At 40.9% G+C, this 244,966-nt stretch overlaps 3 protein-coding genes and 1 long non-coding RNA gene across 5 annotated transcripts; 2 read left to right on the forward strand and 2 right to left on the reverse strand.

Annotated features, from left to right (window-relative positions):
• Positions 1-1,377: 1,377 nt before the first annotated feature.
• LOC115499481 (methylthioadenosine phosphorylase) lies at positions 1,378-50,239 on the forward strand. The gene is made up of 8 exons (XM_030293414.2): positions 1,378-1,824; positions 11,027-11,113; positions 12,334-12,392; positions 15,318-15,485; positions 35,679-35,781; positions 40,412-40,651; positions 46,061-46,183; positions 48,749-50,239. The coding sequence occupies exons 1-8, from the start codon at positions 1,792-1,794 to the stop codon at positions 48,785-48,787; spliced, it is 852 nt and encodes a 283-aa protein (XP_030149274.1). The 5' UTR covers positions 1,378-1,791; the 3' UTR covers positions 48,788-50,239.
• Positions 50,240-75,680: 25,441 nt separating this feature from the next.
• LOC115499967 (cyclin-dependent kinase inhibitor 2A-like) lies at positions 75,681-107,465 on the reverse strand. Of its 2 annotated transcripts, XM_030294255.1 has the most exons (3): positions 81,897-82,279; positions 78,062-78,368; positions 75,681-75,895 (listed from the first exon to the last, which is right to left on the reverse strand). In XM_030294255.1, exons 1-3 carry the CDS (start codon positions 82,020-82,022, stop codon positions 75,882-75,884), a joined length of 447 nt encoding a protein of 148 aa, XP_030150115.1. In that variant the 5' UTR covers positions 82,023-82,279; the 3' UTR covers positions 75,681-75,881. The 2 variants fall into 2 exon arrangements, with proteins under 2 accessions (XP_030150115.1, XP_030150114.1); XM_030294254.1 differs by lacking the exons at positions 75,681-75,895; positions 81,897-82,279 and adding an exon at positions 107,208-107,465 and having other exon boundaries at positions 78,070-78,368.
• Positions 107,466-116,886: 9,421 nt separating this feature from the next.
• CDKN2B (cyclin dependent kinase inhibitor 2B) lies at positions 116,887-121,109 on the reverse strand. The gene is made up of 2 exons (XM_030294445.1): positions 120,933-121,109; positions 116,887-118,698 (listed from the first exon to the last, which is right to left on the reverse strand). The coding sequence occupies exons 1-2, from the start codon at positions 121,086-121,088 to the stop codon at positions 118,438-118,440; spliced, it is 417 nt and encodes a 138-aa protein (XP_030150305.1). The 5' UTR covers positions 121,089-121,109; the 3' UTR covers positions 116,887-118,437.
• On the forward strand, positions 117,745-240,947 carry LOC116738437. The gene is made up of 14 exons (XR_004344382.1): positions 117,745-117,833; positions 120,771-121,208; positions 132,414-132,445; positions 141,040-141,082; positions 145,033-145,181; positions 161,619-161,745; positions 163,773-163,943; positions 177,067-177,159; positions 212,657-212,793; positions 215,323-215,449; positions 224,358-224,488; positions 225,101-225,293; positions 238,194-240,049; positions 240,474-240,947. It is a non-coding gene; the product is annotated as an uncharacterized LOC116738437 (long non-coding RNA).
• The last annotated feature ends 4,019 nt before the right edge of the window (positions 240,948-244,966 follow it).

Raw genomic sequence — 244,966 nt, forward strand, 5'->3', positions numbered from 1 at the left:
GAAATCATTGTTGCACTGTATGCTAATTTGGATGTACATTTTAAAAAATATAAATAAAATTAAAAATTTTTGAAAAAGAGCACGTTTGAGCCCTGACCTGCAAGTTACAGTACAAAAGTCCAGAAGTCCAGTTTAACCCCTTCCAAGTTTCCAACTCCTTCTCTGAGAGTCTTCTAATGCTTACAGGATCCATTCTATTCACAGGGTCTAACTTTGGGCAGAGAGGCAGCACAGAACAGAAACTGGACTTGCTGGTCACATCAAAGCACAGAAGTTGGTCAAGATCCCCCAATTACAAAGCAATCATACCCAGGGTATCTTACTTCCCACAATGGTTTCCTTCTGATCACTGGGCTTCCTGCTCCCCAGTAGAGAAATCAGCAGACTCCCAGAAAACTACATCTTTGAGGGACTCCCAGCCTTCTGCCTTTTCAAAGGAACACCCCCGTCTTCTACATGTATTCTTTAGCCATTTCATTTTATAACTTAAAATAAACAAACAACCTTTACATTGTAAGAAAGGGTAGACCTAGAGCAAAAAGTAACAAAGAGTGGAAGTCTTTACTATTTCAGTAAACAGCTTACATGGGCAGCACCCCCACAGTGGTATTTTAAATGAAAGTGTACTTGTGTCTTGTTTCAGTGCTTTGCTGCTGTAGGGAAAGAGGAAAGTGTATTCTTTCACAGCCATCCTCCCAACCCCTAGGTATATGTGCCGTATTTTTGTATCTCAGAACATTACTGCCACCCAGCATTCAGTTTAGGAGAGTTTAATCCATCAAGGGAGGTTCAACTAGATTATCCCAGCAGGGAAGGGATGGGGACTGTGAGAGGAAAGGATTATCCCAGTGGAGGGCTGGTGCTCTGCCTTGGGGATGGTTGGGGAGGGGGGCATGCAGCAGGAGGATGCGGGAGTGATCAGTCGGTGTCGAACAATGAAGACCATGAGTCTGGATTCTGAATCTCGGTGTATTGGACATTGGCTGGGGTGGGAGAGGTTAAAGATGGCCTTGGCCTGGATCAAGCCAAACTGGGGGTTGGCAGTGTCTCATCCCCTCAAAAGGCTCCCCTCAAATTTAAGATGAGTATAGTATGCACATCAGAAAGGTCATCCTGTAGCCGGTTACTCTGTTTATTTCCTTTCTGTTACCTCGGAGTCTTGCGTCAACCTCATCCCTACTCGGTCCTTTAGGAATTCAGGGACAGGAGCACACCCCCGATTGGGTCGCGAGAGTAGGAAGAGCAAGGCTCGGCAGCCGGGTGTTAGCAGTTGGGCAGAATGTCTGTGAACAGCCAGTTTCCTCCAGAGGAGTCTCCCTCCCGCGAGAACTTCTGGAACACGGACCAGCCTGATTTTACAGAGGAGGCCGACGTTGCAGCTACCAGTGGGCAGAGCAGGGAGTGGCGCTCTTCCTCGTAGGGATCTTGCGAAAGGTAACAGATCTGATTAAAGGGCAAAGGCACAGAATCTGGGGCAGTGCAACGGCTCAACTAACGGTCTCCATTATTATTATCATAACTGTGAACCCCTTACTTAGAACTGGGGTGAGAAAGAAACCGCGGAGAACCGGAAAGGTCTGCCAAAGGGACCGGACGCGAGAACCTCCAATTGAGGAGGGGGGTGGCGGGGGCGATTCCCACACCAGCAGCCAATCCAGCTGTCTCGGGGAGGAAGAGGAGGAGCCAGGGCCTCCCCCGGGACTCCGCATTGCTCCGCGCGGTGCCACCACTACAACTCGGTCGGCTCCGGACTCAGCGCGTCCGCCACCGCAGCCGCTTCCCCGCGCAGATATGGCCTCAGGTGCCACCCCCGCGGCGGTGAAGGTGAGATGAGCCGTCTCGGCGGCTGCAGTCCGCCCTGCTCCCGCTGGGTGGGTGGGGGACCGCGCCTTCGGGCCACGCGCCGGGCCTGTGCGCCCCAGCCACGGCCGGCAGGGTCTGGGGCCCGGCCCCGGGGGCGCTGGCCCAGCGGCGTGGGCTGGGGGAGAGAGAATGCTTGCAGTCTCGCTCCTCTCCCCCCACACCTTGGGCTCAGAGGCACCTGCGCCGCGCCAGGAGTGGGCAAGTGGAGAAGGGCGGTGGGCGGAGGCTGCGCTTGCTCCCCACACTCCCCCCCAAAAAACGCTTCCCCAGCTCCACTCCTTTCCGGCGGGCAGCTGCTGGCCTAGCAGTGTGGGCGCCTGCAACTGCTGAGACCCGCCCCCGGTGCCGGCAGTACTCACGCTTCCGCTCCAACTCGGCTCACTGCCCGCGGCCCACGTGGGAGAACTGGGTGCTTGAACTTGTGCGAGCTTCCGGTTTTTTTCTTATGCTTTCAAACGTAGGGCTTTTCTGTCCTGAAGTTTTCCCTGCAGCGCAATGCTTGGGGAATTCTGAGACTTTTTGACCTCACCGAAATGGAGTACCGGGCCCCTCCCTGTTTGGAGGCCTCTGGCTTTAAGCTGCTTTGTTTGCAACCTTGAAACAGTTAGAGATCGGTTTCCTTGTACCCTCGGACCTCACAGGTCTCCATACAAGGGATCTTTGTTCGGTGGAAGCTTTGGCCAGAGGAGGGCCCGAGTTCTGAAGGGTGCCTCGAGCTTCCCTGGGGCTTTTTAAACACATCCTGGTTGTAGTCTCGGGAGAGAATGTAGAATTACAGAGCAATGGAAATATTGATGATGAAACTTAAGATCTCTTCTAGGTTGTTTATGATTGGCTAAGAACTCAGTAAATTTGTTTGACTTTAGAAATTCTTGGCGGATGGGATAGGAAGGTCTGGGATAGATCCCTCTTCGGTTATCTCCTGATTCCCGCCTTTGTGTTCAGTTCTTTTGGGAGAAGGCAAATCTCTGCGGTGTGTATTCAGCCAGAGTGATGAGTTTATTAGCCCTTGCAGCTCTTAATGAGACACTTAGAATGAGAAGGGGTAGGGTAGAGAGTGTTGCATTCATACTCAGACATGAAACTCAGCTTTGACATTTTGAAAAGAATCTTGCGTTTAACAAATATTTGTAGAAGGCCTCTCCCTTGTCAGTAGCAGAGGACAAGCAGAAAATGTTTACCACGCTTATGAGCAAAGTAGGTGAGTTCCTTAGGTGCCCGTCTTTTAAGTGGGGATTTTCCTGCAGGGTTTGCTGGGATGGTGACAATTAATCTGTCTAGCACATGGTTGAAACTTATTAGATGTTAGTGCTTATTAGTGGGGGAGCTGAAATAAATTTTACAAGTCTTTTCTCCAACAATTATTTTGCTAGGTCTTATTAGATGACAGCTTTCAGTGGCTAAGCAGCGGAAGTGATAAAGTGACATTAGGAGCAGAGAGGGATGGTTATGGAAACAGCCTCCCTTCAGTCTTGTTTGACATTCTCCAGTCACACAATCCCTGTGAAATTAGTGCAGTACACTTAAGTGCAGAACGGGCATTGACTAGAGCCCTGATGTAAATACTGAATGACGTATATCTTTTGTCTTGGCGAGCTGCTGAATATAAAATTAAGAGGAACAAATAGTGCTAGGCCTGCTGGCTGATTGCTCTTTGAGCTTAGAAAGGTGACTGCTGTGCTTTGAGAAACCATGATGGCAACGCCAAATCCCTCAGACTGCTGAGGCTACGTCCTGTGCAGGAGACACAAGGTGCCAGCGTGCAGAGCAAAATGGGCTCCTAAAAACCATACCCTGTCCCCAGATTGTGAAGTGTAGAGCTGGAACATTTCTTAAGACCACATAGCTACACAGACCCTTTTTGTGGACATAAAGCTGAGGCCTGGAAAGGTCGACTAAGGTGTCCAGGACTATACAGCTGGACCTAGATAGTGATAGAATTGGGCCCAGAGCCCGGTGTGCCCCCAACTAGATGTGAGGCAGTTCCGAAATACGACATGTCCTGTTTTATTGTGTGAGTAGAGAGATCATGCAGCCTGCACCCCCCTGCCCGTGCCCACTGGCTACTCTCCCATGTTATTAAGGATAGCTGTTGTCTGGGAGGACCTCAGGGAGACATCATCCTCCAACATCAGTCACGAGCAGGTGGTACGTATGACCATGCAGAGGGCTAAACTGGTTTTTGGCACTCAGACAGAACATTCTAAAGGGCTCTTTCAGCTGGCTATGGTTCCCCCAGGCAGCTGCTCTGGGGGATTAAAAATAAGCCTTATTAATCACGGTTGTTATCACAAGGAGGAAATACGGTTCCATCATAAGTGTGCAGTGAGCTGTCAACAAAATGGTATGGAGAGAGACAGGCAAGTCACGGAGTCTAGACCGTGATGAATGGGCCTTTTGAGCTCTCCTTGTGGCTGCCTGAGTGTGGCTGGCAAAGGCCTTCAGACTGAGAGTCCTTGAGCGACTCTCCGAAACCAGGCCCCAACTGGAAGCTAGAGGCCAGGGAGCCTTCATTTTTTGCCTGGGGTCACAGTGGCTTTTTGGACAGGATGCTTGTAGGGCCGCCCTGAGCATTGCCAGGCATATAGTGCGTCCTGGGTGCCTCCCCACAAAATGCCAGTGGCGCTCCTGCCCCCTTGTTGTGGCAGCCAGAAGTGTCCCCATGGGTTTCCCGACACTCCCAGGAGAGCCAGTACACGCTGGGTTGAGGGACCTGGGCCAGATCCCTGAGGCAGAGACTACCTGGTGAGGAGATGCCAGAGCAGCCCAGTTTGCATTCCGACCAGCAGAGAAAGACCAAGCAATCGGGGGCTTTTTGTTGTTGCTTCGAGGGATGTTCATTTTTGTTTTGTTTTTGCTGGAAGTGGGAAGATACACAGAAACGGTGACAGGGGCGCCTGGGTGGCTCAGTCGGTTAAGCATCCGACTTCGGCCCAGGTCATGATCTCACGATCGGTGAGTTCGAGCCCCGCATCGGGCTCTGTGCTGACAGCTCAGAGCCTGGAGCCTGCTTCGGATTCTGTGTCTCCCTCTCTCTCTGCCCTCCCTAGCTCGCTCTCTCTCTCTCTCTGTCAAAAATAAATAAACTTTGAAAAAAAAAAAGAAACGGTGACAGATATTAATGCATTATTTCACTTGATTCTCATCATTCTATAGATTAAGGATCTCCTTTTCAGTACCGATGAACAAACAGGTGATATAAATTTTTGTGTCCAATGGACTCTAATCCCTAATTGTGATTGTGATCATGGTATTCTATTTTTTAATTTTTTTTAATGTTTATTTTTGAGAGAGAGAAAGCGTGAGCAGGGGAGGGGCAGAGAGAGAGAGAGAGAGAGGGAGACACAGAATCTAAAGCAGGCTCCAGGCTCTGAGCTGTCAGCACAGAGCCCAACGCGGGGCTCGAACCCTTGAACTGCGAGATCATGACCTGAGCCTAAGTCAGGACGCTTAACCGACTGAACCACCAGGTGCCCCATGATCATGGTATTCTAGTCTGTGCCTCAGAAACATCTAAAGCAATCGTTTTCAAAGTGGATGATGCATCTGCACCCACCTTGGGGATTTGTTAGAAATGCATGTTATCAGGCCTACCCCAGGCCTGCTGAATCAGAACCTCTGGGGGTTGGGGGGTCCAGCAATCTTGGTTTTAAAGAGCCTCAGTGTATTCAGAAGCCCACTAGAGTGTGATAGCTGCTGACCCAGGGAGCTTTGAAAAGGCCAGGTTTCTGCACTCTTAACAAGCTCTTCAGACGCTTCTTGGTGTTCTAGTTTCCCATGGCTGCTGTAACCGTTACACAGACTGGATGGCTTAAAACAATGCAGATGTATTTTCTCGCAGTTCTGGAGGTTAGAAGTGCAAGAATGAGTCCTAACTGGGCTAAAATGGGAGTGTCAGTAGAGTGGCTCCTCTTGGAAGATCCAAGGGAGAGTCCGGTCCCTTGCTTTTCCAGCATCTAGAGATCACCAGTGTTCCTTGGCTCATGGCCCCGGATCACGTCACCTTCTTTCCCATTTGACCATCTTATAAGGATATTTAGGGCCTACCCAGATAATCCAGGATAATCTCCCTGTCTCGAGATTTGTAACTTAATCCAGTAAGGTAACATTCACAGGTTCTGGGGCTTAGGACACAGACAGGATCTCTTTCAGGAGCATTATTTATTTAGCCTCAGCTAGTCCAGATTTTGGCAATTCGTGGTCTGGGCCATAGGGTGGGGGTGCTCATTTCTGGCTGCACATTAGAACTACCTGAGGAGCTTTAAGAACACAAACCTTGCCTTGCCCGGTTAATCAGAGTCTCTGGAATCTTGGACCTGAGCTTCAGTATTGAAAGTTCCCCGCAGGATTCTCGTATCCGGGAGCTGACCCAGGGGGAACACCGGGAACATTCCTGCTGCTGTGCCACAAGGGAAGGAAAGCTCTACAGAATACAATTAGCACTGAGGAAAATCCTTCTCAAAAAAGAAAAAAAAATTGGCCATTTCAGGAGGTGAATTCTATCTTCAAGGGGGGTGTCTACCCATTAGAATAAACATCCTGACTTTGCAAGGGGTGGTTGGTTAAGTAAAGCTACGGATGTTCTGAGCCCCAAGGTTATCTCTGATCAGAATATCACATGACCAGATTAGTTTCCCAGTGCCGCCATAGCAAAGTACCGCAAACTGTTACTTAGGCAACAGACATTTATTCATTGTCTGGAGGCTGGGAGGCCAAGATCCAGGTGTCAGCACGGTTGGTTGCTTCTGAGGCCTCTCCTTGGCTTGCAGTCAGCCAGCTTCCTGTGCCTCACACGGTCTTCCCTCTGTGTGTTTGTGTTCCTAATCTTGTTTTATAGGGATACCAGTCCTAGTGGATTAGGGCCCTTCCTGTGACTTCATTTAACTTTAATTACCTCAACAAAGATCCTATTTCCAAAAAGAGTTGCATTCTGAGATATTAGATATTAGTGCTTCAAAATACGGATTTGGGGGGAACCAGTTCAGCCCATAACCATCACCTACAAGGGTGGCTTACGGAGAAGGGCATCTTGTCCGAGATGGAGCCACCGGCTATCTGGACCGTATTGCAGGTTTTCAGCAGGCCACCCAGACTGAGAAATTTGGCCACTCTGTCCCCATACAGCTGGGCTTCTGGGATTTTGCAAGGCCCTGGGAGGCTCAAAGCCAGGTTGGCTCAATTAGAGGAGAACTTTTGTCTCCTGTGCTTGCCAAATAGGTCAACGGCAGCCGGGGCTGCAGGACTGAAATGCTCAGATCAGGGATTGCTGCCAGCTTGAGCTCTGGCCTTCTTGCCTCCTCGTGAGCTTGAAGCGCTCAGAGGAAGCCCACCTCTCTGGCATGAGCTAGTCTCAACTGCTTGGGGTTACGGTGTTTTGAGAATGCCATCGTGGAGTGCTAGGTTCCTTCAGGTAGTGTATCTGGGTCTCAAAGTGATGGTGAGTGGTTCTTGAAACCAAGTGGGATATGTGAAATCTCCTAGGTCTAGGTACCAGGGGAAAAGGACACAGGATAGGGGGTTAGTGTGAGCCCTTTTAGCATTGCTGGAAATAACCATTCTGGCCAGGTAAGCCAACATTTAGATAAAATGCTTTTGCACTCTCAGGAAGTCAAACTCTCTTCTCTTTTGAAGGAAGTTGACTCGGTGGTCTGTCAGTGGGAAAGTATGGAATGAACCAGTAGCTGTTATAATTTGGCGGTGACCATGATTGACCAGGTTGGGGCGGGGGGGGTCTCTATTTTAGAACTTTATCTGGTGTAAAGTGACCTAGGAATTCCATCCTTGTCTCCAAACATATTTATTTCTAGCAGTCTAGGGTTTCCTGGATGGAGGGCTGATGCTTCTGACCGAGAAGGCCTGGTAAGGTCCTGTCGTTGCTTCCTGAGTGTGGATGAAGTCACTGATGGAGAGTCCCCTCCCTTCTTAGGTGTTTGCGTAGATGGCCAGAGTCATTATTTCTGTTCGCTCTGTGACCCCGGTCCAGAATTTGACCTCTCTGGACATCAGTTTCCTTAATACACGGAGACAGAAAAACTTTCCCAGTATGGTATGATGCTGTAAAGGACTCCAGGGGATATTGGAAGGTAGTAGTACATCGTTGTAGTTGAGCGTGAAAGACCTAGGTTCCTATTCCAGCTTTGCTCCTTACTTCTTGGACAAGTTTCTTAATCTGATGCTTTTTTTTTTTTTTTGTCTTTGGTAAAGTGACTGTGACACTGTGGGGCCTGTCTTGCAGGGTGGTTGTGAAGATCAGTTGAGGTAAGGCATCTGAAACACTCAGCCTAATGCCTGTGACTTGTAAGTACTCAGACACAATTACTTCATCACTAAGGCATTACCAAGGCAGGTACTAGATGGACTGTTGAATTGAGAGGCTCCACGTGACACCCTATTAGGCCATGGGTGCTTGAGAGAGTTCCCTCCTAGTTGTACTTTGCTGTGGAGCCAGCAGGTGGCAACATTGCCCCATTCTGGCACTGCTGGCCTCCCTCCTCAGCAGAAAAATGGTTAGAGGTCTATTTCCCCAATATGGCAGTACGCAGTTTGCTACATGTGTTCTGTATCCCTTTTGAGATGTGGTTTTCCATGAACAATTGGAGCCGGTCAGATGACTGGATGTGTTCACCTATAGATAATTCCAGTGCCCGAGACCCTGTTCCAACCTTCTGGGGAGTGGTAGCAGCTCTTGCTTTCATGCCCAGTGAAACTACGTGTTCCTCTCTGAGGGCTGAGTTACCAGCTACCGAATGCAGTCATGCAGCCAGGGTGCTGCGGACTGAAGCTTGGGGCTGCTGACAGCGGGCCCAGGGGCTCCAAACTTCAGCAGGATCCCTGGTTGGCATTTCTTCATCGCTGCTGCGAGGCTGGGCTAGCTTCCCCCAAACCGAGGTGGTTTCACAACAAAGTCTGTGTTGTCTTGTATGTACAAGTCTGAGAATCCAGTATTGAATCCGGATGTGAGATGCCCTGGCCCAGCGAAAGGAAGGGTTAGGATTATATAAAACCGAATTAAAAAAATTTTTTTTTCTATCAAAATTGGCATGGTTTAAATGGACTGACTTAAATGAACATTTCTGTTGATTTCAAAACCGCAATGTGGGTTTTGTCTTACGTGGTAGCAAGGTACGAGAGAAATGTGGGGTCGGCATCGAATGTGTAACCTGCTGTGGTTTTAACATACCACAAGGTGGCACCAACTTCAAAAACTGGTTTAGCCACTTGAGGACGTTGGGGGGATATTTTCAAAGGTCTGGATCCTGTAACTAGCAGTTCTTCAGTAAAATCTCACTAAATTACCTGTGTTGTTTTATTCTGTTTGGTTTTCCTTCCAGAAAACCGCGGGCCAGAGAGGTGGCCATTTTCCCACATATTAAATAGAAGTCAACTTGTGTCACTTGATCTGAAAATCACTCAGATGTTCAGTTAATTCTTAGCTCTGGAATTTTTTCTCAAGGAGCTGCTTTCTTTCATTTAGTAGAAATTTTACTCCAGTGACAATAGATTTAAAGCTTTTTGTTGAAAAAAAGGAAAACGTGCAGGTCACTTTCCATTCAGTTTCTAGTAAAGTGTTCTCTCTCTAACCTGTCATCAGTAATTTAAATCCTGTTTCTCTTTGAGGAACTGTCAGCCCAGGGAACCTGAATGATTTCAGTCATTGAAGTTTTAGTTAACTGTTCGGTTAATATTTAGTTGTCTTTGTAATTATTCTTGTTTCTGTTTCTTAGTCATCAAATTAAATTAACTCTGGAATTGCAGTATCAGGTTCCTGTAACTCCGATTAGCACCTGGAGACAAGGACTAATAAGTTCATCTCTGGAAAATGCAATACAACACTTGAACTTAAAAAATTTAGAACTTGTTGGGGTGCCTGGGTGGCCCAGTCAGTTAAGCGTCTGACTTCGGCTCAGGTCATGATCTCACAGTTTACAAGTTCGAGCCCCTCATCGGAATCTGTGCTGACAGCTCAGAGCCTGGAGCCTCCTTTGGATTCTGTATCTCCCTCTTTCTGTCCCTCCCCCTCTCACTCTTTCTCTCTCAAAAATAAATAAACATTAAAAAAATTTTAGGGGCGCCTGGGTGGCTCAGTCAGTTAAGCATCCAACTTCGGCTCAGGTCATGATCTCGCCAGTATTGAGTTTGAGCCCCGCATTGGGCTCTATGCTAACAGTTCGGGGCCTGGAGCCTCCTTCGGATTCTGTGTCTTCCCCACTCTGTGCCCCTCCCATGCTCATGCTCTGTCTCTCTCTCTCTCTCTCAATAATAAATAAACGTTAAAACAAAAAACTTTAAAAAAATTTTTTTTAATTTAGAACTTGCATTACTTATTTATATTTACATATATATGAAGGATAGTTTGATTTTATAAATATACATGAAGCTAACTTCTTATGCTTTTTCAGACTCTTCTATCATGATGTCTTACAGCTCTGTGATTTCAGTGGCCTAGGAAAGAAAATCTTTCTTGTTTCTTTATCAAATGGCATAATGAGGAGAAATCATTACTGGATGGGGATACAGAATATTTTCTGTCCTGGCCGTCTTTTGAGCATTCCTTACTCCATAACCCATTTAGTAGAGAAAACAAGATTGGTTAGAACCACATGCCTCATTTTTAGGTTTGCTTTTCTAACTTAACCTAGTTAAAGTATCTTTCTATGCTACCTTGTTATTTCCATAGTCAGAAACAAATGTCATATAGTCCAAAATATGTCCCATGCATTGGTCATTTCTGGAATATAGAAGGCTGTCAAATGTGTATTGAATGAGTGATTGTTTTCTGTGATGTTCAGTTTTTTTTTTTTAATTTTTTTTTTAACGTTTATTTATATTTGAGACAGAAAGAGACAGAGCATGAACGGGGGAGGATCATAGAGAGCGGGAGACACAGAATCTGAAACACTCTCCAGGCTCTGAGCTGTCAGCACAGAGCCCGACGCGGGGCTCGAACTCACAGACCGCGAGATCATGACCTGGGCCGAAGTCGGACGCTCAACCGACTGAGCCACCCAGGCCCCCCTGTGATGTTCAGTTTTTTAAAAATAACTAGGACTTAGCAGGAATGGTGAAGAGCATATATGTATGAATAAATGAACTTGCATGAAATAATGGTTTTGTTTACAATGAAAAATGACCAAATATGTCGTTTTCTTATTGTCTCCTTTAGATTGGAATAATTGGTGGAACAGGCCTGGATGATCCTGAGATCTTGGAAGGACGAACAGAAAAATACGTGGATACTCCATTTGGCAAGGTTCATATCCAGTTAGCAGAGACATACCGGCCTCTTCCTTTCTTCTTGCTGGCTTGGTTTTTAAGTTAAAAAGAACTTTTTTTAAATTGCTTTTGTCGTGGCAGCACAGGGCTCTCTGCCCCCGGCTGAGAGGGGCCAGTATTCCTGTCATTGGGCTCTGCCAGCTGAGACCGTGTCCCTAAGAGTGCCTTGGACTTCACAGGGTTGAGAACATGGCTTTTGAACGTGCACACACAGCTTCTCAATTTTTATCTCTAGAAGCCAGATACTCATTTCAGAGACCGCAACTGCACTTCTTCAGACCTCTGCATTCAAATCAGCTTCTAATTGGGGCCTGTGTGTCTTCCATACTAATTTTGGAGACAGACTGATGACACACGGTAGCAAATAATGCAAAGTGGCCTCTTCTCAGTAAGCCCTGGCCCAAAGGGGGGATTTCCTGAGGATGCAGAACACAATAGCATAACTAAACTGGAAATAAAACACTCCTTTTCTGTTGCATGGAGGCTATTTGTCCTTCCAGCTCTTGTGTCATCCAGCTAGGATGAGGTGTCTACCTTCTAATTCCATAGTGCTGCTTCCAAACTCAATGGTTCTCCTGGTCCTGTAAGATCCCTGCATCTGGCAGTCTCAACCCAGTCCTCCTTTTCATCCAAGGCTATAGATTGACCTTGTGTTCACTAAGTCCTGCTTTTGCCTTGGCTCACTTCACGGTCTCCTGTTTTCTTAACACCCCCCCCCCCCGCCCCCTTCAAGTTGTCGGGACCTTCCTCTCCATTATCTCAGGTCGTCCCATGACCATCTTAGACCTGGTTAACATGGCAAACTGTTCCAGTGCGGAGTCCTTAAATTCTGTGACAGTGAACTCCTTTCTGCACCTGTTCTTGTACCCGCCCAATACCCTCGACACATCTCTCTTTGATCAGTGTAAGTGACATCAGAATCCCCGGGGCGCTTGGCTACAAATAGCTCTTGCTAAGTGCGGTCTACCCCATGCACCCAAGGCAGCTCTCCAGGTCCTGTGACTTTCTGTGCTTGTAGAAGGCTCAGTATTAGTGACTAAGTTAATCAAATATAGATTCTTGTACTTCTTTAAAAGCATATCTTCCAAGTTCTCATGAATCCTTTTGTGGTTGAACAATGGAAGTGGCAGTTTTTAAATTGTTTATATATGAGTGTATCCACGTCACTGGGTTATAACCATCTTTCATTATGTTCAGCCTTCTGATGCCTTAATTTTGGGGAAGATAAAGAATGTTGACTGCGTCCTCCTTGCAAGGTAAGATATTCTAAGCTTTTTGAATGTTGGTACCAAAGGAAGATTTAAATTTGACCTGAATTCTGGAGAGAGTAATGACACAGGATTGAGTTTTTATGTGCTGGTGGAGCCAGAGCCTCTCAGTCATCTTTATTTACTACTTATGGTTTTGGGGTAAATTATCTGGACTCTGGAGAACAGAGATCTCACCCCACCCCCTTAGACTAGGCAAGTGGTTAGAGTAATTAATGAGCAGTACAGCAAGTCCGACAAAAATTGAAGCTTCTGGTTTCAGTTCTGACTTCAAGAGGAGAGAGGCTTTCTCATGTCCGTTGTTTCTCTTCTTTTTTAAAAAATTTATTTTAGAGAGTAAGAGTGTATTTGTAAGCAGGGGAGAGGGGCGGAGGGAGGGAGGGAGGGAGGGGGAGAGAGAGAGAGAGAGAGAGAGAGAGAGAGAATATCTCAAGCAGGCTCCATGCTCAGCTTTGAGCCTGACGCAGGACTTGATCCCACAACCCTGGGATCATGACCTGAGCTGAAATCAAAAGAGTTAGTCGCTCAACTGACTGAGTCACCCAGCCACCCCCATTGTTTTTCTTCTAATAAGGCAGACTGCTTCATTCACGACCCCTGGTGTAGTAACAGTTCTAGGTTTGCAGGGAGTGGGTTCCCTTTGGTATCCACACTCTTTTCTTGACCAGGCTAGGACTATTCCACTATTACAGAGGGGGCAAATCATTTTTATCACATGCTTGGAAATTAGACTACATAGATTAGTTTTCTGTTGCTGTAGAACAAATTAGCACAAATTTAGCAACTTAAAACAATACACACTTTCTGAGCCCCAGGAGTGTGGGTGCAGCTTAGCTGACTCCTGTGTTCAGGGTCACACAAGGTCACACAAGGTACACTCAGCACTTGTTCTCAACATTTGGAGCTCCGGGTCCTCATTCAGGCTTAAGTGCTTGTTGGCAGAATTCAGTTCCGGGGGCGTAGGTCATAGGATAGCAGCCTGCTTCCTCAAGGCCAGAAGGAGGCCAGAAGGAGGGGGTGCTCTAGTACATGCTGGCCAGGTGAAACCTAGTCAGGAGAGTGACCCCAACACCTCTGGTGTAGCCCATTGGCTGGAAGCAAATCTCACATCCACCTGCAGTGGAGGGAGGAGGGAATTAGGTGGAGCGTGAAAACGGGGATCACCCTAGAGTCTGTTTGCCACACCCCTTTTTAAAAAAAAATATTTTTAATGTTTATTTATTTTTGAGAGAGAGACCTTGAGAGCCAGGGAGGGGCAGAGAGAGAGACAGACAGACAGACAGACAGACACAGAATCCAAAACAGGCTCCAGGCTGTGAGCTCTCAGCACACAGCCAGCTCAATGCGGGGCTCAAACTCACAAACCATGAGATCATGACGTGAGCTGAAGTCGGATGCCCAACTGATTGAGCCACCCAGGTGCCCCTGTCTGCCACACCACATTTTTAAAACAGAAGTGACTTTGCTGAATTCAGTAAAACTAAATTTAGGTTTAGATGGTTACATGGGTTGATTTCAGGCAAAATTCTTTGTTGGTCTGTGGTCATTGCGGGAGGATTGATTAATTTTTTCCAGGCTCTAAGAGAAAACAGCTAGTGGTGTGGCCCCATGGTGAGGCTTTTATACTACTGCCAATTGAACTGAATTGTGTTGGACTGTGAACTATTTGTCCCTCTAATGTAGTGTTTCTTTTTTTTTTTTTTTAAGATTTTATTTCATTTTACTTTTTAAAAAAATTTTTTATTTGAGAGTGAGAGGGCACGAGTGAGCTAGGGGCAGAGAGAGAGAGAGAGAGAAGCAAGGCTCACCCAAAGCGGGGCTCAAGTTCACCTGATGTGGGGCTCGAACTCAAGAACCGTGAGTCATGACCTGAGCCGAAGTCAGATGCTTAAGGACTGAGCCACCCAGGCACCCCTAAAGATTTTACTTTTGAGTAATCCCTACACCCAACATGGGCTCGAACTCACAACCCTGAGATCAAGAGTTGTATGCTTACCAACTAAGCCACCCTCGTGCATGTCTAGTGCAGTGTTTCCTAACTGCTTTTTTTTTTAAATGTTTATTCATTTTTGAGAGAGAGAGAGAGAGAGAGACAGAGAGCAAGCAGGGGAGGGGCAGAGAAGGGAGACACAGAATCCGAAGCAGGCTCCAGGCTCAGAGCTGTCAGCACAGAGCCCCTATGTGGGGCTTGAACTCATGGACCATGAGATCATGACCTGACCCGAAATCAGACACTTAACTGACTGAGCCACCCACCCCTCTTGCCTACTTTTGGTTTTTTATTTTCTTTTGAAAATCTTTTTAGTGTTTTGAAGACCAGTCTTAGGAAAATGCATATACTTTCTGGGCATTCATGAACCTCTACCTTCTGAGAAGTCATCTGTCAACTCAGGATAAAAACCCTGATAAGCTATTCCCTGATAAGTCTGACATTATGTACAGAGCATTTTGATGTTTTACATAATTCTGTTGGTAAAGATTAAAGTTTTTTTTTTAATATAAATATGGGATGATACAAGGGATATTTAATAACAATCTATGATGCAGGTAATATCCATTTTACAGATGAAAAAAACTGGGCTGAGAGAGCTGAGTGGCTGTGATGAGATCACCCCAGTAGTAAATGGCAATGCTAGGATTTGGACCCAGGCAGTTTTACTCCAAAGCTCAAACTTAATCGTCATTCTAGCAAGAGATTTGTATGTGCTCGGTTACTTCCTTGAAAGCTTACCTCTGTATTACCACATGTAAAGGACACTGGACTTGACACTTTGCCTTTCTGTGGTGGAACATTCCATGTAGTATTGGTAGTTTTTCAAGCAGCCCAGAATAATTTTAACTCTATGAAATACTGCTTCTATTCTGACAGTATTCGAGTGCCCTGCTCACTCGTCTGCTGTATTCTTCCCACAGGCATGGGAGACAGCATAGCATCATGCCTTCCAAAGTCAACTACCAGGCGAACATCTGGGCTCTGAAGGAGGAGGGCTGTACACATGTCATAGTGACCACAGCTTGCGGTTCTTTGAGGGAGGAGATTCAACCTGGTGATATCGTCATTATCGATCAGTTCATCGACAGGTGAGCAGATCATTGAAGATGCTTTAGGCTCATGTAAGATCATTCCCAGCTCAAATGGACATTTGGTGGGTACCTGGGAGAGATGCGGAGGGCAGGCCCACAGACTTGCTCTAAGCTTTTCATTGTGGGAGTTTTAAACATCTGCAAAACAGAATAAGAATCTCTCCGGTTACCAGTTCCCAGCTTTGCCATATATCAGTTCACTACAGCCTGTAACTTGAAAAGATAAGGACTCTGTTAGAAACAAGCAAATCACTTAATATTTCCTTAGTATTAGCAGTCTAGACAGTGCTCCCCTCTTCTCTACCATCTTAGAGACTTTTGTTAAGTTGGTTTGTTCAAATACGGGTCCAGAGGGGGGGTCCACTCATACATGCATGAGCTAATAATGTTTCATCCACCTCCTTTTTTCCTTTTTCTTGTTATTCTGTAGTGTCCCCCGTCTGGATTTTACTGTCTGCATCCTTAAGTGTCACTTAGGGTGTTCCCCTGTGTCCTGTGTTTGTTGTAAACCAGTGGGTAGCTCTGGAGGCCTGATAAGAACCAGGTTCAAATTCTTGGCAAGAACCCTCCCTTCCGCGTTGTACCAGCAGGCACGTGATATCTGCTTGTCTTTACACGGTGTTAAGATTGATCAGTTGGTTCAGGAACTACGGACTTCTTTGTATTTAATTGCACAAGTAATTTATAACTGTCCTTTACCAAAAAAATTCAGTAGTAATAGACTGCCAAGCTCCTGGGCTTTTTCTGGACTTAGAAATAGTTAAAGAGGTCACAAGGGAGAATGGGTGGTCTCCTAGGGATTCCTGCCTGCTGCACCCTGCCCCCCTACAATTCGTGGTGAAAAGAACCACCTCCCAAGGTGTTTTGGATGGAGACAGGTGGCTGTGCTCTGCACCTTGAGTCAATGATGGGGAGAAGTAGCAGAGTGGAAGCCATTTGGTGGCTCCTACTGGAGTCCCCAGACCATGACCTGTGTCTATCACTCCCTTCCCATCTGCTCTGTCTGAGTTTACTACACCCAGACACCTCTCATACCTCTTCTATGCAAGGAAAGTTTATTCAGTCTGGTTCTCTGTGTCTTCTGCCTGCCAGGGATCTGTTCTAGTTAGAGTCCATCAGAAGTATTCTTGATTATTCCCTGATGGAGTGAAACTGTTAGGTTGAACTACATGAAATTGACCATTCTCTAGGTCAGAAATGGTTGAATATCAGCAGTTTCATGTGGCTCCACCTAACAAATAATGGGGGTAGACGAAAATCATTACATGACCTTCATGTATCATTTTTCCTATCATTTTTTCAGCACCTGACACCATATGTTTATTATTCATCTTTCCCTCTAGAATATAGGCCATGTGAGGGTAAAGACCCTATCTGCCACTTTTATCCCTAATACTCAAAACAGTGCATGGCCTGTAGTTGCTCCGTGAGTATTTATTTTTAAAGTTTCTTTTCTTTATTTTGAGAGAGAGCGCAAGAGCGTGAGTGCATGAATAGGGGAGGGGCAGAGAGGGGGAGAGAATCTCAAGCAGGCTCCACTGTCAGCGCAGAGCTGGACACGGGGCTCGATATCACAAACTGTGAGATCATGACCTGAGTTGCAATCTAGAGTCGGACACTTAACCGACTGAACCAGCCAATCAGTATTGTTTAGCAATTGCATGAACGTGATTGTTCGAAGGAAGAGAGAGGTTGGAATTCTTGATCAAAATCTCTATGGTTGTCAAGAGTCCCTGTGCTTGGAGGTAATGACTTGAGAAAATGGCTGTAATATGCTTGTGTTTAATAAAGCAGAGTACATGGGATGCCTGACTAGCTCAGTCAGTAGAGAGCATGGGACTCTTGACTTCAGGGTGGTGAGTTCAAGTCCCACATTGGGTGTGGGGCCTACTTAAAAAAAAAAGTATAGCAGAGTATAAAACTCCATATTCAGACTGATCCAAATTTATTAAGTATCATAGATGGTGCTGGAAAGAAATGTCTGACTTGGGCATTAAGCCTTGGATTAATTTGTTACTTAGATGGTGTAACTGTGGTGTTTGCCAGATATTTTCCTCACATATAGCAAATGTAGATGTTTCCCATACTGGCTCTTTCAAGAAAGCAGTTGGGGTGATGGAGAAGAGAAAGAGAACAAGCGTTGCCCTTGTATGTGGTTTCATTCCGTCGTAGCACTCCTTAGCTGTGTAACCTTAACACCTTCTGATACCTGTTTTCTTTTATGTGAAGTGTGGATAACCTGACTCCTTGCTCTTACCTTGGAAATTCAGAGTCTAGCAAGTGCCTTTTATCCAGCACGTACTCCCTTCCCAGTACTTGGGTGCCATTATTGTGCTTGTGGCATGTTGGTTGGGTGGGTCTGTAGTTAACATTATTTGGTAACAATAGAAGAGACTTTCTCTTAAGGGACTATCATTTAGAAGAAATCTGAAGTTTTATGTTGATGACATATTGCAATGATGACATTTTGGATTTATTGGGCTAGATAAGATACTAGCAGCTAATTTTACTTATTTCTTTTACTTTTTTTTTAATGTGTTAGAAAACGTAAAATGACTAAGTGGCTTGTATTATACTGCTATTGGACAGTGTTTCTGAATAATGCTGCCACTAGCTGGGCCAGTTAACCAAGCTGAGTCACTGTGAGTAGGTTTATGTCATAGGAGAGGAGAATCGGTACTTTTTGCCTTATGAGTAATGGCCTTCGTGTATTTAAGGTAAACCTTGGTGTGTTCAGGCAGGCACCTGATGCGTTCTCTGGGTGATGACCTCCGACGCAGAATGGTGAGTGAGCGGCTGTGCTGTTTGTAGCTTGAGGTTCCCGTAGCCGCCCACCCAGCCTCAGCTTGGGTGACAAAATTGCAACATTCTGCAAAGCCACCCAGTGGGTGATAGCCATGGGGACAGGAGCCCTGGATTATGAGGTTTTCTCTTGGCTCTGTTTATCCTCAGCCAAATCAGCAGCCCGTTGCCCTCTCTTAAATCCAGGTTGAGCCCCACATTGCTTAGGCTCTTTCTCTCTGCACTACATATGGATTCTTCTACAGGGACTGATCTAGAAACATATTTTTGCTTACTGCTGTCACTTTGTCGGCACATTATCTTAGAAAAAATATCCTTGTCCTAAAGTGGTCATCAGAGGATTAAGTGGGAGTGTTTGTTTTTTTTTTTAATTTTTTTTTCAACGTTTTTTATTTATTTTTGGGACAGAGAGAGACAGAGCATGAACGGGGGAGGGGCAGAGAGAGAGGGAGACACAGAACCGGAAACAGGCTCCAGGCTCCGAGCCATCAGCCCAGAGCCCGACGCGGGGCTCGAACTCCCGGACCGCGAGATCGTGACCTGGCTGAAGCCGGACGCTTAACCGACTGCGCCACCCAGGCGCCCCAAGTGGGAGTGTTTTAATATCCCCAACAGAAACTTGTGATAAAGAATCAGGAAGGAGTAGTGTGGCTATTCTTACTTAATAGATGGCAGAACTAAAACATGTCATTTTCTCTGCCGTCCATAGAAAAAGTGCCCAGCATAGAGAAAACCACCACCAGCGTGGCTTATCAGCCAAGCCTACCTTAGAGGCCATTAAGGTTAAGAGTGACAGCAGGCTCTGATTTTATGGTGGTTTTTAAAATGTTAGATTTCTACCCTAAAAATGGAATACACCCTTAAAGGAGTATGATGGACTAGAAGCTCTTTTAAGAAAATAAGCTCATTGTCCTCTTTTTTTTTTTTTTTTAAGTTTATTTATTTATTTTGAGAGAGATGCATGAGTTAGGGAAGGGCAGAGAGAGAAGAAGAGAGAGAGAATCCCAAGCAGGCTCCACACTGTCACCGCAGAGCCCCGTGTGGGGGTCGAACTCACAAGCTGTGAGATCGTGACCTGAGCTGAAACCAAGAGTTGGATGCTTAACCGACCGAGCCACCCAGGTGCCCCAAGCTCATTGTCTTCTGAAAGTAATTTTTTTCTCTCCAGCTGTGTTCCAGCCTGTGAAAAGTTGAAAGCCTGGGCCTGAGAGAAGGGGAATCCTGGGTGTGGCTGACATGGAGAGAGCAGGACAGCAGACAGGTGGGGAGGGGAGTGGCTCCAAGTATTTTTGGAGTGTGTGCAGTCATGCATCTCTTTCTCAGACATGCAAAGAAATGCCTTAGCAAATATTTAAAGTGAAAATAATATCTTGTGCTTATGATTAGGGCAGCTGTGGAAAGCAAAATGGATGATCTAGAATTTAAATACCAGAAGAATGTGTTGGTTTTGTCATTTTCCTATTCTTCCTACACGGTGACAGGTTTCTTCACTCTTCCCTTGCCCTGGGTCCTGGGCTTCAGGCACAACGCTTTTCACAAACCAGTTACAAATGGCGTTCTACAAGTACTGAGAACTTGTAGGAGGTTTGTCCACAGTAAGTTTTTTCAGTGCCTCATGCCTTCTGATGGAACTGGGTTTGATTGATCCATTTCTTCTACCTTGATGGAGGTTCTTGTTGTCAGAGCCACAGGTCATTTGACAGTTCGGGATAAAACATGGTTAAGAATGGGACTTGTTTCACTCCTTGACGGTCATTCCATGGTCATTCCTTTGAACTAGGGAAGGAATTTGATCTTTCTGTCTGTCTTAAGAGACTGTTGAGAGGCTGTTTATACTTTAAAAGGATCTCACAAGGGAGATGCTCCGAGATTCATAATTTGGGGGTTCTTCTGTGATGCAAACCCTTGTGTGTATAGCGTATACCTGTCACCCCGAACTACTGACTCTCCATGTCGTGCCTGGTACACATGGGTAGAGGATTCCAGCAGTTCCATACATGACTCTTCTTCTCTTCACCATCAATCCTGATAGTTACTGAAAGGAATTGAATTCTCTATATGTGGGTACGCTATTTGGAAAGATACCCACGTTCTATTAAGTTTTTGTTTGGTTTTTTTTTTGTTTGTTTGTTTTTTAAGATGCAGATTAGTAGGACCCATTAAACTGCTATAGCTATCAGAACTATCTCGAGCTGGGGCTAGCAAACATCTGTGAAGGACAAAGATGAGATTCTTACTTTCTAATAGTGGCTTTTATCAGGAACGTTATGCAGATAAGGACTTTTTTTTTTAAACAATAAGAAAAATACAATAAAAATTTTGAGATGAAAAAGAGGGTGTGATTCCTACTGCCAGATGTTTTCTGCAAAATGCTGTTAACATGTTAGCCTGTTACGTTTGAGGCCCCCAGTTAGGTTCTGGTGGAGAATGCAGTGGGAAAAGCCCCAGCTTAGAAGTGAGAACGTCCAGAATTGTTCCCTGGCTTTGCCCCCAAACTCTTGTGTCACTGAGTGTCCTCATCTGCAAAATGAGGGTGCTGGATTGGTTCTTGAGTTGATAGCCTCCCTCTTCCTAGCGTTCTTTTTTCACTACGTCAGGGAAAGGTTTGAGTAATGTGGCTGCGATGCTTGCTTGCTTACTCATCAGGAAAGTCCCGCTGTAAACACAGTGGTAAGGGATTATGTCAGTTTATTTCCCCCTCCCAAAGCCCTGGGCTTCCCCCCTTGAGGTCATTGTTTGAACGGGCCCCTGCCAAGGACTGACCCGGAGGTTGAGGTGTGCTCTGCTGTCCATTATATCACCAGTCTTTGAACTTCTGGGGCATGGCGTGGATTTTTATCGGTACTAATGGGGCTTCTGGTAAAGGATTGCACAGGAAGCCCTCCCTTAGCCCTTTTTCCATGCCCGTGAGCAGCTGTTTCAAACCCTGACTGCTTCCTGCCCCTCTCCTTCACTCTTAGTTGAGAGTATTACTTCTTTATGAAAAAACAGAAGCTATTAGGCATAACTTACCATGTTCCTTCCCCCTCCCTCTCACCAGTTACTTGCGTGCCCAGCCTTTACCATCTTCCTGCCCACCTGTCCAGGAAGCAGGGGCAGCTATACCCATGTTCCCGAGAGTTTCCTCATTCTGCTCCACAACCTAGTTCTCTTATTACTGCCTCGCTTCATAGCCCTTCTCTTATTAAAAATGCTGATAAGCTCCCAATTTGGGGGTTATTACCAAGTGCCACAAATCCCTTAATCCTGTTCACCACATACAAGTGTAATTTTCTCAGTTTATGGTTGAAGAGACTTAAAACTCAAAGATACTAGTCATTACTCTCTAGTAAGTGGGACCCATGGAGTTTGAAGTCCAGTTAGCATCCAGAGCCTGTGACCTCACCCACCCTTCCCACACAGACTTCCCAGCTGCACCTTCCCCCTTCAGATCCCACTGGCCACTAGATACAGGACAGGGTCCCAGAGATACCTCACACTTTGTAATTCAAGATTAAATTACCCCCCTTGGATGTCTTCTAACCCCACACTCTCACCCCACCTCAGCTCTTCCTTCCCTGCTTGGAAAATTCCTAAGTTGATCATACCCATGGTGCTGCCTCAACCTGGCAGTCAGTGCCATGGCTCTGGGTCACCCCTGCATGGAGAGTCCATCCTCAGGTCATACCTGTGCGTGCTTTGAACCACCCTCTGTTCTCTGTCAACCACTTCCCTCATATCCCTCCTTCTCTCCAGTGTGTCTCCTGCAAAGCTGGTTTCCAGACTACTCCCAGAAAATAGAACAGAGACAAAGACATGATCAGAAAAGTGCTGGAAACAAAGCATCCACTACTCTCTGGGAGCACTCGCTTAGGGTTGTCACACAGTGGTGATTAGTACCAGCTCAGACCCACAGGGCTGAGTTAACAATACAGCCTGGGGAGAAGGAATGTCCTAATAAGCTCTTTGTTTGGGAGGGGCCAAGATGGCGGAGCAGCATGGAAGGGTTTTTTGCCTCTCTCATCCCTGAAATGCAGCTAGATCAACACCAAACTATTTTGCACACCTAAAAACTGATCTGAGGATTAACACAACAGGCTGCACAACTTGAAGCACAGAACTTGGCAGTTACATGGCACGCAGAAGTGAACTAGGGGAGAGAGAAGCCGTAGAGGGTAGAGAGCTGATTTTGCTTGCGGAGAGATGATGGGGACTGGGGTGGGGGAGAGAATACAGGAAAAGCACTCCCCCCGAAAGCAGCTGGAGAGAAAGAGAAAGAGTGGAAACACCTCTAAGGGGCTTAACAAGAAAGGGAGAAAGGAGAAAATACAAAGAAGAGGGTTTAAATACCGTTAAGACACTATAAACAGGGGAGTGCAGAGTCTGAAACTCCACAGCTTGATACCTGTTGGAGCTCTAGTGGGAAAGGTGAATTCCTAGGAGCAGACAGCAGGGTCTGAGGGGTCCTCAGGCCACATGGGGAGAAGTGGTTCCCCTGCTGAGAGGACATTTGGTAGAGGTTGTGCGGCCTCCCTGCAGGCAAAGGTCCCAGTGGACCCCGGAGAACAGCCACATTTGCTGGTGTTGGAACAAGGATGTTAAAGGTGAAGCCTGGCACCAGATGTGTGTTGTGATTTACCATAATCCCTGGAATGCTGCTGCTACACGATCTGAACTTTTTCTGGGGCAGGCTGGCACGTGGCCATTGCTCAGTGAGACCCTCCCCCAGAGGATTGGAGTGGGTCAAAGCCACAGGGCCCTCAGAAGTGAGGGGTTTGGAAACACAGCTCCGAGATAAAGCTCAGGAGGGAGGTGCCGCCTGGCAGGCTGATGGCTTGGTCAAGGACAGTGTAGAAGAGGGGAGTGGACGGGAGCCGGAGACAAAGGAGGGGCGTTTGATTGCCTGTTGGGGAGAGCACAGAGTTCTGATACCAGAGACTGGGTAGCTGGGTGACACCATTTTCACCCTTCCTGTGCATGCACCACAAATGATCCACCCTGGTAAACTCAGCACCATCTAGTGGAGAACAGAGCCATTGTACCAAACCCCATCCAACTGTGCCAACTGTGCTCTAGAGGAACACCACACATCTCTGCCTGCTTAGTTTAGACCATAAAGTGCTTCATAGTTTGACTTCCAAGAGAAACTGGACATAATTCCAATCATATTTCATTCTGTTGGTCCATCTTTTGAATTTTTTTTCTTCTCTTATTCTCGAATACATAAAGAGAAAAACTTATTTTTATTTTCCATATTAATAAAAATTTTTCTTTAATTTTTTCTACTATACTTTTACTTTTTTGTAAATTTTTTAGTTCTATTTTACTTCGTCATTCCATTTTATTCTTTTTTATTGTATTTATGTTTTTAAATTTTCAAACATTTTCCTTTGTTCCTTTTTTTCTTTTCCTCCCTTTTTTCTCTATTCTGTCCAGCTTCTTTCAACAACTAGACCAAAACACACCTAGGATCTTCAGTTCTTTATTTGATTTTGTGGTGTTTTTAATTTTTCAATTTTTATTTTATTAATTCTTTTTCTTCCTCCAAAATGACAAAATTCACCCCAAAAGAAAGACCAGGAAGAAATGACAGTCAGGGACTTAATCAGCACAGATACAAGCAAGATGTCTGAACCAGAATTTAGAATCATAATAATAAGAATACTAGCTAGGGTTGAAAAAAGCATAGAATCCCTTTCTGCAGAGACAAAAGAAGTAAAATCTAGTCAGGACAAAATTAGAAATGCTATAACTGAGATGCAATCTCGAATTGATGTCACAAGGGCAAGGATGAATGAAGCAGAACAGCGTATCAACGACATAGAAGACAAATTTATGTAGAATAATGAAGCAGAACAAAAGAGGGAAACTAAGGCAAACTAAGGCATTATAAGGCATGATATAAGAATTAGAGAACTCAGTGACTCATTAAAAAGGAGTAACATCCGAATCATAGGGGTACTAGAAGATGAAGAGAGAGAAAAAGGGGTAGAAGGCTTATGTGAGCAAATCATAGCAGAAAACTTTACTAACCTGGGGAAAGACACAGACCTCCAAATCCAGGAAGCACAGAGAACCCCCTTTAGATTCAACAAAACCCAATCATCAACAAGGCATATCATAGTCAAATTCACAAAATAGACAAGGAAAGAATCATGAAAGCAGCAAGGGAAAAAGAGTCCTTAACCTACAAGGGAAGACAGATCAGATTTGCAATAGACCTATGTACAGAACTTGGCAGGCCATAAAGGAGTGGCAGGATATATTTATTGTGCTGAATCAGAAAAATATGTAGCCAAGAATTCTTTATCCATCAAGGCTGTCATTCAAAATAGAAGGAGAGATAAAAAAAAATGCCCAAACAAAAACTAAAGGAGTTTGTGACCACTAAACCGGCCCTGTAAGAAATTTTAAGGGGGAACTCTCTGAGGGGAGAAAAGATGAAACAAAACAAAACAAAAAAGCAACAAAGACTAGAAATGACCTGAGATCACCACCAGAAACTCCCAACTCTACAGGCAACATAATGGCAATAAATTCATATCTTTCAGTACTCACTCTAAATATCAATGGACTAAATGCTCAATCAAAAGACATAGGGTAACAGAATGGATAAGAAAAGAAAATCCATCTATATGTTGTTTACAAGCAACCCATTTTAGACCTAAAGACACCTGCAGATTGAAAGTAAGGGGATGGAGAATCATCTATCATGCTAATGGTTGCCAAAAGAAAGCCATAGTAGCCATACTTATATCAGACAATCTAGATTTTAAAATGAAGACTAACGAGATAAAGAAGGGCATTTTATCATGATTAAGGAGTCTATCCACCAAGAAGAGCTAACCATTGTAAACATTTATGCTCCAAATGTTGGAGCCCCCAAATTTATAAATCAGTTAATCACAAACATACAGAAACTCATTGATAATAATACCATAATAGTAGGGGACTTCAGTACCCTACTTACAGCAATGGACAGATCACCTAAACAGAAAATCAGCAAGGAAGCAACAGCTTTGAATGACACACTGGACCAGATGGACTTAGCAGATATTATTCAGAACATTTCATCCTGAAGCAGCAGAATATACATTCTTCTCGAGTATTCTCCAGAATATATCACATATTGGAACACAAATCAGCCCTCAACAAGTACAAAAAGATTGAGATCATACCATGCATATTTTAGACCTCAACACTGTGAAACTTGAAATCAACTACAAGAAAAAATCTGGAAGACAACAAATACTTGGAGACTAAAGAACATCCTACTAAAGAATGAATGGGCTAACCAAGAAGTTAAAAAGGAAATTAAAAAGCACATGGAAGCCAATGAAAATGATAACACCACAACTCAAAACCTGTGGGATGCAGCAAAGGCAGTCATAAGAGGGAAGTATATCCAGGAAGCAATCCAGGCCTTCCTAAAGAAGGAAGAAGGGTGTCAGATACACAAGTTAACCTTAAACCTTGAAGAGCTGGAAAAAGAACAGCTAATAAAACCCCAAACCAGCAGAAGATGGGAAATAATAAAGATTAGAACAGAAATCAATGCTAACAAAACCGAAAGAAACCGTAGAACAGGTCAGTGAAACCAGGAGCTGGTTCTTTGAGAGAATTAAAAAAATTGATAACCCCCTAGCCACTTTGATCAAAAAGAAAAAAGGACCCAAATAAATGAAATCAAGAATGAAAGAGGAGATATCACAACCAACACTGCAGAAATACAAACAATAAGAGAATATTACGAGCAATTATACGTCAAGAAATTGGGCAATGTGGAAGAAATGGACAAATTCCTAGAAACATAAGCTACCAAAACTGAAACAAGAAGAAACAGAAAATTTGAACAGACCCATAACCAGTAAAGAAATCAAATTAGTAATCAAAAGTTTTCCAAAAACAAGAGTCCACGTCTTTCCAGAAGAATTCTCCCAAACATTTAAAGAAGAGTTAACACCTAGTTTTTTGAAGTTGTTCCACAAAATAGAAATGGAAGGAAAACTTCCAAACTCATTCTATGAAGCCATCATTACCTTGATTCCAAAACCAAACAAAGACTCCACTAAAAAGTAGAACTACAGACTAATTTCCCTGATGAACATGGATGCAAAAATCCTCAACAAGATACTAGCCAACCGGATCCAACAATACATTAAAAAAAATTATTCATCATGAGCAAGTGGGATTTATACCTGAGATGCAGGGCTGTTTCAATATCTGCAAAACAATCAATGTGATATATCCTATCAATAAAAGGACAAGAACAATATAATCCTTTCAATAGATGCAGAGAAAGCATTTGACAAAGTGTAGCATCCTTTCTTGATAAAAAACCTCAGGAAGGTAGGGATAAAGGGATCATACTTCAAGATCTTAAAAGCCGTATATGAAAGACCCACCACTAATATCATTCTCAATGGGGAAAAACTGAGCACTTTCCCCCTAAGGTCAGGGAAGGACAGATATGTCCACTCTCACCACTGTTATTCAGCATAGTATTTGGAAGTCCTAGCCTCAACAATCAGACAACACAAAAGAATAAAAGGCATCTGATACAGCAAGGAGGAAGTCAAACTTTCACTCTTTGCAGACAACATGATACTCTATATGGAAAACCCAAAAGATTCCGCCAAAAACTTCTAGAACTGATCCATGAATTCAGCAGTCGCAGGATATAAAATCAATGCACAGAAATTGGTTTCATTTCTATACATCAGTAACGAAGCAACAAAAAGAAATCAAGGAATCAATCCCATTTACAATTGCACCAAAACCCATAAAATACCTAGAAATAAACCTAACCAAGGAGGTAAAAAATCTATACACTGAAAACTATAGCAAGCTTATGAAAGAAATTGAAGACACAAAAAAATGGAAAAATATTCCATGCTTATGGATTGGAAGAACAAATAGTGTTCAAATATCAATACTATCCAAAGCAATCTACATATTTAACACAATTGCTATCAAAATAACACTAGCATTCCTCACAGAGCTAGAACAATCTTAAAATTTGTATGGAACCAGAAAAGTCCCTGAATAGCCAAAGCAATCCTGAAAACCAAAGCTGGAGGCATCACAATCCTGCACTTCAAGATGTATTACAAAGCTGTAATCATCAAGACAGTATGGTACTGGCACAAAAACAGACACTCAGATCAATAGAACAGAATAGAAAACGCAGAAGTGGACCCACAGATGTGTATGGCCACCTAATCTTTGACAAAGCAAGAAAGAATATTCAGTGGAATGTAGACAGTCTCTTCAGCAAGTGGTGCTGGGAAAACTGGACAGTGACATGTAGAAAAATGAACGTGGACCACTTCCTTACACCATACACAAAAATTAACTCAAAATGGATGAAGGACCTAAACGTAAGACAGGAAGCCATCAAAATCCTTGAAGAAAGCAGGCAAAAACCTCTGACCTTGGCTGCAGCAACTTCTTACTTAACACGTCTCTGGAGGCAAGGGGAACAAAAGCAAAAATGAACTATTGGGACCTCATCAAGATAAAAAGCTTCTGCACAGGGAAGGAAACAATCAGCAAAACTAAAAGGCAACCAAGGGAATGGGAGAAGATATTTACAAATGACATATCAGATAAAGGGTTAGTATCCAAAATCTCCAAAGAATTGATCCCAACTCAACACCCAAGAAATAATCCAGTGAGGAAATGGGCAAAAGACATGAATAGACACTTTTGCAAAGAAGATATCCAGATGGCTAAGAGACACATGAAAAAATGCTCAACATCACTCATCATCAAGGAAATACAAATTAAAACTGCAATGAGGTACCACCTCACACCAGTCAGAATGGCTAATATTAACAACTCAGGCAACAACACGTGTTGGCGAGGACCTGGAGAAAGAGGAACCCTTTTGTACTGCTGGTGGGAATGCAAACTGGTACAGCCTCTCTGGAAAAGAGTAAGGATGTTCCTCAAAAAATTAAAGATAGGGGCGCCTGGGTGGCTCAGTCGGTTAAGTGTCTGACTTCGGCTCAGGTCATGATCTCGCTGTCTGTGAGTTCTAGCCCCGCGTCGGGCTCTGTGCTGACAGCTCAGAGCCCAGAACCTCCTTCAGATTCTGTGTCTCCCCCTCTCTCTGCCCCTCCCATGCCCATGCTCTCTCTCTGTCTCTCAAATGTTAAAAAAAATTAAAAAAAAAAAATTAAAGATAGAACTACTCTATGACCCAGCATTACACTACTAGGTATTTATCCAAAGGATACAGTTGTGCTATTTTGAAGGGGCCACATGTGCCCCCAATGTTTATAGCAGCACTTTTGACAATAGCCAAAGTATAAAAAGAGCCCAAATGTCCTTTGACAGATGAATAGATAAAGAAGAAGTGGTATATATGTACAATGGAGTATTCCTCAGCAGTCAAAAAGAATGAAATCTTGCCATTTGCAGTTACATGGATTGAACTAGAGGGTATTATGCTAAGTGAAGTCATAGACAAATACCATATGATTCCGCTCATATGTGGAATTTAAGATACAGAACAGATGAACATAAGGGAAGGGAAGCAAAAATAATGTAAAAATAGGGAGGGGGACAAAGAGACTGTTATATACAGAGAACAAACTGAAGGTTGCCAGAGGGGTTGTGGGTCAGGGAATGGGCTAAATGGGCAAGGGGCATTAAGGATGACACTTGTTGGGATGAGCACTGGGTGTTATACATAGGGGATGAATCACTGGAATCTACTCCTGAAATCATTATTGCACTAAATGCTAACTAACTTGGATGTAAATTTAAAGAAATAAATAAAATTAAAAAAAAAAAAAAAGCTCTTGTAGAAGAACTCAGCTCTTCCTGTAATTTGATGTAATTTTTTCCTAGTTCCTTTTGTCATCGATGCCAATGATCTTTGACATATATCTGGTCACCTTTGTGGTAGTTTCTTCCATTGCCTTTGTGCGTAGTATCCCTGCCCATTTCCCTCTCCCCAGTGAGTTATTAATGTTTATAAATGATTATAAACATGAAGTTATTTCTGTGTAATTCTGAAGTGAAATAAAATATTAAGCTCCCCCCCACATGTCAGGTGCTGTTAGGTCCTGGATAATTAACTCACATAGTTATTGCTGGTAGAGATTGTTAGAACTCTTCTTAAAAGGCAGTCTGGGGGCGCCTGGGTGGCTCGGTCGGTTAAGCGTCCAACTTCCGCTCAGGTCATGATCTCGCGGTCCATGAGTTCGAGCCCCGCGTTGGGCTCTGTGCTGACAGCTCAGAGCCTGGAGCCTGTTTCAGATTCTGTGTCTCCCTCTCTCTGACCCTCCTCTGTTCATGCTCTGTCTCTCTCTGTCTCAAAAATAAATAAACGTTAAAAAAAAAAAATTAAAAAAAAAAAAGGCAGTTTGACTTCTTATTAAGGTTTAAAGTATGCATGTCTTTCCAACCAGCCTTTCCCTTTTGTAGTTTGCAGTCCTAAGAATAAAAGCAGCAAATTTTTCTAAACACATACCAGGATATATGTATATTGTTTCCCGGGTGAGCAGCCTAAAGCAGTGGTTGACAGCCATCCTGTGGAATGTCGTGAAGTTGCAAACAGGATCTTGTAAAGCTACATACATTGACCTGGAGTGATGTCCATGATACTTTACAGCAAAACAAAGCTGCTTTTGTAGTCGTAACATGTTCCTAGTACTGCTAATTATCACAGCACTGGAAAGCATCTCCTACAGATGAGAAAACTGAGACCCAAAGAGATTGTTACTCATCACCTGTGTCGGAGTCGAGATTTTGTTCTTGGCTACTGCTCTGCATCCTCTGTTTAGCAAGACCTCATGAAAAGTCCAGAATAAGAAGGGAAACTGTTAGCTATTTATTGAGCAGTATTGCCTCCTCATTGGGATATAAACATCATTGGGTTTTCTCCTTTTCTGTAGCACCATAAGCACTCATTAGATCAGAGCAATAGTGGGATCTTCATGACCTTTGTCCAAATTTAGAAGGTTTCGGTTTCTTCTGATTAATAGAGCAGACTCCGACATGGCCTAATTTGTTGCCATTCACATCAGAATTTCCTCTACTTCTACCCACTGCAGTTTTAAATACTATCTTGCTTTCCCGTGTGCCCTACCTTTCTTTTCCAGATAAGAACTCTTGACCCAAGTCTTCTAGGATTTGATCCTTCACTTATAAACGTGCTCATGACAATGCTGTTCACAAATATGTGTGTGTACACCTACACACATATATACTCCTAGAAATTGAGAAGGCTCATTCTTAATCCTGTTGATCTTAAAATTATGCATGTTTCCTAAGATATAAATAACCCTTCTGATTTAATCAGTTGGTGACTTGGCCCTTTTTTTTTTTTTTTTTTTTTTTGTTGCCATCTTTACCTGTTTGTATACTTTTCAGATTTTTAATTTAAATTGTCTCTGGTGTTGTAATATGTGCTAAAACTAAAATGCTATCCAACAGTCTTGTGTTTTAAAGCATTTAAAGAGTAATGCATATTTGTAATGGAATAAAATGAAAATGGTAGAGGAGAGCATATGGTAGAAAGTGACACCCTCCTATGTTTCCAGTGGGTGTATGCCTTGCTACAGCCCTTTGAAAAGCAGTTTGGTAAGATCTATTAAACTTGAAAAGTGTGTGGCCTTTGACCGAAACAGTTCCTTTTCTTGGTTTTTTGAGAACTGTGTACAAGGTAGCTCATGCAGAGATACTGGTTGTACCCTTTTTAATTACCCATTTTTTGTATAATAAATATACTGGCCTATCTGTGGCTTTCTATTTAGCACTTTAAACAAATAGATTTTTATGTCCTGATCTAGAAAAATCGTCGAGATGTACCATTAACTAAAAAAAAGAGATATTGTTAACTAAATCAAACATTTTGTGAGTCCATATTATATACATTTATATATTCTTTAACACAAAGAAAATACATTTGTATGACTGTAGGAATTCTAGAAAAAGAAGTTTTTCTTTTTATTCTATTCTAGTTCACAACATGCGGTTTTCCCTTTTCACCATCTCTCTTAGCTTTCCATACCTGTAGTCAGATATCATCACGTTCTTCCTAACAGCTATACACTCTTCCATTGTTGGGTATGTGATTTATTTAAGTTGCCTTCTAAGTGAGAAATTTGTTTTCAGTTTCCTGTTTGTATTAACTGGTTCAGTTAACATTGGTGTGTCCAGTTATCTTTGTATTTGTGTGAACATCCCTATAGGATAAATTGCTAGCACAGCTTCTGGGCGTCAAGGTGGCTGTGACAGACCTACATAGAACACCTCCACTTTCCCTCAGAGCCCAGGCTGTAATGAAAGGAGGGACTGGGAGGTTTTTTTGTTTCATTTTGGTTTCTCAGAAACTGAGTTTGTCTCTGCCCATGCACATTATTGTTTGGATATCTTTTAAGTGATGTGGGTGAAATCATTTCCCCAAAGCCATGCTCCTTATGAGTAGTCGTTGGTCCTGCTTTGCCAGTATATTAATTGACTCATGTTCCTGCATGCTGAGGCCTGTTGGGGACATGTGCCTCCTCAGAGATGTGCAGTTAGGTTTGCTTCTGCTGTAGGACAAGTTGTTTGCAACTCAGCATTTCTTCAAAGGAAAATTATTAACAAATGACTGTCTTATGGCTGATTTAAGAGTCTTGATTCAGAAACAACCTACCAGTCCGTCTTTTTCTAGGCTTTTCCCTATTCTGTGTGTGAAAGTGCCCAGTGTTCTCTCCTTGGCAGTCTTGAAGTCATTTTTCTTGCCAGTACACAACACAATTTTGCCTCCTTCACTCTACCATGGGCAGTTTTTTGTTTGTATCTACACGTAACGTCTCTTAGCATGTATCTGGGTTTGATAGCCTCACACGGTTTTTTGTGCACCTTTGCCTTGAGGTCCACACACACGTCAGGCTCTGAGGTTGGCACGTGGCAAGTACAGAAGTAGATTTTCCCTGAACAGTAGTTGCTAGTGCTGAGTACTTGCTTCATGTGTCTCATTCAGTCTTCACATCAACCTTGGAAGGCAGGTGGTATTACTTACTTCTCATTCTGAATATGAGAAAACAGATAAAAACTGAGGTACATAGACATCAGATTGACTTTCCTAGAGGCATAGAGTTATTGAGTAAGCGGTAAAGCCAGCCAGATCAGTCACTTCAAGAGTCTTTCTGCCAGGTGGGGTCCTAAGCCAGTGGGGAAGTGAAATGATAGTCCTCTTGCCTAGCTGGGAAGGTTTGCTAACTGTAGCAAGAGTTGGGACAGCCTTCAGTGTCATTTCTTTATTACTTGCAGAAACCAGAACTCAGTTGACTGTATCTTAAACCATGTGAGCATATGTATTAGTGTCCTGTTGATGCTGTAACAAATTACAGTTGACTCTTAAACAACATGGGGGCTAGGAGTGCTGACTCCTGTTGAGTTGAAAGCCCATGTATAATTTTTAACCTCCCCAAAACTTAACTACTAATAGTCTACTGTTGACCAGAAGCCTTTGATGACAGTCATTTAACGTGAATTTTATCTGGTATATGTATTATGTACTATAGTCTTACCATAAAGTAAGCTACAGAAAAGAAGGTGTCATTAAGAAAATTCTAAGGAAGGGGCGCCTCGGTGGCTTAGTCTGTTGAGGATCTGACTCTTGATTGTGGCTCAGGTCATGATCTCACAGTTTACAAGCGTAAGCCCCATGTGCTTATATTATAGCGTGGAGCCTGCTTAGGATTCTCTGCCGCGCGCATGCGCGCGCGCTCTCTCTCTCGCTCTGTCTGTCTGTCAAAACTAAATAAATAAAAACATTTAAAAAAAGAAAATCATAAAGAAAATACATGTATATACTTTACTGTACTTATCAAAGAAAATGTAATCCACTCTTGTCCCCTATGATTGTAAACCCCCATTGCCCTTGGTCAGCATTTCCTTCAACATTAATCATGCCTTATTTTATGCTGGACAGGAGTATTGCTATTTATAGCAATTGAAGTTTAGGTCATTAAATGTTTCATTGAATGTACTGACACTTAAGTTATGTGAAACACCACGGATAGGTGGGCAGGCTGTGTGAAGCAAGGTATTTCTCATTTGCTCCTTTCTTTGCTGGATCTCGACAGCCTAGCCCTGAAACCATTGGAAATATTAGTATTAAAGTCTTCATTTCCTCCTCAGGGCTGTCCCCTTCACTTGCCCCTGCAGGCTTGAGTGCTCTGAGGCTCCAGCCTCAACCACAGCTTCTCCTTGGTGCTGGCTCTCTGTTCCATCTCCAGCCCAGACCTCACTCCTGAGCTGCTGGCATTTGTTTGGACATCTTGATTGACTTAATCCTCATAATACCTGTATAAATGGGTGGATAAACTACATTTTATGATTGGAAATGGAAAATCAAAAAGATACGGCAGTTTGCTCTAAGCCATATAGCTAGGGGTTAAAGAGCTTTATTTAAAGTGAAAAATGTAAGGGGCGCCTGGGTGGCTCAGTCGGTTGAGCGTCCGACTTCGGCTCAGGTCATGATCTCATGGTCCGTGAGTTCCAGCCCCGCGTCGGGCTCTGTGCTGATGGCTCAGAGCCTGGAGCCTGTTTCAGATTCTGTGTCTCCCTCTCTCTCTGCCCCTCCCCCGTTCATGCTCTGTCTCTCTCTGTCTCAAAAATAAATAAACGTTAAAAAAAAAATTAAAAAAAATAAAGTGAAAAATGTAAAATCTTCCACTTGACAGAGGAAATGAAAACTATAGTTAATAATATCACATGTATATGACATAAAGCATAACTAATACATGTTTTGTCTTAAGATAGAAGTTCAGAACAGAGAGGAGTGATTAGGCAAAGAAAGGGTAGAAATAGAGGAGAGAGGGACAGAGATACGGTGTGGGTTCTATTGCGTGGACATTGGGGTATAGCTGCTAGAGGTTTTTGTGGCCCTGTTTTTGTACTCGATCATGGTTGTAAATGGGGATATTGCTAATACTTGACTCATGGAAGGCAGATACCAAGCCAGAGCTGGAGTACGTGGCACCATTTTATTGGTTAGTTTTACAAAAAGAGAAAAGCCTCTGTTTATATGGGCTGGAACAGTCATTTGACCTGTTCTTCAACCCCATCTGGAATTGCTTTGGGGTTAACTTAGCCTTCCCCTGAGACACATGACAAAAGGTTGGGAGGAGTACAGGCTAGGTTTTCATCCCTGCAAAGCACGGAGGCCTCCTTACTGAGCCAGGTGGCTTTGGTGCCAGCTAGTGTCCCTGTTTGGTATGTGACAGGATGAAAGTAACAGATTAATTTTGGTAGGCGGACCCACCAGCTGTATAAACTGAACCAGTATATTCTCCATGCCGTTTCCTTCTCTCCCGTCCCCGGAAGTAGACATTAAGTGATCTACCTTCCCCTGTTTTCCCTTGGTCTGGCCCTCTCCAGCCCTCCCCTCTGTAGGAAAGATGAAGAGTCTCTTTCCTGTATTACTCATGAGTTCAAGTTGAGAACAATATAAAGGACATAGAAAGTGCTTTATTCTGAAAACTTCGGGTGAAAATTGCAGGGTGATTTGGCTCTGGCTCTGGGTTAACTTTAACCTCTTCTTTGTGGATTCAAAAATGTTTTACCAAAAAGTTGAACTAAGAGAGTTCAGAACTAATTACGATGGGTAGAGCAACAAGCTAAATGGGGTGGCAAAGAGATTCCCAAAAGTGGAGCAGGACAAATGGCTGCTTTCTCAGTGGGCCAAAGGCATGAAAAAACAAGATTGGGGGTAGAGGACAGAAATTACTTTCATTAGAGACAGGTCAATCAAATGCAAGTTTAGGACCTCATCTGGAACTTGAAACTAAAGAAGCATTTGTTTAAAAAAAAAAAAAAAAGGGACATTTTTGAGGGCATCAAGGAAGTTTGCATGTGGTCTGTGTATTAGTTGGTGCTGAGGAATTAATTTTAATCAGATGTGATAATGACATTGCAGTGAAAAGTACACATATTTTGGTCCATCTAATGAGGGGCAAAATGACAAAGTCTGAGATTTGCAATCATGGAAAAGCTAACAGATGAGGCAAGCTTGACAACATTTGAATTGTTGAATCCAGGTGACGGATATATATGGGGTTCACTGTACAGTCCTCTACATCTACAATGATAGGGAATTTTATAGTGACTTCTTAAGTGGTTTACCCAGCCTCCCGAGCCCAAAGTTGAGCTGTGCCTACAGTCCACTTTGGTTGTCCTGTCATAGTCACCAGACCTGGTGGGAAGCGTTTTGCCACCAACCCAGAGCCAAAAAAGCCAAATACCATTCCAGAGTGGCTTTTCCGATAGTTGTCTTCACCATATCCAGAGCTGTTGATTCTGGAGCAGGCACCAAGATGCTGACCTAGATAAAGTTGATTCACCAGCCTCCAGAGGATGGAGTGATGGCTTTTAAAAAAATTTTTTTTTCACTTTATTTTATAGGACCACCATAAGGCTTCAGACCTTCTATGATGGAAGTCATTCCTGTGCCAGAGGAGTATGCCATATTCCCATGGCTGAGCCCTTCTGCCCCAAAACGAGAGAGGTTTGTAGTCTTTCTAGAAGGTGCGCTAAAATAAGTTGTAAGGGCTTGGGGTGGCATCTAGAGTTAGACTAATTGGCTAAGCACATGGTCCCTCTTCCACCTCTCAAGCTTGCTTCTTGGGCAAGGTTTCACGAAGAGTTTCTCTGTGTCAGTAATGCCTCTCAGTCATTTATAAGCTGAATCACTCAAAGTTGCAAGCTACTTTTTATAGGACTTGATTTTGCTGTCAGAAAACCTTTTTTTAAGTTTATTTATTTTGAGAGAGAGGGTACATGTGCGCACAAGCAGGGAAGGAGCAGAAAGAGGGAGAGAGAGAATCCCAAGCAGGCCCTGAGCTGTCCGCATGGAGCCCGACTCAGGGCATGATCCCATGAACCATGAGATCATGACCTGAGCTGAAACCATGAGTCGGATACTTAACTGACTGAACCACCCTGGTGGCCCAGAATACCTTTTAAATAATTTAGTGTAGGACAGCGTATTAGTCAAGGATGTATAGTCTAGAACAAGATTACCTTGGTTCTTGGATCAAACCTCTGCTCTTCTGCTTAGTTGTGTTTTGTTGGACAAGTTACTTAATGCCTCTGAGCCTCAGTTTCCCCATTTGGAAAATGAAGATAATGATAACATGTACCTGATAGAAATGTGTGAGGGATAGATAGGTTATTACTCATAAAGTGCTTTGAACTATACCTGTTATGAGACATCCAATGAGTGGTAACTGCTTTTATGAATTAAGTTATTAGTGATAATCTGTAAATTTTCAGATTGGCATCATTGACTTTTACACTTGATCTTAGCCAAAAGGCCGAGAAGCAATGGCATCATTCACTTTTAAGATGAGTTTGGCTATTACTGTCCAGCCTCCTTTCCAGTATTATAGTAAGATCTCAGAACTACGGGGATAGCCCTACAAATGCCAGTGGAAGTACATGACCATGCCACTCATTCAGATAATTTCAACACCTACATATGGAAAGTAGAACTTTTATGTTCAACCCTGCATAATTGTGTAAAAATAGGTTCCTTGTGGTTAATAGCAAGGGCATCTTAACCTCACTGTGATCTCAAAATTCTAGAATCTTAAACCAGGAGTTGTGGGGGACCGGGGGGCAGGGAAGCCATTTCAGATATACCACTGCTTGTTGGTTCCCTCTGATTTCTGTGAAAGTAATTTTTTATTTGTTTTAAAAAAATGGAAGGTTAAGTTTGTATTTTTGTATTTGGATGTATATGTTTCTGGGTAGTTAGCAGCAGAATATATCAAAATGTTGGTGCTAGTCTTCCCTCTGAAACACAGATCTGTCCACATAATGAATTTGTTTTCCAGGGTTAATTAGATGTATATAAAATTGTCATCCATTTCCAAATGGGGGCAGCTTGGGAAGAAATAGACTAGGGAGAGATATGCTTGAGATCTTGTCCCACAGAGAAAACACTGATTTACAGTACTAGGAGTAGAGGTAGGGTAAGGGAAATACTAATGATGTCTTCAGAACTCATGCAAATGTGGTGGCTTGGTGATAGTTTCCAGTAACAGAGTTTGGCCTCCCTTGAGACCACATTAACTCAGCAGTTATTGGTCTAGCCAAGTCAAGGGACCCCCCCAACATTTAGAGTGCTAGGAAAGGCAGTTTAAGAAAATGGGAAAGGGGTGCCTAGGTGGTTCAGGCAGGTGAGCGTCCAATTCTTCATTTCAACTCAGGTCATGATCCCAGGGTTGTGGGATGGAGCCCCCACGTTAGGCTCCACACTGAATGTTGAGCCTGCTTGGGATATTCTCTCTCTCCCTCTCTCCCACTCTCTCCCTCTCCCCATTCCCACCCCCCTCCTCTTGTGCGTGTTCTCTAACTAAAAAAAAAAAAAAGAAAAGAAAAGAAAAAAGAAAAATAAGCCTTTGGAATATAACTTTATTCCTACATACTCTGAGAGATTTGTAAATATTGTCCAGAAATGTAAAGAGTAGATGGTGCTGCCCCTTGGTAATTATTACTTTAACTTTGAACATTCACATGACTTTTCATGTACTGATGAGGAAGGATTGTCAAGGTGAATTGTCAAGTGGCAAACAAGGTGTGAACAATGGTTGTACTGCTCTACCACTTGTGTTATATATAAAGAGGTAAATATGAAAATATTTACATGCAAATAGAGTCTTTTTGGAAAACTGACCCAAAAAACTAGTGATTTCCCTTGGGGAGGTGAATTGGCTCACTAGGACGTGGGTGGAAAAAATACTCGTCACAGAATAATATCCTTTTGTAGTGTTTATCTTTTGTCCCATGTCACTTCTACCCCCAAAATATTTTCACTTCATGTCGTTTTAGGAGGTAATCTGAAGACACAGTCTTTGGAAGTTCTAACACATAAAATATATTTAGCTTGGTGATCTAATATTGCTGATAATATTTGAAGGATGGTGGTAGGTTCAGGAATTCCATCATGATTGCTCAAAACATGTAAATGAAAGCATCTTGACCTCAGACCCAGAGATCTCTCAGTCAGCCTGTGGTTTGTATCTCTGGTACATAGTGTTGGAGTTCTCTGTTCTTGTGGGGGGTGCAAAGTGACGAGACCCCGGGGTCTCACTGTAGCTGGCCCACACCCAAAGCAGCCTTCTCTTCTTCCTCCTCACCATCATGCACCCACCTCCCAGAGTGACGTGAGAACTTAACACGCCATAATCCAATGTACCAAGTGGTTGTGCTATTCCTTTACTCATCTCTAGAGGTGCTCAAGTTTGGCCAGACATACAGCTTAGGTATTCAGGATTTTAAAAGACATTTAATGAAGACAGGACTGGGCTGGCTATATCTTTTAAAAACAATTTTTTAAATGTTCATTCATTTTTGAGAGAGACACAGAGCACCAGCGGGGGAGGGACAGAGAGAGAGAGAAAAACAGAATCTGAAGCAGCCTCCAGTCTCTGAGCTGTCAGCACAGAGCCTGATGCAGGGCTTGAATTCACGAACTGGGAGATCATGACCTGAGCCGAAGTTGGATGCTCAACCAACAGAGCCACCCAGGCACCCCTAGGCTGGGTATATTCTTAATTTGGGGGTGGCGGGGGTAGGTAGGGGAAAGAGGAGTGATTTAGGCCTTTGAATTTATAACCTGTACTCTAGGGAAAAGTTTTTATTAAGCATACTCTTATTTTCAACATAATCTGGGATAAATAAACATGATATAACATCAACTGTTCACTGTCCTATGACTTGTCACGCTTCTAAATTTGGAGTTGCCAAAATTATTTAAGAAATAGGTTAATTTGCTTATGTGGTTCCGACACATGCAGGCTAGACATACTTTGGCCTAAATTGGAGACTTTATTGACATTGAGTCTCTCCATTTTATATTTAAAGCACCCCAGGAACCTTTGTCAATTATTTGGCAAACGTGTGTAGAAGGTGCCAAAATTAGCAATTGTTAGAAGACCGGTTTGGCTTTTTACACAGTGTTTACAATATGTCCAACACAGTTCTGTGATGTATATTCCTTAGCTCCTTTAACCTGCACAACACTTCTATAATATAATCTTAATTACCATTTTACAGATGAGAAAACAACATACAAAGATTAAGTGAATTTCTGGCAGTGCTTAAGTAGGTTAACAGTTAAGTTTAAAAGACTTAATTTTTTTTTTTTTAGGACTTCATTTTTGTTTTTAATTAAAAAGGAATGTTGAAGCACAGGCTAGAAATTAATAACCTGAAGGTTAGATGTGCATTATTAATTAGATACTGGAAAAACTGATCAGGCTTTTAAATAATGTTTTTAGGGGCGCCTGGGTGGCTCAGTCGGTTAAGCGTCTGACTTTGGCTCAGGTCATGATCTCGCGGTCCGTGGGTTTGAGCCCCGCGTGGGGCTCTGTGCTGACAGCTCAGAGCCTGGAGCCTGTTTCAGATTCTGTGTCTCCCTCTCTCTGACCCTCCCCCATTCATGCTCTGTCTCTCTCTGTCTCAAAAATAAATAAATGTTAAAAAAAAAAATAATGTTTTTAAAATCCATGCATAGCCTTACCATTGAAAGAGATGCCATGATAAATTTATCCCTAGAGAGAAAAAACCTGCACAGCCTCATTCTGTTTCGGTATGTTTGTGGGAGAGGCAACAGGCAAAAGAGATTATGAAGAAATCATCTTCTAGCCAAGAAAAGCTTTTACAATGGTCTTTAGATTGTGTATGAAAGACCTTTCAGGAGCTTGGAAACTGTTCCTAGCATGTCTTTGAGATGTGACTAGAATCAGAACCTCAGCTCAGCCTCTGGGGTGAAGAGCTCAGACTCAAATCCATATTCACAACCCAGCTTGGTCTCTTCAAGCTGTTAAGAAATAAATGAAATTAAAGTATAAAAAGAAATGCCTAGTGTATAGAAAAAGCTCACTGTTTGCTTTTATTGCTGTAAGCTATATGTGCAAGGCGCTGGGGGAACAGGATTATGTAAGGAAGGTGAGGATCCAGGAAACACATTTCCGTGATCTCCCAGGCTCTGTCTGAGGGCCTCCAGGTACTAGCCATTTATAGAAAAATACTTAAGTAATTAACTTGTTCAACATTGGGGGGAAAAAAACAATATTAAACTGTTACTTACATTTGTATGTTTTGAGTTTGTGACTCTGTGTGTTTTCTAGGTCCTCATAGAGACTGCTAAAAAGTTAGGGCTCCGGTGCCACTCAAAAGGGACAATGGTCACAATTGAGGGACCTCGCTTTAGCTCCCGGGCAGAAAGCTTCATGTTCCGCACCTGGGGGGCGGATGTTATCAACATGACCACGGTTCCCGAGGTGGTTCTTGCTAAGGAGGCTGGAATTTGCTATGCAAGTATCGCCATGGCGACAGATTATGATTGCTGGAAGGAGCATGAGGAAGCGGTAGGTGGAATTTGCTTCTGAATATATACCGCCTGGGTTTCCGGGTGCCACGAGAGCCATTGAGAGAGTGCCTTAACCATTTGTTTCTACTGTATTAGTTCCAGAAACCACCTTTCTACCAGGTCTTAAAGTCAGCTTTTGATATATGGTCAAATATTTTCTTTATAGTTCTCATTGGAAGATACAAAATAGGTCTCCAGAGAGAAGAACAAGACACTTCTTTCCAAGGATCAACAGTAAACAGTACATTGTAGACATGTAGGTGCAGTGGGAATTCATTTTGAGACTTGCGCCTTATTTTTTTTTTTTTTTAATATTTATTTTTGAGAGAGAGAGAGAGAATACAAGCAGGGGAGGGACAGAAAGAGAGGGAGACACAGAATCCGAAGCAGGCTCCAGGCTCTGAACAGTCAGCACAGAGCCCGACCCAGAGCTCAAACCCACGAACCATGAGATCATGACCTGAGCAGAAGTCAGACGCTTACCCAACTGAGACACCCAGGTACCCCGAGACTTGGGCCTTATTTTAAAGGTGAAAGTGTGTTTTGGTTGTAATTTCCTTATCCTGCGCTACGGGTTGTTTGTTTTCAAAGGGAAAGACCTATTACCTCTTCCTGGTATGAGGACTCTGTGTTCATATCTGTTTAACCTGCCATGACTGGATGGATGATGCTTGGTGTAGGAATATGACAGCAGACAGTCAAGCCTGTAAGGGTCTAACATTCTGAGTTTTTGGGGGGCTTAGGGAGGAAGTACAGAGGTTAAGCAGACCAATGTAAGAAAGCTCAGGCTTATAAAGAAATAGTATGGTGAGAAGTACATATCCAGTTGACTCAACCAAGCATTTGAAGTCTGGGAAGCCTTTCTGGTGTATGTGCGGTGGGAAAGGCAGGCATGCATGGGTGGAGTGGAGAGGAGGGAGGGAGGCAGGCAGCGCCATGTAGACTATATAAGGATTTCAGCAGGGAGGTTAGTAAGGAGTTCTGGGCAAGAAAGACGGCAAGGTCCAACTGGTATCTGAAGACACTCGACCACTTCAGTCAGGCTTCCAAAATAAATATTCTCATTGTGGAAAACTTCAAACAGCTACAAAAGTAGAGAGTCTAGTATAATGAACTCCCGGTTACCCATCACCCACCTTTCCTATGGCCAGTCTTGGGTCATATAAATATACCCCTACCCACTTCTCTCTCCCCTGCCCTCATTATTTTGAGTAAATATTTTTCCAAAAGGAGTCTCTTATATTTTTTTAAATAAAATAACAAAATAACCACAATACCATTATTGTACCCCAAAATACTGATATGAATTCCTAGTGTAATCAAATATCTAGACTGTTGACATTTTCCTTCCAGTCTTCTACAACCATTCACATCAGGGTCCCTTATAACCCATACATTGCATTTGAATGATATGCCTTTTTTTGTTTTGTTTTGTTTTGCTTTGTTTTGTTTTGTTTTGTTTTGTTTTGAGAGAGAGCATGCAAGCTTGTGCAGGAAGGGCAAAGGGAGAGGGAGAGAGAATCTTAAGTAGACTCCACACTCAGCACAGAGCCCAACACGGGGTTCGATCTCACAACCGTGAGATCATGTGCTGAGCTGAAATCAAGAGTCCGACACTTAACCAACTGAGCCACCCAGGCGCCCCTGGAATGATACACCTCTTATATCTCTTTCAATCTAATATTCCCCTGTCTTTTCACTCCTTGGATTTTACTTGAAGAAAATGGATCATTTGTCTTGTCCTCTATCTCATTTTAAAATAGAGAAAGGGAGTGCTCGCTTCAGCAGCACATAGACTAAAATAGAGAAAGGGACAAAAGTACAGTCAAGGAGTTTTGAAGTAAAGAACGAGTACAGGGCTGGCTGTTCTGAGCACACGTAGGGGAGCTGACATCTTCTCCAAGGTGACCCTTCCCACTACGTCAGAACTGCTTGTTTCACCGTCCATTTTCATACAAAACCGAGTAAGATATTCTTGCTGTCTGTCCATCTGTGTATATGGAGTTTGGGTTATACTTGAACACAGGTTCCTTGTTTTGCATCAGTAGCTTGGTGTGTAAGAGACTTCCAGATCCTGACACAGCATAATCTCTGACTTGGCAGCTCTGGTCACCTAAGGGACAGCTCAGACTTGCGGTGTTGAGAAGCTGCCTCCAATTAGCAGGAGGCTCCAGCTCCTGCCACTCCCCAAGAGCAGATTGCTTCCTGCCTGTGGCTTTCTGCTCAGTCTGGTAACATCGGTCTCCTCTGCAGAGCAAATGGTGCTTTCCTTTAATACATGAGGTTTGGAAAGCAGTCAGTTGGAGTCGCTTGAGTTGAAAGCAGAGAAACTAAGCTGGGTGTAAGTGGTAAGGCATGAAGGCAGATAATGCTGAATGCCACAAGAAAAGCATAGATGAAGTTCGCATCATCAACCAGCCATGTGTGTCACTGTGCTTTAGACCAGATGTGCAGCCTGGTGTGGTGTGAAGATCTGGGAGTTGCCTAAACCCGCTGTCAAATTCCTGTTGCTCCATTTACTTGTAAGACGGGGCAGGTTATTTGATCCATTTACTCTTCTGTGGGATGGAGCCAAAAGTGGGGGGGGGAGGTGTATATAGTTTTGACCTTGCAGGATTTCTGGGAGAATTAAACCAAATGATACATGTTGAGCAAGTACCATAGTGCTGGCTCCTGTGCAGGGGTGGTCATCGGATGGCAGCTATGACGGAGGGGGGTGCAGAAGTGTGAAGAAAACTTGACATTTGAGCTAGACATTAAACAGAGGATTTAGAGGGGCGCCTGGGTGGCTCAGTCGGTTAAGCCTCTGACTTCGGCTCAGGTCGTGATCTCATGGTCATAAGATCGAACCCCACATTGGGCTTTGCAGAGCCTGTTTGGGATCCTCTCTTTCTCCCCCTCTCTGCCCCTCCCTTGCTCTAGCTCTTACTTGCTCTTTCTCAAAAATAAATAATAAACTTTAAACAGACGGTTAGCTTTTATTATGAGGAGGTTAGTAGAGTGGGCATTTTGGGTAGAACCCAACATTAGGAACAAAGAAAAGAGAGGTCAGAGTCTATATAGAAATATCAGTCAAAAGGAAAAGTGTAAGGAAAAAAAAAGCAAATATAAGGTAAATCCCTTGGGTGCTTCATGAGCCTGCCCTGGAAGACTCTGCTTAAAGTATGCCTCTCCATGTACCTGGCAGCACCCAGCCCGTCACTGCTTCGTATCCCTGCAGTGAACGGTGCTCATCATTTTTTTCCAAAACACACCTCAGTGTTTGTGGGAGGGATTTGGACTTTATATAAACTCCAGGAAATAAGTAGACAAGTATTAATAGTCCTTGTGTCCCTGAACCTCAGATCCGTTCTGAAGTATAGTGAGGTGTGACAAATATTCCACCTCTAATTATCCATTTTACATTCACAATTTTCAACTTCCTTATGAAGCAATTTCAGTCATATACAAAAGTAGATAATAGTATGAGCTTTTGTAAATCAACACCCAGCTTCATCTATGAACATACCAACTTAATGGCCAACCATATTTCATCTATACTCTGATCCATAATTTTATCCATAGACACCTAACATACATTATCATCACTTTCCAACAATAATTCCTTAACCTATTGAGGCAGAGTTCACGTTTCTAGTGATCTCTAACACCACAGTTTTTTACTTCCAAGTGTTCTGAAAAGAAACCAGGTCATTTGACCTATAGAGTTTCCCACCAGAGTTTCCCACCATCTGGATCACTGAAATCATCTCCTTGGGGTAGTTTGAAGGATTTCTCTGTCCGCTGTATTATTTTCTGTAAATTGACAGCTGGTTCTAAAGATTTTTCGATCCAGTTCAGGTGTCAGACGTAGTGTTTAGTTTTCCCATCAGGAAGCTCATTAAAGTGGACTATTTGTTTGGTTTGGGATTTTTTTGTTGTTGTTTCTGTGATATTAGCAGCTCATCCATTAATTCATTGGGAGCTATAAAAATGATGAGACTCTGATTCGTCTTGAAGACGTCTCTAAAGGGAAACGTGCTGGAGCATCTGGGTGGCTCAGTCTGTTAAATGTCAGACTTAGGCTCAGGTCATGATCTCGCAGTTCGTGGGTTCGAGCCCCTACATCAGGCCCTCTGCTGACAGCCTGGAGTCTACTTCAGATTCTGTGTCTCCCTTGCTCTCTACCCCTCCCCCATTCATGCGCTCGCTCTCTCTCAAAAAATGAACAAACATTAAAAAAGATTTTTTTTTTATTTTTTTTTATTTTTTTTTTTAAATTTTTTTTAACGTTTATTTATTTTTGAGACAGAGAGAGACAGAGCATGAACGGGGGAGGGTCAGAGAGAGGGAGACACAGAATCTGAAACAGGCTCCAGGATCTGAGCTGTCAGCACAGAGCCCGATGCGGGGCTCGAACTCACGGACCGCGAGATCATGACCTGAGCCGAAGTCGGCCGCCCAACCGACTGAGCCACCCAGGCGCCCCTAAAAAAGATTTTTTTTTTTAAATGTACATCCAAGTTAGTTAGCATATAGTATAACAGTGATTTCAGGAGTAGATTCCTTAAAGCCCCTTACCCATTTAGCCCATCCCCCCTCCCATAACCCCTCCAGTAACCCTCTGTTTGTTCTCCATATTCAAGAGTCTCTTATGTTTTATCCCCCTCCCTGTTTTTATATTATTTTTGCTTCCCTTGTGTTCATCTGTTCTGTGTCTTAAAGTCCTTGTATGAGTGAAGTCCTATGATATTTGTCTTTCTCTGACTAATTTAACATAATACCCTCTAGTTCCATCCACATAGTTGCAAATGGCAAGATTTCATTCTTTTTGATTGCCGAGTAATAAATACTCCATTGTATATATATTCCACATCTTCTTTATCCATTCATCCATCGATGGACATTTGGGCTCTTTCCATACTTTGGCTATTGTTGATAGTGCTGCTATAAACATTGGGGGGCATGTGCCCCTTCGAAACAGCCTGTATCCCTTGGATAAATACCTGATAGTGCAATTGCTGGATCATAGGGTAGTTCTATTAAAAAAAAAATTTTTTTTTAAGAGAAATATGTTCATCTTCTGATTGGTAGCCAGTGTAGCAATGGTTTTAAGACTGGGATCCATTTTACTGTGGATGTGAGGAGAATTAGCCACATCTTTCTAGACCATGCTAACACATACTTCTGAGATGGTTTCTCAGGCATTATACTGAGAACCAGTGGTGCTTTTCAGAGATGTCATTAGGTTTCTCCAAGACCTTCCCCCTGGAAGCAAGACTGCCTTGAAAAATGCAGAGCTGGTGCTCAGGGGATTGGAATTGGAGTAAACTGACTTCACAGATGAAGTAGAAACTCGGGAAAATGGTCTGCGAAAAGCAGTGGAATTATAAATTGCTAGTAACACCCTGTGCTGTTGTTTCTCTAGGTTTCAGTGGACCGGGTCTTAAAGACCCTGAAAGAAAATGCCAATAAAGCCAAAAGTTTACTCCTCACTACCATACCTCAGATAGGGTCCATGGAATGGTCAGAAACCCTCCAGAACCTGAAGGTAAGTATCCTTAGCCATCTTCAAGCAGACCCTTCCATAGACCTTCAGCTGCCTTTTTCTCTTATTTTCACTTCACCTTGATTTAGCCCGTCGTGTATTTTATACTAGTCTAGAAGTTCTCTGCAAGTTTTCATGCTCTTTACTATCATACTAAAATTGAGTAGTTTTATGTTTTGGCTAATAATGCAAGACTGTTGAAAGTCGAGGTGGTGAGAGTTTTATTATCTAGTCCGCCAGATTCTGAACATTGTCATGCTTTGCAAGGTATCACTAAGTCACACTTTAAAGAAGACTGATTGTGCTTATTGTGCACATGGCTTACATTGTTGACAAAGCTATTTGCTGTTTGGCAGATCCATGCAAAATTTAAAGCCAAAACACTAAGATAGCAATACCAAAACGGTGCCAAAGAATGTCTACCTAGGGCTGATGTTGTGTCAAATTAAGACAGTGATTAATGATAAACATGGGATGGGTTGTAGATTGGTAGCTTTTCAACTCTAGTAGTAATTCCCAGAATATAATTTAAACAGACTGCTAAACTCAGAGACTTGTGATTTTTATTTGGACATTTTGTGACTCTGATGATTAACCCCATTGGATAAGGAATTGCCTCAAATGGATTGGATATTATATTCCCCTACTATCCAGAGAAGCTAACTAGCATGTTCTAAGGCCTAGAACACACCTGTACTCTTGGATCTTATGACAGGTAGTTGAGAGAGGATTTGAAAAGTTGGTAAAAGCCCTCCCTACCTGAACTGCTACTACCAAGGAGCCCTGGAATGAGAGCCACGATTTCAGTGTGATGAAGACACCGTGTGGTGGTCAGTGATGGACAACTGCTGGGCTTGGAGGAACCATGATTTGGAGTGGATGCTGACTGCATGGTATAAATGCTAAATGCTCCAGCACAGCTGACTTCAAGCTGTCCACACAAAGCCACTGATAGATACACAGAGCTGGTTCTGGCAAACTGATATAGCAGGCTGCAGCACACCCTATAACAAAGTGTCTGTCAGCCTTAAGGACTGGCAAAGTCAAGAATATTGGAATTTGTATTCTGTTTTCCCACTAGACTTCAAGTCCATAAGGGACAGGAAATACATGTGTTGGTTTCAACCTGTATACCTAGGAGATACATGTTCTTAAGTGAGTAAACGATAGCCCTTTTCCCCCATCATAATTGAATACAGGCAACCCTTACTATAATTAAGAAGGAAAGGGAAACAATAATTTCTAAGAATAGGGAGTGTTATAACCAGAAACCGTTATATTTTCCTGAGTGCGGTGCAGTAGGAGCAGCATAACGTTAGCTTGTCTAAACAAGCACACTATTGATTGTGGGAAATATGACTCATACTTTTGCAGCTGCCGAGGCTAATGTCACCTGCAAAATATGATGGGTTGTTTTTTTTTTTTAGGTTTTCCAACTGACCGTATTTTGACCATGGTCTTTTGAATTTGAAGATAATTTCCCAAGCAATAAATTATTTCAGCCTCATTTTTAAGTAAAAAATGCTTGAATGGTAGAAATTCATGTGTTCCTTTCCTTCTGAGAAACTTCCGAAAGTATGTAAAAATAGTGTATTTCTGTATATATGCATTTTTAAAGAGGGTTAATAGGTGTAGCTTTCATCAGATTCTCAGGAAAGAAATTGATCATCAGATTCTGAAGAAAATGAAGAATTGCTGCTCTAGACAAAACTAAGAATCATGACCTCCATTCTGTCACATTAAGGGACACCCTACTAATAACCACCGCTTATTCTTTTGGGGTTTTCTGGGGTAGCATGTTCAGACCTCTGTACACTGAAATGTGTATCATCCATTCACTCATGCATTTCAGAAACACTTAGTACCCGTTATGTGTCCAGCTGTGGTTTATAAAGATATATAAGACTTGCTGTGATAAAGAAGATCCTATTATGTTTGGAGATACCAGTGTGTTAAAATTTCAAGGATTTTTTCCAGTGGGGTAAGGTGAATGACAGAGATTGCGTTAAATTAATCGAGGCTGGAGGTTGGTGCATAAAATGTGTCCTAGTGGATGTGAAAGGGAATAGAGATCTGAGAGAATCTGAACAACCTTCTTGAAATAAACACACTTTACAGGAAAGGAGAGAGAGACAGAGGAACAAAGAGTTATGAGCTATGTCCCAAGTCCCACCTCTGGTTGGTTGTTTTTAAGCTTTGGTGAACATGAGAATTTTCTGAGGAGTGTACACCATGAGTTCTCACTCTCTGAAATCAAAATCTGGTTTGGGGCACCTGGGTGGCTCAGTCGGTTAAGCATCCGACTTTGGCTCAGGTCACCGTCTTGAGGTCTGTCAGTTCAAGCCCTGTGTTGGGCCCTGTGCTGATAGCTCAGAGCTGGAGCCTGTTTCAGACCCTGTCTCCTTCTCTTGGCCTCCCCTTCTCGTGCTCGCTCTCTCTCAAAAATAAACATTAAAATTAAAATCTGGTTTGTAATAAGTATTCCAGGTGATTATCCTGATCCTAAGAATCACCACCTACAGCAAGTGCTTGGTTAACTGTAATCTATGCCTGCTTTCTTCCTTTTAGAATACAGCCCAGTTTTCTGTTTTATTACCAAGACATTAAAAGAGCATGGCTGCCTAGAAGACCAGAAGACTTTCTAATTCCAGTCATTTGGGAAATTTCTGCCTAGTTAATGGAAAAAACATGGAAAGACATGCAGCTCTCATGCCCCTGCCTGCTAAGGAAGAACATGACAAGACATGCACATATCAGAAATGCCTTCTAGAAGGCTTGGACTGCTTCAGAAAACAGAAGGAAAGCAAATCACCAGTTAAACACGTGGAAAAATTCTTAAAAAGACAAGACCCCATTTGCCCTTCCCCCAGTAAGTTTGTAATAATACAGGGTAGGAGATAACATCCAGCTTCCTATGTTACCAAGGAAATATGAAGAATGAACTGGAATTCTTAGACTATTTATTGGTGTAACTGTAAATTCATACAGTCTTTCTGGAGGGCAGTTTGGTAAAATTCCTACAGTTTTAAAAAGTTTTAAAAATACTTACACCCTTTGTGCTGGCTACTCTAGTCCTAGGACTTTATCTTTATAAAATTATCAGAGATACAAAGAATTATGTATAAAGAAGGATGTCTAATATAGTTTTAGTTATAATAACAAATATACAAAACAATCTGAATATCCAACAGTTGGAGGTAAATTATGACCTAGCTCTAATTAGATTGTGAAGCAGCCAAGTAAAGATCGTGTTTTCACATATTTAATGTCCTAAAGAAATGACTGCTCTGTAATATGAAATGACAAAAGGATATGCATAAGCATTTTACATTGCTAATTTTGTCTTTAAATTCTGCATTGATGTATAAAAAGACTAGAAATGAATATATTATAATCTTTTGTTACCATATTTGGGGGAGGGAAACAATTTTAATTTTCTTTATATTTTTCTGTGTCTTCACATTTTTCTACAGTGAATATAATCAAATGGTAAAGCTGTCTTAAAAATAAAAAGACCCAATTCTTGAAAAAATACAGGTGTAATGATACAAAATTTAAGATGGTAATTCTAAGAAGAGTTCTGTTTGAGTTCGATCTTCATGAGTGACTGTACAGTCAGAACGATATTTGGGCTTGCCACAACTTGAGAAAAACTGGGTGTTGAATACTCAGATAGTCTTAAACCATGTAAGAGACTATATACACACATTATAGTGTGTCAGGTATTTTTAAAATTAATATTTGATCTTTGTTTCTACTTTTTGAGTTGATGAATTATCTTACATGAGTTAGTGGTTTAGATTTTTTTATAAAATAGAAGCTTGCTTCTTACACTGCTTTTTGTTAATTTTATAGGAACGTGTTTTGTTCTGTCACAGGGAGATCTTTTTTTTTTCCTCAGAATTATTACTTTTCACTGTGGGCTGTTACTGGATCCTTTAGTGATGTATCCTGTTTAAAGAGTCTGTAAAGTCCATGTGTTTGTGTCTAGGAGATTGGCTTCAAGATAATCTGCTAATTATAAACAATAAAATAAACCAGTTACCCCCAGCATTAAAACATGGAGCTGTTTGGGTTACATGTGATTATGACTCTTGCATTCTCCAATACAATGATTCAACTCTGGTTGCGCATTAGAGATGCACAGATGGCCTAATGAATCTGAACCCAGGGTTGTCTGGGTCTGTAAACCCTGATTCACTACTCTGTAATACTATACCTTCCTTTCCTTCATTCTTAGAAGTCTGATGATATCAAGGCAAAAATGTGGGCATTTTTCTTGCTGCCTTCAGAAAGCACAGTTTTCCCCCAATGACTTAGGTACTCTTCTTGATTCACTAGCCTTTTCTAGCAACCTCATTTTCAGAGTTCTCATTTGGCATATACTCCTGTCTTTTTGTTGTTACCCATCAGTCAGTCTTTTTTTTTTTTTTTTTCATTTTTTTTAAATGTTTATTTTTGAGAAAGAGCATGAGCAAAGGGGGGGCATTTTAAGTTTATTTATTTTGGGGCACCTGGGTGGCTCCGTTGGTTAAGCGTCCGACTTCAGCTTAGGTCATGATCTCATGGTTTCAGGGATTCAAGCTTCACATAGGGCTCTGTGCAGACAGCTGGAGCCTGGAGCCTGCTTCAGATCCTGTGTCTCCCTCTCTCTCTCTGCCCTTCCCCTGCTTGCGCTCTCTCTCTCTCTCTCTCTCTCTCTCTCAAAAAATAAACATTAAAAAAATTAAAGTTTACTTATTTTGAGAAATAGCACGCACATGCACGAGCAGGAGAGGGGCAGAGAGAGGTAGAGCTAGAATCCCAAGCAGGCTCCTAGCCATCAGCGCAGAGGCAGACGCAGGGCTGAAACTCAGGAACAATGAGATCATGACCTGAGTTGAGATCAAAAGTCAGATGCTTAACCACATGAGCCACCCACGTGCCCCAGCTGATACCTTATTCTTAAGGACTATGTAGACTTTCTTCCTGGGATGCTTTTTACATGATCTTTCACTTTTTTTTTTTTTTTTTTAGCTACAAAATTAAGGGAACGCATTGGTCAGTTTTGAAATACTTTTCAGTTTCCCTAGTGAAGGTTATGGGCATAATGGAAAAGTTGTAGCATAGTGACTTAACCCTCTGGAAGAGTGCCAAGTTACTGATTTGTGCATTTGCAGCTACTTAAAAACTTTACTGAGGGGCGCCTGGGTGGCGCAGTCGGTTAAGCGTCCGACTTCAGCCAGGTCACGATCTCGCAGTCCGTGAGTTCGAGCCCCGCGTCAGGCTCTGGGCTGATGGCTCAGAGCCTGGAGTCTGTTTCCGATTCTGTGTCTCCCTCTCTGTCTGCCCCTCCCCCGTTCATGCTCTGTCTCTCTCTGTCCCAAAAATAAATAAACGTTGAAAAAAAAAAAAAAACTTTACTGATAATGCATTGTTTTGCATTGTTTTTCATGATTTTGTGGATAAACCAGAATCCTTCATATGTAGAGTGTTAATCAAAAAAGGAGAAGGGTGGAATACCAGGGTTATATTTGAAACCTGACATGTTTTGGGGCGCCTGGGTGGCGCAGTCGGTTAAGCGTCCGACTTCAGCCAGGTCACGATCTCGCGGTCCTTGAGTTCGAGCCCCGCATCGGGCTCTGGGCTGATGGCCCAGAGCCTGGAGCCTGTTTCCGATTCTGTGTCTCCCTCTCTCTCTGCCCCTCCCCCGTTCATGCTCTGTCTCTCTCTGTCCCAAAAATAAATAAACGTTGAAACCTGACATGTTTTGCAAGTTAGCCTGAGTGCATTCTGGAGTCGTTTATAGTAGGCAAAAGCTTAGGAATGGCTAAAATTCTCAAAGGAGTGGGGGCATCTAAATAAGATACATCAGCTCAAATAAATGATGTGTATCTTTATGCACCAGAATGGAATGATGTCTGTTACAAGTGGAAGTCAGAAAAATACTGGATGTGTGGATAGTGTATTTATGCTTTATGTTCATAGAAAGTTTCTGGTAAGAAGCTTGGTGATAACCTCTGAGGTATGAATCAAGAGATCTACTGTGTACTTCATGTCTTTCTGCACTGTTTGAGCTTTTTACTGTAAGCATCTAGTCTCTTAAATTGATACCTTTAAAAAAAAAAGTTTATTTATTTTGAGAGAGAGCATGTGGAGGAGGGGCAGAGGGAAGGGAGGGGGAGAGAGAATCCTAAGCAGGCTCCACACGGTCAGTCTGAAACCCCAATGCGGGACTTAAACTCCCAAACTGTGAGGTCATGACTTGACCCAAAATCAAGAGTTGGATACTTTAACCCACTGAATCACCCAGGTGCCCCTTAAATTGATACCTTTTAAGGAGTGGACTCTAGAGGAGACCTGGCTTTGTAAAATAAAATAATCTCTCTTAGTTTGACATTGAATTCTGTTAAATCATGTCTGGAACACTATCCAGTTCTGGGCACAACATTTTTAGGAGAACACTGACCATCTAAAAAGCACCAGTTTAGGAAGGTGTGAGGATTGGGAAGACCATGCCACATAAGTAGTGGTTAAAGGAATTGAGAATTTCTAACCATTGAAGGGAAAACTTTGAGAATTTCCAATATATAAAGGGCTATCATTCAGTTAAGGACTTCCCTATCTCCCTCACTCTTTGATAAACCATAAAAGCAGGAACTGTGTCTTTTTCACTGGAATCCATAGTTCCTTGTGCTTGGCACAAGTTCAGTGAATATTTGCATATATGAAAATCTGATCATTCCTGTGTAATTCTGACCTGGTCAGAGACCTCACTCTAGTGGTTGCCCATCTCTCCATGCTCAAATTTTCCCTCTTTGCATCATTTCTCTCTGCACACAAATAATGCTGTTACTTTCTCCCATTAAAAAAGAATTCTTGGCCACAATCCAGTATGCTGTTTGTCTTACTGCTTTGCCTTTCATTGGAATATAACCCCCAAAGATCTATTCTGTCTCCAATTCCTCCTTTCTTCAGCTCACTCCAGTCTAGCTTTTCCAGCACTCTACTTTCAGCACCACCACTACCACCATTTTCAAGGTCACCTCCTTACTAAATCAGTCAGTTCTAAGATTTCATCTTTCTTTTTCTATCAGCCGCATTTGATAGATTTCATCTGTCCCTCCTCCTTGATAAATATTCTTCACATGGCTTCCAAGGATGCTACAGTCAGTTTTCCTTCTACCTCAATGGTTGCTACTCAATCTTTTCTGATTCCTGCTGTTCTCTCAGATCTTTTAATGTTCCCTGCCCCAGGGCTCAATTCTTGGACTTCTCTATCTTCACTCATTCCTCAGTGACTGTTTCCCATCTCCACCCCCACCCTCGCCGCCACCAAATCTCTGCCATCTCTTGGTAGTTGGCAGTTTTATGGCTCTGGTCCCTCAGACCAAAATCATGGAGTTATCCTGGACTCTTCAAAACCCACATTCACACCAGGAAGATGTTTATTCATTCTACCATCCAAAATATATCCAGAAACGGACACCCTCAGAACAGCTACTACCTCTACCCTGGTCTGAGCCACTCACCTCTCACCTGGGTGCTATGATATTCTAACTGGTCCTCTTTTCTTCTTTTCTACTCCCATACAGCAACCCAGGATCCAGAATGATCCTTGTAAAACATGAGTCATTCCTTTGCTCAAACTCTTTCACTCAGAATAAGAGCCCAAATCCTCACAATAGTCCACGAGTCCTCGTGGAATCTGCATGTCCCTCATCTCTGACTTCCTAACTACCATCCTCTGTGCCACCGGCCTTGCTTTTCCTGGAGCAGATCAGGCCCTCTCCTGCCTTTAATACCAGAGTATTTGCTTTATATTCCTTCTACTTGGAAAACTTCTCCTAGATAACCACGTGGTTCACTCTATCACCTTCCAATCTCTGCTCAAAAATCACAGTGCATCAACCCAACATCCTATTTTAATGGAGGGCAATGATTCTCACTCCACAGCCCCTGCCCTCCTGCCCATTCCCACATGACTCAATTTTTTTCTTCCATAAGCTATTAACATCTCCCAACAAATCTAATATTTATTCGTGTTTGCTTGTTTGATTTTTGATAACTTCCACCCCCATTCCCTAGAAATGTACACACCGTGAAGGCAGAAATCTTGTTCACTGATAGATATCCCAAGGGACCAGGAAGTGGCACTTGGTAGGCTTTCAAGCCAATACTATTTTGAATGTACAGCTTCTTATTGATTATCACAATTTGCAAAGCCCTGCATATCCTGACATATTCTGGCTTACTCCAGCCTCTTCTATCTCCCACACCTGACAGCACTACAGACTAGTGCTATCCCTAGAAATATGTGAGCCAATATGTAATTTTAAATCTAGGGGCCACGTTTTTTAAAAGCCAATTAATTATAATAATATACTTACTTACTCTATCCAAAATATGTCAACATGTAATCAGTGAAAAGTCAAAAAATTTTACACATCTTTTGCAAATACTAAATCTTTGGAATCAGATGTGTATTTTACACTTACCAGCACATCTCAAATCGGATGCTAAACTTTCATTAGAAGTAATTTGATCTGTTATTAAATTTTATAAATTTTACTATGAAAAAGTAGATCCACATACTCATCATTGCAAGTATATTGAAACATCAGTTTTTAACTGAGGGTTGATGGGGGGTGGGAGGGAGGGGAGGGTGGGTGATGGGTATTGAGGAGGGCACCTTTGGGGATGAGCACTGGGTGTTGTATGGAAACCAATTTGACAATAAATTTCATATACTGAAAAAAAATAATAAAAGTAAAAAACTATCAGTTTTTAAATTTAAATTATGTGCTAAAATTACAAATTGTTTCTCAGTCAAGTAAGTTTATTTCAAGTGTTAACAGCCACATGTGTCTAATGGCCGCCATATCAGAGCAGCTCTTAGACTTCTGGTCCAAGCAGGATGGACCCCCCTCTTACTTCTGCCCTTTGTTGTCTCTCCACCTGACTGCTCCACCACCACCCTCTTTCATCTGCCTCACTTGGCTGGCTGTCCTTCCTTTTGTGTTCCCCAAACACCCTGTTCACACTGTATTAAATTGCCTGATTGTCCAGTTAGCATAGTGACGGACACATAAGCATTACTATATATATTTGTGAAATGTATAAACCCATTATGCTTCTGCCTATTGAAATTTTAGTGATGCTTCCATTTCCATTTCAAATCACTTCTCCCTAGGACTAGAGTCTGGCTCCTTGTAACAGTTCAATTCAGGATAAAGATCATAGTGTCCTGGCATGGCAGAAACCAAAAGTCCATATTTTTCAAGAAGAGAAGGAATATATTTACAGATAGTATGTTGGTGCCTTAATTAACATTACTAGAGCCCTTTACCCATTCTATTTTGCCCATTTATATCCCCTTGTTATCTCAGCAGAGGTGGGGGTGAATCAAGGTTTAATACAGTTAAAAAATACTTACGATGGAGGGAATTAGGAATTCTGGGTACTGAATTCTGAGTTGACAAAAAATACATATATATAATTTATTCTGTTGCCTTGACAATTATTTTTACACATTTCTCTTGTTCATCTTGTCATGTAATCTGTCTTCCCAAGGAGACTGTAGGTTTCTATAAATTATGGATTGATTTAGGTGCCATTCCCAAGGTGCCCATGTCTTATTACATTTAATGAGCAACAAATAAAAAGTTGTTGGTTTTGCCTCAATCAGTAGTTTAAACTGAACACTCACATAAACTGAACAGCTTGTGATATCAATAGGATCCTGAAAAAATGATTTTTGAAAAAGTACAGACACTGAAATATTTTAAGTGTTTCAGAACCGAAAAAAGAGATGTGTGCTTGATTCTGTAAGTATTTTGTAGCAAAGCACATTTTTTTCAGAATGAAAACAAATGCATTTGATGATTTCATTTAGGGAAAATTAACAGGAAATTGTCAGTGTTTTCAAATGATGCGCTCAGCTTTACAGATGATTCAGGTTTAAAAAGTCTACACATCGGAATGTGATGATGCATTTGTTAACTGCTCTTTTTGACTTCACTTTAGCAAAATTCCTTCCCTGTAAGAATCAAGATTACAAGGTTAAAGCAGTAAGTAATAGCAAAGTCAATTCCAAATGTATAAGAGAATGCAAAGAATAGTAATGAACCTTTATCTATTACCTGGCTTCAAGAATTATCATCTCATAGCCTATATGTTTCTTCTATACTATACTCCTCACATGTTATTTTGAAGCATTTTACATACATTATATAATTTCAACCATGAGTATTTCAATATTACATCTAAAAGATCACTATTTTTAAGATAGGCACAATGCCATTGGCACACATTTGAAAATAAAATTCCTTAGTGACATCAAATATGCAGTGAATATTCAAAACTTCACATATTTCCTGAATGCCACTTTTTTTTTTTTTTACATATTCTTTATTTGAATCAGGATCCAGTTAAATTCCACACATAGCAATTGGTTTGTATGTATTTTATGTTTCTTTTAATCTCTGAGTTCACTCTCCCATTCTTGCTGGCTCTTTTGCTTTCCTTTTCCCTCCCCATCTTTCATGTGTTCTCTCCTGCTCTCTCTCCTTACAGTTTACTTGGTGAGGAAAGCCAGTTGTTTGTCCTGGAGAGTTTCATATAATCCAGATTCTATTAACTGCATCTCCATAGTGTAGTTTAACATAATCCTTGGTCTTCTGATTTCCTCTAAGTTGATTAGTTGAATCTAGATAGATTTTTTTCTCAAGGCTACTTCAGAGGAGGTGGTATGTTCTTTCATCAGGAGGCACATAATGTCTCATCTCTCCTGGATGTTAGTAGCCATCAGCTTTTAATGCCTCTACCCATTAATTTATTTTTAAAATTTTTTTAGAGTGTGTGAGGAGGGAAGAGGTGCAGAAGGAGGGAGGGAGAGAGAGAAGATAGATAGGAAGAGAGAGAGAGAATCTTTAAAAAAAAATTTTTTTTTCAACGTTTATTTATTTTTGGGACAGAGAGAGAGACAGAGCATGAACGGGGGAGGGGCAGAGAGAGAGGGAGACACAGAATCGGAAACAGGCTCCAGGCTCTGAGCCATCAGCCCAGAGCCTGACGCGGGGCTCGAACTCACAGACTGCGAGATCGTGACCTGGCTGAAGTCGGACGCTTAACCGACTGCGCCACCCAGGCGCCCCAAGAGAGAGAGAATCTTAAGCAGGCTCCACTGCTTAGTGCAGAGCCGGACATGGGGCTCAATCCCATGACCTTGAGATCATGACCTGAGCTGAAATCAAGAGTCCAGTTGGACAGCTCAACCAACTGAGCCACCCAGATGACCCATCTATCCATTAGTTTAAATTGGGTTGCAAAAAAATGATATTCTGATTCAAAGTTACCTCCATTTAAACACATGAAATGTAAGGTGACAGCCTCCCTGTTTAAGATTAAAAATATCTTAATATATATACAGAAAGAGCATTTCATAAAATTTAAGTCATTCATGGCAAAAAAGCTTAGTAAACAAGAAACAGAAATTCCTTAGAATCTAAGAATGGATCAGATATATACTATGAAATACATATTGGATAAATGATTAGAAACAAAGCCATAGGAGGAGAAAATATACGAAATCAATGAGACCCTATCTTAAAATACCAGGCAGATTTTTAAAAGAACTAAATAGTACTAAAGAAAATTTAAAATATAAAATTTTAATAAATAAAATTAAAATAAAATTCAATAAAACTGAATTAATATCAAAATGAAATTACTCAAATAAAATTAAAAATTGAAGAGTAACTCAGAATATTAGACAGAGTTGGAGAAAAAACTGGTTAGATGGATTATGAACTAAAGAAAATAAACTCAGAATGTACAGAGAAATAGGGGTGCCTGGCTGGCTCAGTTGGTATAGCATGTGACTCCTGATCTCGGGGTTATGAGTTGAATTCTAGCCTCGCATTGGGTGTAGAGCTTACACAGAAAAGAATATAACAGGAATAAAGAGATGGAAAATATGACCGCTTGAAATGTAAAGCATGGCAGAAGTTCCAATGTAAATCTTACTGAAGAGAATACATGTTCCAGAAAGAGGAAATAAAGATGGGTAGCATTCCTCAGACTCTCAGCATGACAGCCTGAGGAACTCCGTAGACTCAGTCACCAGCAAACCCAGTGAAAACAATTTTAAAACAACCAGCTAAAATTGCTCAGTATGGTTAAGTACACACATCTGAATAAACACACATTCAAGAGAATTTATTAAAATGTGTGAAGAACCATGACAGACTGTGGTATTTGAACTGAGAAATCTGCTTCCCCTTCCTCCCAATTCAGCAAGATGGAAACTTCACTCTAGGCTGGCTCAGGCAAGAGCACAGTTTCATCTCCCCTAGTTCCCAGTTAGAAAGCTATCATCCCAGGAGGGGCAGGAAGTCAGTATTTCTCATCTTTCCCCCACCGATCTGCTACTGAGGCTAAGTTATAGGCAAGCATAGAGGTGGAGTTTTTCTTCTACCCAGTCCCTAAGGAGCTCTACCCTGGGTGTGGTGTTGCTGAGAATACTGGGACCCCAGTCATCTTTCCACCAGTCTGTTGACTACATGCTGGGAGAATCAAGCAAAAAAACCCAAAACAAAACAAAACAAAAACAAAAAGCAGAAGATACTGCCCACCCCACCCCTAACCACCACCACTGAGCACTCAGCTCCTAAACTGGGAATGTCATTGCGAGAGAAGCTTGCCATTGTCCTCGCTTCCAGGTCCATAGCCATAACTCCAAGACTTTTCCTGGAGGGAGAGTAGGCAATAAAGCTTTTCCTAAAGGAAATGACTTTATTTGCAAGAGAGTGTGGAGAAGTTCAAGCCTAAAGGTGCCCCCTAAAACTACTCTCACTACTAGTGAAAGAAGTACTGAAGGGCAATTGGGATGATATTGGTAGAATCATTGGACATATAAGTTAAATTGTGAGCCAGCTAGTGTGCAGGAGAGAACCTGGAAGAACATAGCTACAGGAAACTGTCTAGGGTCAGAACAAATATTAATAACTGCCTTCCAAAACTATCCCTTCAAAGGAGCCTGAATTTCTTTGGTTTAGTTGATGAGCAATTTATGCCCCAGGGTACTGATTGAAAGCCATAAAGAAATCACCCAGCAATTAGAGTTTAACAACTGGGTATGATCAGGAAAAGAGACAACCAAAGAGAACCTTGAAAAAAACCACCATTAACCCAGGGTGACTGTGCATATAACCCAAGGATATGCTCCCTGAAGAGCAGTATCAGAAGCTTATCAGTGCAAGAGAGAAACAGACTCTATTAAAATAATGTTACTAAACAAATAAACAAGCAAACAACAAGAGGGGAGGCACCAGTACCCAGAGTTGCCGAAATATATTATCTAAAATGTCCAGATTCCAACAAAAATGATTAGTCATGCAAGGAAACAGGAAAGTATGACCCGCACCCTGGGGGGAAAAAAAAAGGCAGACAACAGAAAGTGCCTAACTGCCTACAGAGTAACCAGATGTCAAATTTAACAAAGTCTTCAGAGTAGTCATTATAAACATGTTCAAAGAACTAAAGGGAGTCATGACTAAAGAGTTAAAAAGGAATGATGAACATGTTCAGCAAATACAGAATATCAATAAAGAGATAGGAATTATAAAAAAGAATCAAATGGAAATTCTAGACTAGAAAAGTACAATGACCAAAGTGAAAACTTCATTGAAGAGGCTCAACAGTAGATGTGATTAAGAAATAATTAGTAGTGGGGCTCTGGGTGGCTTAGTCAGTTGAGTGTCCAACTCTTGACTCTGCTCAGGTCATGACCTCATGGTTCCTGAGCTGAAGCCTCTGCATCAGGCTCTGAGCTGACAGCACCGAGCCTGCTTGGAAATCTCACTCCCTCTCTCTCTACCCCTATCCCATTCATGCTCTCGCAAAATAAATAAAATTTTAAAAAGAGAAATAATTAGCAAATGTGAATAAAGATAATAGAGATTATGCAACCTGAAGAGCAGAGAGAGAAACGAATGAAGAAAAATGAACAGAGCTTCAGAGAAATATGGACACTATTAAGCGCAGCAATATTTGAAGAAATAATGGATGAACAACATCTCAAATTTACTGAAAAACAATAATCTACACATATAGGTAGCTCAACAAACTCCAGGTAGGAAAACACAAAGTTCCACAAATAAAAACATAGTAAAAAATCTGAAAGAACCATGGGTGCCTGGATGGCTCAGTGGATTAAGCATTGATTCTTGATTTTGGCTCAGGTCATGATCTCATGGTTTGTGAGTCTGAGCCCTGCATTGAGCTCTGCATTGATAGTGAGGAAACTGTCACCCTCTCTCTCACCATCTCTCTCCCTCTCTCTCTGCCCCTCCCCTGCTCGTATGTGCTCTCTCTCTCTCTCTCTCTCTCAAAATAAATAAACTTAAAAAAAATTCTGAAAGAACAAAACACAGGGAGAAAATTGACAGGAGTAAGAAAATGACTCATTTTCAAGGGAACCTCAAAATTATTAAAATATGACATCTGCAGCAGAAACAATGGAGACCAGGAAACGATGGGATAATATATTTGAAGTGCTCAAAGTAAGAAACTGTTAACCAAGAATCCTATATTCAGCAAATCTATCTTTAAAAAACAAAAGTAAATGAAAGATATTCCTAGATGAACAAAGAGAATCTGTTGTTAGCAGACCCTCCTTATAAGAAATTCTAAAGGAAGTTAGACTGAAAGTAAGTGACCCCCAATGGTAATTAAATTCTTATTAAAAAACAAAGAGCACTGGTAATGATAATTATGTCATAAAAAAGACAACATAAATCCATTTTTCTCCTTTCTTCTCCTACCCAATTTAAAAAGCAACTGTATAAATCAATATGTATGTAATGTATTCTTGGACCTATGATACATACAAATGTAATACGTTTGCTAATAACAGCACAAAAGGTATGGGGGGGAGTTATATTGGGCTAAGGAAATAACGCCAAATGGTGACTTGATTCTGCAAGAATAAATAAAGAGAATCAGAAATGATAAATAAGAAGGTTATATAAGAAAAGCTATAAATATGTACTTGCTCTCCTTTCTTCTCTTAACTAGTCTAAAAGACATAGTATTATATAATTATAATCATGCATTGGGTTTGTAACGTACAGATATAATATGTATACCAATAATAACAGAAAACAGAGGAAAGGGAATGGAGCTATTTACCAGTAATGTTTCTAAATCTCACTGGAATTAAATTAATATTAATATAAATATAAATATAAAGCTGATTCTGATAAGATGTATATCGTAAGCCTAGAGCAATCAGTAAGAAACTTACTCAAAAAATATATAGTATATGATGAGCACCAGGGATTGTATGGAAGTGATGAATCACTATATTATACACCTGAAATTAATATTATACTACATGTTAACTAACTGTAACTTAAATAAGAATTGAAAAAAAATATAGTATAAAAGACTATTAAAAATTAAAATGGTACCTCAGATAATATTAGTTTAATGCAAAAGAGAGCAGTAAAGAAGAAATAAAGGAACTAAAAAGATGTAAGACATACAAAAACATAAAGAAAATGGCAGATATAAATCCAAATATATCAATAACGTTAAATGTGACTATATTAAATAATTTGATTAAAAGGCGGAGATTGTCAGTGCATTAAAGATCCACTCTATGCTGTCTACGGGAGACACATTTTAGATTCAAAATACAAAGACTTGAAGCAAATGAACGGAAAGCGGTGCGTTATGCAAAGAGCAACAACAAATAAGCTGGAGTGGCTATAACATCAGAAAAAGGAGACATTAAAAAGGTTCTAAACAGGGCTTCTGGGTGGCTCAGGCGGTTGAGCATCCGACTTCAGCTCTGGTCATGATCTCACAGTTCGTAAGTTCATGCCCTGCGTCAGGCTGTGCTGACAGTGTGGGGCCTGGAGCCCACTTTGAGTTCTGTGTCTCCCTCTCTCTCTGCCCTTCCCCTGCTCATGCTCTGTCTCTCTCTCTCAAAAACAAATAAACACTAAAAATGTTCTGGAGAGATAGGTGGACTAAGTGAAGGGGAATAGAGTACACCTACCATGATGAGCACTGAGTAATGTATAGAATTGTTGAATCACTATTTGTATACCTGAAACTAATATAACATTGTATGTTAACTGTACTGGAATTAAAATAAAGAACTTAATAATAGTTTAATAATAAGAACTTAATAATAGTTTAAGATTTCAATACCCCACTTCCAATAATAGATAGAACAATTAAACTAGCCAGAAGATCAACAAGGAAATAGAGGATTTGGGCAACACTATAAATCAACCATTTATACAATGGTCCTCAAAACAGGAACAGAATACATACTCTTCCCAAGTGTATATGAGCTATTCTCCAGAATAGATCATAGACCATAATACAAAACTCAATGAATTTAAAGTATAGTAGAAATAATTAAAGGATTGTTTTAATAAAGTATACAGAATAGAAATCATTAAAAAATTAAAAGGATAGAAATGATATAAAGATATGTTTTTCAACATTAGGAATCAACCGCAGACAGGAAATTGAAAAATTCAGAAACATAAGATATCAAACAACACACTTATAAATAATCAATGGGTCAAAGAAAAAATCAAAAGGGAACTTTAAAAATCTCAAAAACATCTCAAAGTTGAGATGAATAAAAATGGAGACACACACCAAAACTTAAGGGATGTAGCAAAAGCAGTGTTCACAGAAACATTTCAAGAAGAAAAGAAAGATCCCAAACCAATAACTTAACTTTCCACTTTAAAATACTGGAAAAAGAAGAGCAAAATAAACCTAAAGCAAGAAGAAGAAAGTAAATAGCAGATCAGAGTGGAAATTAATAAAACAAAATTTAAAAATATAGAAAATCAATTAAAAAGCTTATTTTCTTAAAGAGCAACAAAATTGATAAAACTTTAGCTTGATTAACAAAGACAAAAGAGATGGCATTCAAACTGCTGGAATTAGAAATGAAAGATGAGACACTCCTACTCTTCTTATAGAAATAAAAAGGATTGGGGCGCCTGGGTGGCTCAGTCAGTTAAGCGTCTGACTTCAGCTCAGGTCACGATCTCACAGACCGTGAGTTCGAGCCCCGCGTCGGGCTCTGGGCTGATGGCTCAGAGTCTGGAGCCTGCTTCCAGTTCTGTGTCTCCCTCTCTGTCTGCCCCTCCCCTGTTCATGCTCTGTCTCTCTCTGTCTCAAAAATAAACATAAAAAAAAAATTAAAAAAAATAAATAAAAAGGATTATAAAAGGATACTATGAGCAATTGTATGAGCAAATTAGATAGCCTAAATAAAGTAGGCAAAGTCCTGGAAACACACAAATTTCTAAAATGACTCAAGCAGAAGATAATCTGAACAGACCTACAATAAAAGATTAAATTAGTAACAAAAACACTATCCACAGTAATTATTTCAATAGATAACAGACAAAACATTTGACAAAATTCAACATCCTTTCATGATAAAATGGTCAATAAAGTAGGAACTGAAAGAAATTACCCTAACATAATAATGACCATATATGAAAAGCCTGCAATTAACATCATACTGAACAGTGAAAAATGGAAAGCTGTTCTTGAAACTGAAAAATCAGCAGGGATGCCTATTCTTTCCACTTCAGTTCAATGTAGTACTGGAAGTCCTAGCCATTGCAATTAGACAAGAAAATAAAGTAAAAGGCAACCAAATTAGAAAGGAAGAAGTAAAATTATCTCCACAAATGGCATAATCTTACATGTAGAAAACTCTAAAGACTTAAAAAAAACCTGTAAGAACTAATACATTAATTCAGTAAAGTGTTATAATACAAAGTCAATATAGAAAATCAATTGTGTTTCTATACACTAACAATGAACTATGCAGAAATAAAAGTCCCATTTGCAATAGCATTAAATATAACAAAATGCTTTGAAATAAACTTAACTAATGAGGTGAAAGACTTGTATACCGAGTGCTTCAAAACTTCAATAAATGAGGGGTGCCTAGCTGGCTCAGCCAGTAGAGCATACGGCCCTTGATCTCAGGGTCATTAGTTTAAGCCCCACACTGGGCATGGAGACTACTTTAAAAAGTTGATAAACGACATTAAAGAAGACATAAATTAATGGAAAGATATCCTATGTTCATGGATTGGAAGAACTAATATTATTAAAATATCCACACAGTGGATAAAAGGTCCACAAAGTGACCTACCATTTCAAAGCATTCCCTATCAAAATCCTATGGCTTTTTTTTTTCAGAAACAGAAAAAAAATCCTAAAATTCATATAGAATCCCAAAGGACACAGAATAGCCAAACCATCTTGAGAAAGAACAAAGCTAAAGGCATCACAGCCAAGTGGGACTGCATCAAACTAAAAAGCTTCTGTACAGCAATGAAAACAATTAGCAGAGTGAAAAGGGAAATTGTGGAATGTGAGAAAATATGTGCAAACCATATATCTGGTAAGGGGTTAATATCCAAAATATATAAGGAACTCCTACAGCTCAATAGCAAAAAAACCAAAACCTGATTTAAAAATGAGCTAAGGAGTTAACAGACATTTCTCAAAAAAAGAAATATAAATAAATAGCTATCGGGTATTTGAAAAATGCTCCAATATCAGTAATTATTAGGGAATGCAAATCAAAAAACAATAAAATATCACTTCTCATTTTTAAGAATGGCTATTATAAAAACAAAAAAAACAAAAAACCTACAAATGTTGGTGAGGATATAGAGAAATTGGAACCTTGTGCACTGCTGGTGGGAATGCAAAATTGTGTAACCACTATGGTAAACAGAATGGAGATTAAAATTTTAAATAAAAATATGATTCAGCAATCCCACTTCTGGATATTTATCCAAAAAAATTGAAAGAGAATCTTAAAAAAATATTAGCATTCCCATGTTCATTACAGAACCATTCACAATTGCCAAGATGTGAAAACAACATAAATGTTCATCGACAGATGAATAAAGAAATTGTGGTATACACATACAATGGAAAAGAAGCCTTAAAAAAGAAGAAAATTCTGTCATATGCAACAACATGGATGAACCTTGAAGACATTATGCTAAGTGGAATGAACCAGTCACAGAAAGAAATTGCATGATTTCACTTACATGAGGTATCTAAAAAAGTCAAATTCATAGAATCAAAATATGTAATGTGGTTTCCAGGGGCTGGAGAAAGGGGAAAATGTGAATTATTATTTTTAAAAAATTTTGTAATTTTTTTTCAGTTTTGAGAGACAGAGCATGAGTGGGGAGGGGCAGAGACACAGGGAGACACAGAATCCAAAGCAGGCTCCAGGTTCTGAACTGTTAGCATAGAGCCCGATGCAGAGCTCAAACCCATGAGCCATGGCATAATGACCTGAGCCAAAGTTGGACACCCAACCAAGCCACCCAAGTACCCTGAAAATGTAAGTTATTAATCAATATCCATAAAGTTTCAGTTAAGCAAGATGAATAAGTTCTAGAGATCTGCTGTACAACATTATACCTATAGTTAACAATACTGTATTGTATACTTAAAATTTTAAGAGTGTAAATTTCATGTTAAATGTTCTTACTAAAATTAAAGTTTTTTAAAAAAACTTCTAAGATGGGTCTTACTGGGTTAGAATTAATGTGTTAACATGGCTATGGAGGCACTAGGGGATAATTGTTTCTTGCCTTTTCCACTCTCTAGAGGTCACCCACATTCCTTGGTTTATTACACCCTCCTTCTATCTTGAAAGCCAGCAACATCAGGCTGTGTCTTTTTCACAATGCTATGTCTCAGGTTCTCTTTGTTCTGCCTCCCTCTTTTATTTATAAGAATTGTGATACTTTGGGCCCATCTGGATAATCCAAAATAATCACTCTATATATGGCAGACTGAATAATGTCCCCCAAAATATCTGGGCCTGAGTTCCTGGAACCTATGATTGTTACTTTATATGGAAAAAGGGACTTTGCATACATAATTAAGGATCTTGAAATGAGGAAATTATCCTGGATTATCTGGATGAGCCCTAAATGTAATCACAAGTGTCCTTATAAGTGTGACAGAGATTTGACAACAGGAAGGTGAAGGAGATATGATGACAGAAGCAGAGATTAGAGAGACAGGCTTTGAAGGTAGAAGAGAGGGCTGCATGTCAAGGAATACAAGTGGCCACTATAAGATGAAAAAAAGAAGGTATCAGACTTTCCCCTCAGAGCCTCCAGAAAGAATCAGCCCTACATTTTCACTCCAGCCCAGTGAAACTTATTTCATTTGGCCTTCTGACTTTCAGAAGAAGACTGACTTTCAGAAGAAGACTGTATTCAAGGAATACAAGTGGCCACTACGAGATGAAAAAAAGAAGGTATAAGGCTTTCCCCTCAGAGCCTCCAGAAAGAATCAGCCCTACATTTTCACTCCAGCCCAGTGAAACTTATTTCATTTGGCCTTCTGACTTTCAGAAGAAGACTTCTGACTTTCAGGAGAAATTTGTGTTGTTTTAAAGTTACTAAATTTATGGTGGTTTGTCATAGCAGCAATAGGAAACTAATACATCATCACAAGGTCTGCTGATTACCACCTTAATTCCATCTCCAACCTTAATTTCATTTTGCATACTGTATCCTAACATATTCACAGGTTCTGGAGATTGGGACACGGACATCTTGTGTGGAGGAGCACTATACTGCCTACTACAACTTGACATACACTGAAAATAAATTCCAGGTTGATAAAATATGTAAATTTCAAATACTAACAGAATATATAGGAGAATATGTGCATATAATCTTGGGTGTGTAAAAGACCTTAAACAAGAAAACAAAGTTGTAAGAAAAACATCTTTTTAAAATAATGGTTGGTACATTTATTTCCATCAAAAAATTTAATTCTGTAGGTTGAATGATACCATATACAAAGTAATAATACAAGCAACAAGCTGGCAGACAACATTTGTAATGTTTATAACCAAGATTAATAGCCTCAGAGGAAAAAAAAGAAAGAAAAAATATGGGTTTGAATATACGAAACAGATATATGTATAACCATGCTCTTTTGGGCATTTTATACTAGTAAAAATTGAAAACAACTTAAATGTCCATCAACAGATAAATGATTAAATAAATGGCACATTTATCCATACACTAGGCTACCTGCAGCAGTTTAAAAGAATAGGGAAGAATCTTTATGACCTGCGAAAAACCTCTAAGACATATTGATATTTTAGCCAGTGTATACTTTATGATGCTAATGAAGGGGGGAAACAACATGCATCAAACAAAACCATAAGTCATAAAGGATCTCCCTCACCTTTACGACGATATCAGCAATTAATCTCTGGGGAGAAGAGTAACAGCAAAGGGAAATAATAGTTTTGTTCTCTATTATTTGAATGCAAATCCACTTATGTATAAACTGCATAATACTGTTGAAAGCACAGAGTTTTGTCTTGGTCATCATGGTATCCAGGGATCCATTTTCCCATTTAGTAAATGAAATCCAAGGGGATGGGACTTACTACTAGTGCTAAATCCTGTGCTGGTGAGAAAATAAATTCTTCCTGTTTCAGGTCCAGCTTGATCTTTTTCTGGGAATTACACTGGGGAAACTGAAGGCCTGAGTCAGAGGAGTGTGTGTGTGTGTGTGTGTGTGTGTGTGTGTGTGTGTGTACTACTATTATAATAATTCATAGCCTTTATGTCTAATCCAGACAACAACTCTGCAAAATAGTTACCCTTGTACCCATTTTACAAATGAGGAAACTAAGGCTTAGATAAGGCCTAACTGAATCACTTATCCTGATGGTTTCTTTTTTCTCTTCCTGTTAATGCAATTTTGACAGTTGCAGAATTCTTACGAAATAGAATGTGGTAAGTTCTAGAAAAACTTCCTGCTACCAGTGCTTGGCTTATTTTATTAGTTATTTATTTGTATTAGATAGTTCAAACCCTTGTTTTTAAAACTGGTAGCAAATTGTGTTCTGTACAAAATAAATTTCCCTCCACACAGCCCTCGGATACCTACATCCTTCCCTTGAGGCAACAGTCAACAACATTTTGCATGTCTTTCCAGAAATATTCTATGTATACACAAATATTTTTAAAATTTAAGTTGAATTATTTTACACATATTATCCTATACCCTTTTTTCCCCTCAACAACGTATCTTGAAAATCACTATATTTTTGCCAGATCTGCTGCATTGTTTAATAGCTATATATTATTAATTTTAGGGAAGCCTCATAATTTAATTGATCCCTCTCCATTTATAGCCATTGAAATAGTCTCATCTCTTGTGTCATTACAAAACTACAGTTACTATTCTTACACATGGGCCATTTTGCACATGTGCAAATATATCTGCAGAATCGTTTCTAGAGGTGGAATTAATCGAAGAGATGTCCCTTTAAATTTTTCATCGATATTGCTAATTTTTCTCTGTGGATTTTATGTAATTTTACTCCCCTCAGCAATATTTATCCACGCCCTTTTCAACATTATGGAAACACTTTGTACAAGAGGAAAAGAAAGAAAAGGAAAAAGGAAAATTGGTCTTATTTACATACACTCGTCACCCAAATTTAGTTTTTTTTAGCCTTGTTCAGGGGTTGGTTTCCTGTAACGGTACTACCTTCTAACTGAAACTGTGAAATCAATTCCCTTCTCTTTTGGTTTCTACATGATTGATCTACTTCATATAAGGCAGACATGGAAATTATTAACTCTGCTCTTCCATATAAAAGATAACTCTGCTTTGGAGCTGACTGGCCCCTCACAACCCTGGCTCACTTTCTGATGGTACCTCTGGTTCCACGGTGGACCCAGTGGACAAGTGTCCCTTTCTAAGAACTATTTACTTCAGGGACTTTTTCTGTCAAAAAGAGAGACATTCCCCATTTCTCTTTTCCCTCCTCTCATCAATCTCATCTCAAGGGTCCTTAGGGAAACATTTTATTTGATTATTGTTTAGCTTCCTGCAAAGTCATTTTCTCAGCTTCCTATCTATAGAGATTCCTTGATTTGTAAAAACCAAACCTATTTTGCCTTGCTGTTCCTATCTAAAGCTTAAGAGTATGGCAACCAATACATTTTTTTTTTTTACATATTAAAACAGCTTTAAAATCATGTAGCAATTTATCAGACTTGGTTACTTTAGAAGCTGGTAGGTAGAAGGACTCAAGATTTACTTCCCAGGTTGCTAACTTCAAATTTCATCTATAGCAACAGTTTTCACACGTGAGTCATTGACAACAACAAAAATCATTCCATTAAATGATTTATAATGAGAGGAACACTATTTCTCTCTCTCCCTTTCTCCCTCCTCACCTCCAATAAAGAAAAAATACCATCACCAGCTTCTTCTAGGTAGGCTAATATGGTGAATTGTTCTCTTATTAAAAAATATTTTTGGGGCGCCTGGGTGGCTCAGTCGGTTAAGCGTCCGACTTCGGCTCAGGTCATGATCTCGCAGTTCGTGAGTTCAAGCCCCGCATGGGGCTCTGTGCTGACAGCTCAGAGCCTGGAGCCTGTTTCAGATTCTGTGTGTCCCTCTCTCTGACCCCCCCCCCATTCATGCTCTGTCTCTCTCTGTCTCAAAAATAAATAAACGTTAAAAAATTTTTAAAAATATTTTTGGTGCTCTTTACCGAATCAAGAAAGACTGGCTTGGTTGGGGAACAGGTATGGTTTTAGTCAGTTAATATTGTTCTCCCCCTGCCATGGAAAGGAAGGACTCCCTCAGGAGATAACTAGAACAAAACATGGGAAGATTTAAGAACACCTACAGTACCTCCTGTTTTGTTATTATTATTTTTTTCTTTCGGGATGATGAGCCCTTTACTTCTATTGCCTAGCACAGTGCCTGGCATACAAGAAGTGCTCCGTGATTATTGATTGAATGAATTAGGGAATGGTAAGCTTTCTTACAGACTCAGAACTCCTCGCTTTACCGCCTCCACAGATCTCCCATGCATTTTTCCAGTAAACAAGAGTGCAAGTAGGAAGTGGGGCAGCTACATCATCCATCTAAATGGAGACAAAGGTTAGGAGCTGATTATTCTCAAAATGTTCAGAAATACTTTAAAGAGAACTTAATCTCAGAGAGTAGTCGGTAGACAGAAAACGTTTAAGAGCGACTTTCTCAGTCTCGTTCCTTGGCTGCAGCCTCTCGAAAAAGTCCTCTTATCGACGGCTAGGGCTGCGGCAACACCGAATTACTGCGTCCGCTATCTGATGAAAAGACACTTGAGAATTCAGAAAACTACTAAACCGTTTCAAGACAATTCAAAGCAGCTCAACTCCGGAAAAAAGTGAGGTCATAATAATATTCACTTAAAAATATATATGCTTATTTGCTTATTACTTGAACGCTGTTGCCTAAACCACGTATGCGAGGCCTGACAGGAGGTGCAAGAGGTGGGGTGCAAGCCCTTCCCGACGGCCGGCCCGGGGGTGAGCGGGGGCCCAGGGAGGCTCACGGCCGCTTTCCGTCTCGAGAAGCGGCAGCGTCCACTACCGCCTTCCCGGTTCCCAGTTCGCGGGACCCGGGCTGCGCTCCAACCCAAGCTTGAAAATGCTGCAGTCTAGCGGCGCCTTTTCTATTTTTTATCGTTATTCCCTACCCCTCACCACCATACAGCCCACGGCTGCTTGACTCGGTCGTTTGGTCCGTTACCAAGGGAAAACCCCTGTCGCGGAGCTGAGCGGCCGTCCTACCCCCTCGCCGCGCTCGGACCGTCTTGATGACACCCCTCCCTCTCTCTTCTTCCGCTCCCGTTCTCGCACCCTCCCTTTTCTCTTTCTCCCTTACTCTTTCTAACCACTGAAAGCCGTTTCGCGTCCGGCCGAAGCACCTGTGCGACCCGCGCCCGGCCCGGCGCTTCACTCCCAGATCCCTCCGCGAAGGCGCTGGCGGGCAGGCGTGCGCGCGCTCGGCGTGGGGGGAGCGCTCACGTGGAGCCTCCGCGAGCCCGGGGCTCCCCCCCGGGGAAGCCCCGGAGGGAAGCGCTGTCCTGTCAGACTGAGGCTCTGGGGCCTTCGAGTCGGCGCCAGTGCAGTCTCTGAGGCGCCCTCACCACAGCGGAGCCTGCTGGCTAAGGGTAAGAGAGTGACACGTGTGTGTGTGTGTGTGTTGTTGTGCGCGTGCGCGCGCGCGGGAGGGTTAAGCAATGAAGGGCGAGCTCCTACAATCAGAAGGAGCGGGGGGGGGGGGGGGTTGGGTGGTGCTGGTGGGGAGCGTGAGGAGGAGGGAGAGTGGAAAACATTTGGAGGGACATAGCTTAGTGTTAGAGCTAGAGAGGTTCAAAGAAATGGTGGAGAACAGATACCCAGATGGTGGGAAGGCCAGGAGTGGGGAACCGAATCCCAGTCAGGCGGGATGTACGGGGGAAGGAACTTCGCGTTTCAGAGGCAGTTGGCCATTCTACTCTAATAGAAAACAAAAAGTAGAAGTGCATCGGTGCAAATAACAGGGTAGGAAGCTCCAAGAGCCCATCCCTAAAAAGAAACGTCAAGAAGATAAGCGTCAGAATTGACTTTGTGGGAACGCTGGAAAGTAGTCACAGGTTTACAGCAACCAACTGAACTCTTGATCAAGAAAAAGATGACTTAAACACAGCATAATGGGGACATTACTAGCGACATTAAAGGAACAAAAGGGATTATAAAACTATGAATTATGTATGCTGACAAGCCTAAGTAAAATAGACAAATTCCCTGGAAACATATAACCTACCAAAACTGACTCAAGGGAAAAAAAGAAAATGTAAATAGACTTATAACAAGTAAATAAATTGAATCAGTAGTCAAAAACCTCCTGACAAAAGCCCAGGAGCAGATGGCTTCACTAGTGCATTGTATCAAATGTTTAAAGAAAAATTAACACCAGTCCTTCTCTCTTCTTAGAATGGTGAACACTTCCTAACTCATTCCATGGGGCCAACGTTATCCTGATGCCAAAACCAGGCAAAGACATACAAGAAATTAAGTCAAAGATGAAAAAAAAAAATCCTCAAGAAAATCCTTGCAAACCACCATGATCAAGTGACATTTATCTCAGGAATGCAAGGGGTTCCACATACAAAAATGGATCAGTGTAATATATCGTATTAATAGAATCAAGGAAAACATACAATCTGTTGATGCAGAAAAAGAATTTGACAAAATCCAACACTTTTTCATGACAAAACATTCAACAAAGTAGGAATGAACAGAACTTCTTCAATCTGATTAATGGCACTTATGAAAAAATTACCACTAACATCATAATCATAATCAATGGTGAAAGACCAAAAGATTTCCTGCTGATATCAGGCACAAGAAAAGAATGCCAGCTTCTGCTTCTTCTATTCAAAATGGTATAAGCAACATTGTGCTGAAAAGTTTAACCTGAACGATTAGGCACAGAAAAAAAAAAAAAAAGAAGAAGGAATGAGGCATCCAAATTGGAAAGAAACAAGTAAAACTATTCCTCTTTGCAGATGATATAATCTCACATATAGGAAATCCTGGAGATTTTTAATTCACTTTTATTAGGGCTAATAAATTTAGTGAAGCTTCAATAAAAGACTAATATACCAAAATCACTTGTATTTCTATACACTAGTAATGACCAAAAAAATTAAGAAAAATTCAGTTTTCTGTATATTCAAAAATAATAAAATAGGACTAAATTTAACTGAATACATGCAATACTTGTGCACTGGAAATTTTTTTTAAATGCTATAATTAAAGACTAAATTAATGGAAAGACATCCTTTGTTTATGAATTAGAAGACTTAATATTCTCAGGGTGGCAGTAGGACCCAAAATGATCTACATATACAATGGAGTCCCCATGAAAATCCCAGTGGCCTTTTTTTTTTTTTTTGGTAGAAATGGAAAAGCTGATCCATAAATGTATATGGAATTGCGAGGGACCCCAGCCACAAGCTTAAAACAGATTAAAATTATTTTGAAAAAGAAAGAAGAGTATTCACATTTCCCAATTTCAAAACATAGTAACCACAAAGTTACAGTAATCAAAATAGTGTAGAATTGACATAAAGATAGACGTATATCTCAATGGAATAGAATTGAGAGTCTAGAAATAAACTAATATCTGTATAGTCAATTGATTTTTGACACGGATCCCAGATCATTCAATTAGCAAAGAACAGCTGCTTTAACAAATGATGCTGGGACGATTGGATACCCACATGAAAAAATGAAGTTAGAGCCCTACCTTATATCCTATGCAGAAAAAAAAAAAAAAAGACTCCAAGAAAACAAAACAAACAAAAACCAAAAATGGATCAAAGACCTAGATGCAAGATATAAAGCTGTAAAAGTCATAGAAGAAAACATAGAGGTAAATCTTTATGACCTTGGATTTGTCCATGGATTCCTAGACATGGCACTAAAAGCACAACAAAAGAAAAACAAGATTGATTACACTTAATCAAAATTAAAGTCTTTTGTGCATCAAAAGACACAAGAAAGTGTCAGCACACAATGAGAAAATATTTATGAGTGATATATTTGATAAAGGTCTAGTATCCATAATATACAAAGAACTCCTAGAACTTAACAAAAATTTAAAAACTCAATTTAAAAATGGGCAAAGGACTTGAATAGACATTTCTCCTAAGAAAATATGCAAATCGCCAATAAACACATGAAAAAATGTTCAACATCTGTAGTCATTAAGGAAATGCAAATGAAATCTACAATTAGATACCACTTCATACCCACTAGATGGCTTCTAAAAAATCCCAAAATAACAAGTGTTATTGAGGGTATGGAGATACTGGAACCCTTGTATATTGTTGTGGGAATGTTTAATGGTGCAGCTACTGTGGAAACAGTTTGTCAGTTCCTCAAAAAGGTAAACATAGAATTCTATGATCCAACAATTCCACTCCTAGGTATATACCCAAAATAATTGAAAACAAGTATTTGAACAAATACTTATATGTGAATATAGCACTGTTTGCTATAGCTAAAAGGTGGAAACAACCCAAACATTCATTATGAGATGGCGTAAGCAGTGGGATACTATTCAGCTATAAAAAGGAATGAAGTACTGCTATGTGCTACAACATGCATGAACTGCAAACACTTATGCTAAATGAAAGAAACCAGGCACAAAAGGCAACACATTGTATGCTTCCACTTACATGAAATGTCCAAAATAGGTAAATCCATAGACAAAAGGAGATTAGTGGTTGTCAGGGCCTGGGAACAGGGAGTATTTAATGAGTATGCCTAATAGATACAGGGTTTCCTTTGGAGGTGATGGAAACGTTTCTGAACTAGATAAATGGTGATGGCTGCACAACATTGTGAGTTGACTAAATGACACCAAATTGTACGGTTTAAATTTGTTAATTTTGGGGCACCTTGGTGGCTCGGTCAGTTGAGCATCCAACTCTTGATGTCAGCTCAGGTCTTGATCTGGAGGGGGTGGGATCCAGGCCCATGTGGAGCCCCACACTCAGTATGGAGCCTGTTTGGGATCCTCTCTCTCTCTCTCTGCTTCTCTCCCTTCTCTCTTCAGTGCATGCTTTTTCTTTCTCTCAAATAAACATTAAAATATACATAAAATTATTAATTTTATATGAATTGCACCTCAAAAAAATAAGTAATGAAGGTATGATACCTCTACTGCAGAGGAGGCAGCATGGCCTCCTGGCCTCTGCTGAAGTTGAAGCCACATTCCTCCTCCTGCCGTGGCAGAGAAGCTGGAGCTGCTTTTGGTTTGAGTGGCGGTCAGTAGCTACTTCACAGCCCTCTGGAACCACTGTGGGAGGGTTGCAGGAAGCTGCACTGGGCATGGTTGGGGGCAGCTCAGTCAGGCCCCCAGCAGACTGCAGAACCAGGCTCTGTGGTTGTAGACCACACTTTGCTGGCTCAGTCACATGCTTGCTTTGAAGATTTGGGCAAAATGCCCCAAACCTTGAGGGGCTCAACTCCTGCAGCCAGGTGAGTAGGGGAAGGCCAGCCGTGAGTCTGTCAATCTGAGGTCTCCCTGGAGTTTCTGTTCATCACTTTTTTATCCCATTTCATTGATCTTAAGACCCAGCTCTTGACATTTTATCATCTGAAATTCAGATGTCTTACAATCCATGCTATATACTCTTACTGCAGTGTACATTTATCTTTTGGAAACAATACTACCTTCTAGTCAATAAAATCGGCATAAAAATTTCTAGTCATGCGTTTGTGGGTTCATTAATTGATATCTGTCTCCATTTCCCATACCCATGGCAAGATGCCATAATATGTACTCAGTAAATGTTGACTGAATAAATGAGTAAACAAAAAGAACACTTTTTAAAAAGTGAGCTTTGGCACTGCCACTTAATGGCTGCTGGACACAGGAAAGGCCATGTAACCCGTTTAAGTTTGGTATCTTTAGTTCACAAGGGTCTGTAAAAACAACAGTGCCCTTTGAGGTGCCAGGCTGGGAAGAGGAAGTGCCCACATAGATGTGTTTTCAGGGCCTAAGAACTTGCTCCAGAAAACTCTAACCCAATAATAAAAAGGCAGAAACAGTGTTGCTTTTTAGCTTTTATAACAATGTATAAATGGAAATACAAATGTAAATTTAGGGGAAGGGGAAGGCAGATTTAAAAAGCGCTATTTGATATATGGCAACTAAGAAAGCAGGGAAGAGTTGGGTGGGATGGGGTTATTTCTCTTGGGTGACGGAAGATCAAAACCATATTGAGGTGTCTTCAGATCTCAATGATTCTTTAAGTCCGGCTGTCTGCAGGCGGTAGAAAGAGAAAAAGACATTAGAAACCAGAAGTCAAGAATGCGCGACCGATCCCTCCTCTCTCGTAATCCCCCACCTAGTATTCAGACATTCATGGACAAGATTCTCAAACGGCTTCCCTGGCATGTACACCTCCTCTCAATATCCACCAACCCTCCGCACAGGGTCCACCAAGGCTAGACCCTGCCAGCAGGTGCACTCCTCAGCCTCTCTGATATCGCATCGCGTCCACTGCGCGGCTGGCTGCTCTGGCTCGCCGGCAGCTCCGGGCCCGCCAGGCGAGGGCAGAGAGCGCGCGGTCACTCCGCCTCGCAGGCTTGCAACAGGAAAACCCCGGTATATAACGCGTGCTGCGGCCGTGCCGCGCACAGCGCCTAGCGCAGGACGTGAAAATACCGCCTCGCTCTTGGCGCGTCTGCAGGCTATTCGGCGAACACGGGTAAGCAGAGGGCGTCTGAGGCTTAGGAGCGGCTGGGCAATCTAGAAACTTCAGTTCCAGCCCTGTCATCTTTCTTCCTAGGCTTCCGCTCCCAAACCCATTAATAGCATCCTAAAGTTTCTCAAAATCCACGTTTCGACCCAACATCCTTTCTTTGACCTACAAGCTGGTACATTATCTGGCCTTTGCCCTCCTCCCTGATCTCCTTGTGTGCCCGCTCCAGTGCCCGCCTTCTGTCCTCCTAACCCGCCACATTCATTCCTGCCACAGTCTTTGCGACTTGAATGTGTCTCTGCCTCCAGTGGCTAATCTCTTCACATCAGGCTCTCTGAGCACTCTAATCCTGTCTCCCTATTTACAACTAAATTGGTTTTACAAACTAACTCTGAAAATATATTGTTTAAAGTCTGTTTCCGAGAATATAAGCTCTATGAGGGCAAGTCTCCTGTTTCGTCTCATTCATTTTTGTGCCCCATCTAAAATGGAGGTCGTGTAGTAGGATAAAGAGAAGGGAGGCAGGGAGAGAGGGAGGGACTTGTGTGCTTGGTCAAATCTCTTAGTTTTGCTTATAAAGGGTTACAATATGTATTTGTCTGTGACTCGATTCAATCACCTAATCCTTCTCTTCAGGGCCGCTCAGCAGCCCTATGATTGGTCCCTTGTCCTACGCTGTGTCCGGATACAAGCTTCAATGGGAGGAGAGGGTGGGCAGGCTAAAAGAGATCTTCTTGCTTCTTGTCAAAGGCACATCACTCGCTGCATCACCGGTCTAGGACCCAGAGGGAGCCTCTCCTCTCTGTCCTCCTAGGTCCCCCTAAGGCCCAGAGGGTCTAGTGCCCCAATTTTGAGCCAAAATAGAGTAGATCTCAGTATCTTCAAAGTCATGGTTTACCTTAAATAATCGTGTTAATGTCATGTATATATAATGGTTCTCCCTTCAGGAAAAAAAATCAGGAAAATTGGTGCTTCAGGCAGGCTGGAGTGGAGGTGGAGAAACAGGGCCACGAGAGAAGGCTTGTGGTTGTAGGAGAAGGCAAGGTGGACCGTATAGCCATCTCCCTCTCAGTGATCTCTCTCGCAAAGAAAAAAAGGCTTGAGAAAGAAAAGCTTAAGAGAGGGTCTCTGTTTCTCAGAGTGCATCAAATCCCCATATGCAGACTGCCAGGGTTGGAGAGGTCTCTCTCCCTTGGACAGCTCTGGAAAACAACACCGCACAGAGCTGAGGGTCAGATTTAGTTGAGTTTTGCAATAGAGCTGGGAGTGATAGATTTCTGTCAGATGATGCCACGTGCAAATGGTTGTAGAAATAGCAGGGCTGGTCCAGCTACCCATGCTAATGTGGACACAGAGCAGTTGAATGGATGCGGTTGCCAGCTAGTTTGGAGGAACTGGGGCTACTAGACCTCTAGCATCCTGAGTCATCAATGCTCCTTAGTCAAGTCCTTGAGCTGTGGGGAGGGTGAGTATTTGGTGCGGAGGATAGGGGCACGGTTTATGGGATGGGTTTTAAAGTGCAGAAATCCTTCTAGGCTATTGCCTGTCCATAGCCCTGGCCAGGCAGCGAGATTGGACACTTGGGGTTGTTATACAGGATGGCAGTGTGAGAGCGGACAAGGGACCCAAGATCCTGCTCTCCCGGCGCCAGCTTTCTTTTCTGAAAAAGGAGTGCAGTGGAATGCTGAAGCTCTTCGGGGTCCAACTCAAATCTTCCACCTCACCTGCGACACCTTCTGCACCGTCTGTACCGGTGTGGCTACCACTGCCAGTGCCCCCCGTGGCTGCGCGAAGGTACCGGACTGTGTCGCGGTGGCCCCGCTCCTCAGCCAGGGCCACGGGCAGGCGGCCCCAGGCATCGCGCACATCCAGCCGCGCCCCGGCTCGGTGCAGCACCACCAGCGTGTCCAGGAACCCCTCCCGGGCGGCGTCGTGCACAGGTCGGGTGAGGGTGGCGGGATCCGCGCAGTTGGGGTCCGCGCCGTGGAGCAGCAGCAGCTCGGCCACGCGGGCGCTGCCCATCATCATGACCTGTCGGAGAGAGCAGAGTGGTCAGGGCGGTGACAGGTGGAAGGGGCAAGATTCATTTAGAGAAACTCTTTGTGAAGCCTCCTCCCCGCGCAGGCTCCGGTACAAGCAACTGGTGTCTAGTTACTCTCTATTTGCATTCAGTTACCAATCTCTTAGCTAGTTCTCCAGTATACTCATTCCATCTTTCTGTACACATTGAATTCCATTATATTCTCCAAACTTCTGTGGGTTTCCAGCCACACACACAACACTGCCAGATGCACAGACAACAGCAAAATGGTGAGGGACAAAACTGGCTTAACAACGGCCTGATCTCTTGTATTTCCCCCCTCGTTTCGGTACAGTTATATAAGGCCCAGAGATTTTATATGGTTTTCTGCTGTATATCCAAGTACAGATAATCGTTAAAAAGCTAAAATGAAAACAACTAACCTTTAATTCTTATAAAACTTTTAATCTATACTTAAGCCTCCCGGAATATTGAAATTCACTTTCTTTAAGTATAAAATGAGGCTTGCCTAACCAGCCCCCAAATTCCTTCCTGTGATAAGCTAAATAATGCCTCCCAAAGATGTCCACTTGAAAGCTGTGAATATATCACCTGACATGGCAAGAGACTTCAGATGTGATTAAGTTAAGAATTTTGAGGGAGATTAACCTGGATTGTCAGGGTGGGCCCAAGGTAATCATAAGTTTCCTTTAAAGAAGGTCACAGAGAAAAGATCTAAGAATGGAGGTCAGAGAAAAGATGCAGGGGCCATGAGCCAAGGAATGTTGATGGTCATTAGAAGTTGCAAAAGGCAAGGAAACAGATTCTCCCCTGGAACTTCCAAAAGGAATGCAGCCCTACGGATCCATTTTAGATATCTAGATATCCATTTAGATATCCAGAACTAGAAGATAATAAATTTATGTTAGTTTGAGCCACTAAGTTTGTGGCAATTTGTTACAGCAGAAATAGGAAACTAAGCAACTTTCCAAGTTTACACTCTGAGAGTTCATTAAATAGGAGGTGCTCCCGTCATTTGCTTCATAAATCATCTTTGAAACAAAGTCATCACCAAAGAGGAATTTTTAAATAGTATCCACAATCACAACAACCTTATAATTTGAGTGTTGCATGATGGATGGCAGTGATAGATAATTATTTTTTAGGGTAACCATTATTTGATTATATTAGCTAGACAACAGTGACTTAGAAGGAGGAATTACTTATTTTTAGTTACATTGTGTATTAAACATGAATTATTTAATTTCTCTAGACCAAGGAACCATAATAAGTTCTACTGTGGTGGTTGATTCTTGTCCTAGAGAAAGTGAAACTGATTTGGAAAAAGAGAGAATATGTAAGTGAATCAAATTACAGCTACGAAAAGAAAAAAAAAACAACCCTTGCAGTGCATTAGAACAATGCACTGTTTTTAGAAGAAAAACTGGAAAAGCTCTCACACTGTTAACTGCTTATTTACACAAGACTTCTAATAGATTAAAGGGTCAACTACCAGAACAAGGGGGCCACACCCAAGTATGCCAGAATCTTTTGGGAGCTCTCGTGCAAGTGCCAGAGCTAGGAAACACGTGTCTAAAACCTGTTCTTAGAAGACATCAACCTCCATGTCTGTATATGATGCAAGTGAAAATATAACAGATGAAACGTTCTGTTTATCCAATGAAGTGCTTCATCATTTAATTGCTTTTAAGTGTTTTCATCATGTTAAAGTATGAAAGGAAACCTAACATTTAAATATTTAAATCTAAATAGCAATCCAAAGCAAAAAGAAAAAGAATCAATTAAATGAATATTTGTAGAGTGTTAAATCCATTTGATAAGACATGGAGTTCAATGAAGTAGTTAAAATTTTCTATAAACTAAATAGTTTTATATTAAACACAAGTTTGGTTAGGGTTCTAAACCAAAATCATGCCCCCTTTTCTCTATGTTTTTAGCCTCCCTATTTAAAAAATTGCTAAAACTATCTAATTATTTTTTTTTCTTTTTGTATTTAAACAAATGGAGTCTCTTCTAACATATTCCAGAACTTCAAGGCCAATTCAGTCTTCAGATAAAATTTTCGAGATATCTAATTAGGAATCATGCATGCATTATTTTTAAAGGATTCATGCTTTTCTTCTACTATCACAAAACCTCTCTACTGTCAAAATCTCTCCACACTACAAATCCCAAATAATCTCAAGTTTTAAGGCATTTTGGTTTTACTTTCATATCTGTATTTTATTTTATTTTTATTAAAAGATTTTTAATGTTATTTATTTTTGAGAGAGAGAGAGAGAGCACGGGGTAGGGGCAGAGAGAGAGGAAGACACAGAATTGGAAGTAGGGTCCAGGCTCCGGATGCAGGGCTCAACTCAAGAGCTCTAAGATTATGACCTGAGCCAAAATCGAGAGGAGGCTTAACCGACTGAGCCTCCCAGGCGCCCCTATTTTTATATCTGTATTTTAAAATGTGTAAAATTTGTTCGACGTAGCATACTTTCAAGAAAGGAAGATGGACTCATGAAATCTGTGAAATTGCAAGTACAAGTTACTTTCCTTTGTCTCGTTTCGCTGGAGTTTGTGCGAACCTTTCTTTCATATACATTTATTTTTCAGAATTAGAAATCACTGTCGACACTGGAAATAAAACTAGGGTGGTGACTGCCAGGAAGAAATCGTTTTTTTGTTTTGTTTCGTTTTGTTTTAGCCTGGATTTAGGAAGTTAGTGAAGGCAAAGAAAAACGACAAATACCTCTTTCCCCCCAACCCCACCCCCACCCCCAAACTGGAGAAGGGGAGAAACAACCTTTTTGAACAATGAGGAATTTAAAACTCTGTCCCAAATAAGTTAATCTATAACAAATAAAGTTAAAAATAACAAAATAGGAGATACCCGCAAAAGAGTAACTAAATTGACAACATTTCAGGCAAGGTCACACTAACGTTTTTCTTCATATATGTCTGTATTTTCTAAATTCTTACAACAAGCATATATTTTCTTTATTCGGTTAAAAAAATAAACACAATATATAGTTGCTTCTGAATAATTTCAGTTGATATTTATTCAACAAAAACAGCAGAAGGTTTCCACTGCAACCCCCCCCCCCCCCCCCCGCCAGCAAGGAAGATGGTCAGCTCCCTTCAGGTGCCTGTGAATTCCGAGCTAAGTGGGCCAAACAAACCTTACATTTCTTTAAAATCTTGCTTTTACCCCCAAGCGTTCGTAACTGTATATCTGATAAAGAACATACCTCGGACTATATTAACACAAAGAGGCTCCCCCCGCCCGGATCTTCACCACATCATACAGATCCAGACCCCAAAGATCTCCTCATTCCTCCCGCGGCTTCCTAAGCCCCCAGGACTTGGACGAGGGGTGGGCTCCCGCTCCAAACTCCACCAGAGAACTCACCAGGAAGTCTCCCCTTACCCGAGAATCGCAACGCTCACCGGTACCAACTCTCTTGCAAACCTTGTGCTCCAAAGGCGCCCGCCACTCCCTTCTCCCGCGGCTGGCAGGCCGGCTCACCCACCTGAATCGGGCTCCGACCCAGGCGGTTCGGCGCATTGGGCTGCGCCCCCGCCGCGAGCAGCGCCCGCACCTCTTCGGCCCGACCCCGTGCAGCCGCGGTCGCGAGCCTGTCGGCCAAGGGCTCCATGCTGCTCTCCAGCGCTCGCTGCCCCGTTCCCTCCCTTCTTCTGGGGCTGTCGGTCGCCAGCGGCCCGCCCCGGCCTCTCGTGATCAGCCCGCCCCTCCTCTCTCCTCCCCGGCCGGCGGAAGCGGCCCCCAGACTCTGCCCTTCCCCTCCTCCTGCAGGAGTCTCTCTCCAGGGGAGCGCCGTCCGCCCTGAACTCGCTGCGAATGTGACACCCGGTGGAGTCGCCCCGCGCGGGGCCTCCGCTGTCAACGGGTCTGCGGCTGGCCGGGGGGACGGGCGCTAGGAGCGGGACGCGGCCCTGGGGGGGAGGGACCCCGGGGCTCCTCCCCTGCTACCCCCCCCCCCTCCCGCGTCCCCCGCCCGCCCTCCTCTCGGTGCTGCACTCCCCCCGCCCCAGCGGAGGCACGCGGTCTCCGAGCGAGTTCACGCGATTAAAGCGGTACTTCTCCCCCGTTTCCCTTCCTCCCCTGTACTACCACCTCGCATTTGAAAGCCGCACAGGATTCCTAACTGCCAAGTTCGAACCAGGCTGTTTGATGTCTTAGGCAAAGTACTGCTTCCTCTTTTAATCAGAAGAAACATCTAACTCTTCTGGCAGTAAGAGCCCTGCCCAGCACTGGTATCCCTGGTAGCACTGCGTGGCTTACCTACTTTAATTTTTTTTAAGTTTAAAAAAATGTTGGTTTATTTTTGAGGGGGGGAGGGGCAGAGAAAGAGGGAGACACAGAATCCGAAGGAGGCTCGAACCCACGAACTGTGAGATCATGACCCTAGCCTAGTCGGACCGGGTTTAACTGTATCCGGCCCCCTCCCCAGGCTGCCGGAGGCTTCCTAGTTTTAGATGACTCTAACCCCTTCACCACTCAACACCTGGTTTTTGCGTGCTGGGCCCATTATGCCAGAAATCCTAGCTCAAACATTCATTTCGGAGAGTCGGCCGCCCGGCCAGCAGCCTGTCCTCACTACATACACACGTGTAAAATGGATGTCGACAGCAAATCCTTTTTTCCAAGACTTGTGCAATGCCCGGGACTAGTGCCTTGAATAAGGGTTGGTTCCGAGAAGATGAGGTCTATTTAATAGGGATGATGGAGATTTCTGCCAACAAGCAGATAGGAAACTGGCAAGGGAGTCATTGGGCTGCTAGACTCTGTTCTAAATAAATAATTACTCCTAGACCTTAAAAAGTGCTCAGAGCTCTAGAAGCAGAGTTGCTTAGTGATTCAGAGACCAGGGTCCCGCAATGTCCTGGGGCCGCTCCTCTCCCGCCCCCGCCCCTCCTTCCTACTAGAAAAAAAAAAAAAAAAAAAACAAAAAAACCCTTACAATTATGCTAGTTATAAATGGGAGGCTAAGAGTAGTCCCTACTTCATAAGGCTGTTGTGAGTTTTAAATGAGTTGCTGAACATATAAGCATTTAGAACAGTGCAGCACATCTTAAGCTAATAATACCTTAGCTCTTAAATTTTCCATTTTGAGGATTCTTTTACAATCTTGTTGTGAGGCACAGAGAATAAAATGCTTTGGATAGAATTATCAGTATTATATAAAAGGGAAGGCCAAGCAGACCTTACTCACTGAAAAGATAATGGATACCCTCCACCACCCACAAATTTAATAAACAGTTAAACAACTGAGAATATAGCAAGCAAAAGAAAATCCAGTGAGGTTCTAATTTTACCTGTGGTTGTTACTTTTTCCTGTGGCTAATATATTTTGCAATATATATTATTTTTAAAAGATTGCTCAGGCTTTGCTGATGCCTTAAAGCACATGCTTAATATCCCTAATAGATAATCCAGCTCTACTTGAATCCAGTTCTACTTATGTTTCAATCCGTAGGTGACTTTTCCTGAAGCTCCCAGAATACTTTCAGTTTCTGTTAGCTCAGGCAAAATATGAATGCCAATTAAGGAGCATCTGGCTGGTTCAGATAGTAGAGTATGTGAGTATTGATCTCTGGGTCATGAGTTCGAGTCCCACATTGGGCTTAGAGATTACTTAAAAAAATAAAATGATGCCAGTTAAAACACTTATGGAATGTTAAAATCTGTTATAAAAATGCATTACTGTGCTTTCTATATTTTCTTCTAGGCACCTATCAATTATCTCGGCAATATTGGTGTGGAAAATTCAAACTGTGGCTAAGAACATAAAGTTCTAAAAAACAAAACAAAACAAAAAAGGACATAAAATTCTTTTAATGTGACTTAAGGTATTGTATGATAGGGAAGGGGAAAATAGTAGTCGTGGTAATGGAAATGAGGAACAGATTTCCCTTATAATGTATCTGGCTGTTATACCAGTATCAAAATTAGCTTCCATCACCAAAAAAAAAAAAAAAAAAAAAATGCTTCTTAATCTTGGCACAGGGGAAGTAGGCCTTTGAGAATCTGTTGAAGGCTATAGACCCTCTCCTCAAAAAATAAAGTATGCGGGGCGCCTGGGTGGCTCAGTTGGTTAAGTGTCTGACTTCAGCTCAGGTCATGATCTCACGGTTTGTGGCTTCGAGCCCGCATCGGGCTCTGTGCTGACAGCTCAGAGCGTGGAGCCTGCTTTGGATTCTGTGTCCCCCTCTCTCTCTGCCTTTTCCCTACTTGCTCTCTCTCTCAAAAATAAATAAAAGGTAAATAAAATAAAATAAAATAAAATAAAATAAAATAAAATAAAATAAAGTATGAAATACTTTTTTTAAACTAGTGTGTTCATGGGGTGACTGGGTGGCTCAGTCACTTAAGCGTCTGATTCTTGATGTTGGCTCAGGTCATGATCTTACACTCTTGTGAGTTCTAGCCCCACATTGGGTTCTGGGCTGACTCTGTGGAGCCTGCTTAAAATTCTCCCTCTCTCTCTGTCCCCTACCCCACTCATGCTCTCTCTGTGTGTCTCAAAATAAATAAATAAACTTAAAAATACAAACTAGTGAGTTCATTTGCACATGTATTTCTGAATATAACTTTCAGGGAATTCAGAAATTCTTCTGAAACTCACCTATGGATTCCTACATCAAACTCATTAAAGGACTCCTGGGTGGCTCAGTTGGTTAAGTGTCTAACTTTGGCTCAGGTCATGATCTCGCCATTCTTAAGTTCAAGCCCCACATCGGGTTCTGTGCTGACAGCTCAGAGCCTGGAGCCTGTTTCAGATTCTGTATCTCCCTCTCTCTCTGGCCCTCCCCCACCCGAGCTATGCCAATCTCTCTCTCTCTCTCTCTCTCTCTCTCTCTCTCTCTCTCTTTCTCTCAAAACTAAATAAACATTAAAAAAAGTTTTAAAAAGAACTCATTAAACTCTTATGCAATATACTGGACTGTTGTTTAAGGAAATGGGTAAAGGAACCATATTAAAACATCCACTGATGAATTGTATACAGACATGGAGGTTGACTTTTTTTTAGACAGGTATATCCTAACTCTGACACTTGCAGTGGAGCTCCCAAAAGATTATGGCATCCCTGGGTGTGGCCCTTTTGTTCTAGAAATTGATCCCCTACTCCATTAGAAATCTTGCATAAGTAAGTAGTTAATAATAGTGTAAAACTCTCCTAGTTTTTCTTTTAAAGAGCCTACATACTCCCAATTTACTCTTCCATATCAGTAAATACCTGAAGGCCAGTACTTCAGAAGACATAAAATATAACCTGGTGCTGGTTATTCCAGCCTCAGCCCACGTGTAAAATGGAATTGTAATATATTTCATAAGTTGATAAAATGAGATGATACACACCAAAGAGCTTTTTTAATCCTAAACTTATTACATATTATTTTTTTTTAAGTTTATTTATTTTGAGAGTGAGGGAGCAGCAGAGGGGCAGAGAGAGAGAGAGGGAGAGAGAGAATCCCAAGCAGGCTCCATGCTGAGAGTGAAGAGCCCCATGTGGGGCTTGAACTCACCAACAGTGAGATCATGACCTGAGCCGAAATCAAGAGTCAGACATTTAACCCACTGAGCCATGCAGGTGCTGTTACATATTGTTATTATCATTCCCAAACTTACTTTTCTTCTTCCTTGAGAATATCATGGCCTTATTTAGGTCTGTGTTGCCTTGGCAGTTTTGAAAATCTACGCTATGAAATTTAAACTTGTTTAATTTTGATCCATTTTTTAAGAAAAAGACTCATGGGGTGCCTGGGTGGCTCAGTCGGTTAAGTGTCCGACTTTGGCTCTGGTCATGATCTCACGGGTTCATGGGTTCGAGCCCCGCATCAGGCTCTGTGCTGACAGCTTAGAGCCTGAAGCCTGCTTCAAATTCTGTGTCTCCCTCTCTCTGCCCCTCCCCAACTCATGCTCTGTCTCTCTCTGTCTCTCAAAAATGAATAAATGTTAAAAAAAAAAACCAAAAAGAAAAAGACTTGTTCATTCATTTGACAAACTTAAGAGGCTAATGGTGGAGCATGGAGGTGGGGGGGGGGGGTTAAACATAATGGTTCTAGAGTAGGACTGCCTGGGTTCAAACCTGTACTTTTCATTTAATGCTCCTATAACTTTGAAAAAAGTTACTTAATGCATCTGGGTCTGTTTTCTCATCTGTATAAGTGAGATACAGATGCCTCAAAGAGCTGCTGTAGATATTAAATGTGGCATTACATGTAATGTGTGTGGAAGCAAAAGGAAGCAGAGGATGACACAGGAAAGTGAAAAAGGAACGAAACTTCTGGTGGCTCAGGCCCAGGCTGCACGGATGCTGAAAGCTGACCCTGGCTTTGGAGAATGGTGCAAGAGCTTAAAGACGTAAAAGGAGGAGCAAGATGTTCCAAGCAAAGGTGAGAGCGTGTGAAAAGGCATAGAAGTTCAAGAACACTGAAAATAATTCCCTGGGATGTATGGTGAGAAGCTGGAGAAATAAACTCCCTGAAGAAGAGCCTTCAGAGGAGGCTGGGAAGGGCTGCTCAGACTGTCAGCTGGGAAACCTAGAGTGACTATTCTTTCCCAGCTTAGCGGTCACAGTTCACAGCAATGTAGGGTGAAGGGAGGCAGGGCTGGGAGGCTTGAGCACACACAAGGAAAGGTGCCAGGTGAAGAGAAGGACAGCTAGAAGAGAAAAAGGGAAGTCGAGGACCCAGGCAAGAGAAGGTATTTCTGAGAACCAGAGGTCCTTAAAAAGTCAGGAAGAAATGGAATACAAGGCACAGAGAGCAGTCATAAATTTGGACGCAGGAGGCACAGCTAGATTTGAGAAAGAAGAAAAGGTTAAGGCAGGGAGGAAGTTGAAGCACTTCCTTTCATGAACAAAGTGGCTGGCTTGTTTGCAGTGAGGATAAGATGGTGGATTAGGAAGTGAGAGTGAATGCCATATCTGATAAAGGCTTAGTATCCAAAATATATAAAGAACTTACAAAACTCAACACCTCAAAACCAAATAATTCACTTAAAATGCACAGAACACATGAATGGACATTTTTTTCCAAAGAAGATATACAGATGGCCAACAGACACATGAAAAGATGCTCAACATCAATCATCATCAAGGAACTACAAATCCAAACTACAATGAGATATCAACTCACACCTGTCAGAATGGCTAAAATTAAGAAACAACAGGTGTTGGTGAGGATGCAGAGAAAGGGAAGCCCTCTTACACTGCTGGTGGGAATGCAAACTGGTGGAGCCACTCTGGAGAACAGTATGGAGGTTCCTCAAAAAGTTAAACATAGAACTACTCTATGATCCAGCAATTGTACTACTAGGTGTTTACCCAAAGAATAGAAAAAATACTAATTCGAAGGGATACACGCACCCTGATGTTTACAACAATATTATATACTATAGCCAATTATGGAAAGAGTCCAAATGTCCATCGACTGATGAATGGATAAAGATGTGGTGTGTGTGTGTGTGTGTGTGTGTGTGTGTGTGGTGTGTGGTGTGTGTGGTGTGGTGTTGTACACACACACACCACACACACAACACACCACACACACACACATATATATAACGGAATTTATACTGGAATGTATATAATGGAATATTACTCAGCCATCAAAAGGAATAAAATCTTGCCATTTGCAACAATGTGGATGGAACTAGGAGTATTATTCTAAGCAGAATAAGTCAATCGGAGAAATACAAATACCATTGTTATCTCACTCGTGTAGAATTTAAGAAACAAAACAAATGATCATGGGGGGACAAAGAAAGAGAAAAACCAAGAAACAGACTCTTAACTATAGAGAACAAAACCAGAGGAGACCTGGGTGGAGGATGGTTTAAATAGGTGATGGGGATTAAGGAGGGCACTTGTATGTAAGTGATGAATCACTAAATTGTACATCTGAAACTAATAAAACACTGTATGTTAACTGGAATTTAAATAAAAATTTATATTTAAAAAAAGGAAGTGAGAGTGGTTAAGATTTAGAATATCTGTTACTAGGAGAAAGGGATGGGCTGAGTAGGACTTAGAGAAGCATTTCATCAGCCTGGAGAACCCAGCTAGAATAAGAGACCATGACATTGCAGGAGCATCTGACTATTTTATTTAAATTAAAGAAAGTCTTGCAATGGTGCTACCCCAGTAAACCTACAAATCAAAGAATAGTAATTCTAGATGTGACTATTAATTTAACACATCAGCAGAAGGAAATAGAAAGATAATTAAGAAGGTAGTATTCTGAAATTAGGTTCTGATTCTAACAAGGCACTGCAGGATTGGCAAGATTGATATGAATTGTGTACAAATGTACCATATGAAAACATTTTATTGGGAAAATAAAAGGTGTTGGAGAAATCGCTCTGAAATGGAACCGAATGACAGTCCTGATGTATCTAGTGAACTGCTGTTTGACTATGAACTCCTCTGAGACTATTTTTAGCTCAATGTCCATATCTTTAAAATGAGATCTATCTTGCTCTATTTGTTATACTTCATGAGGTTATGATATCAAGTGAGATACACATAAAAGCTATTTTTAAAAGCATATATATCTTTACCATATTCAATATTAGCATTGTTATTAAACAATTGTTCAAAATATAGTTTGAGGTTAAAAATAAAATATACATAGAATATCTCTGGAAAGATATAGAAAAGTCTGTTAACTGTTGGGAGAGGAAATGAGGAACTGTGATGGACATGAGACTTTCTTTTTCACGTTCTGCAACTTGTAATGTTTGAATTTTGTACTATGTGCATACTTTAGCCATTCTAATTAATTAAACATAATAACTTTACTAGGCAAATAAGAGTTATCTTTCTGAAAACCATCATTCATATCTTTGACAAAGAGTAACTGAATACAGACTGTATGTCAGCTGCTTGGCTTTAAGATGTGGGTCCAAAAAAAGAAGAGTCCTAGTCAAGAGAGAGTCCTAGTCAACATGTTTGCTTCTCTGAAGGAGGGAGGTGGTTTTGAAATGGGATGGGCTCTTGAGGGGAGTCTGTATTAATAGTATAGGAGAAGGAAAATGAATTCTGATAACTGACATCCCAGACCTGTGTTACCAGGGAAAAGATGTTTCAGGGTGTGGAGAGGATCCCATAATTAAGGAGAGTTTCTTAGGAAATAGCTTATCAGAGGAAGCTATGCTGTGTAATAGAGCTTCTGGACATAGTTGGGTTAAGCCTGAATGGATGGGCTCTAGGATTGAATGCTGGGTGCAATAGAGGATTATTCAAAGACAAAGACAATGGGAGAATAATTTCATGTGCCCCTTTTCATTTAGAAGTTAATACTGTAAGGAAAAGAGAGCCTACCTCTGCCACCAATCACCTTGAACAAGTCATACTTTATTCTGCTTAAATATCCCCATCTACAAAGCAAGTATATTAATGACTGTGCCTCAAAAGATTATTGTTGATCCAAGAAACATGCTCCTCCATTAAAGTGCCCCCGGGTAAGAATTCTGAGGGTTCAGTGTCCAATCTGTGTATTTTAAATGGGAAAGAAGGACTTCCTTAGGTGAAAAATGGCAAAGAAAATTAAAGACAAGGTTTCCCTTTATTTACTTTCCCACAAGAAGAAAATACCTTTAACATGAAAGGGAGATCCCTGAGAAAACAGAGCAGACCTCTGAACAAGTTTGCTGAAAAAGGGATGCAGGATTAGCTCTATGGGAAATTCAAGGTGGGGGATGTTTCCTTCTCCCTCTCAATATTCTTTAATCAAATTCAGTATAGCACAATTGCTGAGTGCCTGCTATAGGTAAGGTGCTCTTTTAGGGACCCTATGACATCTCTGTTCACTAGGAATTACTGTAAATTTTCTCTTCTTGTTCAGACAGGACTTTGGCAAGGAACATGAAACTCAAAATGCCTTCACTTATTATAAACTTGATGCATTATTATAGGTAAGTCACAAGTTTCCAAAGTATTAACTGGGCACAGAATCTGCAGTCGCTATCATCTTCCCAAGATCATTTTGAGAAAAATTTAGAAGTGCATTATTTGTTATATAGCAGATATCATTTCTAAATTTTGTGCAAAACAAATATGATTTTAAATCTATGTAAGGAGCTTACTATAACGTATTTATGGAGTGGGTTCTTATGAAATGAGGAATCTTTGCAGCTCATGAAAACCATCATTCCCAAATTCAACTGTAAATGTCTGCTTTTGTATATGGAGAAGTTTCTGAGGTGTATTACTTGTATTTATCTATTTGCAGCTATTTGGCCAGTTGAGAAAACTAAAATGTTAGCACAGTGTGTGTGTGTGTGTGTGTGTGTGTGTGTGTGTGTACATCTATGTATCTATCTATATCTATCTAGAGTATGTATTTGTGTGCATGTGTACAATTTTTTTTACCTGTAGAGATACTGAGAATTAGCCTCATCCTAAGGAACAAAATAAGTAATAAGGTATATAATTAGAGGAGAGATAAACAGACATAAATAAAGAATAGGAAATTCATTCAAAATTGCCAAGAAAATCATAATGGCTACCATTTATTGAACCCCAACTATGTGACAAACATTAAGCAGCTTTACATACGTCATGTCTAATCCCACAGCTGTCCTGTGGGGTGGACAGTATCATCCTTCCTTCATAGATCAAAACAGAAGCCCAGAGCGCTTCAGGAACAACATGCACAAGGAGATGGACTTCAAACTGCTAACTGTGTCAGCAGTTCTGTCTGAGAAGTCCACCCTCTCCCTGGTGCGTCTCCTGGTTGGCTGATTTGTACAGAACATGGGGGACAACTCAGCATTGCTCTTTTTTCTTTGAGAATTGAGAAGCAGGTGGCAGATCCTGACCAAGGTGTCAGGATCTCCACTTTCTGGAAGTACTGTGTTTCTCAGTGACGTACTGTTGGTTAAAACCACGCATAATGACAGAAATTTGGATCTTAAGGTCCTTTCAGAGTCACTTAACTCCATTATTTTTGAACGCTATTTTCCGGATTATAGTTCACATGTGTAAAAAATTTTTTAAGGAATGAGATGCATAAAGAAAATGGAAAATGACACTGCAGAGAAGCAATGACTGTTAACATTTTAAAATACTTCCTTTCTTTTTCCTTGCTTAGTTCTCGTGGATATAACAGAATTCTGAAATAAGATTTTTCTCTCACTTATCATTAAAACATTTCTATAAATTCTCCCCAAAAATCATTTTATAAACACTACTTTTAACAGCTGCACCTCATTCCACTGAAACAATGTTACAGTTTACTTAATGATGCCCTGTTGTCAGATATTTAAGGTGTTTCCAATTGCTACAATAAATAGTATTGCAGTTTTTCACAAAGTATAAGGCTCTTGACACATACTGCAAAATTGCTTTTCAAAAAGCTACCCCCCCGACTTATAGATGAGAAAATGGAGGGGTGATATATTGCCATGGTTACACAGTTAATAAATATTTGCTGCAGGTTTTGAACCAATCGTCTCTCCATAATCTTTCTATGTTTACAGCTGTTTACTCTGACTTGGACAGGTGTGGTTGGTGAGATTGTCAACCATGTCCTTCCTAATCTTGGAGGAGACACAAATGCAGCATGGTAATGGGACAATCCCAGTCTGGAAAGCCTGATAGACCTGATCCCTCATTTAACTAGCTCTGTGGGATTGAAGAAATTATGGAAACTTTCTGAGTCTACATTTCTCCACCTCTCAAGGTGGGGAAAATAAAGCTTACCTTATAGGGTTTTTATAAAGAATAAAGAATGTCAGATATATAAAAATCTAAGCACACAGTAGGCTCAATAAATAGAATTTACTTTTTTGGAGAATAGACGTGGCATTTACTATCATGTTAATCATTTAGGCCATCAAAGTCAATTTCCTCTGGGGTATTTTTTTGTTCATTACTATACATTCTGGCTGGTATCTGCGGTTTGAACAAGCAAACTCCCTTCCAAAAGGTGTGATTAATTTTGTCTTTGAATTGTAATGTCTGGAAAACAAAGCTTCTTTGTAATAAAGTTGGCTGTGTAAAACAAAAGAACTTACACAAAAACCTTCATTAAATCATGGAAAGTAACAATGAAGTATGTCAGTGTTCAAAGTTTTCTCTGCATTCATTGCCACCCACCACCACTCCTGGTGTGCAGTTCAAATACCAGGTACAATGGGGAAACTACAGGCAAAACTGAGGGATTATAAAGTTCACCTCCTCTAAACCTCTATTCCCAACCTTCTTCTTTTTCCTCCTGATGGGACAGATTTTCTCCTTTCAAACACATGTTGCCCTCTTCATTGCTAAACACGAACTTCGGGTGGAAAATGGAAACTTTGGAAATGATAGGAACGCTTGGTATCTTGACTTTGTGTGCATGTGTGTGTATGTATGTATATTGCAAACTTCTGTGAACACATCAAATTGTATACTTTAAATATACATAGTCTATTGTATGCAAAATCGACCTCAAGAAAGTAGTGAAAAGAAAAGCATATATACCAAACTAAGAAAATGAAGCATGAAACGAAGAGCCAATTGAGCTGTGAGGCATATAGGAATTTAGTGGAAGCCCCCACTATCCTGAGTTGAGCCCCTTATACCTACAGAAGCTTATCACAAAGTGAGACAAGGTTCCCAAGTAAAACCTATCTTAAAAGGCCTGTTTGCCCCAGGTTCTTCCTCAACCCGGGCACATTGGTATCTAAAATTCCTACTGGTATTGTCACTCCTTCCCCACCTCTGGAGACAGGGCCTTTTCAGCTGAGTGTGTGTGCACATCATGCTACATCATTGGCTAATGCCTTGCTTTATTTCCACTAGTGACTCCTAACCTTTCCCCCCAGGAACCCTAAATTGCATACCAGGGAGATTCTGTGACTCTAAGCTTCAAAAGTAGCTTTACTATTTTTCAGGTGATAAGTTTGCATGTTGGCATAATTAGCAGAACTCCCAAACTATTAAACCTTGGGCATCACTTACTCCTTGCCCAGTCCTTCTATCCCTAATGCCCTACCCTGTCTTCTCACCCACTCATATGGAAGCAAAGATGGATCATCATGACTCTCTCTGATTGATGCCTTTGACCCTGGCATCATGTTGCTTGTGATCACAGGACTGAATTTTCCTTCCAGTTCATGCCTATTCCCTCCCCATCCATATCCTTTACCCTACCTTTTTTTTTTTTTTTTTTTTTTTTTTTTGCTAATAAGTCACTCAAATGGTTCTTTATGATCTTCTGTGTAAATCCTTAGAAGTGCTACTTTCCATGCTGACCTGGGGTTGCAGACCAGTCAGCTGGGTAGCATTGCAGAGTGAGTTGTTGAGTGATTTACCTCTGTGGGCCAACACATTGGGCCAAGTTTGGTGTGGAGGGATAACATATGGGACTGGTAAATGTAGAATGTACGGAGGACATGGGGATGAAATCAGGAACAAGATGGCGCCAGGTCCTGGTGGGGGTGCTGATAGGCTAGAGTGCAGAGTTCTGGAGGTTGTATGGAGACCTTACCTACATCCCAGGGCTGCAGGGCTTTCTCCCTGTCCTCTGTCTCAGTGGTTCAGAAACATGGCATGAGGCTCTAGACACCCCTCTTCCAGGCACACTATCCTCCCAGGAGCCTAGAATCCCCACATGTCTTATTTCTACTCAGAGGAAGAAATTCAGATTTAAGTTAAGCTTTTAACTTAATGATGAGCTAGCCCGTGCACGTTGAAGAGGACAGCGTAGAGCCTTGCCTTTGTTCTAGGATCTATAGGCTGGTGCAGTCACACACAAGGCCCATTTGTGAAGATGTCTCTGAAATGTATTCACTGAAGATAACTATAGAGGTTTAACACTACTGCTCTTCAGTTAATGATATAAAATTCATGGTCCTTCATTTTTACATCCTGTACAAATGATAGTGTCATCTCCAACTACAAGCCTCTCTGCCTGACTGCTGAGTATGATTAGTGTCCCTTTAAGTTGAATTAGAGCATGTGATCTTCAGGGGTATGACAAGGTGAAACTCTGCATGCTATTTCCAAGGTTTCATTATGGTATGCTCTTAAAAAGCAGAATTTCAGAGTTAACACCAAAACATGTTTCAGTGACTGATCTTTTGGGGTTGTGGCCACAGGAGAGGGCAGACAGGAACTGGAGGACAGCTCGTAAACTCCTGTTTTCAGCCTGAGGTTTACCAGGCTCCACAATCAGCACATTTCCAAACAAAGGACAGACAGATTCCTGTAAGATAATGAGGCAGGTATAATGGAAATGCAGTGGTACTCAAATATTGTACCCAATAGAACACCTTTTGCAAATAGACCCAGGGGGATGCTTGGCCAGGGAGTAGATGTATTTTCTTGGCAAGAAGTTCTGAGAACTACCAAAAATGGCTGACTCAGTGGCTTAGAGTGGGAAAAACTGAGATGTTACAATCTCTTATTTCAAAGACTAGAGTAACAGAAACTTAGGACTTGGTGGCTTCTGACAAGAATGGTGACATCCTTGCAGGACTCACTGTGTGCACATGTCCATTCCATAAGGGGTGTTCCTGCACTGCAGAAAGCTTACAGGAGTTGAAAATATTGGACAGTTTGCCCTCACACTGACAGTATCTTTACTCTCATTTGGGGAGTTATTGTCAAATAATGGGATACCATCTGGTATTTGAGTCCTAATGGGAGTGTGTAACTGAAGAGGACTGGGGACTAAGGAACATGACAGAAGGGACATGAAAGAAAGAAAACATCAAGAGCCTTAACAGGAGGAATTGGGTCCTAAGCTGATGAATTCTGAGGTCTCTGGCAGCCAGGATCACTTGGATTGATGGACACACTTCTGAAGCCAAATTCAAAGATGGGGCGCCTGGGTGGCTCAGTCGGTTGAGTGGCCGACTTCGGCTCAGGTCATAATCTCTCGGTCCGTGAGTTCGAGCCCCGTGTCGGGCTCTGTGCTGACGGCTCAGAGCCTGGAGCCCGCTTCTGTTTCTGTGTCTCCCTCTCTCTCTGCCCCTCCCCTGTTCGCACTCTGTCTCTCTCTGCCTTTCAAAAATGAATAAATGTTAAAAAAAATTGTAAACAAAGAGAGTGTGCCTGTTTATCCTTTGTGATCTGCTGAACTGCATGAGACACAAATATTCAGAGAATTTTTTTCTCTGTGGCAAGAGAGAATTCCTTGCTGCAGGAACACTGTGAGCTGAGAAAACTCAGAAGTCTGGAAGAGTCAGGTTTAAAGAGTCTGCCTACAGCCACAAATTTGCCTGGCGGGTAACGAGAATTGCACATGGGGAAACTGCTGAGCTTTTGCACGGGAGGAGTGTTGCATCTCACTGAAATAAAGACTTGTAGTGCGCGTGGCATCACTTTGCACAACCATGTTGCTAATCCTTGTCCAGCTGTAGCTGCACCAGGCAAGCAGCCTTCCTGGTGTCCTACCCCATTACAGGAAGGCATTCAGGGGGATGCCCCAACACAAGGTTATGGATATATAGGATGAACACGGGGGCTGGATCAGAAGTAGGAGCTTAGGGGCGCCTGGGTGGCGCAGTCGGTTAAGCGTCCGACTTCAGCCAGGTCACGATCTCGCGGTCCGTGAGTTCGAGCCCCGCGTCGGGCTCTGGGCTGATGGCTCAGAGCCTGGAGCCTGTTTCCGATTCTGTGTCTCCCTCTCTCTCTGCCCCTCCCCCGTTCATGCTCTGTCTCTCTCTGTCCCAAAAATGAATAAACGTTGAAAAAAAAAAATTAAAAAAAAAAAAAAAAAAAAAGAAGTAGGAGCTTATTTCTGTATACATAATGAGGGAGAGAAAAACATATTCACCAGCATTCCTCTTAGAGCTCTGAATATATTTGGGTGAAGAAATACTTTAATAAACCATTTGGGGCAGAGGGTGAGACCCAAGAGTATCACCAAGCTAGAGAAGTTATTAGTAAACTGCTCTGCATGTGATAAGGAGAGGCATTTGTCATAATCATAAGAGGGAAGAGGAAAGAAAAGAAAGTGAGGGAAACTGGTGGTGGTGTTGAGAAGAGGGGTGTGAGAAGAATGCCTCTCCATGGCTCTGGCTCCAGCCCCAACTCTTTTTTTTTTTTTTTTTTTTTAAGTTTATTTCTTTTGAGAGAGACAGAGCACGCATGAGTGCACAAACAGGGGAAGGGCAGAGACACACACACACACAGAGAGAGAGAGAGAGAGAGAGAGAGAGAGAGAGAGAGGATCCCAAGCAGGCTCTGCACTGTCAGCACAGAGCCCAATGGGGGGTTCAAACTCCAGAACCTCGAGATCATGACCTGAGCCAAGTCAGACACTTAACTGACTGAGCCACGCAGGCGCCCCACCGGCCCCAACTCTTAAATAAAGTGAGGAAGCCCATTATGGGGTTTTGTGAAGATCCCCGAAGGAGCTGAATTAACAGTCTGGTTAAGGGGGGTGAAGTAGAGGCAGCACCCATGAGTGTGATCATCAGTGGGGAGGAGCCCACAAGCACATTAGCCATGGACAATCCCAGGATCACAGCACAACCTTTGGATCTTAATGGGTGGTAGAATGGTTTTGAATCAAGTTTTTCTTATTCACCCAAAGGCAGGGGTAGTGGAGGTGTGGGCACCTGAAATCCAGGTTATTTATGGATAACTATAAAGCAACTGGAATCCCTGAAGATGGCAGTTATCAGTATATTTTGATGAGACATGCTATCTAAAATTAAAGGAAATTATTATAGAATCTAATGAATTTGGAGATAGGGCCTCTATGGAGAAATTAAGGTAAAATGAGGTTATATGGGCAGACCCTAATCCATGTAAATTACTTGGGAGATAGGGCTTTCAAAACAGTAATTTAGTTAATCTAAGGCAATTAGAGTGGCTCCTTGATCCTGTATCACCCATGTCCTTATAAGAGAGATACCAGGGTCAGAGGAAAAGACCATGTGAAGAGGCAGCAAGAAGGTGCCTGTCTGCAAGACTAGGAGAGAGTCCTCACAGGAAACCAATGCTGCTGGGTGGCATCTTGATCTTGAACTTCCAGCCTCCAGAACTGTGAGAAAATAAATGTCTGTTGTTGATGGCAAAAAAAAAAAAAAAAGGGAAATATTCCATTTTTGCTTATGCTGCTGATGCATGTATGTGCTATTAGAATGCAAAGAAACTATTGAAACTCACAGAGAAATAATTAATTTTTTACTCTTGGAGGTAGGGGTTGAATGTTCATGGTTGATTGGGTTAACAGTGACATAGGATACTCTAATTTCAGGGTAATCATCTAAGTTGAAGCTTTCCTCTTCAAATGGAGAAATGATTGCCCTCCTCCCCACAATTACCCTTTAAGAGTAGCCTGCCTTCTTGGGGCTCTGTGGTCTTATTGTTATGTTCAATTTTTTTTTTTTTTGGCTTTTCCTGGACTTCTGAAACCAAATTATCATCTGATATTATAAAAGACCTTTAAAAATAGTTGTTGTTTTGGACTGCTTTTCCTCAAGTCACATTCTTCACCTAATATGTGATTAAACTTCTCTGGAAGGAATCAACTTCATAATGATATGTGTCAACTCTGAATAAATGAGGAAATGCTTCTTATTCATGTTTAGCACCTTTTATTCACAGATATAACATCTCCATTCATGTTTTCTTTTGAGTCTCTGGGTTGAAGGTATAGCTTTATATATTTTTTCTTATGGTTAAGATGATAACTGCCATACATCATTTTTAAAAAGGCAATGATGGGGCGCCTGGGTGGCGCAGTCGGTTAAGCGTCCGACTTCAGCCAGGTCACGATCTCGCGGTCCGTGAGTTCGAGCCCCACGTCGGGCTCTGGGTTGATGGCTCAGAGCCTGGAGCCTGTTTCCGACTCTGTGTCTCCCTCTCTCTCTGCCCCTCCCCCGTTCATGCTCTGTCTCTCTCTGTCCCAAAAATAAATAAACGTTGAAAAAAAAATTTAAAAAAAAATAAATAAAAAAAAAATAAAAAGGCAATGATAACAATACATTTTATGCTTACTCTGCAACAATTGTATACACCTAAGTCAATTTTGCCTTAAGGAAGTTTACATAATATATTTCGTATTTTTGTAAATAAATGTAAATAATACATTTTATTTTTTTTGATATCCTAATAAACGTAAATATCCTAATAAATTGCAAGCCACCTTCCAAGGCAGAGATTCTGAAGATTTTTAGGATGACTTTAATGTTTCTAGTCCTCTTTCCTTGCATTCTCTCTCTCTCATACACACACAACTTTTTTTTTTAAATTTTTTTTAAATGTTTTTATTTATTTTTGAGACAGAGAGAGACAGGGTATGAGCAGGGGAGGGGCAGAGAGAGAGGGAGACACAGAATCTGAAGCAGGCTCCAGGCTCTGAGCTGTCAGCACAGAGCCCGATGCGGGGCTCGAACTCATGGACTGTGAGATCATGACCTGAGCTGAAGTCGGACACCCAACAGACTGAGCCACCCAGGCGCCCCCACACACAACTTTTTATACTAAAATTTTTTTTACAAAATTCTGTGCCAAAACTATTGATTCAGATATTCAGACCATGGCAACCATTCTGGAGGAATTAAGAGTCTACTACTTCAGTGTTCCCTCCAGAAATGATTATTCTGGGTTATTACTGAGTTTTTTGATAAATTGAAGGCAAGTCAGTAACTTTTTTTCAGCTTTCTAAAAGTAATTTGATTTTTCATCTTAGAAAATAGAGGTTAATGAATATTTAATATTGACATCATGATTATGAATACTAGAGTTCAGAGTCATTCTGTAAAGGACATCATACAGGGCTTCTGTGTAAACGTGGGTTAAAAAAGTAGGCAAATTTCCACTTATTTGACATCACACTTGGAAGGTGGCAGGGATTTGAACTGATAAATACATTTTTATTATGATATGTATGTATTTTAACATGGAGTTCAGGAATTTTCAGCTAGTCTGAATAATTAAGGTCAAATTAAGTAGGCATTTAACTGCAAAAGTAAACTAATGTGCTTTCAAGGGCATAGTTTAATTTGGCACTTTAACAACAACTGAAAAATGTATGCCAAATTAAAATTTACAGTATATCTTTACATAGACTATTTTATGGAGTTTTTATTAGATGAATATAATAGGCTACTGTCTCATGCTTACAGACTAGAAAATGTTTCAAATGCTTAGTCCTAATACTACATAGCTAGTAAGTAAAGGAAACAATCTAATCACAAGTAATGTATTCCAAGAAAGTTACTTTTCTACTTTGTGCTCTAAGTGATTCTTATGCTTGTGCATAGGTTTCCCACTTATGGCTCTTGAATCAAAGTAGGAATAAGTAATTTACACTTAATTTACAAGGGGGGTTTGAATTAATTTTACTCTGGGCAAGAAACAAATTCTGAAAGAAATTAATCTCCTTGTTTTATTATGAGCTGCAATGGCTTTTTGAGCCCATAAGGACACTTCAGTTATTATTATACTGACTTGTTTTTCAGAACTGTTCCATTCACCTGATCAATGTATATTAATTGGAACACATGTGGCTGATGCTGAGTAAAACAGAGATCCAAGGGAGTTAAGCAACTTATGAAGCAACAATGAACTAGAAGAGATAGAACTGAAACAATACAGATATAGATATAGACATAGAAATAGAAATAGATATAGATAGATATAAAGATAGGTGATATATGGAGATAGATATATATATATATATGAGATATATATATATATATATATATATATATATATATATATATACACACACCTGGAAATTATACAGTGGTTCGTCAGGGCACTTGAGGCAAGCAGCACACCTAGTTCAATTATATATGAATTACTGGTGAATTTTGGCAGACCATGCAACATCTTATCTGAACCTCAGTCTCCAGTCTATAAAATGAGAAAATAAAATCTCTAAAACAGACAATGTGGCAATTAAATGAGATGCTGTGAGTTGATGTGCACTATTACTGTTAAGGAAAAGAGAAAGCAAACTTGACCCTGTGCTTTTGGAACAAAGTTTCAATAAGCTTCTTTTAAAAATCATATATTACACAAAATATATTCAACTTCAATTATTCAGCATGTAAACTGAATGAGTTCCAAGTGCCCCATGTTGTATGGACATTTAACAATTGTTTCAAAGTTAAAATTTGGTACTTATTCTACAGGTGAGAAAGATTTGCAACTGGGAGGACTCATTGTTCTTTGGATGGCTGCTGTTTCTTTAAATTGGGTGAAAAAACTGTACAGTTGCTGAGTCAGATGATCTGGCAGCCTCGGAGATTCAGAGCAAGAAAATGGTGGCACTCATAAAAAAAGAAAAGAAAAGAAAGCAAAACATAAGCTTCCTTAATACATCTGCAAAGTAGGTATAACATTAGACAAATTGTACTTTAAAGGCAGAAAAATTGTAATTTGGAAGGCATAATATTTTAGTTTTTCTTATAATGGCTAATTATTTTTTTAGCTTATATTATATATATATGTGTATATATATATGTATATATATTGTGTGTCAGTGTGCTTTTAGAGAGATACAAAGTCCCATCGTTTTGTCCATAAATGCTTTATTCTCTTATGGCTACATTTTATTGCAATTTTGCCTTTATTAATAAATATAATTTAAACCTGTAAAACACTTCTTTGTTTTGTTGTTCCTCTCTTACGTAATTTTAGATGGTCATGTTTACCAGGCTCGTTTCTGGTTTGGATAATAAAATGAAATGAAAGAAACCTCTTATCGATCTATCTATCTATCTATCTATCTAGAACCATTCATCCTATGTAAGCAGGAGTTAAGTTTGTATAGTGTTTCAAAAAGATATCACAAATGTTTTCTGTGGAAAATTTCTGTTTGGTGCTACGAGCTTTAACACACAAGTATATCATGTTATATCCTTCCCCCCAAAATATGTTCTGATAGTAAAAATCTGGGATCTAAGAGATCATCTTTTTCAATTTAGATGAAGGATCACATAATAATAAAGAGTTTTCCTTTGCTTAGTAAAATAGCTCCTCCACTGATTATTCAGACTCTCCTGGGGCCCAAAGCATGACTGATTCTAAAATCTAAATCTTACCTAAAAGCCTGGGCCTTGATTTAAAAATAAAAAAGCAAACATAAGATTAGTTAAAAAGCAACATTGGCCATATGTGCCAAATGATGTTGCAGAAATCCACCTGTAACAGAATCCCCTCCAAGTGCTTATTTAAAATGCAGATTCTTGGAATAAAATAAAATAAAATGCAGATTCTTGGCACCTGCAGCAAGTATGCTGAATTAGATTTTCTGTGAGGAAGCCCAGAAATGTGTATTTTTAAACAGCAGTCCAGGTAATGATGTTGCTGATAACCTTTGCCTCAGTTCTTCGACTTCTCATTACTCTCATGCTTAAATTAAGAAAGTAAAGGCATATTTGTTTATACCACTCTGATTGCACAATTTTATTAGTTTCAGTTTGTTTAAGAGATTACATATCTTTGCTCATATAGTTCTGAACCTCTACAAAACCTTTCTTCCTACTGGCTTTGAAACCATTTAAATAAATTGAGTTTTTTTTTTTTTTTTGAGGTGAAGGGAAAAAGTGAGATGTTGTTGAAGAAGAATTAAAAAGTCATTTGTGATAGAATTTTTATATTATCATGAACAAAGCCATTATGTTACTTACAATATAAAAAATAAAAATCAACTTATTATTTTTCAAAGGACCTCTGAGGCACTGGAACTTTAAGTCTTGTAGTTGACGGTTTAGTTTTTTCCCTTCTATTACTTCTTTATGTAGGTCTGCCCAGTTGCAGCCATTATTCTAGGGCTCCTGAAATAAATAACTGCACTGATAAGCAGAGATTGTCTTCAATTTTCCCTTCTTTAAAATATAAATGCTGACACTTAGCAAGTGCAACAATTGTCAATATAAGTAGTTTTGCTGAATACACACCGACATAGCATGGCTTAGGATATGGTAAACCAGTGCAGGTCCCAAGTTGGGCATTTTCTAGGATGGGGGAGAGCCTTACAAAGAGACCTTCCTTCCCCTACTGAACAAAGCCTTTATTTATTCCCAAGGTTATCTCCATTGGTTGGCTTACTGTCATAGAAATTGATCTTATTTTAACGCTTAGTGATTTTTTTTTTCATTCTAATAAATGAATGTTTTAACGTAGGGGAAGTGTTCAAACACAAGGAAAGCTGCAGTATGGGAAGAAAACAGTTGAGAGAACAATTTGAGGCAAATTCTTCATCACTGGAAAAACTTCTTATTCCATCCTCCATTCTGTCTTGTACCCCAGAAAGAGGAACAAAGAGAAGAAGGCCTTTCAACACTCGCTGGCGGCCAACTGGCGCGGAAGGGATTGGCTGCCGAGTTTTGGACACTTTCCTCGAATAAACCTGACCCATTCCGCTCCACCCCTCCAGAAAAAAGGCCTGGCCAGTTCCAAGCTGGGGAGATGACCAAAAGACCTCCTCGTCATTCCTTGCACCCCTCCTGAATCCGAGAGGCCCCCACTTCGTCCTCCACCTAGTTGGGCCCCAATCCCGCTCTAGGCATCAGTCACTGTTAACGCAGATCACATCTTACCCGAGGAAACAGTTGGGGTGTGGGGCGAGGCCCGGGGCGGTTAACAACAGAAGGGGTGCATTCGCGGAGTGGGGTGATCAGTGGGCTATGCCTCTAAACTCTTGCTACGGGGTCCTACCCCAGCTGCCAGTTAAATCTCTGGGATCCGCAGCGTCTCTAGAAATTGAGAGGGTGGGGAGATGGGGTCGAGGAGGGTGGTCGCAGCTAGGAAGTGGGGGAGGCTAGGTCGGTGCAGCTTTGAGTCTCGCTTCCTACGGTAGAATCTCTCTGTGGTCCTGGGGGAGACCCTTTGCAACCCCAGCCAGGCTGTGGGAGGCGGTGAGCCCCAGTTTGAAATCGTCCGGAGAGGACTAGGGAGAGGGATTCCTAAAAGGGGGCAAGTTATGTGACCAGAGGCCTAATACCCAAGCTCTTTGGAAATAGACATAGCTATGCGTTTATAGTCTATGTAAAAACGAACTAGGTTGTGAATAGGCACAGCGAGCATTGGTCTGAAGTCACAGCTCTCTCGTGCTTTCTCCAGACCTTACCAGAACCTTGTTATTTATGATCCTTGCACAAGTCAGTTTCCTCACTGCCCAGCCCCACCCCCCTCCCCCAACAATCTAAGGCTAAGCAAGCTCTCAGTTCATCCTTAATGCACGATCATTTCAGGGTTTGAAAATGACTATTTATATTTATATTTATATTTATATTTATATATATTTACTGGTGATGGTCATAACTTCTTGAAAAACTCAAAAGTATAACGAAGAAATTAAAGATCACCAATCCCAATCCCCTCATCCTGAGGAAAACACTATAAAAATTTTTGTACAAAAACAGAGTGTATGTGTGTGTCCAGAGAGAGGAAAGGAGGAAAAATGAGAATAAGAATTGTTTACTGTTTTGAATCTTGAAAAATCACCTAACTTTATAATGTAATCATTTCACATTCTACTAAATATTCTTCAAAGACACGATGATTATCTAGTATTCCAGAGTGCAGAATATTCCAGACCATTATTCCAGAGCATAGTTTTGTACCACAATTTAACATCTTGTTGCTAGAATGTAAGGCAATTTTCAATTTCTTGCTACGATTTGTCTGTATTAATCTTTGTCAGAATCTTTCTTTCATTGGATGATGCCCACACAGAGAATACAAATGTATGGATGTTTTTTCTGATTAAAAAAAATTTTTTTTAAGTCAGCTCTATGCCCAACATGGGGCTTGAACTTGCAAGTCACATGCTCTGTGGACTGAGCCAACCAGGTGCCCCCAAAAATGTATGGATATTTTAAAAGTTCTTCATACCTACAGTAAAAATATCCTTGCCAGTGAGGGGTTTAAGAAGTGCATTAATAGCTATCATTATGTGACAATGAGAATTTAGAGAATTGTAGCTTTTTTAAAAAGTTAGTAAATAACTATAATTTTATATTTATAAAGTGAAAGAATATCCATTGTTTACATAATTTAAACTGTAGAAATAAAGCATCACAACTTTTTTTTAAATCAGGTTAGATTTTGCAGCAGACAGAAGGATTCTCTGGCCCAAGGAGTTTTAGTGTGGAGGGGATGAGTGAGATTGTTATGCTTCTCAAAAAGGAAGAAAAATTGTGAAGAATAAAAATACTGGATCAAATGTTCAGCTAAGAAAGTATTTTTGAGATGATTTGGATCATTTTACTAACAGGGGTCACTCACATGTTGGGAAAATGGTTTAGATTAACCCTACCATGGTAGTTACTAGCGATGAACTAACATGTATTAACAGACATATAAAATATTATGGACGTAGACAAGGTTATGTCCTTGCTACCTGAGGATGACAATGGACTTTTTAGAATTCAAGAGACCCCAAAGAAGTAAATAAATATTGAGTTCGGTTAAGTGTTATTGTTTCTTTACATAATACAACCTGGGGATCATGTACGCATTGCGAATTATGGTTTATACTAACTGTATAGAGCTTACCTTGAGAGAATGCTATTCTGTCAAAGGGGATAAAAAATCCTAAGGGTTCCCAAATAGCAGTAAACAAATAAACACTTACTGTTATATAAATATGACTTTTTTGTGAACACACCAAGGTAGAAATAACAACAAATCAATTAATGTAATTCATCAGGCATGTGTGAATAAGAAACTAGTAATGTGGAATTTTATTATATACATTTTCCAGTCATATAAAAATAAAAAGTCATAATGAACATAGTTGCAGAAACTTTAAAAACAAAAATAACACCTTCTATACTTATATTAATAATATTAAGTAATTCATACAAGAATTTTTTTAAGCATTGTGGCTCTTAAGAAATTGTATGGGTCCCAACATAATTACCATCCATTCTATATACGTTCTTAAATCAATATAACCATAGGCATAATATATATTTATGTGAACTATATAATTATGTCATTTATAATTAATACTTCCATAAGTTTATATATGTGTATAACTTAAAAAATGAAGTTGGAGAATTGCGCGTATATTTAAGAAATAGTCTATTCTACCTAAGTCATGTGTTCTGCCTTCAGATATTTACTAAAAATTGGGCTTTTCAAATAGTCAATACATTTTTAAATAACTTTACATATTATTCCTGAAAATTGATTTATACCTAAATAACAAGGAATAAATGGCTACTTTCAAAGAACTACCATTTTTGTATTTTTAACATTTCATAAAATATATAAAATATGTCTTTAAAGTTAATTGCACTATTACATTGTGTATTCCTAAAATAGAAAACACATAATTATAATACTTACACAGATTAAAACTTTCCACTTTGTTACTATAGATTTCCAGAAGCAACCTAACACTTTAAATAAAATAGCTTTAAGTAGAGAGTAATAGTAACCACTCTGATATTCAAAAATATATGATGGCTAAACATTTGCTGGCCAGAATAAAGCACCATAAAACAAACAGGGTCTTGTTAATGTTTTAAAATGAAGGAAAGTTAAGTCCAGCAACATGCCATGAAATCTTTTACAAACTCTTACTAATTCTTTAAAAATACTGAACTTTCATAATTATATGAAAAAGAAAATGTGTATTTACTCTATACATTGTAAGTTTTTTTTAAGATTTTATTTTTAAGTAATCTCTACACCCAAAGTGGGGCTCGGACTTAGAATCCGGAGATCAAGAGGTGCTTGCTCTACGGACTGAGCCAGCCATGCGCCCCTGCTTGTAAATTTTTGGCATTAGAAATGGAGGTACCTAACTAAACACCTATAGTTTAACAGTTTTACATTTACGTGTTAAAGGCCTATTAACGTTGGGGAGAAAAAAATTCCCCCTCCCCCCGCATTTGTTTTTTTAAAACGTCTATTGGTGGAAATGGATGCCTTACTTGTGTAGGGTCACAAAAATTAAGTCTCATTAAATTGCTTTTAGATTTATTATCTAAGTTCTAATTAGGATTCTGCATATTGTAGCAATGTGTATTTTTCAATTATTCTGGTCATAGGAAATTACACCGTGTAAAGATTTGTCTGTTTTGATGACAAAACTACCCAGGATTTTGTTTTTCAAGAAGTAGGCCTCATTTTTAAACAAGTGTTCATTGTGGCCTGATAGGATTAAAGTATGATTAATAGTGATTTCTCAGACTCACCACTGTAGGTCTATTTTTTGCTAAACGTTTGATGCTAAGCATCATTCGGAGCAGTTTGAATCTGTCAAGATTTCAAATAAGAAGTCTGCGCCTCACTACGAAAGCCCAACTCTCTCTATAGACTGCAAAAGCAAATGTTTGCTTCTTCGATCAGTGTTACTATTTCGGGAAGTCAAACCACGTGCCAGCCCCCAACCTCTAACATCCCCCACTACTGTAAGGAGAGAGAGTTGACCTGGCAGAGGAGACAACAGGTGGCCCCCTTAAAACTAAGACCTTTGGTAATACTTTCCTCCAGGGCGAAATAAAGTGCCCTAGAAATACACCTTCACAGAGTGTGTGCGTGCGTGTGTGTGTGTGTGTGTGTGTGTGTGTGTGTGTGTTTGCATGTGTGTGCGCGCGCGAGTGTTTACTGGCTCTCACCCAGGAAATTCAGGAGTGACTGACTTCTAAGGTGGGTTTGGGATCTCCCGGTTCCTCCCAGAGTTTCACCGGATTGAGAAGGTGTGTGAAAGGAGCCCCGGGCTCAATACATTGGGAGCACCACACCTCTAAGCAACTGTAACCCAAACCGGGAAAGAGGTTCCACCCCTAGAAACCTCCTCCTCCTATCCTGGTCTAGAAGATGGTTTATCTGTATTAAATCATACCAAACAAAGTCTTCCAAAGGCCGACTGCGCCCGGGACTTTTCGAGGCCTTTCTTACCTGCTCTTCTAGGATGCGGCTGCTGCGCTCTGCGACGGCTCCTCACTAGCTTTAGCACCAGGGCCGCAGCGGCCCGCACACCCGGAGCTGCCCACTCACCCGCTGGCCGCGCGATCCGCACAACAAAAGCCCTCACTCGTGGAGGGCCACCAGCACGCCGAATCCGCACTGTGATCAAAAACGCGCGCACCATACTTCAGCAGCCGCCACCACCGCTGTGCTCCGAGGCCGCTGCGCCGCCCTTTGGCACCAGAGGTAGGTAGCGCCGCGCCCGCCCCCCGATCTCAGACTGAGACCCACGCACCGCCCCCCGCCCATCCCCGCCCCGCAGGCGCGCCCCCGCGTTCCCTGCGCGCGCTCGCGCGCCCCCGACCTCCCCAGGTCTCAGAACCGTTCTGCGCCCGGCGCGCGCGGGAAAGGCCGGCGGAGAAGCTCGGAGTGCTGCGCGCGCGCGGGCCGCTAGCACCCAAGGTTCTCCTCCCTTCCCCCACGACTTCTTTCCCGCCCGATCCGCGCGGGCGCCCCACGCAGTGACAGCTCAAGGGCCTGTCGCCAGAACGCATCTCCAGGCCCCCGCCCCCTCGCAACATTTGTCACCTGACACGGCCGTAAGCAGGAACCGCCGCGTTGCCATGCGGCAGCTTCCAGTCCTGCCTGCTCGCGCCCCAGTTCCCCTGCCCCCCCCACTTCTTTTATTCTTCGCGCTCGTCGCTAGAGATCTTCCACTCCTCCAAACCGGATTATTTAAAAGAGGAAAAAGAAAGGAAAAGCAAGGTCATCTCAGCGCTCGATCAGCCACTCAGGAGGCTGGATGTCAGTTTTGAAAGAAATGGCGCTACGCTCCACTTCTAGATTTGGGAAACGAGCGAAATTAAAGGAAACCGCTGCCTGCAGCCGACGCGACATGTGGACACTGAGTGGCGCTGGCGCCGCCGGAGCAGCGGGCCTGGCGCCCCAGCAGGTAGGTGGAGCCGAACCCCAACCCCGGCTTCCTTGCTGGGTCGGGGTACCTCTTCCCCTCTGTGCTCCAGCGTCGCCGAGAGCGCGGGACTGGGCGGAGAAGCCCGGCAGTTTTTATTTTCGGTTTTAACCTTCGAGAAGCGGCGCAACATCTGAACGCTTCTTCCTCTTTCCTCCGCCCGCGGCACTCCCCTCCCCCCCAGGGGCTGCTCCCCGCTTTTCCCGGTTTCCTCGCGGTCAGTGATTCCCGGCGGAGAGCCCTCCTCCCTCTCCTCCCTCCCGGCGCTCCGACACCCTCGGCTTTCGCTGCCCGACTCCTCAGCGCGGTCGCTGTCCGCTCTCCCGCGCTCCCGGCTTCCTTCCCCTGCCCTCCGGTTTCTTCCACACCACTGATCTTTTATTGCCGGCCACCCTCCCTCCCCCTTCCCCTCCGTGGTCCCCTCAGCACAGGAAAAGCGGGGGAAGGAAAGGAAGCGGCAGCATAAAGGAGGGGTGAGTCGAGGATACGGAGGCGGCCTAAGGACACGGAGCCCAGTTCCAGAGCGCAGCAGGGCAGGTCCCCGCTCCGGGGCTGGATGGAGCTCGGACGCCGGCTCGCTGGCTCCCCAAAGGCGGGAAGTCCAGCCCAGGACGCAGCTTTCAGGCGGGTGGCGCTGACCCGGTTCCCCAACCTCCAGGGCCTGTAGTCAGTAGCGATCGATCTACAGCCTCTCGGGCTGGAGGCGCGGCCTGGCCGGCCGCGCGTGTAACAGAGGATGTGGGACTAGGCCCAGCCTTCGCGGAACCCTAAAGGTGGCCCGCCGCGCGGTGGTTTCTTCTATGTGCCCGGGGTGGTGGCTTAGCTGCCGAAGAGGACCCACAGCGTGAGAGCTGACAGAGCCTTACAGATCAGGTGCCAAGCCCCTCACTACGTGGAGAAAGCGAGGCTTGCCTTGCCCAAGCAGTGTACCGAGAGGCCGGGTCTGGCGGCAGATGTCTTCCCGTTCTCCATCCCTCCCCTCATCCCGAGACCGAGCCGCCGACCAGGCCGGTTAGAAGAAGCGAGACTTAGGTACCAGTCTTAAGTAGCTATTCTAAATGTCTAGGTCTTCACAAACGCACCTCTCCCGGAACCTGTAGGATTCACTCAATTTACTGAGCACTGTGTTCCGTGCTGGGGCTACGTGCTACTTCTCCGACTAGACTGAATTCTCTTTCTCGGTCTTCACGAGGCTAGCTCTTTCTCCTTCAGATCTCTTCTCAAGTTTCCCTGCTCACAGACTCTTCCTCTTTCAGGCCCCATCTTATCACCATGTTGATGTGGTGGTGGTTTTTTTTTTTTTTTTTCCTCCCTGCATAGCATTTAGCATACAGAAATTATCCTATGTGATTGTTTACTTGTTTGTGGTTTGTCTCTTACAGTGGTAGGTAAACTCCATGGGAGCCAGATTCTGTTCTGTCCTACACTTACACCCATGACCACCCCCCCCAGACCCTTCATGGGTGAGATGGATTATAATGAGGGGATTTCATTTTATGGCCAATAGAGGAGGGGCACATTAGAGGGTGGGTAGAGAAAGCATCCTGGAGGGAAAATGCTGCCCAATTCCAGGAAGGTATTAGTTTTTTTTCACGTATACATTACTTTTACTATTAATGTAATTATTAAGAGTAATAATTTCCATTTGTCCTTGGGTATATTGAATATAGTTTGATCATCAAATCCTCAAAGCCAGTCGAAACTCAAACACCACCTCCCTGGGAGATTCTCCCTAAGCTGTCACCAATGATGCTAATGATAGTAATAATAACAACAATACAAAAATCATGTAGAAGAGGGATACTGAATTTGAAGTTCAGTCCATCTTAGGGAAGCGACTTTGCACACCATTAGAGAACAGTGTAATATCCAGTATGGTATTCTAGAAGAACCCTGGACAAGTGGTAGAGTGAAAGGTTTCCAGGAAGGGGGGATTAGCTGTGGCAGTAAACCATAGTGGGTGAAGTCAAGAAGACCAGTAAGGCACATCTCTTGAAATTATTAGGGTTCTTCAGAGAAATGGAACCGATAGGACATGTGTGCATGTGTTTCTGTGTGTGATTTATTGTAAGGAACTGGCTTACTTGATTATAGGGGCTGGCAAGTCTGAAATCTGCAAGACACATAGATGAGGTTGGAGACGCAGGGAAGAACAGAGGAGGCAGTTTTGAGTCAAAAGACAGCCTGAAGACAGAATTCCTTTTTCTTCCGAAAACCTGTCTTTTCACTTACGGCCTTGGTGAGGCCCACATGCATTGTGGAGGATAATCTGCTCCCCCCCCCAAAGTCTTTGGATTTAAATGTTAGTCATACCTAAAAAATGCCTTTGCAGCAACATCTTGACTGGTGTTTGAGAAGACATCTAGGTACTCTACCCTAGCCAAGTTGACACCTAATTAGCTATCACATTATCCCATTATGTCTGAGGGGTTTACTGAGCCTCAGTTTTCCAGACAAGTTTAAATTCAGGAATCTGTCTGTATTGATGCGGTCTGTATAGCTTAACCTATAGCCATTTCATCTCCACCCAAACTTGGTCTGGGGATAAGGGAAGTTGCCCACTTCAGAGGGATGCCATTTGAGTAAGAGCATTAAGGTCATTATACAGTAAGCTCTGTGTCCAATGAATATAAATTTTAACATTTAAACTTCAATTCCATCTTGGTTTTCCCCTGCTGCCGAACACCTGTGTTTTGTACGTTGTGGTATGCAGGGGGAATTCTATGCAATTTTAATAGTAGACTAAGCAAAATATAATTATGAAGCTGAATCTTTAGCAAAACAACTAATTTGTGGCATTACAAAGACTTTTGGAATCCCAAATGGCTTTTGGCTATGTGATCTTTAAAAAATGCATCCTTAAGAACTGGGTAGTATTATGTGTACACACTTTCACATGTATTACTTATTATATCCTCACAGTGGCCCTTTGAATTTGGGATTTCTGCTTCTACTTTACAGGTGAGAAAACAGGCCCAGAGAGGCTCAAATCTTGGACAGTCTATGGCCAGCAAGTGTAAGGGCTGTAATCATCAAGGAGGTCTTTAGACTACAAGCCTCGTGCTCTTTCTGTTGTACTAAAGGCTGGTTTCAGTAGGGAGTGAGCTATCACTGGGTCATTTGTGCAGAATCACTGAATGTGATTTCTTTTCATTGCTCTCTTCCTTTGGCCTAAAAAACTGATCTCTCAGCTCTCTCTGAGTTTTCGAACAGAGGCAAAGGATTTTCTATTTTGGATCAGAAAGTTCATCCCACGGACAGAGATAGAAGATAGCATTTTACTTAACTTATGTTGTACCACCTGCCCGTCTCCTCCCATGATGTCCCAGGATACTAGTTTCTTCCCTCTGGTAACTCTTGATGATGAGAATTCCATGAGAAACTTCTCTAATATTGCACATGTTCAAACTGAAAACCCCAAAGGTATAAGACCAAAGTCACCATAAGCAAGATTTAAAAACTATCATCTGAACATATATGACAAAAGAGTAACTTTTAGAATATGTAAGTAAATACGTATATGAAAAGATAAACTTGTAGAAATATGAGCAAAGAATACAATGGGTAGTTTATAGTAGAGCATATACAAATGGTCAAATGGGCAGAAAAATATATGGAAAGATACTGTTTTACTCATTAGTGAAGAAGGATAACAGAAACAATGACCAGTATCTATGGATGTGGCAAAAATAAAAAAAGGAATGGTAGTGTTGGTAAAGTTGTCAGGAAACAATCACACACACTATTGTAACTTGGTGTATTGTTTTGGAAGGCAACTTTATTTTTTTTTAAATGTTTATTTATTTTTGAGACAGAGAGAGACACAGCAAGAACGGGGGAAGGTCAGAGAGAGAGGGAGACACAGAATACGAAGCAGGCTCCAGGCTCTGAGCTGTCAGCACAGAGCCCGATGCGGGGCTCGAACTCACAGACCGTGAGATCATGACCTGAGCTGAAGTCGGACGCTTAACCAACTGAGCCACCCAGACGCCCCATGGAAGGCAACTTTATAGTATTTATAAAAATTGAACATGCATATGTATCCCTTTGACTTAGCAATTCCTCTCCCATAACTCATGTACGTATGCAAAGATACACACATACATAAATATAAGTATGGAAATATATATATGCTATATGTAATATACATGTATGGAAAGAGGTGTATGTTATGCATGCATATATTTGTATTTATGATATTATTTGTATTTTTATATATAGACATGTTTATATACATATATAAAGATATGCAGTCCCACTCCTATAACTCATACAAGTATGAAAAAATACATAATTATATGTGTGCATATATACACACTCATTTAATATTGAAGATATACATACACATAATATATATATGTATATATAAGTATGGAAAGGTTTTACATACGACACATGTATGCACACACACTTTGTGTGCGTGTGTGTGTGAGAGAGAAAGAGAGATGTACTCTTAACCCTATGAATTTCTCTCTATAAGTTTCTGCAGATAATTCACTTAAGGATGCAAAAAAGATTCTTTATAGCATCATAGGTAGTAGCACAAAAAAAAATCAAGAAAGGAAAAAGGAGATAATTTGTTTGTCAATAGGTTTCTTTTTAAAACTGGGTTTCATCCATAAAACACAATACTATTCGCAGGATGCCTGGGTGGCTCAGTCTGGGACTTCAGCTCAAGTCATGGTCTCACTATTTGTGGGTTTGAGCCCCACAACGGGCTGTGTGCTGACAGCTCAGATTCTGTGTTTCTCTCTCTCTCTGCCCCTCCCATGCTCACGCTCTGTCTCTCTCTCCCTCTCAAAAGTGAATAAACGTTAAAAAACATTTTAAACCACAATACTATACAGCCATAAAAAAATGAAGTGTATCTCTGTGTCCTGATAGGGAAAGTTGTCAAAGATCTATTACTAATCAGAGAAAACAAGTTGTAGAATAGTATGATCCCATTTACGTTTTCCAAGTGTGATTATTGGGGACAGGTGTTTACAATTATATGTACCTATATTTCTGGAAGGTCAGTTAAAAATTTTTAAAAATCATGGTTACCCCTGGGTAGTGAGAATGGGGAGGGGTAGCGAGGTTTTAGGAGGTTTTCACTTAATTTTGTTTATTTTCTGTACTGTTTGAAAGTTTATCATGAACAAGAATTTTAAAGTAACCACCAGAGACACTTGGAGCCTCAAACCTAGGGATTCTAATTCTTTAGACTGGATGTTGGTCAATAAATCTAAATTCTAGAACATCTCTCTATATAGGTGATTCTCATATGGAGCCAAGATAGAGAACTGCATCCTTATATGTTGGTCGCAAATGACTGCTGGGGATAGCACTATCATTGTAAAGATATAATAAATACCTAAGGTGAATGTAAAATGAAGTATCATTCAATTTTTCCCTAGAAAGGATGATAGTAAGTTCTTTTGTTTATGGTGAGATTTAAGCAGATAAAAGACTCCTGCAACATTGAATAGATCCTTATGTGATAACTCTATCAAAGGCAATCCAGACAATAGAGAGTAGTAGAAGATGACAAAATATTTTAGGCAAGGTTAGTATTTATAACTCTAGGTGACGTGTTGGGAGGGGGTACAGGGATAAAGGGTTCTTCTGTGCCCTAGGAAAGGTGGTAAAGCTCAGCAACTCATACCCACAGGTACTGAAGGTCTCATGGAGGGATGTGGGTGGGGGAGGGAGGCCTCTGAGTGGGAAGGGGATTCATAGGTGTTTGGGGTTCCTTTGTAAACTTTCACTGTAATGTAGATGGCTGTGAGATAGCACGTTATCTTCACACATCTCTAATGTTTTTTTTTTTCCCCAGTAAAATCTTTGGTTTATATTTATTTCAAACTTCAAATGAGTAAATCAGAGTTGGTTGCTCAGTTTTGATGTACATGTTGATATATATTACTGTGCCTAATATGTAATCCATGCTAGTTACATAGTATTTCATTAGCTGCACTGGTTTTGAAGGAAATTTGTGGTAAAATTAGTAATGGGATTATAAATATGTAAATTAGATAACTACATATAGTATACATTATACCTATATTATACATAATTATATAATTAAATATAAATTATAAACATAAGTGATATATAAAAGTTACCATATCTAAAAGTAATTTTTTTCCTTATGCAAGGAGTGATATTAAAATCTTCTGAGTGGGGGATTCAAGAGGCAAGAAAGGAGCTATCCCATTTGTAGTAGCTGAACTTGAGAAAGTTTTATAGAAAATCAGGGTAGTAGGGAATGAGCAGATTCGAATTATTTTAGGCCTGAGAATATTTCACAAATCCCATAAATATGTAGACCATATAAGTTTGTTTTGGTTTGATTTGATGAATTCTGTTGAGTTATTGACCCTCCTTCCACAAAACACCACCAAGCTGCTCCTCGTTTTTCTTTTGTTGCTTTCCTCTTCTCTGTCCTCCTGACAGAGTACTGACACGAACTCTGAGGCTGTCATGTACATATTTAGGTGATACAGAAGGTCTTCCCTAACCAGATGGTTTCTGCTACCACCCAGACAAAATTTAAGGATTCCAGTAGAAACAAATGAGAAAGTACAGACACTTAGAAATGGGTCTGTAAAATCCATGACAGCTGTTTACAGAGTTACTTATCTCCTGTTGACTATGTATTTTAGCATTTTCTTCCCTTTGCACTTTGATATCCCCAACCTTCTCTCTTTCTCTTTTTTTCTTCTAAACTAAGCTCTACAGTCCAACAAAGAGTTGGGCTTGAACTCACAACACCAACATCAAGACCCTCAAATAAAGACTCGCATACTCTACCCACTAAGCCCGCTAGGTACTCCAGCCCAACTTTTTCTCTTGGTTCTAACTCCTACACCAACCCATTCTAGGTCAGAATCCCTTCTTATATGCTCCCTTTAAAACTGCTTTTTCTTTCAGAACATTTGTATTAGTTTGTGCTACCTACTTCAGCATTATTTTATAAATCTATTGGGTCTACTTGCTTATCTCACTTCAAGAAACCAATCCGTCTAGTGACTCCAGGTGGCATAAGAGAAATGCAAACAGCAACAGGAAAAATGAGAAGTAAAATGAAGTGAGAAAGACCTTAATGCTAAACTATTGATTTTGCAAAGCATCCTTTCTGTTCCTACTTCTCACAAATTTGTCGTGTCGTTTTTCAACTAACTGGTGGAGGTGGTGCTTATAAAGATTTTTTTCCTTCCCAGGGCTCCAGAATTTTAAAACATGTTGTTCCTCTCTATTCTTCTACGTAATCCTTCCTGGATTCATACTATGGCACAATTATTACTAATAAAATATAAGACACCACTACAGTCAGGTGTGAGACAAATTCGTAAAGGGTAAAACTTTAGTGATGGTAGGGAACTTAGGAGTAATCTGGCCCAATTCCCACCTTTTAAAGATGAGGGAAATTGAGGCTCATCAAAGTTATATGACTCAGTACATCATGGAGTTGAAGAACCAATACTGGGACCCTGGTCTTCTATTTTCCAGTCAGGCCCTAACTTCTCTTTCCTTCATCCTCTCCTGCTTCCCTGGCATTATAAATAGAACAGGAAAAGATCATGGAAAGTTTTGTGAAAAACTGTTCTTGCTCCAACTAATTTTTAAAATTAAAATTTTAGGGGTGCCTGGGTAGCTCAGTTGGTTAAACACCTGATTTTCGGCTCAGTTCATGATCTCACAGTTTGTGAGTTCCAGCCCTGCGTTAGGCTCTGTGCTGACAGCTCAGAGCCTGGAGCCTGCTCCGGATTCTGTGTCTCCCTCTCTATTTGTCCCTCCCCAGCTTGCACTCTGTCTCCCTCTCTCAACAATAAACATTGAACAAATTTTAAACAAAAATTTTATTTTCTTACATACGTTCTGTCATCTATGATCTCCATGTCCATATCTATTTGTAGCTTAGTAATTGGACACTGTGAAATTATACCAAGCCAAAAATTACTCAGGTTTTCACAAAAGAACTCAATAGGTTGTTAGTAATGAAAACTTAGTAAGTACTGTATGTCAGAATTTGGTTATGATTAGCTGCTGACATATACATGAAAGCAGATCTCTTGTATTTTTAAGATATTTATTTAATTACTTACTTAAGTAATCTTTGCATTTAAGTAATCCCTACAGTGTGGGGCTCGAATTCAGGACCTCTAGATTAAGTCACATGCTTTACCAACTGAGCCAGCTGGGAGCCCCAGACCTTTTGTATTTTAGATGACACTGACTTTTGCATTTTCTTCAGAAGGCAGTCCATAGAAGTGCTTCTTTTGATGATTTCTGTTCTTTTTCAGATCACTAATTCTACTTTTCTTTTGGTAGAGTGGCAATGTCTTGAACATTGGAAAAATTATACCCTATTATAAAAATAATCAATATTTCTCTGTCTTGTTCTCATCTGGGAAATGGTACCTATCTCTCAGGTTTAAGTATTAAATTCACAAATGTATTTTAAAGCATGTCTGGCCTAAGGTATGTGTCGATAAGTGCTTACATATTATTTCCAGTAAGAAATGCTCTGATTCTCAACTACCTTTCCCCAGTAATATATTCATCTGAGGCATAAAGAATTGATGGGGAAGTAAAGATTTTTTAGTCAGTTCAAAGAAACCCCTTCCTTTGGTCTCCCAAGTTAGTATTTTTTTCCTCTTTTTCTCTCATACACACACACCATGTATAAATCTTTTCCTAGTATGGGTAGCAGGGTTTTTTTTTTTTTAATGAATTGTTGTTGGTATCATTTATCAATAATCATTACAAAGAGTGAGGGAAATGACCGTCTTTGAGTCTTTAACATTTCTCAGGAGTTAGTGGTAAATCCATGATCATACATTTTTAAAACAAATTAGCCAGACCTTGGAGTCCAATCTATTGCTTTTTTTTTCTTTATTAAAGTATTGAAGCATCAGTTGTTCCAATGCTGTAATGAATCAAGCAGCACTGGAAATTAAATCCCAAAAGCAGTGCCCCTTTAGTTTGTTCAGCGGATATTAAGACATTCCGTGAGCCATCATCACACATTTTCAACAGTTTGATACCCAGTTTACTCTTTCAGCAGCCCTCTGGGAAATACCCCGTGATAATTTACTGGGTGGGTGCATCGGTTTTCTAAAAGACATTTGGAATATTTCATAGTTTGACCCCCGAGACACTCTAGTAAAGGAAACGGTCAGAAAACTTAAAGAAATAAATAGGTTATGGATAAAAGGGTCTAGGCTTTGGCAGCGTGCCAAGGTTTCATTTAAAAGCTGCAGTTCTTCACTTCTTTACCACGGAGTTACTTTCTTCCTTAAAGCCTCCCCGGTAAGTTAAGAACACCCCGAAAGTTACAAACATCTCCAAATCTTTTCCGACTTCCGGCGGGGGGTGTATCCCGTCGTACACAGATGAAGCAAATGGTTAATGGAGGCGGTTGCCCTCTCTGCAATCCACCACTTCATCCGGATCGCTGACTTCTGGAACTCCCGAAGAGTCTCCCCTCCTCTGAGGAACACACGGCAGGCTACAGCCCTCTTCCGAGAGCCGTTCTGAGTCATCTTGGCTCAGGGATTTTCGAACCTGTGGGAAAATTCACCGCGCTCTCGCGTCCTCCGGTCCCTGGCGGTGGAGCTCGGCGCATGTCTGCGGGGCTTCCGGGAAGCAGCGCTTCGCAGGTGAGTGCTTTGCAGCGCAACACACAGCGTGGAAAGCCTTGGGCACCTGGTGGCGCCCAGGTCTGCGGTCCTCCTCGTGTCCTCAGTCTCCTCGGCCTTCCGGTTTCCCCTCCAGCCTCCGGGGGCCCAACGCCTTACAGTAGGGGCTTCCGGGGCGCTCCCTTAAGGTCAGAGGGGCGAACGGATCACCCGCCCCCCACTCACATGCCAGTGGCCGCCGCTTGCCCCTCTTGACACCAGCGTCTTTCCTGTGAAGTTTCGCAGGCACCTCGGGTCATTAGAGACTCTACAGGCCACTTTTTTTTTTTTTTGCCAGAAAAGCCTGAAAAGTCAACAACACCGGGGGGCTTCACGTTCAGCTCCTAAATCTCTGGGAAGTCCGCTTGCTTCCTGGTGAGCGTGAGGACCGGATCCAGAGAAAAAGAAAAAGGAAAAAAAAAATTTTATTCACGGTCTGCTTCTCCTCCCCCACGGTGAGTCAAGGCTCCTGGAAGGCTTTCAGGCTTTGCGCCGCTCCATGTTCGTAGCCTTCCTTGAACTAAGTTGGGCGTGGGGCACAGGGGAGAAAAGAAATGTCCTGGTGGGCGGCTGGCTGGACCCGCCATCAATCTCCCGCGGCTGCGCGCAGGTACCGGGCGACATCGCGGTGGCCCCGCTCCTCAGCCAGGGCCACGGGCAGGCGGCCCCAGGCATCGCGCACATCCAGCCGCGCCCCGGCTCGGTGCAGCACCACCAGCGTGTCCAGGAACCCCTCCCGGGCGGCGTCGTGCACAGGTCGGGTGAGGGTGGCGGGATCCGCGCAGTTGGGGTCCGCGCCGTGGAGCAGCAGCAGCTCGGCCACGCGGGCGCTGCCCATCATCATGACCTGTCGGAGAGAGCAGAGTGGTCAGGGCGGCAGCGGGAGCAGCGACACGCAGGCCTGGCCACCAGAGGTAGACCCGTTTCAAAGAAATACCTATTCATGAAGTTTCTCACTAACGCAAAGGGGCTAGGAGCCTCGAGACCGTCTGGTTACGCTTCATTGGCTGATGCACTCACCGCCCCCCACCCCCCTGTCCCGTTTTACACTTTACTCAGCCCTGCTTGAGTTCCATTTCATTCTCCAAACAAGGGGAGACAAGAAAGAGCTGATAATAAAGCACTAATCCTCGTGCAGAAAAAGAAAAAATCTTGATTTTCGTTGGAACATGGGAATCTAGTTTGTTAAATGATTTATGGGCAGAGTTAAGTTTAAAAGCCTTTAAAGTCTTAAATTATTTCCCTTGATGTCTTTCCTACCTCAGCCATAATCCACCTCTACAAATATTTATTAGGCAGTCAGCTGATATTTTTAAGAGTTAGAGTCATGCTTTAGAGGAGAAATAGGTTGTTTAGTTCTCATAGTAAATCCCTTGTCAGAGTTTTTACTTTTCACTGGCCTGCATGTCTGTTGTCATAAACTGAATATGGTCTGATAATTTGGGTCAAATTGGAGATAGAGGGGAAAAAGAAAATAAGATGATGAAAACAAGTTTTTTTTTAACAAATTATTTACCAGTTTTAATATTTTTAAGTTGGTGTTACAGGTAAGGGATAAAGTTTAAAGGGTAATATATTTAATGTAACATAAGCATGTAAAATAAACACTGTATTTACATTGTACAGGATTTTATAATGTAATAGGATTTTATAATGTTAGATGGTAAATAATTTGCTATATAAAAAAGAGCTTGGATGTTAGTCAAATCAGATCAATGCATAACTTAGAAAAAAGATGTTTTAGAGCAGTAATCCTGTAGCAGCCATTTGTGTATATGTACATTATGCAAGCATTTACTTCTTGTAATTAACAATAAAAGTTTTTGATAATTAAATATCCAAAACGGAGTTACTTGTTCTTGCCAGTTCATGTATTTTAAAATGTACCATGTAACTGAAAGATAGCATACTACTTTTTTGTTTCATGAATATTAGAAGCATCCATTTCCTCCCTTAAAAACCATGATATGTTATCATTATCACTATTAATGTAAGGTATTTCATACATAGAAGGAAAAAAGGGTTTTTTGTTATCTCAGAAAATGGTGAATTAAAACTATAATTAAAATCTTTTTACAATTATTAATATTATTTGAAGTCTAAGAACTACTTTACAAGATTTTTGCTGCTTCTTAGAACACTTTTCCAAGAATGCAAAAGGAATGGACACATATTTCCTTTAAAAATCTATACAGTTAACAAGACTCCTTAATAATAGTTTGGTTCTAGAATGTGACATTGAGATGAATACTAATTGTGACCATTATAGTCAACAATAAAGCACAAGATACTGGATTTTAAAGGAATGAAAAAATACATATGTACTCATTAAAGCGAGATTAATAAACATTGAACAAAAGAACTTTATCAACGAAGAGGCTAATTATTCATGTAGAACCTCTGCCATTTAAAAAGGACCTAACAGTTGCTATAAGCATGCTTTTGTAATCCAATCATTTTGTATGATAATTAAGCAAAAATCCATAAAAGCATTTTTTTCTTATGTAATATTCAAGAGACACTTCTAACATAAAAGGAATTAAATACTTTGATCGAGGAGTCCTGGCTCATCTCTTTGTATTCAGTTTGCCTCTATGAGGAAAAAATACAAAGAATTTTATATCACAACCTAGAAGTTCACGGTGAATTTTTTCATGTAATGTGATTCTGCATGATTCCTCAAATTTAATCCGGACTGTGTAACTTGTAATTTAATTATCATTGAAAGTTGATAGATATTTGTTTAAAGACAGACAAGACAAAAGTTTTTCTCCCCAAATAACCTCTCCTTTTCTTCCCAATTGAATCTATCCGTTGTATCTGTGATCATGAGACGGAAGAGAGACTACTGGCATTTTTTCCATCACTAAAAAGAAAACCAAACTGAAGTAATGTTTTTTTTCCAATCCCGTTCTTTAGGATCTTTGGGGCGGGAGAACCTGTTTTACACCTAGGCTCCACACCTCCAGGAAGAGAGAAAAAGGGACGTCGGTGAAGATCTCGGTCCCAGTCGCGTCCCACGGAGGCCGCTCCCCTGCACTCCTGCGCCCCCTGCCGGCGAGGCCCCAGGGCCCCAGCTACCTGGATTGGGCGCCTCCCGAAGCGGTTGACTCCGTTGGGATCCGCACCGGCTTCCAAGAGCTGCTGCACAGTGTCCACTTGCCCCCGCGCGGAGGCGTTGGCCAGGCCCGCGCCGTCGCCGCCACCACGGAGCATGCCCTTGTCCTCCTCGCGCATTTCGCAGTCCACAGACGCAGACTGGCCCGGACAATCCACCACTGGCTGTGAGCTTCGCCACACTCCTCCCTTCTTCCCCACCTCGCCCTGGCGCGCTCACCCCTACGTGGGAGAGCTCAGGTTAGCTTCAGCTCTCTTTCACCGTCCTCCTGTGGCTTAGGCGGCCCGTGCAATGGCCGAGCCACTCGTGGCTAAACCGGGCTTTCCCCAGCTCGCTCCCGGGGAAAAAGCGCCTCGCTTGGTCGCAGTGGTCCGGCTAGGTAGAGAGCCTGCAAGGGAATGAGTCCGTTTCCAGCTGGGCGGCCGGACAGGGTATTCCCCACCCCCTTAGGCTCCGCCCCCTGTCCGTCTGGCCGGGCCGGGCAAGTCCCCACTTTGCAGGCTGCGAGGCCCGGCCCTCGGATGACGTTACAGCCGACGAGGTAGGGGCGGGGCGCGGGAGGAGGGCGGTGTTGGGAAGCCAGCCCAGAGTCTGCTGGGACGCATGCGCCAGACAGGAAGCGCGCAGAGCCTGTTGTCCTGCTCGCCGAGTGTCCTGCAAGGCCTTAACTAAGGTTTGGAAAAGTTGAATCCATGCACTCAGCTCCTAATCCCCTTCCTCCAGCAGGCGGAGCAGAGGATTTCTATTCCTCAGTCCCGTGCCAGCTGCTTTCACTTTGGGGACGTTGGTCGCTCCTTGTATAATTGAATGGCTGGCTGAGAGAAAGGCATTTAAAATAACTCTGTCTCTCCCAAGATTAATGAAAGTGACAGCTTTGCACCTGTCATGCAGGTTAAATTCACCCCCAGGCAGTACTTGAACTTCACTAGCTTTTCATCTTGCATCAACCTTAGCAATTTTCTTTTGGGTGTGTCTTCCTATTTGAATCAGTCAAAAATCAGTTACAGTGAAAAATCCTGAGAATCCTGTTTTGAATGTGATTTTTATTCTTTTCATCTTTGAATAATAGATACACACACAGCTCCAAAAAACAAACCTAGTTTGAGATTGACAATGGCAAACTGGTGCACGTGAGACATTTAAAAAATATAAATATATATTTTAAGAATCTGAAATTCCAGTTTCATGATATTTGAACAGTATTATTTTTGTTTGCACGCTTACCTATTTAAACCCACTTCGCAAGTATTTGATTTTTATTTATCCTGAGTAATAAAGGAAATTTATGCAGTAATAATGAAACATAATAAAACAGGGGTGTGGTGCTGGGCCTGTCATTAAACAGGCTGAACCTGTCATTAAATCCTCTTCTGAAGATTTAAAGGCCAGTTGCTTTTCTTTTCTTCCCAATCTTCCTAGGTGAGTTTGAATTAACATATGCATTGCTCTGAAGATTTAAGAAATTACAGCTGATGTTTGATTGAAATAGGAAGAGAACCACAAGTTATGTATCTGTTGTCTGAAAGTTTTGGTGAGGAACCACATTACACTGAGCTTCTCTTAACATGGAACAGTTCTCATTTACAAGATCATTTATTGGTTCATAGTGCAGAGGAAGGCAGTTTTTAAGGGAAGGCAATTGCTTGCTTACTCACAAATGAGTTTGTCTCACATGTTTCTTCTAGCATTCCTTAGCTTGGACTCCCTTCCCCCCAGTCCATTGTAGACTAAAGAAGAGCTCTTTAAAGTTAGGGGAGCCCATGGAAGTGGTGGTTAGGGATGGAGATCTACTGATTGAGACAGAGTCGAAATCCACCTGGATAGGGAAGGGAAGGAAGGCAGCATCAATAACCATTTTTTCTCTCTCTTATCCAACCTCCATCTCTTAGTTTTCTTTCTTAATTTTCCTATCTTTTCCTCTTATTTGAACCTCCACACTTACCTGAAAAAGAGAATTCCTTTTATTTGTTGATGGTGGCTCCATTCCTTGGCCTGGCCAGAGGAATAGAAGTCTATTTCTGGATGAAAAGAATAGATGAGCTTTTTTTTCTCCAGTCTTTGGGGCCAGTCCCCACCCACAGTGTACTGGGGATTGCAGATATGTAGGTAGAATGGGAGAGGGAAGAGGAAATATGGACAGTGGGAAGTCAGAGTTTTTTGGTAGTCACTCTGAGGGGCTGAGTCATCAGAGTCATATAGGTGGATGCGGTAGCAAATGTCTTTATCAGAATATCTTCATCATAGTATCTTCATCAGAATAGCCTGGCTACCCTGAAATTTAGTGCACAGCGAAAGGTAACAAGGCACGTTGCTTTTAAAGGAGTGTTGTTCAGATATTTCTTCTAATGGGTCCAGTAATTAAATTAGTTCAACGAAATTTAGCTCCAGCATATCCTATATTCTAGGAGTCCACAACTGAGTAAGATATGGGTGCTAGATTTTAAGAAAGTCTCCCTGGTGTCACTCAAAACGAATAGAGAGTTTCAATTTAATGTGATAACTTTACTGTGGATGTACCTATAGGATATTTTGGGAGTAAGAAGGGGGGAACTTTACTCAAGATGGAGATGCAGGGGATTTCCTAGAGGCGTTGCCAGATGAAGAGCCTTTAGAGAATGCATCATTAATTGTTTCTTGTGTTATAGCTTTGAGCTTTGGGTTTCTCTGAAACTCAACAAAAAGGGTAGAAAAAGATAGCATGAACCAATTTTTGAGCCACCTTCTTAAGTGGTAAGCATGGCCAAAGTGTCTGAAAAATAAAAACTATTTGGAGTTGATAAAGAGATTGGAGAAAATTGTTTTTAGTTGTAAGGGACATAGATAAAGAGTGGCAAGATAGGGAAAAAGCCAGTTAGCGGAATGAGTAAGAATCTTCAGCGAGGCAGCTAATGTGAGAGATTCACCACGTAAGTTGACAGGAAAAGAATTTGGGCGGGGGAAATGTTGCCAGCGTTACATACGATTGCTAGCACCACGGACAGCGCTTTCCTAGTAAGCGTGTGTGGGTGGTCCTAACCCACTCCAGACTGAGAATTGCTGAGAAAGCTTCACACATGATCTTTCAAACCCTTTTTCTCTCCTGAAATTCAAAGAAAGCCACATGGAAACTCAATGAGCTTCTTTACGAAACATCTTTACAATGAACTGCTCGATCTGGTTTCCAAATACTACTGGATTATCTAATATTCTCTATGTAAAGAACATTAAATATCCTCTATATTTAAAAGAAGAGAGATCACACCTCAATGTCTACCCTGTTCCAAGTGCTTTACAAGCATTATTTCATTTAACTCTTGTAACACCCCTATGCAAAATGCATTAGTTTCTCAATTTTACAGACAAGACCAAAGATTCAGAGAAAGTAACTTGCATACTAGCTAAGCATTTTTGGAGGTAGGGTCTGACCTGTGTGGCTTCAGTGCCTCTATCCATAACACTACATAGTGTTTTTAGCAGCTGTCATGGTAGGCTTAACTGGGGAAAAAATGCAATTAACTGGATTATAATTATTTTCCAGTCTACATTGTGTTTTCCAGATGGTTCACCTCACAGCACACCCTTAATAGACTTCAAAGATGACATTTCACACATAATACAATACCACATTTGTCTTGGACAATAGGGTGAGATAATGAAACATTTTACCTCTCCCTGAAACCCAGCTGTCTCTAGGATGAAACACAACCTATTGTTAATGCTTTAAACACATTTAAGAGATGAAGTGGATGGGAACATAGTGGGCAGCTGAAACTTAGAATTGTCACAGCTATGCCATTTAATAGGGTGGATAGTTTATAAGTGAGAAAAGAGAGGAAGTAAATGGTAAACTGACATAGAATTTCGGAGGTAAATAGAAGGGAATGAATAAATAGAATCAGTTTCAATATAATAAATAATGCAAATTTCTAGTGATAATGTTTATATTCTAGTTGGTGAAACTGTATATGAACTCACTATGAAGGTGTGAACAGAATCGGTTGAATGACCAAGAGAGATAATGACATAACTTTGCGTATGGTTGGATCCATGGTTTCTAAGTGGAGAGAGAAGGGAACTCAAAATCATTTTGGGGACTTTTTCAAACTATATATGACCCACCTCCCATCAGGAGGCTTGATTCTCTCCATTTCATCAGTTGAGATGTATGTTTCAGGATTCATAGGGTATCTCTTTCTATATTCCCATATATATTTCTTAACTTTTATTGAACAGTGGATATTTTAGCATCTGTATGAATTTTCCAAGGCTGCCATAGAAAAGTACCACAGACTAGTTGGCTTAAACAATAGAAATTTATTTTCTCACAGTTTTGGTTTCTCCTGAGGCCTGTCTCCTTGCCTTGCAGGTGGTCACATTCCTGCTGCCTTTTCACATAGTCATCCTGTGTGCATGTAAGCTCCTGGTAATCTCTTGTGTATCCAAATTCCCTCTTCTTATAAAGACACCAGTCAGATTGGATTAGAACCTACCCCAAAAGTCTCATTTTAATTTAATCACTTCTTTAAATGCCCTATCTTCCAGTATAGTCACAGTCTGAGATAGTGGGGGTTAAAGATTTAACATGTGAATTTTGGAGAGACACAATTCAGTCCATAATGGAATCTTTCCCAGTTTTTACACATATCATTTTTGTTAATAATTTATTTATTTGAATAAGGATGAAAATAATATCAACACATTGAAATTTGTTGATATTGATACCAGTCTCTTATCTCTGTTTATTTTTTATTTATTTCTTAATTATTTTATTTTTAAAAATGTTTATTTATTTATTTTGAGAGGGGGGTGGGAAGGGCAGAGAGAGAGAGAGAGAGAGAGAGAGAGAGAGAGAGAATCCCAAGCAGGCTCTGTGCTGTCAGTGCAGACCCTGATGCAGGGCTTGATCTCATGATCTCTTGAATAGTGACATCATGACCTGAGGTGAAATTAAGGGTTGGATGCTTAACTGACTGAGCCACCCAGGAACCCCAAGATTTTATTTTTAAATAATCTCTACACCCAACATGGGGTCAAACTCACAACCCAGAGATCAAAAGTCTCATGCTCTAACTTACTGACTGAGCCAGTCGGGCACCCCAACTTGTGTCTCTTTTAATCTGTAGATTTTCTTCTTTATTCCTTTTATTCTTTTCAATTTATTTGTTGCAGGAATTGGATTGCTAGTTCTGTAGTTTTCTGTAGTCTGAACTTTGCAGAATGCTTCTTCATGGTGGCATTTAACATTTTTCTCTGTCACCTGTATTTTTTGTAATTTATTATTTAGCTCTAGAGTCTGGATGTGATTCAGGTTTGATATTTTGGCAAAAATACTTTATAAGTATTATAAACTTCTACCAAAAGGCATATAATCTGCTTCTTTGTCTATGATTATAGCAGCCATTGATAATTATTTCTATAATATATTATTTCCTTAGGGCTTGCAAAATGGTGGCATTCTAATTCAACCATCCCTTCTTCATTTACTAGCTGAAAAATTTCTGTAAAGAGAAAGCTTTCTTTGTTATCTACCTGTTTGCCCTCAGGTACATATACAAAAGACAGGCTGAGTACTTTATTTTCAAATTTACTTAGAAGTTTTAAAAATAATGATTTGAGCTTCAGCATCTTCCAAAGGTGACTGATGATTTTTGAATTATTGTAAACTTGTGGATTTGAACTTAATTGATGTATTTTAATGCACTATAACTATCATTCCCGTTGTGTTGATTATTCCATTCATCTGCTAGCCACTCAGCAAATATTTTTTGAACACCTGTTATGTGCCAGGCATTCTTCTAGACCCTTAAGATACATCAGTGACAAAACAGTAAAAGACACCTGTCTTCATGGCTCTTACATTGTAGCATGGGTGGCCATTTCTGTTGTAAAGTTAATCACATTATAGACATATCACTTAAAAGAGTGCTTCATATTTTTATACTACATCATCAAACATACAAGGTCTGGCTTATAAGAAATCAATACCCATATTACATTGAGACTTCTAAAATAATTTTTGTTATGTGAATAAATCAATGATAAAACCATTTCCTTAACAATCATAAACTGATTGCAAAGTGATTGTTCATCTCAGAGAAACCTTTGCAGAGTTAAAATAAAAGTTTCAAGAACTAGGCTTTGGTACTAAAATAAGGCACATTACATTTAGATTTTTAATTTTGCCATTCCCATACTAAATGCATACTCATAATTCAATGCTGAAAAGCTAGATATGGTTGTAAACCAAGGCATAGTTGAAATGAAAGTTTAGAAAGATTATCATAAGCCAAAATTTAGTATCATTATGATGGCGGCTTTAGGATTTTAGTGTTGACACCCTAGTCTCAAGTTGTATTTAATGTGGTTACAAACCTAGGCAGTGTTGAAATGAAAGTTTCAAAACAAATTAAAGAGTTAGGAAAAACATAATCAATATAAATGCATTGTAATGTTAATATTCCATGATTCAAATGAGCAAAAAGTTGCTTTTTGTTACAACATGGATAGTAGATAGTCTGAGTATAGAAAGTAATATTTCCTATATGGGACCATTTCACTCTCTGCAATTCTATTGAATCATACTTACTGCTTAGTGAGCTATAACCCTAGCAATCAGTTTTCTCAAAATAGATTTTTTAAGTCTATTTTTCTAGATCTAAAGATGTAAAGCTCAAAGCTCTTCTTGAAAGAGAATTAAACATTTCAGTTACCCTCATCACCTGGAATACATGGTTTCAGCCAAAACTTTCATGTCACTTGGAAAAAAGCAAAAGTGAGGTATTGTCTTCTTTTGAGGAGAGACTGTGCAGTTAAACAGCTCACTGGGTGTTTAGAGTCCATGCGCTTCTTCTTTGTGTATAGCATTGTCCTTGGCTGGGAGGTCATACCGGAAGTGGTGAGTGACACATCTCTGCCTGGGAAGGAGCCCTTCCTTATCTTTTTGTTTGCTCCTCTGCCCCTGGGAATGAGTGGGGTGAGAGTTTGGGCCAGTAGGTAGTTGGTTCTCTTATTCTGTTTAGTGTGTGTTTAGTGTCTGGGTGTTTGGCACAAGGTGACTCATTCTCTGACCTTGTTTTGAATGCTCTGGTGTGGACGTATTTTCCCATGCTCCAGAAAAAAATTTTGCAATGCACAAATGTAAAAGTGTAAGAAGTAGAAAAGGGTGAAGTATGGGCATAGTGAGAAGTTCAGTCCTTTTAAACTTTACTGGCGGAGTAACATTAACATGGGCTTTGGAGTTAGGTAAAACTGAGTTTAAATTCTAGCTCTGTTAACTTTCCAGCTGAGTGATTTTGGCCAAGTTATTTAACCTCTTTAGGCTTCAGTTTCCTTATTTATAAGCTATAACACAACCTTCCTCATAGGAGAAGTATTAATTGGAAATATATATATATATATACACACACACACACACATTATATATATACACATTATATATATATACAATGTATATATATAGATGTTAGCATACAGTAAGCTCCTAATAAACTCGAATTATTATTAATACATTGCTAGGAAAGAAAATGCATCAGGGAACAAATGATATAAATGTTTTATTAATAACATGGGAAGGATTCTTTGTAGGCAAAGCACTTGGGATTGGATTTTCATGTGGTCATCTCTTTCACCATTGTATTTAGGGTTACTCTGCTGGCAGTAAAGAATGTATCTAGTTTCCTTCTTAAACCAGAATCATGGAGCATGAGTCAATGCACAAGATTGGATGCATTTGTGGAGCATTTTACATTTTATGCAGTTATTTGTATATCACCTTCATAATGTTTGCCCCATTCTTAGACCATCTATCATTATTTTGTTAATAGTTTTCTTCAAATTGACTCACCTTTTTTCCAACTTTATTGAAGTCCCATTTAAACAACATTAGCTATAAAATCATGGATTTGCTGTGCAAGTTATATTTTTCTAATGCACTCGAAAAACAAATACCTTAAAAAAGTTCCACCTCCAGTCCGTATACCACCTATAGTCATGGGAAGTACCTCTTGCCCTAGGTTACTGTGTTTTGGAAAACACTCACACACAGGATATTTCTTGGTCCTCGTAATCATTTTGCGAGATGAGCAGAGAAAACGTAATTGTGCCCATTTCAAAGATGAACAAGTCAGAAAATCAGATTCATGGATAAAATCTTATAGCCAGTATATTTCCAGAACTGGGCCTGGTACTCATGCTTTCTCCTCATCAACCTACTGCTTCTGTACTACCAACTCTTCCAAGGAATGCAAATTTAGAATCAAAATAAACTTTTGGGGCGCCTGGGTGGCGCAGTCGGTTAAGCGTCCGACTTCAGCCAGGTCACGATCTCGCGGTCCGTGAGTTCGAGCCCCGCGTCGGGCTCTGGGCTGATGGCTCAGAGCCTGGAGCCTGTTTCCGATTCTGTGTCTCCCTCTCTCTCTGTCCCTCCCCCGTTCATGTTCTGTCTCTCTCTGTCCCAAAAAGAAATAAACGTTGAAAAAAAAATAAAAATAAAAAAAAAATAGAATCAAAATAAACTTTTATCCTTTTAGACCTGACTGTTTTGGAGTTTTGTGGTAATCTGAATAGAGATGAGACAGAAAAAAATTCGTAAACAAAGGAGAGGGGAGTAGATTGCCAAGTTGTGGCAGGCAGCCTCTAAGATAGCCCCTGATTATCTTCCCTTCTAGCATTCGTGTCTTGTGTAATCCCCTCCACTTGTGAAATTGCTCTCTAACTAATATAATATGGCAACTTAGAGGGGTGTCACTTCTTTGCTTAGTTTGCAAAAGATTGTGACTTCTGTCTTGCTAGAAGTCTCTGTCTCTCTCTCTCTCTCTCTCTCTCTCTCTCTCTCTCTCTCTCTCTCTCTCTCTCTCTCTCTCTCACTGATTTTGATAAAGTGAGCTGCCATAGGAGGGAGGCTCTCCTGCCCTAGGAGAGAAGACCCGAGGACAGCAGGGAACTGAAGCCCTTAGTTCAACATCCCTCAAGGAAATGAATCGTGCCGACAATCCCATGTGTTAGTTGGGAAGCAGATCCTTCCATAAGTCAGCCTTTGGATGAGATCCAGCCTTGATGGACACCTTGCCTGCAGTCTTGTGGGAGATTGTGAAGCAGAAGACCCAGTTAAGTCATCTCCAGAGCCCTGACCACAGGCGTTTTAAGCTACTCATTTTTGGGGAGTGGGTTAATCTGTTATTCAGCAGTATATAACACGAGTCTTCAGGACTCATTTCCAGAAGTGATTCAGTGGAAGTGAAACCAAGTTATCACTGCTGTGCATGGACCCCAAGTGTTTGCAGTTCTGATGAACTGTGATATCTAACACTGGAGACACTTTTTCTTTCTCTCATTTTCCTATTCTTTCTTCCCTTCCTTCTCTCTTTCCCTTCATTCCTCCTACTCTTTCACACTTCAAAAATTTTTAAATGTTTATTTATTTGTTTTGGGAGAGAGAGAGAGGAGAGAGAGAGAGAGGGATAGAGAGCGAGTAGGGGAGGAACAGAGGGAGAAAGGGAGAGAGAGGATCCTCAGCAAGCTCTGCACTGTCAGTGCAGAGCCTGACGCGGAGCTCGAACCCATGAACTGTGAGATCATGACTTGAGCTGAAACCAAGAGTCACATGCTTAACCCACTGAGCTACCCAGGCACCCCTTTCATACTTTTAATTAACAGAGGAGTTGGAAACTTAAAGTCAGTAGCAACACAAAATAAAAGTCCTGCATCTGCAAAATGTTATCATTTATATCTTTCCACGATGCTCTGTGCCAAGCTCCACATGTAGGCTACCTAGTGCATATGTAGGAGTTACCTAACGAAGGTTCGGCTGTTGGTGTTATTGAATTCCCATGGAGTTGATTCAGTGCTATTCATTCCATTTCTACTTGTGGCAATGTCTTGATTCTTTTATAGGCTTTGTATACTCATGTTCTCTGTCTTTTCCTTTGGAGGCAATTTATAGCACTGATCTACCAGTACCTCTTACTGACTTTGATGTGAAGATGGTTTTTCCTGCAGGTACCTACAGAATTAAAAACATAGAGCATAAAGAAATAACATTCATGCTTTACACTGTCCTACTGATTCTCTCCAGTTTTTCCATCCACCACACGACCTGAAAAGATTTTCACTCTTGAGCAGTCTTTGCTTCTATTTCACATGCACAAATAGCTAAAGAGAATTAGGCAAGGACCATTCCAGGTAAGGTTATCTGTATGAAACCTTGAAAATGATCCGAAACTAGCCTTGATAAATGGGGGAGGGGTGGGGCATGTGAAGGGATAGAGTAGGTGGTGGGGAGGTATACATGGACAAATTTGAATCACAAATTTCTTACTATATGCCAGCAACATTTAATAATAACACTCCTAAATACAGACATACACACACACACACACACACACACACACACAAATGAGTCACACTATGAAAACTTTTAACAAGTGCTGGCAAGACAGATGGCAGACTCACCCCGAAACCTGTCTCTCCAATAAAAACCTCATAATTAAAAACAGGGCTGTCCATAAATCATAACATATAATAACAATTATGTGCAACTGGTACAGGACTTGATTAGAAAATTAACATTTAGCTTTCTCAGGTGAAAATTCTGAATTTCCCTCAGAGTGAAAATACCTCTATAGTATATGGCCAGCAGGTTATCATCTATACCTGAGCCGTGAGGTGCTTTTTTGTCCAACTAATACCTACTGACCGTGAGGTGCCTTTTTGTCCAGTTAATACCTACCGACCTTGGTCCAATAAAAGACTGAGATGATGCAGTTTTACTTGTCGTTTGAGAACAATACTAGCATTTGCCATGTATTGAGAAAGTGCCTACAATGTGCTCGATACTTTGTCAGGCACTGGCTGTCCCATTTTCTCTTCTTTACACTCAGCAACAATGAACCGTATTTTACTTCTATAAAATTGAGGCTTAAACTGGTTTACTGACTTTCCTAAGTTTATGTAAGTAGTAAGTGACCAAAACAGGATTTGAACCTGAATCGGCTTGATTCACCTTTCCATTAAAGGTGTGGCCTTGATAAAGGACATGAACTCAATGTATATATGGAACCAGGTGAATAAGCTACAGTTGTGGCCTTAAACTGGATCCTGTTGAATGTATGGTAGAATGGATAAGAAGCCTCTTCTCTGCTGCTACCTCTTTAACCTGCAAGAAATCAGTCACTCAGCTTTGCCGGGTTCTTGTTTTTTGTTGCTTTTGTTGCTGTTTGGTTTTAGTTGATAAACTGAATCATCTCAATTAGTTACTATCTGATGTGTCTTCCATGTTAAAATTATATTATTCATCCACTCAGGCTTATATCAATCTGACAAAGGTAAACCAAGTAAACCCTGATATTTGTCATGTTTTCTTCAAATGTCCCCTGTGGCATGTGAGCAGGGTCTGAAAATGAAATAGAAGTTCCATGAAGCTATAACAACACTTTTTCATTGTGTTCTTCTCTCTCCTTTTCTTTTAGGTACGTAGTTGGATGGGATGTCCTGTGAGAAGGTGAGCTGAGGAGAAGCTGGAGGCAGGACTGGGAGGACATGAATGAATTAGTCAGTGAAATTTAGATTCTTGTTTTCCAATACTCTTTCCCTAACTGAGTTTTTAGGGAGTGGAAGAAAGCTGTATGCAGACGCAGAATGTCTTGGGGTAGCTGTTCACAAAGAAATTAATAATTAATTGCAGTGAACACCTGCTTCTTAGAATTTCATAATTCTCAGGAAATATTTTTTATTGTCAACATTTTAAAAATTCTTTTTCAAAAAAATTTTTTTTATGTTTATTTATTTTTGAGACAGAGAGATAGAGTGCGAGCAGGGGAGGGGCAGAGAGAGAGGGAGACACAGATCTGAAGCAGGCTCCAGGCTCTGAGCTGTCAGCACAGAGCCCACTGTGGGGCCCGAACTCACGAACAGTGAGATCATGACCTGAGCTGAAGTTGGACCCTTAACCGACTGAGCCACCCAGGCGCCTCAACATTTTAAAAATTCTTAATGGCACACCGAAGAGCAGAGGTTGGCCAAGTTTTTCTCTAAAGGGCCTGATAGTAAATTGTTTAGCTTTTGTGAGCCATATGGTTTCTGTCACAACTACTTAACTCTGCTGTTACAACACCAAAACAGCCACAGATGATACATAAATGGAAGAGAATGTCTGAATTCCATGCAACTTTATTTACCAAAGCAAGCAGCAAGACGGATATGACACAAGGGTCATAGTCTGCTGACCCCTGGTATAGTGAAAAAAATTCAACTGGAGTTTGATTATGGCACTTTCACTTTAGCTGGGTATTTTGGGAAAAGATATTTATTTTAGATGTGATAGAATTTCATTATCTGTATAGGGATAATAAAATCTACTTCATAAGACTGTTACAAAGATTAAGCTATGTAGCTAAAATATAGCACACTGGCACCTAATAAGTGTTTAATAAATGGTAACTGTAATTATTATCATCATCATTACAACACTATTATTTTAATTTCTTGTAGGTTTTTTGGCTGGTCGTGTAGTCTAATGTATTTATAGTAAACCAAAAAGTGCTATTGAAGGCAGTGGAAACTGTGTTTTGCTGGTTCATCATTGAAGATTGTTCTGCTGGGATTAGAAAATTGTTTTAGAGAGTGTTGGTGCTATTTCATACTTACTGAGCTAATACCATTCTCTCTTGGTTTTAGCTTTTGTACTTCAAGTCCTTTTTAAAAGAATTGTATAGATATGGGTGCCTATGTTTGCTTTACTTCTTTATTTTCCTTGTTGGGCAATCATGCATATGTTGATTGGCATCAAACCTAGATCTCACCTATATCCCCATGGCAATGAGCTTCTACTGATTTGAATTCAGACAAGCCCGGTGGCCCCGTGAGTGGGAGAGGCTGGGTGTGTCCACCTCAGGCTGTGGCACCAGAAGGGCGTGGATGCACCTGCTGTGCTTGTGTAACGCTGGCACCAACGTGGTGGTGCTTCTCTGTGTGTTTGTCTTCTTGTGAAAGGTCACTGGCTGATTGGAGCTGTGGGGCTGTGCCCCGCATCCTCAGCAGGCCACAGGAGCTTTCTTTCTGTGATGTTCTGCCTCATTTCTAGAGAGGAGTTTGGCTCAAAGAAGGAAGACTCTGGCTTTTGTATTCAAAAATTTCCCTAGGGGAGGAAACTATTACCATATCTAGAGGGCTTGAGTCATTGAAGAGAACTTACTCAAAGAGAATTTTTCACTAAGGGAAAAGATGGAACAATCACAGTAAAGCAGAAGCCACAGGGCCTGGGTTATTGTCTTACCATAAACCGAAGGGTTACAGGTAACAGACAACTTTCAGTTCCTGCTATCCGAAGGGGTGGTCAGTCCTTTCTTTCTTTTACTGAGCCGCTTTCCAACTTTTCTCCTTTTCTTTTTCTTTTCTTGTAATGAAGAGGAAAGACAAATGATAACAGATCTGCCTTGGGCTGATATGGGGATAGGATCAAATTAATAATACAAGTTAGGTCAAAATTTACTTTTCTCTCTTTGAATTGAAATTGAAGTGTGCATGGGCTATTTGGACTAAAGACTTTAAATATGTGTTAGCTTGCAAAAGTGGCTATAGAGAAAGGGCCAAAAACAACATAGTAATATTTAGGGATGGTATTAAAAATCTTCACACACTGCATTTCAAGACAAAATGTGTTTTTTGTAGGTAAAGTAACAGTCCAAACACCAAAAACATTTTAAATACAAAATTCATTTTAAATCATCATGATTCTGGAGGCATAACATAATAGTGATAAGTAAAGAATACATCATATTTCATACTTTATTAAGATATTTGCGTCATTTTCTGCTTTTACTTAACCTTCAGAAAAAGACTAAATTATATCAAGTTGCAAGGCAAGTTTATAGCCCAAATTGTCTCCCCCTGGCTGTTTTCTTTCATTTTTGTACATATGGAGATGTTTCTATTCTAGAGCCACATCATTCTCTTAAAATTACTATATGCGATATTCTATGATTTATTTATACTCCTCTATTAATGATTATACTTAGTTTACTTAGAAAGGTTTAGGGTTGCATGCTCATGACAAAGTTAGGAATAATATGCTGATTAAATGGATGGTGTTTTCTTCTGTAACTCCTCTGGCTTCTTGCATACCTTTGGGAATGATCTTATGAAACAAGCCTGTGATGCCTTTGGAAAGGTTTTTTTAGGTGCTTCTATCTCCCTATTTCCAGGTCTGTTTCCATAGCTTTAGCTGCATCAAAGTCCCAGAAGGATGGGTTTAACTAGAAATTCAGCAAAAACTACTGCTATGTTTGGATTCTGGTCAGACAAGTTGCCACTAACCTAACTGTGGAATGGGACCTTCCATACTCTCACATCAACATACCAGTTTGGCCTTAGCTCCTTTTTTTTCTCTCCCTCTCCCTTGATTAATCTCATATAATTATGTGTGTACATGTCTGAGGGCAGGGACCATGCCTTATTCATCTCTGTATTATTCAAGGGCCTGGCTCAGAGTTGTTGCTTAAGAAATGTGTGTTGGAGAAATATTTACACATAAGCTACAATTCTCACTCAGATTCCGGTATCTGAACAAAGTGGCTTTCAGCTTTTTGGATAGGATAAAAAAGAAATATGGGCTTTAGGTATATACCACCTTTTAAGAGCTGCCATGCAAGTTCAGAATCCCCTGTGATCGGCCAGTATTAACCTCATTTCTGTCAGTAGCCATGTCTCAATGCTAGGTGACTCTTCTCCTGGCATGTTTTGGCAAGAAAGAACTCTTTACCTGGTTTGGCTAATCTACATTGGCTTCTAGTTCCAACAAGAATTGTTTACATGCATTTAATTTTAGCTCTTGGGCTATAACATGTCATTGTTCTTTTTACTCACCTCCTCCCCTTGCTTTTGAAACAGGACAGGCATCTTCAATTCTTGTTGATCCTGTTTGGTGTGCTCTTAGGTGGATTTTAGCTTTGTCCTTCAGCTTTCATGGCACTCTAAGATATTTTCGAGTCATATTTCCTGTATAAGAAAATATAGACTATGTCATCACAAAGGGAAGTGGGATTGGGGGACATTATTTAAATCATTCAGGGAACTCATATCCTGACTTGAAGGAAAATTAAAGCAATGTATTTGGACTAATTTATCTCATTTGATTGTTCTTCTCTACTCAATTTACAGGATAATGCATTCAGCTCTTATTTAATTTTATCTGTCACTGTCACAGTGAATCTAGAAGAAAAAAATACATATTTGACACTTAGTTTAAAAAAAGTCATTGTTAGGAGAATTATTTTTATTCTTCCCCATATTTAGAGGAGAATGAACACCCTAGGAAAATAAAAAACTTTGGACAAAACAGCGTTTTCCTAAGAGTACACCACGAAATGGAAAGAACTCACAGCAAGCTTGCAGAAGTGCTTTGAAAAGTCTCTTGCACAATTCAGTTTCTTTAGAGTACTTACACAATCATATTTCTTAATGACTTTCTATAAACAATTTTTTCTTGACGAGAAGCATAAAGATGTAACAATAAAGAGATAACTTTGGGAAAAAATACACTAATGGTTTCTTACTTCTATACCATGACAGACATTAAATCATAGATTTTTTTAGTACAATTTTCATGTCAATTGTGGAAGACACAGGAAACACAATACACCGTAGGAAGTTTCAGTTCGCCACCTAGAGGAGAGATGTGAAATTGAACATTTCTCCAAACAACTTCAGTAGAATTCATTCATTCATTTATCCATTCACTCACTCACTCAACTCATTCATTCAATTATTTACTTATTTAATTATTAAAAAGTAATTAAGTACTTGTCAGGCTTAATTACCGTACCAGTGCAGATTTGATAATCTATTCAAGAGCTCTGAGCTCAAAGAAGGCACAAATGTGTCTTATTTTAATTGCAATCTTTAAAATCTTTTATTAAAAGATTTTTTTTATTGTTTATTTATTTTTGAGAGAGAGAGAGAGAGAGAGACAGAGTGTGAGTGGGCGCCCTCAACCACCTTTTGAGAGAGAGAGGGAGACACAGAATCTGAAGCAGGCTCCAGGCTCTGAGCTGTCAGCACAGATCCTGTTGTGGGGCTCCAACTCATGAACAGTGAGACCATCACCTGAGCTGAAGTCAGATGCTCAACTGACTGAGCCACCCAGGTGCCCCAGAAATCTTTTATTTTTAAAAGCCTACAGGGGCGCCTGGGTGGCTTGGTCGGTTAGGCATCCGACTTCGGCTCAGGTCATGATCTCATCAGCCTTGAATTCGAGCCCCACATCGGGCTCTGTGCTGACAGCTCAGAGCCTGGAGCCTGTTTCAGATTCTGTGTCTCCCTCTCTCTCTGCCCCTCCCCTGTTCATGCTCTGTCTCTCTCTGTCTCAAAAATAAATAAACGTTAAAAAAAAAGAAACATTTAAATAAAAAACATTAAAAAAAAATAAAAGCCTAAAACTTAAATATCTGGACAATTCTAATTATCCATATTTGTGATGTCTATTACTTTTAGCTCTTGGGCTCTAATAAAGCTTTATTGTTTTTTATTTGTTCCATCTCTTTACAATGTAGCTATTAGTGTCTTCTCCATACAAGTTAGGAAATGGAGTCTCAGAGAAATTAAATAACAAGTTTAAGGTGTCAAAGCTACTTCATTATAGAGCCAGTGTCTGAACCGAAGCCAGTCTAATACCAGAGCCATCGCCCTACTCAGTTCTTGTCTAGTCCAGATGCTCACAAGAGCCAGACTGCAGCCGGGGGTGTGGACAGTACTTACAGGTTGAAAGGAGGTCATGGTCAGCACCAGGTCCATAAAGCAGGCTTGGGAGAAGCTTTATGAAGCTAACTCTCTGGACTAGATCTAAAGATGGTAGGAATGTTCATATGTATGAATTTCTTGTACCCTGAGGAATGAACTGCAAAATTTTCCCAAGTTAGTCCAGTCCAAGCAAGAGTAGACATGAGACTGGGGACAGTTGGTGTGCATGAGTGCCTCCTTTGCATCTGGGTGTCTAACATCATCAACCACCACATCTCATGTGCTACAGAGACATACAGTTTATAAATTAATGCAGCATAAAGCTCCTGCAGTCTGCTTAAATTTTATTGTCAATTCTGTTAGGTAGACAGGGCCGTGAAGAGCAGGCTAATTATTATATGTGTGTGTGTGTGTATTATATTTATAATATATATATTATATATATAATATATATATATATGTATACATATACATATTTAAGTAGGCTCTACACCCAGCATGGGGTCCAACGTGGAGCTTGAACTCATGAGCCTGAGATCAAGACCTGAGCTGAGATCAAGAGTCAGATGCTTAACCGAATGAGCCACCCAGGCGTTCCAAATGAGCATGCCAATTGCGTAGATGAGGAAACTGAAATTCTCAAGAAGTTCCCTGAATTCCAAGGCCACAAAGTAATCGTTGGTGCCAGAACCAAAACCTAGGTTTTCTGATTTCCATCCAGCATTCTATCTATCATTTCTCACTGCCAGTAAAATCAGCTTTGCTCTCTGTGACTTTTCTAGTCGCTCCTGTGGTTTTATACCACTCCCTCTCTCCCATTAAACAGCTCTCTGTCAAGGCAGAATTTCCCATGAAAACAGAAAACAAATGTACCAGAGACGTTGATGGTATAAGACATAAGACAGAGATAAGAAGGCGTGTTGCAAAGTGGTGTCCTTCAGTGCAAGAAAAAAGGGATATATTTGGAGGAAAGGAAATGAGAGAAGATTAAAGGCAACAGGTCAGTTCTGAGATGGTGAGGAGAATAAATGTTACACGTGTACCTGACCCTCTTCAGTAGGCATGATCGTGAAGACTTGTGGGCAAAAGTGTAATGTGCTGTGGAAATTGTCTAGCTGTTGGGATCCTACTGTAAGCCATTTTTTAAAGTGAAGAAAACTCTGATCAGCCTCTGGTTTGCTTATGGAGAGGACTTTGCCCAGCTGTACCCAGAAAGCTTGAGAATACCACATAGCGTATAACCCCGAGACCATTTTTCTTTGCCGGGAAAATTTGCTTAAAAAGGAACATTAAGACTGCATGGACATGTGATAATGTGCATGGTGACCTTCTACTGTAAATTGGAAAGAATTAACCTTCCTGCATCTATTGCTGAGAGATAAAGGAGAACATTTTCTTAGGGCTTTGAACTACTTCAGTTGAAATCTGACTGAAAAAGTCAGCACCGGGGACTGTATTTTACTTATTTTGTATCTTTCTCTGCATCTAACGAGTTGTTTTTTTTTTTTTTTGAAGATTAACACAGGGTACTGAGTTTTATTTAGATTCCAGATATTATTATTCAATAAATTTAAATTATTTTAAAAGCATTTGAGAGTTTACATTAAAAGTTGAATCAATGTGACTTATATTTCCCTCTAGTTGAAAACTCACAGACTCCTAAGCAACTTTTTTTCTTTTTGAAAAAAAAAATTTTTGTTGTTTTGAGAATCACACAGAAGTAATAAGGAGTGGCCCTGATCCCTGTGCTTTTATTTATGTGTGGTTAAAGTTCAAATTTCTCAATATACCATAATCTCATTGTACTGGCCAAATTCCATGGTGGATAATTAGATGCAGTGCACCAGGGCCAATTTGGATAGAGAGAGCAATCACAGTGTACTTCTGAGAATCTATTAGCCAGGTTGACTGTGTTTGACACATGAGTGGTAAGGACTCACCTCACTTGCTCACTGGACTGGCCCAGCAGGTTCTACAGGTGAGATCACCGCTTGGCTGTCTCATTGCTGGGCTTGGTACGCAGAAGAGGCTATGAAATAAATGGCTTGACTTTGGGTCTCAAAAGTTCTCTTTCTTATTTCCTCCCCCAAACTCCTTCTTCTGTTTCTGGAGACTAAAGCATTCATTTATAAATTCATTCATTCAACAAATATTTAGTGAAAACCTATAACGTGTCAGGCACTGTCTTGGGCTCTAGAAATACAATAGTGAGCCAGACATTTCCTGCCTTCTAGAACTTATAAATGAATAATTATAATAGTCAGTGGGAAATTTTACTATTGACAGAGCTCAGTAATCTAAATCTTTATTTCTGTCTTTAAAAAGCAGAAAGAGCACAAATGTTCTTTGGAAATATAGCACAGAAATGTATTTATAGATTTCAACACATAAAACGAAGACCAGCTCATCTGTCATTGTGAGTTCAGAGTAAACCCCACCCTCCCTGTTGTACCCCGACTCCACTGTGTCCAATAGCCACTTTGCCATTATATGCACACACACATACACATACATACAGTTTCAATGATCTTCAAATCTATGCAGCATTCAGTTGTTGAGCACATATTACTACTCACCTAGGTGGAGACTGAATTTCCCCTTAAGTAACTTATAATTTAGGAGGTAAAACATTTGCCTCTTTCAAAATGTGACACTACTCCTCTGCTCCTTAGACTGTGAAAGCAAATATTTGGTGCTTTAGTTAATTGCTTCCCAAACTTCAGCTGTTCACATACCATCTTCATAATTTTTGCTATATTCACATACCACCTATGCTGTTATGACTCTGTAAATATACTACGATTTCAGCTTAATTAAATTTATTTAATAATAATATCTTTTAGGGCGCCTGGGTGGCTCAGTCGGTTAAGCCTCCGGCTCTTGATTTTGGCTCAGGTCATGATCTCATGGTTCATGGGATCAAGTTCCATGTCGGGCTCTGCACTGACTGTGTGGAGTTGGCTTGGGGTTCTCACTATCCCTCTTTCTGCCCTTCCCCTGCTCTTACACACATTCTCTCTCTCTCCAAGAAATAAATGAACATTAAAAAATAGTATATTTAAAATCACCAGGTTGATGTGCTGGCTATATAATTTTCAAATATACTTTAATGTAAATATAGGATTATTAAATTATATATGTATTGTCTGTATGCATCCCCAAATATTCTCAAGTGCTCTCACAACACATATACTTTGGGAAGCTTTACAAAAGTAGGGCCACCTTTGAGAGTGAAGAATGGCGGAAAAAATAAAATGCGTAAGTAATGATAATAATCATAGGCAATGGTCACAAAGCTTTTACTGAAGGCTTTACATGTGTCATTTAATTTTATCTTATTTAATCTTTGCTCTCTTGCAGGCATGCAGATAACAGAAATGTGAGGCAAAAGAGCAAGAAAGAGGTAAGAGTAGAAGTGAAATTTCATCGTACTTAGGGCAGTTGTAACTAACATGTGCCATAACGTTTTAGTTTTTGTTCTTTTCTTTACTTGACTGAGATTTCACATTTGATTATTTCATGTAAGTTAGAGCGTGATGGTGGCAGATTGAAAAACTTTTTAATCAAATATATTTATTTAGTTATTTATTTTAATGTTTTTATTTATTTTTGAGACAGAGAGAGACAGAGCATGAACGGGGGAGGGGCAGAGAGAGAGGGAGACACAGAATCGGAAGTAGGCTCCAGGCTCTGAGCCATCAAGCCCAGAGCCGGACGCGGGGCTCGAACTCACGGATCGCGAGATCGTGACCTGAGCTGAAGTCGGACGCTTAACCGACTGAGCCACCCAGGCGCCCCTCAAATATATTTATTAATTAAAAAAAATAATAATCCCCAAAAAAGCATGTTAGTGTAATTGTACCCATTCTAAGAATGCAGGATCAAGTGAGAGAAATCTGATTAAAACACATTTTCTTTTCTTTAGTTTTTGGTATTCTGCTTCTCCAGTTGCTAATCAGCAAGAATATCTTTGTCCTACTGAACCGAGGCATTTGTTCAAAAGCCTTTGCGCTCTTTGGCATAAGAGCCTAACTTATTAAAGACAAAGTTCTCCTAGGTCTCTGCTAAAAAATAGTGAAATAAATATTTTTATAAACATATTATCTCAAAGTATTAATGCTGGAAGAGACCTACAGGACCAAAGACAGCTCCCTCCCTTTACAGAGAGAAAAAGGTTGAAACAGCAATGATTCTGAAAAATTTCCTTGTGTTTTCATAACTAATATTTTCATCATAAAGCCCACGACATGCACTTGTTTTTATTTGCATGCCTGAATTTTGGTGGCTCTGAACCATATATGATGGCTCTGAGGACAAACCATGTTTGTTTCCCGCCCTGCAATTTTGGCAGTGTGCTGTGTACTTCCTTGGTACTGAGTAATCATTTTTCAACTACCTAAAAGGTATGATATACCCCATAAACCTGCCTTTTCATTCTTCTTTGACATAAACTTTCTAGGTACTTAAACCTCATTTAGCATTCCATTACTCATCTTCCCTGTAAAAGTGTCAGACAGTGTATTTGAGACTCAAATAGCTGGAAGAGTATGCTGTCCCTTGTCACGTTTATGTATTCTGGGCATAGACTCCATTTCAGAATGGCCAGACCTAAAAAGATGAAACCCCTAAGGTGCATGGACTATGTTGATTAAATATTTTAATTGGACATCTACATAAATGACAGGAGCTGTAAGAAAATTGGTCCAGATCAATTTACATCTTACCTCAATTGTAAGATCGATTGATCTGGATCAATTATTATGGAACAAATTAGCTAGAATTATAAGATGCTTAGAAAAAGATTAAACTATGCTAGCTATTTCACATAATTAAATTACCAAACAATTACTCTGATTATTTTTCTTTTTTCCCTCAAGGTTTCTTGAAATATAGGTATACAAAAACTGCACACAATTAATATATACAATATGATGATTCTGGACATATGTGTAACCGTACTGTGATCATTTTTCACAGCAGTCTAATCAAAGTGCAGCTTTGGATTTGTTAGTATATTTGAACATGAATGTTTTGGAGGTTTTACCAGTGGCTTTCCCATGTCGGTTCACATAGTCTTTGTTATTGTCCTGTAGATAACTGAATTGCAGCATAGTGATTTGTTACAAAAACACTTTGATGGTTAACACTTTTTGGTGTGAGGTATACTTTAAGAATCAGCCTATTTCCAGGGCCCTGTTTTTATCTGTGAAGGTCAATGCATCCTCCTTTTTAATTCTCAAGATGGGTGTTTTTATAGCTTGATGAAATGTGACACGGTTCATCTACCTCCCCCTCCTTCCGGCACGTTTTTCCTCCGCCAGTTTTTTTTCCCCCCCTTCCGATTCCTCCTGGCATCCGGACATCTTTTTCTGCCAAATGAGTCAGTTAGAGTGGAAATGTTGCGCCCACATTTTTTATCTTGTCTGGGAAAAGAGGTTTGAAGGCCAAAGGTGCCTGAGTATATTTCGTTAGTGTCCTCACACAACCCTCCTGGTCCTCTCCTGAGAAGAGCACTTTGTATTCAAGGTAGAAAGTGCCAGATGATCCCCACTGCACATACATTTCACAAACTCAATACTCAGAGAGTTGTTCTTTGATGAAAGAAATAGAAAAAAAATATTATTTTTATATTTGTAATATTATTTTTATACTTAAATACTATTTTCAATATTATTTATTTACCTGTGCATGTTTTTCTCTTAATACCTGATCTCCTTCCACAAAAGATTTGAGTGGGTTTTACAAACCCAAATAACACTGTAGGGCTAAGAGCGAAAGGAAAAATATGTAGATTTTTAAAAAGGGAGAAAGGAAACATGGGTAGATTTATAAAGTGAAAATGAATGGTCTGTATTCTGGCATTGGGTAGCTATTGTATGGAGCATTTCTTATATATTAGATGAAACACTGATCAAAATATCTAATCTAATTGAATGACCTCATCACCATTTTGAATTTGTTTAGATTTTGTAGGTGTAGAAATGGAGGCTTAGAGAGTTGAATTCATTCAGCTCCACACTGCTAAATTAGTGGTGGGGTGGGATTTAAACCTTCTGGTGGTCTCACCCAGAGTCACTGCTATAACCTCTCTAGCTTGTACTGTCTCAGCAAATGTACAGATAGCTTAGCTTCATTACATTAGTCAATCATTTTTTTTCACCTGTCAATCCTTAATAAGTGGAATAGGTTTGGGGAGCAGTAATTGGTGGGTTCTGGGGGTAGCTGTGGTTTTGATGGAGGATGTAGTAAAATACACAGCCTCTTTGTCACAGTGTAGGTCAAAAAGTAGTTCGTTTAAAGTCTGAAGTCATTCTTGGAGGTTATATTCTTCACCAAGATCTTGGTGTTAAATAAGCCGTATAGACTTAACAATATGTTATAAAAGTGAAGATACAACAGTATGAAGTTCTAACATGATGTAAATTCCTCAAAATTGTGGTCCAAGCTCTTTAAAATCTTCATAAATCACCATGCACATTCATTAACAATATTTTATATATACATGCAATAATCCAGTGCTATACTACAGTATCACAAATTGGACCTAACATGAATTTATAGACTAGATTAAATATTACATATTTAATAGACTGAAATTTTGTTTTCCCTGGCCTTAGAACTTAGGAAACAAATTTGGGACAACTTCAATAGCTCAGGTTTCTTGAGAAAGTTCTCAGCTTCTTTGAACAGCTTCTTTTCTTCCAGACAAATTTCCCTGTAGCAAATAGGAGCCATCAGAATGATTCCCTTAGAGCTACCTCAAAGTAGAGTTTTATTGAGCTGGATCAGAGCAATAATTCAAGAAAAATGTACTGACTCTTATTATGTCTTAAGCACCATGCTAGGAATTTTATGCACATCATTTTGTTTAATTTTAATAGCAACTCCATAAGATATTATCCCCATTTAAGAGACTGAGGAACCACAGAAAGATCAGAGAAGTAAAATAAATTGGTGCTTCCAAGGCCACATCAATGATGGATCCAGGATTTGAACCCAGATATGATATGAAAGCCCATGTACTTTTAAACCCCTAGACTGCCTGCCCTTCAAGGAACTCCCAAGGTTGTCTTGGAGACTTGACTCTGTATAGATAGCTGCTTCAAGAGGAGGAAAAATGTAGGAAGATGTGGTGCTTAGGTTTCAAGTAGACATCTGTACTCAATGAAAAGGTAGAGCTATTGTATTCTATTTATCAAGTACAGGTATATCATGTTCGATGTATTTCTCCACTCCATACACTGTCCATGGTGATAAAGGTGTCTAGGAAGGGGGATTAGGAAATACCTGCTATGTTTGGGTCAAAGCCAAATCACAGGATTAACATCTGCCTCTTCTTTCTCCTACATCCAGTCTCTCTTTTGATGAGAAGAAGAATAAACCTCATTCTTGTTCAGATGTAGAGATCAAGGAAAAGACTTCTGTCTTATTGGCTTCAGATATGTTATCAGCACCTAAAGAATGGAAAGCTGCATTAAAGGAGGTTTCCCTTGGGAAGAGAGGTAATGAGATACAATGAAAGAGAGTGGGTATTTTTTTTTTAATTTTTTTTTTCAACATTTATTTTATTTTTGGGACAGAGAGAGACAGAGCATGAACGGGGGAGGGGCAGAGAGAGAGGGAGACACAGAATCGGAAACAGGCTCCAGGCTCTGAGCCATCGGCCCAGAGCCTGACGCGGGGCTCGAACTCACGGACCGCGAGATCGTGACCTGGCTGAAGTCAGACGCTTAACCGACTGCGCCACCCAGGCGCCCCAAGAGAGTGGGTATTTTTAAAATCATAGCAACCTAGGATCAAATCCTGGAATTGACACTTTTCAGTGGTGTGGCCTATGTCACTATTTTGAGCACCAATTTCTTCTTCTGAGAAATGAAGGTGATTCAGATTACCTCCAGAGTTATCATACAGATAAAATGTAAACAATGCAGGTAAATTTATCACACAAGTAGACATAAAACGAACTGGGCGAGAAAAGAGTCTTTTTATCTCCTTTTTTTTTTTTTTGCCCAAGCTCCCATCCCCTCCTTTCCCTCTTCTCTTCCCTTTCTTCTCTTTTCCTTATTTTTTTTCTGTGCTAAAGTTTTGCACAAGCTCTACAGTTATGTATATGTCTTTGGTTGCAGCAACCATATATAAAGGAGACGCTGAATGTTTGCATTCATTTATATGCTGCTATAAGTATTTCATTCTCACAAGTTTTAGAGGGAAAAATTTGGCTGCTGGTGAATTGATGAGAAAGAAGCAGTTATTTCTGAGGTTTAACTTTGACTCTGGCATCAGAGAGACAGTCTTTCACCACTGTTGCAAGTCCACGCTTCCAAGAACTGCTGAGCTGAAGCACTTACCACGTGTGATGGATTAGCCAAGTGCAAGTATGAAGTGAGCAGAGCATCTAGAACAGCTGTACCCACTGCATTACAGATGCTAAAATGTATCATAATTATTATTTATTATGATTCTTATAGCTCAGGTTAAATCATACAAAATTCCTTATATCATTTTATGATTCATACTGTCTTCATCAAAGAAAGTATATTATAAAACATAGCCAATTAGTAACAACAACAGTGGAAAAGAAACAGGGTCCTGCTATATAACTTCCTCCTAAATATTTTCCCTTTAAGGAGATTTTGAGATACAGCTTTTCTGTGCTTAGATGCTAGATGAACAAATATTATGTTGGAAACCCAAGGATGATGTAGATTACTGGGTATAGTTTAGAGCTGGATTTCATCAACAATTAGCTTGTCACTATCATCCTGTAAATGTCTTTCTGTACTAACCTCACTGCCCCAGGTTGTGTACGTCTAAGGTTGATGCTGGTAGGAAATCTCTCAGCTGGGTCAGGCCCTAAGGGGTGAGGGAGTCGGCCAAAGGACACATACCATATTGGCTCATCATATTGGCCTAACTCTCCTGATCCTGCATTTCTCAACAGAATCTCTTTTTTTACTTGTCTTTTGTATAACTCCAGTGGAATAATTTTATTGAATTGCTTGAAAGAGACTGCTTATGGGGCAAGTCTGGTCATTAGGATTCTCCATTGGATTATAGGTTTCACAATCAATGTCATAAATTGCATATACCCTTTCTTGGAGTAATGGTTCATTCTCAAGTCCTTTTCAGTTAATTGTCTTTACTTGCTTCTTTTAAGGTTTTTCTGCATTTGTTTTGTTTTGTTTTTGGCTCTTTTGGGGATAATTTCATGAAATATACTGAGTCAGCAATCCATTTCAGCAAAGCAGTAGGACAAATGAATGGATTTTTGGACTGCCTTGGGTGACGGAATAAGATATTTGGGAGAACACTGGAAAAGTGGGGAGGCTGGAAGGGGGGGATATGTGAAAATGTTCCATTGCTTTAGCCTCAACTCTACCCTCCTTTGTCACTTTGGTGAGCATTTTGACAATGAGAAATATTGATGACAAACTTAATCTTATTTGAAAATGAGAATCCTAACAGTGCTTGTCTCATAGGGATATTGCAAAAGCCAAAAGAAATAATGTGGGTAAGAGGTGTAATACTGTGCTTTTCATTGTGTGAAGGCTCAACAAATATCAGCTCTTCAGATATTACTATTACTCCACTTTTAAAATGCTATTGTTTAAATCATCCCAATTGGTGTTTCTAAATACTTTCTAATAACTAAGCTAATATGCTGTGAAGTTCTTCTAGGGTTAGAGCATTCTGGTGAAGCATATTAGACACTTTCCTGAGTCAATACTTCTTTTTATGACAAAAATTATATGCCTATTTGGAACGTATCTAACCCCAAAACAACCACCTGAGGGAGTGGGTGGAGAGAGGAAACAACTTTTAGACATTAATCCTAATTGGATAAATTTACAAAACAGCTCATTGCTACATCTGAAGGGTAGTTTTTATCTAAGTGGAATGACCAGAGAATGTAAGAAAATTTCTTCCTGTAAGAAAATGTAAGAGAATGTAAGAGAATTCCTGTAAGAGAATGTAAGAAAATTCCTTGGCATTACCCAAAGAAATGCTGCCCTTCAGAACTGGGTCCCATAGGTGCTTTACTCACGAAGCTTCTTTGTCTCCTCCTTTTGGAGCTTTTCTTTCACACCGCTCCCCCACGTCACCCTCCAGTAACTGTCTGCTCTTTCGTGAAGGGCCACATAGGGACTGACCCACAGACCAGCTGGAGCACATGGTCCAACATTTAATAGCAAGGCAAAATGCCAAAGCCTCAGGGCGCCTGAGTGGCTCAGTAGGTTGAGCGTCCAACCTCGGCTCAGGTCAAGATCTCATGGTTCATGGGTTCGAGCCCCACGTCGGGCTCTGGCTGACAGCTCAGAGCCTGGAGCCTGCTTCAAAGTCTGTGTCTCCCACCTCTCTGCCCTCCCCTGCTTGCATTCTGTCTCCGTCTCTCTCTCAAAAATAAATCAAACATTAAAATTAAAAAAATGCCAAAGCCTCAAGCAGAGACAAAAGAGAAACACAGTTTCCTTCATGGGGAGCTAGAATGGCTCTAATTCAGATGAAGCCCCAGAGTGAGACAGATTTTAATTTCAATATCAGTCCAGTTCAGATGATACATTTGGCTCATAAGCTTAGGCTGTATAATGTTATTAAATAATAACGTATTTCGCGGGATTGTAATGAAGACGAAGTAAATAATATCTGTAAAGGACCTCACAGATTGGCCAGCATGTAGTAAACATTTAATAATCAGTTGCTCTTCCTGCTTTTCCCTCATAATACTTGGTTTCTGACCTCTTCGCAATCACGAAAGTCAGTCTTCTGTAGACTCCATGACAAAGACTTAGAGAAGAAAAATGGTCTGAACAATTTAGACAACTGTCTTTTCCCCTAAAAACCACAGGTGGCATGTTTGTTCTAAATACCTGGATTGTCTGTACAGTAACACTTTGGTTTGTGAGCAGAATTGTTCTGGAAACATGCTTGCAATCCAAAGCACTTGTATATCATAGCGAATTTCCCCATAAGAAATGATGGAAACTCAGGTGATTCCTTCACAACACAAAAATATTCATATAAAAATGATCACTGTAATGTAATATAAATAATAAAAAATACAAAATATAAAGAAAAATAAGCAAATTAACCTGCACTTACCTTGAAAACCTTCGTGGCTGGTGTGAGGGAGACAAGAGAGAAGAGGGTTATTACGTAGGACGACTTTCACTATCATTAACGGAATCACTGCCATCTATTGGCTCAATGGAATCTTTCTCTTTTCGTGCAACTTTAACAAGGAACCTATCCAATGACACTTGCTTTTGCCTCCTTTTGAGGATTTCACGGAAATGTGACATTGCATTGACAATCACCCACAATCCCTCAGCGGGGGAGAGAGAGAGAGAGAGAGAAAGAGAGAGAAGAACCATTGGCTCAGTTGTGATCATGTGACTGTCGGCGTCACATACTACTCGTATTGCAAGATATCACTCATTTATCAAGTTAAAATTTATTAGACATGTTTGTTCGTCTTGTGGAACACTCACAGAACAAGTTACTTGCAATCCAAGGTTTTACTGTATCAATTTATTCAGGTGCTTGGTCAATCTACACTTCTCTTTCATGCAATTGGAAAACATTAAAAAAGTTGTACATAGAGGGACGCCTGGGTGGCTCAGTCAGTTAAGCGTCTGGCTCCAGCTCAGGTCATGATCTCTCAGTTCACGAGTTCGAGCCCCATGTCAGCCCTGTGCTGACAGCTCAGAACCTGGAGCCTGCTTCAGATTCTGTGTCTCCCTGTCTCTCTGCCCCTCCCCACCTCGTGCTCTCTCTCTCTTTCTCTCAAAAATAAATAAAAATATTTTTTAAAAAGTTGTATGTACACACACACATACACACATATGTAAGTTTATATGCTATACCTTCTGTAACCTTTTGCTCATCTGTTCTCTTCGACTTTATAAGCATGTGAGGTGAGTTTTATTTTATATTTTAATTTAATTTAATTTAATTTTTTAACGTTTATTTATTTTTGAGACAGAGAGAGACAGAGCATGAACAGGGGAGGGGCAGAGAGAGAGGGAGACACAGAATCCAAAACAGGCTCGAGGCTCTGAGCTGTCAGCACAGAGCCCGACGCGGGGCTCGAACTCACGGACTGGGAGATCGTGACCTGAGCCGAAGTTGGATGCTTAACCGACCGAGCCACCCAGGCACCCCTGTGAGGTGGGTTTTATATTTCCTATTTTATAACTAAAGGAATAGGGGGCACAGAGAAGAAGCAACTTGACTGAGCCAAAGGCCTTGCAGCTGATTAGGGATAGAGCTGGGGTGTTCTGACCCCTTGGCAATTTTTCTTCCTCCATACTGCTCTGAAGACTGTGGAAGGGAACTGCACTTGAACTTGGCGCCACAGGATTCCCAGCTGATAAGTAACCAAAGGAAACAGCGTGGCTGAAATCCAATTAAAAGTTAAAATCCCACTGGGCAATCTCTCCTTAACTGACGACAGGAATTGCTGTCACTGCCCTGTCTCGCCACTTTGCAAACAGCAGGGATGTTAGCAAGAGCTCACGGTGAACAGCGAATGCTTCCCAAGGGAGCAGTGATTGCTTTGGCTGGATTCTGCTGTGGCTTTTTTCTGGTGATGAAGAGGCTGTAGTCAGCCAATCAGGGGCGGTAACCATTTTCTAATAACCACCTCAGGCTTTTGGCACCAAATTCTCTGGCACTGTCTGGGGAAGCTGTTTATGCTACTTCATGCTACTTGTCAAGTCAAGCTGTTTGTCTCATTTTTCTGGGAAACTGGACGCTTCCCGTCAAATCGCTCACCTCAGTGGGATCCAGCCAGCAAAGTACTCCAAGAGGGTGCTGATTGTCTGTGACATGTTTTAAAAAATGACCCCAGTTTGTATGGCTTTCCTATGGTCCCATGTTGTGTGAAATCAGGATGTGGTCCTGAGTTAATGACATAAGGAAGCACTCTGATGCTTGTATTGCCTTCTTGGTTTTCTCGAACCTCACATGGACTGGCTTCATCCTGTGCGGGAGTCCATAGCTCTGCACCTTTCCTCTCCACTTCCTGTGCAGGCCTTCCTCTGGTTTGTGGGCTGTTAGCCATCATCTTGTTCCTTCAAGGCTCACACTGAGCCGCTGGTCAGAGTTTTTGTGGGTGGTTTCTGCTGCCTGCTTATCATCCAACCCCAGTCTCCGGTGTTCCTTCCCAGTTTTTAAGCCTGCAATAGCTCTTTCCCAGTTTGTCTTTAGCTTGCCCTTTCAACTCTCCCTCCTGCCTTCATAGTAGGTAAGGAGGAGTTACCCTCCTTTTCCAAACCTTGATTTTGCAATACCGTCATTTTTGCCGAATTGTGTTTATAAGATTAATGTAAGTATGTTAAACTTGGTATCGGTTTGATGACTTCGTCAAGATTCCTTGCCAGGTTGTGTGTGTGTGTGTGTGTGTGTGTGTGTGTGTGTGTGTGTGTGAAAGAATCTGCCTAAAATCTTTGCTAATCTAGTTTTCTCCTAAATGCAGTTACACATAATGCCTCCTAAAACAAATTCTCTACATTTGTCATTTGGCAGCCTCCTGCTGTCACTCTGGAGCATTAATAAGTCTGAAGATTAGTCTTCATAACAGAAGTATGAAAGTTCTGATGCAGGTAAATACCACTGAAGACTTGAAATTTCGAGGAAGTTTGGAGACTTTTGTGGAGACCCTTAAGATGCTCTCTGGCAGTTACCACAGTGAACTCTCTCCCCCTAGTGTATATTAGCTCACACTGCATCATTCCATGCGGGTACCATATATGTTTCTGATCGGGTAGATAAGCCAGATTTATAGATTTAAGGAGGCTGTATCAGCTGCTGGCCGGGGAAGTTTTTTCTTAGTTAACGAGCCCGTGAAACTTAATCCTTGACATTTCAGAGCTGCAGTTTGTAATAAAATCACCTTTAGTCTAGACCATGGTGATATGGTCCTAATACATGGTAGAAATAAAGGGCAAGCCCTTATTCTAATTTCTGACATCCCTACAAATTTAATGTTGTGTGTCTTTAATTGAGAGATTTATTGCCTTTCCCAATAAAAATAATTGCAAATTTTAACACTTTCCTCCTACCAACCAAATAAAATTATAAGGCTTTATTACTTTTCCATGCTCTTAAAGATTCAAGGTTGTCTGGGGGCTTCCCGAGGGCATTAACTGTGGTCTGATTCCAGTCAATTACTTTATCCTCAGAGACTTAGATGCACCAAGCATATGGAAAGTGCCCAATGATGAAATGAAGGAATGAGTGGAACCAGATAGAACCAGAGTCACCTTTTAGTGGCCTACCTGTATAATTTCCGGGTAATGTAGTATTTATAAAGGAACAGTGATAACACATTTCTAAAAGGAGATGAATGGCATATTGAACAACTTTCCAAGAAGAAGGAATGCAGCTTCTATCACTTGATCTAGGTCTTTGATTACGGAGGCATTGAGAATTCCCTGTGGCTGAACATGGGCAAACTTTAAGGCGAGCTGAGGGCTCAGGCTGCCTGGTGGACATCATACTCCCATGGAGCACTTTCCAAGAAGAAAAGTGTGGGCTTGCTGTCTTTTCATCAAAACTCCTAGAATTTGGCTGACTGCCTGGTTATCCCAGGACATTAGTCAGCCCACAAATCCCACATTTGTTTATTCAGTCCGGAGCAAGTGAATACTGCCATTCTCCCATCTCCTTGTTGGCAAATGCTTTGTTAACCTGAATTGAGCTCTGCAACACAAATGAAGTGACTAATCTTTTGGGGGTTTCCCCCTCCCAGATTCTCTTAGGACAACTAAATTGATAGGCCACAAAGCCCCATACTGTCGGTTTCCCTCATGCTAGCCCTTTATTCTGATGGTTCCACATTGTACTTAAGGGAAACCAATACCTTCCAGAGTGTGGTTGAAGTGGCGCCACCATTAAGAAAAGGAGGTTACTGAACTTTTTAGTCTTGTGAGAAAATGTTAGCAAGCAAAGGGAGTGAGTTTGATTATTTATACTTACGCAGTCTACTACTGGGCATTGGCAATAAGTGTCACCTTGTAATCTCAGAAATTTTTTCCGATTCTGAACACGTGAGTCTGTAAGCACGGGATGGTAGGAATCTTAACACAGACAAACCAATTTGGATGATCACATAGGTTCATATGTCGTGGGTCTGGAATATAATTAAAAAGGATGTATATCCTTAATCACTAGGGCTATTTGTGTATCTTCAAAGATCTGTAAAGACCTGGAATTTTTAGCTAAAGTTTAAGGATCTGTGTTTCTGAATTGTTCATTGACCAGCGAAAGAGCGGTTAGTTTGGAAGACAGTTGAGGTACAACCTAGTACACAATAGAAGAGGGGGTAAAGGAAATCATAATATTAACATTCTTGCCATAAACCCCAGCCATTTTTACAGCATGTTGTACATAGCAGCTGAGCAGATAATTCTCATTAATAGTTAGGCCTGTGGAAATTCTGTTGGTTCATAAAGCTTTGATTCTGTGTTTACCATTGATAACCTGTTTTTTTTCTCTCTCTCTCTCTTCTTCCTTCAACTCTTGACCAGAGCTACCTTCCAGAGGATTTCTTTCTACCACACTCTTCCTCCCCAGTGTGAGAGAATACAAGTACATGTTGATGTTTGAAGCAAGAACATTCAAGAACTTCTGCCTGACTTTTAACCCAAGGCTTGGATTAGTAATAATCTTTCTGTTTTTAGTGTGAGGCTCAGGGATCACAAAGGGTTGTTTCAATCCATGAGACTTTTGCGATTTGTTATTCTATTTTCAGACCTGAGTTCTGGAAGAACCGAAATGGGTTTTAAAATAGCCATTAGCTCAGGAGATACATAACCAGGCCTGTGGCAAGAGCTTTCAGTCACATAGTCTGAAAAAAAAAGAAGGATATTAAAAAAAAAGTTGTTTCCCAAGAATGATCACTCCCACCATTTCCTATAGAGGAACAGGAAAATGTGTAAATAATTCCTGGGCTTGAGTGCAAATGATGCATGTGCTGGAAAACAGAAATCTAAAGTCATAAAGATTTTGTCCTTTGTAGATACTTCTCCAGACGTGAGTTAGTATTTTGGATTTGACTCATTGCAAATCTTCACTGAGGGTCACCTAGATGGCTCAGTTGGTTAAGCATCCACTCTTGGTTTAGACTCAGGTCATGATCTCACAGTTCATGGGGATGGAGCCCTGCGAGGCCCATGATGAGGCTGCTTGGATCTCTCTTTCCCTCTTTCTCTGGCCCTCCCACCCCCCGAATCTCTCTCTTAAAGTAAAGAAATAAACTTAAAAAAAGAAAATCTTCATTGAGCACCTTGTGCATACCAAACATTGCTGCTATGTTATGAGGGTTTGGGGGCCTCCACTATAGTCCCACTGGGGTACAGGAAGGATGAAGAGAAGACTACATATAAATATAGCACAAGGCAAAATAAATATGGTATACAACACGCTATGGATATAATGGGGGAAGAGGTCCTATTTTATTAGTGGAGTCAAGATATGCATTACCAAGGTCATGGCATTCTTGCTGGGTCATGAGGATAGAATCTTGGCAGATGAGGAGGCATTCCAATGCAAGAGAATAATAAGAGCCAAAGTGCAGCTGTGAGAAAGTTGAAGGGAACTATGACTATTGCCAAGCAGGGTAGGGGCAGGGAAGTGAGGGTGGCTGGGTTTATATCATGAGTACTGAGTCTCATGCACACAGTTGAGCGTGCCACCCTCCTTGAACCACTGTTTACTGCAGAACCATGGCTCCCCCCTGGCTCTTCACTAGTCTTACCACTGCTTCTCAGTCACCTTTCCTGGCTGTTCTTCCTCAGCCTGAGCTCTACATATTGAACGGCTTCAGCATCCCATTTTTAGCTCTCTTCTCCTAACTTGCTATCATTTAAATACTAAATATTTAACATCTACATGCCAGTGGCCTCTAGATCCATAACTCTCCCTTGACCCATGCCCTGACCTCTAGGCTATATATCAAATTGTCTGCTGGACATCTCCACTGTGATAATTTGTAGGCCCGGATTAGAACTCTTGATTCTTAGCTTCCACCCAACCTCCTCTGCTTTGCTGCTGGAAATCCTCCTCTTCCACCAGTCTTTCCCATCTTAGTTAATGGGCTTACCATCCACCTAGTTGCTTAGGGTCCCCCGAACTTGGAGTCACTCGACATATGGCCTTACCATTTAATAACACATATTGTGAGTTCACTTCTACCCCACCCCACACAAGTGGCTGTTGGTTTTTGTTATAAGCCTCATGGTGGTAAGATTTGCCTCCAAATGCACATGAATTGTTGAGACAAAAATAAATATTAAATTAAAAAAATTGATTTTCTGGAGATCGTCTCTTGATTCCTTTCCAGAAATTGACTCCCAAGTTGTCCAGAAGAGCCTTGTTTTCTTCAGTTTTCACGCACGTTGCAATCTGTTTTTCACATCTTCCAAAAGAGTTTTCACATTCTCTCGCCTTTCAGACCAAGCTGCTGTGGATTAGGTACACAAATACATGTCCTCATGTATCTGTCATAATAGTGAAAATGACAGTAACGATAAAAATAATAGTATTCCTACTGCTAGTAGGACTCAACAGCATCTATTCAACCTTGCCATGCACTGTAATAAACACTGTATTCACTGCTGGTTTAAACCTCACAGTGGCCCTCTGGGGTGGATACTGTCATTGCCTTCATTTTTGACCCGCTTAAGGTCACACAGATGGGAAGTGGCAGAGAACCAAGATGTGAACTTATTTCTGCTGGACTCCAAAGCCCATGTTTGTAACCGAAAGTAATTTAGAACACTGCGCCACTGAACAAAAGTCGTTGCAGCTTCTAGTTCATAGAATATTTTGGCTGACCACACTCAAGAAGACATAAAGAATAGAGCCCTAGAAAGGTGGTGTAGTTTAATGAATCGATCCTATTTATCTACCTTCCATAGGACTCAAGGTGTATTCTTATGTAATTTTATCTGGGAGGGCTGCCCAAAAATTGCCGTTCATTTCATTTTCCTCCCCTTCTCAGTCCTCCGATGGTCACCTTCACTGACAGTAGAAGTATAAAGAGAGAAACTAGGGAGAAACATGAACTGAACAGGAAAACAAAAAGAATTATTAGAATTATTACTATTATTTCCCGGAGAGAACCATTCTTGCAGCCCTTTCAAATATTTGTTTCTTTTTGGATTTGATAGTGAGAGTACCACACAAGCATGAATGAAAACAGAAAGATACTGAATCAGTCAAGATAAGCCAGAGGTCAAGCTGTGGTAACAAGAACCTCAAATCTCAGTAACTTAAAAAACAAGGATTATTCTCATTCATGACACATGCTCATCCATGGTCACATCAATGGCTTTTTTTTATTCAGCATCAGTTTGTACCCCTATCTCTTCCTTCTGGTCACAGGCCCATTTTTTGGTCTTTCTGTAGAAAACTACCCCAAGGAAAATCTGAACACAGAAGTTCTCTGAACTATTGGTTTTGTTTGAGGCTCTAAGTGCTTCCCTGCAAAGCTGATAACCCCCCAGTGCCTTCTTCACTTGGGATCTGGACCATCTTGTGGTTGGAATAGTCTAATATGTATTTCTGGAGATATCTTTGGCTCTGAGAGTTCCCCAAGTGAGACAGTATTCTCTAGTTTCAGCAGGTTTTGGAAGCAGATGGAGTCTGAGGTGGCCTTGTCATACTAATTGTGGTGACATTGTGCAATGTCTTAACCTCTCTTTCAGCCCTAGTTTCCTTATTTGAACTAGGTTGTCGTTCATTATTTGAACAGGGGGAAGTAATTGGATTTGAGGGAAGGCAGGAGATAATATTAGTAGATATTGTTGATGATTGGGTGAGGCAGAGGGAGGAGGCAGGATGACTACCAGGTTTCTATCTCAGGCAACTGGGTGGTGATGCCTTTTATTCAGGAGGAGATAAGAGAAATGATGAGTGTGTGTGTGTGTGTGTGTGTGACAGAGAGAGAGAGAGAGAACCACACAGAGAGATGGACATACAGAGAAAGATGTCAAATGTCAGTTTTGGACATGAGGATCTGAGGTGCTTTGTTGATAGATATATAAGTGGAAATTTTGAGTTGAAGTTTTAATTTTATTATTTAATTTCAAAAAAAATTAAAAAATGTTTATTTATTTTAAAAATTTTTATGTTTATTTCTGAGACAGAGAGACCCATGAGTGGGGGAGGGGCAGAGAGAGAGGGAGACACAGAATCCGAAGCAAGCTCCAGGCTCTGAGCTGCCAGCACAGAGCCCAATGTGGGGCTCAAACCCATGAACCGCGGGATCGTGACCTGAGCCGAAGTCAGACGCTTAACCGACTGAGCCACCCAGGCACCCCATGAAGTTTTAATGATATCTAGGACAGAGGTCTGGACTGATTAATAGAGACTTCAGAGTCCTTTGCATAAAAGAGATAATTGGAGCTATCGTAGTAGATGATATATACTTCTGAAAATGAGGAGACAAGAGAGCCTAGGGTGAGGGTTGAGAAATTTTCTCTTTAATAGCCTCATAGGGTAGAAGATTCTTCAAAGCAAGTTTGCTCTTACGATACCACAATTTTCCTCTTACATTTCTGGACATCCTTTTTCTATCAGTGAAGAAAACGATTATGTTGTTTGCTTAGAGTAGGGAGGCAGGCTCTGATAGAGGTCCTCAATAGAGATACTTAGGTTTCAAATAATGGCCAAGGAAAGTAGGAAGGACAGTTGATCAAGTGAAAGGATTGAGGAGATGTATTGAAGTTCTAAAATCAGATGCCATATGTTTGTCATGACCATAATCTGAGTGGTTATAACATTTTCTTCAGGAGTGTTCTGCTTTGAGGTACCAGGATGACATTGACCCTATGTTGGGAGTTGGCCCGATAAATACAATACAGGGAGATACATGTATGGATTTGAGGACACTGGTGGTGAGTGGTTCATATGCCCAACTGTTTGTAGTTTCTTTAGAGGAAGGCTGAGAGACTGTGGGGGAAATTAAGACTCAGGAACTGAAGGACTCAGTGAGTTTGAGGACTAGGTGTGTGCAAGGGAGGATCCTGAAAGGCATCTGGGTCAGAGAATGCAATGTTTGCAGTTAAGATTTTGGGTGTGGAGCCATTCTTGGTGATGACAAAGTTCAGGATGTTTCCCTGGCAGTGTGGGGGAGTCTAAGCTGAGTGAAAGCAGATTGTTATTGTGTATTTGAGGTCAAGGAACAGTTGATTGAAGGTGTTGGGTGGATTGCCCGCAGAGATACTGAAGTTTTCTAGATGTGGGCAGGAGTGGGGTTGAGGAGGAAAGAGGAGTGTCCTGTCCTAACGAATGTAACCAGAAGGTCAGCAGATGATAGAAAACGTAGAATTGTACATGGTAGTATAATCAGATGGCATGGATACCAGAGAGTGGAATTCTGGTGGGTTCTAAAGTAGATCAAAGAGCTCATAGCTTGTCACTCCTACCCTTAGTTCTATGGGAGGTGAAATACATAGCATAATGTGGGGAGATGTTTTGCTTTTAAGTTTTTTTTTTTCCTTTTACATAAAGTAAGGAGATTCCCGAAGGCATAGTGGTTTGAAGAGAGAAGCCAGAGAGAGGAAGTGCAGAAATTAAGGGGTTAAGAACAGGGGAGGTAAACTGGCCTTCTTCTGGCATAGGAGGATTATAGGAGTGGAAACCTTGATTGAAATTAATTGACCACAGATATTCCAAAGACGGAGTGAGTCATTTGGTGACAAAGATGTCTGAAGGTCTGAGGTGGGATCTGGCCCAGTCATGTGTGGGTGGGCTCACTGTGTGGGAACTGGGGTCATGAAAGATGTGAGCATGGTCTGTCTCCTGTGTGCAGGGTGGAGGGATCAGGCCTCTTATCCCTGGGGTGGTCTCATGATGTGATGAGTGGCCACATGCAAGATAGTTTCCACTTAACATCTCATCTCTAGCCTCATGATAAAGCCGAAAGGCGGCCACAGCGATCAGGATAATAAAATATCTGCCTTTCTTCCATCCCTGGAGCTGAGAAGATTCAGTGAAGTCATTTGTGGAAAGGCACTTTAAAAACTGTAATTGCTAGATGTATGTTAAGTTTTATTGTTACCCACACCTTTGATGTATTTCTCTGTGTGCTCATCTGTGTATGTGTAACATATTCCCTAGGATAATAAGAGCTTCCCGTTGATAAAGCCAAGATTCTTTATTTATAGCGTTGGGCTGGCACCTGGGCTGATTCTCTTCGGTGATTATGTAGTCTTGATGTGGACTGGCATCTTTCCTGGAGTTGGTCTCCCTCAGCAGCTTCTCATGGCCAGAAGCTCCATCTCTGTATCTTTCTGTTACAAAGCCTGGATTCCCTTCTAGACCACCCACCAAGTTCCTTGCTCCAGGCTTAAGAACGCCTCCAGCTCCTGGCTCATTTGCAGAGCTGAGCTGACTGGCATGCCTTAAGCCAAGATTGCCAGGTTCCCCTGGATGAGTTGACAGAAGACATCCACAGGAAAGTGGTGCTAGACTCTGAGAATTGCAGTTTGAAACTGTCTAAAATCTTTCACGGAGAGAGGCAGCTTTGATTCTAACCAAGAGAAAGGCATTCCTTTCTGAGTATTTCCTAGCTCCCTTTGAAATTGAACTGACACTGTACTCGAGTTTTTAGATGTTGGATATTCTTGGAAGGGGAAAGGCAGCTTCTGTGGTGGAATAGACTTTTTAAAGGGTAATTTCCAAGCAGGTTCATTAGCTTTGTTCTATCATCACTTTCCTACAGATGGTGATTTTGTTTTCCTTTCACGGCCTGGGACATGGAGACTGTTTTTCTGCAGAAACCACATGCCTTAGAGTAATGGGGTGCACCTATCTCTATCGTGCAGCGCGATACGACACGCTTGGTAAACGAGGAAGAAGTGCCCAGATTATTTTTAGTAAAATGTGATTTCGTCTCGAGAGAAGAAAACTCGGTTATATGTTCCCTTTTCTCTCTTAGCTTACAACATTATGTGATGTATGTATTCTATGCTGGGTGGGCTCATACCCCTGCCTCTTCATTCTGGAATAAGGGCCATTTTGGGCCTTCAGGTAGAAACTGCCTTGGAGAATCGCCTAGAGACAGAAGTTCTTTGAACTGTCACTGATTTTGTCTGAGGCTTTGAATCCTCCCCTGGAAGGCTGGTGACCTCCCAGTGCCTTCTTTCTCAGATCGCTCATGTTGACTTCTCTCCAGAAATTCTGATTTTATCCATTTGAATCTCCCCTGACTTCCTTTACAGCACCATCTGGGTGGCGAAGAGTTGACATTTACTAGGTAAACATTAATGTGTTTAAAATTCTCGCTCAACTTACATTTTCTGCCTTGGTAATGCTGCTCTTCTGACTTCTTGAGAATTCCCCAAACTCTATGCTTATCCTTTATCACGTCACTCCAAACTGCCTGGGGTGTTCCCCTCAAAGCATAGGGATTTAGGAGGTGAGGACTTTTGTTAGAGTCTCCTTCTCTAGAATCAGCTTTGGAAGAAAGCTGATCCCAGTTTCCAAGGATGCACAGAATTTTTGAATCCTCCTTTTTTTTGTAAGTCAGGGAAAATTTAGCATGAGTGTTCCTTGTGGAATGGTACAGGCTGTTATGTTCAGACAGATCGTAGCATGGATTTTTCTTACTATAAACAGACAGATGTATAGTGCATCTTTTATTTAGGAGACTGGACTTAATCATTGCCATCTTCAGTACTTAGTGGTGTTGCCAAAATGGTGTGGTCAGAATGAGGGAGGGAATAAATGAAGCTTCAGAGAAAACATGAGCTGGGTTGAGTCATGTAAGCAAGTATCTCAACTTTCTCACCTAACGCACCACCGAAGTGTGTTCCTGTGATCACAGAGTGCCGATTTAAAAAGAAACTGAAAAAGGGGCGCCTGGGTAGCTCAGTTGGTTACGTGTCTGATGCTTGGTTTCGGCTCCGGGTCACGATCTCACCGTCTGTGAGTTTGGGCCCACACCGGGCTCTGTGCTGACAGTGTGGAACCTGCTTGAGATTCTCTCTCTCCCGCGCTCTCTGCCCCTTCCCCACTCACTCTCTCTGTCTCTCTCTCTCTCAAAAATAAAGTTAAAAAATTTTAAAATGAAAATAAAAAGAAACTGAAAAGGATGAACACACACACAAGCAGCCACGTGTCTAGGAAGGATGTGAGACGTGAGATACGAAGGCAGGCTAAAGCATCTCTGGCCACAGAGTTCTCCGTGCTGCCACAGGAGTTCCATAATACTTATTGATTGGATTGTTTTTTGAAAAGACTACAATGATCTACCGAGAAAGGAGCCTAAAATGTCTTATAATCTTAAATAAGAAGAAACAGGCTTTAATGTTCCATATTCCAGCTATAAAACACCAAGTCCAAAAGCCGGCTGTATGTTTGGGGTCCAGATGAAGAAGGTAAAGGAGTCAGTGGAGATGGGCAAGTGTCCAGAATCTGTTTCTATTCTCCTTTTCTTCATTCTTCCAAACTGAATCAGACTACTCCACAGTCCTGTTTTCCTGTTCACAGCTGGTGAAGACAGTAGGTCCCGGCCCTCATGGACCTTATAGTCAGTCAAGGAAGGCAAACATTGAACAAATAACTGTAGGTGTGAAAAGGGTCAGGGAAGGAAAAGTTCAGGATGCACGGGGGTGTAATTGAATTCAAGAGATCACGGGAGGTATTCCTGAGGAACTGTGAGCTGAAGGAAAAGAAAATTTGATTAGGTGACACTGGGCAATCAGGCAGGGAGTGGGAGAAGGATATTCTAGGCAGATACGACAGTATGCACAAACTTGGATTTGAGAAAGTGTGGTTCATTCAAAGAACCTGAAAGGTGGGGTTTTAGAGCATAATTGTATGTTTTAGGGACAAAATGGGAGTCAGTAATGTTCTAGTTTGGAGGAACTAAAGTTCATTGATTCATTGATTGAATCATTAATGTTTATCAAATGATTGCTATGTTTCAGGCATTGCATGTGGTCCTGAGGATGTAAAGTTGAATAAGGATGTTCCTGCCTTTCAAATGCCAATAATCCTTGGAGAAGATATGCAAACATGTGAACACTGTACAATATGATATGCATGCCCTTCAAGGTAAGTGAGAAGGTTTAAGTACAATCGAGTGGTCAGTTTCACTTGAGGGGAGGGCTGTAATCAGGGAAGATTTCCCAGGGAAAAGTTTGGTGCAGTGGGTATTAACACTTTTCGGAGAGATAAGGAAGAATCAAGGCATCTAAGACAGAGGGAAGACTGTGTACAAGGGCAGAGGGACCTGTGACGACAGAGTACAGGGAAGAAGCTACAGTCGGGCAGAACTAAAGCGTGGGGCACATGATGAAGTGCCTGTTATTTGTCATGGCAATGGCAGTAGGAGTCTAAGTTTCCTCCAAACAGTTAACTTATTCTTATACCCTAAGATAGACATTAACAGAAGCTCACAGAACCAGAAATCAATGCACATGTAAGTGACCTAAAAGGTATTTTGTCCAGTGTAGTTGTTGACTTTGCCTGACCCAAAGGACTTGAGTTGGGAGCACATAGGCCTACAGTAGCTGACAGCCATCTTGTGACACACGGGGCCTGAAAGCAGAGCCAGTTTATAGGAACATAAGAGAGAGATGGGAGAAAATTAGATCCTGGTGACGTTATTCAAGCCGCTGGATTAAGCCACACCTGAAACAGGTGCATTTCTAAATTCTTCAGTTACAAGAGATAAGTCAGTTTGCATTTTTTGCTGAAGTCAGTTTGATACATATATATATAATATATATGTATAAATGTACATATATATGTACATATAAATTATATGCATGTATATATTTTTGGTCATTTGCAACCTAATAGATATATTTGGCCTCTTAATTTACAGTTCAGGAGACTAATTTTCAGTACGCTAAAGTGACTCACTATCAAGTGGTTAGTCAAAAACTGAGACTAAAACTGAGGTCTCTTGACTCAGAGGCCAGATTTAGGAATATCCAGCATTTAAAAAGCATATGCTTGTGAAGACCTAAATATACATGTATCTAGGGATCTGTTTTGAGGGAACCACATATTTGAGAGTGTGACTGAGTTTAGTTTTAAAATGACATTTCCAAGTGACAACATTGCAGAAAGAGCATCGCTTCATGGTCTATTTGCCACTAATCATCATTGTGACCTTGGGTGTATCTCTGGGCCTGAGTTGCTCATGGGATGTAATTATCTTTAATTCCTCTTCCATTTCTATGATTTGAAGAAGAAGTACACTCAATGTTCAATTACCCATGGTGGATCTTACATATTCCTACATATTCTGGGCTAACCTTCCTTCTGGATTATTTTTGATATTATTGGGTTCAATGCCACAAATATTTACTGAACACTGATCATGGGCTAGGGGTTGCAAAAGAGAGTAGTTATTTCTAGTCAGTATTACTTACATACTTTTGTATTCTCAGATGCAATTTGATATTGTTTGTAGCCCCAAACAATCCAGGGAACGTGTGATCCCAAACAAGAGCAGGGTTAGAGAGAGGGCTCGGCTTGACTCTGTGCATCAGTAGGAGAAGTTAGGCTGTTGTCGGCACTCAGAGGGAGGCATAGAGCAGAGTCCTGAGGAACACAGGCAGGTTGGAAATACATTTCCGTTTGAAACAGAATTGGGGTTGAATCATAAGTCTTTAGAAGATCAGCACCATACCTATCACTGTGGATACCTTTGGGTCCTTTAAAAAAAATTTTTTTTTAACGTTTATTTGTTATTGAGAGAGAGAGAGAGAGAGAGAGAGAGACAGAGACAGAGCATGAGCAGGGGAGGGGCAGAGAGAGAGAGAGAGACACAGAATCCAAAGCAGGCTCCAGGCTCTTAGCTGTCAGCCCAAAGCCGGATGTGGGGCTCAAACTCACAAACCGTGAGATCATGACCTGAGCCGAAGTCAGATGCTTAAGCGACTGAACCACCCAGGAAACCCACCTCTGGGTCCTTTAAGAGTGGTTGTCTCCAAGTTTGGGAACAATTTACTAACATTTTTCTTTGTATGATATTATAAGCACTTAATGGTTGATGAACTCTTTTGGATAATTTTTTTTTGTCATATAGCAATTAATGTGATTCACCCAAGTAATTTTTTAGCTTGTAGTCCGTTTCTTAGCCTGTCCACAAACAGTTCTGTCAGCTGCACAGTGACCCGGAGTTCTGCAGCTCCACCTGAGTCTGGGGAAGGGGCAAAGACGCCGGCTGGGCAGCTTGCTGGAGCCAGGTGCTGTCTCCTCTCTAACCACGTTGGCCAGTGTGACCCTGCACACGTGATGTAAGTTCTTTAAGCCTTCGTTTTGTCATCAGTAAAATGGGAATAATTGTATCTCTCTCAAGGGATTGCCCAGCACAGAGCCCAAGTAAATGTTATTAGATAATAGTGTATGAGTGGGGTTTCGTTTGAACTGTGGTCAAGTGAATTATTAGGTTCCAAAGAAGGAAAATGACAGGCGCACAAGACAGCCTAACTTGTAAGGTCAATATACAGAATGAAGACAAACCACAGTTTGATAATTTCACTTGGCCAGAGGATAAAAGTCCCAGGTTGTCCCAGCTTAACTTACTACTGTGCTTTGTAACTCTATGAATGTTATTTAACCTCTCTAGATTTCTATATCTTCATAGCTAAGTGAACATAATATTGCAATCCTATTTTATAGAAACTAAAAGGAGATAGTGAATATTAAAGTCTTTGTGATAGAAAACATGAATGTGAAAGTTCATGTTAATATGGTACAATTAACCTTAAAAATTAATATGGTTATATACCTTTCCTTTTTTTTTTACACAATATACATTATTTTATATCCATTGGCCTCTACCACTTATTAAAATAATTCTTTTCTCTATTTTATTTTATTTATTATTTAAAAAACAATTTTTTACATTTATTCATATTTGAGAGACAGAGAGAGACAGGGAACAAGCGGGGGAGGGGCAGAGAGAGAGGGAGACACAGAATCCGAAGCAGGCCCCAGGCTCTGAGCTGTCAGCACAGAGCCCGACGCGGGGCTGGAACTCACAAACCGTGAGATCATGACCTGAGCCGAAGTCGGACGCTTAACCAGCTGAGCCACCCAGGCGCCCCATCTTTTCTCTGTTTATTAATTTCTGTAAGGCTAACTAACACTGCCTTTGTACTTTATAAAAGGGTTCCAGAAAAGCAGTATTTGTCAAATGTTTCCAGCAAAAGAGTTAGAACCACTATACTGTTGAAAATAGATAACTATTGTCAACTTATTTTTTTCTACCAAGAAAATAATTGTTTCCTTCTAAGGAACTATTAATTTTTAGGACAATATTTTAACTATTCAAAAGATTATCTGGGACATGTGTCAAGCCTTTACTTTCTTCTGCTAAATATTTCTTTTTTTTTTTTAATATTTCTAATAGTATCTGTGCATCTAAGCTGGGAAACTGCAAAAATCCCCTAACATTTTCAGATCAAGCCACGTGTATTTAATATACACCACCTCAAAGAGGAAAATTACCATAGCACTCTGTAGTGAGGAGAGAACTGAGAGATTTCTAAGAATATATGGGTGTAACTTTCTGTTAACTGAGAGTGATTGACATTTCTTGGAAACCTGCCTCTAAAATAACCTGTTTGCAGCCCCTTAGTTTTGTTTGGTATAAAGGAAACTGTCGCTTACCCATTCAGCTACCAGAAGCTCTCTTTACCATCTTAACTGCCTATAGATATATTATATAAAATTTATGTTTGGGGCACCTGGGTGGCTCAGTCAGTTAAACTGTCCACCTTCAGCTCTGGTCATGATCTCACGGATCGTGAGATCTGTGTTGATAGCTCAGAGCCTGGAGCCTGCTTTGGATTCTTTGTCTCCCTCTCTCTTTGCCCCCCCCGCCCCTCAAAAATAAATAAGCATTAAAAAATTTTTTTTAATTTGTTTATTTAATTTAGCTTTTTAAAAAACACATTCTTTCTGTTTCAACTTGAGAGTTGACTGAAATAAGACGATGTATGTAAAACTAAACTGTGGTCTAGACCTAAAGTCATTATACACAACTACAGGATTTTAATAAAATTTGAGGTTTTGGAATTTTAAGATCCTATTTCCAAAAGGAGGAGTTTTGTTTCATCTCGTATGCTTGGCCAAAGAGCAACTATATGATACTGATAAAAACAGTAGTCCCAAAGAAGAAAGAAGACTTAGAAGAAAAAGTCAAGCCGAATTGATTTTGTCTGCAGAACCTGGTTTAAAGGGGATTTTGAAATTATCACTAGATATGATCTTTGATGAAAGAGGTTGGGGAGGGAGGTTTGCGTAAAGCACTTGAGAAACCTACCTGGTCACTTTGGGATACACAGCACACTCGAAGTCTAAACCTCAGACTTCATATACTTGTTTCCTTTTGCCTCCCCAGTAAAGTCTTCATCCATCCCAAGACTCTTAATATGTTGCTCAGGCAGATACCACTGCTGGAAGCTGGAAGCTGGAAGCTGGCAGTGGAGTGGGGTGGGGAATGAGTTTGGGGGATCGTTTTTGCTTTTCTTGGGCTTTACTGGATATCTGTGCTTCCCTATTTCCCGCCCCCTACCTCCCCCACCATCCTCAGCTCTGAGTTCAGAGAGAGGATCAGCACTCTCTGTGGGCCGTGGCTCAGAGAAAGCGTTATCTGGTCTCCTAAAACATATGGATCAGTTTGCCATGAAATTTCATAGGCTCCAGTCCGCACATTAGACTTTCATCTGGTCTGCCACTGACATTCTAGACCATTGTTCCTCCATTTCATGGGCACACTGTTGGTGGTAAAAGAGAGGATTTTAGATGCTACATGGATAAATCTTTTATTTTTATTGTTATATAGTTAAAAATATTTTTTTAACGTTTTATTTTATTAGAGACAGAGACAGAGCATGAGCAGGGGAGGGGCAGAGAGAGAGGGAGACCCAGAATTCAAAGGAGGCTCCGGGCTCCAAGCTGGCAGCACAGAGCCCGATGTGGGGCTTGAACCCACGAACACGAGACCATGATCTGAGCCGAAGCCAGAAGGTGAACTGACTGAGCCACTCAGGTGCCCCTTGATTGTTACGTTTTTTTTTTTTTTAATGTTTATTTTTATTTTTGAGACAGAGAGAGACAGAGCATGAACGGGGGAGGGGCAGAGAGAGGGAGACACAGAATCTGAAGCAGGCTCCAGGCTCTGAGCCATCAGCCCAGAGCCCGACGCGGGGCTGGAACTCACGGACCGCGAGATCGTGACCTGAGCCGAAGTCGGACGCTTAACCGACTGAGCCACCTAGGCACCCCGATTGTTACATATTTTTAATGCATAGGAAGAACATTCATTTCCACTGATGCAATGATATAAAGTTTCTGTAATGTCTTTAATTCTTCTTCATTTTAAAATTTTTATTTTTTATTTTAGAGAGAGAGAGAGACCACAAGCAGAGGAGAGGGGCAGAGAGAGAGAGAGAGAGAGAGAACCCCAAGCAGGCTCCACAATTAGCATGGAGCCTGATGTGGGGTTCAATCCCATGACTCTGGGATCATGACCTGAGCCAAAATCAAGAGTTGGATGTTGGGGCGCCTGGGTGGCGCAGTCAGTTAAGCGTCCGACTTCAGCCAGGTCACGATCTCGCGGTCCGGGAGTTCGAGCCCCGCGTCAGGCTCTGGGCTGATGGCTCAGAGCCTGGAGCCTGTTTCCGATTCTGTGTCTCCCTCTCTCTCTGCCCCTCCCCCGTTCATGCTCTGTCTCTCTCTGTCCCAAAAATAAATAAACGTTGAAAAAAAAAATTAAAAAAAAAAAAAAAGAGTTGGATGCTTCATGGACTGAGCCACCCGGGCACCCCTAATTCTTCTTTAAACGCATTTATTTACATTACAAGTGTGTGTTGATTTAAAGACAAACATTAAAAGAGTTCTGGAGGATCTCAGGTGTGGCAGAAAACACGAAGGTGGCATATGAATGGGTGAGGTTAGCTAAGCACTGTAGTAGACCCTAGGCTAGCTCCTTGCTTCTTTCCAGGCCCACAAACTAGTTAGACTCCAGAGTCAAGATGTCCTTTGCAGGTTGGCCTTTACCTTGAGAATGTCAGGCAATGATGGGGAAACACACCTCAGCAGGTTCTAGGGGACCTTTAACCTAGAGAGTGGTGAAGAATATGAAAGGAGGAGGCACAGGAAATGACTGAAATAGAGAAAAGGACATTTTGACTTAACAGTTGGATTTGTGAAGGTTTCCTGAAAGAGAGAAGCCTCAGTTGACTAGCAGGAGCTAGCCAGGCGAAGAAGAAGAGGGAAGAAATGATGTATTGTACTCTCATTTCTTAAACCATGAATGCAAATTTTGAGCTCTTCGTTAATTTGAGAGAGATGGGAAGGGCCAGGCTATCTGTAATTTCATTTCTGACACAGGCTTTCGAGTGTATGCAGTTTGGTATGTACCTCTTTTCCTGTGAAGGACAGAAGGAACAGGGTAACGGTCTTCTCTGTGACCAGTCCCACCAAAGGCAACTAGGGCAATAGCAAAATAGGGCAACCACCTGAGGGATGGCCACGCGTCTGAAACAAAAGCAGAAAAGAGAAGGAATTTCTTCCTGTATTTAACATGTTCCAGAAGTGTCCCATTTCCTTGTTTGGGAGTGTCTTCCAGCAGGGAAACTGTTTCTAAGAATGAGGCTCTGCTTAAATCTGGAGGGGACACAAGGAGAGAGCAATGCCGGGGATCTTGCTCTTCTTGGCAGTTTTTATCTTTTCTTCTTTTTAAAAAAATCTGTGTATTTATTTTGAGAGAGAGAGAGAGAGAGAGAGCGAGCATGAGTGGGGTAAGGGCAGAGCAAGAGGGAGAGACAGAACACCAAACAAACTCCACACCATCAGTGCAGAGCCGGATGCGTGTGGACCTCAAGATTATGACCTGAGCCAAGATTAAGAGTCAGACACTTAACCGACTGAGCCACCCAGGTGCCCCTATATTTCCTTCTTTATCTTTCCTCCTTTTTTAAAAATTATTTTTGTTTAATGCTTAGTTATTTTTGAGAGAGAGAGACAAGTGTGAGCAGGGGAGGGGCAGAGAGAGAGGAAGATACAGAATCCAAAACAGGCTCGAGGCTCTGAGCTGTCAGCACAGAGCCAGATGTGGGGCTAGAACCCATGGACCGTGAGATCATGACCTGAGCCAAAGTCAGACACTTAACTGACTGAGCCGCCCGGGTGCCCCTATATTTCCTTCTTAAGGTATGCTTGATAGAAAAGTCAACTACTGGCAACCTCAGCTTGGAGGGGTTTGAGTTCTTTTTTGAACATGAACAAAGAAATACAAATAATATGCTCCTTCAGAGTAACGTAGAACAGGGATGTCTAATAGAAATATAAACTGAGCCACATTTATCCTTTAAAAAAACTATTTTAAACGTTTATTTTTTTGAGACAGAGAGAGACAGAGCATGAATGGGGGAGGGGCAGAGAGAGAGAGAGAGAGAGAGAGAGAGAGAGAGAGACAGAATCCTTAGCAGGCTCTAGGCTCTGAATTGTCAGCCCAGAGCCCGATGTGGGGCTTGAACCCACGAACTGTGAGATCATGACCTGAGCCAAAGTTGGACACTTAACCAATTGAGCCACCCAGGCGCCCCTACATTTGTCATTTTTAATAAACATATTACAAAAATAAAAAGAAATAGGAAATTAATTTTAATAATATATATTATTTAACTCAATATATCTAAAATATTTTAATGTGTAATTAATATACAAAATGCTGAAATAGTTTTCGTCTTTTTCATGAAATAATTTGATATTGCAGCGTATTTTCCACTTATAGCATATGTTAATTAAGATGTTAAATTGTCACTGGAAATAATGTTTAAATTTTATAACATATGCGGTTGAAAAAGTAGACATATATCTAAAATGTTTCAAATATACTTAAAGTTTTCCAATAACTGAATTGAATATTAGTTTAATATAAATAATTATATTTATTATTTCAATTAACTTAAGTTAAATGAAAATAAAATTTTATTTCTTCAGTTCCACTTAGCTATGTTTCAGGCGCTCAGTACTCCATGAGGCCGAGTGACAACCAGATTGGACCATAGGATAGGAGAAAAAAAAATGATTTTTTGGGGTCACTTTTAGCCCCTTTTCTTCTGTAATGATGACCAAGGTAGGAATGTCACAAGAAACCATATGTATGAAAACATATTGGACAAAGCTCAGAAAACCTCATTCTAGATCAAGATCCGTCATTAATCATGTTTTGCTCTCCTGTAATTCAAGGAGAATGGCACCTGTTCCTCTACCTTGTTGGTTTTTGCAGAAGATACTTTGAAAGTTTCATTGAGGGCCATAAATAATGGATTTATGGGGTTTGAATGGTCCTCAAATATCTTAACCAATGGTTCTTGATTGCTTGTCCACAGACCAAGCATGTGCTTTCCTCATGACATTCTCTTATAACCCTTTTCCCCAAATCTTTTTTTTTTTTTTTTAATGTTTTAAATGTTTTATTTATTCCAGGCTCTGAGCTGTCAGCACAGAGCTCGACGCAGGGCTTGAACTCACAAGCTGTGAGATCATGCCCTGAGCCAAAGTGGGACGCCCAACTGACTGAGCCACCCAGGCGCCCCTTACCAAATCTTTTTGTAACTGGGTTTAACAACTCCAGTTCCTCCGAAAAAATCCCCACCACCATCCCGTGTCATGACTTCAATTTCATTACTCTGGACCCTCTCTCCTGAACATGTTCTTGTTTGTATTATCCTTCATTATGATGGCTTGAGATGAATGTACTTAAGATAAGATTTGATAAGTGTGAGGCACAGTAGGGCGGTCATCTTCCTGATCTAGATACCACGCGTCTATTAATGCAGCCTCTTGCTTTTGTTATTTGCTTGCTTTTCAATTTTTTTGAAACCACAGTCTGTTGCTTCATATCAAGCTTATCAGTAACTGAAACCCCCATTTTCCTTCTTCCTGTACTTGTTTAATTTTGTTTTACTTTTTGAAATGCTTCACCTTTTTTTTTTTTTTTTTGATAAGAAAAGAAAGCTGATCTTGCCTCTATACAATTTGAGGCAGTTAGATTTCTTTTCACCCCATCCAACATTTTCAACCATATTGTATTCAGTTTGAACAGAGGGTGTCAGGGGCTGAAGGGTTTTAGGTAAGTGCCTCTCAAAACTTTAATGAACACATGTCTACGCTGTAGCTCTTACTAAAATGCAAATGCTGATTCAGTAGATCTGGGGTAATGTCCAAGATTTTACATGAGCAAGCTCCCATGGACTACATTTTGAGTAACAAATTCTTAGGGTATCCTCCTTCCACATTTTCTTCATTATCACAAGAATATACATTTTCTCACTGTAAAACAGCTCTCTGAGATCCTTTAAAATCTTAGCTGGGGCTTATGCATGTAGAATTTTGAAATTCTCATTTCCTTAAGGGAAGAGGAGCCATGTATACCCTTCTTTTGGGTTTCCTCATAGTCTGATAGGATGAAGACTATTTATCACGGTGTCCATTTTTATTGAGTTTGTTTGGCTCCCCAACAAGAGCTAGGGAAACCTTAGGAAAGGCGGGGTCCGCCAAGGCAGTTGTCAATCTCTGGAAAATATTTTTCTGATTGGTCTTGTTTCGTATTTTAACTTTATTTTCCTCAGTTCTGATTCATTTTGTCAAAATTAAAAAGAAGTCAATGCGAAACGTAAAATGTGCGAGATCATTTAATTTCACTGGAAGGTGGAAGAGAGAGGAAGGCTGAGAGAGAGTGAGGAAACGATTTGTGGCGAAGTGAATTTAGTCCTGTTGGAAGGTTTGGGGCCCCTCAGTGCCACTTATACTCCCAGATGCAGACCCAAAGTGAAGTAAAATTGAGGTGCTTCTGGGGCGCCTGGGTGGCTCAGTCGGCTAAGCGTCCGACTTCGGCTCAGGTCGTGATCTGGTGATTGGTGGGTTTGAGCCCCGCGTGGGGCTCTGTGCTGACAGCTCAGAGCCTGGAGCCTGCTTCGGATTCTGTGTCTCCTCCTCTCTCTGCCCCTCCCATGCTCATGCTCTGTCTCTCTCTGTCTCTCAATAATAAATAAATGTTAAAAAACATTTTTTTTTTTAAATTGAGGTGCTTCTTTTTCTTTGAGAATAGAAATTTGTTCCAGGTTTGTTATTTTTTCTCTTCTCTTGACTTCTTTATCATCCATCGATCTATATTCCCCTTAGATGTCCCTGTCCCTCCTCTACCGTTACAGCTTTTTCCTTCTTCATCTTCTTGGGTTCATCTGGCTTCATATTGCACTCGTCACACTGTTTTGAGATTTTGTGTTTCTTGAAGTGTCTTTCTAGTAATCCAGATAGCCCTCAGTTGAGACCTTTAATGTGGTTTCAGTACAGTCATATGGAGCAGCACTGTTTTACAGAAATGAATTTGACTGAATCTGTTCCCCAAAGCAGGGCTGACAGGAGGTAGAAAAAAAAAAAAAACAACTAGGTGTACTTCTGAACGTGTGGTAGTATTACAGTCTGAAGGTGTGGTAGTATTTTGTGCTCTTCACTAAATCTCAGAGGTAGTGTTGAGTGAATAATCACAGAAGGTATGAGATATTAAGGAGTCCCAGCCTGGCTGGCTTTGTGCAGTCAAATGCAGCCAACCCTGTTTGTGTGTGAAGGGGCTGGGCTTTCCCCAAGCTGTTGGTAATGATGCAAGAACAGACTTTCCCCTGTCTGGATCCCTGGAGTAAAATGCTGCCAAGATATTTTAGAACAGAACTTGAAAAGTATGTACCGACCACTGGAACATTGTAACAAGAGTCCTTTGATATTTTTGTGTCCACTGTGACTGAGCTGGCATCTGTTTCCTCTTAGGTAAGGATTCTTAGGTATCACTGGTTGATGCAAGCTTGTGACCTGGCTACTTCTGTTCTGAATACACTGTGGTGGGGGGCGGCCCTATTTGGATTGTGGAATCTTTCACGAGCAGCAGTTTACGGATGAGTTCTAGTGGAGCCCATCAGGGAGAAGAAAGAAACCAAACACAACAGGGAATGTTTGACAATTGAAACCAGTCCTTGCTTGTGTGGTCCTGTGTTTTCACCACATCACTCTGTGAAAATGGACTGCTGAGAGGAAGACTGAATTTCTGATAGTTTATGAAGCCAAAAACCTGTTGACGGCTCTTTATAAGGTACGGGAGAAAATGGCAAAACCCTCAAAACTTCAGGGAAGTTACTTAATAGCTTTGATTACCACAGGCCACCGGGCTATTGGGTCATGGGATCATGGCTACATGACGACAAAAATAGGAGGGTGGGCCAAGCCAGACTCAGAAACAATTCCAAAATGCACTAGGACTTTCCAGGAGGTTAGTTCTTTATATATATATATATATATATATATATATATATATATATATACTTTTAAATACAGTGGTTTTTTTTAATTGAGAATTTAATTTAGTTGAGAATTAACCTATGCTCATTAAAAATATAAAATGTCAACAAGCAGAAAAATAAAAATGCTCCCACTGCCTAGGATCAACCCCTCCCTTCTGACTGTGGTTCATTCTTTTTGTTGTTGTTTTGTTTCCTATGCTTTGAACAAAAACGTAATTATGTCCATATGGTAGATACGATTTGACTCCTTTTTAAACTTTAGCTTATACCTTAAGTCTGTTTCAAAGTTGTCATGAACATTTTTTCATGTAGGTTTTAATGGCCGTTTTGTAGGTTTATGCCGAAAATTACTTATTCGTCCTTGTATTGTTGGGTTTTTTTCTTTTGTTTTCTTTTTTTCTTTCTTTTGTGGGGGCGGGGGGGGGAGGTTATAACTAAGGCCATGTTTGAATGTCCTGGATTAATTCTCCAGAATTGATTCTCAGGGAGATTATTTACTTGTATATAATGGGCAGAATCTAGTGGATTTATGAGTGACCTCTTGTGTGATTTAAAAGGATAGTGTTGTGTAAGCCAGTGTCTGAGACTGTATTGCCAACCTAGAGTTGGGACTTGAAATAGTGAAGTCATTCTCTGCTCCAGCCTCACCTGCCACCACCAGGCTTGGCCCCGTCTGGCTTGAACCAAACTCATATGTTGAGCTTAAGGAAAAAAATAAAACAGATGAACATAGGGGAAGAAGAAGAAAAAAGAGAAAGAGAGGGAAGCAAACCATAAACGACTTTTAACTACAGAGAACAAACTGAGGGTTGATGGAAGGCGATGGGCAAAGGATGGGCTAAATGGGTGATGGGCATTAAGGAGGGCACTTGTGACGAGCACTGGGTGTTATATGTAAGCGATGAGTCACTAAATTCTACACCTGAAACCAAGTTTACCATATATGTTAACTAACTAGAGTTTAAATAAAAACTTGAAATAAAGAAAAGCGGGGGGAATCCTAGGGATGAAAGAAACAGGCACTAATTGCTATTCTGAACACAGCATGCAAATTGATTCACAAGGGCCCCTGGCACATGCCTGTGCTCAGTGAACTAAAATGTCTCCTTCAAGTGTTTTTATGACTGGGCTCCTGTGGGAGGTGGGGTGGGGTTGGGGGTGGGCTTTTTTTTTTTTTTTTTACTAGTTGTGTAATCTTGGACAAGTCTCTTACCTCCTCTGAGACTCAGTTTTTCCATCTGGCACTCAACCTCTTGTACGGTTATTGTGACAGTTGGAGAAAATGTTTGTGAAAGAATTAACATAGCATCAAATCCATAATGGATACTCCATAAAAGTCAGCTATCATTACCATCGTCATTACCTTTTGTGTGTGTTGTACTAATCTCTCTTCCTGAGGGCTTCACTCTGCTTCCCTTTGCCCTTTCGATACCCCCCAGTCACAGGCTGGGGGTACAGCTTCAACCACAATGTACCTTCCTGAAATCGAGATGTTTCACTTTCAATAAAGAATAACGGCACTCTTGCTGATCTGACCACAAGACCCACCCACCCCCGGAAAATGACATCTCTCCCCTGGTCCCCTTTACCTGAGCTTCTACCTTTTTTACATCCATCTTTACTTCTACCTGAGCTTAAACTTTAGCTATTGGCTAAGGCAGGAATCACTCAGAACTTCATGTTTGGAGAAGAGTGTATAATTATGTATACCATGGATCTGTGGTAAATATGGTGCTGTACAAACCATATAGAGTATTGTGCTCATTAACTTCATTTAGAGTCAGGATACTTCACTCTGGTTAGCTGGTAGTTGGAGGAGTCAGACCTGAGCAGGGGAAGATCCAAATCACAGACTAGATCTTCCCATTTGGCTGAACCACATAATCCAGGCATGGGAGTGAGCCACGGGAGGAAATCTGGAAAGACGTGCAATATCATAGGATGCTTCCTGACTGCTTATAATTTAAAGTCCAGGTTGGAGAAAGGGAATTGGAATCCAGAAGTTCTAAGTGTGGGATTTGCTCACTGAAGAAGAGGCTTGTAAGCAGGAGAGGGACATGAAACAGAAATTACATAATTAGACTTATGTCAGAACAACGATGATGATAATAATTGTAACAGCTTGCTATATGCCAGTCCCTGTACTAAGAACTTTACATATTTAATTCATTTAATCTTCTTCATTTAAAAAAAATTTTAAATTATGTTTATGTATTTTTTGAGAGAGAGAGAGAGAATAAGCCAGGGAGAGGCAGAGAAAGAGGGACGGAGAGAATCCCAAGCAGGCTCTGTGCTGTCAGTGCAGAGCCTGATATAGGGCTCGAACCCACAAACTGTGAGATCATGACCTGAGCTGAAAGCAAGAGTTGGACACTTAACTGACTGAGCCGCCCAGGAGCCCCTAATCTCCTTTAATAGGTATTAGTATCATCCTCATTTTTCTGATGAGAAAATGGAGTCTTAGGGAGATGCATTACTTGCTCAAGATTTTAGGCCTGTTAATTAGTAATGCAAGGGTTTGTTCTTCTCTAAAGCTTAGGTGCAGATAAATAAATCTTGCAGCACTGAGAAGGATAGATTGAATGTGGCAAGGGCCAGGGGTACTGGATGCAAGATGACCACTAATAGAGTAATTTCAGTATTCAGGAGAGACATGAGGGTCTGTAGTAAAACAGCTATAGTAAGGATGTGAGGAAGGTACAGAAATGAGACCTGGTTAGTAGGTACACTATAGCAGTGGCTCCTAAATCTCCATGAACATCAGATTCTCTGTGAAGTCTTGTTTCTTTGTTTGTCTGTTCATTCATTCATTCAAGTAAACTCTACCCCTGATGTGGGGCTTGAACTCACAACCTTGAGATCAAGAGCCATATCCTCTATTGACTGAACCACCTAGGCGCCCCTGTTTATTTATTTTTGAATGCAGATTCCCACGACATACCTCGGGCCTTCTGAACCAGAATCTCTGGGGTAGACTTGGTATTTTTACAAAACACCCTAGTTCTGAAACTCTGCCAGGTTCAAGAACTACAGCTCTTTTGACCTTGATCTAGATGTTTGGGGTGGAACATGAGAGGGAGGATTTTAGGATAACAGCCAGGTTTCTGAATTATGTGACTGAGTGAATTATGGGTACCCTCTGCTAAGTTAGGAAATAACGGTAGTCTTGAAGGACCTGTGGGAAGTTGGATATCAGAGTCTAAAGCTTGGAGTAGAGGTCAAAGCTGCAGATTAAGATGTGGTGATCATTTGGTATTTGGAGAGTGGTTGCTCTATATTTTACATGGAATTTTTAAAATACCCAAACCTTCAATTTTCTCTCAATAGTCAAATAATCACTCTATATCTTAAATGTATTTCCTTTCTTTAAAAAAATTTTTTTTCTAAGTTTACTTATTTTGAGAGAAAGAGAGAGAGAGAGAGGGCATGAGCGGGGTAGGGGCAGAGAGAGAGAAGGGGGAGAGAGAATCCCAAGCAGGCTTTGCACTGCCAGTACAGAGCCAGACATGGGGCTCAAACCCATGAACCATGAGATCATGACCTGAGCCGCAGCCAAGAGTTGGATGCTTACCGACCCAAGCCACCCAGGTGACCCTACATTTCCTTTCTGACTCTTGACTGAGTCTACTGCTTTTTAAATTTGTTACCATTTCTTTATAGTCCTTAAAGGCCATCCACTATTATAACCACTTATTTGTACCATCTCACTGGGGTCAAACCAACAACTTGTTGAAATAAAATTTATTATCTTTATGTGTTAGATGCAAAGATCAAGGGAGGTTTTGTAACTTGACCAAATGGTTGAGCCAGGACTTGAACCCAAGACTTTCTGACTCCAGGCTCAGAGCTTTTGATCAGGCAGACAGTCTTCATATTATCTTTGTAAAAGAAGCAATACAATCTACCACCAGTAACTTTTGCATGCTAATTCCAAAGTATGTTTAAATACTGAACAATTCATTTAGAAAAATGAGTTTAATGGTTTTCGAGAAATGAGATGCTTACTAAATTATATTTAGTAAGATGAATTTATGTACACTTCCCACAGATCGGCAGGATTAGACTGTTCAAAGTACCTTCTGACCTTTGACCAAGAGCATGTGGAGTATACATTTTCTGCACTTTCAGAGAGTGAAAGGGGGTGAGTAGGAGTGTGGCATTGGTTTGCTGCTGGGAAATTTTGTTGCATGGTCTGGCCCCCTGGGATTTTCCCAACTTGCTTTTCAGGGCACGGGGTATATCCCGCTTTGGGTTGAAACTAGATCGGCTTTTGGTAAGCCCAAGTTGAAAATATGTCCTAGCACTAGCATTGTTTTTCCTTAGGTTTGGATAAATACAGATATCTGCCAAGTCTTCTTGGTAGCACTGATAAGTATGAAAGAGGCTAATGAAAAATATGCAGGCCATTATGAAGATTGGCAGGTTAAAATTGATACACTAAAAGAAATTGCATTCTTTTCTACAAATGAGTCATATGGCTGAAACTATGTGGTATTATTTTGACCGACAACTGTGATAATGATATTTAATCTAAGTGACAGATATCTGGATAATACTGACACTCAAATGACAACTCAGGCAACAATGCCCCACTTTTTGTTATGTGAGCAAAAGAAATGCTAAAATCATTTTCCCGGAGGGATCTCAAATATGGTAATACTATCATAGCTTTAATAATTCCTGATGAACTGTAATTACTAAAATTTATGATAAAAATAAGTTCTACCAATGTATAAACCATGGAAATATTGGAGCCGTCCGTGATCAAGGAGAAAAAGTCTGTCAGTTAATTTAGAGTTAGGTAGCTAGACTTTGCCCCCAGATCCATAGAAGTGTAAAGTAAGGGAAATTTTACCTAGCGGTGAAAAGGCAACCTTACCATAAAGTAGGTTTCCCCCAACCCCACCCTGCAAAGTACATTCCTTATTCCCCAGGTGTGCCTGTTTATCCCCAAGTCCCAGCCACACCTACTCCCTGTTCTGGCCCCACACCAAGGAACATATAAAAAGCCCCTCCCTTTAGATCTCAGAGTATCTTAGAGTCATTATTGATTCTTGACTCCCTCCCTTCCTCCACCATGTCTAGAGAGGTTTTCCAGTCTCTTTTCTAGTCCAGTTGGCATACAGTAGGTGTTAAATGTCTATTTGTTGTCTAGATTTGTTCTTGACTTTTGGTTTTCTATTCCTCTACATCTTTTAACTTGTTGTTTTGAACCCACTTTATAACCTCTTGAATTTGTCCTTTGGTATTGGGCTGTACAAATGCAGGATAGTTCAATGGAAATAATATGGGACTTGAATTCAGAAAGACCTTGCGTTCAAATCTTTGTTCCACTCTTTACTAGCTCTGTAAACTCTAGCAAATGACTCCCTTTCTTTGGTCCTCAATTTTACATCTTTAAAATTGGACAAAATTGTCTGTCTTGAAGAGTTATTATTGAGTCAGAATAAATGCAAAGAACCTGATATCCCTTACATGCTCAAGCAATATTGCAATATTTGTCGAATGGCCTTTCCTGTCTTCTCATGGCTCCGTCCAGATACTAATTCAGCCATTTCTTTAATTCCATTCATTCTAGGGTGGGAAATAAAGCCAAGAATTATGCTTAGAAAGCATTTATAACACAAATAACCTGAGAGCGGTGAATTGGAGGTTTATATCCTACTTCATTTACTATCACTAAAATTTCCTGTCAGGGCAGATTAAATATTTATACGTTCTATGCATGGGTGACATAAAGATGCCCGTTGACAGATTCCACATGTAAGTGAATTTCTTTTAAAAATGAAAGGGTCTAACAAAGTCCAATAATGATTTTATCTTTTCCCCATGAAAACTATTGTGCAGCCTTAAAAAATAGATCAAATTCTTAAAAAGAACAACAATAACCGCTTTTTTACTGAGGTGGTATTGCCCTTGCATATCTTTTTCCTGCTCACAATATCTGAGGGGTTGGGATAGGGGAAAAGGATTATTGGTTAATCAGTGTTTTTTAACCCCCCTAAGATTATTATTTTTTTGAGAGTTTGCTCTATATGGACCCTGAAAAAAACTACCATCTTCTACTTTTAACCTTGTATTTTTAACCTTTTTGTACCCCTCAGACTTGTTAAAATCTTGTATTAATAATGCAAGCTCATGGCAAACAATGTGGATTGCCTACCCAACAGCCATTCCCTTCATACTTCCTTGGCAAGAGAACCCCAATATTGTTCTGTTATTAGGCCCGGTATCTTCAGTAGTCCCTCTGGTGGGCAAATGGGGATTGGGCTAAGACCCAACTGGTAGTTTCTTTTTTTTGGTGATGTTATTTAGATACAGGCATGAGGTACAACCTTGCTAATGAAATGTGAAGGAAAACTTGGAAAACTTTTGAGTAAGTTTCCTTTGCTCTTGAAAGGGCCAGAAGACAGTGGTTCACACTTTCCTGAATCTGGTCATTGTTAGATGAGGAGTTGGTGTCTTGGAAGCTGTCTTGAGATCATGAGGGAATAAATCTGAAGACAAAACTACATGCTAAGAATGGCGGAGAACCTGGGTTTTGATGATGTCTCTGAGTCACTGACTGAATCTGCTCTGAAACTATTAGGAGACAGTCCTTACTGGTTAAGGTAACTTTTAGTTGTGTTTTCTTCCTTCCTTCCTTCCTTCCTTCCTTCCTTCCTTCCTTCCTTCCTTCCTTCCTTCCTTCCTTCCTTCCTTCCTCTCTTTCTCTCTCTCTTTCTCTCTCTCTCTTCCTCTTTCTTTCTTTCTTTCTTTCTTTCTTTCTTTCTTTCTTCCTTTCTTTTTAAATGTTTATGTATTTTTGAGAGACAGAGAGAGACAGAGCATGAGTGGGGGAAGGGCAGAACGAGAAGGAGACATAGAATCCAAGCCAGGCTCCAGGCTCTGATGGTCAGCGCTGAGCCGGATGCAGGGCTTGACCTCATGGACCATGAGATCATGACCTGAACTGAAGTCAGACGCCTAACCAGCTGAGCCACACAGGTGCACCTTAGTTGTGTTTTCTATTACAAGCATTGGAAAACATCCTAACTGATTAATATTAAAGACATCCCTCACCATTTGCACTTATTTTTCAGAGATGGTTAATAGAAATTTCTATGGTTGGCTATAACATTTGTCCTAACTAGTTTGAGTTTTCCAAAAGACAGTCGGTCTTGGGGTGCCCGGGTGGCTCAGTCGGTTAAGTGTCGACTTCAGCTCAGATCAGTATCTCACGGTTCACGCGTTCGAGCCCGGTCTCAGGCTCTGTGCTGACAGCTCAGAGCCTGGAGCCTGCTTTGGATTCTGTGTCTCCCTCTCTGCCCCTGCCTGCTTGCACTATGTCCCTCCCTCTCTCAAAAATAAAATAGAAACATTAAAAAAATACAAACATTAAAAAACAAAAAGACAATGTCAAAAATTAAAAGCATGACTTGATTAGCAGCTGTTGGGTCTAGTGTTTTCCAAATTTCTATCATTTATTTTTATGATTTTGTCTCCCCTTTTTCCAATTAGATACATTCATTTAAAAAATAAATTTTCTCACTAGCTGTAAATTGAAAACCAATATTATTTGCCTTAAAGAGAAGGTAATTATAAAAAGAAATGCCATGAGTAAAGAGATGTCATTAAATTCTTGCCAGATATATATGCCTTTGAAGACTGAGCCTGAGGCTTGCTCTCTCTGTTGAAAAGAGAGACTAGGGAGTGTTCTAGAGGTGGTAAAAATAATCCTGACACCAACTGGACTATTTCTTTGCCATCACAGGAAGACCTAAAAGAGAAGGTCAAGGGAGACATTTGGTAGCCATCTGAATTTATCTAATTGCCATGCCTGTGCCATCTAAAGTCATCTGGTGTTCCACCAGTGCTCTGTCCCTGGAACTGACCCTCCAGAGAGCCCTCAAAAGGGCCTGGCCTCCTGAGAAATTCTTACTGGAGTGAGGCTCAGGGTAACCCTGAGGAGAGGAGAAAGGCCTAAGAATCAGCCTTTTATTGATGCGATTATGAAGGGGCATAAGAATCCAATGTTGCTATGTTTTATTATACTTGGTAGTAAAGCAAGGACAAGCAATCATTTATTATTCTCTCCATGTCAGAGAGTTTTTGCAATCATGTGCCCTATTGAGAATTTCTGGAAAACTGTGGTTCTTCTACTCAGGAAAATGCACAATTACACACACACAGAATTTTCACATAGGATCAGAGGGCCCAAGGACCCTAGGCCAAGAAGCAGCATTCTTTATATTTTATATGTGTTCTTTTAGAGCTTACCGTGGGATTCAGTTCAGTGCAAACTGTGGTTGAGTGCAAAACATGGTTTTAGAATGTCTATACATGAGTAAGAGTAGTAGGTTAATTTAAATACACTAAACTGGAGAATTACTTTCCCCTCAACATCTACTTTGAATAGACATAGATTACACTGATACTGCCTTCCAGGAGGCTTCAAGAGATGAGGTCAGGCTCTATAAAAAGAAAATCAGTCAACCATATATATATATATATATATATATATATATATTCATCCTTGTAAACTTTGAAACACCACTGAATGTACCCAGTAAAATTGTCCCTGAGCAAGCAGACTCCCCAGACTGGATGGAGTTCACAGGCGTTCCTTAGCTAGAATAAACAAAAATGACTAGGAACTGTGGATTGCCATTGTCTGAACTTGGGTGTCTGACTGGATCAGCAACAGCAGCGTACCGCACACCTGCTTGTCAAACCAAAGAGAAACCCGATAGACACCTGCTTCTTACATTGTCAACCGAGCAAAGCTATCACGTGATTCTAATTTGTGATGGTCCATTAGTCTTTAAAAACACCCTCCAACTTTTTTTTAGACAAATAACTTCTCCCTTAAAAGGGATAGGATAAATAGCAAGTTGAAATAGATGCTTTTAACCTCTAATTTTAAAAGATAATATTGAAAACATTCAACTGTAGGGCTAAGACATTACAGATGTAATAAGACCCCAACTAGTTTTTGAAACAAATGTTAATGGGCTATAAAATTAAAAAATTTTTTTTAAGTTTACTTATGAGAGAGAGAGAGAGAGAGAGAGAGAGAGAGAGAGAGACAGCATGAGTGGGGAGGGCAGAGAGAGAAGGAGACACAGAATCATAAGCAGGTTCCAGGCTCTGAGCTGTCAGCACAGAGCCAGATGCAGGGCTCAAACCCACCAACCGTGAGATCATGACCCGAGCCAAAGTGGGACGCTTAACCGACTGAGCCACCCAGGTGCCCCTAAAATTTTTAAAATCATAAACTAAGCTTCTTAAAATTTTTTTCTTTAAATTGGTATGAAATTGAGCCAATGATTAATTTCAAACATTTGTAAACGGCTAAATTAAAACATTTTACTCCCGGGGCGCCTGGGTGGCGCAGTCGGTTAAGCGTCCGACTTCAGCCAGGTCACGATCTCGCGGTCTGTGAGTTCGAGCCCCCCGTCGGGCTCTGGGCTGATGGCTCGGAGCCTGGAGCCTGTTTCCGATTCTGTGTCTCCCTCTCTCTCTGCCCCTCCCCCGTTCATGCTCTGTCTCTCTCTGTCCCAAAAATAAATAAACATTGAAAAAAAAAATTAAAAAAAAAAAAACAAAAAAAAAACATTTTACTCCCAAACGTTACAAGAAGTGTTTGGATTAAAAATAGTTGATCAAAGTGATGTTGAAAAGGAGATCTGGAATTGGTGATATGCACCTGATTTAATTCCTTGCATAACAAATGTTTGAAAAATACTAGAAAAACCTTATAAAAGGCATTATCTCTGAGTGAAGTTCCTTGGTTTATATTAAGAACCACCTCTCAGATTTCCTGTATTTTTTGGTTTACTTAAGGCTTGGCCAGAAATAATGAAAAGTTATCAAATGTGTCAAATTTTTTTAAGATCAGTAAAGATGAATTTATCTGCCTTACTGGGCTGTGAGCTTAAATTTGTCCGTGGAAGGACTTTAGATTTAACTTCTTAATAATACTGTGGAAGCCATAATAATAATATTTCATGGCCATAAGTGAAATATGAAAATTTTATTTTTTTATCTTTAAGAGTTCTTTTTTCTAAACCAACAGAGATAGACTAAATTTAATTGATGGCAGACAAAGTCTAGTGATTCAGGCACAGAATCATTTGATGACAATGAATTCATTATGTTGACTTTTTTTGGCCTGTGGAAATGGAAACTTGTCCCCCTCAACTTCTTAATCTAACAAGTGGCACTATCCATGCATACATTTTCTTTACCAATATTGAAGCTGTTCATTGTGTGAACTTAATGAAGGGCATTGAAATATTCTTTTTTTATATACTTTTTTAAATGTTTATTTGAGAGAGAGAGCGTGCACGCATGCATGCTCGGGGGAGGGGCAGAGAGAGAAAGAGAGACAGAGAATCCAAAGAAGGCTCCAAGCTGTCAGTGCAGAGCCTGACGCAGGGCTGGAAGCCACGAATCATGAGATCATGACCTGAGCTGCAGTTGGACACTTAACCAACTGAGCCACCCAGGTGTCCCCGCATGGAAACATTCTTGATGAGTGTACGAGGAATAAAGTTTGAATAAAACAATAAAGCCCTTTTAGGATTACACAATGCACAAATTCATTATCCTTTCTGTAACAGTAGGTAAATTTGGGTGAAACCATCTATAGGCTAGCAGGCTGAAATTTAAGACTAGGTTGTATGAGATAATGAAAATAAACTGGCAGTTCTTTTATGGATACTTCAAAGTCCTGAGATCAATACTCACATGTCCTTGAGTACACATATATTTGTCAAAGGAGTGTCTATTTATTTATTTTATTCTCAAGAATTAAACTGTCCGGTAGTTGAACAATACTTTGAATTGGTCAGTAGTAATGAATATTTCCTAATAAATAATCCCCTTCAAACAACAATCAATCTTAAATCTCACTGAAAGTCCTGTTTAGATTCTTAGAAATAATCTTGGTTCAAGGCAGTAAATGTGCTGATTTAATCCCAAGGCAGTGATTTTAGTGTGATCCCAGGGCTACCAAAGCAATCAGCTGAGAGCTGGTTCAAAGTGTAGATCTCCGGTTCTCTGGCCCACATCATTTTTCTGTTGACCAGAACTTGTGCTTTCTGCAATTTTAATAAATGTCCCAGATGATTTTATGCACTAGAAGGTTGAGACTGCTGTGTTTGAGTGTGGTCACTGGGGCTTCAAGTAATTTCCCCCCTTCCAGGAAGTAACGGTGGCACGCTTTTCTTTTTCTTATAGCCCTGGAGGGCAGATGGCAGGTTTTTTTAGGGGGGAAGGGAGAATGGAGCTGAAAACATCATTGCCTTAGTCCTTCATAATCCCCTCCTCTTCTTTATCATCACCATCATTATAGCTTCTGTCATTTATTGAGCATTTACCATATGCCAGGCATTGTGCTAATAGCCTTTCAAACACGATCTCACTTAATCTTACAATGGGTTTTATGATTGCCAGTTTACAGTAGAGGAAATGGGGGCTTTAGTTCACACAGCTGGTATAGGACAGGACTGGGTAGTAAACCATGTGGTTTCTGGCGGTGGCTCTCAAATGGTTGTGACAATGTAAAAATAGAGAACTAATTGGGTGAAGGAGAAAGAGACGTGACATTTGTGAAGTACTTTCAGTCAACCAGGTATTTTACATGCGTGTTTATATTTACTACTCTCAACAAACTGTTGAAATGTCTATTTCTTTTTTTTTTTTTTTTTGACATTTATTCATTTTTGAGAGTGAGAGAGACAGAGCATGAGCAGAGGGCAGAGAGAGAGGGAGACACAGAATCCAAAGCAGGCTCCAGGCTCTGAGCTGTCAGCACAGGGCCTGACGTGGGGCTTGAACTCACAGAGTGTGAGATCATGACCTGAGCTGAAGTCAGACGCTTAACTGACTGAGCCACCCAGGTGCCCCTGAAATGTCTATTTCTGTCTTCAAATTACAGGCATCAAAACTGAGGCTCAGCAAGTTTGCATATTCACCCAAAGTCACTGCTAATAGTGCAAAGGCTCAGATAAAACTGTCTGCTTTCCCTACCCCTTTCTCTCCACCAAACCCCAGCTCTAGGCCAAGAGTCAGAGTGCATAGGTTAAAATCTCCACTCTGCCACATATTAGATTTGGAATATGTGTTATCGACAAATTACCCAATTTCTCTGTGCCTTGGTTTCTTCATTTGTAAAATAGAGATAATAATGGTATGAATTTCATCTCGATTTCATGATGATTAAATAACTATATGTATACAATACCAATCACTTAGAATAGTGCCCGACATAAATCTGGCATTCTACAAGTATTATGATTATTAAATAATACAATAATAATGATTATTAAACCTTGAGAGCAGGAATTAGAAATAGAAATGGCAAAATGGAAAATGATTAATTTTAGAGAAAACTGACAGTTGTTTCTAGTTTTTTTCATCTATTCTAATTTTTTTTTAATTAAGTTTATTTATTTATTTTGAAAGACAGAGCAACTGGGGAGGGGCAGAGAGGGAGGGGGGAGGAGAGAGAATCCCAAGCAGGTTCCGTGCTCTCAGTGTGGGACCTGATGCGGGGCCCAAATCCACAAACCGTGAGATCATGACCTGAGATGAAATCAAGAGTCAGACGTTTAACCTACTGAGTCACCCAGGCACCCTTTTTCATCTATTCTAGTTGGAAGGAGTAAGTTGCACACTCCATCTTGCTGAACACAATGCTTGGTAACCAGGGTTGGAAGAAATCCTTGTATATAGTGGTTGGTGGCCATAATGGTAATCAGGGAAAGAGACATGTGGTGGGGGTGAGGGGGGGCTGCACTGGGAGTTGAGCTCTTGTTTATGAAAAGGAGACAGAGATTATTGCCACGACTCTGATTTGATCTATAGCTTTTCCTTCAAAAACCTACAATCATGATCATGCACTGGGAAAAAATGTGGTAAATGAGACAAAATGCATTACCTTTCATTTGTGCGATGTGTTTGTTCCTAGAATACTGTGGTTTTGGCTTCTGTAAGTTTCCTACAGGATAGTTTGGGTAAAGATGGTGTCCGAAGGGCAAATGTTTTTTAAAAAACGGTAATTAAGGGGCTACCTCATCTGACTTTGGACTCTTCAATCTTCAGACATGAAAGGAGAGAGGACAGAGAGGAAATCACAAGGGTGATAGGTTCTGTGGACACAGAATTATTCACCAGCTCCCAAAGCCCTTGCTGAAGGTAGCCTGAGGTGACTTTAGGATATGAAAAGGAAGAGTTGCTTAACACACTGGACGGTAAACCCTGAAGCGAATCAATTTCAGAAGTGATGAAAAATGAAGAGCTTCAAATAATATACAATTAAATTTCAGAAAGACATTGCTTGAATGTCTCTTGTGGTCAAGACCTAAGCTGGGAGGGGTGTTAAGGAAGCAAAATGAGACAGTCCTCTAGACACTCAAAATCTAAAGCCACACATAAGTAAATTATACTACAAATGTGATGAATGCAACAAAAACTATACAAATGAGAAAGTATATAACCAGAACCAAGGAATAAGTAGGTCAGAAAGAATCCTGTGTGGGTCAGCATAGTGGTTAGGGGCTGACCCCCAAGTGGGTAAAATGTGAGCCGAGTATTGAGGCATAAGTGCAACTCAGAGGATAGAAAGGAAAGAGGCATAGGGAATTCCAGAGGGAACAGCATACAAGAGGCAAACAATATAGGGAATTTGGGTAAATTATACAATTTTTTTTTGTTTTAGGGGAGCGTTGGGAGAGAATGAGGCAGAAGTTAGTATTTATTTATTTATTCAACAGATCTTTATCAAATACCTCCATGGTGCTAATCACTACATAAGCGTTAGGGACACAAAGACGAATGAGACTGGATCCCACCGTCCATTCATTCATTCATGACCAGCAGTGTGCTAGGCATTGTATCAGGTACCAGAGATATAACGAGACAGCAGATATACTCCCTGCTTTCACTGAGGTTACAGCTTAGCTTGGACAGTCGAATAGTAGGTGCTGTGGACACAGCACTCAAATCCGTGATCTATATGCTATGATTGACCTTCCCACAACTTAAATCTGATCTTGTTATTCTCTGATTAAAATCCTATAGTGGCTCCCAGTAGTGCCTTCAAGTTAAAATCCAAGATCCTGAGCATGGCCTCACAGAATCCTTCACCAGCTGGCCGTTTCTCTAGCCTCATTTCGTCTCTCACCATGATGCTGGCCTTGGCTTCCGGGTATTCTGTCTGCATTCACATGGAACTGTCTGGAGGTATTCAAATGCCTTGTTATTTCCAGACTTAGAGCCTTAGTGCTTTTGTGTGTTTTGTTCCCTCTGCCCTTCTCCACCTGGCCATTCCCAGCTCATTCCTCAGACTTTCCTACTGTTCTGGCTCAAACACTAATAGTAAGTATATTGTGCCAATATCTTACGGTTTCTGGAGAAATCAGCTGCTAAGAGGCTTCACCTTATTGCCCTAATAACCCTCCATCCTTCCGTGTCACTGTGTTGGATTCGATGCCTGTGCTGCTGACTCCCATAGCTTCCTGCACTTATTTTTCTTTGCCTGCTGGATTTGCAGTGTTTGCGGTCTGAATGGTGTAGACAGGTGACCTGGGTTCCCACTTGCTGGGCTTATGGGTCAGACACAATCCCTTTGAGACATCAGGAAGTTTCTGTCCTCTTCCAAGCTCATCTTTAATCTTCCTGCTAAATTCCCTGCAGTGCGTACACATGACAAATGGGGTCAGAGTGACGTGGTTTGTTGTGTATGAGACAGAGAATCTGTTGTGTGTGCTGACTTCTAACTAGTCTGTTTGCTCATGTGGAGCACTTCTGGAAGGGCAGTGGGCAGTCAGAGACTTGGAGTGGGGGGCATAGTGATTAAACTGGGGCCATTTGGAGGAGAGTTTGGGACTTTGGGTCACCAACTCAGGTGATGGATGCCTGAGAAAGAAATCAGAAGGCAGAGGGGACGTGGGCAATCTGAGCCATAACTAAACTTGCCGGTGAAAGAAAGGTCTATTATTCTAATATCCTCATTTTGCCAAATGTTTTAATATTCTTGTACGTGTACCTTTATCATTTATGTGATCAACAGAACTGAAAGAATAAGAGGTATTTGTAGAGCCCGAAACATCCCCTTGTCCTACCAGCTAGGCTGGTAGGCTAGAGGCTACCAGCTCTCGGAAGAAAAAAATGCAGATCTTGTTCTGAGTCACAGCCCCCAAATGGAAGCTATTTACAATTCTGAAAATAATCATTTCCTTTAAAGGTGAAGGCTCTTATCATTTACGTGATGAAAACTAGGTAGGCAATAGTAGGTGCTAAAGACCGACTAGCCTGCCTGCCAGTGCTGTTTGCATCGTTCTTTGTACCTTTTCAGCCGGGCTGGGGTTTCTTTGCCTGTGGCTTGGCGCGACAGGCAGGCAAACGGCTCCTTGTTTTAGTCATATAGTTACTTTGTGGTTGAAGCTGTGAGTCAAGCCTTTAACTTTTGCTTATAGTTTAGAGCCAGGATGCAAAAGCGATAAATAAGATAGCCCTTTCCATGACCTGTCTACTTGATTGGAATTTTGCAGGGCAAACTTAGAAGGTCACAGAATTCCTTTAGATATTAAGCGGAAAGAGCAACATATAGAATAGCGTATATATATAACACGGCACACGTTGTGTAAGAAAAAGGGGGGAATAATATGTATTTATTTATATGTGCTTGTATTTGTCTTATGAATAAACATGAGAAGGATTTAAAAAAAAACTGTTAAAGGTGGGAATGCCTGGGTGGCTCAGTCGGTTGAGATTTCAGCTCAGGTCATGATCCCAGGATTGTGGGATCAAGTCCCGAATCAGGCTCCGGGATGAGCTTGGAGCCTGCTTAAGATTCTCTCTCTAGATGTCTCTCTCTCTCTCTCTCTCTCTCTCTTTCTCTCTTGAGGCACCTGGGTGGCTTGGTTAAGCCTCCGACTCTTGATTTTAGCTCGGGTCGTAATCTCACTGTTCATGAAATCAAGCCCCACATCTGGCTCTGCACAGTGCAGAGCCTGTTTGGGATTCCCTCTGTGCCCTTCCCCTGCTCTCTCTCTCTCTCTCTCTCTCTCTCTCTCAAAATAAATAAATAAACTTTTTTTTTTTTTTAAAGATCCCCCCCCCCTCTCTCTGCCTATCTCCTCCTGCTCATGCGGTCTCTCTCACAATAAAAACAAACAAAAAACGGTTACAGGTGATTACCTACTGGAGCTGGGGTAAAGTTGGGAGCAAGAATTAGCTGTGTGTCTTTTTGTCGTCTTGATTTCTGAAACATGGTTATATGTCCTCTTTTCAAGTCTGTCAAAAGGCGTTACTTTCTTTTTCAACTGATACAAAATAAAAACGGGAAAACAAAGTCCGTTTGGTAGTACAACACATGTCCGTGGTGTGTCTGCTTTCAGGGTAAACAAAATCTGTTCAGCGGCATAGGATGTTCCCGTCACTCTAATAAAAGCTGCTGTCTTTAGAGCACCCACTCCATGCCAGTCACTTCCCTTCTAGGCTGGTGGTTACTGTTAATATTTTTAGATGATGAGACCAAGTCTCATCAAACTAAGATCAGAGAGTTAGTAGTGTCAGAGGCGTGCCTGAGTGGCTCAGTTGGTTAAGTGTCCGACTTCGGCTCAGATCATGATCTCGCAGCTCGTGATTTCGAGCCCCGCGTCAGGCTCTGTGCTGACAGCCCAGAGCCTGGAGCCTGCTTCGGATTCTGTGTCTCCCTCTCTCTCTGTCCCTCTCCTGCTTACGCTGTCTCTCTCTCTCTCTCTCTCTCAAAAATAAATAAACATTAAAAAAAAAAAATGTCAGAGCCTGCAGTTGGTTAAGCATCTGACTCTTGACTTCAGCTCAGATTCTCACAGTTTGTGGGATTGAGCCCCATGTCGGGCTCCGCACTGGCAATGTGGAGCCTGCTTGGGATTCTCTCTCTCTCTCTCTCTCTCTCTCCTTCTTTTCTGCTCCTTCCCTGCTTGCATGCTGTCTCTCTCAAAATAAATAACTAAAACATTTAAAAAAATAAATACACATTAAAAAAAGGAAGTGTTCAGAGCCTGTAACCGGCATCCTCTGACTTCAGATACAGTGTGCACTTTCCCCTATAATAAGCTGACCACACCTCCCTTATTGCAGATGTGTTGATTACTTCCAGGGGCTAAAGTACACATTCATTCAATAAATATTTATTGAATGCTCACTGTGGACTAGGCACTGTGGCAATCCCTGGTGATGCGAGAAAAATAAGAGTGGTGAAGACAGACAAGGGAGCAAAAAATCCTGATACTGGGCAGGGAGTGCTCTGGATGGAATTAAGCACAGCGAGGGTGGCAGTACAAAAAGGACATTTAATTGAACTGGGGAAGTTCATGGCGATTTTCCCGGAGATGAGTCTTGGAGGACAAATGGTATTTAGCTAGGTCCTCCCAGTTAGGGTCAAGTGTATTCCAGGCGAGAGAGGACAACATGTACAAGAGCACAAAATTTTGAAAGAATGCTACATTTTTGAGGAAGAGTCAATAGTTGGGCCTGTCTAGAGCATGCAAAGAAATGAAGCCAGGAAAGGGAAGGGTCTTGTAACACTGACATTTGTAACACTGAGTTATTTGGACTTCATCCTGTAGCAATGGGAAGCCATAAATGATCTTTAGCAGAGAAATAAATGAAAAGATTAAACTTAGAGCTTAGAAAAATTATTCTGGCAGGAGAGTATGAATTGAGAAGGGGCCAGGGTCAATGTCTGATGCTAAACAATGTTGTAATATGATATTTTATTATTTACATGTTTGTGTATATATATGCACTTGTTAACATTATGGGTTTTTTTCCCCGAAACTGAGATGTATCTTACAATCAATTTTATGTCATAATTTAATTGGCAGCATTTTTTTCTCTCTTAATGGTCCCCAAATACCAGTGTGTTTTATAACTGATGGCATCTCAAAATAAGTAAAATACAGTGGGTCCAAGCAAAGTGGGACAGTAAAGACGGAAAAGATTTGAGTAATATTTAGATTCATATGTTTAGATTCTGAAATTTAGATTATTGATTATTAAGTAAAAAAAAAGAAATGTGTAGAACACTATGTATAATATGCTGCAAGCTGTGGGAAAGAGTGTGTGTGTGTGTGTCTGTGTGTGTGTGGGTCTGTGTGTGTGTGTATGTGTGTGTGTGTGTATGTGTCTGTGTTGGGGGTAGAATACACATACATATATATTTCTAGAGATGCATAAAATATTTCTAGAAAGACACACAAGAAACAAATAACAATGATTGCTTCCAAGAAAGGGCATTTGGGGGCTGAGGGAAAATAGTGGAAGAAAATTTTTTCTTTGTGTTCTATTTTGTACATGTTATATTTTGAACTATGTAGAATGAGGGGTGCCTGGGTGGCTCAGTCGGTTAAGTGTCAGACTCTTGATTTCAGCTCAGGTCATGATTATGTTCATGGGCTCAAGCCCTGAGTTGGGCTCTGTGCTGACAGTGTGGAGCCTACTTGGGATTCTCTCTCTCTCTCTCTCTCTCTCTCTCTCTCTGTCCCTCTCTCTCTCCCTCCCTCCCTCCCTCTCTCCCTCTGCCATTCCCCTGCTCACACGCACGCTCTCTCTCTCTCAAAATAAATAAATAAACTTAAAAAAAGAAATACATAAAATGATAAAAATGGGGCTCTGGGTGGCTCAGTCAGTTAAGCGTATGACTTTTGATTTCGCCTCAGGTCCTGATCTCATGACTGGTGGGTTTGAGCCCCGCATTGCGCTCTGTCCTGACAGTGTGGAGCTTGCTTGGGATTCTCCCTCTCCCTCTCTCTCTGCCCCTCCCTGGCTTGCGCTTTCTCTCTCTCTCTCAAAGTAAATAAACTAATACAAAAATGATAAAAAAATAAGAGGTGTTTGGTAGGAATGATTGACAAATTTGTTGACAGATTCATTGTAGGATAAAAGAGAAAATTTTTAGATGTCAGGTTTTAGTCTTTTAATGATTCTCTAACTTTTTAAAACAGATTTATTGAAATTTAACTCACATACCATAAATTCACCCATTTTAAGTGCACAATCCAGTGACTTCTAATAAACTTCTAATAAACTTACTGAGCTGTGTAACCATAACTACAATATTTTTAGAACATTTTCATCATCCCGATAGGATACCCCATTCCCGTTATTCCCGTCCTCACCCCAGGCACAGGCAACCACTAGTCAACTGTCTATTTTTATGACTATCTTTTTTGGACAATTCATATAAATAAAATCATATAATACATGGTGTTTTGTGTCTGTTTTTTTTTACTTAGTATAATGTTTCATATATATATTCACATATATATATCAGCATTTCATTCTTTTTTATGGTTGAATAACATGCTATTGCATGGACATACAACATTTTGTGTATACATTCACCAGTTAATGGACATTTCAGCTGTTTCCACTTTTTGACTATTATTAATAATGCTGTTAGGAGCATCATGTTCAAGTCTTCATGTAGAAGCATTTTTTCATTTCTCCTTAGGAGACATCTAGGACGAGAATTGCTATGTTGTATGGAAATTAATATTTAACTCCACATGAAACTGTCAAACTGTTTCCCAAAGTAGCTACATCTCTCTATATCCTTATCAACAAGGAATTAAGGAGGGTTCCTGCCTCTCCTTATCCTTACCAACACTTTTCATTGTCTTGGTGACAGATTTGATCCTAGTGGGTCGAGGTGGTACCTTATTATGGGTTTGATGTGCCTTTCACTAATGACTCGTGATGTTCAACACATTTTCATGTGCTTATAAACCGTTTATACATCTTCTTTGGTGAAATGCCTATTTAAATCTTTTTCCCATTTTAAAATTGGGTTGTCTTCTTATTGAGTTGGTAGAATTCTTTGCATCCTTCACTTTAATTTGACAAAGGAAAATTCTCCACCAGTAGGGAAACTCATTTCTCTTTCTATTTCTGAAAATCTTTTAAATTTTTTAGAGGGACCCTTCAAAAGTCTGTCCTATTTATTTTTAGAATATTTCAATAAGAACATAGGGATCAATTATGAATATTGATTATATACAACTTTCTTTCCTAATTACAGACTCAACCAAGAGTTATAATATAAATATTTTCTTAAGTTTATTTATTTATTTTGAGAGAGAGAAAACATGAATGGGGGAGGAGCAGAGGGAGAGACTCTCAAGCAGGCTTCACTTAGCACAGAGCCCAATGGGGCACAAACCCACGATCTCCCAACAGTGAGATCACTACCTGAGTCGATATCAAGAGTTGATGCTTGACCTACTAAGTCACCCAAGTGCCCCTACAATATCAATCTTTGTCTTGCATTCATTTTTGTGGTACTTTCAAAGCTCATAACTATCTTCCTAATCACCTTTATGGACAGACTGAAAAATTCAATCTAGTTGAACCATGGCTTACTTTATAGTGCTCTGTAGGACACCTACTGTCTGAATTGGGAAATGGGTAGCTCTAGAGATTCGATAAATGATCAAAGAAATAGCAACATTTAATAAAGTAAATACAGAGGCTGTGTCAATATCAAGTTATGTCTGAGTTTTATATCTTCAGTTTTATCTGACCTAAATACCAATCCTTTTAGTAAAAATATATTTTAATATTATGGGATAAAATAAGCAGAGAAAAATGGCCTTTGAATTTTACTTGTCCCTAGTGAATAATTTTATTTTATTTTTCCTTCTAAAGTAATCACTCTTACTGCAGGGTACCTATCTGTAATCCTCTTCAAGACACACATGCAAACACACACACACACACACACACACACACACACACGCACACGCACGCACACGACTTCTAGATTCTAAGTGGTCAGAGTCCAAATTAAGTTACCATATAGAAACTAAGACACAAGGCCTAGAAGGCCTAAAAGGAGGAAGGAGATATACTGTCTTAGGGTTCAACAGAATATTTCTCTCTGCCTACACCAACGATGGGAAAGATTTTGAATGTAAGTGGTGTGGGTTGGCAGACCAGGTTGAGTAGGAGAAAAACAAGGCCCTGGTCTTAGTTTTATCATGAACTATTGGTAGCACATACTTTAAATACTGTTATAAGAGTCAAAGTGCTCCCTGCAACTGGCCACTTGTGGTCATACTTCAGTCCTCAAACATACTTGGTTGGGCCTGCAGAGTGCAGTTTGCCTATTTGGTTTGTGAACCAACACTTAAAATGTAGGAGATTTATGGCTGCCTGAGTAGCTCAATCAGTTGAATACCCAACTCTTGGTCTCAGCTCAGGTCATAAAAATCTCACAGTTTGTGAGATTGAGGCCTATATTGGACTCTGCGCTAACAGCTCAGAGCCTGCTTGGGACTCTCCCTCCCTCTCTCTCTGCCCCTCCTCTGCTCATGCTCTCTCTCTCTCTCAAAATAAATAAATGAACTTAAAAAAATCTCTCTCTCCCTCTTCCTCTTCCCTTTCCCTGCTCATGCTCTGGATCACTCTCTCTCTCAAAAAAAAAAAAATACAAAAGATTTAAAATAAAAATCCAATAAAAATGGGAATATGTGACCATGCTGGGCTTATGTTTTCATATGGTAACAATTAGGTGGGTCTGGGTTATAGATACTACTTTTGGCTAGGATATTTGTTCTCACTTTTGCTAAAGACCACTTGTACTTCCTGTTGTTTCCCTGCCTTGAGATGATCAATTTCAGTTAATGAAAAATTACATGAGATGCTAAAACCACGATTTCCCTATCTGGACTGCTTGCTCATTTCATTGCTTGTATGATTCCTGTAAGGTATTTGAGTTTATAACTGTATTTGTTTTCTGTGGCTGCTATAACTAAGTACCCAACAGAAAGGTCTTCACAATTCTGGAGGTAGGAAATCCAAAATCAAAACATTGGCAAGAGCTGTGCTCCCCACAGAGGCTCTAGAGGAGGACCCATTCCTCACCTCTTCTGGCTTTTGGTGGCTTCAGGAGTTTCTTAGCTTGTGGCTGTATCACTCCACTTCTCCCTCCATCTTTATATGGCTTTGTCCTCTTCCCCAGGCCCCCTCCATGTCTCTCCTCTGGGTGTTTCTTATAAGGACATTTCCCATTGGATTCAGGGCCCACTCGTATCATCCAGAATGATCTCATCTCCAGATCCTTAACTTTTTCCAAATAAGGCCATATTCCCAGGTTCTAGGCATTAGGCATGGACATGTCTTTTTAGGGGCCACAATTTAGTTCACTGCAATAAGCAAACTGGAGAATCCTGGAGGACATTTAAGTGGAATGGGGAGTTGAGGCTGGTGCCATCCTTCGGGTTAAAGAAGTGGAATGAGGGTGAGATCACAGAGAATGATTTTGCCTCAAATATCAGTGCATCAAGGGAATCAAACAGCCTTAAGCCCTGGGATCCCCGGAATCAAACAGCCTTAAGCTCTGGGATCCCCACGCTTTTTGCAAGTTGAATTAGGACAGACTTAGTTGCTGTGACCCATCAATTTCACCTTGGCTTAACTATACTGGTTTAATTGACCTTGGCCACAATTACTTTAAGTGGGTATGCAATGTACTGTCTGCTTACTGCTTTCAGTTGCCTAAAACCACAAGAACCATCTAAAAACAGCAAATATGAACATGTTAATTAACTTAGAACCAAGACTCTTTTCTCTGTTAAATGGGGAGATGGTGGGACAGGAGATGTGAAACTAGGTCACATATAAAACTAGGTACTCAGGAGCTGGGACTAGTTACTGTGGGGCAGACAGCTCTGCTGGGTCCCATGGGCATCATCAAGAAACTGATCCCTTCCGAAAGCTCTTTGTTGTCTAATTTCATGCGAACATAGACTGGTAGGGTAGAAAGGACCTCGGGGATATCCCAGCTAGGCTAGAACTAGATCTGAGGCTTCAGTTGGGAAAGTCAGAAATGTGGGGGAGATTGAAACAGATCAAATACCAGGAGTACAAGCAACGCATAATCCATTTAGAATCTAGAAATTTTGCTAGTGCTTGTTTGCAAGGTTCTTTCTGTATTGTTTTCTTTCTAGGGAAGATAAGTGTGTGTGTGTGTGTGTGTGTGTGTGTGTGTGTGTGTGTGTTGGAAAGGGGCACCCAGAAAACCATACCCAGGCCCCCAAATGTACCCATTCCCCCAAATATCCAAACCTTCCTCGGGCAATTATATTGGTATCCCCAGAGACACATAGCTGGAAACGTTTCTTGTTCCCCTGCAGAGATCTGGTGGGGATTTTCTTTGCTGGAGCACAGTAACCAGGGCAGCGAGAAACCCAACCAGGAGGCTAGTCAGAAGCTAACCCAAACAGCTTTGCTTAATTCTGGGCTACTCCTGGGGGCTGGGTGGGGGGGTGGCTGGCAAAGAGAAGTGTCTGACATTCTTGTGTGCTGACATCAAGCTGCAAAGCTGCTGCCCTCTGGTGAGTCAACAGCAAAAGGCCCACATCGTTCGAGAGCAGCTGCCCAATCAGAGAATGTGGTGCCACGCCTCAGAAATCTTTCTAACTCTCAGCATTCTGCAGCCTTCAGACAACTCCTTTCAGAGAAGAATGCAGAAATGATTTAACTTACAAAAAGCATAGAATCTACAATAATAACAACAGTAAGACAAAGTCCATATTTGCTTTTAAAGCAATTTATGACTATAGACAGCCAACACCCGGAATTTTACTCATTTAATAAATATTTAAACTTTTACTTTTATGCCGAGGCTGGAGGTGCCCCACTGGTGCATTGGGGTTTTCTGGATCTTGAAATTAAGGCGTACTAGAATGACATTGGTACTTGGGGAAGGCATAGACTTGCAACGGCAGTTATTGGAGCTCAGCCAACGTATCCATAGCTTGTTAACTGTTATAATGAGAATTTTATGTATCTACATATATGTAAATTCTACGGTGAAAATGAAAATTAAGTGAAAATTAAGTGTAGGTTTCTCACCTTATTAATGAAAGTTATGCTGCTGTTTAATAATTTCTCTCAATTTCTTTAGATTGAGCAGAAATCAGTGGGGAAATATCACGCATGAGGCAAGAGGCGCATTATTTGCTAAGTGCAGCATAAACCTGCTTTCAGGAAAGAGCAGAGTCCCTTTTACAGCATCGCCACCATATGGCGTTGCCATATCGTGGAGTCCATAAAGGAGACTGACATTGTAAACGATTAACTGGGTTTTACTTGGCAAGGTCAGGCGTCTTGATGGCAGGCTATAAAATAGTTAGACGAGGAAAGAGAATCTGCATTTGGAGGCCATCTCACATTTTGGCACTGGTTTTCCTTATAGTCCTGGCATCTGGTTTGGAGTGTCAGAAGCAAAAAGGTTGTCCTGGCCAAGTGAGGATGCTCCCTTGGCTTTGGGTGTGTGGGAGTCTCAGAAGTAATGGCTGGAACTGCCTCCCACAGGAGTGGAGATCTCTGTCATTTTACCCTCTTACACACTAGATCTGAGGAGTTGAAAGGAGGCTAGAGCACACATACCTGTTCACCTTCCTTTGTTTGTTTCTTTGTTCATTCATTTGTTTATATATTTAACAAAAATGTTTTTTGCATATCTTACGTGCCAGGCATTGAGGGCACACTGTTCTTGTTCAGAAGAGGAAACAAACAAAAACATAGATAATTGCAATGCAATATAATGAGTGCTCTAATTACAGCAACATGTATTGAACTTTTTTGTTTAAGTTTATTTAGTTTTGAGAGAGAGAGAAAACACGAGTGGGGAAGGGACAGAGAGAGAGGGAGAAGGAGAATCCCAAGCTCCACAGTGTGGAGCCTGACGGGGGGCTTGAACCCATGAACCGTGAGATCATGACCTGAGCTGAAGTCAGACGCTTAACTGACTGAGCCACCCAGGCGCCCTGTATATTGAACTCTTGTTAAATAGCAGGAACTTTGCTGGGAGCTACAAATGAATCGCTATAATACCAAAATAGGGTTTTGTTATTATTCCCTTTTGTAGGCACAGGGGTTTTGGAGACATTAAGTCCTGCAGGTTGGAAGCGGTGAACAAAAAAAGTTTAAGTCTAGACATTTTGACTAGCAGTTTGGGTCCTTAACCACTCACTTCCAAATTTGGGAAAGATGACTAAAATGACAATACCTACAATGACTCTTGAAAGCCAAGTAACTCTTTAAATGAGGATGTGTGTGCGCTGGCTGAGGCATCCTGGGCTGGTAGTGATTTGTAGGCAGAAGCAATTGCTCCCGTGAAGAGGGCCATGAGAGATGTGTTTGTCAGGGGAAATGAAAGTGATTAAATAGTGTTAGAGGTTTGCGTGGGTGATCTGGTTTTCTATTAGTGTGTGACAAAACACTCCAAAACTTAGTGGCTTCAGTCATCATGATCATTGATTTAGTTCACAAATCTGCAATTTGGGCAGGACTTGGGGAGGACGACTCCTTTCCATTCTGTGCAGTGACTGCTGGAGGTGCTCGAAAGATGGCTGATGGCTGGGGCTCCCCAAGCATTTCTATCTTTATGTGATCTCTTCTCATGGTCTCTCAAGCGTGGCAGCTTCAGGTAGTTGAACTTCTGAATGGCAGCTTAGGCCTCCAAAGGTGTGTGCTCTAAAAGAGATTGCCAGACGGAAACTTCATTTCATTTCCTTTTTTTTTTTTTATGTTTTTTATTTATTTTTGAGAAAGAGAGAGAGATAGCGTATGAGTTGGGAGGGACAGAGAGAGAGGGAGACACAGAATCTGAAGCAGGCTTCAGGCTCTGAGCTGTCAGCACAGAGCCCAACATGGGGCTCAAACCCATGAACCATAAGATCACGACCTCAACTGAAGTCAGAGGCTTAACCGACTGAACCGCCCGGTGCCCTGGCTTCATTTTCTTTTATGACCTAGACTTGAAAATCACATAGCTTAACTTGTGCCAGACTCAGCGGAGGCAACCAAAGGGTGCTGCCCCGGTTCAAGGAGAGATGACATAGATTCCACCTCTTGATGGAGAAGTGGTGAGGTTCTGGAAAAGCATGCAGGGCCAGAAAATTGTTTCAGCAACTTTAGGGGAAATAAGGTGGGATAAATGCAGCAGAAAGTAGTCATTAAAAAAACAGATTTGGAGTGTGATGGACTTTGATTTCATCTATGGACTCCACCACTTAGTAGCTGGGTTACTTTGGCCAAGTTGCTTAACTTTTTTTTAAAGTTTATTTATTTATTTTGAGAGCAAGGAGGGGAGGGGCAGAGAGCGAGGGAGACAGAGAATCCCAAGCAGGCTCTGTGCTGACAGCGAGGGGTGGGGGGGGTGGGGTGGGGCTGGAACTCACGAATTATGAGATCATGACCTGAGCCGAAACTGAGTTGGACCCTTAACTGACTAAGCCGCCCAGGGGCCCTGCTTAACTTTTTTGAGTCTCAGTTTCCTTCTCTGTAAAATGAGGATGCCAGTACTTATCTCATGGAGTTGTGAATGATTAAAGAATATATGTAAATCCCTTGGCTTTGGGGGCTGGCACGAAGTGGGTCCTTCAGATACAAAACCTGGGATTACAGATCGGCCAGTAACAAGATAGATAGCTGGAGAGGAGGAAGGGCCAACGTGGGGAGGGCTTTTGTAGCGAATAGTAAGTTGGTAAAATAATAATAGCAATGACAGTCAAGTGACTGAACACTAGGCAGTGCTAAGGTCTTTAAAAAAATCTTTTTTAACATTTATTTTTGAGAGAGTGAGTGGGAGAGGGGCAGAGAGCGAGAGAGACACAGAATCCAAAGCAGGCTCCAGGCTCTGAGCTGTCAGCACAGAGCCCTACGTGGAGCTTGAACTCACCAACCGTGAGATCATGACCTGAGCTGAGGTCGGAGGCTTAACGGACTGAGCCACTCAGGTGCCCCAAGTTCAGCAGCGCAAAGCTTTTTAAAAGGAGTGTCTCATTGATCTTCACAACAAACCTATGAAGAATGACTGTTGTTACCCCATTTTATAGATGATGAAACTGAGGATCAAAGAGTTTAAGAAAATTTCCCAGATTGGCAAATAGCAAAGACAGGATATGAACCAAGGTAATTGTTTTGACAGGGCCTGTATAGGAGGACAGTTCGGATTTTGGCTACTTGGAGCCACTGAAGAATTTTTAAACTGGGCAGTCCTCTGGTTAAACCTGCTCTTTAAAAAGCAGGCTGGTTTATGGATCAGGGGCTCTAATCAGGTGAGAAATATGGAGATTTCTGATATATTGCAGACACACGTAGTGTGGGAAAGGTGGAGGAGGTCCTAAGAAGTGAGTGGCAGTCATTCTTGATTCCTGATTGGATGTGGAGAGAAAGGGAGGGAATTGCTGTAGCTGTTAGTCAGCTTGGGCGCAGGCACTGGCCTGTGCACAATTACTCAGGGCTCCAAGTGGAGAAAGAAAACAACCCCAGGGTGTCTTCTAACTTAACGCATATTTCCTAAGTCCTTGCGCTCTCAGTCTAGACTAAAAACAAACAACACAGACTCCTCTTGAAGCTCTCAGATCTCTTACCTTGCTATTCTAGCTTTCAAATTCCGGGCCGCCCTTCCTTTCCCACACCCCAAGCCCTCGTACTGGGGATTACAATGATCGTTTTTGTGTACCAAGCGATTGTTCCTTCCACATCAGGGGCCTTGGGAGGATGACCAAAGGCTGCTTTCTGCTGTCCTTGCTTCCTTCATCCAGTGCTGGAGCTACACATGCAATCTACTGGTTCTCGTAAAGGATGACTGACTGGGGCAATAATATGGTCTTGAGGCAGCGGGGGGTAGGGTGGGCGAGGGGTTGGTCTCCGTCCAAGGTCCTTATTGATTGGGTCATGTAGTTTCATGGTGAAGTTCCTTTGGAGGGACTATATGTGCTTTAAAGGACAGAGAAAGGATATGTGTCATTGGATACAGCATTCCATATCTCTGATAAGGGACTTTAATCTATTGCTGGGTCAAAATCTGAGGCACAAACTGGCCCTTGATAGGAAAGTTACCTAAAACAAGCAATAAACCAACACACAACCCCCAAACCTAGTTTTTCTGACGATGAAAATATTTTTTCAAATTATTTTATTTAAACTGGAATGATTTCTGAGATGAAAACAATTGGGGCACCTTGGTGGCTCAGTTTGTTGTGTCCAACTCTTGGTTTCAGCTCAGGGCATGATCTCAGTTTGTGGGTTCAAGCCCTGTGTCTGGCTCTGTGCTGACAGTGCAGAGCCTGCTTGGCATTCTCTCTCTCCCTCCCTCTCTGCTCCTTCCCCTCTCCTTCTCTTTCTTTCTCTCTCTCTCTAAAAAAAAAAAAAAAAAAATGCTGTGACCTTGTCTGATAGACTTATTCATGGTTATCTACTTGTTTGTGCCTTCTGTCTGTTTCTTTCTCTGTTTTCCTTATAAAAGGATTAGTTTTTGAAAGGTAACTTTATTCTGATGCTACATTTTGAATAAATTATTGCCTCTCCCAGTGGACTATGGAGGTTGACATTTGATCAACAGCTTTTGTCCACTGACTGCTGCCGTTAGATACAGAGGGTGCCCCATTTAACCCAGTGTTTCAGGCAATATATCACTTGGGAAGAGAGTATTACACTAATTGTTTGAACACTGTCTATGCACATGGCTTGGTCATTCAATAGATAGTTGTTAACTTCTCCTTTTGCTTTCAGTCTCTGAAGTTATAAGCTGGTTAAACTATACCAGTGCGTAGAGCCAACTAGATGCTCACACAGTTTGGTCACAGTCCTGGTTTAGGATCTTAGATCTAGCTTTCTTTAATGAACAGAGAGGCTTAAACTTGGCTTTGCGCCCTGAATTACTCCTTTAGAGAAATCATCCACTATGCTTTGATTACAATTCAACTTTTTCATTTGTAAATAACAAAAAAGAGTTATTTTACAATTGAGAAATTTCCTCTAAAATGGGAATTTCCAATGAAACTCATTAAATTGCTGAATGGCAGTGAGTGAATAACTGATGAGGTCATACTTTCTTGTTATGAGCTACTACAAACACTGTGAAGTGGCAACAGATTAGAGTATAAAAATTAGAGAAGGGTCTGGTTCCTTTTTACAGGTCTTTTGCTTGTTAAAAAAACAAACTCCCAAACCACTAAACATCAGACCAAAAGAAAAAAAAAAGGCATAGTTTGATAATCTAGGCTACTTTTTCATTAATTAAAACTTGCATTTAGGGGATGACTTTTCTTTTTTCCCAGAAGGAAACTTCTAGCTTGGGACAGCTTCAGCAATTCAACCACATTTTCCAGCATATAAAGCAAATAAGAGGCAATCATTTTTCGGTCGTAAAGATAAGCCAAGGAATGGAAATAGTTTTGCAGGTCACGTCACCTGACAGAAACTTTGGACTGATCCTTTCCTGGTTCAAGAGTTCAGCCATAAGACCTACTTTCCCTATCAGCTGGGCTGAAGATGATAAGATTTTGAAGCAAGCAAAGTTTCTTTATGAGCTCTTATTTAATTGTCTTGTGACAAAAAGGTTGAGGGGAATTGTCCGCATCGAGTTACTTCTGCTTGGTATGTTCTTCTGAATAAATCACTGTCTCCCGTGACTGGACACAGTAAATGGAGTTTGATTAAACACTTTGCATTAGATTTCTAGTGCCTAGTACAGAGCCTTTATCCTTTATCCCTGTGAGTACTTATTGAAGAAATAATTGTGAACTTAGCCTTAGATTGGTAACTGGCTAGGGATAAACATGATTTAAGAGAAAAATAAAATTGTTAATAACAAGTATTGTACTGTATGCTCATCAAGTGCATTAGATGCAGATGATAGAGATGAGAGTGAGGTTGCGATAGAAATTTCTCTGAGGGGCGCCTAGGTGACTCAGTCGGTTAAGTCAGTGTTAGACTCTTGATTTTGGCTCACGTCGTGATCTCACAGTTTGGGAGTTCGAGCCCCGCGTCAGGCTTTGTGCTGATAGCTGCAGAGCCTGCTTGGGATTCTCTCTCCCTCTCTCTCTGCCCTGCCCCCCCCCCCAATAAATAAACATTACAAAAAGGAAATTTCTCTGAAATTGCCTGTGAAATATTTTCTGCTATGAGAATTAGCTGAGTGTGGCTTCTTCCCAGGAACTTGTCTCCAGTAGAGTTCATTCAGAGGTGCTACTCAAAAAGTAAAGTGGTGGGGCGCCTGGGTGTCTCAGTCGGTTAAGCGTCCGACTTCAGCTCAGGTCACGATCTCATGGTCCGTGAGTTCGAGCCCCGCGTCGGGCTCTGGGCTGATGGCTCAGAGCCTGGAGCCTGCTTCGGATTCTGTGTCTCCCTCTCTGTCTGCCCCTCCCCTGTTCATGCTCTGTCTCTCTCTGTCTCAAAAATAAATTAAAAAAAAAAAAGTAAAGTGGTGAGCCTATATCCTCTGCAAGCTTCAGTGGATTCCAGCTCTTATGCTCCTTTGAAACGGATGGGGTGCTGGACCGTCCATACCTGATCTCGCTCACTTTTCCTTCTAGTCTCTTCTTCTGTTCTTTTTGGTCTGTGAACACCGATAGTAGGACATTTTCTGCAGCTTCCATCCCAACTTCTGTTCTAGTCCTGACTCTACCACAAAGTCACTGTTGACCTTGAAGAAATCCAAATAACCTCCCTCAGCTTTTCCTTCTTCAGTCGTAAAATAAGCGGCTAGATAAAATGATGGTCAGGGTACATGACTAATTCCATAATTCTCTTATTTTGCGAGGAGACCCCGGTTAGAATAGATCGAAGCTGACACTTGATCCATTGTTTCTTATTTTCTCTACTAAGATGCAGATATTATTTTTTCTTTCAGTGTTGGGCTAATTATGTGATATCAGGTAACTAAACACTTTATATTCATTACTTTGGATATCCACCGAGTGTCTGATATTAACCAAGTACGTTCTTGTCTGTGGCTGTGAATCTGAGAATCTCTTCTGGTACTATCACTTAGATGAGTAAAAGTTGAAAACCATCAAGTTTCAATCTCTGATGGGGCTGTGGTTCTAACAGATTTTTCAGGTATCTTGGAACACAGCGGTGTGTACACAGATGAAGACATACTTTTTGGTATTTTCTTCTAAGTGGTACAAATATCTGCATCTCATTATGGCTCTTATCATTTATTGAGAGCTTACTCTATGCTAGACACTATTGCTAAACATCTGTAGTCTTATTTAATTATATAAAATAATAGTAGCTATTGTAATAATTATTTTTGTTTTAAAATTATCATACGTAGGGGCACCTGGGTGGCTCAGTTTGTTGTGTCTGACTCTTGATCTCAGCTCAGGTCTTGATCTCAGGGTCCTGAGTTCAATCCCCATGTTGGGCCCCATGCTGGGCATGAAGCCTACTTTAAAAATATAAATATATGTATAAAATTGTATGTAAGTGAATTAAATATATATGCATAGAATTAGAAAACAAACATCCTATATACATGTCTCAGTTTAAGAAATACAGCTTTTTCTGGGGCGCCTGGGTGGCGCAGTCAGTTAAGCGTCCGACTTCAGCCAGGTCACGATCTCACGGTCCGTGAGTTCGAGCCCCGCGTCAGGCTCTGGGCTGATGGCTCAGAGCCTGGAGCCTGTTTCCGATTCTGTCTCCCTCTCTCTCTGCCCCTCCCCCGTTCATGCTCTGTCTCTCTCTGTCCCAAAAATAAATAAAAAAACGTTGAAAAAATAAAAATAAAAAATAAAAAAAAAAGAAATACAGCTTTTTCAGTCCTTAGATGTCCCTGTGTGTCCTCTCCAGTCACATCCCCCTCTTACCTCTAGAAGTAATCGCTATCCTAAATTCTGCATAAACCATTACCTGCTTTTCGCTAGTTTTGCCATTTGTGTTTGTATTCCTATGTAATATACATGGTTTAGTTGTACTTGTTTTTGAACTTGATGTAACTGGAATCTTATAGTGTGAATTCTTCTAGAACTTACTAGTTTCTCAATATTTTATTTTGAGACTTACCATTATTGACATGTGTAGCTGTAGTTTTATTCATGGTTATTGCTGAATAATATTCCATTGGATGATTTTGCTACAATTTATTCTACCATTGGTAGATGTCTGAGTTGTTATCATTTTATTTATTTTTGCTGTTATGAGTAATGTGGCCTTGGATATTTTTATACTATACAACAACAAGTGTTTTTCAGAGAAAACAAAATAAAATTTCTCTGTTGTGTGAGTCACATCTCTGTTGGTGACAAGTGACTAAACCCATCTTGAACTAGTTTAGGTGAAATGAGAAACGTGGAACAATCAACCCCCCATGAGAGCTATCAGGATGCAGACGGACTTCCTCAAAAATTGAAATAAGAGGTCAAAATCTCCCTCAAGGATCCCTCTCAAGCTCTTGCTTCCCTCTCTGTGTTGCCTTTCTTCTCTTTCACCATAGATTGGCTTCTTCTAGATGGCAAGAAACAATGTTGTCAACATTTCCCTAGTTCTACATCAAAAAGATCTCCTACAGGCCTTTGGACCTAAGGTAGCGTCAGATATGCAAATGAATAACTTCTGACCCTGAGTATTCTCACCTCCACCCCCACTGTCGTAGCCACTTCTATCATGACTTAGTTATTCTGGGAAAGTTCCCTTTTAAGTATTAAACTCCTCAAACTTCTTCTTTTTTTTTTTTTTTTTTTTATGAAATTTATTGACAAATTGGTTTCCATACAACACCCAGTGCTCATCCCAAAAGGTGCCCTCCTCAATACCCATCACCCACCCTCCCCTCCCTCCCACCCTCAAACTTCTTCTTTTATGATCACCCATTACCCTGCTTCTTGGTATTAGATCAAATGATCTTAAATGCATTAAAAGGCTTAATTCTCGCTATCCCTCAACTAGTTCCTGCCTGGATCACTTTGTTAGTTCAGGTCGTCTGAGAGGCAGATGCTAAAATGAGATTAGACCTGAAGAGATCTGTTGAGGAAAACCTTGTGACAGAAAATGGGAGGGAGCTGGAGGACGCTGGGAGAGCTGTCGACCCCCATGCAGGACTGATCCCTGTGAAGAAGAGAGGGAGAGAAGATGAGGAAGAAAGGCCTTAAGATTTCAATTCTGAGGAAGTTCTGGCAAGGCTAACTGGGAGTCGCATCAGAGGTCTTTCAGGAACGGGCCTGCCCTTAGTAGCCCTGCTGTGCTTAGTCATGGCTGGGAGCAGCCACAGAAAGCACGGCCTCAGAACAAATGTGGTGATGGATCTCAGAGGGCAGCAGCTGGGACCATTGGTCTATTATGCTTCCCACAGTGGCCACCATAATTACTACCCCAGCAATCTTTTTTGGTACATTCATGGGATAACGGTTTTCTTTTTCATGCCTTCAAATGCCAGGTCATTGAAAGGGCTGATTATTCAAATTCATGTGGCATCTCTGACTGAATATATTACATTTATTACATTTTATTTTTTTTAATTTTTTTAAATGTTTATTTACTTTTGAGAGAGAGAGAGAGACAGAGCATGAGTGGGGGAAGAGGCAGAGAGAGAGGGAGACACAGAATCTGAAACAGGCTCCAGTCTCTGAGCTGTCAGCACAGAGCCTGATGCGGGACTCGAACTCACAGACCGTGAGATCATGACCTGAGCTGAAGTCGGACGCTCAACCGACTGAGCCACCCAGGCGCCCCTATTACATTTTCTTTTTAAATGCTTTTACTAATTAACTCAATTCACCCTCACCATCCTGGTCGCTTCTTTTGTCTTGTTCCTATAAATATTATTATTGTAATTTGTGCCATGATGGCTTGGATCCTGAACCTCCAATCCTCAATGAGCAACCCATGGTAATTATCGATTTCCTAATTGCATAAATGTATTAGACAAAGGAAATGTCATTGCTAAAACCAAGGTTTGGACCCCAAATGCTCTTATGATTTTTCTCAATGGATCAAATGGACAACTCATCTGAGTCATAAGGACTCCTTTTCCTTGGTGGGTTGAAATTGGACTGGAAGAAGATTTACATCATGTTGTTTATGACTTGTTCAGAGTGGTTCCCGCTTGTCCTTTAAAGTGGGAGGGAGAGTGGGGAAGGCATCTGTTGGAGTGACCATATACTATACAAATGGAGAGGGAGCATGAATAATACTGCCAGGACAACATAGTCATAACCAGGATGGTGCTGGGAAAATTGAGTTATATGCTCATTGTAGGTTCTCTCCTCTAGGGAGCAAGGAGAGTTTATACCTCCCACCTTGTCAAGCACATGGAAAGAAAGAGAGCAGTGAAATGATTTAAAAGAAATGTCTGAAAAAAGAGTGATGCAGAAAGATATAACTTTTAGCCTTGTTTTTCCTTTTCAAAACTTCACACCCCTTACGACTTAAGGCTCACTTAGGTGTCTTTATTCCAGAGCTCTTCCTCACTGGGGTGAAGATGGGGTGAGGGTAGCAAAGGATGGGTAGGAGCTGTTCTCCCTTCAAGGCTCCACTAGAATTATTTCTAGATGATTACCAGCTTGGATCATATGTACTTGGGGATCCTTGGTGGTTTTCCAGGGTGAACAGGACACATCTTCTTGGAGGGCATATTTCTTCCAACAATTTGAGGGGAAATTTCTTTTATGCTAAATCAAACCCAGATATGTGATTATTAGAATGCAAAGTTCATCTGGATTTTATTTTTTATTTTTTATTTTTATTTTTATTTATTTTTAATTTTTTTTAACGTTTATTTATTTTTGAGACAGAGAGAGACAGAGCATGAATGGGGGAGGGTCAGAGAGAGAGGGAGACACAGAATCCGAAACAGGCTCCAGGCTCTGAGCGGTCAGCACAGAGCCCGACGCGGGGCTCGAACTCACGGACCGCGAGATCATGACCTGAGCTGAAGTCGGACGCTTAACCGACTGAGCCACCCAGGCGCCCCCATCTGGATTTTAAAAACATGTAAAGGGCACCTCGGTGGCTTAGTCGGTTAAGCATCTGACTCTTGATTTTGGCTCAGGTCATGATCTGACAGTTTGTGGATTAGAGCCCCAGGTCTTGGTCCCATGCTGTTAGTCTGGGACTCTCTCTCCCTCTCTCTCTGCCCCTCCCCCACGTGTGTGCTCGTGTGCTCTCTCTCTCTCTTTCAAAATAAATAAGTAAACATTTTTTAAAAATTAAAAAAAATCCACAACATGTGAAAGATATATTGTCTTTGGGGGCCACTTTATACTCCTGTTCTGATCCCCCCTAAACTATTAGTTATATCTTGTTGGAAAAGTTTGAAAAGAACTACCCAAGAAATTAGGGTGTGTCATCAACATTCTCTTCCTCTCTTTCCAAAATTGGGATGAAATTGGACGTTACCAGCTTTTTAATGTTGTGAGAGCCATCTGATGATGTCATTGTAATTGATCATTTAGACTGGGTTACCCAATGTGTAATAAGACTCAAGGCAACCAGAGCTCCCTATGACAAACAGAAGAGCTTTAAGGAGGTGTGGAGATGAGCCAGGATTTTTCCCTTTAACAGTCTTTATTGAGTGCCTCCTATGTATTGAGGGCTGTTCTGGAAACAGTAATAAAGCAGTGAACAAGACAGATAAAGGCCTCCTTCTCCTGGAGTATAACAGACCTGAAGCATTCCAAAAGTGCTTTACCTGCTGGGAAGAAAATAATGCAGGAAAGTGGTTACAACCTGCTTGGTGTGGGAGACATTGATGACTTCTGTGAGGAAGTGACATTTGACCTTAGACCTAAAAGGGAGAGGAAGCAGTTGGAGGAAGATGAGGGAAGTAGCAATGGCAAGTGCAAAGCACCTTAAACAAACTGGCCCTTTTGAGGAACAGAGAGAAAGCCAGTGTGGGGATGAGGGTGAAATCGGTTGGAGAGAAGGTCAGGGAATAGGCCATATGGGGTTCTATAAGTCATGAAAAGGAGTTTGGCTACTATTCTAACTATAGTGAGAAGTTACCAGAGGGCCTTAAGCTGGGAAATGTCAGCATTGTCCAGATTTAACCAAATAGTAAAACCATCTCTTCCTGGATAACTTGTCTAAAAAGGATATTACAGCTATGGATATGCGTGGAGATCAACCAAACATGGAAGAAGGGTCTCAGTGACAACTGACCTCACTTAAACATGAGAGGAGGACAAAATGGTGGCCAGGAGTGTTAAAAGGATTTAGGGATTATGGCTTTTAATAATGAATCAAAGTTTTAATTTTGTTAAGAAGAAAAATGTTTTTTCTGTTATGTATTCCAGAAGGAATTCCCATTCAAAATAACTGAAAAAAGTCTTGGTTGTGTACAACAATAAGCCTTTTAAGACACATATGGAAAATTCATCTATTTAGAGCTTGATTTTTAAAGACTCAGACTTTATTGTATATAATATGCAATGAGATTTTATTTATAATTTAACCTACTTGAGTTAAAAAAACACAAGAAGCTTAGGGAATATGAATAACAATTAAAATGGACATTTAAGTGGCTTTAATGTCATGTATTAGCACAGTGTTTTTTTGATATGACCGCCGCTCCACCCCAAACATTGAAATGACAGGGGGTGGGGGTTGGGGGGGACCTCAACCTAGAATGAAAACAGTACAATCATTTTTCCAAGGAAAGAGAAGTGAAATAGGAAAAACAAAAACAAAAATCACCAACTCATTTGGAAGGTCATGAAAGGCAAAGAAGAGTGTGCACATCTCAGACCGATTTGCCTCAGCATGTGAATCATTTAACAGGAAAAAACACTGGACTGACTCAGCTTGAGCAGGCTCTTGTTGTCCCTGCTGAGGTCCTCACTTGGTGTGGCCCCTGCCATTCTCCTCAGACCTTGCTTCCCTCCTCTCTTCTCACTGTAGGGAAACAGGAAGTCATGTTGATTAATAAGACTGCCTGGGATCACACCCAAGGCAATGTCGAATCTTTACCTCTTCTGGGCTTGGGAAGAGGTGCAAAGATCAAGGGCAAGCTTTTGGATAGAGTGAGAGGCAAGGCCAGAACTCTGAAGAATCAACTCACAACTAACATTGACATAGATCCCTAGAGTGACCGATATCTGCCAGAATGAAATCTCATCAGTGTCTCCCGACCCTCTGGGTGAGGTTTTATCCCTTATAACAGTGAGACAACTGGAGCCTCAAAGGAAAAGGAGCTTGCCCAAGATCATAGGGTGAGTGGTACTCAGATCTGGACCTTCCAACCCCTAGGGCTGTGCCATCTTCCATTTGTCATGCCTCCTTGACGGATATGGGTATAACATAGGGAGCATTGCCCCAGGTGGGGTCTCCTAGCTTCCTTGTTACAAGCCATTGTCCCCCTTTGCCTTTCAGTTGTAATTTGTGGCCACATACAATTAGCTCTTATAATGGGATCATCCGACTCCACTGTACTTCACTCCTTCTCAGGGAGAAAGTACTAAAGATTATTGCCATGAGGGGCATAATAAGCTAAATGGGTGTTACCCAGTCTGAAAAATCTTAGCGATGTCAATAAGCCACTTGAGACAACAAGGCACCTGATATTCTGTCCTCATTCCTTATCAGTCCTTGGCTTTGGGAAGAGGAACTTTCTGGAAGGAGAAGGACCTTTGTGGAGTTAAAAAGAGGAAGAAGAGTTATGAATTCAAGCCTCTGAAACAAATCAGTGACAAGTTGTTCTGTGGGCTGACAGTTTTCTCTTTACCTTTCCTTTCTAACAGCTATTCATCTCATTGTCAGATACTTTGACTAAAAGTCATGGTAAGAATCAAATATAATCCCTTAAGTACACTCACCATAAGTTAGCTCCAGCCATACCAAAAATTCTCAGAGTAATTCCATCTCAAATGCTGTGTGTGATCAATCTAATAGGTATGTGAAGTGACCCTACAGAGGAAATTCATTTGATCACCGTGGCTTTGGTTTTCTTAGCATATGCAGATCGCGTTCATTTTCATCACACTAACTGCTTGGTACAGGATTGTTTAAATGGATTGGGAAATCTCATGAAAACTATTAAACTAAATGGTTCTGCTTATGGGCATGCACTTGAGTATCTTACCATTTTCCAGAAGCAATCAGAAACTTGCTTTGAAAAAGCATGGGCATTGGAGGTTGGCTGCTGGCGTGTGGATCCTCATGCTACCATTGTTTTGTTCTATGACAATAAGAACACTACAAAACATTTCTGTGCCTCAGTTTCCTCATTAAATATGGTTATAACAACTGTGCCTACCTCACAAGATTACATGTGAGGCCCAAACAGAGTAATATACAGTGTACCCTGCCTGGCATCAGGTAACTGTCTCTTAAAATGACCATGAAGATAATGTAGATGTAGCTTTAAAAAAATTTTTTTTTATTTAGGGTTTATCTATTCATTTAGAGAGAGGGAGACAGCGGGGAAGGGGCAGAGAACGAGGAAAAGAGAATCACAAGCAGGTTCCACACATCAGGCGGGGAGCCTGATTCGGGGCTTGAATGAACTCACAGACCTTGAGATCACTACCTGAGCTGAAATCAAGAGTTGGACACTTCACCAACTGAGCCACCCAGGAGCCCCTGATGTAGATGTAGCTTAACATATAATTATAATTTCACTTATTTAAGGCCAAACGTTCTAGTTCGGTGGAGTTTGCCAAACACAGTGATATCTTTGGGATCTCAAGACCATGGCTTCGTTGCTCCCTCACTTTCATGCTACTTCCTTTGAATGGGCAAGCAAGTCTGTTGACCAACTGGAGACTTTTCAGCAACAGTTCTGCTGACTTCACTTTCACGTGCCCTCAGGGCTAGCAGCCATCAAGCCAGGGAGCAATAAAATGTGTTGGTGGGAAATAAACGAGGAAGAACAAGAACAAAAAAAAAGTGGCCTGAGCTCATTCAATGACAATATTTATTATATGGAACAATGATCATGGTTTAGACGTGTTTGTTCTCTGTTACACTGTAAATATGGAAGAAATGTCATTGCTCAATAGCTGTCTGGATCACTTACGGGGTGGACTTGTGAGGTAGAGCTGTCTCAGGGTGCCTTCAAAATACAGTGACATTTTTGCATTGAGGCTTTCGTGATGAGTGCTGGATTGGGTCAGTCGCGAGTGGAAAATATTGCCACCTATAGGCCAGTTGTTATGATAAAATACCTCATCATGTTCTTGGCACCATTTATCGAACAAAACCTTTCAGTGGGCGTAAGGTTGAGCAGAGAAGTTAAAATGGCAACCAGTATCCCAATCCTAGTAGATTGCAAATCTCAGGGAGACAGTGTGGAACTTTAGCATGAGCTCAAGCTTTGAGCTCAGTCAGACTTCCAACCTGATTTCAACTTAGTAACTGTGTGACTTTGGCACTCGTATTGAGCCTCTATGAGGAAATCATCTCAGAAATACGGGTAGTAAAACCTTCCACGCGGGTTGTTGTGAGGGCTTAATGGGATTGACATTATAATGATCTATATTGTAGATACTCAATAAATATCCTTGCCTTGTTTTATTCGTTGCCTGCCTCTTTCCAGTTTCTTACGTGCCATTTGGTAGTCCAGATTTTCAAGGTGAGTTATTTTGCAGATAGCAAGCCAGATACTGGAGAAGGCATAAGCTATTTGAGGACTTTGGATCTTTCTGCTAAATGGAGGCCAGGGCCCAGAGTCAGTATTTAGACTTTCCAGTACATTGGTCAGCTGTTTCAGCAAGTCAGGTATACTGAAAGCATGGGATACTGATGAGTGTTTCCCGGTGAGCTGCTGCATGTGGACGTGCTTTGTAAAATGTCAAGGGCTCTAGGATCGTACAGTTGTCACTATCACAGTTGGAAGCATTTAATCCTTTTTCCTTCTCGTTTTACAGGTTAGGTAGTTGAGACCTGGAAAGATGAAAAGTGATTTTCCCAAGCGCATAGATCATTGTCCTCTTCAGCATCACAGTAGCAAACATTTGCTTGCCTAGTGCCAACTACTGATCTAGGCACTTCCCACGTATTACTGGTAATCGCAAAATCTTCATAACAACCTCATGAGGTGGTTTCTATTATCCCCATTTTACAGATGAGGAAACAGAAGTAAAGAGAGGACACAGATGGGGATGTGATGGGGATTTGAACCTTAGCAGTTGGACTCCAGAGTAGTCATTTTGACAATTAAGTATACATATGCACATTAAAGAAAATAAAACTGGGCCCAGATGATGAATACAATTCTCTTTATGTTTGATCCTTCCTTTTTCCACTTCATAAAGCATTTTGATTAGTTTATTAGCTTTTGAGACTGTTCTAAATTAGGTTGCAACAATGCACAGAAAATGGTTACATAAAAAAAAAAAAAAAAAAGGAAATAACTGCCAAAGTCAGCCAAAAGAATCTAAAGGTAGCTTTGAGACAGTCTCCTATGAGGTTGATGATGGCAGAGGTGAAAAGTGGGTAGTGGTTTGTTCCAAAAGAAATACAAGACATATCTTTTACAGCCTAGATGAGGAGACCTATGAAAACAGAATGAAGTTCAGTAGAAGTTGGGGGAGAGAGAGGAGTTTACACTGACAGGGTAAGGGTTTCAGGTGAGAGATGGAACTGAAGGAGGCCTCAGGGGTGTGAGAAGCTAGAGTTGGCAGATGCTATGGTGAGGACGACCAAGGACCCACAAATAACGTCAGAGGAGAAATGGACAAAGAAAAACAAAAACACCAAGGCTACTCAGATCGGAGAAGAAAAGAGCTGGAGAGATATGAAAGCTCACTTTCAATATTTTAGGGTTGTCATATGGCAAAGGGACTAGATTTATATGTGTTGTTCTAGAAGACCGCAGGAGGGCAAATGTATGCAGGTAGAGGGAGGAAGATCTAAAACCAAAATGGGGAGGACCTCTCAATATCAGATACAATGCCAGCATTTCAGCAGCCACAACAGAAGGGATTACTTTCACAATTATGTGGCTCTTGGTCACTGCAAAGACATGTATAAGCAGAGGCTGCATTACTGGTAATCTTGTAAAGGGAAGCAAAGCACACAGCACAACAATAAATATTATACTATGTTCCCACATCATAAAACTTATGTATGTAACATATGCAGATGAAAATACACCAAACTCATAAACACTTGCCTTATATAGTCATGGTTTTTTTCAGTTTTTAAGGAATATATATTAAATAATTTAGGACAGCCTATAATAGTTTCTTTTTTATTTGGAAAGACTTAGGAAGTTTAATGACATTTTCTGAGGCCACAACTAAAAGCCAAGAATTGAATCCGTCTCAAGTCCAGTCTTTATTTCTGGAAACCAGAATCCCACTTTTTAGAGAATTAAGAAGAGAATGAGTAAACATAACGTGGAGGTTGTGGGCACAGAATACGAAATTGTAGATTAGGAGCTTTTGAAGTAGCAAGCAGCAGATTTGAGGAGTGAGACTCACAAGTGACAAAGGGCACCGTTGAGTCCGTTGGAGCTGGATGGTGACAAAGCAGGGTTATTGGAGATGGATGCCACACCTTGGCAAGTGGCAGATGTGGTATCGAGATAAAGTTGCTGCCTCTCTCTTTAAAAGCCCTTTGTAATTGACAAAAATGCCCCCAAACCAATATTAAGCTTTTTTCTATGGTTGAAGCTGTTTTGATTTTTTAGTAACTTCTTATCCTTTTACAGGATTGGTTCCTTTGCAATGAAATTTCCTTTTTTTATTTTCCTGTGTAAGCTAGAAGTCATGTTTGGGAATAGATCCTGTGGTCCTGGCTACTTGAGAGTGGAATGGAGTCTAGCCATGTTTAGGGCCAGAAGTGGTCTTAGCTGAGTTAGAACCTGATAACATTATTTGTACAAGTGTAGTCTGCCTCCAAGATAGAGGGAGGTGTTTTATGACCACAGGCTTTATGAATTGTAGCTATAAAATAATCAATCTTTTAAAGCAAACATAGCATAATGTGTATATCCAAATGTGAATTGTCCTTCAGAGCTGTGACCCTTGGAAACTTTTCATACCTACTGGTATAAAACATATTTAAACCTACCAGTGGAAACATCTTTCAGAGCCAATTTATTACACACACACACACACACACACACACACACATTATTTTACAGTATATTTTGGGGGCACCTGTGTGGCTCAGTTGGTTGAACACACGACTCTTGATTTCAGTTCAGGTCATGATCTCACGGTTCGTGGGGCTGTGTGTTGAGTGTGGAGCCTGCCTGGGATTCTCTCTCCCCCTCTCTCTGCCCCCTCCCCCACTTGTACTCTCTCAAAATAAATAAACATTAAAAAAATAGAGTACACTTTATTTTTAACAGAAAATATTTTATCTGGCTTGATAACCTATTTTATTTCCCAGAGGGACTGGCTATGAACACCTCTTGGCTATTGGAAAAATCAAATCCGTCATTAAAAGACAGAGCATTTACCATGGAAGAGATAGAAACGTAACAGGGTTATGCTGACTTTGAAGACCCTACACAGAACTGCAAAGTATTTGAAATACATTGAATGCAATACATTGACTGAATGGTTTGCTCATTATTTGCCAGTTGCTGGAGAGAGGTTGGAGCTATGGCTGCTGGACTAAGTTGAGAGATACCACGAAAGAGAAGAGGATCCCGAGAGATGTTGCAAGTTCTGACAGGTAGCAGCTTCACCTATGGGGAGACAGGCTGGGTGAGTCAGGAAGGACCCCCTCAGGATGTGGATCATTGCTGGTACTCTCATTGTTCTTTTTCCGTATTCTTCACTATCCTTATTATCATTTTACTTAGGTTAAATGTAATTTTGTAAGGCTAACTCGAACCACCATGTAATTCTTAAAGGGGATTTTGATAAGGTTTCCAAGCAGTGTTGCACAGGTTTCTCATGTTCCCTGCCCTCATTACTTTACAATCTGATTTGAAGTCATTGCCCATCCTGGAGTTTCAGCAGACCAACTGGGCTCCAGGTACAGAGAAAAGGGCAATCTTTAGGTAGCAAAGGGCTTCCCTGTCTAGTTCCTGGCTCAGAGAAGCACAAATATCCACTTTTCATGTGTATCAGATCCAGAATCATCTGTAAGAGCTGGGCTGACTTCAGGAGCAGATGATTTTTCCCTTTCATCTCTAACAAATAATGGTGCTTAGAGCAATGCGTGTTTACCGGTAACAAATTCCACCAATGGGTGTGGTTGAAAAGTTGAGTGCTGTGGACCGAGTGGCTTCAGCTATTGTCTACAGCATTTCCTCCCTTGTCTGGGAGGTTCTGGCTCCTCCGGCAAGGGCAGTTGCAGGCCCAGATAAATGTCTGGGTTTTCTTACTCAAGGATGAGGAGGTGAGGGCGGCGGGGCAGTGGGGGCGGCGGTGGAGCAGGCTTTCTGGCAGGGATTCCACTAGGGGGTAAGTCTGTCTTTAAAACAAAGTAAACTGGGGCCACCCGTCTCAGCAGCTAAATGATTTCCTGGTTGATAGGAGGTGAGGACAAGATGAATGGCTTTGGGAAAAGAAACTGTGAGGAGAGAAAGGAAGAAGAAAAATGAGGGAAGCATTGAGGAAGACTTAGGAGCCAGAAGAAACGTAAAGGTAGACGATTTGCTTTTTCAGTTTGGAGCGGAGACAGGAAGATAACCCCTTGGTCCTCAAATAGTAAAAGCCCTGGGGTCTGTTCTTCCCCGGGAGTCCCCGGCGATGATACTGAACCCCTAGGGAAAGACAGCCAGCTTGCCTGAGGTTTCCAAATCCCGTCTTGTGGTGAGAGGCTGAAGACTGTCAGGGCCAGAATCAATACCTGTCGTGTACACATCAGAGGTGGTGCCCTCAGATAGGATTAGGCTGTCTGGCCATCGTTTGTCATGGGTGTTTCTCTGCAAATGTCGTATGGTTATCAGTCCAGTTCACCTGATTTTTTTCTTTTTTTTTTAAAACAAAACTGCAGGCCATCTTTGAGAAGACCTCAGCCTAAACGGTGGAAATGCATAGATTCATTTGTGCCTTGAATTCACACGTAGCAAAAACAGCACACACCAGCAGCGGCTTGTCCTCTGTCCCCATCCATTAGGATTATGATAAATGAGGTCGGAGGAAGGCTGGGTCTGGGTGGTTCCATTTGTGTGTTGGTTTCTTCCTGTCCTCTGGGTTTCAGGTCACCTGCTGCTCTGTGTCAGTAGCAGAGTACTGGGTCACATCCAGCACTGTCAAGGTTTTATGGGTCACTCTCTTGAATGAAAGCTTGATTTTCCACGGAAGAGAATGCTGTCTCTGGCAATTGTTCAAAATGTAGCATCTCAAATGTAGACCCTTCAACTGTGTTTACATGCCTTGTGCAGGCTCTTTCTTTTCTTAGCTTTCAATTCTTCAGATATGGAATATGCTGGAGATGTGACTCCTTTGTTGTTCAAGGGTGATTTGCATATCGTCTTGACTGATGTGCGTGCACAACTTGCCTGTGACGGGGCTGTGGTGGCAAGGGCTGTAGAGACATCTGTGACTTTTGATGGAAGGAAGTATTTTCTTACTGAGAGTCACCCACTCCTTAACTCCCTCTAGTCTGTCTGTGAGTTCCATGTTGCCTTCATGACTGCTCAGCTCAGCTGAATACTGTCCTCTTGCTATTTAATTAAGATTTTGCTGTTTTTTGAAACCCTATAAATGTGTAATCTCTGTGTCTCTGTCTCTCTCTCACACATACACATGTAACAGTGAATGACTCATAAATATGAAAAGTAAAATTTTGAATTTTAACTCCGGAAAATCAACCTGATTGATAAAGTACTGATATAATATTTCCAAAGTGGAAATTCATGAAGAAAATAGATTCTTAGGCACTTAGTAATACCAGGAACATTTTACCAGCATTGTCTCATTTAACTTCTAACAACTTTTAAAGACAGGGTATGCTTTATTGTAGCAATCAAGCAACTGTAACTTGCCAAGGCCATGGTAAGCACGGGGCCAGGCCAGGGGCCTGCTGATGTCCCACACTGTTAATTATTCTCTATGCTGAGCTTTAGCTACTTTGCAGCTATTTATTGCATTAAATTCATAATCCCACTTTCATCATAGTAAAAACAGTAATAATCACACAACAGAACTATTTGCAGTGGCCTCTGGCCAAGGCCATTTGATCCAGAGTCAAAACCTCATATTTGTATAGTGCTTTTACTTTGTCAAAATCTAATAAGGGTGGTTTTCATACCTGAGGACAATCAAACTGATGTCTATTTAGTATAGTAACATATCAAATTATTAATGGCATATATATTTTAGTCTGTTTCTATGCTTATCATTCTCTCTGTTTTAGAAAGTTGGGGGCTCAAAAATGCTTTAGAAAAATTTCTTCTCCAAGGACAGGAGATGGCTGGGTGTCCCTTTTAAAGGCAACGCTTCTTAGTGAGAGAGTGGAGATGAGAATTCATGTCCCTAACTGAGAGTTTATTGTCCTTTCTAATAACACCACACAATCTGGTGTCTATCTAAAGGCGTGGGTTCCTTGTCTATTAATAGCTCTACTATTAATAATGTGCAGTGACTGGATATGCCAAGATTTTGCTGGTGTTTTGGAGAACTGAAAAGGTTTCCGAGTTATATCTAGAAAGTCTTTGGAATTTTTTCAACATGCTATATGACTGGCAGCTGAAAATATGACAAGTAGGAAGGAAACGAGAATGCATCGACAATCTGTTATTTGCTAGACCTATCGGTAGGCACTTTTTCTATAATAACCTTGTGAAACTGATATTAACTCTACTTTGTAGGGGATGAAAGGTCAGAGAAATTAGCAATTGCTCCCAAGTTGTACCCTAAGAGTGTTTGAATCTAGTCTGTCCGATACCGAAGCTTTTACACTTTTATTTCCTTGCCGCCATGTAGTTTGAGAAAATCAAATACATAGCATTTCGTGCCTGGACCACCTCAGCAAGAAAACTGGGCACTCACTAAAGTAACATACACTAAAAATAAACACCCCTCTTCCTCCCACGAGCTTCCCAAGGTTGCAGAGAGGAACACTGGAGGTCTCCTAAGCATAGGAATGCTGCCTACAGTAATCTAACATCAGAGAATATCATTCAGATCACTTTTTTTTTTTCTTTTCTGAGTTTGTCTCTCAGATCCCATATATATTTTTGAAGTTTTTTGTGATGGAAATTTTCAAGCATACACTACAGTAGAGAGAACAGTATATTGAAGAACTGGGTACCTGGACCTGGCTTCAATAATTTCTGCCTTAGGGCACCTGGGTGGCTCAGTTGGTTAAGCATCTGACTCTTGATTTTGACTCAGGTCATGATCCCAGGGTCATGTGATGGAACCCTGAGTTGGGCTCTGTGCTGAATGTGGAGCTTACTTGAGATTCTCTCTCTTCCTCTCCATCTGCCCTTACCCCACTCTCTCTTTTTTTCTTTCTCTCTCTCAAAACAACAATAATAATAATTCATGCCCTAGTTTTATGCTCTCTATATACTCTATATATGTTGGCATAAATTATGGATGGTGTGTCTGCATTTGATGGTGAGTAGATAATGGACCATACATATGCTTTTTACCTTTTAGGCCCTAGTTCTTATCCCAGTACAGGATGGATATTTTTTTCTTCCAATACAAAGTCTTAATGGGTTATCAGTAACGACATCTTAAAGAGCATAATGAGAGACACCATAAACCAGCTATCAAAATAAGGTACAGTAGGAATATAAATATTTCACCTTGGAAACAAAGCAAGGTCAAGAGAAGAGCACGAGGACTCTGAAGATTAGAGCATGAAAACAAAAGGCCATTTGGAGCCATTCTATTCCCATGGGTGCATGGGTGTTGCTTCCATTCAGGGTTGTTGGGAAGGGCACTGGTAGGGCCGGGCTATCAGGATGAGATCACTGGATTACCTGAGACACGACTGTCCCTTGCCACATGGAGCATTTGTCTTCAGTATTGAAGCTCATCTGCCTTTAGGGAAATGGAGACTCAAGGAAAGAAATGTGTTATACTGTCATTTTTCTTAAATTTTTCAATGTTTATTTATTTTTGAGAGAGATAGAGTGTAAGCAGGGAGGGGCAGAGACAGAGGGAGACACAGAATCCGAAGCAGGGTCCAGGCTCTGAGCTCTGAGCGCAGAGCCTTACGTGGGGCTGGAACCCACGAACCATGAGATCATGACCTGAGCCGAAGTTGGATGCTTAACTGACTGAGCCACCAGGTCCCCGATATACCGTCATTTTTCAATTATCCACATAAATGCTTGAGAACAGAGGCATGGATTATAGAAAATGAGGAAGGTATTGCCATACTTAGATTTGTCTGTGAGGTGTGTCTATCCTGGAAATTCCCTTTAAAAAGCATAGAAGGCCATTCTGTTATAGTCTGTCTCTGTTGGAGCTGCCTTCTTGTGCTACCAACCTTCAGCCACACACCTTCCCTGCTCCCCTCTCTGTCTCCTCCTCTGGTATTACCTTAATGGCAGGTTTTCAGAAAGCCCTGGTTCTTATACTATATACGCATTTAAAATATTGGCAAAATTGGAATTAGGCAGATGAGATTCTAAGAGTTCAGCTGGGATTTTCCAAAGCCATCCAGTTAACAGACTTGAAAGCATTTGTTACAAGTCTGCTCTCAGATACAATTACTGAAGACCTTAGATATCATAGACCTCCTGGCCCATTTTCCTTGGCAACAGGGGTTCCAGCTCTATCAAAAACTTCCCTCCAGCTCTGGTTTTCACATGATAATAAGTCTGTTTCACGACTTTGTTCTGTCTGCTGGCCCCTCCCACCCTGGTACTGGGAAGGTTTTCTTCCTGACATTGTCCTCACAACAAATTGTCGGAAGAGAAGATAAGGTTTTCTTTAACAGCAATAACCTAGTACACTGCACAGGTGTCTGTATTTATGCATCCCATGCAGGGGGGGAAAAGCTTGTTCTAACCTGCCTGCGAATTCAGAATCCAACCCCAAACCAATTAGTCCTTCACTTCACTTGTGTAGACCCAGCATACTTTTCTTGGAGGACTCAATTTTATTTAAAAAGCATAGCACAGGACTTAGGGACGCAGTGATTTCCCCATCTCAAATCACCTGGTACTGTTTTTATTTCACTGCTTCTGTTTCTTTCCTGCATAAGTACGTGTGATTTTCTGGATTTGTCCCAATTTTAGTTCAAACAGTGCAGTCACCAAATTTACAGGTGATACTAAGTAATATAAAATATTTTGCGTCCACACTAAAGAGAATTGCCTCTGTGTAGATGAAATAATAAATACAATAAGAATAATAAAAACCAGTATTTATTATGTGTTTACTCTTTACCAGCACTGTATTGAGTGATTTACTTGCATTACCTCTTCTATCTTCAAAATATCCTTACTAGGTAAATTCCATTATAATCCTCACTTTACAGAAAGGGAGCATCGAAGCTTAATGCGTTTAGTTGACGTACCTCACAACAGAAGAGCAGAGCTGGGGTTTGAGCACAGGGAGAATGGTTACCCTGAAACACAAGCTATGGCACGTGGGCATGCGTGCGCGCGCACACACACACACACACACACACACACCAGCTTTTGAACATGGACCCAAGGCAAGATAGCCTTGAGCAGAGGAGTTGTGCCTGACAGTGAAACTGTAGGGATAAAAATAGGGAAAGGCGTGAACATGGTTGGTTGGGGTTGATCAGGATGGGCCCATGGGGCAAGATCACTTTGAAGGAAGTTAAGGAGGTGAGAAAATAGCGGTAGATATGAGAGGAGGGGTGGTCAGTGGATTAGGTAAATAAAGGTAATGGAGGAGATTTCAAGTCCAAACAAGAAGCTGGGGACAGATGGGGACAATGGAAACATCTCTAGGCTCCCTCACATACTTTAAGAGAAATGGTGGTCAGTTGCTTTGCTTTTTAATAGCAACATGCTTATCATATAGACTAATGGGAGGCTTATACAGCATCCTGTTTCTGGAGGCTTCCATCTCTCTGATGGGTTAGAATTGGGTTCGTTCCTCTTTACCCACTGTTTTGATCTGCGGCGTTTTCTTCCCATTGTACTTTTCTTCTAGACACCTGAGATTTATTGAAAGAAGTGAAGCCCATCTATGCTTTTGAATTTGATGTCTAATATTAATTGCCACACCTTACGAATTATAAATTATTCTTTTTTCAAAGGCTTACCTGAAACGTATTAGAGATCTAATGTATATAAAGATAGGAACCTTGTATGCAGGTATCTTCTACAGTCAGTCCTATGAGATTTTATGATTTAACATGTGCTTGACATATTCAATGAAAGGGTTTATCTGCCATGGTTTTATTGGAGCAGATAACTTATCTTTTTTAAGGTACATTTTACATTGCTACTAAGGTAGAATGTCATACTTAAAACAATGTCTAAATAGGAAAGAATAATATTTGCACACAGGCAATGTGGTATATAATTGTATTTAGGGCCGAATTATATTCTGAAACACATTCTATAACATAAAACCTAGCACATTTAAAAATCATTTTTACCAAATTCTTGAATAATACTTGTTTACCTTTAAAATCTTGATCTGTTTCTCTGAAGACAAATTATTATTCTTTTAGTTGTTGAGCCTTCTGATCAAACAAATTCTTTTCCTGTTTCACTATAGTCATGTAAAATATTTTACTTCAAAGGAAAAATGCTATGAATTTATAGTGATTTCAGAATTTAAAAATCTGTTTCCTATTTTGTTGATTAAGACAGAGGAGCATTGATTGTGAATAAGGAATATGCTATGTTGAAAACAAAATTAAGGATCCTGATGTTTCTGTGCCAGATAGCACAAAAACTAAAAACACCACAGGAATTTTTCAACATTATTAACCTCTTGACAATGTGTGGGTCGTATAAAGGACAAATGAATGTTTTGAAGGGACCGAGAATGCCTATTTTAACCGACTGTCCAATCACTGTAGATAAATATTTGTGTTCCTGGAGATTATTAGATTTTTATCAAAGCAAATTGAATTGGAAACATGGCATGTATTAAGTCATTGGTGCTTATTGTCTAATTCTTTTTCCCATAGAAGTTTCTATGCACTGAAAGAGCACTAACTCATCGGTTAGACATACCATGTAATGATTCTTATCATATCCAGACAAAATAAAAGCCTTTTAAGAAGCTACTTCACAAGACAACTGCATAGCTTTCCTCACAGGAACTTGTTAAACAAATAATGATTATTAAAGCTTTTGGGTCAATCGCTTACACCAGTTTAACAAGAACAATTCCAAAACGTCTAGCCCATTCCACATTCCATGTGACTAACTATGGTATCCAGAGCTTGGAAAATATCCAGGCAACTCAAAGTAGCTTTTCTCAAATGCTTTCTGGACACTGGATTTTAAGGAAAGTGATATAATTAGGTTTACAGAGAAGAGTCTTCAAGGCATGCCCCTTATCAATCCTATAAATGGTCTCAATTATACCTGAAAGTTGTCTAAAAGTACCCAAACATGAAAACCTCGCAGCTTTAGTCCCTATCTATATTGGTGTTGGCAAACGCATAGATTGATGTGGACATTTATTTGTATTTAGTGACACAGATATACTAGCAGTTTTGCACAAGCCTCCAATAGAGGCCACCGTGAGTTGGAACGATTAGCTTCTAAAAATGTGTTCAGATTCACCATTCCTTTATGCTTATCATCATGGCATATTTGGGGTAGAAACAAGAAAGAAGGTTTATAGTGGAAAGGTAGGCACAAGAGAGAAGGAGGACAGGAACTGAGTCAGACAAGAAGGACTTTGGCGGGTTTGGGGTCAAGGCGGATAGGAGCAGCAGTTACAATATCCGGCACGCAAAAGCTCGAGTGCAGGGAGAGAGAGGGAGAAGACCAGCTGGTTCTTTAGGTCCCTGTCTCTTGTAAGCAGGGTCTGGAATCCAGAACTTTGGAACTGAGTCAAAAACTCAAGATAAGGGATTTACAATAAAGTGTCAGTTGCTCAGCAAACAGAACCAGAGGCCTAGGACACCAGCACTAACAGGCCAGTAATGCAAGGGACCTACATTTCCTGCTTAGACCCCAAACTTGTAACGATTTTGGGAAGCTCAGCATTTTATTCTGTTCATTCAATTTATATTTACTAGGCACCTATTATGTGCCAGGTGCTGTATGAGCAGCAGAGGCTATTCCTGAACTAGATAGACAGATGATCTCATTTTTTAAAGGAGACATACAATAAGCCGGTAAATAATGAAATGAACAAAGAAACCTAGAAGAAAATAAATGCCACAGTAAGTCTGAGAATGTGAGGAAGCTGTTTTAGGGAAGAGGGGTAGAGAGAGGGGTAGAGAAAACCTCTCCAAAGAAGTGATATTTGACCACCGAGAGTGAAGGTTGAGAATGCGTAGACATTTGAGGAGCTGGAGGGAGAACCTTGTGGAATGACCTGGAGGTGAAAAGGACAAAAGGAAGACGATTTTAAGAATAGGGAGCAAAGGAGAGGGTGGAGTGAAAGAATAGGGAGCAAAGGAGAGGGGGATAGAGAAATTGACAAGAGCTGGATCATACAGTTGGAGGGGAAAAGCATTTGGCTAGGGTAAGGCATGGGCCAAGTAGTCGAAAGACTGATTTGAAGTAATTCACTGTTTCTATAGTTGTAAACCAGAAAACAGGTCAGGAACGCCTGAAAACTCTGCCCATACATTGTGAAGAACTTCCTGAGGAAGTTTCCTAAATTGGACACCAAGTATGAAGCGGACCCCTGGTGCCGGATCTTGGTGTGCAAGTGAGTTTCTGAAGGGCCCGGGGTTAAAAATTAACTCCAGGGCAAAGCACTGCAGTCCAAAACACTGGTGGTAGTAGCCAGAGGGTTTTTTCTTTGGATGACGAAACTGATGGGGCAGGATGGTGAGTCACCCAGCGTGGGCTGGTGTGAAGCAGGGAAGCAGAGCATAATGTGGGTTAGCCTGGGAGGCACATGAATAAATAGTAAAATGGAAGAAACGCAGAAAGCATCATCGTTCGTGTGATTTCCTTCCCTCTACAGGGTCAGAGAAGTCATAGGTCCCCTGAGGAGGTCTTTCAATTGGTTAACAACATACTGTGCCCTTCCTGTGAATTTTTTAGTTAGTACAAACATACGCTGATAATAATAGCTAAGAAAAGTAGTGGCAACATCTTGATTCTTCTTCCGGGTTAAATTGGGTCTCCCCCAAAGATCTGCCGAGGTCCTTATCCTCAGTACTTCAGAATGTGATCTTGTTTGGAAATAGGGTCATTGCAGATATCATTAGTTAAATTAAGGTAAACTAAGTTAAATTAGTTAAATTAAGTTAAATTAGTTAAATTATTGGAGAATGGTGGGCTCTTAATCCAACCTGACTGGTGTCCTTATTAGAAGAGGCAACTTGGACACAGAGACGGTGCAGAGATGGCCATGTGAAGACACAGACACACAAGGAGAATGCCATGTGAAGAAGGAGACAGAGGTTGGAATGATGTTTCTCTAAGCCAAGGAATGCCAAGAATTCCGGACCATCACGAAGCTAGGACAGAGGCATGGAGCAGATTTCTCTCAGCGCCCTTAGAAGGTACCAACCCTGCTGATCCCTTGATCTCAGACTTTTAGCTTTGAGGACTGTGGAAGAATAAATTTCTGCTGTTTTAAACCACCCAGTATTTATTTGAACAGCAGCCCTGAGAAATGACTACAGTGCCTTCTCATTCTTCTGTTTGACTCTCTTCCACCATTGTCCCTTTTGCACTATTATCCATTAAGACCAAGTTACTTTTCCTACCACTTGTGCTCTTTCTGCCAAGAATGTCCTCATTCCCTTCTTTGTCTGTTTTATAATAATTTTAAATAATTTTAAAATAATTATTTTGAATAATTTTAAAATAATTATTTTGAATAATTTTAAAATAATTTAAAATAACTCAAAAATGTTTAATGTTTGGGGGCACCTCGGTGGCTCAGTCTGTTGAGCAATGGACTCTTGGTTTCGGCTCAGGTCGTGATCTCCCGGTTCATGGGTTCCAGCCCCACGTCGGGCTCTGCACTGACAGTTGCAGAGCCTCTTGTGATTCTCTGTCTCCCTCTCTCTCTGCCCCTCCCCGACTATCTCTCTATCTCTTTCTGTCAAAAATAAACATTCAAAAATTTTTGATGTTTGGTTATAAAATATTTCAAGCATACACAGAAAATAATATAACAGATTCCATTTTCTCAACATCTCGATTTATCAGATGACAACTTTTTTTCCATATTTGCTTCAAATCTTTCCTTTTTTACCCTAAAAAGGAAATATTACTGATAAAGTTAATGCCTCCTCTCTTCCTACACACTTCCACTTCCCTGTTCTCTACAATGGTTGTTCTTCCTTAATTGTAAAGTAGCTTGCAGAACATCATGAACATCACCCAGGCCAACTCAACAACTCTGTCTCCTGTTCCCACAGTATTTTATACACAACTTATGTTAAGTAATGATCATATTGTATTTTTGTTTTTTTTGTTTTTTTTAAATATTTTTATGTATCTTTGAAGGAGAGAGAGACAGAGCATGAGTGGGAGAAGAGCAGAGAGAGAGGGAGACACAGAACTTGAAGCAGGCTCCAGGCTCTAAGCTGTCAGCAAAGAGCCCGATATGGGGCTTGAACTCACAAACTGTGAGATCATGACCTGAGCTGAAGACAGACGCTTAACTGACTGAGCCACCCAGGCGCCCCAATCATATTGTATTTTGATTGTAGTCTTTTTCTCTATAAGAAAAAGCAAATGGTCATTTTCTTTTTTTAATTTTTTTTTTAATGTTTATTTATTTTTGAGAGAGAGAGAGAGAGAGGGAGACACAGAATCTGAAGCAGGCTCCAGGCTCTGAGCCATTAGCACAGAGCCTGAGGCAGGGCTCAAACTCACAAACGGTGAGATCATGACCTGAGCCCAAGTCAGAGGCTTAACCGACTGAGCCACCCAGGCGCCCTGTCAATGGTCATTTTCAATCATTATCTGGTGCCTACACAATGTTTAGCTCTTGGTTAAACAATTTTAATTACATAATGTCTACATGAGAGCATCTGGCCCTCAGAAGAGCCCTGTGCTTATCAGGACTGGAATTGTCAGTCTTTTTTTTTTTTTTTTTCCTGGAAATTGAAACTGAATTTTCTTTGTGTCATGTGCTAGGTGATGTGGCTTGTCCACAATTCTTCCTTCCCTCCTCATCCTTGCTGTGGTGTATCCTGTGTGGAGTATGTTCTCTGCCCCCTGGGGTTGGGCTTGACCATATGATTCGTTTTGGTCAGTGGAATGAACGTAGGCACAAGTGACAGTGTGTCAGTTCCAAGCCGAGGCTTTGGGAGGTTTGTGTGTTTCTGCTTTCCGCTCTGTGGCTCTGCCATTCACGAGGAAAACAGATGAAAACATGCCGCAAATGCGGCCGGTCCCAGAATACGGAGACACCTGACTCTACCCTGAAGGCTGGCTGGAACCAAGCCTCGTGGAGCCCCAGCAAATGTACAGACTTGTGAGCAAAAGTCGATGCTTTCTGATGTAGGTCCCTGAGGTTTGGGGTGGGTGTTCCCATCATAGTGGGAACCTTGTTGTTACACCTGACTAGTTGATGGTAGGGCCAGACTAGAACACACACTGTCTGACTAGTAATCTGGTGTCTTGCTACAATTATCTTGTTATTCATCTAGGGATTCAACAAATATTTATCACATTTTACTATGGAAAACAGCACCACATGCCACAAAAACTGAAAACAAAGAGACTATAGTCTCTGGCATCACAAAGAACAGATTTCTAATAAGGGAAATAGACAAAAACAAGTCAATTTAAACCCGAATATGATGACAAATTCTTATAATAGCACAAAAGTCTTTCTGAGAGAGAATAATGGGTGGGGTGAAGGACTGGAGAGGATGACCTTTATGGTGGCTAAGGTAGGGCTTTTGGAGATGCTAGTGAAGTTGAGCGAGCATATCTTTCTCTCCCTCGAATGGTCTCAGATAACAGCTTCACTTTCTTCATTTTCCTTTATTTGCATAGTGTCTGTCCAACTTGTGCCCGTGCTCTGGGCTGACTAGGTGTCCTTGGTTTGCATCCTGTGTTCAGAGAGCTATTGGGTTGTTTCGTAAGTTCTTACAGAAAGAGCGAGAAGGGCTTCATGTTCCCTTTTCCAAAGGGAAAAATCACATCCCCTCCCCAGAACAACAGGCCGAAGTCCCCGGCTGTGAATGTAATCTGATTTCTCTCAGGTGAGAGGTATTCTGTAGATGGAAAGTCAAAGGAAAAATGTGACTTTAGCAACACTGTAGGGACTGTGGTCAGTGCTGAGCTTATAAAGGCCTTTGTTTTCCATGTTTTGATTGGCCCCGGGAGGAGCCCGGAGCAGCCCGCACACCCATCTGTATCCATGTTAGTGGGACTGAAAAGTGCTGACACAGGATTGCAGATCAGGGCTTGCGGCTTGCCAGGGTAAACTTGTGCAATGCACTGTACATCCCTCCTAACAACACTGCCTCTTTTGTCGCTTAAACAGAGGCTGTTAAGAACACGGGTCATTAAAGAGAGCTTTAGGAAAGCAGGCAACATTTTCCAATATTGTGGCTCTAGGCGATCCTCATAAAGTTTCAGCAGCTCTGGACGAAGTGAAGCATTCATGAATGACTAACAATAGTTTGAGAATCATAATCTGAATTGATCAGAAGCAAGTAAATATTTCAAAATATAGCTTCTGAATGTCAAAACAAGTCTATTATTGTGGAGACTTGGATGAAGATTAAGTATTTTTTTTTTTGGTGTATATAAATATCACAAGTAAGAAGGTTTTCAAAGCTTAAATTGGCCTGGGAATCTCTAGCTTACCGATGGAAGCAAAAATTCAGACACTGGTTTTGAGGATTTCTTTTTCAAATTTTCAATACATAAAAAGTGCAACTGTAGGAATAAGGAGGGGGAAAGGTTCCTATTCTACCAGCCAGAGAAGAATGTGGTTAACATTTTAAAGCTGTTTCTGCTAGCATTTTTTCTACAAGTACTTCTTAAATATTTGAGCTCATACATACATGTAGTTGTATTCATACACTTTCTTTCACTTTTGTTATTCTTTAAATGTTTTTTTTTAATGTTTGTTTATTTATTTTTGAGAGAGAGAGAACACAAGCAGGGGAGGGGTAGGGAGAGGGGTAGACGCAGAATCGAAAGCAGGCTCCAGGCTCTGAGCTGTCAGTGCAGAGTCCCACATGGGGCTTGAACCCGCACCTGGGAGATCATGACCTGAGCGTTAGTTGGACGTTTAACCGACTGAACCGCCCAGGCGCCCCTCTTTTGTTACTCTTTAGAAGAGATCACAGATTGGCCGACTGTGGGCCAAATCTGGTGCACTGAGTGGACACAGCCACATTCATTCATTCACAGAATTGTGGATGGCTGTGTCATGCTACAAGGGCAGAATGGGGGTAGTCTCAACAGAGCCCATGTGGCCCACAAGGCCTAAAGTATTTGCTCTCAGGGCTTTACAGAAACAGCTTGCTAACCCCTAGGATAGATGATTAGATTCACACATGAACAACTGTAAGGCTCTTGTAAACACATACTAAAAGGTTATGTATCCATTGATACTTCTGCCAGCATTTGTCTGATGAGACTACCTTCTCCACCTAAACATGAGATCGTACTGACATTTCCAACTGCAATCCATTACCACTCGTATCATGTTAGCACCCCCCGCCAACTCTTGCTTATCTGGATGCACACGCTCCAACAGCGAGTAAACTTGCTCCCACCGTCTGCCAATTCCAATATACATGTATAGCAGTATCAGAATCGTTAACCCCTGGGGCGTCTGGGCGGCTCAGTTGATTAAACAACCAACTCTTGACTTCGGCTCAGCTCATGAGCTCGCAGTTCATGGGACTGAGCCCCGCGTCGGGCTCTGGGCTGACCGTGTGGAGCCTGCTTGGCATTCTCTCTCCCTCTTTCTCTGCCCCTCCCCTGCTCACACTCTCTGCCTCTCTCCCTCTCTCTTTCTCAAAATAAATAAATAAATAAATAAACATTTAAAAAACAAAAGAATCGTCAACCCTTGTTCCTGTGGCAAAAGACTTTATCAACTGGAGTAGAGTCCTTATGCACAGTACCTTTTACTGCGAGTCAGAGACCCCACTCATTTCCAAATGTATTTGGTTTGTCCACTGATTTTTAACTCTTATTTTATTACATTTCCTGTCTAGGTTTGCCTCTTGTTCCTGGTTGTCAGTCATGATGTTGACATAGTGATAAAGGGAACAGGTGGTATATGTGGGAGAGTTTCAAATTCTTTGAGGTCATAAAATGTATGTGTATGTGCATGCATTTATCATAAAGCCTTGATCAAGCAGAAAAGCTGATATTAGACTGCAGGTAGAAAATGGCATGAAAAATGTCTATGCATAATTAATCCCACCAATATATGTAAAAAGGTAAAGTTGGATGAATGTTGTGGGCTTTATAATAAAATATTTCTCTCCCTTTAAATCTAATGTTCTCAGGGCACATGTAGGCTCAGTCCAGTGGGTATTCAACTCTTGGTTTAGGCTGAGGTCATGATCTCACGGTTTGTGGGATCAACCCCTGAGTTGGGCTCCGCCCTGACAGTGTGGAGCCTGCTTGGGATTCTCTCTCTCTCCCTCTCTCTCTCTGCTCCTCCCCTGCTTGCTCTCTCTCTCTCTCTCTCTCTCTCTCTCTCTCAAAATAAGGAAATAAGCTTAAAATTTTTTCTGATGTGCAGGGCACCTGGGTGGCTCAGTCGGTTGAGAGTCCGTCTTCAGCTCAGGTCATGATCTCACGATTTGTGGGTGTGAACCCCACATCCGACTCTGTGCTGACAGCTCAGCCTGGAGCCTGCTTCAGATTCTGTGTCTCCCTCTCTCTCTGTCTCCCTGCCTCTCCCCCACTCATGCTCTGTCTCTCAAAAATAAATAAATGTTAAAAATCTTTTTTAATTTTTGATGTTCTCAGCAAAATAAGTGCAACTTCTGTACCATTAATGTTCTGCCATGACTATTACTTATATTAAATATTATAATGTAAAGATAAGTGTGAGATTTAGTCTCAAAAATCAAGTAATGCAAATATCAAAACATAAATATTACAGACTTCTCATGTTGAGTCACTTTATAAAATGTTCCACAGACCTTCAATTAACAAACAGTTTGGTTATCAGTGAGGCATGTGGTTTTCTTTAGGTAGTCTTTACATTAAAAATATTAATAGTAGGGGCGCCTGGGTGGCTCAGTCGGTTAAGCCTCCGACTTCGGCTCAGGTCACCATCTCGCGGTATGTGAGTTCGAGCCCCGCGTCGGGCTCTGTGCTGACTGCTCAGAGCCTGGAGCCTGTTTCAGATTCTGTGTCTCCCTTTCTCTCTACCCTCCCCCGTCCATGCTCTGTCTCTCTCTGTCTCAAAAATAAATAAAAACGTTAAAAAAAAAATTAAAAAAGAAAAATAAATAAATAAACGTTAAAAAAATTAAAAAAAATATTAATAGTAAAAAGTGAGCACATGTGATTTTGAGATAGCACATTTTATTTTTTTTTAATTTTTTTTTAATTTTTTTTTCAACGTTTATTTATTTTTGGGACAGAGAGAGACAGAGCATGAACGGGGGAGGGTCAGAGAGAGAGGGAGACACAGAATCGGAAACAGGCTCCAGGCTCGGAGCCATCAGCCCAGAGCCTGACGCGGGGCTCGAACTCCCGGACCGCGAGATCGTGACCTGGCTGAAGTCGGACGCTTAACCGACTGTGCCACCCAGGCGCCCCGAGATAGCACATTTTAAAATTATCCCCCAAATTTCCTGCTTTTCTTTATGTTCTTTTTACTCATTCTTCTTCTTTTTGGTTCAACTTACTTTCCAGTTCTGTTGGCTGAGTGTCTGACTATTTCAAAATAAAATGTTATCTGTTTCATCAGATTCACAAACTTGTTGAATTTAGACATTAAAATGTTTAGCAAACCTGAACTAGAAGATGACACATTTTGGTGCTTGAATTTATCGAACATTATGGCTAAAAACGCTTTTTAAACAAAGCAGACCAATAAGTAAAAAAATACCAGTTCAGTTTATTGCAAACACATAATAGTGACTTACACTATTGACATATTATTTTTGGTTCACAAAACACACATATATTAGACATAGCACTTAACAAATGTTTACTGAATTAAGTTATGCAGGAATGAATGAATTATATCTACCTCAATGCATTCCTGTGTATGTAATATTCCCTCCTCCCCTTAACAGTGAGGACTTGGAGGCTCAGAAAAAAGATTAAGTAAATTACTTGAAGTTACACTGCTAATTAAGTGCTAAAGTCAGATACAAATTTAGGTATTTACTATCAGAAGGGTAAGTACCATGTCTATGTTACCAATGATAGTATCAACAGCCCCTACCCCAGTAGTAAATAGTAGCTGCTCATTAAATACTACTGATGAAAAAAATTTTTTAAAAATGATGGTGCTAGGTATTTGAAGGAATATAAATTCCACTAAGGAAAATAAAGTGGCATATAATCTGATAAGTGTTCAAATAATAGCTGAAGAAATGACTAGCCGATGATAGCACAAAGCCACATCAGAACTGACAAACCCTGAAACTAAAGAGCTTTGTAGACTTCCTTCCACCTTATTTCACTACCGTATGAAGTGACAGACTTTGGTACTTTCAGCATTTTCGTGGCATTTGGTTTGTTCCTGCAGGAATGCTTTTCATACGTTATTTTATACTTCCTTTTATATTATTTATTTAAAACCCCCCTCTCTTTCAAGTATATAACACTAAATTTTCTAGGCCTTAGACCCAAGAGTTTCTCTCTCTCTCTCTCTCTTTTTTTTTTGTATATATTTCTGAGTATATGGGAGAAGTTCTATTCCTTTTTTAAAATTTTTGATGTCTTTATTCCCCCTGCCCCTGATTTTAGAATCAAATATTGACTGTTATCTCATTTTGAAAGATAAAAATGCCACAAAGATAATAATTTAGAAAATGAAAGTTTGAAAAATCACTTCAATTTCTCCTCTACCCACCTCTTTGTATGTAACCACAGTTAACACATGAGTTGTTTTCTTTTTTTTTTTTTTCTATGCACGTACTATGACTGGGCTCATGATCTATTCATTGACCTAAGTTTGAAACCACATTGATTGTATTAACAAACTCTGCTTCCTACCAACTGACAGGCAGTGCCTAGTTGCTGATACTTTGTTAAATAGTAGTCTTAAACAAATTATCAGAGGGGAGCTTTTCCCAAATCCCCCCCCATCCCACCCCCTTGATTTAGTATCTCAAGTAGCTCATTAATTCATTCCTCCCCTTTCCTCCACTGGCACTGCCCTAGTGCACAATCAGCTATAGGTGGGGTCTCCAGAATGGTCTCATGTACTTTACTGTCACATTCTCTGCCTAATTCACCCTCCTCAGTGTCTCAAGTGTAATCTTCCTACATTACAAACCTAATGATCTCCACCTTTTTTCTCCACCTTTGCTATATGCTTGTGTTTTACATCTTAAGTCCAAACTTCTTGAGAAGCTCATACAGACTGTATCAGAGCCTCTGGGATTCAAACTCACATCTTCTCCATCTCCTCTCTGATTCCAACCTAGATGTAGTGGGTATTCCGGATTTGACTTATATTACAACAGAGTCTCATCTCAAATGTGCTCCCTAACTTCTCCAGCGCTATAGCTGGGCATGAGATTCTATTGTTAAGCCCAAACAGGAAGCCCCCAAATTTATGAAAGTTAACTCTAAGAGCAGTCCTCAATCAACAAGGGATGGAAACCTAAGGATCAGTGTTTTCCCCAATTGTTCTTCTAGAGGACAACTCCGAGATACATTCTGTATATTCCTTAGACACCAGAATTAAACCCCGGTGTCCAAAAGCTGTGATATCAGAAAGGCAGCTTTATACAGACTTCTTCCCCTTCCCCCATTTTTTCTGGTTCCCCACTTGTACTCTGGGATTATCTCCTTGACCAGGACTTTGCTTTCTGGTACAACTCAAGCTAAGAGATATATGTATGGGAGTGATTTATGAAGAGGAGACCTGGGAAACTGAAGTCTTGGGCAATTTGAGGTTGCTAAGGCATTGGCAAGGTATGGGTCAATCATGGGCATTTCTTGCCATTCACATGCCTAGTGATAATAGTGACAATTACAGCAACAGCAGCCTGACAACAGCAAGATAGTCAAGAGCTCAGCCTGCTCAGGGATGAAGGCTACATCACCCCACTAGGATAGAAACCTGGACAAGTAGGAGTAATGGCTGAAGGAGAGGGAAATTTAATATGGGCGGTGGAGGAAGGAGGTGATAAAATAAATATCAGTTATGACTTCGGGACCAGTTGCAGCAATAAAGACTGCAGCTTATTGCAGTAATCTTTATCTATTAAGTCATGTGTAGAAATTGTGGCTGACTACCACCTTGAAGACTCAGCGGCAGTTGGGGCTTACCTAGGGCACAGGTATATCTGAGGGGTACAAAGGACAGACTGTGCGGATTGCTTCTGGACTCCTGACTCACATCCGCTTAGCCTCGTCTCTGATTTCAGTGCACATTCAGTGGGTAGTTTGGCTTACCTCATGCTGACATCTTTTCTCAAGCACTGGCTGTTTTGCACTTTTGCCCCCGGGGACTTTCCAAAGCCACAGTTGCCTTTGGGAAGTCCTCTGTTCCAGCAGGTATGCTCAGTCTGGAAGTATATAGGGATTTATATATCCCACAGTAAATTTCAACTAATGTGGGATATAAGCTGTGGATAAAAATCATCAATTCTCAGGCAAACAATTCCAAAAGGTATTCTCTATCCTCTTTAGAAAATTCCAGTCACGATCGAGTGCCAGTTGCCTATAATTATTTTATTTTATTTTATTTTATTTTATTTTATTTTATTTTATTCTGTTTTGTTTTATTTTATTTTATTTTATTCTGTTTTGTTTTTATTTTATTTATTTATTTTGAAAAGTAACAAGTATACTTGAGGTGGATACCTTTTATTTGAATGTATACATTTTGGTATGTTTGAAAAGAATGGTGATGTTCTATAATTATATATTGCATATTTTTATTCATTTTATTCTTTGTGTGTGTGTGTGTGTGTGTACAAGTTATTTTAATAATGCATCTGTGCATTTGCTTTGTTTCCACTTTCCCTCGTTCTTCCCTCACTTCTGCTCCCTGCTTACAACTTCTTGCCTCAAGCACTACTTTTGGGAAAATTCAAGCTAAAAAAAAAATCCTTACATTCCCACATATCTCTGTCCTCTATTTTCTATCCTATTTTATGCTGTCTGTCTTTGCTACTTCCTTGGTATACGCCAAAGAAATAAATGGAGAAATAAATGGAGAAATTCAACAAATAATTGAATAGAACTTCCACAAGATGTAAGCTGCCAAATTGAAAAGGTCCACTAAGCAGTCCAGAGAATGGTTGAAAATAGATTGTTTTGAAGTTTGTCTCCATTGAAAAGTCTGTTTTTATCTCCACATCTGGTGTACAGATGTTATCCTGAGATTTCTCGTAATTATCCTCTTGTGCCAAAACTTCTATTTCTTATAACCCATGCTTTCTTTCTTGGAGCACTTCCTCAATAGTCTTAGAAAGGATACATAGGAGATAATTTTTTTTTTTTTTTGAATCCTTGAATGTCTGAAGAAGTGTTTATTTTTGCCTTCTATGTGATTGAAAGGATATGGAGTTACAGGTCAGAAATTATTTCCTTTAAATATTTGAAGGCAGTATCTTCTGATTTTCAGTGTTATTGAAAAATGCCAAAGCAGTTTTGTTTATCATCCTCTATATGTGACCCTCCCCACCCCCGGAAGCTTGTAGAATCTTCTTTGGTTTCCAGTGTTCTGAAGATTCAAATGAAGTGTCTCGATAAAGCTCTGTTGTTTGGTTCTGACCTCTATGCTAAAAATTTCCACGGATGTTTGACAATCCTTGGAAGGCCTTACTTTTTTCAGTTGTCTTTTAAATAAATTAACAGAAGAAAAGATGGGGACGCCTGGATGGCTCAGTCTGTTAAGTGTCTGACTCTGGCTCAGGTCATGATCTCACAGCTTGTGGGTTCGATCCCCTCATCATGAGGCTCTGTACTGATGGTGGGGAGCTTGTTTGGGATTCTCTCTCTCCCCCTCTCTCTCTGACCCTCCCCTGCTCACTTTCTCTCTCTCTCTCAGAATAAATTTAAAAAAACAAAAGAAGAAAAAATATAGTCTTTATATTTACTCACATTTATCACATTGATTGCTCTTCATTCTTTTCCTATAATTCCTGAGCTTTCGTCTGACGTCATTTCCTTCAACCTGAAAAACTTCTTCTAGAGCAGACTTGCTGGTAATACATTTTCTAGTTTCCATTCATCTCAAAAAGTCCATTTACCTTCCTTTTCAAAGATATTTTCACTGGATATATAATGCTGGTTTGATAGATTTTTGTTTGTTTACCTCCATATGTTCTATTGTGTTTTGTGTCTGTGGTGAGTGATGAGATGTCAGGCATGATTTGTATCATTGTTCCCCTGTATGTAAGGTGTTCTTTCCCCTTGAGCTGCATTCAAGACTTTTCCCTTTATCTTTGTTTTTCAGGAGTTTGGTTATTGATGTACTTAGGTCTAGTTTCCTTTATATTTATCCTGCTTAAGAGTTACCAAGACTCTTGGATATGTACATTAGTATTTTAAACAAATTGGCAAATTTTAGGCCATTATTTCTTCAAATGTTTTCTTCTTCATTTTCTTGTTCCTCTCCACGTAGGGCTCCAATTATATGCATGGAGACTTCTTGATATTATTGTTCCACAGCCACAAAGGCTCTGAAATATGAAGGCTCATTTTTTCCCCAATATTTTTTCTTTTAGCAAGTCAATCTTAAAGTTCACTCTTCCCCGACCCCTACTTTTCCCCTGAAATCTCCAGTCTCCAGTTTTTAAAATTCATTGAGTAGTTCTCTGCCTCAGATTTTATATGCTATAATTCTAGAATTTCCATTTTGTACTTATAGCTTTCATTTTTCTGTTGATATTCCATATCTGTTCTCTCTTGATGACCATATTTCTCTTCAGTCTTTGAACATACTATGATAGCTGCTTTGAAGTCCTTTTTGCTAATTATGACATCTCAATCACTTCAGAGTTTGCTCTGTCTTGACTATTTTGTCTATTGACTGAAGGTCGCAGTTTCCTTTTTCTTCTAGTGCTTTTATATACAAGACATTGCAGATAATTTGTTGTAGAGGTTTTGGGGTCTGCTCCCTTTGTATGAAGAATGCTGATTTTTTGTGGTGGGGGGTGGGGCAATCAGCTGAAATCTCTGCTCAGTTTTTCAGCCTTTAAAAAAATTGTTTTAATGTTTATTCATTTTTGAGAGACAGACAGAGAGAGAGAGAGAGAGAGAGAGCAATAGTGGGGGAGGGCCAGAAAGAGAAGCAGACACAGAATCCGAAGCAGGCTCCAGGCTCTGAGCTGTCAGCACAGAGCCTGTCGCGGGTCTTGAACACACGAACCGTGAGATCATGACCTGAGCCAAAGTCAGAAACCCAACGGACTGGGCCACCCAGGCACCCCTCAGGTTTTCAGCCTTTTAACAGTTGCTCTCTGCTGGGCTATTTGGAGCCTCCTCCATATGTCCACAGTTCAGTGGTTAGTCAAGGATTTGAAGGGAGTCTGTATGGAGATTTGGGGGCTTTCTTCTCTCTTCCCTCATTTCAGTCATTTTGGCATCTGTGAATTCATTCTCTGACTCCTTCAGTCAGAAAGACAATGGCTCTCTTTATGAATTTTAGCCACCCTGAGCCACGTGAACTGAGAAATGCCCTGAGAAGAAAAGCTTTCTAAAAGTGAATCTCACCCAATGCAACTGCCTTCTTGAAAGGGTTGAATCACCTCCATCTGGGACTCCTTTTGGATGTTCTCAAGTAACTTCAAATAATTGTTTTTTATACTAGTTTGGAGTTTATAATTGTTATCTGTAGGAGGTTTGGTCTAACATAGGTATTCAGCCGCTTCTAGAACCAGACTCTCCTATTAATTAGCTCTTACCTTGTCATGTATTTCTTTAAAAAACTTCAGTGGTTATTCCTTGTCAAAAGGATAAAAACAGATTCTTTAGGCCAAATACACTCCATTTTTTTTGTTTGTGTTTAAAAAAAAAAATCTCCCCACCATAGACCCTACATTCCGGCCAAACTGAACTGTTCTCCAATTTTAGTATACGTGCTGCTGAAGGGAGCACTGAACTGTTCTCCAAACATTCTATTTTGCTATGCTCCTTTGTTCCCACAATTCTTTAGAAAAGCATTTGTCCTAAATTTGCATGCCCCAATCCTTACCGTCCTTCAGGATCTAACACAAGTGTCAACTCCTCTATGAAAGCTGTTCTTATCTACCCAATTTGAAGTGACTTCATTGTCTACTAAATACCTCTTTATATTTATTTCACTCATTCAGTAAGCCACTCAGATGGCAGAAGCTATGTGAGCATGAGCGGTTAAAAGATGGATCAGACATAGTCCCCACCCAAGAAATCTCTGCTCCTACATGCAGAAGATGCTGTGGAAGCCCTGAAGAGGAAAAGCCAACTCAGTCTAGGGTATTAGGTACAGCTTCTTGAGTCAAGTATTCCTAGATCTGAGTCTTGAACAATGAATTATCTGGAAGAGATACATGGGCCAGGAGAGGAGGAACATTCCTGAAAGAGAAAACTACCAATTTGAAGGCAGGGAAGTATGAATTCTGGGTATCACTGAGAATTCTGTCCTTAGATGATCTGATCTCCCAGTAGATGGTAGGAGTCCCTCTCAAATATCTGACTTTCCACTCCTGGCTTCTGCAGGGTCAGCCCTCTTCTGAGGTCCTGCTCCCAATCGACCGAAGTTTGCACAGTATAGGTAGATGCAGGAATCATTTACACAGGAACTTTTGCATTCTAATTAGTTGGTTGTGTGTCCTGTTAGGACCGGTGTGTGGGCAAGGACAATGCTAAATGTTTTGAGTCCTTAGAACGTAACGGTGCTGCAGCACTATGTAATCCATCATTTAATTTTATTGAATGAAGGAGGAAATTCTTCATGAACTTTGTACCAGCTTTGTTAAAGTTATGACAATAAACTAGCTCACCCTCCACATGCTTTGGGTTGTGAAACTAAAGGAGAGATTTTAAAACTTTGACGAAATTCAGTACACAGTGCAGTTACGATGATGTGTGAATGTGTATGGAGGAGGGCAAGAACAAAGAAAATCAAAAATAGGTCACTTAGTGTAATAAAGTTACCAGATAATTTTCATTTCCTTTGCTTTTTAAAAGTATTATTTTTAAGGGACAAATGAATTGAATACAGGGTTGAAGGAAGAAAACTTGGCAGAAAATAACAGGTGAGTAACAGCGATCACTTAAGAGCTGTGACAAAGACAGTTGGAAATAAAGTGGTTTCTGGCTTGCAGAATTTGAAAAGAGCCTCGTGTGAGAAGGCTGATCTATGAAGGATGATGACTATCTCCATCAGGGACCAGACAGGAGGCAACAGGCTTAAATTACAGAATGAGGGATTTAGATAAGAGAAAAGGAAAAATTTTCAGACGGTGCGATTTGATAGACACTGGAATGTGTAGCTGGGGAAGCTTGTGGAATTTCCTTCTCTAGAGGTCTTTTAAAAATAGAACAGTGTTTCATCTGCCTGAAGGATGGACTCTGTTTGACCTTTCAAAGTGTCCATTGAACCCAGAAGGTGCACCATACCTTAGAGAAGAAAGCAAGCCTGAATGACCCGGGGTCTCTTGAGTAATGAAAATAGGGTGGATAAGTTTCATATTTGATGTGATTTACATAAGTCACGTACGTAAATTATGAATGTTAGAGTTCTTCTTTCTTTTCCTTTTGGTCAAATGTTTTCATTTTTAAGGCTTGGAGATTAGGTTTAAGTAAAAATATTATAGGGAAAGAAGGAAGAACGCTCATCTTACTTTAGGGCATATTTTTATAAGGACATAGGCAAGAAGAAACGGACATTTTGGACATCTTTGATTTTGATTTCACTTCCTATTCTAAATTAAAAAACTCAGACTTTTCAGTTGGACTTAATATTTTGAGGGCAAAATTTAAGAAATTAATTTAGTCTAAATGTTTCTTACAGTGTTTTTGGTAACTCAAACTGGAAGAGGTTCTCTGTATTTAATTTCCTCTCAGGAAGTTTACCTTCAGAAGTCCAAGTGTGAGGTCAAGCTTTGGGTTGCCGGAAATGGTAATGTCCTTTACTGTCTGAGCACCCAGACAACACTTAATAAAACGTCCTATTTTGTGGACATTGGTAAGGATTAAAGAGCTTTAACTATTTCCTCTTATTTTATGATTGATGATTTCTGTATTCAGTCTTCTAAAACTCAGAAATAAAATTGTATATAAGTAAGAGCCGGAGTCTCTGGATTCAGCTATAAGTTCAGATTTCCAATTATAGGTGATTTCCACCTTTTTTCCTTTCTAAACCCCAAAATGTTGTAAGGCCCAAAAGGGATGTAATCTTTAGAATTCATTATTTACCTCAAGCAACAATTCCAGGGTGTTCTGAACTTGATTTATAACTCTGTTTTAGTTGATATGAGGACATTTGTAGGATAAAGCAGTGAATTGTAATGTTTCGTAATCGTATAGCTGTTTGTATTTGTCAAAATGCATACTCATCGAATATCCGCTTTGTTCTTAACAAGAGATTCATCAATGTCATGATCTTACAGGTGAGAAAATGGAATCTCCGTAAGGAAATGTAACTTGCCCAAGATCACAACACTAGAAAACAGAGTTGGAACACTCCTGATTTCAAAGCCTGTGTCTTTTCCACTGCATCATGCTACGCGGTCTATGAGAATCTATGATTTTCTGGTGTTGTTTTTTTTTTTTTCCCCCCACCACTGATGAGATCTTCGTCTCTGATTCATTCTGAGCCAACACACTGTATTAGAGACCAATATTATTATCGTCAAATAGAAAGTTGTGTTAGCATTCTCATGGAATAGAACATCAAAGCTTTTAAAAAATCCTGCCACTCCACATAGGTCGTGCAAATTTCTGATAGGGCACTCCACGTGGATCTTATAATTTATTCTAATTCATGCTAGCTTTTGTTTATTAAGCAACATTTTGTTTTCATTAAAAACTTACGTGAATGATTGTATCTGTCTGTGGCAGAATATTAAATGCAACTCCCATGATCCCTGGCTCTCTGTCTTGGGTGTCTTTTGGGGTACGGTGGCTTTATTTCCTTCCTAACAGTTCGGAAGTTTGTTTAATACTGACTCAGAGGAAGCATTCTAGCTGAGTCCTCACATGGTCTTGTTTATAGCTCCGGAGTGCACATAATAGATAAGCTACTGATTTCCACAAGAACCCCCACATTTCCTGGGTGTGTGGGCGTGTGTGCTTGCGCCTGTGAATTACAATTGTGCAATCTCCCTGCTAGCTGCATCAGGTTGCAAAGACATTTCAGATCCCTTAAATATTTCTCTAGCAAGCCTGATTTCATAAACCAAAAGCCATTGTATTCCATGAGAGATGTGCTGGTAACTAATAATTAACACTGAAAAACCCAGGAGTTTGTAACAAGATCAAACTTGATATCGAGGAAGGGAGTAGGCAAATTTGCCTAAGGAAATATTGTGAAATAAAGCTGCAAATGGCCATAGATGAACACTGTTCCATCCGTGGGATTTCTTTCCTTGATTGTAATTATAATGATCCCTTACAGAGAGCCTGGTACGTGGCAAGAACTTTTTTAGGTCAGCATCATCTTATTTTATTCTAAGGGAGCCCTGAAACATAAATATGGCTAAAGCACTTTTATGGAAGAAAGGTCACCAGAGAATTCCATAATGTATCTTGTGTTACACTGATGGCAAATGATAGAATGATGAATGGGGCCAGGACAGTTGGACTCCAACAACCAGCTAGAGTCCACAAATCTCTCTTTGGTTCCTTTTCTGATGTGACTTTTCATGAAACTTAATTGTAGGTTGCATAAGGTATAGAATTGATTAGAAGAACTGTCTCTGAATAGTAAGGGGCTTTAGGCTTCAGCTGTTTGGTAGCTGAAATGGTGGTAGGCTGAAAATAGCTTCGCTGAGCTCTTGAATATTTCAGGGAAGGTGGTCCCAGGCAGAAATGTCACAGAGACCTCAGGTCTCCAGACGTTGCCTGGAGATGGGCAAACACATACGTGACTGCATTTGTCATCTGTCTTGGGGATAGCACTGAAGGGATTAAATCCAACAGGAGCAAGTTTTGAACCCAAAAAATCCAGAAGCAGATTTTCTGGCACCAACTTTTTGCATCCAAAGTAAGCAACCTGGATTATCTCAAGATTGCCCTTACCAAGACATCCTTTGTAATGCTTGTTTTTCAAAGCCATCGTAATTCTTTCCCTTTGTTTTGTCATTGCAGCTGCTGCTGCTACTGAATTTGAGGCATGCCACGCTCCACTTCTGCAGTGGTGGCTTTATTTTTGCAAAGTGATCTGGCTGGAGTTTGTGGGGATATAGAATGCAGGCACTGAGAAACCCAAGTGAATGTGTAAGAATGACCACAAGGCACCCAACGTGGGTGTATTTATCTGCTTGTCTCATTACTAAGAGGTTTTAGTTCTAAAAAATATCCGGAAGGATTTAGCTTTGGGGAAGTGGGGAGGGAGAAGGAGTGGAATGAGATTTTTGAAATTTTAAGCAATTTATTTGAGCTTCCAACAGATATATTCCATTTTCTTTACATCGGAACCAGGATTTCTTAAGGGACAGTTAAGGAAAGATTTTACTCCCAGTGTACATAGGCATTAGAAAGTTGATTTTACAATTTATTTAGTATAGTAACAAGACATTTTATTACAAAGAAAATGGGAAAATGCAGAGTTGAAATATTAGTTATTAAAAAAGCAGTGAAGACTTTTTGTGGCCCAGAAATATGTTTGTCTTGGTGGCATGCTAATTGCCAATTGCAAGCTAATTGTGTCGATGCAGTTTTGTGTGATGTTCTACTCCTTAAATAGGTCATGTGGCTTCATTGACAGAGAATAAGCGAAGCTCGTTTTCACTTTCTTTCAGAGACAGCATAGGACAGACTAGATATTCAGTTCCGGAGTCAGACTACTTGGGTTAAACCCAAGCTCAGCCTTTATCAAGTTTTATGATCTTGGGCAAGTTAGTTAACCGCTCTCTCTCTCTCAATCTCTCTCTCTCTGCTTCTTTACTTGGAGAAAGGGGGTGATAATAATGCTACCTATCTCATGGGGTTATTATGAAGATTAAAATGAAAGAATTATGATAAGCACCTGGCATACAGTAAGAGATCAATAAACGTAATTCTTTTAAAAATTTACAGATAGTGGGGCGCCTGGGTGGCTCAGTTGATTAAGCATCCAACTTCAGCTCAGGTCATGATCTCACTGTTCGTGAGTTTGAGCCCCGCATCCAGCTCTGTGCTGACAGCCTGGAGCCTGGAGCCTGCTTCAGATTCTGTGTCTCCCTCTGTCTCTGCCCCTCCCCTGCTCTGCTCTCTCTCTCAAAAATAAATAAACATTAAAAAAAATTTTTAAATTACAGATAGTAATATTCACCTTTATTTTGTAAACAGTTCTATGAGTTCTAATACATGCATAGCTTATTGTAACCATGAACATACCAGCACAATAGGATGCAGAACAATTTCAAAAGAATTCCCTCATGCACCTCCCTGTGGTCACATACTAATGCCAACCTCTCTCCCCAGATCCCAGCCCCTGGCTACCATTGATATGGTTTCTGTCCTTATAGTTTTGCTTTTTTTTTTTTTTTTTCAGAATGTCATATAAATGGAATCATACTGTATATAATCTTTTGAGATTGGCATCTTTCACTTAGGATAATGCCCTTGTGGTACAGCTTGACTTATATAGGAACTCATCAGAAAAGCTGACTTTATAGAAAAGGGATTAAATAAGATTTTTTTTTTTAAGGATCATTAAAGAGAAGAAGACCTATACATTAATATTATCCAAAAGAAGACTCCGGCCTAGTATGAGAAAGGAATTCTTCAGAGTTATCAAAATATTAAATATGATGCATCTTTAAGAATAAATTATTTCCCTATCTTTCAGGGTATAGGCAGGCAGGCTGAAGGGCCATTTGGAAGGCCGGGTGAAGAAAACGCAAGAGTCAAACATAAATTAACCAAGATGAAAGTGTTGACAACGGTGGCATATGGTGTTTTGTGTATGGGGCTTGGAGTGGGACAAGGTGTTGTAATGTCACAACTAATCCCAAACAATCTGTAAATGTAACCATATTAGTTCCATGCCTTGTAGGTGCCAGTTAACTGTTGTTGGGTGCAGAGGGAACTTGGTCCCTTGTCACCTCCCCAGCTGAGCTGCATGCGTGGGAAGGTTAGGCAGCAGCTAGGATAGAAAAGGGAGAAGAGGTCAAATCTTGACCTGGATTGGAAGAGAGCCATGAAGTGGGCATGGCAAGACTGAAGGAAGAGAAGGACCTGGGCTTAGGAGGCCGAGCAGACAAAGGTGCAACTTTGTACGGCATGTTTGATCCCAGAGGCTGCAATTATCATGATATTAAAAAATATCATGTATATTCTCCTAATTTACACAGATGCACACACATATATAATATAGTATTATGTATGTGAATGTATGTATTTATTTATTCCGATTTTTTAAATAAAATTTTTTTAGCATTTATTTAGTTTTGAGAGAGAGAGAGACAGAGCATGAGCGTGAGAGGGGCAGAGAGGGAGGAAGACAGAATCCAAAGCAGGTTCCAGGCTCTGAGCTGTCAGCATAGGGCCTTGAACTCAGGAACCATGAGATTGTGACGTGGGCCAAAGTCGGGAGCTTAAAGAGACTGAGCCACCCAGGCACCCCTTACTTCTTCTAATTTTTAGTATTATTTTTAATTTTAGAGAGAGATAGAGACAGAGAACAGAGGGAAGGGACAGAGGGAAAGAGAGAGAGAGAGAGAGAGAGAGAGAGAGAGAGAGAGAGAGAGAGAATCTTAAGCAGGTTCCACACTCAGCATGGAGCCTGACCTGGGGCTCGATCTCATGATGCTGGGATCATGACTAAGCTGAAATCAAGAGTCCCACACTCACCTGAGTGAGCCACCCAAGCGCTGCCCCTTTTTAATTTGATTCATCTTCCTCCTGCAAATCAGTTAATTTGCTCCTAAAAGCCCGAAAGTATACTTTACCAGCGATG

Source organism: Lynx canadensis, chromosome D4 (genome assembly GCF_007474595.2).
Source record: "Lynx canadensis isolate LIC74 chromosome D4, mLynCan4.pri.v2, whole genome shotgun sequence".
NCBI classification, from domain to species: Eukaryota; Metazoa; Chordata; class Mammalia; order Carnivora; family Felidae; genus Lynx; species Lynx canadensis.

What these genes read in the sequence shown, in the direction of transcription:
- LOC115499481 (XM_030293414.2), top strand. Translation starts at nt 1,792, where the DNA reads ATGGCCTCAGGTGCCACCCCCGCGGCGGTGAAG. An exon ending in ATCGATCAGTTCATCGACAG is followed by an intron (nt 15,486 to 35,678) that starts GTGAGCAGATCA and finishes TTTATTTTATAG; the next exon opens with GACCACCATAAGGCTTCAGA. An exon ending in TCTGCCCCAAAACGAGAGAG is followed by an intron (nt 35,782 to 40,411) that starts GTTTGTAGTCTT and finishes TGTGTTTTCTAG; the next exon opens with GTCCTCATAGAGACTGCTAA.
- CDKN2B (XM_030294445.1), bottom strand. Translation starts at nt 121,088, where the DNA reads ATGCGCGAGGAGGACAAGGGCATGCTCCGTGGTGGCGGCGACGGCGCG. An exon ending in TCGGGAGGCGCCCAATCCAG is followed by an intron (nt 118,699 to 120,932) that starts GTAGCTGGGGCC and finishes TCTCTCCGACAG; the next exon opens with GTCATGATGATGGGCAGCGC.
- LOC115499967 (XM_030294255.1), bottom strand. Translation starts at nt 82,022, where the DNA reads ATGGAGCCCTTGGCCGACAGGCTCGCGACCGCGGCTGCACGGGGTCGG. An exon ending in TGGGTCGGAGCCCGATTCAG is followed by an intron (nt 78,369 to 81,896) that starts GTGGGTGAGCCG and finishes TCTCTCCGACAG; the next exon opens with GTCATGATGATGGGCAGCGC.